We start from the raw sequence: 244,690 nt of genomic DNA, 5'->3' as shown, positions 1-244,690 counted from the left end.
ATCAGGTTAAGAAAAAGGATTTACTTTAGGGGTGACAAGGGGGCAATGGTTACAAAACCAGTTTGACTTTCCCCTGGGAAACACTGGAATGAGAAAATAAAAACCAAATGCACCCCACTCAAAGTTGACATTTTGAAAGGAAGCAGCAATTTTCTTCTCCACTTAAAATGTCATCACAGACTTTTGCATTAAAAAGAAGCCTTCCCTGAGTGATATTTTAAGAGGAAATGTTGACTTGAAACCAGAAGGAAACCCCCAACCCATGCAATGAAATGCTTTGAGCCGCAGTGAGACTCTTTGCAAGGAAATTGGTATTTTTGTAGTAAAAAAAAACCCAAAATGGCAAGTAATTACAGAACTTGTGCATATTGAATTTTCCACGGGACAAGCCTGTCCTCAAGGAAGCAAGGCTTCCTTCTGGCTTCTGTCCAGGCCAGACCCGCACAGAAAAGGATGGGGCAGCACCACTGCCAGGCCCGAAGGAAGCAGCATCCCCAGTCTGGGGCACATTTGCTCTAAAGCCCTGCAAAGCAAAGCAAGAACCTGGCAGTAGAGGCTGGTTGTGCCCTGGGGTGGGAGGTGAGTGCTGCTGGCTCTGCTGTCCCCACACGATACCAGTACAGGAGCTGCCGCTGCCCAGTCCAGTGGTGGGGAAGGTGCTGAGGCTGGGGCAGGGAGCCCAGGTGAGCTATAGCAGGGTTTATCCCACCTCCTCCAGGTCTCTCCATAGGGAGAAACAGGATTTATTCTGTAACTCAAGGGAATCCCCATTTGCTCCCCAGGAAGCACAAGGACTGTGGCTTGTCCCTTTTCCACATGGAAGGACTGGGCTCTGCCTACAGATGCTCCATGAGATCCGGCTGTGCCATGTCATGCCAGCAGCTCTTCTGCTGGGTGGGTTTGACCAGGAGCAATCTGTGCTTGGGCTCTCCCCAAGCCACCATTATTGCTGCCTGGGGTTGGGGTTTTTTAATAAGCTGAAATATGAAAAGCCTGCCCAGGAGAACAGAGGGATTACTGGCAAATATCACTTCCCATTTGACAGGCTTCGAGGGGCTTTAGCCACGTGGATTAACCGGGAGCACAGAGAGGGACACAAACCACCAGGCTGGGACAGACCAGGGCTGAGTTCTTTTAACAGAGGACTAAGCAAAATCCCACAGACAACAAGTATCCTCCGGCCTCCAAAGGGGTGGGAAGGGCTGTGGAATCCTAATTAGCTTTTTGGATATTAATGAATTGGCACTGAAGCCAACAAGCTGGCAACAGCGGCTGGCACAGCTTCTGCTGCCACCTCCCAGTCCCAGCACAGGGCTGCCTGCACAAGGGGCTTTGGTAGCGCATTCCCTTGGCTGGGGGCAGCCTGGGACATGGGGACCCAAAGGAACAGAGAGACACACACCACTGTGGGAAAGGAGCTACTTAGGCGAAATGGACCAGAGAGGATGCAGAGCACCCAGGATGCTAGTGCACATCTCTGTTCCGGTCCCCATCACCACAGCTCTCAATGGGAGATGCCACTACTTGCACAGGGACACCCACCTTGCCAGTGGCAAGAGCAAGACTGAGTCACTTTGTCCTCAGATGAAGCCAGCAGCTCAGGGATGGGGCACCCCATCACCAGCATTGCTGATGGATCAGAAACCTAAGAGCCAGCAGCTGGAGACACAAGGTGTGCAAATAAGTCCTTACACTGGACATCTACACCCAGTTAAGGTCTCCAAAACCCTTTCAAGCATCCAACAAGTACATCAAGAGGAGCCACAGATGCAGACCCAGGGTCCCATGCCAGGGATGCTGGGAACATCCTGCAATATTAATTAGCACTGTTAGTTATTAGCTGGTGCTGGGGAGGGAGAGAAAGGAGCCTCCCTCTTGCTCAGGGAGGGCTGGTGGCTGACAGCTCCCTTCTTGTCTCTAAACAAACAGCTCCTAAGGAAGGGGTGAAGGGGCTCCCCACAATTGACCCCCCCAGCACCCTGGGAGCCACCCACCAGCAGCTGCTGATGGATGTACAACCCACCCACAGCCCCATCACTAGTAAAGAGCACCCAAAGAACGTGGCAGTCCTGGCCCAGCACAGGCTATGGATATAAACCTTATGGAAAGCCACACACAAACTTAGGGTGATGCCAAAACCAATGAATAGAGACAATTCTGTGCAGAGGCACAACTCAGGGTCCAGCTCACCTCTGCCTGTACCAGCATCTCCAGCAACAAGCCCAGTCTGCAAAGACATGTGAGCCTTGTCCCAGTGCTTCACTAACTGCATCCTACTTGCCAGCACAGCCCTACTCAGCCTGCAGACTCCATCCCAACCCTCCTCAGCCGCTTTAACCTCTTATAAACCCTCCTGGAAAGGCAGGAATCGCTGTGTGCTGTGCTGAGCCACCAGAAGTTGATTAAGCCCTAATTAATTGCATTAAGGTCAGCCAATGTACTCTGTTAAGGAAGAAAGCCAATAATTAAACTCCACGTGGGGCGTGCTTCTGCCATTAGCTCCCCAGGCTGCAGCAGTGGAGCTGGGCTGGCCAGGGTCACAGCCAGCACCGCTCGCCAGCACATGGTGGTGGCAATCGGGGGAATAATTAAGTGCCAGGCATAAAACCATCAGCGCTTCAGTGGCCGGTTGACAAAGCCCACCCGGCCCTATGGCCCTATGGGGGCCACCCAGGGGCACCATAAGGAGGGGCCCTGCCCTGGCTGCAATGGTACATCTCAGCATGTGGCCAGTCTGGAAACAGCCCCTGGCACAGCCAGGACCTGGTGCTGAGCCGTGCTGGATGGGCCATGCAAGCCCTGCCTCTGCTCATTGCCAGTCTAGCCTGGAAACGCAACCCCCAGGCACAGAGGTGATGGTACAGGATGCATCAGGTTGCTCCTGGCCACCTCAGCCCCAGTGCTACTTGCCATGAGGAAACAGGGGTGCACAGGGGAGCCCCAGCCCTGAGCCTGGCCCTGTGGCTTTGAGGTGAAGCAGGGAGCAATGGGGCAACAGAAGCTGCTGCTGGCATGAGGGATGGGGTCCTGCAGCTTCTGGGGAGGAGAAGGAGCACGAGGGTGAGCTGGGATCTGCTGGTTCAACCCCTCCCTGGCAGCAAGCTCATTTAAGGCTTTTCTTTGCTCCCAGATGTAAAAATAAAGGCCAAGGTAATCTGCCTGCCTGTCCCTCTTTGTCTCAGGGATAATAGCACACAGCGCAGTGTGGAGCCCCCCCCAGGGCTTTGCAGATTACTGCTTTCAGAGATGTCTACAGTGCCTGGACAAGAATGAGAGGTGGTGGAGCAGAGCAGGGCATGAGGGACTCACAAGGTCACCCACTCCCTGCCTGCCTCACTGCATCTCCCCTCTCCTTGCCCTGCCACCAGCTGGGTGGGCACTGAGATGGTGGCCATGCAATGGGACAGCAGCAGCTCCCCAGTGCCGAGGGCTGACCCTGCACTGAGCAGAGTTATGAATATTTCACGGGGGCTTTTTGCTTCATAATTCACACTTCGCTGGTTCTGATAATTACACATCTGATCTGAGGCAGGGGGGATAGAGACAAACCCATGCCACCCACCGCAGGAACAGTGACGGTACGAGCTGCCTCTCCCGTACTCACGATGCTTTCTCTGCAAGCCACCTTCAGACCTGAAATGACTGGCTGGAGACACATGGGAATCACTGTATGGGGCTGAGCTGCAGCTGGCTTTTCAATAACTCAAAGGGTCAACGCACAGGAGGAAAAAAAAGCCCCAAACCAATTCCCCCACTTCCCATTAGTTCTGTTTGGCAGGAGGCGTCCCAGCCCCGGCAACGAATATCCGCTCAGGAATGTCTCATATCTAACAGCACAAGAAAAGAGAAGGGGGGAGGTGGGAGGAAACCCTATGCCTGCCTTCTTTCCCCATGGCCGAGTTCAAACAGTTCAAGAGGGCAAGCAGGAGGAGGCAGGGGCTCAGCACCATGTGCTGGTGCTCAGCAGGCAGAGGGGCCGATCAGAGGGAGATGCTGTCCCTTGTGCATCCCTGTCCCCGGCACTCCATCCCCACTGTGGCTGCCCACACCAGCCCTGGGTCACAGCCAGGCTCCAGCTCCTGCTCATCCCCTTCCTCCTGTCACCGCACACATCATTCCTCCACACACAGCCCACATAGTCGGCATTGCCGACACCAGGGAGCCTGAGGGCACCCGGCTACTGCACCCCACGGAGCGGGGCTCGGAGCCTTCATGCTCTGCTCCCACACTGCCCAGGTTTATTTAGTTATCCAAAGCATCAGGGGCCCAACACCACAACAGCATCCCCCAAATGAACTTCTGGGGATGAGGTATCTGCAGGCATCTTACAGACCCCTGTATGCACGTACCCCCTGAAACACCCTGCATGGCCTCTGTGTGCCACCCACCCTGAGTACCTCTCTGCTGCCTTTTGGAGCCAGCCCTGAGACAGAGAAGGAAGCAGATGGGGCAGAGGGGACACAGAGACACCAGACAATAAAACCCAAGATCCTTAACAGCCCAGCTCTGAGCTCAGACCTCCTCGCTCCTCTGCCCCACGTGGGGTGCCCACACCTTCCCACAGGCACCCACACTGGCTGCCACCCAGGGCAATCCACAGCATCCAGTTGAAATTCTAGCTCCGTGCTCTGTAGTGGATGGAGATAAGGACACAACTACTCCTCTGCTTACAAACAAGGGGCCAGATTCTCCTGCCAGCATCCGGCAGGCAGTACCGGAGCCAGCGAGGCCGAACCTGGCCACAAAGCAGCTCCCTGCAGGGATCACAACCAGGATCCAGCAGCCTGCCCTCGGTATGGGGAGTGGGAAGTGCGGATCAGTTCCGGCTTCTCCTTTTACCTGAGGCCAGCACGGATCCCAGTGGTGCAGGAGGAGCGATGTGAAGTGAGGGTGGCTTGGGGAAACAGGATCCCCTCCTGGGGACAGTATCAAAGACACAAGCAAAAGGGAAAATAAAAGACCAACCCTTCCGTCCCCCATCCCCATCCCTGCTCCAGACAAAGGCAAACCTGGGTACATGTGAAACACAAACCACACCAAGACCCCAGGCCGGCCCAGGCTCCCCTAGCCCCATGGCACCCCTGGGGACCAGCCCCACGCACAGACCTGAGAGGCAGCGATGCCCAAACCAAGACGTGGGGCCCATGATGGAAATCATGCTGGGATTAAAGCCCACCCATGGAGAAGCAGCGCCGGAAGGTACCTTTGCGATCTGCAGCCACACCGACGGTGCCCCCCGACCACGGGGCACCCCAGTGGCGCTGCCCTGCGAGGTGACAAGTATTTATTGGGGTGAGCGGCTATCCCCCCGCGCTGGGGACCGCGGCTGCCATTGGCTCCCGCACCACCCGGGCAGCATCGATCTCCTGGGGCTCGCTCTGCCAGGGCCAACTTTACAAGGGAAGCAATTATTTCTTCTCTTTCTTTTCCCTCCCCATCTGAAACAAAGACGAGGGCTACAGCGAGTGAGAGCACAGAGGAGAGAACAGGCAGGGAGGGGGGGACGGGAAGAAAACCCACACAAACCCACGGCTCTTGAAACAAGAGGGAAGGATAAAAAAGAAACCGGAGGCTGCAGACGTGGAGATGGGAGGGCAAAGAATTGCAGAGGGAAGAGGCGGCAGCCGGGAGCTGCGCGGGGAGCTCGGCCGTGTCACACGGATCGCACCTCCGCGGAGCCACCGGACACCGCTCCGAGGCCATGCGGGGGATGCCGTGACCCACGGGGACTCAGTCCCTCGTGGCGGCTGTGAGGACACGAGGGCTCGCCCCTCACCCCGGCTCTGCTCCTGCTGCCCCACAGTGCTCCCCTGGGTGGGCTCTCCACCAGGACCCACGTCCCCACCGCGGCGGCCGGAGCAGTGACCGCTGAAGCCCGGGGAGCACGGCGAGCGGCCGGGGGACCCCACCGCGCTCCCCCGCGGATCCACCTGCCGTTAGGCAGCGGCGACAGAGTCCACGCCCGTGCCAGACCCCGCATCCCACGGACCCGCTTCCAGTGGGCTCCCCCCATCACACCGAGGAGTTCCTGGGACCCCCATCCCTCCTCCCCGGCCGGTCAGGCAGCCGCCTCCTTGCCCCCGGCTGCAGCACCCCCCGTCAGCAGGATCCGTCCCCGGTCCCTGCCCAGCGGCAGCCGGGTTGGGGAGCAGCGGGCGCCGGGCTCCTCCGCTGCCTACCCCAGGGGATGCTCCGGCCAGGGCCGGTCCCAGCGGGCAGGATGCGGCCCCGCTCGCAGCCCTCCCCTGCCCCCGCCCGCAGCCGGGTCCGCACCGCCGGGGCCGGTCCTACCTGCGCGGCGCCGCCGTCCCCGTCTGCAGCCGCCGCCGCCGAGCCGCGCTGCCGCGGGGGCGGGCAGCGGGGAAGGGGAGGGGGGGGCAGCGCCCCCTCCCCTCCCCCGGCCGTCCCCCGGCCCCGCAGGTCCGCCCGCCCCGGCCCCGGCCCCGGCCCCTGCAGCGCCGGCCGCAGCGCCCGCCCCTCCGCGGCTCCCCCAGCCCTGCGCCCCACAGTGACCCCCTACCCGGGGCCGCACTGGGGCCGGGCACAGGGAGGCACAGCCCAGACTGGGGGCAAAGAGGGGCACGGCCCGGGATGGGGGGCACAGCCCACGGTAGCGGATCACAGCTTGGGATAGGGATGCTCACTCTGGGAGGAAGACCAAAACCATCTCAGCCAGGACCCAGCATCGACACCGGCCTTAATTTGCACTGGGCCACCGCAGGTCCAGGGAAGCGGCTGAAACTGCCCTCAGACACACGGCAGTGGGGTGCTGCGGGTGCATCCCACACTGGTGCCACAGCCCTGAGGGCTGGGGCACAAACAGGTCCCCAGAACCACGCACACGTGAGCAATCCCCTGTATCTTCAAGACAGATATGGCCACCTCTGTCAGGTGCTCCTGGACAAGGTGGCTGCCACCTAACCCCTGGGTGATGCCAGCTCAGAGGGAGCTGGTGTTGTAACCCATCCACATGCACGCATCTCCCTTTGAAGTCTCACAACCAATTTGTGTCTCACTTCACCTCCAAGGACCAAGCCAGCAGAAAGATCAAAGAGAATGTGCAGATGGCACCAATGTTCGGTCCCTTTGGCAGTGTCCTGTCTGCTCCCAGCACCACATCACTGCTGGCTGGAGCGTGTCACCACTGCTGGGCTCTGAGCCGCAGTGGCAGAGATGGCCCTGGAGAAGGATGGGGATGGGAATGTGTGGGAGCTGCATCCCACCAGTGCCAGCTCCCCCAGGACAGCTCCAGGCTTTGCCTTCCCACCGAGCATTCACCCAAGCTCCCCAGCCCTTGTGTCCAGAGCACCGGGGTGCAATCCATGCCATTCCTCTAGCACTAATAAAGCCATTAATTAACTAATAGATTGCCACTAATTAACTAATAGAAATGCCACTTTGCAAGTGCCTCAGTTTGGATCACGGTGGTAAGCGGACTCAAGAGGCAGAAGACATTTTAATGCCAGGGCGGCTGTTTAAGACAGGCAAACCCTTCCTGGGTCACTTCTGAAGCCCTCACACACTGAGCACAGGCCCGGACACAAACAACAACACGACAGATGAGCTGGGTTTCCCAGGAGAGAAGCCCAAACGGGAGCAGAGGAGCCCGGCCGCGGGCTGCACAGAGCCGCCTTTCATTACAAAGGGCCAGGAAGCATCTCGGAGCTGCCAGCAACACAGACACCATGCAAGAGGGAATTTTCAGGCTGATGCAGCAACAAAGGCAGTTAAATCTAGCCAGGTAAGAGGCTTTTGAGGTTAGCTGGCCATTCCCACAGCACAGGCTTCTTTAGTCTCTTTCTTTCATTCTTTTGTTGTTTTTGCTTTTTTTCTCTTTCTTTTTTCCCCCTTCTTTTCTAGGGGGAATTATTTTGGGTAATCCGTGCGTTGCTGCTTGTTGAGCGCTGGAGCAGAAGTAAGCAGGTAAGCGGTGCTTTCATCCCCAGCCCAGCTTCCCACCGCGGCTGGAACTCCAACAAGGGGCTTTGAGCCTCAAAGGGAAGCAGCAAGGCTGGGCCGAGGCAGCTGGAGTTGTGCTAAGCTCACAGCAGCTGTGAATTGCTTGGGGTCTTTGATTGAAGGGGTGGCAGCAGAAAGCTACCTGGGGATGAGCAGCTTCCACACCAAACCCCTGCTGCACTGGTGGAGGCTCGGTGCTGTAAGGCATCGCTGGGTGGTTGGGGTGCTGGCACACACCTGGAGGGAGGGAGCAGGGAAAGGCTGGGGGGACTGGGGCATCCTCAGCATCAGGGCAGGCAGAGAGGTGACCCTGTGGTGTAAGCAGGGCCAGGGCGCTGCTTTGCATGGCACTCTGGGCAGAGACGTGCTGGGTGTGGGAAAGCCACGCATGACTCCCAAGTCATGGGGAAAGGAAGAGACCACAGACAGGAAGATGCTCCCATTCCCGGGTGATTTGTGCATCTTGTTGGGATAATTTTGGGATGCACCAAGTTGGAGCCCAGACCTTGAAACCTGTTAGCAGCCAGGAGGGTGTCTCTGAAGGGATCTGTGTCCCTGGAGGCTTCCATGCCAGCTCCAATCCTTCCGGTGAAACACCCTGGGCCGTGATGGGCTTTGGCCTGGGCAGCCACCTTCTCATGATCTGGCTGTGTGGAGGATGTGCCAGCAGCCCCGTGACTCAACACCCTCTCCTGCTGCTTCGCATCAGCAGGTGGGATGTGAAATGAACCCAAAGGCTGTAATGAGCCGTGCCAGCGGAGGCAGCGCCAGCTCAATGAGCTGTGCTGCTGTGCAGGGACCCATGGCCCCTCACCATCCCAGGGTTGTGGCCATGACGGGGGGGGGCACAACTCATCTCCGTGATGGAGCCCATCACATTGTTGTTCTGCTGAAATCAACTCAGACATCACCCTATCAAACCCAGAAGACCCTGCTTTGATCCAACTGCTGTTGCACGTACTCCATCCACCCTCTCATGGTGCCTTTTACATCACTCCAGGCCACGTGCTGTGCAGTGCTGGAGCATGGAGCACCCCACCATGCTGAGCTGCCCAGCCAGCACCCTGCCTGAGGACCCTGTGCCCTGCCTCAGCATGGGCCAAAGGCAATGCTGGATCCCTCTTCTTCCCCATCATCTTCCTCCTCCTCTCACCCTACCCAGCCAGCATCTGCGGCTGCAACAAGATTAAGCCAATTGCTCCGTTATTTGTTTCATATTTAATAAGGGCTTGAGGAGCAGATCTCCCAGCAAGCCCCTGCTATCAATCAAACCCGCACTGAGTCCCCCTTCGCGCCTGCCTTTCTAAGAAGAAAGAAAACAAAATTGGACTAATTTATTATTCATTCGTTCATTAAGTCCGTATTAACCAGATATATTATAAAGGAAAACAGGATTGCGCCTTTTGATCAGAGAACTCTCTGCTCATGAATATCCATGAGTTCCCCCCACCCCGGCACCTCTCCCCTGTGCAGAGTGAGCCGGTGCCGGGTGCCAGCTCTGAGCTGGGTGCTGGCACACGGCGGGGCTGGGGAGCTGCCCTCGGCTCCCTGCTCCCATGGCACTGGGAAGCGGCTGTGCTGTTCCGAGAGGCCGCAGGGCTCAGGCCACCCGTGAGTTGGCTGGAAGCGGGTGGAGGAGCCCCGTTGGGGGCAGAGGGCTGCTGGGGACACCCTGAGGGGCAGCGGGGCGATGGGCTCCCCTGCGCCTGCCTGGGGCTGAGCAGGAAGCCGAGCAGGTGTTGTTTCCGCGGTGTGAACAAGCAGCATATGGCCCCGGTTCCGCAGCGAGCGGCAGCAGGCGGCGATGCCCGCGGCTCCCCCGGTGCTGCAGGGAGGCAGAGCAGGACCCCGAGGTGCCAGCATAGGGGCAGGGTGTCCCCCGGATCACTGGGGCACCCTCCATGAGCCCCTTGGTCCAGCCCAGGGAAGATGGGCTGGAGCAGGATCGGGGCGCTGGGATGCTGATATAGGGACCGGCTGGCACCAGTCATAAGCTTACAGTGATGCCCGAGTGAGCCAGCAGCGCTGAGAGAGCCACATCCCAGCCCAGGTCCTTTCCGTGCCCATGAGACACTGCACCCTGTGGCAGTAACAGGCGCCCACAGAGAGATGCTGGGTGGCACATCTGCATGGATGTCCATGCACCCATGCAGTCCAGACCAACCCGAAAATAGGTTGGTTTAAAAAATGCATCACTTTGAAGTTATGTAAATGAAAGGCAGTGGCAAACAGAGCATGCTGGCAAAAGGTTTCCAATTTTTTCTTTTCCCTTCCTCACCAGCTTCCTCTTGTTAAAATTGGGTTGCAATTCATTAATAAAGGAACAGTTGTACTGAAAAAGCTCCCATGCTTAAATCAGGACAGAGAAGAGTAATTAACCCAGCTCCAGTCTGATCTGATGGAAGAGGAAAATGCTCTTCTGTTTTGGTCCCTTCTCTTAAAAGCCCGCTGCGTTTTCCCGGCCTCTTGGGAACGGAGTCAAGCTTCTTATTTAAAAATGAAGCTTGCAGCCTGGCGGAGTGGGTTCATGTATATATATAAAAGCTGTCATGATGATATTTTATTCATACCCCTCTTCCCTTTGCCTGGAAAATCCAGGAGCAGGCAGCAGGCGGCTTGGAGAGACAGAAAGCAAGAATCCCCTTTTAAAAGTAAATTACAGATGCAAGTCACACAAGTTGAAGCCCCACAAGGCGGCAGATACCCAAGCATCAGGGCTGGCATCAGTGGCTTGGTCAGTCTGGACTGGGCACAGCCGCATCCCACTCCAAATGCCACCCCTGGGGAGCAGGAGGGAACAGACAGGGTGGCTTTAGCTCCAGGGTTATGCAGCTGATTTATACAAGCTGAAGATGTGGCCTTGCTTGTCTAATTGGAGCTAGCTCCTAAATTATAGCCTAATTACAGATGGGGCCACGAGGAGCTCCTGCCAGCAGGTCCCATGGAGGGATTCAGCCTGCTGTCCCTAGCTCGAGGTGAGCGAGCTCCCTCTCCACTGTTATTTTTGGGGCTGAATTTGCCACCTTTCTCTGTGGCGTTTGGATGAGCTAGACACCGTCCAGCACTGTCGAGCTGGCACGCTGTTCCCCATGTTGATGCTGCTCTGCCGGGCCCCGCTCCCCACTTCCTCTGCCACTGCTTTCTCACCTGCTGTAAAAATAGCTGGTGATTGAATGGCAAACCACATTTTGTGTGGTCTTGGGGTGGGGAAGAGCAGTCCACAATGAGGGGTTTGGATCTGCTGTGTGGGGCAGGGCCAGACAGCATGGTCCATTGAAAGTGGGAGTGTTGGAGGGTCCTGGCATGCTGTGAGAGACAGGGGCTGCTGAAATCCCCGTTGGACTGTTCACAGCCCCATCAGCATCTCCTCTGCCCTGCTAGAACCATGCTGGTCCCCATGTCATGTGGGGTGAGCTGGGGCAAGTGCCTGGAGGGATGTGGCCAGCTAGAGGCATTGCTGTGCAGGATCATCCGCATGATGCAGTTGTGTAGAAGCAGACATGTGATGGGGACATGAAGAAGTGCCTCTGCAATGGGGGATGTGCAAGAGCATCCCTGTGACAGGGACATGCAGCAGCATCTCTGTGCCACGGGATTCCATGTGCCTGCCTAGATATCCACTGCAGCCTAGATATCCACTGAGCATGAAGCAGAGCAGGGGTGGCACTGCCCCCCAGCACTGTTGCCCACAGCCCCATCAGGGACCTCCCTGGACACCTTGTCCATAATCTGATTCACTCCATGTCCTGACCCTGTTTTCCCTCTACTGTAGCCCTACCCCAGGGGATTTTGAGGCTGCCATAGTTTTACTATCCAGGTTGATCCCTGGAGCACAGGGGATGCTGAACCCTGCTGTGAACCCATCATACCCCCTGCAAGTGGCTGAGCCAGCATGGCTGGGTACCAGCCTGGAGAAGCAGGAGCACCACAGAGGCTCATCCTCCCCTGCCACACACCAGCGAGGCTGGAAGCCCTTGGTGGGGCTAGCTAAGACCACAGGGCCAGAGGAGGCCAGGTCTGTTGTAGCAGAGATGCTTCTGGTAAGGAGGGGAAAAAAAAGAGAAATGAGTGTTTGTTTCTTCTGGAGAAGATTGCTCTCTGCACACTCCTTGTATTTAGTTATTATTAAAGGGTTGTTTTGCTGTCAGTGAAAGCCTGCAATTACAGGCTCTCTTTTTTTTCTGGCTGTCACTACTATTCCCTGTGAATTCATTGCCCACAATTTTAGCATTTCTGCCTTTCAGTATAAAGGAAAAAAATAATTTAGAGACTTGGGCCGACACTTTTCACATGCACATGGCTGGTTTCAGACTCCTCTGATTGTTTCCCCCAACAAAGAACACCATTGTGGGGGCTCCTGGAGCAGTATGTAGCTGTGCATTAGCTGGGGCTCGTGGCTCTTCTCCCTCTCATTTCCTGTATACCTACCTGCAAAAAGCTTGCAGGAATCACACCAATGCCAACACTGCACCTGGAAAGACACCGTCATCTTGTGCCCTGCTCCCATCAGTGCTGCCTGGGGGGGGGGGGGGGGGGGGTGGATGATATGTTATATTCATTAGAGAGCTTTATAAATTTCCCTTGGTCAACTAAATAGCAGCTGGTGGCTGGAAACATTGCTTTGTGACCCACATCTCTCTGCAGCAGCTCTGCATCATGCCTCCCATGCCCTATATCCCTTCTCTAGCCCTGTGTGATGTGAGACATCCCCAGCTGGAACCAGCAACCCTGCGGAGCCAGGGATGCAGCAGATGCTACAGACCTGGCTCTGCCAGACCCCAAATCCTCGATGTGCTCAGAGGAATTCCCCCAAAGTTCATGGGGATGCAGCCTCTCTCCAAAACCCTCCTCCCCAGCTGTATCACCACTAAGCTAATGTGGCTAATTTTAAACGAAGCTGCCCTCCCTTGACATGCATCTCCCCGTGGCATTGAAATTAAATGTAGGCTGTAATTTGGCATTTGAGAAGCGAAAGGCATGGTGGCCCTAAGGGAAAAGATAACAGCTTGGCTGTTTGTGTTAAATAGCTGTCTGCGAGCTTCAAACTGCAGCCGGAGATTCAGCTCTCGGCAGGCAAGCTGCCAGCCGCCGGCCGCTTTTTGGCTACAGCTCCTCTGCAGCAGGAAGCTCTGCGGGGGGGATCTCAGTCCCTATCCCCATTCCCCCCCCGCATCTCACAGGGCTTCTGCTTTTTCCACACCCTCCACAGCTTCTGCTGGAACCATCTCACAGGGTCCTTGATTCGCCAAAAATGGGTGTCCAGGGGGCACGGCCACTGGACAAGCAGCAGGGATGGATGCACAGCCCTGGCTCCTCCAGGGCATCCAGAAACGTGGCACGGGGCAGCACAGCCTGGCAGGGACATCCCCGTTGTGTGCTGCAGGTGGCACGGTGAGGGCAGCCCATCGGGGGTGTCCCCATTGCAAGCTGCGTGTTTCACGTAGCACCTTGCACATGACACAGTGGTGGGAGCCCACCGGGGCCACCCCTGCTGCACATCACACATTCCCTGTGCATGTTGCACATCACACATTCCCTGTGCATGTTGTGCAGTGGATCTGTGCAGCTGGGAAAGAGGGACACACTTTGGGTGGCACTGTCCCTTGTGCCAGGCCTGGGGACAGCACCAGGCAAAAGTAAAGGCTGATACTGTGCTGAGCAGGGAGGAGCTGCCACCAACCCAAGGAAGGTTAAACCCTGCTATCAAGCATAACCTTGGCCACCATCAAATGCTGCACCACTGTGGACTTGCAGGGATTTGGCCTGGGCATGGCACAGAGGTGTCTAGAGCAGCTCCAGCCCCTGGCACTCTTCATGCAGAAAAGCCACACAGCAACTGAGGATTTTGCTTTAAATAAAACTTTGCTTTGCTCAAACCAAATGTTTGCCTTGGCCTGAAACAAAAAAGAATTCTAATTTCCAGCTCACCTTTTTTTTAGTTTCTATTTTAATTTTAATGGATGCTGTTAATAAAAGGGGGACTCTGAGATAGCCTTTCCAGCAGCAGAACATGCCTGGTTTGGGGGTAGTTTGTTTCAAACCAGAGAAATTTGCCGACCCAGTAGGAATTTGCCTGTGCTCTCTTTGCACAAGGTTCCCCCTTGGCTGAGAGGTGCCTGCCTGGAACAGGGACCCCCAGCCGCATTGCAGGGGCCACTGTGGCAGGCAAGGGCTGGCAGTGGATGGGTACAAGGCAGGTGTCCCCATGGCCAGAGCTCACTGCAGCCCAGGGATAGGGCTTTGCAATGGGCTGGGTTCCCTGATGCACCCCCCAGCCCTTCCACTCGACAGGACACCCACCCCACCACCCATCTCCATCCCTCTGCCCTCCTCTTCCTCACCCGCACCCATTTCTCGGGAGCCGCTCGTCCCTCCCAGCCCTTTGTCCCTCTCGCCTCCATCCTCCTCTTTGTTTAGCATTTTAATTATTTTAATTACCTTGTTTGCCAGCTTATCGCGGCGCTCAAACCCATCTGCGTGCGCGCAGCAGACACACAGACTTTTATCTTCAGCCCCCGTCAGCCCCATTAGCATTTTCCGCTCTGGGTTTGGTGGAGGAAAGGAGAAATTAGCATTTCTGCCTCGGCCTCTGGGGCCAGCATCGCCTCCATCCCTCGCCTTGCAGGGTCACTTCATTCTTCCCAGATGAATGGGACTAATTTATCTCCCCCTCCCCACCTTGTATCCATTACAGATGAGAGAGTTCCAAAATGTCAACTATAAGGCGCGAGTGGGGGGTGATGCCTGTGCCCCACCACAGGGGAGACAGTGCCCAGGTGAGATAGGAGCCATCCCCATGGAGCCCTTTGGGCCACCAGGAGCAAGGTGTCTTTGGGAAAAGGCTTCTTTCTGTTGAATTTAGATGCCAAAACGCTGTTTGGTGGGGGTCAAAGGCAGGGGTGATGGACCTGACAACCTGACAACAAGCAGAAGGAGATGGGAACATAGTTGAAGGCTTCATTCCATGGCCAGAACAGCCACCTTGGGTACTTTTCAGGTGGGCTGTATGGCTGGAGCCCCCCTCTCATTTAGGGACAAATGACACATTTCACTGCTGGAAACGCTTTTCTAGCATCCTCTTAGTGCTACTTAAATGCCTCTCACAAAGAGACCTGGCCACCAATAAATCTGCATCAGCTCACCTTCAAATGCACTTCAGTGCCCTATTTTCTCTCCACAACAACAAAATAACAGCCCTGGTTTTGGAAATGGCTGCCAGCCCCTCACTGTGCTCCTCTGAGCGACCTGAGACCCCCTTTCCTGAGCAAAGGGTTGTTACAAGCACGCTGGGAGGTGTTGTGAGGGTGTTGTGGGGGGCAAGGCTGGGTCCCTCAGGGAAGGCTGGGGTGCCCAGTTGTGTCATGGTGTGAACAGGGTGGAAAACACTCAGTGAAGCAGGGCTGAGGATCCAGAAGCCACCTCCCATCACCTGCTTCTAAACCCTCCTTTAAACACCCAACATACTTTAATATGTGAATAAAGGGCCTCACGCTTACGATTTGAGTCATCAGGGAGAACAGAGTGAATAAACCAAAGTCAAGATCAGGAGAAACCTCCCAAAAGCCTGTGCACCTTCCTCATATCCAGCAACATCCTCTAGGACCCAGATAGGGTAGTAAAGACCAATTTGTTGGTCCTAAACCTGTTAAACAAACAATGCAGAGGTACAAAAGCATCCATCAGCCCAGAGAGGACTGAGGGAAGTGGGCAGGAGTTCCTGTGGGATGGGAGAGTGGCCCCAGCAGCCAGGGACCTGCCATGGCTCCACACTGCAGCCTAAAATGCGAAAGCAACAGGCAAGGTTTTTACTGAGGTTTGGGCAGTGTTAACTTGGCAAGGAATAAATCAGAAAGTTCATTAAAATAGCATTAGGACATCATCCCATCAAAGTGATGGGATGAGGAGCAATAGGAAGTGTAGGGACAAAATCCAAGAGAAAGCAATATCTACATGGCACCATTCATTGAGACTTCTTGGGTGAAGAGGAGAAGGGTGAGGAGGAAGGGCTGCCCAACCACCGTGGTGCATCCCAGTGCCACTGGGTAAGGACAGGCTTGTCTGTGGTGACAGCAGCAGCAGGGCAGGTGAGAGGGGAGCACCAGCTGGAGGTGTCCAGCCGTGCCGTGCCGTTCTGTGCTGTGGGGAGCAGCCACTCCATTCACACGCACATCACGAGCTCGGCTGCTGCTGGGAAGCACAGCGAATTTGATCTATAATTTACAGACACGTCTGTCTGGGGAGCGGCTCCAGCAGCCTGGAGAGCAGCTCTGCCCTCTCAGCTCTCGCTCTTCTTTTCATTTAAAGCATCTTTACATGGATGGATGGAACAAATAAGGGACGGTGTCAGGTGCCATCACCTCCCTCCCCTGGCACCACCACCATCCCCTCGGCTTGCCACAGCAGGTCCTCTCATCCCGCTTTTTGCCTCCCTGGGCATGACTCGGAGGTGCTGGTTCCTCCGTCTTTAACTCAGGCCATCAGGACACATTTTCTTAGGAAGCCCCCAGAGAGATGCCACATCTACCAGGACTGGGCTGGATGATGCTGGTTGCTGTGGAAACGGCAGGGCCGGATCCAGGGACCGCAGCATCCTCCCTGCACCCGGGACCAGCTCCTCTCGCTCAGTTTGTGGCTGAACAGCATAGGATACAGGAAAGTGATTCTGGTGGCATTGAGCTGTCCCTGTCCCCAACCTGCTCCACTCCTACCTTCCCCAGGTGGGCAGGGGCACCCTCTCCCTCCTCACCTGTGTTGTGCATGGAGTCTTTCCTCACACAGTGTTTCCTCTTCTATGGGAGATGAAGCACTGGACCTTGGCCACCACCTCTCAGCCACTTGGGGTGCTGGATCCAAGCATGGTGCAACCTCCAGTCCATTATGCCCTCAGGAAAGCCTTTTTCACTGACACCAACATTTCACCCACCTGGTGCACTGCCACTGGCCCTCCTAACTGACACCCACACCTGGGGGAGGTGGATGCACAGTCCCCTATGGGCACAGCCGATTTTGCCAGGCAGATGCCCACCAAATGCCAGGTTCCCATCCCTCCCAGGCTCGTACCACTCTACCCCTGGGCAGCTCAGCTCGTTAGGGATGCCGGGATGATGGAGCATCCTGCCAGAGCAGAGGAAGGCAGGTAAACCTCTCCATCCATCAGGGCCCACACTTTCTGCCAAGCGCATTAGGGGATAATTAAGTAAAAATAGGCCTTCCGACCAGTGTAGCTCATTAAGGGCTAATTAAGTTAATTAGTGCCAGGTGTGGATTGCAGCGCTTGCGCGTGTGGCTGTTGTTTGCTGTAATTGCATTTTCTCAGCAGCTTCCTCCGCCAGGCTGGAGCTCGGCCAACAAGGAAGGTATTCAGTGCCTTGTGTTGGTGCAACACAGCCCTGATGGGCACCGAATGATGGCACCACACCATGGGCAATTAACCCTTCTCTCCCCATCCGCCCCGGTGGGTCTCCAACCCCAAAACCAAGGCTTGGCTATGGGGCAACATGCACAGCGCCTTCCTGTCCCTCTCAGTATGTTCATCCTGCCTGCGTGCAGGGAGGGATGACAGTGCTTGCTGTAGCGGTCTCCAAAAGCAGCCAGAAAGGCCATGGACAGCAGCAGACAACATCTCCTTATGGCCCAGTGGGGTCACCAGGACTGAGCTCTCTGAAGGTATTTGAAGGGAAATACAGGCAGGTATGAAGGAGCAAAGACAGCTGAGTGCATTGGTTGTATCAGCACTGGCAAATGAAAGAGGGATGGCAGAGGAAAGGGTGGAGAGGATGAGAGAAAGGCGAGAAGAAAGCATGAGATGCTGAGGAGAGAGCTGCCAGGCTCTGATCTCCACTCTCCACAGCCAGGAGCAATTAGAACTACTCTGCCTGTGCCCTGCAGAGACACTGGAGGGATGAAGATGTGACAAAGACCAGGCTATTTTTTGCTAAGGTTACTGTCACTAATAAATGGAGACTGTCCCTTGCCACGTGTCCCTGTTCCTTCCAGCGTCTGGGCATTTGGCATCATCCTCTGAGCGCAGCCCCCCCCCAGGTAACAGCCTCGCTTGGAGCTGACCTGAGCTCCCTCTGGAGAGGCGAGACTCATAAACAACCCCATGAAATATGGCACAGAGGGGACGGAAAGGCCGCACAGGCACCAGCAGCTCTCCTCCATCCCTCTCCCCACGCCATGACTCAGCCCCCGATGAGTAGGAGCAGGGCAGAGAGCTCCATCCATAACCTGGGATGGATGCTGCGGAGCACAGGCAGCATCCCCGGGGGCTGCCTTGCCTGCGCCCTCCAGCCAGCAGCGATTGCTGCCTGTGCTGCTATGGCAAGTATGGTGGGAAGAAGGGGGCTGAAGGGGAGGCAGGAGCAGAGCTGGGTCCTTGCAGCCCCACCGCGGTCTCTCAGCACCGAGATAATTGCCTGCCGGTGACAGCTGAGGTCAGGCATGACGGATACCTTGGGAAGAGCTCCCAGCTCTGAGGCCTGCTTGTAGCAAACCAGTTCAATACTATGGTTGAGAGGCAATTTTCCTGATCTCCTCCAGTGCAGGCTCTCTCTGGATGGATCAGGATCCAGACAGTGATCCTTTGGGCATCCCTGCATTCAAACTCCATGCAGCCCCATGCAACAGCCCTACACACAGGCTGTGACCCACAGGGGAGGATGGGGAGTAATAGAGTAGCAAGCTTGAAGCCCTGGAGCTCTCATGGGATGCAGTTAGCACACCCAGGCAGAAGCTATGCCCACCTGGAGGTCAGTGGGATACATACAGACCTGCTCCTGCCCTTTATCCCTCCATGACCAAAGGAGGCTTTTCCACCTTCCTCCTTTTGCTCCCTGCCACCCCATCCTAGTGCACCAGGGATGCAAGGAGCACACGCCAGCCCCACTTCATCTGCTATGGCAAAGAGGCTGGGGAGGGGGTGCCCTGCAGCCCTTTTATATGGCTGAAAGGCTGGTGGGGACATCCTGGGGCTGGCGAGGGCTTCATTACCCCTCTGCAGTGAGGCTTTACTCATCTGTCCCCATAGGAGAGCTGCACATTTGGCATGGAGATGCCAGGATGAGACATGGCGCGTGATGCCACCAAACTGGCACCTGCGGGAGCGAGCATGTGCCCGTGCAGGAGGGAACAACATGCTCAGAGGCAGCTCAGGCTGCCCTGTCCCTGGAGCTGAGCGTGGAGGCTGACAGGATCATTACAGCTCCTATCTGGGCCCACTGGCTTGTCCCTCTCCCCTTTGCCTTTTGCATAATGGATAGGCTGTGAGTAATGGGAAATGGCAGCCCAGCCGCGCTTGCTGGCAGCCCCTTAATGAAGAATATGGAAATCTCATCAGTCCAATCAGGCCAGCAAATGAAACTGCTTTCCCCCGCCGATGTGAGCAGAAGGCTAACGACCCACTCTCCCCAGCTCCATCCCTCTCCCAGGAAGCCCCCCCTTCCTGTATCTGCCTTGACAAGCGAGCTGTGAACTTAATTCTTTTGGCAAGCAGAGGCCCAGCTCATCTTCCTCACCCCCTTCCTGTGCCTTGGCCAGCAGGTATTCCTGCCCTGAGCCTTCCTCTTGTTCCTGCAAGGAGCACATTCACACGGAAGCTCCACCATGGAACTGTGAAATGCTGTCCTTCAACTTGGCTACCAACACGGCCTAGTAGTTTGGCTTGTGTACCCTGGTAGATGTCTAGCTGAGAAAGTCTGGCTTAGTCCATAGTGGGACGCAAGGTGAGGTCAGTAAAGGGATCTCAGCCCACCTCAGGATGTGTAGAAGGATGGCTGCCCTAGATAACGATCCGGAGGATGCAGGCTCAGTTGTGCTGTGGACTCCCTGCACTCCTGTTTGCCCAAAATCTGCATCAAGACTTCAAAGCCACATCTATTAGGTCCAAAATGTGGCTAAAAATAGGTGTGCATCACCTCACACCAGCGGGTCCTGAGCTCCATGGCAGCATCCTCTGGCCTTTGCAATGCTTCAGGCTGGGGAGAGCGGTGACATCCTCCTCTGCATCTGCCTGCTCCATGGGCAAGGGCAGGTGGCTGGCAGGGAAATGGCTGCTCACTGGTTTGGGGGAATGTTTAATTACTGGCTTTCACAGCCTGCATGCAGCTCCTAAACTGATGGTGCACTTCAGCTGTGCATTTGCCCACAAGCACCGAGGTGGGTATATGTTTTAATAAAATCCCAAGCTATGTATACACCCAGGGCATCCATCCATGCATAAATATAGCCATAGCATGCGCTTTTTGTACAGCAGAATGCTAGCTCAAGGCTGGAGGAAATAATCCGTTTTCATGAGTTAAGATCATATCTGGAAACACCTCTAACAAGCCAAAATCAGTGCGGCGGCTGAGCTGGCTTTGGTTCCCAGCGCAAGCTGTTTGCACACACCAGTAATGATGTGAACGGGTTCCGTTCAACGGGCTGATCAACATCAAACCATTGAAATTAAAGGCTGAGGAGAAGCAGAGTCATAAACATTTATTGCAACACTCTGCATATCATCAGCTGCTGATTTGGAGGCAGTGGAAACGCGCAGCTGAAATAATAGGATTCATGGGAGACTGAGATGAACTGTCCTTGATGGATGGTTGTAGAAGGGAAACAATGTGCCTTCTCCAGCACAAGGCCATTCCTAAAATAAAGCAAGGGGGTGGGGGGATGTTGCCTTTATTAACACTAATCCCTCATGATTTTAGAGCCCACACCAGCCGTCAGACCCAACCACGGCTGAACAAGGAAGCCAGCTTGAAGATGATGCACTGGAATATCCCTGAGGACTGGAAATCAAAGTTGTGGTCTCTGAACGCCAAGTGTGTAATTTGCTGGAAAGTTGACACTGTTTCTGCTTTGTCTTGATGTGTTTTCCATTTGTTTGAGCCCCTTTATGTTTTTATCTCCTTTCTTCAGACAGAAAAAGCAAATCTAGGCATTTATTCATCTGGTTTTTCTTTTTGTCCCTATTTTTCCTGTTGCTGCAGTGACACAACTCAAGTTCATTAATAATGACACAGACAATTACCCTTTTACTCCAAAAACACCTCCATCTCCTGCCACCCAAGAGCAATGCATGTCCACCTTTGGGGGGCACACACAGCTGCCATGCAGGTTGAGGCAGGAAGCCACGGTGCTCAGAGCTCAGCACTGCTGTAATCAAATTGCCTCCTGTCACCTTGGAGCACCCTGTACTGCTCCTCCAGCTAACAGGCTGGGAGGAGGAGAGTGCTGAGAAAAGCATTGTCAGAAGAAAGCAGGAGGAAAATCATTTGATAGATTTTTTTAACATCTTTTTTTTCCCCCCTTTTTTTACATTGATCTGAAAATTGAGGTTATGGATTGGTATTTAAAAGGAAGCTTCACATGAAAGGTCTCTGTCTTTCTCGCTAGAAATGATCCCAAGGAAATATTTCCATACAAAAGTCTCTTACAGATAATCCAAGGTGGTTTATGTGCATCAAAGTACCTAATATTGGGAACAGGAGATAAAACCCCATTTGACTTCATCAGTTTTATAAAAGGTTTGGCAGTGCTGAACATCTGCCACAGGCTCCATGGAGAAGAACTATTTTGTACATCTGCACCTAAGCCTCTTTTGGTGACCCCTGAGTGTGGCTGGATGCAGAAAGACTGCTGCTGTGGCAAACTGGCCCTCATCTGCCACTGAAAAGGGGAGCTGCATTACAGCTAACACCTTATCAACTGACAGGACAAAGACACCTGCACCAAGACAAGAGGGAATTCAGTGACATTCCTGTATCATCTGAGGCATCCCTGACAGCCCAACATTTAGTGCAACCTTTATGCCTTATTGGTGTCTTTTCTACCTCCTTGACACCAGCATCTCTGATAAAAGAAGCCTCCCCAGGAGCCTCTACTGTACCTCGTTCTTCTTCCTCAAATGGGTTCAGAACGGACATGCTTTTGTTTCCACCAACACACAGCTGAAAACGAAAAATACCCAAGGCTACATCAGTATGGGTTGTGGGTGGCTGGAGATAAATGGGTTTCCTGCTGCTTTGTATGTCCTAATGCCTATTAACTGGTACTCTGTCTCTACCACTTCTTGCTTTGCCTGACAGGTTAAGCCCACATGACTTGACAAGACATTAGCAGCAGAAATTCTCTTGTGCCAGCTTGCTGCAGTTCTCACTCCTACAATTCAGATGTCCAGTGAGCAGCTGCTGTTGAATGCAGCATTGGAAGTCACTGCACCACATCTCCTCACTGACACCTCAAACGCAGTGCTCTGGAGGTTGTGAACTATGTACAAAGCCTATTTCTATGAGATGAGGATGGGTGCAGTGAGTGACTAAGGCAGCATGTGTGGGGCATGCAGGGTCACGAAGCAGTGATTTGCTGCCCAAGTCCCTCCATGCACAGAGGTCCCTGCAGCACCCATCCTACTTCACAGAGCTTCTTTGTGAAGGTGAGAAGCAGCCCACAAGATACCTGAAAGAGCTGGGATGGGAGGGATTGAGGAAGATGGAAGAGATGAAGGGAGTATTTTCTATAGGGCTGTGATGGTCTTGCCTTTATGCTGCAGGTCCTGAGACCAGATACTACATACTGTTCTTCCCCAGAGTGGCCTGGGCTATAAACTGCTCTTGAAGATCTAGGATCAACTGCTCTGCTGCATTTCCAGGTAGAGGAGCAAGTAACTTTTGACCAGTAACTCTGGGTGAAATTAATTTCTGATATTTAAAGGATTAGGAGCCTAGTGCTGAACTCATCAGTTAGGCTCTTCACATCATCAGAAGGGAGGGAGAGGCTGCTACAACACAGGCTTGCTCAAACACATCTTCTCTTTCAGAGAAAGCCTCAGATGAAAGAGCCCACATCTCTGAAGAGGAATCACCTCTCTGGATGTCTCTGGGTGATTACTGGAGAGCCATTCTGCTGAGCTGCATGGCACATAGAAGGAAAGGGGTAGCTGCAAGTTGACAACCTTCTCTCTGCCATTGTCCTGGCCCCTGTGCTATTACTGGGTAAATAGAGGAAAGCTCACAGGGCCACTTACCAGATTGCATGCTATGTCACTTCTTTCTGTGCCTTAAAACCTTCCCTAACAGAACTGCTTTTTTCCCTCTCCCTCTTGTGCTTTAAGGACCCCTGCATCAGCCTTTGCTCTTCCTCCTCAACTTTTCTTGCCTCCTCCCAGCCTTCCAAGAACTCTGTTCCCACCAGTGGTGAGAACTTCAGTTCTTATTCCTTCTTCTTGTCCAGAAGCAGTTTTCTTCTGCTGCACTTCCTAATAGAGATCTATTTGTGAGTATACCTGTGCCTGCTTCCTCCTACCTGCCTTGAGCCCTACTCAGTCCCACAAGGAGGAAACACAAGAAACATGAATGCTAATACTTTAAAATGCAAGAGAATGGACTTCTTCAGTGTGGCTTCATGTCTCAGGGGTTGCTCAGAAGCTGTTTTCAAGCACTTCAAATCACATGATGAAATCTGCAGCTCTGTGCCTTTTGAAAAGGTAAATCAATGCTCAGGTAACCCATCCAAACCTGAGGGGTCAGCAGACTGGTGCGAGTATGGTGCAGGTGATGAAAGAACCATGCGAGAGTGCTTCCAGGCCTGTGCATGATCCCTCACTGCAGCAGAATCATTAACCCCTGAAACACATATGTCAGACCCAGCTCAGGGATTACGCCTGCAGACACACTCTGATCCAGGAAGACTTGCCTTAGCAGCAGCCTTTGGAAAGGCCTTGCCAAGACTGGGTGATGGGAAGGAAGGGCTGCTGTGTGTTCCTGTTTCCATTGACACATTTGTCCCATTATTCATGGCTGGTGTGCATTTTGCTTCCACTTGGTTCCCAGCTTACTTTATAGCTGGGGTTTCATTCCTTCGAGGCAAGCCATATTGAAATGGTGCCAGTGCAATAGTTCTTTGCCAAGAGCCAAGTGGGCATGCCCTGGGCTTTGGTTTTTGTTGGCACTAGTCCCAGGAGAAGGTGTCTGTGGTCTTCAATTGTCTGTTTTGCCTCTCCTCTCCCCTGCCCAGCTCACTAATCACTTTCTAGCTCTACTAGCTGATTCATTGTATGCAACTAGACATGATGGAAGAGTAGGAGTCTCAAAGACAAGTGTTATGAAAACAGGTGTCCAGGTCCTTTTACTCCAACTTCTTGCTTTCCTCCAACTGAAGGGAAAGGCTACAATGCCTGAGCTCACTTTTAATTAGACTTCAGATAATCCAACTAGGAGAGAGCAACAGCATATAAATCCATTTGGGGCTAAAGATAAGCTTCCAGCAGTGGCTCTCACCACCCGTAAGACACTCAGTATCTCTGCCAAGAGTTGAAGGCTCTTCTCTGATGCTAGATCAGGTAGGGGAGAGTCCCCCAGAATGGCTGAGTACTGAAGGATGACAGTCGTGGGATGCTGCCCTCAGCAGGAGCTACTCACTTCTCAATGCATCCTTGCTCAGCCAAACAACACTGACTTGGGCTTTATTTCCTGTTTATGCCCACAGTGGTACTGAAGAAAACCCGGGGACCATCCTGCCCAGCATCCCATCTCTGCCTATGCCTTTTGCTTTGCATAGTTGCCCTAAAAATAGAGCAGTGTGGGGCAGAGTACGCTGAGAACAACACTGCTTTGTCAGTAACAGGACCTCAAAGTCTTCTGCTCAAACCATGAACTTATTTGCCTTCTCCTAAGGCACTACAAGGTCTGAAGGTAAGGAAAAGAGTGATGCTATGGGGTTCACCTCTGAAAGGAGCTACCTAAACCCAGGCACAGGTTAAGTCAAGCCAGGCAAATTTCTCTGTGGGTTTTGGCTGCTATTAGAGCTGTTCAGCACCGCAGGGAGACACAGTGAAAGACATTCGTTTCCTTCAGAAAGGCACAACTCCCTGCACCTGCATTGCTTCTGCCCTGCAATGTAGCACTGAGAAGGTGCTGCTGCTCTCCCAGTGACTGGCACGAGGAAAGTAAACTGGCTGTCCTCTGCATTTGATATAAAGCTTTCCACAAACACCAGCTAATGGGAATTCCTCAGTGGTGTCCCTGGGAGCTTCAATATTGGATGTCAAGGCAGTCTTTTGTCTTCTCAGCAGGCAGTTGGACCTGATGTGCTTAACCCTTCCTAGCCTGAACCAGAGGGCACAGGACTGAGCATGGCAGGGTCTCAGAGTGGGCTGGGTGTCCTGCTCCAGCTCTCTGGTGTGCTTGGCTGCTCCATGCCCAGGCTCAGCTGCACAGCACCTCTGTTCCTGCAAGCTCAGTGTACCCACAGCCTCATTTTATTGGCAAGGAGCCTTGTAGGATGGTGATCCAGGAGGACCGAGTGTCTCACAGCTCAGAGCTGGCAGGCACACAGGGCATGCTAAAGGACTTTGTTTGTGCCCGGTGAGAGCAGCTGTAGGCAGGAGTGGGTGAGCAGGGGAGGTACAGAAAGAGGAATAAGGAAACAAAAGGCGCGTTGGGGCAGAGGGGGTATGTTTGCATGGGGGAGGGCAGGAATTTCTTTTCTTTGCCCGAAAGTCTAAAGTGCTTTTCTTTAGTGCCTATGTCGCTGCATGGGGCCTTGGTCAATAACATTCCTCCCTCGCCCTACGGAAGGAGACGGGCCAAGCAAGACGCGGCTGAATGAAATTCCTCTCACCTCACCCCGTAAACATCCCGAGAGTCTGGCCCCATTATGGCTGGGTACAAAAGTCTGGGTCCGAGGCCGAACAAAAGGATGGGGAAGAAAGTGCAGGTTGCCAGGGCAACGCTGTCCAGGCCGCCTGGTTTTATCAGCAAGGGGCCTGGGTTTTCTGCCTGAGTTACAGGAATCTGAGGCAATTTATTTCCACCACAAGACAGAGGCTTTAGAGGGCAGGGTGGTGAGGCTCCGGCTTCGCCTTTGGTGTTCACAGCAGGGCAGGTGAGTTGGGAGCAACTGACACAGTCTCCAGGGAAGCCACGTACTCAGACAGGCAGCAGCATCCTGGGAGATGCAGGGAGCAAAGTGATGCACAGGGGCTCTCCTGCAAAGGTTAACACAGTGGTAACCAACCCTCCAGTGGGTCCATCCCACCTGCCCTTTACAAGACATGGACTCTGTCCCAGCCTCCACTGCAACACAAAGAGCCTGCTCACTCCTCTGTTCACTGAGGATGGATTTACCCCCTTCTTCCTGCTCAGGGATCCCAGTACCTTAGCAGGTTAGACTGGGGAAAGCTGGTTTGCAGTAGGCTGATGAAGAAGGTTTTACAATTTAATCAGAACACACTTTGTTATTTTCCTTCCCAGTGAAGGCTGCAGATTCCCAGGTCTAGTGCTGTCCCCACTAGAGAGGATCTGGTCCATCCACACCTTGCATTAAAGTTGTCTCTGACAGGCCTGGATTGCAGTAGGAACATCTGGGACCCAAAGCCTGAGAGTCAGAAGAAGCAGGACTGCCAGGTCCCCTTGGCATGTCATTTAGCAAAGCAAATGTAAGACCTTAAATCCGTCTGAGCCCCTAATTGAGGACTAGATCTGAGATGTGTTTGCCTGACATTGACAAGGAAGAGTTCAGCTATGGGAAATCCAGTTCTAACTGGATCTATGTATTCCTCTACCAATTTTGGTGACAAGAGGGATGCTACTTTAGAGACCTGGAAGCAGCAAAGGTAACATGGCAAGCTGAACTGAGATAAACCTTGTAAAGGATACTATGACACAGGGGAAAATACTATTCAGGCATCAGCTCAACATGGTAGGTTTATTAAGTGTCAAGCATGTTTATGATGTGGCCACCAACCAATCTGAAGGAGATGACGGTGCTGGGTGTAGGGTCAACATGCAAGATAGAGGATGACAGTATAAAGATGGAATGGTATAACATGATAAAAGACTACGGTCAGATGCACTGATGCACTGCAGCCAGGACAAGTGCATATCTGTGGCTTCCAAACAAAGTAACACGCCAAACGGCTGGTGTAGTGGCAAAGTTTCCAGAGGCAAAACCTAAACCTCTCGCAGAAGAGAAAGAACCACACTGAAGATTGTGAACATAATACCCATTCTTCTTTTGCTGTTTGTGGGCTTGGGAAGTTTGTAAGATAGGTCAGTAGCATGCAAAGACCTGGAACAAAACCTGCAGACCAGCATGGTTAAATGGCTGGAGGAAAACCAGCTCAGCATGCCATGGAAAGCATTCAACAGAGTCAGCCTGCTCATCTCAATTTATCTAGACAAATTTCTAGACACATGCAGCAAGCTGTGCTCAATGAAGTAACAGGGAAAGCACTAATTAAACTGAAGATGATGGGATTGGTGGAAGAAACAGGAGTTGGGGGCAGAAGCTGTTCCTCTGGACAGAGGCAGTAGCAGGGTGAACAGAGCTCATTGCTGGAGTTTCTCTGCAATCAATCCTGGGATCGATCTTGTTTATTCTCTCCATGAATGATGTTGTCATAAGAAGTGGAAGCGCTTAGGTTAAGCCAGCTCATGACGCAGAATGGGAGGCATTGTGAATGCAGAGGAGATGGGAGATCAAACAGAAAGCAGCAGACAACCTTGAGCGTGGAGATGCAGGAAGGAGTTGAAATTCACCAGCACGAAATGCAAGACTAATCACAGGGTTGGGGATTTTTCATGCTAGACAGGCAGTGTGTCAGTCGGACGCGACTGAGGAGGAGGTGAACTTAGTTGTAGCAGTCATGGGTGATTATAAACCACCAATGAGCTAAAGGCACAAAAAAGGCGAACGAGACCCAAGGGGCTTGGGATATTTCCAAGAAGAAGATTATGAATAGTGTTTGCACAGGACTGACAAGACCTGGTCTAGCATCGGCAGCAGCCCTGGGCAGGTAGGCTGAATACACACCAGAAGCAATGCAGAAAAATTCTCTGAGTGTGATCAGGAGAATGGAGATCCTATTTCACAAGTAAAACAGAGGCTGGAAGGAGTTATCTTCTCCTCTGGTTTATTAATCAGTGTGGTGAAAATAGCACATGGAAGGAAGAAAAGGCATATAAAATAATGGGTGATGTTGGCACAAGAATAAGTGATACCAAAGCACACCAGAAGAAGTAATTAGAAAGCAAGGATCCTGGCAACCCCAAAGACCCTGTGTCTCCATCCCACCTGAATGCACCTGTGCTCTTGCCTTCCAAAGAATCTCTTTGGCAGAGCAACCACTTGTGCCCTCCCTACCTTCGTGTCTGGAAACCGATCCCCACTTCAACTTTAAAGAGGGAAAAAGAAAAGGAAAGCAGTAGACTGGGTCTTTTGTGCAGCAAAGCAGATTAGGGGCCTCCCAGGGACTTGCAGCTTGTGTTCAGAAGAGGGAAGGGCTGGGAGATGGGGAGGGAGAGAGGGAAGGAGGGAGGGAAGCAGACAGGGAGGGGAGGCTCCACTGTCATCAGTGCCGGGTGAAAGTCAGACTTGCCTTTGGCCTGCTCAGCAAACCCTTTTTGTCTACCTTCTTTTCTTCCCCCCCCACCCTGTTTGACCCGTGGATCAGCATCTTCGGGACTAGGATCTTTCCAGTTCCAGCAATGGATTTAATTCCTGAGACGTGTGTCATGTTCCCTCACTCCCATGCTGAATCAGGAAAGCATTTGCCCGGACAAAAGCCAAATCCCCCTCCTAGGAGTAATCAGGAAGAGAATCCCTGCAGTGGTCTCTGCTCTGATGACAAAAGGTTCCTTGGGTACAGAGAAGCAGGTTAGTGCTGCCATGGATTACAGAAACAGCTGTGGACAGCAGGGATTAGCCACCACCTGGGTGATGAAGGCTACATGTCTCCAGTCCCAGGAGGACAAATGCCAGATGCTTTGTGCTATCTTTCTGCCCAAGACTGACCCTTGAGGTGTTTTATTTTCAACTCCCCCTTCCCCCCACAAAGTGCCTAAATCCAGGTTTGGACAATCTCAGTCTCTTTTAATTTGGAAACACTGATACCCTCTTTGGTTCAGGGCTGCAGGAAATGACCAGTGAGCACATAAAGGTGGTGTGGTGGCTGGTACAGAGCCCTCTGCTACCACCCAGGCTCAGAGCTGCTCCTCATGCAGTAGCTTGGTTATGCAGCTCATTCCACACTGGTGTGATCTTCACTTTCCAGGTGACTGCCATGGGGCTTTCAGAAAGACTCCTGTCTTGAAGGGAAGCTGCTACACTTCTCTAAGTGCTCTGTAACATCCCACCTGAGGTATGTCCATGCAGAGCCCCAGAGATGCTATCCCTTTAGCCCTTCTGGGCTGCAGTTTTGTCCTCAGTAAAACAGCCACACCACAGACCAGTCCTCAGGCAGGGGAGCTGCTAAGCTAAAATCATTAACAGTTTCAGAACATTCAGCTATTTTAGTGAACTCAATTGAAAAGCTTTTTAGGAGACTAATAATCTTACCTCCCTAGCAGAGATTGAATAATGTGTAGTAAATCCTGCCTAAGGCTTCATGCACTGAACAACACAATGGAAACGGAGCAGTGCAGGACTTTGTGCTAACCATGCAATGCCTGTCCTGAGCGTAGGATGAACAGGGGTCCTCTGGAAAGCAGCTCAACTGTGTAATTAACGTTAGAATTAAAAATCAGGTGTCATAAAGAAATTAAGGTCTGTGCAAATGACTTTGCAATAGCGTTTCTCGTGCTGCAGCCAGACTGGCCCTTGGGTAATTTGCATGCATGTTTTGTTCTGTAATAGGCACCTATACTGTTCTTTTTTGCCAGAAAGGTTTCTATTTTGGCCAGATTCAAGTATATTTCACAGGGACAGGAAGAGCTGGGAAGAACAAGAGCTTCCTGTTGAACCAGCTCCAGAGTCCATCCACAGAGCCCTGTTAGGAGCGCAAGGGCCGGAAACAGAACTGGAGATAAGGCTACACATGGGTCTTAGGTCCCTCCAGAAGCCAGGGCCAGAGACACAACTGGAGATGGATACACCTATAATGTAGCTCAGGCAAGAGCAGGGGGTCCAGGTCTGGGTTTAACTGATGCTGCTAGAGCAGCCTATGTTGCTAGGACAGCCTAGGCAAAACTGGTCAGGGCCACTAAAGCCCTCATCAGGCCCTGACAATATGAGCTGCATAGACTCATTGGAAGCAACAGAAATACCTTAAACAAACCCCAACAGGTAGATCCTGCTCATGCCTCTGCTAATAACCACCTGAATTATCCTTGGTGCCCTCTTGCATGTTGCTTGTGTCTTGGGAAGAGGGGGAAGTGGAGCTGGGAATCAGAGTGTTCTCAAGGGACACAGCAAACATACCAGGCATGCCCAACATGAAATAGGATCTAACAGGGAAGAGGAGAGGGAAAGTGGAAGGGAATCCATTATTCATGAAGGCAACAGTAGTACAACACAGCCTCCACAGACCCATGCAGCGTTGGATAAGGTTACTGCAGAAACAAGGGTGGGTAATGGTATGCCAAAGCTCTGCTTCTTGGGTGCAGAAAGCAGAGATACATTGAGTCCTGTCCTTCCCTTCCCATAACACTCTCCTGATGCATATGACAGCAGAAATAAGCTTCTTTGGAAGCTCTACCTATGTTCCCTGATGAAGACTTAGGAAGTTAGAAGCCCATAAAGCACAGGAAGAGGGAGAAACAAGAGAGATGGCAAACAAGTGAGATCAGGGTAACAAAGAAGCAAACGAAACATGAATACAAATCATACAGCCACAAGGTTCTGGTTAGCCAGAGGAAGAGCCAAAGCTCAGAGAATGGGATTCAAGAGCTTTGGCACAGGCTCCTAGATGGCTGTATCAGAGCTTCCTATCTCTCCATGTGCATTACCTGCTCCCCTTCTCAGCCTCTCACCAAGGCTGCTCCTGATTTCCTCGATAGGGAAACCTATCAGGGCTTGACACTGGTCTCAGATTACAGCATACGTTTGCTCTGGCTCTGCCATGTCTCACAAAACAATGATTTCTATTACATCTCCTAGACAGCCTCTTGTTTTGTTTGTTTTTTTGTTCCCTGTGCTTGCTCCTTTCCCTCTTTCTTCCCCTTGAAACCAGAGCCACTGGCTCCTGTCAGTCAGGCTGGCTAGCTGTAACACACCTCTTACACCTGGATGATGAGCAGGTAGAAATACAATGCTGACTGCTACAATATAGGGAATACACCTCAGCAGCTGTCCAAGAGAATTAAACATAACTGGTTGTTTAGGCAGGAGACCAAGCTCTGACTTTCTAACACTTACCTTGGGAGCATCCTGGAAGTATGTCAGAATATTCATAACAAAGAGGAGAAATCAACAGCTCATAAGAACATAGATATTAAACAGAGCTAGACTGATTTACAGAGAAAGGGTTGTAGCCTTTATAGCTCGTTTCCCCTCAGTGGCATCACCTGCAGCTCCTTTACCAGGGCTACTTAAACTGTGCCTGAGGTGCTAGCTCTAGTTTTTTTCAGGCAGCAAATAGTGCTTGTTGCATGTATCACTGTAACTGCTAGAACACAAGTGTGCAATTATGTTTGTGGAGTAAGGATAGATACTGCTTCCTGTGTGCTTGGTGCTGTGTGTGTATATATACATGTAAATGCAACATAGGTGATGAGTAAGGCAAGCACTATGTTATTTGCTCAAACTGGTATACTCCTGCTTACTTTTTGGGTCTGCTGTTTAGGGGAGAGGCAATGGGGAAGAGAATTATGCACTAAAGCAAACACTAGATGTTGAATGTGAATATGGGTTATTTTCCAGGGGGAAAAAAATCCCCTATTCACTGCCATGCATTTGTTTTGCCTTGAACAGAATCAAACCTGGAGTCTTGCAGGCAGTAGAAAGTGCAGAATTTCCTACTCTGGGCAGCTCACGCAAGCAGAAATGTGTGCAGGCATCTGAAATGAAGATGATCTCCCAACTAAGCAGGTGAGGAGGCAGCAGCAGTTGTAAACTTGTGCTGGTGGGGTGGTTGCTCTGAGACTGCAACACGCTTGTAGGGGTCATTTTGATGGACTGGAGTACAGGCTGGCTTAGAGCCTTGTGCAAGAAGAGGTCTCACTCAGCTGAGGAAGGCTTTGTGGGTTCAGATTGTGTTGGTGCTGTAGGAGGTGCTAGTATCAAATTAGTGTATGTCATTGCTGTGCCTGGAGGGATATATGGTGCAAGCACACTGGCTTGGATCATATCCCAGGTATAGTGTTGAGGCTGCCAGGCACTGCAGCCAGGAACACTTAGCGCTCACCTGGAATATGTTGCAAGATATATTTAGAAGACTTCTTTTATTACTGTTTTTAATTACACTCAGCTTTTCTGGTACTCCTGACGGTGGTCGGCCACATGGTTCTGCAAAAAACAAAAGCCACTATCCAGCAGTGTGTGGGCCCTATGTATGCCTGTGAGCCAGGTCCCATCTGGCTGTAATTACTAGCTTCACATCAGCAGAAGAGGGTAATATTTAAACACAAATGTTTAATGTTTGCGTAGCAAACCTCAGGATGGAAAGCCCTTGATAATCAGCCTTGCAGGAGAGGAGGTGGGTCTGCTGCAGGTGAGCACTGAGGTTTATGGGTTTTGTAGCAAGATTTGTGGATTTTTCTGGGGATAGAAGGAAAAGCAACACTGAGCCCAGGATGCCTTCATGGCTCATTCCAGGCAGAAGCTCCACACAGCTTTGTAATCTTCATTTGTTTCTTGTATAGAAAGCAGCTGCAGGCAGAGGTACTCCAACCACAGGTTACAAGCCATGCAGAGTGGTACTTGCAAGATGGTACAGAAGTTACTGGAATCAGCACAGGTTCCTTGCCTAGAGCAGTAGCCACCAGGATGGATAACGATGTCTGGTGGTTCTCCACAGCTCTGTGTCCAGCCCTGGAATGTTCCTGGAGTACCCAAGATCCCAGAAACACAGACAATGTACCGCATTAGCTCCTAAAAAGTAAGACTGAGAGCACAGCAAGCACTAGGGTGGACCTTATCTCTGCCAGAGAAGGTGGCTGGTGGTGAGCCTCAGCCATTCCGAGGGGGGGGGGACCCAGTCTGATCTTTTGTTCATGAAACTTTGCCTCCTCAGTATTCTCTTTTGATCCTTTGGGGAAGGAAATAAGTAGCTAGCACTTCACACTGCTCCATGTGGAATGACAAGAGAACAGTTTTACCCACTCCCAGGCACCTCTGGAAGGTGACAGTGCTGTCTGCAGCATCCTCATTTCAGCATTAAGGTTCAAGGACAACCTGGCACACCCAAGCCAAATGGCAGTCCTGTTGCTGCTGGTCCAGGTGCCACCTCCAGTAAGGTAAACAGCACCCTCCTGATGGGGAAGTAAAGGCATGCCTGGCTTTCAATCATGATGCCGTTGTGTGGCTAGTGGCTGTCTCTTCCTGAGAGTGTCCACAGCCTGTGACAACTTGTCGTTTCCTATCAGCAGGAGGCTAGAGCAGATGTAGGATAACAACAGCCTCCTCACTGTCCCAGGGGGTTTGGGAGCTTCTTCTCTGCTGCTTGTGCACCCAAGGTGAGCCAGCCCTGCTGTCGTCATTGCCTTCTGAGATTGCTCATCTCGGCAAACTCTAAAGCCGCATCCTGACAGACCAGAATAAATCAATCAATAAATAAATCGTCCGTCTCGTCTGCTGGATTCTGCAGTTTATTTCCTCAGCACTGATGAAAAATAGTTGGATGCTTAGTAGCTTCATGAGACTAATTATGATAAACGGCCCCATCGCTGCTAATATCCGGCCATTAATTCCCAGATGGAGCTGCAGAAAATGTCAGGAATGGAAATGTCAGCTTTCTAAAAGGACCTGGCAGGTATTGAAGTGGGGACTGGAGTGTCAGCGGAGGAGGGAGTAGGGGGAGAGCTGGGAATTAGCAGGATGACAATACACATTTGAATCTATAATTCTTCTGACTTGATTGTCCAGTTTCTCTTGGCTGTCTTTGCTACAACCATGGCTTCCTTTGGATTTTGCTTACTCTGAGCTCTGCTCCCAGCAAAGAGACAAAAGGTTTGGTAATCATTGAATGGGAGACATTTCTGCTGGGGAGAGGAAGCTCAGTCTTAAGCTTCAGGAATCTCGTTCCTGCTGAGATCCCCCGGAATGTTGCCTTGTTTTGGGAGACAAGCACACCAGTAATTCCCTTTACATTGAGTGTGAGGTGGGCAGGCTGACTTGCAACAAAATCACACCCAAACTCAGCTCTTATTTTCTGGGGTGCACATTCATGTTTACATTGCTACAATAATCAGCTGCATACAAAAATCAGAGGGAAAACAGCAAAAAACCACTTGGGGTTTTTTTTGCTTTCAACAGATAGTTTTGAATGGTTTCTCTGTGTTTGAGAGGGCTCTTTATGGGGAATAGTCACTGCTAAGTGAGAAGGTACTTCAAGAGTAGATGAACCAGCCAGACAAATGATATAAACGCCCAGATATTGATGGTGCTGTGTTACTGATGGCAGGAAGTCAGGCTGGCACCCGGTGCAATAAATCAGCTCATGAACAAATGTCAAGGAGGCATGTTTTGAAGCTGTTCTAAATCCAAAAATGTTGAGTTGTCCTCTTATCTGGAAAGATGTTGCTCTGTCATATTGGAATGCTTGAACCCCTGCTTCTGATGGTGTACGCTTTCTCTAAGGCCTGGCACAAAGATATGCTTTGATTTTGGTACTTTGTTCAGCCAACCAGCTCAGACACTGCTCTGTACAGCTTCTGAAATGGTGGTGTTCAGGTGAGGATCTAACCCAGCTTTTGGCCTATGCTTTCTAGTGGGAAAAATCGAACCAGGTTAGGGATTCCTTGATGAAATGCCCGTCGGTTGAAGCAAGGCTTTTTGCAGGAATCTGTTACTGTTTGTCATCAAAGGACAGATTTGTGTATTTTTCCCTCAAAATAGATTATTTCGATGCTTACCTGCTGAAAGGACATAAACCATTGAGCCTAATGGTCTGTTCCATATGACAAATTTGAACCAGAGCTCCCTATACCCCCCAAGAAGTGCTCTTATGGGAGGGAGCGAAGGTGTTGCTGTCTTTCTTATGAAAAGCTTGATGTTCATCTGGATTTCAGGGACAATTTCCAGCCTTTCTAAGAAGGGGAAGCAATTTCTCCTGTTCCTATTAAAAAAAACCCAAATTGTTCCTCTGAACTGTCGGATGCATGCGGAATGAATTGGCTGAGGACCTCAGTTCCCTGTATGTTGTCTGGGAATGTCTGAGCTGCAAGACTGCTCGTAGCTCTTCAGAAATGTTTTGCAGTTCTTTTAGGGTTGTTTTCACCAGGGTTGGGTGATGAATTTCCTGGAAGAGAGCAGGTTCTATCTATAGCCTCCCGAGTGTTTTGCATGCTTGAAGAGTGTTTATATGTGAATCTGTAATTTTGGGAGAGCGCCAGGAAATGTCATCCTACCCAGTGCAGACTGGGGGTATACTGGCTTGCTTGTGTAGCTGGTCCTGGCACTCTTATGTGGGATGACTCGTGTTTCAGAGGTCCACAGCCCCCTCTCAGCAAGAGCAAGGCTACAGCAGCTTACCCTTATGCTCCTGAGTACCAGTGGTTCAACTGATAGCTCCATTTTGATGCTTTCACATAGGAAGATGGGGAAGTGCCTGTACCATATTTGCTGGGGGAGCTACAGAGCTCAAAGCCTCCTGTCAGCATGTCACAGAATCATAGAATAGTTAGGATTGGAAAGGACCTCAAGATGTCATCCCAGGCTGATGAAATCTGGCCGTTTACCTGCCTGAGGCTTCCGAGGTACCTAAGGGTCTAATGCCAGGGTATTTGGGAGCATCTCTGCCACTAACCTTTTCTAAAATCAAGGTCCCACTAAAGAAGAAGGCTCTTCTTGTAAAAACCTCCCAGCCTGCTGATGGGTAACAGGTTCTTTCTACCTGCAGCCCTATGCAGAAGATGCCAGAGTTGCATTTGAGACCATTCTGGCCAATTCCGCTGAATCAGTTGTGTAAGAAATGCCTACTGACAGCTTCTCTGCCCACCACTGCTGAGATCTCCTCACTGAGGCTTGCTTAGCTTTTCCATCCTCACCAACACTCCCTGCCTGCTCAGGCTTGGCCTTGGTAATCCTCACTGTCATCTTCCTGCTTTTGGCCAGCACTGTGCTTTCTCCACACCTTCCTTGGAGAAGCAACCTCTGCCTGCAGATTCTTTGTGAAGCCTTCTGGCTGCATTGATGGTGTGATCCCAAATGTGAAAGAACATGCCCTGGGGAGATGATTTGCTGTGGCACAGTGGTGAAGATGAGAGAGAAAGCTCATCAACAGAAATGTCACTACCTCGGTCAGTCTCCTTTGTTTCTGAGGCTTCAGTGAAAACCGTGCTTGCAAAGGACACAGTTTGCTGCTGGCTGGTATGAACTGCTCTTCCAGTCCCAGCCTGACTGAATTCAAGGTAACAGCCTTGTGCTGAGTGTGCTGTTGAAAGGAGCAGGAATATAAGGTGAACCTGGCTTCTCCTTCCCAAACTGCCTCTTCAGGAGAAGGGAGCAGGCAGCACAAAGCCCGACCTTGTCCTTACTCTCCCTGCATTGTGACTTTCTCGTGGGTTTGCATTTTGAGGTTCAAGCCTAAGGAGTTTCTGTCAAATGTACTGTTAGCATTATCAACATGTGGTGTTTTACTCTAGATTAATGCTGTATCTTGTGTGTGGGAACACATGTAGGTGTGGAGACAGAAATCTGGGGCCTTATTCTTCAGTGGCCTTGTGCTTGGAGGATCATTTGCACCTTCAGCAAAATGTGTGTGGGGTGGGTATGGAAATACTGCTAAATCTGAAGGGCCTGCCACCCACATTGGGTAGGTGCAAGTGATGAAACAAAACAACCCATGCATCATCTCCGAGGTCCACAAAGTTGGGAATTCTGATATCTTATTATTCCTCCCATAACCAGAGTAAGGCTGTTCTCTGTAGAAGCGAGCTTTGGTGTAATCGACTGCCCTGGAAATGGTGTTTCCTGAGCTATTGGTTTGGGATAGATGTATGAGAGCTAAAGGAGTGCAAGTGGATGGCATGAAAGGTGGCTACAGCAACTCATGGACAGTGAAAGAGGGATGCTGGGCTCTTCAGCCAGGGATGAACCATTAGCACATGTCACATATTTCCCAGTGCTGGCTCACATCCTAACACCTACTGAAACTGTTTTGATTCTCAGGTTTGATAAGTGGATGAGATGAGAGCCCTCACTGTGAGTCCAGACTCTGCTAACCCCTCTGCTAACCCTCTGCTAACCCACTACACCAGTGGTCTGGCTGACTGGATGGGTGTAATTGTTTAAGAAGAAAATGAACTCTATTGCAGCTGAAACAGTGGCGAGCTCTGCTTTTCTCCTCCCAAAACAGACCTGCAGTAAGGAAAAATCCTGTGTTAAGTCACTGTTTCAGCAGGGACTTGGGAACCTCTTCTTGGACAAATGTTTTCTGGGGAACTAAGCATCACCTGCAATTACAGACAGATCTGTGGCCTTGAAAGAGCCCACAACAGAAAAGGTGCAGGAAGGAGAGCTGTCAGGAGAAAGACCTTTCATTCTGGCCCTGCTGGGGCCAGCATTTCAGCTCAGACTGATACGAGGAGAGAGCCTGGAGATGCTCAGCTGTGCCAACTGCCACCTGGTCTTTGCAAGTGATTAGGTCTCACACTCCCCTGCCTGCCCCTCCTGGCCTAAAGGAGCACCCATGGAAGCAGGACATGGTGTCATGGACCCTGCTGCAAGTCCTGGGGTTTCTGAGGAACCAGAAAGCCCTTTTGAAGGCAGGTCAGGATATCAGTCAGCTGTGGCAGCCCATGGCTGGGGAGCAGCGTGGCTCTCACACATGTCTGCTTTCTGTTCTGGCCTGGCAGGTTTGTGAAGACCCAGCCAGCTGAAACCAACTCAGCTTTCATCTCCTGACTCACTGAAGCATTCTGTGTTGAACTTTGAAAGCCTGGCCAAAAATGAAGCCCAACGAACCACAGGGACAGCAAGACCTGCTGTGAATCCCAACCTGCTGCAGGGGAGACGAAGCTGGCATGAAACAGATGGGTATTATTCCCATGCAGAGGGCAAAAGGGCCTCACCATCACTTCCTCCCAGAGCATCTGGCATGCGACTCAAGGGGACTTCAGTGAGAGCTGTGATTATATCAAACCTAATCAAGGCAAGCCAGCGTGCGCTCCTGTCTGAAGTAAAGCAATGAGGCCAGCAGTATGACACAGAACCTACACTTGGGAGTTTCTCCACTTTGAGCAGGGCCAGGGGCAGTCCAGCATGAGGTGCAAATCTGCAAAGAGGCTTCCTACCTTCCTGTACAGGGCTGGGCTGGAGAGCACCTTGGCAAGAGCTGAGCATTGCTGTGAGGAAGCTTTCTTATTTAGAGGGTTTGTTTCTCCCTTGAGGCTCCCTCTGCCCAAACCTCACATCCCCTTGCTTCCACATTTTGGGATGGTACAAGTGCCTCTACCACCCTTGACTCCCAAGCCCTTTGCACCCAGTGCCAACCAGGCAGGCAGAGGAGCTCATTGCCTGGGCTCTGCTGCCTCCTCATGGCATGCTCCCTGCCCCCCTGGTGCCCCCCTGCCTGACCCTCTGGCTCTGTGCAAGGCCATGTCCCTTGGCCCAGCTGGCTGGTTTGTGCTCAGGAAGCCCTGCAGAGCTCTGCTCTCTAGGACCTGCACCTGTCCTAGTGCAAAGCTGTGCAGCAGCAGGGCTTGCTCTCAGCTCTCTGCTTGCCTGGACAGGGCTGACAGGCATGGGGGGGTCAAAGGGGCTATGGAGCAACTCCTGCCTATGGCTCCCCTCCTGTAGGAGCCTCCATTCCAGTCTACTTCATTCTTTCCTCTTCCTTCTCTGTCCTTAGCTCTCCCTCGCACTGTATCTCTAACCTTTACAGTGCTTTTATGTTGAGTTTGGTTGGTTGGTGTGTGTGGTTGGTTGGTGATTTGTTTGGGTTTTTTTCTGGGGGGGTTAGATGGATTTTTTGGTGTTTAGGGTTTTTTAAAAAAAAAATCCTTGTCCCTTCCCCACCATCCTTCCCAAAAGGGTTTTGTGCCACCTTTCTGTCTGCAGGGCATGATGTGTTCTTCATGATGATATCAAGTGGTGGTAAGTCACACATCCCCAGCTGACATAACCTCCCAGGTGTAACTGATCAAGACTTTCATGGGTACCGACGCTCGGTCAGAGACAAGCCCTTGGGTAGCTCTACATTGTGCAACCTGCCTGACTGCAGTGGTTCTGGGGATGGCACAAAGGAGGTTCTGCCAGACCTTCCTGGGCAGCCACTGGTGGGTTTGGTGGCCAGTGGGCATGGAAGGTGGCACCAGAGCAGCCCAGCCTCTCGCTTCCCTTGTACAGGGGCTGTCCCCAGAGGTGCTCGGTGGTGGGGTCCGAGCCCCCTCACCCTGCGGGTGGCAGCCCTGGAAGGTGAGGGCTGCGGCCCCACAGCCCCTGCTCTGTGGTGGCCCCGTGGTGATGCTCAATGGTGGCTCTGAGGCGGAGCACTCTGTGTTGCCCCGTGGTGATGCTCAGTGGTGGCTCTGAGACGGAGCACTCTGCGGTGCCGGCAGCGAGAGCCCTGGAGCCACCTCACGGCGGCCACACCCGACCCGTGCCTCCGGGCACCTCCCTTGGTGCCGAGCCGCCCCCTCCGGCCGTTGGATCCGCCCCCTCGTCCGTTAGCAACGAGCGGCGCCGGGAGCCGGGCAGCAGCCGGACGGGGCTGACCCCCGGCCCGGAGCGGCTCTGGGCTCTGACGGGTGGGACGGGGGCCGCGCCGTGATGGAGGGTGGGAGGTGCGGAAGGATGCGGGGTGGGCGGCCGGGGGGGACGCGCTGCTGTGGGTGATGAAGGTGAGCTCCCGTGTGCTGTGCAAGGCAGTGGAAATGGGCAGGGTTTGGGTTCCTCAGACCCTGAGGAGTGGGATGCGGGTCCTTGCGCTGTCCTATCTCCAGTTAGTGTGTGGCTGCCCTTGGGTTGCACGTCTATAGAGACAGAGGCTGTTGTGCTTCATTAATGAAACAAACGTTGGAGTCACGGTCTAAATGCTTTGTCTGGTGTCTCATAACACCCGCCACGGCTATAACCTCCAAATGTGTGGTGTATCCTTGTCATTAGGTGCTCTGTGTAATGAACAGCGCTGCTCACCATCAGTCTTGCTCTTCCCCCCTGTGTCCTCAGGTCTAGGGGAGGTTTTGTGGTACTTTCCCATGGAGAAACGAATGCATTTAAAAACGCGGAGGAAAATCAGTTTTGGAATTACACAGATCCTTGGAGGGAATGGGGTAAAGCTGTAAAACACGAAATTACTTTCAACTCCCTTTTTAAAATAGAAGAGATTTGAAGTACAGGATAATGTTTAAAGTGCTTTGTGGAGAGCACATCACCTTGTTGGAGCTTACATGGCTTAAATGATAGGAAGAAAGACTTTCTGCATGTTGGTGCCCGGATAGTGCAGTAGTTGGGTTTCTGGCTATCCGCAGGTGAATAATTTCAGAGAAATGACTACTGGATTTCAATCTGCAATTCTGTTTAGGGGTTAGATTATTTTTAAAGTACTTTTTTGTTGCAATTTTACCTTTTTTGAACCTTGTTTGAAAGGAAAGCACCCATTTTGTTAGCTTTGCATCAAAGAATTGAAGTACAGGCAACATCAAAAAGCTCATAGCAGACATTGAGCAAGACACGTGGGAGTTTGACTTCTTGGATATGTAAAGCCTGAATTTACCAAGAAATTGTAATTATAGCTTTGCCACAATGACACACAGACGCTGTACCTAATGTGTCAGCAGTGCCGTTACAATGTGCTTTCATTTTGAGTAGTTCAATTTAGTGTAGTACAACATACCTGGCATGTCTGGGAAACATGCTTCTCAGGTGTGAGAGAGCATGTCTGAACTGCTGGAAAGAGAGGGGTTTCAGCAGTCAGGAAGAGATCTTCAAACATTATCATAGCTAAAACTGAGATGGCTGTGCCAGGCAGATGTTGAAGAGGGGGAAGATGCTCCCAGATGCACAGGGGCAGCATAGAGCAAAGGGTTCTTGAGGTGGGCAGAGGATCTGCTTTCAGGGAGACATCCTGTCTACTTGCAATGAGCTGAACTCCTTTTTCCCCACCTTTAAACCTCAGCTTGTCAAAGGGGAGCTCCTGCCCTGAGGAAAGTACTCTGAATAGGAAGGGATTGAAGACTGCAAACAAGGTTTAAACTTAAACAGGGGAAGTTCAGGTTAGGTATGAGGAAGAAGTTCTTCACTTTGAAGGTGGTGAGGCACTGGAAGAAGCTGCCCAAAGGAGTGAATGCTCCATCCCTGGCGGTGGTCAGGCCCAGGTTGGACAGAGCCTTGGGTGATATGGTTTAGTGTGAGGTGTCCCTGCCCATGGCAGGGGGGTTGGAACTGGATGATCTTAAGGTCCTTTCCAACCCTAACTATTCTACGATTCTATGGCATACAGCCGGCTTCCTGCCTGGAGTGTGATGCTAACAGGGCACTGGGCAGTTTCTCTGCTTTTCTTCAGGCAGTGAATAAATCCTCAAGCATGAGCTACTCCACACTGTTGGCAGCTGTTCTAGTAGAGCTGGCTGAAAGCTGCTGTTGTGTGTTCACTGCAGGATGGGAGGTGTTCCCTTCCCCAGGTAGCAACAGCCTTGGCAATCTACACCAGGCTTTGCTGCCCATGGTGAGGGTCTGGGGTCATCCGCAATGGAGGATGGGGAGGACAGCCCTGGAGTCTACACACTGCTCATCATTTGGGGCGAGTGGGAAGGCAGAAGGTAGTGTTGGTGGAGTCTGAGCCTGCGGAAGAGTGAATTGCCATGCAGTAAACTCCTAGGCTCAGTAGCTAGGCTGAGTAAAAGAGAGAGGGTCTCTCTTCTCATCATTTAAACCAACCTGGAGGCTGTTCCTGAGGGCTGGATGAGAGCACCTACCCACCCACCTGGCACTGGAGTGAGCTTCTCACCATGCTCTGGGATATCTCCTTGCTGGAAGCCTGGCCACAGCCTGGCAGCTGGGGTGGCAGGAGACCAGGATTCCCTTTGTATTTAGCAGTCCTTGAATCTCTAGATCAGCTTTAGCATGCTCAGACCAACTGCTTTACTTGTCTGTCTGGGGAATTGATGGGAAAACTTTGGAGGCCTGTTTTCTTTATTTTAGGTGGTGTGTGTCAGGCTTTTTGTGGTTACAAACACCAGAGCTTCCCTCTGTGCAGCTGGGAGATGGTGACAGATGGAAGGTTTTGAGCTGGACACTGAGTAGGGGTTTGTTTTATTTTGAGATAAGTTCTCAGGAAGGACTTTATGGAGGTGTGAGTGAGCACACAGGGAGCAGAGCATTGAAGAATTAGGCCTGCTGTGGGCAGGCTGGGTACACACTTCCCCCATGACAGACACTCGTCCGTCAGCAGCAGCAGAAGCTGTGTTATTTTGGTTCTAGGCAGAGACTGCCAGTGCTGCTGAATTGGGAGTGGGCTCCATCACTCACCCTACTAAAGGTTCAGATGAACTTTGAGTCCTGGAGGTAGCTTTTTGACTTGGATGGGGTTCGGATTCTGGTCCAGGAGATAAAAGTACAGGTGGGCCCCATTGCCACCTCAGCCCTGCTCCCAGGAAGAGGATGTTCAGGTGACATATCAGAACCACCGCAGGGTTGTTCTGCCTTGCTGCTGTTCTCTGTGCTGATGCAGCAGGCACAAAAGAGTCCAGCAGTGATTCATCAGGAATCCTTGGATCTTGGCTGATACCAATCAATCCTGCTGGGCTGCTAAAATAGATATGGCCAGAGCATAAAATAGCTAATAAAAACAAAATCCTCCATGGAAAATTCATTCTTCAGGGTATAAGGTTCCAGTTGCCATGCCAAAGAGAAGCTGAGAGGAGAATGAGTTGAGATTTTCTAGCTTGAAGCAGGGGAAGGGGGTATTATTGATCTTGTCTCCCAGGTCTCTCCAGTCTGTTCGTTTACTCCGTTTCACTTAAAGGATTCGCATCATGGTAACTGTGATTTATTATCTGATTTCTTTTTTGATTCAACCTCTCAAAATTGTGTGCTGGCTTGAACCTGCAGCAATAAACCAGCACAGTTATTCCCTCTTATCTTCAGCATCCATGTAATGCTTTCTCTGCTGGGTGTATCTGATTCATTCTCACAGACAGGCAACAAGGTGAAATTGAGAAAGAATTGCCCTCTCTGACCAAGAGTATAGAACAGGCAGAGTTTTGACTCCATTCAGGAGCAGAGCAGAGAGGACATGGCAGGAAGGGACACTGTGGTAGTGTCTCCACATCAGGATGAGACTCCAGACAGGTACTGTGCCAGCAAGACCAGGCAAGGTCTTTCTAATGCTTTGCTGTGGCAAGCTGGAGGACCCCCACATGGCAGCCTGCTGCAGGTGTTGGCCTCCAGAAGTAAGTGAAGCATATGTGTGGGTCCCAGCAAGGGTGGAAGACACAAACTGTTAGCCAGGCAGGGCTAGGGGAGGAGCCTGGGTTGAGCCCTGAGCAGGAACTGATGAATAAATTGTGTCACACCTGGAGTAGCCTTGAGAGATTCCAAGGATAACTTTGACTCGTAATTTATAGGACTAAGCTAGGCAGGTATGTGTACATCATGATGGTGGAGGCTGGAGGGACTTGTGGTACTTGAGCCACAATGTACTAATTACTTAGAGTTGTCATCTCTCTGTTTAGACAAACCTAAAATCAGGGGTTGCACTATTGTCATGCCAGAAGTCCGAGGGCTGCTCTTCATTAGTTTCTCTCAGCACATGAAGGCTTTTCTAAAATCAAGCCATAGAGCTGTGGTATTTGTCTGGACTTGCTTTACCCATGGTGGAAGTGCTAAGATCACCAGCAAACATACTCCCTGCAGGAGGAGAGAGGAGACCTTCTTGCTATGTTTTAATATTTGTTAGGCGATGCTTAAACATCTCTCCTGAATTATTTAAATGAAAGAGTCAGACTTAAACCTGGGAGTAGCTGTGTTAGTATTTAGGCTGTAGCCTACTCCCACTGGAGTCAAGTGTGACAAGGTTTTTAAGGGATTCGGGTACAGCAGAAGCATTTCTCTTGTAGTCCCAGTTTACTCATACTCTTCTGGCAGCTTTTTGAATGCTGCCACAGATCCAGGAGGCCCCTGCTGCTTCAGGAAAGTAGCTTTTCATGTGTATACTGCTGGTTTATCCCTTCCAAAATCCATCTGGAACAGCAAAACACTCTCCCCAGGGTTAGTGAATCATTGAGTCAGTGACGCGAGACCAGCGGACCCCAGGTCATGAAAGCAAAGCTTGATATTGAAGCAGGGGATCAAACTTACCTTGTTACCCACTCATCTTAGCAAGTCAGTGATCCCCAGTGTGGTGGGAGGGTGTGGAGGAGTGCCAAAGTTACAGTATTTAACAGGCTTTTAATGTTTTCCACTCCAGCAAGCTCAGGGTTGCATCACAGCATTGTTCTCCAAAGAAGATGGATAAAGCAAAGAAGGATCTGATGAGTTCTCTGGGTCGGAGCCCCAGGCCTCCAGATACCAAAAGGGAGGCTTCATGCCTAGACTGCAGTGCAGGAACAAGTTTGTTGGTTTCTGATAGCTGCAAACAGGGGCCAAGAAAATACTTAGAGTTTAGACGAAAGATGTATTCTGCCTCCAACATCTCAAGGGTAAGTGCAAAGAGCAATTCTTTTCCTACCACTGTCCTTCTAAAGTGGAAGGACCTATAGCACATCTGGTATAGAGAAATACAACTTTCACCCCAGGTCCTAGCCCTTCATTTTGGTCAGAAGCCTTTATGCAAGACCTTGACTCTTACAAAGTGAAGCCATAAGGCTCTTCCTGATAGCAGTTGTGCTGCCTTCCTCAGTGGCGCATGCTATTGCTGTCATGATGTTACCCAGGTTTAGGATGCCAGCATGGCAGGGCAGGCATGTGGTTGTGACTGCAGGTGGTATTTGGAAGTAAAACCCTAATGACTGCCTGCCCTAGTCCACATCTTAAGCTGACATCAGGCTGTGCTCTGTTGACAAATCCCCTGCCTCTTGGTGCGTTGGGCTGAACTTTCAGCTGTTTGTGTCTCTTTGAGCCTTTTCTGACCATTACTCACAGTCTCAATTATCCCTAAAGCTCTGGTAAAGTCAATTTTACAGTCTCACTGTCTCTCTGGACCTCTTTAACCCACCCTCTGACTGTGCTTTGTTATCTTTGACACTTCCCTGACATGCTGCATTTCAGGATGTTTGTGCTGGCCCCCAAATACACCGTGCTTTGCTGAAAGAGGCAGACCTCGAGCAGCACACCCCTAAAGGTAAATATACTGAGAGGAAATGTGACGTGGCAGGAAATGGAGCCATAACTCTTAAGACTGGCCATAATGAGTATGCTGGGAACTAGGCTGATGGCTAAATTAGTACTTTGCTTTCCCTCTCCTCTCAGTGCCCAGGAATGGTACTTAGCTGCGTGAATGCCTCTGAAAAGTGAATTTAGAGGTGGAGCAAAGTGATCTGACTGAGTGGTAAAACCATGCTTGCTTTTTTCCTGCATATATGCACTTCCCCCAGGCTTCAGGGTGGACCATGTTGCTGCCTATGGGAGTTATAGTCTTACGGGCTGTATGCCAGGAGAGCACTCAATTTCTATGTGTTGTCATTGCATATGGAGCCATCAGTACCCCTTTCCTGTTAAACTGGGACCTGCATGTGAGAGTTATATTCAGTCTTTATGCCCATGGTACTCTCTCATTTATTCATTCTCCTTCCAATTGCACCCTGCAACAACTTAGTCTCTCTAAATGCAAGGAATCTTTGTGTATGCAGAGCTGCTGGTCCCACCTGCTTACAAGAGCTTGTATCATGGATGCTCAAAAATAGGCAAACAAAAGTTTGCCAGCACTCTCCTGGCCCCTTGAACACTCTTGGGTATATGGATCATAAGCTGGCAGCAGGTGGGGAGAAAGCATACATGTGAGAGGATTTTAGTCTTAGAGAAAGATGGTAACTATATTTACCACCTTCCTGTGCATGGAAGTGACATTTGTTTTCATGAGTGAGGACAAATGACTGCATCCTCAAGTGAATCTTGACAAGCTAGACTCATCCCTAACAAGTGGAGACAGATCTCTATTTATGATCTGCTGCTCCTTCAAGGGGGAAGAAGCTATCAAGCTGAAATGTAAATGCAAATGAAACACTAAGTATTGACATAAATAGTTGATAGTGCACAAAGAGCCATAATGGATGGGGCCACGGATTTTGCAGCAGTGAGGTGACAAAACTGGAACAGCTGTGCTCCCTGACAACAAATATTAATCAGGGTCATTCTGTGAAGACTCTAAGCAAGAGATATGTATGAAGCTAAGGACCTGCATTTTAGGAATTCCTTGACCTTATTTTAAATAGTACATATTGGGATGGACAATGCAAATGTTTGGATCATATTCGTTGCAAGCTAGGCACCCTTCCTAAAAGATGAGTAGAGAGGAGCCAGTTCAGAAGCCATTTCCATTACTCCCTAAGCAAAGTACAGCTACGAGGGTTGAGTCAGGGACCATTTAGAAGGGTAAAGGAAATAACCTCTTACAGGACCCTTTCTGTACCCGATCATCCTGAAATGTGTCTGGCTTTGGTATTTGTTGCTGATCTGCACAAATACTTTGAAATCAAGGGTTTGCAGCATGCAAGCAGAAGCACATGGGGCAGGGTGAAGGACTGGGTCCAAAGCTTGACATCCAGAAAACCTGCTTACAAGCTGGAACCTTAAGTTTATCCCCAGTAGAGTGTGAAAGTTCATCAAATGGAAAGCTCTCCACTAAAATCTATTTTTAGGTCAATGCTTAGCTCTGTCTAGGGAATAGTGCTTTTTAAAGCTTGCATGCAATTACTTAATTTAGGTTAAGCTTCAAATTCCCAGTTTGCTGCTGTTCTATTATTTGCAGCTTGTTTAGCAATATGAACAGTTTGGTTTATTTATGGGGTAAATGACATGGTTTGATTTCAGCCAACTCTTGGAAATGTATCCTTTCTGCTTAGTCCAATTTCCATTGAAAACATTTGGCCAGATCGTGAGATTGGTGGCTGTTTAACTCAGCTTTTTCTCACACCACTGCAGATGTGAGTGGGAGGTTTGCTTGAGCAGAAACTGAGGAGAGGTTAGTCCCAAGTAAGGTGTGAACAGGGACTTCAGCACCTAAAAATGACCTGAGCAGTTTGTTCTCTCCTGCAGCATTCCTTTATCACCATTTTAAATGAGTTCCTCCCAGCTAGGACTGACTCTTGGTCTCAGGGCCCCCCAGAGAACATGGGGAATCCCACCCCTTTCTGAGAGGGAGGGAAGCCATGCACTGTAGGCAGTAACTTGCCCACAGTCTTGTAGAGAGTCTGTAGCAAAGCTGGGAACAGAACAGAGCTCCTTAGAACCAGGTCAGTGCCCTACCTCCTAAGAAGGTGCATCACAGTATTTCTCAGTGGAGGATTTTTCTATGCCATCACTATGATAATGGAAACCCATAAGGACATGCTGTAGCAGAAACAATGGTCTTCCTTTCTGTTTCCCTTTTGATATCTACTTGATCTCTGTCATAAACTTAGGGAAATGACTTCTGCAGACAACCCAGAAGACAGCACAGTTCTCTCGTGTGTGTGAATGTAAAGCATAGTGATGGCTGGTGGTTTCAGATGTGTGTTTCTCTGTCTCTTAGTCACAACCTTCAGGATGCCTGAGGATCTTGGAAGTGTGCTGGATAAACAAGTGACGGGACCAACCACTGAGAACCTCACCAAGTCAGATTTCCCAGTACAATCATATACCCCCAAAGTGCAGGTTCCTTATCACGTGCTTCCAGGGCAGTGCCCTCGGAGCATTGAAATAGAGAGGTAGGTAACCAGAAAGTGGCTACAGACATCATCATGGAATGAACAAAGCAGATTAAGGTGTTAATTTCTGCTTTCAAGACTTGACATGTCAAAAACCTTTAGGAAAATACTATCCTGTAAGGCAGTGGTCTCCAAAGTGGGGGATGTGCATTGCAGGGGGTGCACAAGACAATTCATTGGGATGCAGGATGCAGATGTTTTTAAAAAGTGTTTATTTTGTCTTTTTCTCACAGTTTTTAGTTTGTTTTGGTGTATGCTCTAGAATATAAATATTGGCATAGTGTATATATGTGTATATAATTTATAAATTGGACTAGATGTTCATTATAGGTATTTATTCTATAAATGAAGGTAGAAATAGACATGTATGCACCTCCATGTGTTCAAAAACTTCTTTACTGATAGGGATACATGATCCAAAAGTGGAGTTGTAGCATGTGAGCCCTTCTGGGTGCATGAAGTGGTTGTTTCCCATTCCAATTCAAAACAGGAGGAGACGGCTCTATCGCAGCTTTGATATTGCACAGCTTTTATCCAGCAAGGGGATAGACTCCAATCAGCTCATGCCAAGGCACCATGATCCTGACAATATGCCAACTATTAAGGATAAGAAAGATCCTCTCTTTCCTATCTACCTCCCATTAAAAGTAAGAGAGCGCATTTGGCACCTGTGATCTATCTCATTGCTTATACCACAGGACGGTTCAGACAGTTGTAGGACACTTGGCCTCTATTGATGCAACAGGCAATAGAACAAGGAAATGCTTTAGAGCAGGCTTGTGCCCTGAAGAATCTCCACAAGATGCTGAGCGTCTTCTGCAGGGGGCCCACAGCTTCCATCAGAACTAATAACTCTTGAGGGTGCTCCTCACTGTCATTTGTGTGTCTGAAGAAAAGCTGTTGTTCCATGTTTCCTTCCAAATGCAGTAGTCAGCAGTATTATTGCATGAGATCTCTCCAGGTGGTGAGGGTCTTTCCTAGGGTCTGTGCTTCCTAGGAAAGGGCTAGAGGTACAGATATTGTTGTTTGGGAGAAGTCTGAGATGAGCACAGCTTTTGCACTGAGACTCTTTCCCATTTTTGTAGCCATTTAGGACCTGGGTGTTAATGTTCATCTCAGAATATTTTGTATGGGGTATTTTCTTCTCTCTGAAATAAGACTTAATTTCACTTGTGTCCTGGCTTTTTAGATATTTGATGATGAGGAGTATGACTGTCGAACTCCAGAGGAGTGGATCTCACTAGGACTGGAACCAGGATCTCATGATAGAAAGCCAGTGCCTGGAAAAGCACTTTTACCTACAGATGCTGTTCTTGGACATGGTAAATCTTGAATGACTTAGTGCTCAAGTGAGACAATGTTAACAGTTTCAGGCCTGTTCAGAGAAGGGAGCACTTAGATTCTGATGCATGTAGCTCTAAATAGCAGAAAGCAATAGTTCATCTTGACCAGGCTCAGGGAGTCAGAGCAAGAGATCAGACATCTCATCAACTCTCAGTCCTGCTCAGGACTGACTGCTTCCATATTTTTAGTACTAGCTTCTGCCTTGTGTCCTTCTGCTTCTGTGCCTGAAACCAGTACACTCAAAAATTCACTTTATTGATGTGTAGGTGTCATCATAAAGTTGGTTAACTTGCATGCAGTGTGTTCTGCCTGGATGCACTGCAAGTGCAGGCTCAGAAGTCAAGTTCAGACAGCAGTGAAAATCCAAGTAGTAAATCTGAGGCAAATTAAGTGATGTGGACATTGTTTTCCTGTCACTCAGAGCTTTCCCAGTGAGAAGGCATCACTAGGTACAGCTGTGCGAATGTCCAGTTATGGCTGCAGCTGATATCATCACAAATGCACTAGCTTTAAAGCATAGGAGCTGGCATGCATATTGACTACAGCTCCTCCAGAGGCAGGGCTGTCTGCAAAACCTAAGCATAAAACAGAAGCTGTGTGGAATCTCAGACAGCCAGCATGTGATGGCAGCTGTAGTCTGACCCCCTGGGCCCTGAGGAGGGTGAGACCACTGATGTCTGTATAGTGCCAGTGCTGTTGCGAATTCCTGTAGTTCAGACGAGTGGTTAATAGCATCCCTGCTCAACCTCAATGTAACCTGTATCTATATTGATATCAATATATATATCTGTCAGGTTAGCACCTCCCAGCTTTTAAGAGGATCTGAATAATTAAGAATTAGATGTCCTGGGAATGACCTGGAGAAATAATAGATTGGAGGAGAACATACAGGGTTTTACACCCACTCCCAACAAGAAGGATGAGAGCTTGCGGAGACACAGGGCTAGACCACCCATGGGGAAGGGGATCACCACAAAGCCTATGTGGGTCATAAGGTGTCCTGGATCAAGGGGTGAAGGAATTGGGAAGTGGAGAGGTCCCCAAGTATGGGCTGAAAGAAGATGTTAGGGGCACACAGAACTCAAATATGAGGCTATAGCAGGAAAGAGTGGGAGTGGCTGAAGCAGGAGGTGGGAAGGTGGTCCACAAGGAGCCCACAGAGGTAAGAGGAGGAAAACAAAGGGCTCTGGTGTGTGCAAACAGTTGGAAATGATAAGCTGTAGGATCTGAGTTTGTTACTTACTTGGTCGCAGCAGAAATCACGAGAGATTCACTGAGATTCAAACTAGTAAATGTAGCATCAGCACTCTGATCAGGAAAGTCGTTTTGCTGTAGCCTCCAGGAGAATGGACTAAGCCTGTTTTAATTCTTGATTCTCTCAGAGGACCCTAAAAACCCGAAATTAATCTACCAGTGGATTGATGTTGGTGTTCTGGATTATGACAAGAAGACAAAGCTCTACTTGGTCCATAAAACCAAGAATGGGATGGTGCGGGATGAGGAAGGGAGACCCATCCTCAATGGACAAGTAACTTCAAGAGGTGTGTTTTGAGTAGGGCCCTGTGGGACCTGGCATATGCTCTGGAGTACACCCTCTTAGGTAGGGATGGGAGGGACATCATGACCTCAGTTTATTTCCTTTCCTTGTTGCCACTCTTGACACATGTCTGCTCAACCTGTCCGGGAAGAAGCCTCCCGGGGGGAGAACTCCACACCTTAATTTGACAACCTATTTGAGGTCTTCCCTTTGGAGGTGTCTTTTTTCTCTGTCTCCCATCTTTTCTGGTTGCAAGAACAGTTAAATGATGGTCTTTCTAGGCCAGTACTATCTTGAAGGGGAATATGGACAGATTAAGATGAAGTACCCCCTCTTGAGAGGTTTGGAGATACTGCTAATTCTATGCTCCTTGCCTCTTGCTGTTTTCAACTCTGGTCCCTCAGTTTGATCTCCAGTAAGCCAGCCCAATTATATTGCCCCTCAAAAAGCTGCTGTCTGAAATCCAAGCCATTCTGAGTTGTTTTCCCTGTGGACTCCTGTAAGCTTTGCTTTCATTTCCCAGGAAGAGCCCCGTTGTTGCCATGTCAGTACTGGGTGCCACGTGTTCGCCTTTTATTTCTGGCTGAAGACCCGCGGGTGTTTGCACAGAGAGTAGTTTCTGCTGACAACTTGCGTAAGAAGACACAGGCGCTGCTTCTGTATAACTTGTATGTGGACTCCATGCCCACAGATGGTCTAAATAGCATCAGTGAGGAGAGTCTGCAGAGAATGGAATTTTGGGCTATGAACACTCCTGAACTAAGGAAAGCAGAGAAGAGGTAAGGTATCAAGTACATGGCTGGAATCTCAGCCTTCAGTCCATTGACACTGTAGGACTTTATAGGGCTACAAAACAAGTGGCAATGGAGGCAAATCTTGAGTGTCCAGCTCCTAGACCATGGATCTCATCTGCCTTCCAGCCTGTGCACTTGCACACTACCTCTTGCCCAGAGCGTCATCAGAAGTAGGGATGACAAGAGCCCCAGGAGCACACATACAGGGTGGGTGATCCATCAGTATTCCCAGGTGAAGAAGATGTATTTTTCATATGCAGATCTAGGAGCCGTGCTTAGACCTGCAATTAAGTATCATTCAACAGCAGGAAGGCTGGACAGAAATGGCATGGTTGACCTTGCTGTTGCCCTGTGCTTCCAGGGAACAGATCAGTCATTGCTGGATTGATCTGCAGACCACCAGCTGTCTCCAGAGAGTTGGCTGCTGGTGACTCTTCTGTCTATTAATAGCTGCTAAAACAAATCAAAAGATGATCAGCACAGGGTGAAGCAGATAGAATAGGATATTTCCACCTGGATATAATCGAGTGTCTCTTTAAGATGCAGTTCGTATCAGGAAGATGTTTTAAGAGTCTCTGTGGTGATGAATCATGAGCCATTGGTGGTGTCACTGGGAATCAGCCATGACTGATTGCCCTGCTCAGGGACAGGAAGGTGTGAAGGGCTGAATGGTCTGTCAGCCTAAGCTAGAGACTAGGGGAGTAATCAGCCTCTGAGCAGAAATACAGGCTTAGAGAAGAGTACTCTGCTTGAGATGGAGGATGATGATTCCCTTTATTTGCTTTTCCTACAAATAAAGCAGGTTTTCAGCACTTACACACATGTTCTGGCCAAGGAAAATGATGTCAAGAGGTGTTCAGCAAGAGGCAGTTGGGGGGACAGTTTGGATAGCCCAGCTTTTCCAGAACTCCCAGCTAACTTCCCCAGTTCTTGCTAACTTGTAATGTGCCATTGTAATGCTTCTCCACGGTTGAAACTTTGCTTTAGTTGAAAAAGCACTTGAGAAGGCTGCAGTCATAGTTCCCAGGTTCCCACTCACCTCGGTCATTACATGTCCAGTTGATAGCTTTGCTGGCTGCTTCATTGTCTGCAAAGCTCTCCTAATGTGTTCAGTAGTAGGTGAGCTTCAGGGTTAGCAGATCCAGGAGGGAGGGAGTGAAGGATGGGGTTTGCAGTAAAGCTCCAGACATACTTCTGCTCAGACACCTTGAGTTATCATTGTTTCCATGTCTTGTAATAGGATATTAGACTGTATGTGCTGCCTGAAGAAAGAAGTGAGATTAGACTATGAACGTACCATGAACAAGATTAGTTTTGACAGAATTGTCGCTTCCAAACCTGAGATGTTTTCTTATGTCACCTTGCCAGACAAAGAGGAGGAGAAAGTACCAGAGAAAGGTATGGAACACAGTGAAGCAGCTGGAATTCAGCATGGCTATGGGGCCTCTTTTCTTTGATAGGATTCACACTTTATTGTAGAAACTTTTAAGTTCATGTTAATGGTTAGGGCTCATAAGGAGTCATGTCAGGTGATTATCTGAGACTTGAGTACGTCTGCTCTTTCTTAGGGTATATTTGCATGTTTGTGTTATCTCAGTATAACACATTATCATCCATCAGCAAATCTGCAGTAACTCTGCAGGTGAACCCATAATGGCACCAAATGCAGGCAGTGTAATTAGCTTAACTGCCTTCTGCTCTGCACTTTGCTTGGGCTGGCTCAGCTGTGCCATACCTCATATGTGGAAGAGAGCTCAGGCTTTTCCAGAGTCTGAAACCGGAGGATAATGGCCACAGTAAAAAGTGAGGTTTTGTGCACTTCAGTCTCCCCAAGGCTGGATAGCCTTGAGGTGGTCCACGGGTAGCCTCTCACAGATGAGATGAGATGACTCAGCTGTGCCTTGAAGCCTCAGTGGAATGATTCTTCAAATCCTGTGATCTTTTACATGGCCAAAGCCATAGGAAGGTCAGGAACCAAGACAGTCCCTCAGCCCCTGATGGGAGTCTGCAGGAAGTGTCTGCTGCAGAGCATAGACTCCCTTTCACTGAGCTGCCTGCTGAAGCTGCTACATGATAAGGCCTGTGCATCAGAGGAGAGTCCTTTTCCCAAGCACTGTCCCAAAGGGAGCTGTACTCTTCTTTTTAAACAGAAGCTGGAATGGCTGTTGCAGGCAGTAATATTCTTTCTTGATGCCAGGGCTCGTCTGTATCCCAGGCTATTCTTTTAAGAAACAAAAGGAAGATTTCAACTTTGTCTCGCTCCTGAAGAAGCCAGAAGTCATCCTTCTCCTTACAGAGGTGCACGATGAGTGCAACAAGGTGGCCGTCATGTCTCTGTTTAACACAGCCTTGGCCACATATGTTTGCTTGGAGGAATTTGAACAGATCCAGACCCAGACCTTCACTGAGGTGAGCAGAGGAAGTGTGGGGGGTGAGCACATGGAGCAGCCAGCAGGGCCATCAGTGTGTATTAGGCAGCTGTAGCAGCTCCAGAGCAATTCCCTGGATGGAAATGTATGATCTTTCAAATGAGATACTGTGGATGGAGCAGCGAGGACTTTGCATATGTGTGTCAAATTCATTGGGATGTGGGGAGTGCTTTCCTCCTCCTGGTTTCCATGCAGCTGACAATCCTGGTGGGCACTCAAAATGTCCTTTTTGGGTTTATTTTTATTTCTCTGTCTGTCCAGCTTCAAGTCACAAAAGCTTTGATTTCCAGTGAAGCACTCATGGGGGTAATGCATTTCTATACCCCATGTTCTTCATGTATTTAATTACTCCGCTTGCAATGACAACAAACAGACTATAACAAAAGTCTGCAACTTTGTGCTAACTCTCAGCAGATCTTTTTGCTCTCTAGATGAGGACAGTCCATTGACCCCTGGTGGTGGCCACACGGAGGAGCTTGCACAGGGTTGCACACTACATCAGTGGCAGAGGGCATGAGCTGGTCCTTCCCAGTCCCATGCTGCTATAGCTGAGCAGTGCTGTCATCCACTTGGTGACTGAGGTTGTTCTATTACCCACAAACAGCAGCTGCCTGTGGAGCAAAAGTGGTATTTGTACCACTTGGTGGTATTTTTATATATTAAAACACTGCAGACTGCTGCTGCCCTTGGCTTCTCCCCCTCCTTCTCCTCACTTGTCAAGAGAAGACCATGCTCTGTCCTTTCCTTGCTCATCATACTGTCTACACAGCCTCTTTCAAGGGACCCTGACACAGGCAGCTCCAGGGATACTGCTGTATAGAAAAGAGAACAAAAAGGAAACACTGTGTATAAAAAGAAAGAATAGAGCACTCCTGCTTTTTAATATCAGGTGCTTTTTTTGTAGGTCTTTTGTCAGCGAAGGAGTTGTATGGTCAGGTTCAGATGCCACATTTGTGTGCATGGATTTGAAAGCTACTGTTAGCTGCCACAGCGCTGAAAGAATGGTTGACTTTCACAGCAGAGAAAGGTCCAGCAGCCCCAGCTAGCAGCTAACCTTGTGATACTGCTTTCCTATCATCCTTGGGGGATTACACAGCTTGCTTTTCTTCTCTGCCCTAGGTTCAGATGTTTCTCAAGGATACCTGGATTGATATTCTGACGACTGCAATAACGAACAACTTCAAAGAAGCAGGCACAGACTGGTACAAACTGGAACAGACCAACTGGGATGTCTACCTGCTGTCCAAACTGCGTAAGCTGATGAACTGCATCAGATTCATGCTTCAGGACTCTCTGAGGTATCTGGTCCAGAGCTCACTGATCAGCTTCACCCAGCTTGTGCTGGATGCTTGCCATGGTGTCCTGAATTGCTCACAGGACATGAAATGGGGAGATGACCTCATCAATAGTCCCTACAGGTAAGGAAGGGAGAGAAAAAAGGGGTGGAAAGAACAGAGCTGTTGTCTTTCTAACTATTGTTTGTACATGCAAGCTTTGTACTGTGTGGGAACCTTAGGCTGGGCTGTTCCCTCCAGTTCTCAACCTGACACATTTGGTTGAGTGTGGAAGAATGGCACTGAGCTGGCTGCTCTGTTAGTACAGATCACAAGTTGCTGTTGGTGATATAGGCAGCCCCTCAGAACCAAGGTTCTTCTATGTACTTTGACATAGAGTTTTGAAGATCAGCCACTTCCAGCTTTCTCAGAGGAGCAAATAGTTACTAATAGCTTTCTTTTTCTGGAGGCCAGGAGAAATACCAGGAGGTATTGCTGCTTATTTCAGGAGTAGGATCTAGCCTGAGATCTCTGAAGAATACCGGATTTGGGTTGTCACAGTGCCTAGAATTCTGTTCCACTGAGTATCCATTTAAGAGTTCTTATGAATGAAAAAAGGTATGAAAAAAGGAAAGTTTAGAAATTGAAAACAGGAAGAATAGATAAAAATGTGCCACTCACATGGGAGCTCTTACCTTGAAATGTGTGGAAGTCTTGACACTGACTTCAGCTGATCCTGAGCCACACTGGTGATGTACCAGATTGGGAGATACTGTGTATAACTTCTAGAAGGTGCATTTTAGGAGTATATTTGAGATGCTGGGTGCTTGGTTTGAAGAACATCTGCATTATTTTTTTCTATAAAGCAGCTCCAATTCTCAAGATAAGGCTATGACTTTTGGGGGCCTTAGTATGTCATGACTGACACTTCCTTTGCCTTTCAGAGGCAAAAGTTCTAAATGTCTTTGCTGGTAAATCAGAATGCAGTGTTTCATACCTTAATCTGCATTGGACAGTCTACCTCTTCTCTGCTTTCCTGTCCAGTAGGCATTTTAATAGCAGCACCAGAGCAATATAATTGTGTGCCATTGTCTCACAAAACATCCCTGTTCTTCCTCATCTCTTCCTACTGCAGGCCTCTGAAGAATCCACTTTTTCTAACAGATCTTGTGCTGGACACCAGCGGTGTTCACTTCAGCCCCTCTGCGGAGAGCTTTGAGAAGTCCCTCATTTCTCTGTTTGATGAGGGGATCCTGGCAACACACACTGTCCCACAGCTGGAGAAGGTGAACTGCATCCCCAGTGATATAGCTGTGCCAGCTTCAGTGCATTGCAGTTTGGCATAGACACCCCTGAGCTTGTACTGAAGGAGAGAGTTGTAGAAGTTGATAGTTGGAAATCCAGTTAAGTTAATTTGGGCCCAGCACTGCATTAATGCTGTTCCATTCTGACAGGATTTCTTGCAAGCTCCCCAACCCTGTAGCTATTTTAAGTGGTTGCAATGTCTGTTTTGGTGCTGTAGGTTCTGTGGAGACATGTCCTAAGTAGCCTGGTTACCCCAATGAATGGCAGCTGGTAAAAGCAGATTCATAAAGGAAATAGCACCTTTTCCAATGCTGTCAGTCTGGTGCAAATCTCTTCTGCATATGCATCCCGCCTGTTACCGTGAAAGACCCATCTCCCTAGAGCCTCCTTTTTTGGTGGGGGCAACTTAAAGCTAATAAAACGATTCCTGACACAGGGTAAAAAGACAGACTGCATGAGCTCCCATTGCAGGCATGGTTATCTCTCCTAGCCATGAAAGATCTCTTTTCTTCCTCTTCCAGTATGTGCTGGAGGACTTAGATGTAACAGGCACACCTTTGCTTGACTCAGTGGGCTTGCACGAACCAGAAGTGGAAAAATTACGTGAAACTCTGCGCTCTGCCATTCAAATGGCAATGATCCCTCTCCATGCCTATGCCAAGAGATATGAGATGTTCTTGGAGCTAAATAACAATGACATCCAGTACTTGCTAAGGTAAGTGGCTTCTGACAAATGCACCTCTAATCCAAATGGAAGGCTTTTCAGCAGCTGTTGTGTGAATGGGCATGAGAATGTGGGACTTGTTCTGAGACCATGAATGTGTGTGACATGCCTCAGATGTGAGACAAGGCATCCATCAGAGGCAGACTTCAGCCATGGGCAGTGGTCCATGCTTTTAGGGGATGTAGGTGATGGCAGTGAGAATTTCTTCCTGCCTCTGACAGCAGTCACATTCCCATCATGTTTGCAAGTGTAATTGGAGATATTAATGGCCCTAAAAATGACTCATCCTGTTTGGAAACACAGTCAGCATACTTGACTCTGACCTCCTTCAAATAGCTTCTGTTCAGGCTGACAACATTCTGTAGAAAGTAATGTTGTCTTTTGTTTCAGCCTCATTGTTTTCACTGCTAAAACTCTCTGCACCTATGCTGTCCATTAGCCTCTGTTACTTGAATGGTCTTCTTTTTAGGCCTCATGTTTTCTACAAACAGTGGAAATTAAGCCATTTTTTGTTATTTGAGCTTAATATACGAGTCCTACCTGATAAATTCCTGTCTCTTCACAGAATACACCGAAGTGCCTGCCTTCCACCAAGATGCCTCCTGGTCTTGCCCTGTTTATACCCATGCTTTCCTTTTGTCTCTCCCTCTCCTCTTGTCTTGCTACCTTTGTTATCTCTTCTGTTGCTTTTCTGCAGCTAGAATATTTTGTGCTCTTATTCCACTCCAAACCTATTGTGCTTTAAAACCTGTTGTAGATTTGAGTCTGTCCCTTCCCTTGCACCCCAATAGTGTTTCTCTGCTACATACCAGTTCCTTGTCTTCTTGTATACACATCTTCTGAAACTGGGGACTTGTCTGGGCTACTGTGTGGGTGTAGCTGCAGTTCAGGTAGGCACAGGTAGCTTGGATTCCTCTGGTTGGCATTGGTAACTGTAACAATGTGAACACTGAAGCAAAGCCTTCAGTGCAGGCTGGTCACCTGAATGGGTGGACTTTACATGGAAGGTCTTTACTGCTGTAGCTTTTCATGCTCTGTTAAAGGTAGAGCTCATGTACTTGACAGATACAAACACTTCTGTGTAGATGTATCTTTGGTTGCAAAGCCTAGAAGGCACTGATACCTTCTCAGTCTGTGTTTACAGAAAGTTATATACCTTCAAATAGATGCATGTTTTAATAACAGTGAGCATATTATTACTTTACTGTCTTGATCCTTCAGGCAGACATGTCTGGACATCCTCTGAACATCCTAGATGCTCAGATAATCTTATGGTTCTACATTACCTTTTTTGTTGGTGGTTTTATTTACAGAGACTACGAAGAGCAATGTCCATCTGCCCAGGAGATGAGGGATACAGTGAGAAGGTACTTGTCAGAAAAGGAGAGCCTGGACAACACTCTGCCTGTTTCTATTGTCATTGGTCCCTTCCATGTCAGCACAGAAGTTGTTAAGCAAAATCTGACTGCAAAATACAAAGCGCTTGCCACTTCCCTGTTGGATATACTGGCTAAAAACCTTCATCTGCAGGTGGAGAGTGTAAGTTACCTGGTTCAACAGATTATATGTCAGTGTCTTGTCTTGTCCTGCTTTTGGAGTTGCTGTTTGTGAAATGGCCAAAAGACAGCAACTGGGTCGCGTTAATGAAGACATTTTAAAGACTGCATCAAAGTGGTTTTTTAAGGAAAGAAACCCAAGCAAGGGGAAGATACAGAGACTCAACCAAATAAAAGATTAAATATACTTAATGAATTGTGAGCCTGAAAGCTGGATCTCTGAGACAAAACTCTTCAACACCTTGACATCTTATAAAAACCCGTTGGTGGATTGAAAATACCTGCCTAGTAGACAACTGCAAGGTCCTTCTGCTTGCTCTGAGGATAACTGGAATATAGATAATTGCATCTGCTAGAGGGTTGCCTGAATCTGTTATTGTCATAGTTTCAACTACATACCTGCTGTTCCTCTTTCTCTTTTTTATCCTCATTTTGTTTGAGGTCAAATGAGATGGATGGAGAAAGACGAAGACAGGATAGGAAGAAAAGAAAAAGACAGAACAGGGCTGTGTACTCATCACTTTAGACCAAGTTTGTAATGGGACCCGGGTAGATCATGGCAGGTTTTCCAGTTTGCCCATTTGCAGTGAATGACTTTTTGATGGTCTTTCTGTGCTGTGACCTCCTGCAGATCTGCAACACATATGAAGCCACCAGCTGCAGAATGCATGAGAAAATGAACAGTATTGAGGAGCTGATTGAGCTGCAGGAGTGGATGAAGAGCGTCCCCAAGCAGCTGGCTGCGCAGGAGGTAGGGCTTGCTCTCCTCCTGGGCAAGGAGCACCAAGGGAAGTGAGGAGGGAGTTTGTTAATGCCATGTGTGGTGTCTCAGAAGCAGAACTCCAGTTTTTACTTGGATGTCTTTGCATGCAATGCCGTAAGATTTCTGGCTTTGTATTTTCATAATTCGTAGGATTTGTATATTTAAATAACACATCATGAATTTAAATATCTATTCAAAGCAAAATAGCAGTTAAAAGTCTTGCCTAGAAGACTTATGTATGCTTTTTGCTACCTTCATGATCCATTCCACATTGTGTATTGAACAGTTGCCTTCTAAGAATTAATGTTGTTTTCAAGAAAATAGTTCTGCTACCAAATGCTCATTTTGCTGGTAACGTATTTCTTCTAATAGGACAGTCTAGTGCTGAGCTATTTGAAATTTATTTGAAGTGTAAGTCTTCTCCCAGCTGAACAAATGGGAAACAAAGGCTTCAAGCTGTAAGCTCACTTGCCCATACCAAGGAAAGAATCTGGTAGATAACCCAAAACACTCAACCGCTGTCCAGCACTTTATCCACTAGGTCATACTTCTTTCCATCCGTATAGAACAGAGGGTGATGATGGTGTGATCATTCGCCACTGTTCACACAACAGAGAAGTCGCCTGCATCACATTAACCTTGTGCGACTAAAGCTCTTCAAAGGCATCTCATGAAAATGGGGTACACACAAGAGGGTTGGGATCAGTATAGTCTACAGGTGTCTATGTTTTGTCTCTTTCTCTCACCCTGTGCAGGTACTGATTCGTAAAGTCATGAAGGATTACCAGATCATGGAGGAATTCTTTTACAACCTTACCGATGAACATTTCAGTGACAAGTGAGCACAAGGCATTTCTCCCATTGTCAAAGTGGGACACTTTGCAGCAATTACCATTCTTAGTGCTTTAGGGGCTATGTGTCTAGCAGGAGCTCCAGCAGAACTTTTAAGTGTCTCTCAGGCTATGTGAGCACTGAATTCTTGAAATGAAGTTTATAGAGAAGTGTGGGTTCATGCTGCCTTCTGGCCTGGGGCAAGGCAAACTGGTAGCTATTAACCTGTTAAATGTATTACAGATATTTTCTCTTGGGCTTTGGTTTGTTGGGGTTTTTGAGACATCTCTAAGGTCTCAAAATGCAGAGTTTAGTCCGTGTCTGAAAGTGAATGAATACTTCCAAGGTAGGAACACTCCCAGAGTTTTCTTAGGACTAGAAAGGAACATGAACCCTGTATTATTATTGCATTTCTTTCCCATGCAATCTCTTCTTAGTTTTAACTTTGGCTATGTTACACTGTGCCCCAGTAGCAGAGGCAGCTCACAAACACAGCAACACGGCTTCTGAAGTCAGCTCAGCCCTGGATGCAGCTCTGATATGGCATGGACTTGGTCCAGTGTGTCTGCAACTTGAGTGAGTTTCTGCAGAGCATGCCTGAAACTATGAACATGGCATACACAGTGCAAAAAAGACAGTAAAGCAGCTCAGCTCTAGGACATTGTAACATGGATGTAGCTGTATGGCCACTGACCAGGCCTGGCACGTGTAGAATTAGTATAAGACTGCTGCATTCCCAGGCACTGCAAGGGATGTGAGCTCGAGTGTAATGCTGTAAAGCTTGCATCTGGCCATTGCACACAAGCTAACAAGTCCAAATGGCAATGCAGAGCCCTTGATAGACATATAGCCCCCAAGTAATAGCTTGAGCTATGGCTTGGTATGAGCAGCCACTGTGTGCAGCCTTTCCTGTATCTGTACAGCACTCCCCAGGGCACTCTGCAGGAGCCTGGTTAGCCAGGACTTTGCTGTATCTGGGTTACCCTGGCCTCTCGCTGCCCTGCTCAACAGGAGACTGGCTTTTTCAGTAGCCCTGAAAAGCCATAAGCCAAGAGTGTGACCTCATTTTTTTCAGTTCCTTGTGAATACATTCAAAACCAGACATTCCCTCTGGATGCCAACTGTTATTCTGCAGTCTCCTAGCTTTTCAGCAACATAGTGGATTTGTTCATTTTAGAAAGGCCCTCCACTTCTCCCCAGCCCTCTCCAGTTGAATAGCCTAGTCACAAGGACTGCATATCAACAAGACAAGCTGGAGAAAATGTTTTGTTGAACCACATGTGTTGCTGTTGTTGTAAAGCTGCCTTGTTTGGTGGGATTTGGCTTTCTCATTCTGTTATTTTTGGCATTTCAAACATATGTTCTAAAAGCTTCTCTCTCTTGCTGGTTTTGCTGTTTGTTCTGTTGCACCATGTGAATGCAGGTGGACTGCATGTTACTGGCCATTGAAAATAAGTAGGCAAGCTGAGTCACTTCAGCAGCAGCACCAGGAGGAGAAAGACAGATTTCGTAAAAACCATGTCGTGGATCAGAAGAGGTTTCAATACAAACTGGAGGACATGAAGGTAAATAAGCCCTGACAATAAACTGTCCAGAGAAAGGCACCTTGAAGCTCTTGTGGTCAGCCAGGTGGGAAACTTTCAGATGATATTTAAGTCAGATTAGGTTTTAGGTCAATATACTGTTGGACCAAAAGTTATTACACACACACACACACACACACATTGTAATTTATTGGAAGTTGATCTTCTGATGAAGAGTTTCATTTTTGTGTAAAAAGCAACACTATTTGCAGAAATGCTGAATTTTCTCTGGGAAAGTGTTCATGAAGATACAATATTCCAATTCCCGGTGCTTGGGCAACACATGCGCCTCCTTTTCCTCACCAGTGTAATCTGCTCCCTGCAGAGCATCTCCCATGATGTGCTGCCATCAAGGGGGAGAATACAGCATTTAGTCAGGGAACTCATGTGAAAGATCCTGAAACAGAGGCAGAGTTTTGAGCTGGTTTCTGCTGAAACAGTTTGAGTTTTGGGTTTTTTTTTCACCAGAAATTCTTAAATCCAGAGAACAAATGTTGTCTTGGAAAGGCTTTAGTCAGTGAGGTGGATTCTCTCAGAAATAGCCTCCCAGTATGATAATACCACAACACTGGCTTAGAAAAAGACATAAACAAAACCCCAACAACAAAATTCCCCAAACAAACAAACAAAACCAAACCACCAAAACAAAACAGCAAAGTTATTAGAGAAGCTCTGAGTATGTGTTGTTAAACAATTGTTGGAAGCAACCCCAGTGACCTAGTGGAGCTACCACTTTCACTTCACTGATTCTATAACTAATGACAGTATAAATGCTGTGGCAAGAAATTTGGGCACAGACTTATTGCTCCTATTCCTCAGGGATTAACTATTGTCACAAAGACAAAAGCATCTGGTCATCACATCTGCACTTCCAACCACCTGAGCAGTGGGTATAGCTTCTCCTCACTGCTTACACTGTGGTCTAAACAGAATTGGAATTGGGCTGGGGGAGGTGAAATTCTGAGCATAAAAATCTTGCTTTTGAATGTAACAAAGAGCATCTATGATTCTATGAAGCACACCAGGAAGCTGAGATCTCCAGAGGCAGTACTCAGCTTCAGAACCACATCTCATGCCTGCCTTTTCCCTTCCAGCTGACTGTAAGTGAATTTTCCATCCAGGCGGATGCTAGCCAAGCTGATATATTGGCTAACAAAGCAAGTGAGGTCAGGAAACAGCTGCAGGAGCTTCAGGATTTGGCAGCCGTCTACAACAACAGGGAAAGAATCTTTGGGATCAAAGTTACTAATGTAAGTGTCAGGTCCTGTACCTCCAGGACTCTAATCTTTGTTGGGCTTTATAGGTGGTAGAGCAAATAATGAGGCACAGTTCCTCAGGAAGGAATCCTTCATGCTTTTCTGATTTATCTGATTAGGTGCTCTGTTGAGTGTAGGGTGGCCACATTGCTCCATTGCCCCCCTGTGCCACAGAAGAGCTGATGCCAGACAAATGTGGAAAGCTGCCATGCCTGATACTGCCAACATGAGAGACTTTGTGTGGCCCTGCTTAGATCTGAGTGATGTTAATGAGGAGAAATTGCACGGGGGGGTGTGTCTTGAAACAGCAGTTGAGAAGCATCCATTTCTGTAAGGCTATTACTGCTGTTACATAGACGTGAATGAGAGGGGTTGCACAGTGCTGTGCAGGCAGCTGTTGGGGCTCCCAGTGTAGCATGTTCTCCTAAGGCAACAGTTCACATAGTTGCAAACACTCGTTTTGCCAGTAGCTGTTCAGCTGCCAATGAATCATTATTATCTACCTTCAGTCCGGCTTGGCTGCAGAGTAGAGGTACTGTTCAAATGATCCTTTACCCCTCAGTCTGTGGTTCCTTCTCCTTCACTGTAAGGAGCCAAGTTTCTATATGGTTTCTATATGATGCGCAGTGAAAGCGTGTGTGCTTTCACTGATTGTGTGTGAACTGCACATCAATATCTCATTCGACAGCAGAGAACATGTAGAGGCAAGTGGAGAGAGTGCTTTGCATGCCCAACAAATGGTGCAGGCACAGTTCCATCAGATACATTCTGGCCTGACTCTGTGAAGCCCAGCTCTGCTAGTTGCTCTCCCTTGGAATCTACATTGTGGTCCCAGGAAAACGTAGTATGGTTCAACCTCTTGTAGTATACACATTTTCTCATTGTTTGCTTGAGATCCAAAAAGAATTGTGCCTTTTTTTGCCTTTTGACATACAAGCTGTCATCCTGAGCAGAATACACTTGTTGCTTATGCTTGCTTTTTCTCTCTTTCCAAAGTACGATGTGCTATCCAGCATGGTTAAGGAATTCCAGGCATACCATGACCTCTGGAAAACAGTGTCAGACTGGATGCATTATCATGAGAAATGGATGAATGATCCTCTCATGGAAATTGATTCTGAGCAGATAGAAGAGATCGTCAATGACTCTTTTAAGACAATGGAGAGATGCGTGAGGCAGTTCAAGGATTCACCAGGTAGATACATGGTCTGGAGAAAGGAACTTGGGGCAGATCAGCATTTTCTGTGGGGCATGTCACAGAGTGTTCTGAGCAGGGATTGTCAGGATGTCACATAGATGTGTTGTGTGTATTAGAGCCAGTTGAGAAAATGCTAGTGGTCATTTTCCACTTTTTTCTGGAGCTGTGGTGATTCACATCTAGATGTTAGTTTGCTGCTTGAAACACCAGTTTGACATGGAAACAATCAGGCTGCAAATCCCTTTTATACCCAGTTCCTAAGATAGTACTGAAATAAAAGCCACCCTCTTATTTTGCAGTTAATATTTACTTATTTATATAAAGTAAAAGAATCCAGATTGGTCATAGAGAATTACTATGTAGCCCACTGGCTAGACATGTGGATTTAAACCCTTATGCAAGTCAGGCAGCAAAGGAACTTGAATCTGGGTCTTCTGGGTGCCATTTTCTCGGCCAATCTTATTTTCTCTATTGGCCAATGAATTTAATGGAAAGCCAGAGGAGCTCTTGATTTCATTATGAATAAAATGAGACTGCAAAGTCTGGAAATGATCTTTGGAATGTAATAACTGTTTTTCTGCCTGCCTGGATGTGTATGAAGTTTAGATGATGACATCCAGCCCTTGCTATTCATGTGAAGGGTTTTTAATCGTGCCTCGTAGTAAAGCTGGAATGGGAACTTCAGTTGTAGCTTAACTTCCCATTCCACGATTCTGAGATGTGCTGGTCATTCTCTAGAGCTAATTCTAAAATCTCCTGCCAGATGGCTTAGATTGAAATATATTTTGCAGTGGGAGAGTTTTGATTCATCCTTTTTAACTTGAACTTGCTCTTAAACAATGCCATGAATCAGCCCCAATGGAGGAGGTGATGAGTGGATGCATGAGTAACTATGAATCATTATGGTAAACAGAAATACTAAGAATACCTGCTCATATTCATTTCAATATTCCCTGGCACCTGGTTAAATATGAGCTTCATCCCTGAGGCTGCCTTTCCTTTGCATACCACCCAGCAGGGAGTGTGAGGTGGTCAAATCCTTGCTGTGCTTGTGTGGTGTGACCACACAGGGTGCAATAAAAGGAGGCACATACTGTAGCCAGCTTTTGGAAAGGAATCAAGTCCCATGCTCTTTGCCTGTCTGTTGCTTTATTCACAATAGCACAAGCTCCAAAAGGGCAGGATGTGAACAGTGTAGAGACGTGGGCTTCCAGAATGCTCCCATCCTTTTCCTTGACTGTGTTCTTTCTGTGAGACAGAATTGGCTTTAACGTGGCCATAGGGTAGCAGAGCCTCTCCTGCCTGCTTTCCATGTCCATAGCTGGCTCTGATCCTAGTTTAGTTCTATCTCTAAGATATAGTGGCCATCTTCTATTTAGGGGGGTGTGCAATCAGTTTATTAACAAGTTTGGGTTGAGAGTTAAGATTTTGGAATGATGACCAGAGCTTCTAAAATATGAGTTGTCAGAGGGGACTTTGTCATGCTTGGGGTCCGTATTAAGGAACTAAATTTGTTTGCTTCTCATCTTCTGGTGAGCTCTAGGCTAAGGAACAGTTCTGCTTAGCATGAACTTGTCTATAACAGACTTCTGGCTAATAAGCAGGTCTGCTTCTGGGAGTAGGCTTGAATCCTTTTTCAGTGCTCTCCCGTGCTGCTTACCTACCATGTATCTACGAGCACATCAGGCTTTAGACAACTTCTAGGAACTTCCTTAAGGCAACTTCCTCACACACTGTTGTTGCTGATGATGTTCTGTTTTTCTCCCTGAAAGCCTCCCAGGGTGTGGCAATGGAGTTTCAAGACAAGATTGACAAATTCAAGCTATACGTCCCCTTAATTCAAGGGCTGTGCAATCCTGGTATGAGAGAGCGGCACTGGGATATGCTGTCGGAATCTATTAAGATGGATATCAAGATAGATCCCAGTCTGACAGTTTCTCGCTGCTTGGAAATGAACCTGCTGGACCATATCAAGAGCATCAGCGAAGTAGCTGAGGCAGCTGGCAAGGAATACGCCATTGAGAATGTGAGGAGAGACGGGCTGCTGAGCCTTTGGTTGCTTCTCAAATATGTTTCTGTTGAGCAAGTAGTCATTGTCTTGGGTGATATTCTCGTTGTCCCAGAGAGACACATTCTGCAGCAAAAGGAAAAGACTGCTGTGCTTCAAGAGGGGAGCAATGGTCACACAGTTGAGTTCACCTTGCTCAGAGTTTCGGTTGTAGCATAACAGTGCCGCCTGATGATCTACTGGTTGGGTCTGACATCTCACTATGGGATTAGTGACTGTTCAAGTTAAAATAAACTGAATGCATTCTGCCACTCAAACATTACATCAGGGAGATTAGTTGTGGCTGGAAATGGAGGTGGCAAATCCTTTAACACAGTAAATGTTCAGGGAAAGCTTACTGGCTCTAGAGATTCATAGGTTAGTCTTTCAGTTCACCAGTTCTGATGTGACCTAAGGTCTTGATTGAAAGTCATTACTTTCTGGCAGCTTTTGTTCTCTGAAATCTCAGGCAAGTTCCCAATGAATAGCTACTTCTTTCACAAATCTATCATTAACCATAATCATTAATAGGCACTTTGCTGGCATCTAGTAGCATAAATGGGCCTGGAGATGAAGTTGCACCTTTTTCCCCTCAAGGTATTTCTTTTGGGACAGCACTGAAGCATTGAGTCCATGGGCAATGCAGATGAAATGTGTTGTTGCTGAGTATGTTATGCATTAAATACACAGCTGCAGTTTCCAGTGGAATCCAAGAGCAGAAATCTCTCACTTGCTAGAGAGGGGCATTAAGGGAGTTCCAGAAGCTGGGATAACCACTGCACATTGTATCTGAAAATTCAGTTGTATGTCCCTCTGTTTCAGGCGCTCAACAAGATGGAGAGTGAATGGAACTCCATATTTTTTGCTGTGGACCCTTACAAAGACACAGGAACCTTTATTCTGAAGAACACCGATGAAGCTTCTCAGCTCCTACATGATCACATTGTCTTGGTTCAGAGCATGTCCTTCTCACCATTCAAGAAACCTTTTGAGGAAAGGATGAACGCATGGGAAAATAAGCTGAAGATGACACAGGTGTTGCTTTCTCACCTGCACACATTTGGGAGAGGCAGGCAGCTGGGCTGTGCTGCCATGCTTAAACATGTGCAATGCAGTTGCTACTAGGGAACTGGGAGGAAGACTATCAGGAGGAAATCAGTCTTAAGGGAGGACTCTAGTAACAGAGGGGATAAACCCATCAACTGCACTGATGAAATTCCAGCTTTTTTTTCTGCCTATTGTAACACTTTTGGGTGGGCTCAGGACTGTCCCATTGCTGCAAATAGTCTTATTGGCATCTCTAGACATTTTATTCTAAGCGGACCTTACAAATTCTTGTAGGCCCTGTGAGATCCATGCTAAGCATTCGCATCTCAGTGTAGGAAATCACAAGGAAGACTGCTGCTTAGAGCAGGATCTGTCACACCATGCCAGCATTTCTCCATCAAACCAGAACCTGAATGCTCAGCACCCAGCAGGACTCAGTTAGCAAAATAGCATCTTGCTGCAGGAGAAAAATGCCAATACAAGTCTGTCTGAAGAACTCTGTGTAAATGCTGGTCTTTGGTGCATCGCAGCATTGTTATCTGTTACTCATAACTACCTTATTTTGTTTATTGTTGCTTACCATCTGGGTGTGCTTGGGCCATGGGCTGCTTTGTCTCATGAAAATACAGAAATGCTATTTTAAGACCTAAGGCAGTAGGAGATGTGGGAAAATTCAATTAGTTACTGTGTGGTTTTGGCTGTGATGTTGTCCATGTTTACATCCCGCTTTTGCTACCCCTTCTTTTGATTGCATTCATTCCTGTCACTAAAGGCCCATGAATCTGCTTCTGGGAAGTGGCTTACCAGCGTTAGCTGATGGAGTACAGTAAACATCATTGCCTGTATTACTGGAGAACCCCACCTCTTGCTATGTCAGGTGGCTTGCCTTGCTGAGGGGATGGGAGGTAGCAGCCTGTGACTAAGGAAGTCTGAAAGGGAGGCAAACACTTGGGCTGCTTTGCAGTGTTGGGCAGGTTCCCCATGCCTTCCAGTCTCCTATACATTAAAATGGAGGAAGATGTTTTTTTCAACCCAGTTCTCTTGCTCCTTGGCTAACAAACAGGGTTTCCTGCCTGATGTCTAGCTTGAATGTTCAGCTTTTTGTTCATTCTCTCACTCATTTGGAGTGTTGTTTAGAGAACTTTTCATGGTTTATTCTGTAGACAAGGCTGGGGCTGAGGTACATCAGGCAGGAGAGAGGATTCTGCATCTGCGATTCTGTCATAATTTAGTGTCATTCTTCTTCCCCAAAAAGCTCTTCTCACAAAATAAAATCCCCATCTTACTGTACAGTTACATTGTGCTATTTTCTATAAAATACAGAAACACTAGCCACAGAATTTTGGTCTAGAACTGAAAAGTCCCTTTGAGTGTTTGTACTGGCTTACACATGTCCCAGCTACCCCCATTAAAGCAGTGGGTATTGTGGTTTTTTCAAACCCATTCTGGTGTGCAGTTTGCATGGTTTTGTCAACAGGTTCCTAGCATGGTGTTCTGATATGCCTCTCTTCTTGCTTCCCACTAGGCTGTCCTAAAGGAATGGCTGAAGTGCCAGCAATCTTGGCTCTACTTGGAGCCAGTCTTTAGTTCAGAGAACATGAAAAGACGGTTCCCATTGGAAAGCCAGCTCTACAAGGAAGTGGATAAGGACTGGAGGGACATCATGAAGAGTGCTAATGAAAACCTTGAGGTGTGTACCTTGATGAAAGCCAGTGCAGGTATCACAAACTCCTTGGAGCTGTGTTCATACAAGGGCTGTCTTTGAATTGTTGTTTTAGTAATGATGTGGGCTTGAACAGCACTGTTTAAACCATGAGGCCTTGTCCAGGGCAGTGTGCTAGGTTTCTCCTCCTGGGACTTGGCCTTTATTTCTGGTGTCCAAACAGAGTTATTCCCTGTGATGCCTTGCATCAAACTGTCCACCACATCAGTTATCTTCTCCTTAGCATATACTCCCTACCTCCTATAACTCTTGTAACCAGATCTGCTATAATCATAACCTGTAAGTTATGTCTTGTTCGATTCCTTCTCAAGCTCAATCCTATAAATTTAGAGCCATTGTTTTCACCCATATCTGTGTCCTGGTAGCAGTGCTCTGCACTCTCCTGCTCTCCAGTCTTCACTTCTCAGGACTCCACCACCACTTGTATTCCATATTACAAATGTTGGTATTTAGGGGAACCCAGAAATGTGTTTGTCACATCCATAAGTGCTGTTTCCCCTCCTTGCCCACCAAGCTCACACCTCTCCAGATCCCTGTGAAAGTACTCCTGTGAATGAGTCATTTAAATCCTACCAGTAACATCACTGGGCAACCCAATTATCTCCATTGCCTTATCTCCCACTTGTTCAGAATACTGATGCTTCCTCTGTTCTCCATTCTGTCTGTAGGTGATTTCTTTGTGCCCTGATCCTGTGCTACTACAGAAGCTCCAAAATTGTAACCAGCTACTGGAAGAGGTGCAGCAAGGGCTGAGTGAATATCTGGAGACGAAGGGATTTGTTTTTCCTAAGTAACCTGAAATGTCAGTGGATTGGATCCCACTCCGTGGTTCAGGAAATGTGAAAGGAGAACTCACTCCAGTTCTCTCTGCAAAGAAAGAGCAAAACAATCTAAGCTTAGGATATTGTAATAAGACTGTAAACATAAGCAAGGCTGCGCCTTTCAATGCTGCCATCTGATGGGAATAAAACAGACACAAATGTTGGCATTTCTTCATTGCATATCTGTGCCTCATGATTTGTCTAGAAAGGATGGGGTGAAATGAAGGAATACTATTCTTTGATATGCATTTAAACCCGCTTTAGAATCATAGAATCTGTCATTAGAATAGTTAGGGCTGAAAAGGACCTTAGGATCTGCCATGGGCAGGGACACCTCACACTAAACCATGTCACCGCTCTGTCCAACCTGGCCTTGAACACCACCAAGGATGAAGCATTTACAGCTTCTCTGGGCAGCCCATTCCAGTGCTTCACCACTCTTACAGTAAAGAACTTCCTCCTTATATCCAATCTAAACTTCCCCTGTTTAAGTTTCAACCCGTTACCCCTTGTCCTATCACTACAGTCCCTAATGAATAGTCTCTCCCCAGCATCCCTGTAGGCCCCCTTCAGATACTGGAAGGCTGCTATGGGGTCTCCACGCAGCCTTCTCTTCTCCAGGCTGAACAGCCCCAACTTTCTCAGCCTGTCTTCATACAGGAGGTGCTCCAGTCCCTGATCATCCTCGTGGCCTCCTCTGGACTTGTTCCAACTGTTCCATGTCCTTTTTATGTTGAGGACACCAGAACTGCACACAATACTCCAAGTGAGGTCTCACGAGAGCAGAGTAGAGGGGCAGGATCACCTCCTTTGACCTGCTGGTCACGCTCCTTTTGATGCAGCCCAGGATACGGTTGCTTTCTGGGCTGCAAGTGCACACTGAAGCTGGCTCATGTTCATTTTCTCATCGACCAACACCCCCAAGTCCTTCTCCCCAGGGCTGCTCTGAATCTCTTCTCTGCCCAACCTGTAGCTGTGCCTGGGATTTCTCCGACCCGGGTGTAGGACCTTGCACTTGTCATGGTTAAACTTTGTAAGGTTGGCATCAGCCCACCTCACAAGTGTGTCAAGGTCCCTCTGGATGGCATTGCTTCCCTCCAGCGGATAAACAGAACCACACAGTCCCTTGCACTCCTCCCTCGGTGGCTCTCACTGCTCTGAGGTGAGTCTGCTGGCGCTTGAGCTGCCCCCACTGCGGTGATGAAGGTGTCCTCCAGCCGCTCACCTCAGTGATCCCACTTTGCATGTGAACAGTGAGTGCAGATGAGAAGTCTGTCTGCAGAAAGGCAGGTGGCTGCACGGTGGCCACTGCTCTGCTACACAAACCCAAGGTACCAGTGAGCACTCCGAAACAGCGTCTCTAGCAATAGGCTTGTTCTTCATCTTGCCAGGACTTAGGCCCTGACTCTGTGGTAAAAAGAGCCTCCCCTCATGCCTCACTCTCTGTTTCTAGGTTCTCTTTCCTTTCAGATGATGAGCTGCTGGAAATGGTCTCAGACAAAAGAACCCACTGCTGTATAAATCATCTCCACAAATGCCTTGAGAACATTGCACAGGTAGGCAAAGCAAGGCCACCAGTTGCCCTTCAGACAATGCGGAGGGGGAGAGAACAGACATCTGCAAAAGGTGACTTAGAGACATTATCTTAGATGCCCATCTTAGGAGGAGGTGACACTCCCTCTGGAGACATAGAATCATAGAATAGTTAGGGTTGGAAAGGACCTTAAGACCATCCAGTTCCAACCCCCTGCCATGGAAGCCAGGGGAAATAGCTCAGACTTTGCTGTCTGCTCACAGATATCTGGTTAGGACAGAATTCTACTTGTGCTGACAGCCTCAAGAGGGACAAGGAGTGAACAAGCCTGGACTGAATTAAGTTTCTGCCTTCACCCCTACTTAGGAGCTGGTGCTGAGTCTGGTTTTTTCCCCCTAATAGACCTCAGACACGATGGATAGGCACAGCTCGCACCACCACAATCCTCAGACACTAAAACCAATCTCCTAGTCATTAGCTTGGAAAAACAGAAAGGAAATTGAACTGAAAACCTGGTGCAAACCACTGGAATGAATACATGGACTGTCAGTGATGTGCTGGGGCACTGGAGAAACTGTTGAAATTTTACTCTTAAATTTCCCTTGAGGTCACCTCCCTTGTGACCTCATTGAAATTGTTTGAATCTATAGGAATGAACAGAAATCAAGGGTTTGAGTCCTAGACAGGCAGTGAGAAATGTTTATCCTACCTATAATTTTATTTGCTTCACTCAAGTTAAAACCAGTGACATAAATCTCTGGTTTTCATACAAACATCCTTCATTTTTTGGAGAGGTCATTTTGCACATCTGTCACACACTTTCTTATCACTACTGACAACCAGGTTTGGCACCACATTTACAGTGAGCATACACTGCTGCAGCCTGGCTCTCCCCCAGTGGCAGGAAGGCAGGGATAAAAAGGAAATCCTCCATTCACACCTCCTGTTGCACTTCTTCTATTAACTACTGTTCCAGGAGGACCTTCAGATTGCACACATGTACTCTGCTGAAGGAGAAGAGGTGAAGCTGTTTGGTACCATCTATCCCACTGAAAATGTAGAGGACTCCCTGCTGGAAATGGAGAAAACCATGAAGGCCAATGTATGGGACAACATAGAAAGATCAATTGGTGTTTATCCAGAGGTGAGGGTTTTATCATGAACTGGTAAGTCTCTGATGTTTTGGTTCCAGACTTGCCATAGAGGCCACCAGTGATGGGGCTGATGAATTTGTGATATACTATTAGTTTTAAAATAGAACCTTTAATCCAGTTGTGTGTGAGTTAAGCGCAGAATGTGAAGCTGAGCAAGTAGGTCATGGCCCAAAAGAATGCACACTCAACAGCCACAGAACACTTCCCAGTACCACAGAACAGCCCTGTGTACATCCTGTATCTATTCTTCTCTCCAGGCAGCTTCCTCTTAATAAGGGTCTCCTCCTGTAGCTCTCATGTCTTACACAGCATGCTGGGGACTGGTAAAAGAAACCAAGGCACACAAACTATTCAGGCAATGCATAGGGGATGCATCTTTTCACTGATTTCTGTGTAAAAGGTGTACTTGCAGAAAATCTAAATTTTCATTCGTTTGGGTCTATAGAAGGAGAAAGGCTGAAGAATGAAAAGGCCTCAGATATTCCCGTTACTGTTTTCTCCTCTGAAAATCTAAAACTTGAAAAGTTGGAACAGGTGAGAGGAAGGGAAATACTCTCTTGGGTCTCAGATTCCTTTTCTTAACCTGCTGTTGGCCACTTGTTAGTAACCTGCAGGTGGCATAGCAGAGAGAAGGGACCTGCAGTAGCCAGTGCTGGAGAGCCCGTGCCTGAAGATTGCTTCATAGCAACTAGAGGAACAAAAGAAAAAGGAAAGCCTCTTAAACAAGAACTCCGTTCTTACTGTGTGACCTCCTTTTTTGTTTTATTTCCTTGCTTGCTTGCTTGCTTTCTATGACTCCACATACTACATGGGTCTTGCAATGGCCTGGCCAAGTGGTCATTGCTGGCCCTCAGATTTTCTGGACAAAGGAGGTGTCTGAAGCTCTGGAAGTTTGGCCAGCAGGCTTTTCCCACAGCTGAGTACTCAGGTATGAAAATGAATGTAAGGGTGAGATTTTGGCAGATGGAGTTTTTTCAGTCATTAAACCTTAGATAACTTATAAGTACAACCAGGGCAATACCATAGGAGAAACAGACACAGTACCTGCTCAGAAACAGGTAAAAAAACCCCAGGTTCTTACTGTCTTAATCATTAAGATGATTGTCATCATAAACCTCAAATAATGTATAGGACTGACAGTTACTGTCATTACCTGAAGACAGAAACAAGGTCAAAGAAAACTTTTCCAGGTTCACCCATGAAATCAAAGGTGGAGGAGAACTGAAACAATGGACAGTAGAAATCAGAGTGAAACTGCATCCTTCCTAACTGTTCCTTGCATCTAATCACATCTAGTACCTGGGAGATACTTAGTTCTGGGCCTCATGGTGTTCTACCTCTTTTCTTATACCTGAATATGGTAGTTGTGTAGGCAAAAGTCAGCTTTGAGCCAGCCCTGAGCAGTATTTGCTTTCTGAGCAGTCATTTGTGCCTCTGACAAGAGAAGAGGCAGAAGTTGCCTGGACACAGCCTATGATCTGAACTTGGCATGCCACAAGTTTGTTTGCATTGTGTTTTTACAGCTTGGGTCTTTGGGACATGGATTGCTTCAGAGTACTTTCTTTTCCTTACCCAGCTGGGCAATTTGGTTGCCCTGGTCAGTGGAAAACTATGCAAGATGCAGCAAGTGGTGTTGTCAGCTCTTACTGTGATTGAGGTCCACACCAAGGATATTGCAGGAAAGCTGGTTGAGGAAAATGTGACAAGCATGAATGATTTTTAGTGGATCTCTCAACTCAGGTAGAGAGCATAGCTATTAAACCTTACCTGGCCTGCCTGACCAGTCTTCATTCTCCTTATCCATCAGCCATGTCCGTGACAAATGCAAACAAGAGTTTGTGTGGTCTGTAAGAAGTGTTCTTGAGTTGCCTCTAACATCTAACTCTGTGAGGAGTGGGATTCAGGTCTGCTAAGGATGCCAGTTCTAGGACATCTGAGACAGACCTAGTTTTGATGGCACCCACTTTGGCAATATAGATTAATCCGTACCATGGTGTTTCACAGCCTCACTGTGAAAGGGCATGCTCTTGCCCAAGGAGTGCGCTGCTTGATAGAATACCATCGTGGTTTAAGCCCAGTCAGCAACTCAGCCACGCAGCTGCTCGCTCACTTCCCACTCTTCCTCCCCTCTGCTCCCAGAGGGATGGCAGGAGAATTGAAAGAGTGTAACTCCCACGGGTTGAGATAAGAGCAGTCCAGTAACTAAGGTATAACACAAACCACTGCTGCTACCACCAATAATAATAATGATAAGGGAAATACAAGGGAAGAAAAATACAACCGCTCACCACCTGCCAACCGATACCCAGCCCAACTGAGCAGTGATCTAGCCCTTCCAGGTAACTGCCCCCAGTTTACATCCTGGGCATGATGTGCTGTGCTATGGAATACCTCTTTGGCTGGTTTGGGTCAGGTGTCCTGTCTCTGCTTCCTCCCAGCTTCCCCTCCTCCCTGGCAGAGCATGAGACTCAGAAAGTCCTTGGTCAGAGTAAACATTACTGAGCAGCAACTAAAAACATCAGTGTTATCAGCGCTGTTCTCAGGCTGAAAGTCAAAAACACAGCTCTGCACCAGCTACTAAGAAGAAGGAAAATGACTGCTATTGCTGTGTTACCTTATCCTTTCTTCTCTCAAGAAGAAAATCCCTTGATATGCAGGTCTCTAAACCTGCAGGCTGTAGGGTTGAGAGCTGCTGTACTGTCTGCCAGCCAGTGTTTTATCTTTCTGATGTCATGTTCACTCATCATTAGATACTACTGGACAAAGGGGGACCTGTACATGAGAGCAGACAATGCTGAATTTCTCTATGGCTATGAGTACCTGGGGAACACTGGTCGTCTGGTTATTACACCCCTCACTGACAGGTAAGGAGACTATTTTCTATGTAATAAGTATATCTTTTTCCTGGATGAACAAGCCTCACTGGGAATCTGACCATGCTTAATGCGTGTAAATAGAAACAATTTGTACAGTAAAGGACTAACTGAGATTAGGGCACAGGAACATCCTGGCATTGGTTCTACTCTATTCCTCATGACCAGTGCTCAGATTGATTACTTTCATTCCTCTCATTCTAATTGTAGTGCTCTGACTCTCATAAAATGTCTTCCTGATAGCCAAGGAGCTCTTCTACAAACCAATAGATATGGACATTAATACCCTAGAATATGCAGCAGCAGTAATAGTTTTACCTGTTTGTAACTGTCTTTTTTCTGGAGAGTGAATTTGTAGCTGGTGGCAGAAGTATTTATCCCTTCAGACCCAGATGAATACTAATCAAGGCTACATACCTAACTCCTTTGCAGAATGCTGTGTGTCTAAGCAGTTCCAATAATAAAGTATGGATCCTTGCTTGTCTCCAGCTGCATGGATCATATGTCTCGCTTACTGAAGCCAGTAGTAGAAATGCTTTTCATCATCTGGTCTCTTCTTTATCATAGGCATTACCTAACACTTACAGGAGCTCTGCGCCTGAAATTTGGAGGAGCACCTGCAGGACCAGCAGGAACAGGCAAAACGGAAACAACAAAAGACCTGGGCAAAGCACTAGCAATCCAGACTGTAGTGTTCAACTGCTCTGACCAGCCTGACTTCATGGCAATGGGAAAGGTTTTCAAGGGACTAGCCAGGTACAATGAAGTGCTGTGTGTCATTATTGAGGAGTGGGTCAGGTGCAGGGGTGTCAGCCACTGGGAAGTGGTGGATATTTTTCACAACAGCCCAGAATAAGCAAAGCTGCAGTAAGGGTGTTACTGTGGTCCAGAATGAGCAAAGTTCCTTCTGGCAGGAATTGTGTGACAGCTGAGCCAATTAAGAAAAAAGGGGGGGTTAAGGGGGATAAAAAGAGATCCTGTTTATTTAAGGCAAAATTAAAATGCTTTGCACCAATCCACTATGCGCTAATCCACCTGTGCAAGTGTTTGCAGCTCTGGCCTTTGTTTTAATATCATACATGTTGGACTGAGATTCAGCCTGCAAGCTGCTTAATCTTAAGAAAGAGAGAATCTGCTGAGTGTATCCAAAATTGAGCAGCCAAGAAAGACTGCTCTAAGCCCTGAGGGATCCTCTCAGAGAAGTTTCTCTCTTCTCTACCTTTCAAACAGAGCTGGGCCAATTAGTCTGTTGCACACTGGTGAATCTGAATGTTATTCCAACAGAAGCTGATACTCTTCTCAGATGTTCTCTTTGTCAGTAATTTAACTCCTTTCTCAAACTGTGCCTTGTGGAAGCATCATCTTCCTCATATACATGCTTCCAGCTTTATACCTCATGATCCAAGCCCTGAAAAATGGACTTAGGAGATGTCTAAATTGTCTGCTACACTTACAGCTCAGGTATAAAACAGGAATTCAACATGACACCTCTTTCAAGCCCAGATCTCTAACATGCAGGATTTGTCCTAAGCTGTAGGAGCAGTCATTGCCATGGTCTTGCGGGGACCACGTGCCTTCTCAGTCACGCATGGCCTGGGATGCATAGCTGGGGTGAGGGCTAAAGGCCCTTCCACTGTACCAGTGTGCTGTAACTGTGGGGCATTAGGGGCCTTTTAGGTTCATTTCTTGTATCTGTGCTGCCTCCCCAGTATGTGAATTTACAGCTTCTACATCTAGCAAGTCCACTTCTGTAAGATGTTCCTGACTCCCCTCAGTTTTCCTTCCTTGCCTAGCTCTGACATATGGGCTTGTTTTGATGAATTCAACGCATTGGTATCGAGGTGCTGTCTGTGGTGGCACAGCAGATCACAGCCATTCAGAAAGCACAGCAGCAGAGGGTATGTAATGAACTGATGGATGCAAGGGCAGACAAAAAATCTCCCCTTGAGCTGGTCTAGGCAAGTTCTTGTCTTCAGACTAGCTTCACTTCTTAGGGGCAACTCAAACACGCTTGGAGACACATGAGCAATGCCCTAGCTGGGAGCATCATATCAGGCCGTTACACAGATAGCAGCTTGCGTGGATTTCGTAACTTCACCCTAGTCTGTGCTACTGTAGTTGCCCATGCTTGCACATGCTCAAGTACATCTCAGCTTGAGCTGCAGTGCCAGCAGACTTTGGTGTGGGAGACCCTCCAATACAGATCCACTGATACAAATTGGAGCTGAGATAAAGACAGTCGGTGTTCTGCCATGAATTGCTCAGCACCACATTTGTCTAAATGTCTTATGAAAGCCTTAGTGGATTCTCAATACCCAATGTGTTCAGGAAAATGCATACTTGTGCATACCCAGCATTGCAATGTAAAGTGAATTCTTGGCTGGACATGGAGACTCGGCTGTCAGCCAGTCTAACAGCCAGCCCCTGCTTTGTTGTCTGGGGGCTCAGAAGGGTTAAGACCTGAATCTCCTTTACTTTGGCTTGGAATTAGAAACTTGCTCTCCACAAATTCTTCTGCATTACCTTATCCCCCATCTGAAATTACTACCTACACAGCTTTAAAAAGGATTTAGGTTTCTATTTGCCCTCTCTGCCACAAATTAATTCAGGTCCAAGCTCTACTGCAGAATAAATGAAAAGATGTTTGTTTACAGCTGGAGGGATAAAAGTCTGTTCAAGAGAAAAAAAAATCCTATCAATAAATCTTCCATGAGCCCAGTTTCTTAAACAGGAAAATATATTGCTGGTAATACTAGATTCCTGCAGTGGGACCACATTGAGTCACTACGGTTGTGGGCACCTCTGTGTGTCCGTGCTTCCTAATTTAACTATGGAAAGCCATTGTTTTCCTCTTGGAAGACTCTGCTGTATTACTTGATTTCCAGGTCAGGCTCTGTTCTTCAAGAAGGATGATATCTTTAATATTCTAGGTGGGTTGCTTCATGTTTGAAGGCACAGAGATCCCACTGGTCCCATCCTGTGCAGTCTTCATCACAATGAACCCAGGGTATGCTGGGCATACTGAAGTGCCGGATAACCTGAAGGTAAGGACAGACTGCATAGACAGAAAGAAAAGAAGAGGGGGCAGTACAGGTGCTGGATGCTACCGAGACCACTGGTGTGTCCATGACAAGGATTAGGAAGTGATGCTTTTGGAAAGTTTCTAGGATCATTTTGAGATTTGAATCACATCTGTAAGCAAATGATGCTCCTCAAATAGTCTGAAGGGATGCAATCCTGACAGGTGTCAGGCACACTTGGGCTGTGTCCTCTAAACAGCCTGGAATAGATACCCAGCCTTCTCAGTTTGCTGGGAAAAGCAGGAAGCAAGTGTGTTAATCTTGTGTTGGAACTATATGTTTCAGGCTCTCTTTCGTCCTGTGGCTGTGATGGTCCCAGATTACTCCATGACTGCTGAGATCTCAATCTATTCCTTTGGGTCTGATGAAGTCAAAATCCTTGCAAAGAAGATCACCACAACATTCAAACTATTGTCAGAGCAGCTCAGCTCCCAAGTAGGTGCCTTAATGTACATGAATGTCTTTTATATGTGAGATTTTCAGCCTAGACACAAAGTACCTGGGTGGTTCTCCCAGTGCCATGTGACCTCATATTACAAAAAGGTCACAGTACCCATTCTTCATCTACCCCCCTCCTTTCTGATTCTCATTTTTCCTCCTGTGACTGGACTTGCATTCGTCTTCAGTGCTAGTTAGAATTACAATGGCAGGACAGTTGAGCTAAGCAGCCCTGCCTACTTCTCTTTCCATCTAGGACTTTTTATCATCCAGATATTGTCTTCCTCACTTGTAGTGTGTACAACTGAGGACTAGTTAGTTGTTTGAAGGATACTAAGAGCAAACTTCAATAGGAAGCTGTTGTTCTGAAGGCGTAACTCATTTTTATTACCTGCTAACTGAGTGCATGCATAGGTTCACTCTATTTTGGGCAGTGCTCCTGTATCTGATGTCACTGTTTTCTCTGTGCCTTTCCCAGTACCACTATGACTTTGGGATGAGAGCTGTGAAGACATCTCAATAGCTGGCAACCTAAAAAGAGAGAATCCTACTATTGATGAGGTAAGTGTGCTAAGACTTCATGTTGTCACAGATCTATTAGGCTTTTTCTGCAGCCCCATAAGAAAGGTGAGATCTCTGAAGTTCTGAGTTTTTAAATCTTTGCAGGAGCTTCTTAAATCTTTGCAGGATCTGATCTGCCTGTGGGCTATCAGGGATGCCAATGTACCCTAATTCCTGAAGGATGACCTCATGCTCTTCAGTGGTATTGTCTCAGATTTATTTCCCAAGATCAAAGAAGAGCTGGTTGCTTACAGCATCCTGGAAGAAGCCATTCATAAATCCTGCATCAAAGAGAACCTGCAGGATACTGATAGTGAGGGAAAAAGCCCTCCACAAGCTCCCTGTGGGCCTGGGCTTTTAGTCCTCTGCCCTAGGAAAAGAGACAGCTGGTTCCAGATCCACTCCACATTGTCTTCCTCTGCAGGTTTTGTGGCTAAGTGCATCCAGCTCTTTGAAACTACTGTGGTTTGACATGGCCTTATGCTGGTGGGACCAACAGGTTCTGGTAAGGCAAAGGTATGGTTGTGAGACTCTGCTGGCACCAGTAAACCATTGCCTAGCTACAGATGCAGAGGGTTAAGCTTCACAGAAGACTCACTCTCCAGCTTTTCCACCTTCTCTCAGATAAAAGTAAGGCACCAAGATGATGCCTTTTGGTACTGATTTATAGCCATGGGGAAGTATATTACTAGCTCACTCGTTTCAAGTTCGGAGATTAGACCAGGGCTTATTAGCTCTGCTGCAGATTTCTAAGGCTGAGAGATGCTTTGACATCTTGAAATGCTTCAGGCCTCTTGGACCTGAGATCTAACTTCCTCCCCTTTTCATCTAGAATGCTTGCTTTCTGTGAATACAGCCAGGCATTTCCTTACTGTCATATTATCCTTCACTATATCTCCTTTTTCACTGCTTTTTGAATTCAACTGCTGTGCGAGCAAGTGGAGCCATGACAGTTTAATCTCTTGCTCTCCTGCTTTTGCAGGGCTACCAAGTCCTGGCAGCTGCAATGACATCACTGAAAGGTCAGCCTGCAGCAAGTGGTGGGAATTACAAGGCAGTCAGATACTTTGTACTGAATCCCAAATCCATCACAATGGACCAGCTTTATGGAGAGTTCAACTTGCTAACGCATGAGTGGTAAAGTACAAAACCTGCTTTCCTCCTTTCCAGACTGGAAACAGTTTTCTTCTTGTCTTGAGCATCTTCCCTTCAAGGCTGAGAACTGTGTAGGGTAGTGGCATGAAACCAGAAGCAATCAAGTCCTTATCCTCACCAAGCCACAATAGCCAGTCACAGCTATTTAAGCTGACATCTTCTATTGTGTGCTTGGCTTGGCTGCCAGCACATGCCCAGACAGTTACTGCAGCTCAGCAAGCAGCATTAACTGCATAACAAGGAATAATTAAATTGCTTTGGAGCACATACCCCTGCTCTAAGATGCAGCAGCTTAAAAACACTTGCTTTGCTTCTGAAAAAAGCACTTGAATTGTTCTGTACAAATACACTGGTGGCCTTGAATGAGGAGGAATGACTTTCAGACATAAAGAGGCATTTCATTGCTGTTACCAGGGCTCCTGCTTGCTTACATGCTTTAGAAGCAAGAACCAATAGCCTGTTTGCCCTCTTGACAGACAGGTCTTACTGCTTATGTTTCTGTATGTGACCTCAGATTGAATTTGCAGCTCACTTTATCCAGAAACTAAGGTGTGGGAAGCAGTGTAAATCTCCCTTTAGCCCTGTTACCCACCACTTGCTTAGGGGCAAAACTAAAGACTCTGTTCTGTAAAACGGGAAACTAAGTAAATATTAAACTAACTACCATTAGGAAAAATGCAAGCAAGTAAGCACTGCTGATGCTGAGACTCAGAGCTTCCTACTCTGGGCTCTGGTGCTTCTGTACTGAAGGATGTTCTCTAGGATGTTCCAGTTAAGCTGAACAGTTTATTTATGATGTGACTGTACCCAAGGGCAGCACACAGACATGTCAACATGACAAAGGGAAAAATACCGCAGCCATGTAAAACATATTTACAGACAAATCCATCTGTTTTAATCAGCTGAGCTTTTGAACAGACCATTTTTCCTTGATCTCAGTAACAATATCGTGGAATTGACAAGCACTATAAAAATAGCAAATAATTAATAATGGGAGTAAAGTCCAGGGCCTGAATGGAAATTGAACTCCAGGTTTCCATGTACAGATTAAGCTCGTGCTGCAAACACCCCACATTCCTTTTGTCTGCTCCCCTGTTCACAATCTCCAGCATCACCTGGTGATGGATGTGAGGATGGGGAGCTTCAGTTGTAGAGAGGGTAGAGTCATGCTCTTTAGCCTGGATTCATCCTCATAACCTGTAGTTACCCAGTGGAAGCATTTGAATTAGCAGGGTAACTGTCCTGAAAACACTTGGTGGAGAAGAAGAAGCACAGAGAGCTGATAACCCACCTAAGACCTGAAATGGATGCTAGCAAGGCCTCTTTGCTTTTCACTGTGGGCAGTGATGTTAAAGGGAAACTTGGCATTTTACAGTTAGATGACATGAAGTACAGATCCTAATGCCCATAGAAATTGTTTCATGGTGTCACTCAGACTGAGATGTATGTCTTAGTAAAAGAAATAACAAAATGAACCTTTAGGCAGTTCATCAAGTGAGGCACAGGTACCCTTGGGCACAGGAACCAGGGGAAAATTCTGGCTCTGTTGCCTTAGGTTGTGGAAGCTTTGCCATTGATTTCAGCAAAACCAGAATGGGCCAAGCCCTGCTTTCCTCCCACCTTTCAGGACAGATGGGATCCTTTCCTCACTCCTCCTGCAGAGAGCTGCAGCCACTGCCACCATCAAGAAGTGGTACATGTTTGATGGCCTTGCTGATGCTTTGTGGATTGAGAACATGAACACAGTGCTAGATGACAATAAAAAGTGTCTGAGCTCAGGGGAAATCATCAAGCTGTCAGAGGTAACTCATCTCTCATGCTTTTGCTGCCTGTTGTCTGTTTTCCTTCCTCTCTCTTGGAACAGACTTGCCTTTTACTTTCCACTTGATGTCTGTGGTGGACTTGTATGAAATTGGTGTCTTAGTAGTAGCCCAGAAACTGCCCAGAAACAACAAAAAGGGCCTCTGCAACAAAGGAAAAGATTTAATCTTTGCCAAATTACACTGAAACATATCTTGGAAGTGATCAAGTCCTTATCCTCCTTGCTTTCTTTTCACAATTTCCAGTGTATGACCATGATGTTTGAAGTCCAGGATCTGGCTGTTGCTTCCCCTGCTACAGTGTCTCACTGTGGCATGGTTTACTTCGAACCCAGCATCTTAGGGCTGGAGCCATTCATTGAGTGCTGACTGCAGAAACGTCCAGGCATCATGAAGCCCTTCTCACAGCAGCTATCACCTCTCTTCAAGATACCTCAAGGTGAGCTATGGTACTGTTCCAGCCTTTCCATGGCTTGGAGGTTGTCAGCTCAGGTATCAATCAGCCCAGACTTGTCAAGATCTGGACTTAAACACATCATACTTCCAGCATACAAAGTGATATGTAAATTTCCTGGGTTTAATATGGGTTATTTGCAGATCCCTATAGATTTAACTTAGTCTATTTGGTCGTTATAGTTTGTTTATTTAACTGTAAAATTATCTCCTGGACAAAATCGTTACTGGTGCAGCACCATTGCTTACAGTGGAGTAAGTTATAAGAACTCCAGTGAGAAAGTTATAAGAACAAGTCTTGTTATTTCTACTCTGCTCCTATTTTATTGAATAACATGGAGCTGCAAAGGAAAGCTCTGAAGGGAGCAAATGATTTAACAGCAGTGATGGAACAAGATGCACATCATTGTTGCGCAAAACAGGCAGGCCCAGAGGTTTCTTGGGGTTAAGACTGAACTGAAGGGGTTTGACTTGCTTCTCTCCAGTCAGAACAGTGGCATCTGAGACATGGTGGGAAATGGCAGCGTTCTCAGTCATACCTTCCCTGTTAAATATAGCCTGCAGGCAGGTGAGAAGAAACTAGCACCTTAAGAAGGTAGAAGTGAAGTCAAATAGTGACACCGAGTTATTCCTCTTTCTCCTTACAGGAAGCCATTGGCTTTGTCCAGAGGTTTGTGAAGGAGGTAATTGCCTCAACAGACAGGATTTTGCTACCTCTATCACCATATTATGCCTGTAACTCTTAAGGGCATCATGTCACGCAGAGAGTTAGTCACCAGAGAATGAAGTGTTGGTTATTACACCAAAGAATGAGGTGTTGGTGCAGAAATGTCATGCTGTAGCTCACGTACATGGAAGAAGGTAATACAACATCCTGCAAAACACAGGTAAACCTGGAAGGATTACACTTTGCCCACTGAAAGAGCAAAAGATAAGCTCCATGCCTACCAGGCTGCAGGGAAGACATTCACTTTTATTTATAGCAGAAGGAATTGGAGAAGGAGTGGAAAGCAGAGATCAGAGCTAAGCAGTGATGCACTTCAGACTGCAGATCTTTGGAGAATTAGTATTGCAGAAGGCTGGATGATTTTCAAATTAAAACCCAAAGACTAAATTCTTCTCCTAGCTCCTGTTGAGTGACATTAGTTCAGCAAGGGGAGTCTCTCAAGTACACTAATGAAACAGCAGGTTCTAATCCACAGAATACATTAACAAGGCCTGTGAAAAACTAGCTAGCAAAACTCACATAGAAGCTGGAAGAATTGCAAGCACTTTAAGAGGAGTCTGGGGTTCATGTACCTTAACCATGCCTGAGAATTTTACTTCTGCTCCTCTCTGGTTCTCAGAGAATTAGGACAATTCCCCAGGAGAAGACAGCTCATATCAAAGAGCTGATTGAACCCTGGTTTATATTTGCCTTGATCTGAAGTGTGGGTGCGACTGGAGATTCCCAAGGTTACACAGCCTTCAGCTTGTGGCTGAGGGAGAAGATGGCAAAGGAAAAGGTGAGTAAAGAAAAAACAGATCCTCTCTCATTACAGAGAAACTGGTAACGAGGAATGGGGCTCAGAGCTTATTGAGCGCCTGGAGGCTCTGTATGGACTTCCTCTTGGGATCTGGTATACCACATCTGCCTCAGACTTCAAGGGATCCTTGGAGCTTGAAGATCTGGGAGAGAGGCCTGACCCACACTGGTCTGGGCAGCATCCCATTAGTAAAGTCTTCCTTGCAGTAGTGCAGATCCTTCTCTGAACTCAGCTGAGTGGCAGCCAGGTTCACCAACAGCTTTATTCTCACAGATCCAGTTACTTTCCCCAGAAGAAGGACTGGTTTATGACTATAAACTGAATGATGCCGGACTTAGCAGTCCTGAAGATGATCTGGATGAGGAGGTCATTAGGGAGGTAAAATATTTCATTTACAACTTCAAGCCAAGAAATTATGGGGGAGGGACTAGAAAGTGACACAGTCCTGCAGGATTTGGTAGGATTTGTCATCAAGGGTGAACAAGGAAGACCTATAGGAACCAAGTGGGAATGTTTAAAGTTAAATCAAGTTTTTCATTAAAGGAAGAAGGCAATTTCTTGCCCTCAGGTTGTGAAGCAGAACTTTCAAACCTGAGCCAAGCACTGATCAGTTCAGACCTGAGTGTCTCTGCCACTGCTCAGGAAAGTGTGAGGGCTCTGCAAGTGTGGCCACTGGAGGAGGACAAGGGAGAAGCTCAGATGGAAAGGTCGGTCAGTGTTAGAAAGCAGTGCACAACAGCAAAAGAGCTGTGTGTGGTGGAGTCTGGAGAAGCAAGGCAGACAAACATGCCATCTTTGTCATAGGAGGCAGCAGAGGAGTGGGGCATGCAAGGCCCATCTGATTGACAGTCACCACCCTCTGCGCTGGTGAAAAGAAACCCACAGGAAAAATAGAGGAAAAATGCTTCCCCCTCCTGAAATCAAAGCAAAGAAAAGAGCCTTACATGAGTATCAGATGTTTAGCAGGAGCTGCCAGTGTCATCTCTGTGGAAAGGCCACACGGGTGTCAGGAATGCACAATTTCTCAGTGTTCTCCAGCACATCCCTGACAAAACCTCTGTCTCACTTGTATAGTGGCCTCTGGGAGGTTTGCCTGTGGCTTGACTCTAGCACAGGTCATCCATGTCTTGTACAAGTACAAAACTTCCATGTGCCTTTGAATGCAACATGGATGATGGCACCAAATGTGAAGATAGGATCCCAGCTAAGCCCTCAGTGGCACTCTGCCATGGGGCACTTACAGGGTGAGTCAGCTTAGGACAGAATTCCAATCTGTGCAGATACTGCAAGTGCTCCATCCCCCTTTGATCCCAGGTTTCAGAAGGGAGAACAAGTATATTATTGCTGGGGCAATAATCTCTAACTTTTGGGCTACCTCCCTCCCACCTGAAATGAGTTAGAGCCTCACAGCATTGCCATACAGAAAGGCGAGGGTGACAAGACTAGACAGAGGGGCTGGAAGCCTGGATTCCTCATCAGAATCTGAACTACTATGCAAGGAGCTGTGACAGGAAAAATACAGCAGATATCATTTTCCTATAGAGGATAAATGCAATGGCCCCCTCTGAACACACCCATACCTTTCAGGTGTGCTGGGAGAAGCTGGACCCTACACCAGAGTTCACCATGGTTCCTGATACCAACTTCTGTGACATTATTGTGCCCGTAACGAACACAGTCCAAACGGCCCATCTGCTGGAGCTGTTGCTTATCAACTATAAGCCAGTATGTGCCCAGCCTTATCTTTGACTTTTAGAGTTATCCTTGTTCTCATCAACAGCTACCTGATACTTTTGAGATTATTTCCCACTCCCATGGATTTGTGTTTCTCTGCTCAGAAGCTGTGCCTAAGCAACAAGAGCTCTCCATTCAGTCCCCAGGCACCATGCCAGCACTGCAAAGGAATGTCAACACTCAGGTGTTCAATCAAAACGCAGCAATTGCTAGATTGCTGCCCATCAAATTCTACCTGTTTCCTGGAGTTCCATTTCCTGCTTCTCTGGTTGGATTCCTTCCACACCAAGAGATCTGTTGAACAGCTGTCAGGAGCAAACCTTCTGTCTTCTCCCAGCCTTTGAATGCCTAAGGGAGCAGTCACTGCATTTCCTCCAGCAAATGTCAGAAAGCTGAGAAACACAGTCTGTATACCTGTGGTTATGCTGCTGATTGTGTTCCTAGGCTCTCTGCATTGGTCCCACTGGCACAGGGAAGACTCTCACAATTACAGACAAGCTTTTGAAGAACTTGCCTCTCAAATACACTACCCCCTTCCTGATGTTTTCGGCACGTACCTCTGCTAATAAAACTCAAGATCTTATTGACAGCAAGCTGGATAAGAGGCAAGTTTCCTTCCTGTGTTTGCAAAGGCAGTATCCCTGAGCTCAGTGTTTCTATCAACTTAGCCATTTAGTTTCATCCTGAGACCTGAAGGGGCCCCAGGCACACAGCAAGTTTGAGCTGGGATTATGAGAGATCCTAATAACTTGATACATTTGCAATAAAGTGAGAAGGATTAGGGAGGGTCTGTAAAAATGGCTCCAATTCTGGGTATTCCAGAAATACACCATTTCACAGCACAGGTGTTTGCAAACCTTGGTGTGGGATGTTTATAGGAACTGATGAGAGGAGAACACTTGGTTGCTGACCCCAGTCCCATTCTCCATGGTTAACAACTTCCCTTTTTCCTCCATGGTCAGCCACTGGTTTGAAGTTTCCAACATCACTGACATTCACTGATATTGTGCATAAGCAGGCAAAATTTCACTCATATTTCACTCATGTCAGCCCGCCATCAAGCTGCTGTGGCAGTGGATGAACCACCGGGGCTGGTATGACATGAATCAGATCAGTATGACCCTGATCCTTTGCCATCTTGGCAGAAGTTGGCCTGTTGATAGATATGCTGATAGATAAGATGATCAGGGGACTGGAGCACCTCCCATATGAAGACAGGCTAAGAAAGTTGGGGCTGTTCAGCCTGGAGAAGAGAAGGCTGCGTGGAGACCTCATAGCAGCCTTCCAGTATCTGAAGGGGGCCTATAGGGATGCTGGGGAGGGACTATTCATTAGGGACTGTAGTGACAGGACAAGGGGTAATGGGTTCAAACTTAAACAGGAGAAGTTTAGATTGGATATAAGGAGGAAATTCTTTACTGTTAGGGTGGTGAGGTACTGGAATGGGTTGCCCAGGGAGGTTGTGAATGCTCCATCCCTGGCAGTGTTCAAGACCAGGTTGGACAGAGCCTTGGGTGCCATGGTTTAGTGTGAGGTGTCCCTGCCCATGGCAGGGGGGTTGGAACTGGATGATCTTAAGGTCCTTTCCAACCCTAACTATTCTATGATTCTCTGCATACCTGTTGTGCAGATTTGTGGTGAGGGTTTCGAGCTACAACTTCACATTCATTTCTAATTTTGCACTCTTCAAGGTGCTTTTAAGAAGCTGGTAGATACTAATTTTGTCTGTGCCATGGGGCCTCCTGGAGGTAAAAGTAATGCTGTCTCTCCATGCCTCACTCAGCATTTCAACTACCTCTCCTTCACTGAAAAGGAGGACAGCAGCAAGAAGGCTATCTTCTCCACCATCCTTGGCAGCTGGATGGGTAAGTTCTGCTGGCAGCTGCCACCTTCTCATGTTGCAAGTCAGCCTGATAAGAATGGAAGCTGGAAGGGGAGGAGTTAGTATTGATGATCTGATCAAAGTGTTGGAAACTGGAACTTGCATTCATTGCTTGAAGATGCTTTTGGGACAGTGTTGTGTGAATTTTAGTGAACAGAGAAGCTCATAGAGTTTAGTCTCAGGGTCAAACTCTGCTGGTGCCAATCAGCAAACTTCAGCTTTGTCTTTCAGGGTTTCATAAGGAATCCTGTGGTCTGAGCCTTTCAGGTAGGATTTTGTGACGGATGATGTAGATATCTTCACCTCAGCAGGTGAAGTTGTGACTCATGTGTTTTGTCTTTTTCTGGATGGACTCCTAGGAGAAAAAAGTTACAGAGATCCAGTGCATAAGTAAGAGAAGACAGAGAGAGAGGGAGACTGTGAACAGAACAAGCTGATGGGCACAGCATGGCATAGCTTACCTGTGCTTTCAGCAGACTGACACTTGCCCAGACAACAGCCTTCTGTGGAAACAGAGCCTTCTGTTACTTTCCATCTGCTGCAGCCTGTGGAGAGCTGGCCAGGGTGGATCTAAGCATGGTACTACAGCCACCCAGAAAAAAAGGTTCATTTGGAGCATAGTGAGTCCTCTCATATTTGACAGGGTCTGAATTTAGGATCACCTTTGTAAATGTGCCCTCATCTGCAAATATGCCAATAGGAAGGAGCAAGAATAGTGAGCTATGAAAGAAGCAAAGCAGAGCTTTCGGAGTGCTTGCAATATTTACAAGCATCAGTACCTGACTGTGAGCCTGGGGGCACACTGAAGCACCTAACTGTGATTTAAAAATAAAGAGTTGGAAAGTGCAGAGTGCTGGGGTGTCACAGAGCTCTGCTTCCCCAGCACTGCTTGGAATAAACTTAACTGGGAGAGAAAAGCAGAAAATAGTATTTTATGCACTAAAACTGGCAGCTGTGTTTAAATCTTGCCAGACTGTTGCATAAGAAATGATTCCTCAGTGGCTTTGCATTTGCTGATCTCAATAAATTGCCAGGCAGTTTAGTGAGAGGGCACTCAGCCCTCCTAGCTTAAAAGTAGCTGGGACTCCACTCTGGGAGTATAAAGAGAGAGAAGGAAAACCTCTCAGGAGTATTTCAGGTAGGCACCAATTACCTGTCTGGCACTGCCTCCCCTCTCCCTGGGGTGCATGAAGTCTTAACCCCACAGAGCTGTTGTGATGCATTCTTCCCTCCCCAGGTCTGATTCCCTGTGGTCGGAAAACTCATTGGTAAACTGTCCACTGCAGTGAGCAGGTGCTTAGTCAGGTCCCCCTATAGTCTCTGCATAAGAAAGCAGAAAAGTGTGTTCCTGGCGAAGTCCTAGCAACATCTCTGCAACTCATCCCACCTGTCTGCATGGCTAGTACCTTCTCAACCCATAGTCACCACCTTTATATCCTCTCCACCTTCCTCTGTCTCTGCAGCAGGATCACTTGCAGTGAAAGACCTGAACAAGCCCTTGGTTGATGCCATTATTGGCATGTATTTGACCATCACATCCCAGCTGCTGCCAACACCAACTAAGTCACATTACACTTTCAACCTGAGAGACCTCTCCAAGGTGTTCTAGGGCATGCTCATGGCTGAGCTCAGCACCATCCAGGTGAGTCTTCCCATCAGCATAGCCATGACACCCAGGGGAAGACCAGAAATGCTCCAGTGTAAGGAACTCATTGGTGGGCCCACAGAGAGGCCTCAATTTCCTGGTGGAACTGTGTTTTGGTACTGTTCAATGAATGTGGTAACCTTCCCTTTGGCTATATTACCTACTACGAGTAGTACACAGACATCCCCCACCACCACCCCAGCCCTTCCTTGGCACAGAAGCAGGTGAGTGGCCACAGGGAGTCAGTGTGATACAGCTTGGACATTCAGGGCTGGATGGAGCCATAGGGGACCAGATGGGGACAGAGGTTTGCTCTGTTACCAGCCTGTAGCAGTGGAGGCTTCTGCCCCTTCAGCTCTCCTAGGACCTTGCTCTGGCTCCAGCCTGGTCAGTTGAAGTGACTTATGACAAGAAGTACTTGGGACCCCAGTTCTGTGCTACAGCTGAAAAAAGATCTTTCCAAAAAAGAAAAAAAAAACACCAAACAAAAAAAAACCCATAAGCACTTCTGAAAACTGTAAAAATGAAATCAAACTGAGGGAAAGATAAGGGCAAACAACATGAAATTTTAATCTGAGAGAAAGCCTGACATGGACAAATAGAGGGGGGATTAGCTGAAGCTGTAATGAGCCCTCTGCAAAGCAGCTGTTTTGACAAGAGTTGGTTTTGAGAGGAGAAGGGAATGCAGCTTCCTCTGCCTGGTTCTTCCTCCACTCCAGCTGCCTTCTAGCAGGAGTGGAGCTGGCCCCATGCTGGGCAGGAACCAGCCCTCCTGACAGTGAGGATCCTAATACTTCTCTGCTTCTCCCATGGAGGCTGTTTGCTGGGGTTTCCTACCAGGACAACCTGCAGCTGCTGAAACTGTGGTACTATGAGAGCTGCCGGGTGTTCTGTGATCGCCTGGTCAGCAAGGAGGGCCACATGTGGTTCAATAAGCTGATGAAGAGTATGATGGAGGCATCAGACACCACTTTTGAGGAGGTCATCCCCTCCCAGCCAGTTCTATTTGGGGATTTCATGGATCCAGATGCCCATATCAAACTGTACAGAGCAATTGACAGCAAGGAAAAGGTAAGAACCATGGGAATCATTATGATGTGATCTATGTTCATATCTTCCATGTCTTCTACAAACAAATGAAAACAGTTAATAGTAACCATGGGGTTGCTTGAATTGGAAGTGTCTGGAATCACAAACTCTCTCAGGGCTCTCCTGTGAAATCCTACCCGAGGTACATACAGTGGCTGCATTTGGTGTGATGGGAACTTGAGGTGGAACAAGCTGTCTCTGCATTGCCTTCCTGGGGGCAGCCTGCTATGCCAGGTCTCCCAGATGGACTGCACTTGGGACTGAAAAGTGAAAATTGCTGGAAAGAAATGGCACATTACTCCCAAACAATACTACTTTTGCCATTAAAGACTTCACAAGTGACCTTTACAAATAATTAATGTTATTGCCAGATTCCCTCTTGGAGAAGATACTGTGAGCACTCTGGTAATAATAATTAAGCCAAAGCAATGAGCAGTGCATTTTGCACTCATTATAAGAAACAGATGATTATCCTGTTGCCTCTGCTCTTGTGATAGCTGTGTGACAGGCACTGGTAATTAACTGAGCTTTCCAGTCTCTTGCAAAGTAGCTAGGTCTGTCCCCCACTGAGATGAGCGCAGCTGAGACAGACAGACTTACCAAGCTGCTGCACAGCCCACTGATAGGCACAAGACTCTGGCATCTAGGCAGGGATCTCAGCACTGTATAAATTCCAGCTGATGTTGCTTGCCCAGGTTCACAGTGAGACTGCAGAAGGGGTAGGACCAAATCCCAGATATCTTCATGCTTCATTGCCTGTTCTGGCTTGAGGGTATTGCTGAAGAGAGCCCTGGGAAGGGCAGGAGAGACTGATTCTGCAGCTATTTCTGTGCAATGGCAGCACCAGGAAAGGAGTGTGCTTCTCTACCCACCTGCAGCTAGTAGTGTTTCTTTCCAGCACTTGCCCTATCCATCCAGGATCCAAACCACAGGATGCAGCAGCAGGCAGTGGTCAGCTATAGAGTGAGGAGGCTCTCTCATAGGGACGCCCTGGAACAGTACAGGTCAGGCAGACATAAGCCATTTTATTTTGAACTATGCCTTGCTATTTCTCCAAGCAAACAGCACTGTTGGGAACAGCAGACCTCAGTCACTTGCCTGAGTTAGTTTAAGGTCACCTTTCAGCAGCTGCTGCCACTGCCTTTAGCTAAATTCAGCTCAGTCCAATGGCAGTTGCTATAGGAGCACGAAGCAAAGAGAGCCATCACCTCCTCATAGGCAGCTACTCACAGACCCTGCTGAGCATCAGGATCTGCTCTCCCAGAGGCCTGTCTGTGCTCACAGGCAATCACCCACCCCCTCTCCACTGGTTTTATCTGGTAGCCACAATTGACTCTTTCTGCCCACAGCTGAAAGCTGTGATTGAGGATTACCTGGAGGAGTACAATCAAGTCAACAGCCCAGACCTGGAGCTTGTGCTCTTTATGGATGTGATACAGCACATCTGCCAGATCAGCCGGATTCTGCGGCAGGCTCCAGGGGATGCTCTTCTCCTGGGTTTTGGAGGAAGAGGGAAACAGTCTCACCAGGCTAGCATCTCACATGTAAGTAATGCGTTCCTATGCACCTAATGTGGAGCAGCTTTGTCAGGGCTGCCTCTGGAGAATCTCTTTTTCTTGCCCTTTCTGTTACTGGTTACACATTTTCTGGTTGCTGACTTTTCAGATTTAACACTCAAGAGCTAGGGCTCAGTTAACATGCACATCCACAACAGGAAAACTGGACTCTTTTGCCTGCTAGCAGCTTGGGTTGCTGTTGCAGGCGTGCAGTGAATGAGCAAAAGCAGCATGGTCCATGTCAGCTCGCTGGCCTGTGTGGCACTCAGGGGGACAGACAGGGGCTTCTTCCTGGGAGCTGAGCAGTAGAAAGACAAAGACAGGAGCTACTAGTGACCAAGTGATACTGGAAGCTTGTCAAGTAGGACTGGTGAGTCTTGAGAGTCAAGGGGCCTTATGTGGAAAAGGGAATGAGCCTGAGGAAGAAAATTCTTCCAGCTTTGTAGACAGGGTGTGATCCTACAGGAATGCAACCACAGTTCCCAGGGGCACCAGCCTCTGAGGGCAGCATCACATGTTGAGTTGTACCCTCTCTACTCTGAGGCACTGGGCACAAGAAGCAGTGTAACTCTCAGGTCATGGAGTTGTACTTCTCCTGGTTTCTAGCTAGCTTGGGTATCTCTGGCTTGAGTGAAACACACTCTCGAGTTGGTGGCTCAACATGCACAGGGACAGGTATGTGCTCAGGACATTGCAGAAGAACAATTTGCTTGAGTCTGCTCCCCTGAATCCGCAACACATGCTCAAGAGTGACAAAAGAGGAGATTTTAATTTGCTGTAACTCCACAGGCTTCTCTTTCCTTTAGGACAGATCATGAGTGTTTCCAGATTGAACTGTCCAACAATTATGGCATGACTGAATGGCAAGGTGATGTGAAGATCATGATGAAGGTAGACACTGAGAATCTACCCAAGGCCTTCCTGTTCATAGACACACAGGTACAGGAGTATTAGCATGGTGGACTCCATCTCAAAAGGAGTCAGAAACACATCTCAAAGCTCAATAAATCCCCCTAAAAAGGATTGAGGAGCCTGATACAAACCAGGCACAACTTGTATTTCTTCAGTAGCTTCATCATCTTACAGAAAAGCCCCAGGGAAGCTGAAGGTGGTGCATATGCTGCTAGAGGTACTGCAGAGCTTTGTGGGAGTGGGCTGATTCTTCTGTTGCTCAAGGAAGCTTCCTTCAGCTCCATCCAAGGGTTTGATAGGATCAAAGGTTTTAGAGCCAGCTGCCTGAAGCTAAGCACTATTCTGACCATTGATACTAGAAATCCTAAGTAACATCATTCTCTCTCTTTTCAAAGATACCAGTAAATTTAGGGCCTTAAGCCTGCTGGTTCCACAGGATAACATTAGCTTGTTACTGTAAACTATAACTTGCTAAGCACTAGGCCAAGTTCTGGAATTCATGGTTATGTTCCTCATAGGGTTTTTTACTGCCTTCACTGTTACAGGAACCAAGTGCCTTCTGGCAGTGCCCTAAACAGTGAGATGAGCATCTATCAAATGCTGCTTATTCTTGCATAGTTTTCCCTGCAGTGAGAAGCATACATGGGAGAGGAAGGGCACGAGAGGGTGCATTTAGTCAAATAGAAGGATACTGTGTATTTCTGACTTAGCAAAAGTGCAGAAGTGAGTGTAGCTCTGGAGGAAGATAGTCCCACAGACTGTGACACATCCATACAATTACTGTCTCCTACATCAATAGCTTTAGTCCTAATCATGAAGTGTTCTCTGCTGGAGGAGCAAAGATCCAGAGCGACATGGGACCTGGGGTCTGATGAAAGGTGGCCTGGAGAAGGTTTGTCCCTTGCACCCAGGAGAGCTTTGGACCCCCCCGTATCTACTCTAAGCAGTGTATTTGTAGTTGCAGAGACAAGGCCTACACATCTCCTGTGTAACAGGAGAACAGTGATGCTAAATCAAATGAAAACTATGCCTTTTGCCATAGCCCATCTTCTGAAGGTCCCAGTCTGTAACAGCTGTAAAAGAACGCTGATCCCCAGTCTTTGGGGACACAAACCTTTCTATAGCTCATCATCTCACAGGATGCTCCTTATTAAAGCCCTATAACAGCCACATTGCTCTGCTGACTGATTGCCTTGAGCTCACAAAGTAATGGCCATCATGTGCAGGCACCATTAGGCACTACTGTTTGTAAGTACACCAGGGCAAGAGATTGTTACTGAAGCAGGGACCGGATCAAGACCTGCTTTGTCCAACGTGGCACTGGGCAAGGAGCCCCCACCAGGACAGCACAACCTTTTCCAGGGGCTTTTCGTGGCTGCTGCCTCTGCCCTTACCCTGCTTTGCTCCCACAGCTCCTGCAAACAGCAGACGTTGTAGCGATGCCCCCTCCTGGCACAGGGAGCTGAGAACACGCTGGGAACCATGGATCAGCTGCAGTTGATAGCAGAAGTGATGGCTCATATGCCCCTCTCTGAAATCACAACCCATGGGTCAGTCATCCAAGCCACCAGCTCCTTTTCCTCACTGGTTTAGATCCTTGCACACACTACACATCCTAGCAGCACCACTAACACAATCCTCAGGCGGCCAGAGAAGCTCTAAGCTCAGATTGTTGTGGCTGAAAGGGATACTTACCCCACATCCCATCACCAGGGAGCTGATCCAGCTACAGCCTGCCCCTGCTGGACCAAACGTCAGGGATCACCACACACAGTCACTCATCCCACTGCATAATGTCCTATGCTGGCTGTCCATACCTTCCCTCCTGCCTGTGTCCTACTGTGGGATGGCCAGACACAGGGAACAGAGACACTAACATCATACAGCTCTGCATGCAAAGGGGAAAGAGTTTGCAGTCTCCCATGCTCCCACATATCACATACAGATTTGGCTATATTCCACATTCTGTTTACACCACTTGGTAGTGTTTTGACCCTGTGGGTAAGTAGAAATGACAGGTTTAGAAACAAAACCCTCAGCATATCTTCTTATTCCTCCATCTCCCTACATATTTGCATCCCTATGCATCCTCTCCCTTCACCAGTAGGAAAAATGGGTGGAACGGCTAATTCCTGGAGGACTAACACCACTCCAGGCACAGCTAGAGCAGCGGCTGTTGGATGGTCTCTACAGGCTGAGGAAATACCTGCTGCCAGTTTAATGTGGGAAGGGGATCCCCTCCAGCAGTTAGGCCCCACCATGTCCCTGCTGAAAGACACATTATCTGCCAGAATAGCTGTGATCCTTACCTAGCAGTGCTGAGCCAAGCCAAAGGGTGCTCTGGCTCCAGCATGCTGCCGAGGCTGTCTCTGGTGTTGCAGGTGGCCCCAGCTCTGGATGAAGAGCCAAGGAGTGCTGTGCAGGCTGAGGAGATGAAGGCCAAAGGAAAGCTCAAACAGCCCATGCAGTTGCAGGTGATGCTCAGAGGGACTTTGATGAAGCCCTCCCAGTTCTGGACGCTGCTCTTGACAGCCTGAGGAACCTCAGTAAAAGTGATGTTACTGAGGTAAGTGGGTTGTCCCCAGCCCATGCCTGCTCATATATATGCTCTCTACTTGGACATTGCTCCTCTTCAGACATAGACCTTCCTTTCCACTAGAACTCTCACATGTTAGAGAAGGCCTGGTGGTATTTCTAATCTGTGATGAGCCAATTCCCTGGAACCTGGTGCAGTTCTAGTTTCCTGGGGGAAGTTTGTAAAAACCTGGGGATCTTCAGATGCTTTCAGGAAACTGCATCTGTTTCAAGCAACAGGAGGAAAAACTCATGTCTGTGCACAGGAGGCAGTAGCAGCTATCACTGGAGTTCCCCAGCTGAAAGCTTTTGTGCTCTGAATCATTTTGATGTCACATACCTAAAGTACCCAAGGAGCTCTGCAGGAGACACAGCAGGAAGCTCACTGCTAAGCTGCCTGTTCTCATAGCACATGTTTGCTTCTGTACAAGTCCAATTTAACTCCCCAGCCAGACCACAAACCGTGGCCATGGCCTCCACTCAGCCACTAAACCTAGCTCAGAGGAACTGCCACCCCAGCAGCCTCCCTAGCAGCCTGGGTCCTGCATCAGCAAGCATTGCTCTGGGCACACATAAGCTGCCCCAAAGTCAAAGCTGCGAGTTGCATTTCCTGGCTGGGATGGGACTAAGAGCTGTGTAGAAATGGGATGAGTGAATCTCAAACACCAAGACAAGAAATTCTTCCAACTGAGTCTGGGATTTGCTGGGTTTCGCTTATCCAGCAAGCCTGGCTTAGTCATTTCTCTTGAGCCAGACCTATAGCATCCAAGAGGGGCATCACGGCTTTGTCCTTGTGCTCTTGTCCTCACAACCTGTATGCATTCCTCTCCAGGGCTACCTCCAGTATATTAAGAGCCTCCCACTCAATGATAGCCCAGAGATCTTCGGTTTACACGACAACGCCAATATCACTTTCACTCAGAACCAGAGCTTTGCTCTGCTGGGTACTATTCTGCAGCTGCAGCCCAAGATCCTCATGGTGGGAGGCCGCAGCAGGGAAGAGGTGGGTGCCCTGATGCCATCAGTGCTCTGTCAGCAGTGCCTGGCACAGGCAGCGAGCACAAACACCAGCAGTGATGCTGCCATCCAGGCCATAGCTCACCTCTTCTTGGCAGCCGTAGCCAGGAGGATGCTCACCCACTTGCTGCTTTCCTTCCAGCTCATGGAGGAGACTGCCAGGGACATACTGGAAATGGTGCCTGCCCCCATGAACCTGCAGGAGGTGATCCACAAGTAGCCACTGCTCTATGAAGAGTCCATGAACACAGTGCTGGTGCAGAAGGTGATCAGGTACAACCCCTGTGGGATCATGTTGTCAGCAACTGGCTGGTTCCCTGGAGAGCAGCAGAGATGTTCAGGCCCTTGCTCCAAACCACTTTTGGCAGTGGGATTGGTAGTCATGCTAACAGTTGTGTTGTCCCAGCTGATCCTTGTCCTGTGGAAACTGAGCAGTGTCTCCATCTGCTACCATCAGCAATTCAGGGCTTGGGGGACAGCTATGAGACCCCACCAAATAAGAATCAGGATGGGGGTTACATTGAGGAGCTTCACATGTTGTAGAGATCCAGACCCTCTCTGGGCAGACATGGGTGCACTGAGTCACTCTGCTCTCTTTCTCTGTAGGTACAAGCTCCTGGGAGGTGGTTGCACAGACACTAAAGGATCTGCTGAAAGCTCTCAAGGGCCTGGTGGTGATGTCCTCAAAGCTGGAGCTGATGGCAGCAGTTTGTACAACACTGTCCATGAGATATGAAATGCCAAGGTATGTGCCCTTAGCCAGTCCAGCTGCCTGTGGAAGCTCACCCAAACCATGGGAATTGGTCATCAGCCAGCACAGCTCTACTGTACTGTCCTGGGTTCAGCAGTAGCAGTCATTTTTCTCCTTCCTGGTAGCAGGTGCAGTGCTGTGGTTTTTACTTTAGCCTGGGAACAGCACTGATAACACACCGATGTTTTTAGTTGTTACTAAGTGATGCTTACTCTGATCAAGGACTTTTTGGTCTTGTGCTCTGCCAGTGAGGAGGGGCAGGGGAAACCATGAGGAAGCACAGACAGGACACCTGACCCAAACTAGCTAAAGGGGTATTCCATACCACAGCACGTCATGCCCAGTATAGAAACTGGGGGGAGTTATGCAGGAGCCCCAGATGGCTGCTCAGGTCAGGCTGGGTATCAGTCGGTGGGTGGTGAGTAAGACCTGGGATGTCTCACAGGGCTTGTGTTTCCCTGGCAATAAGACATCTCCTGCCTGGTGCAGCTCATGGTTGTTCCAGTCTGGGGCTGGGTGAATCCCTAGGCTCTGGGCAGCTGTCAGCAGCTGGGGCACAAGGTCTAGGATGTCTTTGCATTCAACAAGTTCCTCTGTGGGTGCCCCATAGGCCTACCCATCGCTGAAGCCCTTGGCATCCTGGGTGAACAACATGTTGCAGCAGATTGAATTCCTGAAGAATTGGATCAGTCACAGGATCCCCTCTGTGTTCTGGATCAGTGGGTTCTTCTTTCCCCAGGCTTTCCTCACTGGGACACTGCAGAACTTTCCGTCATCTCCATTGACACCATCTTGTTTAGCTTCAAGGTAAGTCAGCCAGAGGCTGTGGATTTGTCTGGATTTCTTTGGAATCTGCTGCTACAAAGCCACAAAAGCAGCATTTCTAGCTCTGACTTGCCACTGGTGCACTGCTGCCCTTGGCCCCATCATCCCCTTTGTGCTCAGGTACACCCACCCACACTGCCAGGTATGCACACAAGGCAAGCAGGGGCCTCTCTGCCTCTCCAAGACATGCTCACATCCCCCTCTACAGGCTGCCCTGTGGCCTCAGGATGTGAGATGCCAGAAAACCCAGCCCAGCACCCCTGAGATGTGGGACAAACCTCCCTTTGGCAGTGCTGAATTAACCAACAGCAGCTGAAGGAGCTCCTTGGGGCTGAGCCTCCAGGGACACCCCTGAATTAATAAGGATCCTGGGCCCTCTCTTCTCTGCAGGTGATGAAGGAATCTGTGTGTGAGCCCAGCAACCCTCTCAGTGAAGGCTGCTACATCCATGACCTGTTTCTGGAGGGTGCCTGCCGTGACCCCATCGCATTCCAGCTGGCAGTCACACCCCAAGGAGCTGTACACAGAGATGCTGTCATCTGGCTGCTGCCTGTCCCACACTGCACACCACCAGCCACCCGCTCCTACCTGTGCCCCATCTACAAGACACTCACTTGTGCAGGTAGGTGCCCAAGGAGAAGAGAGGGGGCAGGAGTTCCTTCCAACACGCACTGGGTGAGGCCATCCATGGGGGAAAAGATTCCTCCTGCTCTGGTTGTGGAGATGAAGCACCAGCACCCTGGCTATGCAGCTGTGCCTCTGGCCAGGCTGTCCTCAAGCCCACACCACAAATGCACAAGCCTGCTTCCCCCAGCCCCACTCCGCCTGTCCCCCAGCACAGGGACGGGACAGGGGATCTCAGAGAGGGTCAGTTGGACAGGACTCCTTAGTGCATGTGCAGCATGAGGGCTGCAGTAGCACCTTCTCACCCTTGCTTCCCCCATTACACAGTCAGCAACAGGCCACTCCACCAATTACATGCTTACTGTGGAGATCCCTACAGACAAGGCACATAAGCATTGGATCAAACAGGGCACAGTCTTATCTGTGCCCTGAACTTCTAGGCAGGAAACCACCTCAGCCTGAGCCAGGGTCCCTCCTGTCCAGCACACAGGTAGGCAGCACAGGCAGGCAGCAGCCCCTCTCCCCCTACTGTCAATAAATGGAGCTCAGCTCCACCAGCATCACATTCACCTGATAGTGTTGCAATCCCCACAATTACCTCAAGGTTCTAGCACACAAAAGAGCTATCCTCCCAGCCACACACGCACCTGTCCCTTAGGTGGCTGTTACAGGATAGCTTTATTCCTTCCGACAGATCCATTTTCTACAGCACTTGATATTAGACACAGCAAGAGACAGAAGGATCTTCTTCCCTTCAACAAATACCAAAAGAACTGTTTCATTCCATAGTCAAGATCTGTACAAATCTGCAGATCTGCAAATCTGAGTCCTCTCAGTGGCAGCTCCCCTCAGCCCAGCTGTACCTCAGGACACCTCCAGAGGTGCTGACCTCTGGCTTGCAAGGTCTCTGCATTGCAGTAACCAGCTGCCTCTCCCCATACTGAAAGGCTTTGCCAAGGCCACCAAGGGACTCCACATGCAGCATCTCCCCCGGCGCTGTGCCCAGCAGCACCAAAGACACCCCGTGAACTTGGTTTATAATTCACAGGGTTTCTCTGAGGACAGGGCCTGGAGCAATCCTGTGTGACCCACAGAACTGGGTGCCAGGAGAGCAGCAATGGCAGCAGAGCCACACAGAGTGCTGGGGCCAAGGCCCAGCTCCAGGGATGAGCCCACCCCACCTCACTAGAGCTGCCCAGGACGCCAGGAGCCTGGTTGCACTGGCAGGTGGTTGTGTATCCACAGTGATGAGGGGACAGGGCAAGGCAAGAGCAGCCCGGCCGCACATGGGCCAGCTCTGGGAATGGGGCAGGAGAATGGGCTCTGTCCAGGAGCCACCTTGCTCAGCAACGGCCAAAAGTGTGGGTCAGAATCAAAACTCTGGGGAAGGGAGGGAGAGGATCAGAAAACAGAGACATGAATGTCCTGGGGAAGCAGAGAGTTGAAGGCCTGATGCAGGACACAAGCCACAGCCCCCTGTGGCCAGCTCAGGCTCGCAGTGGCGTTGCTGGCATTCCCACAATGCCAGACCAGCCACTTCCCCTCCTGCCACAGTCCTCAGCCACGGTGCTGAGATACAGGCCCAGGGCGTGTGGGTGCTGCCGTGACACAGTCAGGGAGCTGTGTGCTCCAGCTGGCTGGGGGCTGCAGGCCTCCCCTCAGCACTGTGTGTTCCTGCCCTTCACAACTCGGGCTCAGAGGAAAACCTGATTTCTCTCTGGCCCCAGGCTCCACCTCAGCTGAGGGCTTGTGGCTGTGATCCCATTCCTTGGGCAGAGGGAATGTAGATCCAAGTGCCGCTGCCCAAAGGCACAAGGCCCAGCAGCTGCTTCTCCCAGTCCTGGCTCCTCAGCTACTGGCGTTTGGCTTTATAGGGGCGAGAGCGTTTCCGTCGGTCTGGCTTCCTCTGCTTGTGCAGGCGGCCAATGCTGACCCCCTGCCGCCGGCGCACGGAGATGTTCTGCTCCACCAGGCTTGCCAGCATGCCTGCAGGGGAGAGGCACACACAAGCCCATGTTGGTACTGCCCATGCTGGAGCACAGCCCTCCCGGTCCTACCGAAGCCCCATCAGTAGGCTCCTCCTGGCACTATCAAACCAGAAGGACACTGAGCAGAGAAACATGGCTCCACAGACTGAGCTCTCCCTCATGCCCCAGGCCTGGCAGAAACAGGGAATGGGGCAGGGTGAGCTGCCCAGGATCCCAAGTGCCACTTTGCCATGCTCAGTGTGGCTCCATCAGCTGAATGCAAGCCCCACGCTCCATCCCCTTGGCCACAGAGCACAGCTCACCTTCCTGGGCCAGCATGGAGATAAAGGTACAGATGAACTCATCGTAGTTGTGGGTTCTCCTCTGGTCATCAATCTACAAAGAGATGACAAATCCACAAAAGGGTGTCAGGAGGAAGAGCTCAAGGCTAATGGGGGCTAAAAATGGACATGACAGGACCCACCTCCCAGGCCAAAGAGACCAGAAGAGGATGACCACTTGCCAGCCAGGTAAGACCAATGCACAGCTGGGACTGTGTCCATCCCAGTTCAGGTGCCAGCATTTTCCACAAAGGACAGCTGGGAAGAGGTGACCGTGGGCAGGGGAGGAATCCTGCCAGGCCCTGAAGCACATTCCCTGCTTCTTCCTGCCAATGCTGTGTCAAGCTGTGGCGCAGCTGCAGTGCTCCACCCACCTCAAGCTCATCCATGCTGCCCAGGGCCTTCAGTTTGTCCTGGCAGGAGCTCTGCCCCTTAGGGTGGTTTGGTAATGGGAAAGGGTCCCACATGCTCCCCAGGGCCATTCTCAGCTGAACACTCTGCTTCCACTTTGACTTAACAACCCAGATTGAGCCTTCAGGGAGCTAAATTGGCAACACAAACAAGCCATTGACACACACCTTGAACTTCTTCCTCTTCTCCACCTCTTCCTTCAGGCAGGCCTCATAGTTTGCAATCTCTGCCTCCACACACTTCAGCAGTGCCAGCAGCTCCTGCCAGGACCAAGCAGAGCACAGGTGAGCAGGGGGAGCCCTGCTGCAGCCCAGGAGCCAGCGGGTGAGCTGGCAGATGTTCCTCTCTGCACTGGGAAAGGGAGGATTCATCAAAACCAAAAAATACTTGCGAGGGAAGGGGGAGAAACCAGAGACCAACTCATTGTAGTGAGTTTCTGAGTCAGGGTGATCAATCAGCCAGCACTGAGGCTGCAAACTTCCCTTTGAGTAAAACAGCTCTCCTCCAGAGAGCCCCTGATGCACTTGCGCTGCCCGAGCTCTGAGCTGGAGGGCACAGACAAGCAGCGAAGTTCCCAGCAGGCTGGGGCTTGGGGGTGCAAGGAGAGCACAGCACCCTGGACATGTCGGCTGCAGGAGGCAGCAGCTCTGCCCACTCGCTGAGGGAAGCATCCCCCCGGTGACACAAGGCCCAGAACCTGCTCTGCCCTGCACCTCGAGGCGTGTCTGCGGCGACGCGAGCGGGACAGCGTGCACATGCGGTTCGGTCACTGCCAGCGCTGCTGCGGCTCCATGTCCCATGGGCTGCTGCAGCACACAACTCACCTTGGGAGAATACTTTTCCCCCCCAGGGTGATCACTGGTCCTGCCAAGTCCCACCTTCTCTTTGCTGTCACTGGCCTCACTGCCCTCCTTCTCGTCCAGTTTGATTGTGATCGGGGCCTCGTCACTGGGTTTGATGGAAGGTGGGGAGCTTTTCCCATCTGCACCCAGGGGAAGGAAGTGTTAGGAGCAAATGATTGGTATCCACTCCTGAAGTCAAAGGACAGTGTCCAGTCACCCCAGGGGAGATGCCACCACCACTAAAGCTGGCGGGCACCTACCTGCAACAGCCAGCGGGCAGAACACACCGTCCTCTGTGAGGTGCAGCAGCCCAGTGCTGATGACAGGCCCCAGGTCCCTGACAGCGCGGTTGTAGCGCATGCAGTCCACCCGCAGCAGCCCATCCTCCTCACCAAAGAGCACCTTGGAGATGTGGGAGGTGACGGGGCTGGAGGGGCGTGTGGGGTTGGCCGAGCGGATGGGGGAACGCAGTGGGGAGTTGAAGGCACTGCCGATCTCTGAGGCCGTGTCTGTGCTCTCATTGCTGGGGGTAGGAGAGGGCTGGGAGTGGGTGACCACTGCCACAGCAGTACCCCCGCCAGTCGTCTTGATGGACAGGGGAATGGAAAGATCCTTCTGAGACTCTTTCAGCTTCTCAGCCAGGACGTTGATGGTGTTGGGCTGGAGGACGGAGAGCTGGCCATCCACAGCCCCTGCCACGTGCTCCTGCTTCACCTGCCCTTTCCTTTTGTACCTGCCCACAAACACAGGAGGGAAGGTGAGTACCTGGTGGAAGGAGGCCCAGCACAGCCACTGCCAGCTCCACACTCATCAGTATTCACTGTCTGCTGGCATGAAGCAAGGCAGGAAATATTTCTAGGTTGCCCCCAGTGCCCCTTGCTTCTCTGGCAGCACTTCAAAACTGAAATCCTCTGCTGTGGGCACCCCTACTCTTCCTCCACAAGCACCAAAAGCACCCTCGCTGTGACCCCATTTCCTGACCTTCACAGCAGTCCAACACTCACCAGGAGTAAACCTGGCAGTCTGCACTGGGGAACAAAGGTTCCTCAAAGCCTGCTGCAAATAAACAGCTACAGATAGAGCAGCCAAAATTCACAGGTGATAGTGAAGAGCTGCAGGAGAGGTTCACAAAATCCAGCAGTAACATAGCAGGTGGAGAGAACAGCCCCAGCTGCACACACAGGCACAGGCTCTACACAACTGTCAGCTCCCAGAGGTCTGGGAGTCACCACTGGCAGTTCTGCTAAGGTCAGCTCCCTGCCCTGAGCTCAGTCACCTGATGGCTGAGTTGGTGTTACGAACGTCCTCCTCATCATCATCGTCGTAGTCATCCTCATCATCAGAGTACTGCTGGTGCTGTCGGACTGGGACCCGGCTGCGACCCACTCCTGCTGCAAGGTCCTCCTCCTCCTGCAAAACACCACTGCTGATGGCCTGCTGGCAGCGGGGGAAGGAGGAAGAGCCCAGCAGACATGTCCTTGGTCCAGCCAAACACCAGTGTCCCCTTTGCAAGAGGAGACAGGGAACTCTTCCCTTGCTTGCTCACAGCTGACCCACATTGATACTAACACCTTCTGCCAGGTCAGTCCTTCTTTGCCCTCTCACCTCCCAGTCTGGGTTAGTGCAAGGGCAGGCAGGCTGCAGGGCAGGGGAAGGGCTTAAACCAGTCAAGAGCCACATCCCCCCAGAGGTGAGGGACTGGGAGCAAAAGGTTCAGCTTGAGTCAGGAACTACTGGCCTGAAGCTGCAGCCTACCTGCATGGGGGACTTGGCATAGTTGTGGTTGTCCAGGAAGGCTGGCAACCTCTGCACGATGGGGTTGGGATTTCCTGGAGGTGCCCCATTGATGCTGCTCGCTGATGCCTTTGCCACTGGTTTGGATTTGGTGGGTGGGCTCTGCATGGCCGCAAGCTGGCCCTGGGTGGCAGGCTCATCGGTGCCATCTGCCACACAAACACAACACAGCTTTTCATGACCAGGACCATCACCTTTTACTCCATGTCCTCTGCCACTCCTTGCCCACTGCACAGAAGAGCTGTTATGCTCCATCAGACCCACTTACAGCTGTCACCTGAGTCCCCAACCTTAAGCCCTCCCATTTTCAAACTCCACATCCTTACAACTCTCCTACCAAGCACAGAGGCATCTACCACACCCCAGCACCATGTGCATAGAGCTGGGCATGGAGAAAAGAAATTAAAGCTGACCATGAACCTGCCTCAAGCTCCAGGTCAAGGCAGCCACTGTCACACCACAGCAAGCCAGGCTGGCTGGCAACACCACTGATAGGGGGGTTGTACCTGTATGGGTGCTCTCCAGGGTCAGAGTCTTGCTGCTGGCTGGCTTCACCTCTTCAGGAGGCTGAGAGTCCTGAGACTTCTGGGTCTGGATCAGCTCAGGCTGAGTTACTCGGATAAGCTTAAAGGCAAATGACAGATGGAAACTGAGTACTGGCCTGGGGTGACCCAAGCCACATCTCTCCCATTCAACCACTGCAGAACTCATGAGGGTGTGCACTATTGATGGATAATGCCATGGATAATCTCCCAGGTGAGCAGCAAAAGGCCAGGCATCGAGGCTGGCTATCTCCTCCTCCCAGAAGACATTTCCCAAGGACAAAAAACAAGCCAAAATCTAGGGGGCCCCACAGCATGTGGAGATGCTCTGAAAACAGAACCTATTCCCACCTCAGGCTCACACTCCCTTAGGGTTTGGGCTGTCCTACCTGCTGCAAGGCCTCCAGCACAGTCTGGCGGTTCATCTTCAGGATGTGGAGTTTGGACTCGTACTTCATCCTCCGATCAGGCACCACGGCCATCAGGTTGAAGCGGATGTCGTGGTAGGGCTCCCTGCAGAGACAGCAGACATTAGCCTGGCTCCCAAAAAGAAGATGCTCTGCACAGCTCCTGCCACCTCCTGCCAGGCAACACCTCCCCTGCCCTGGCCTCTAACACCATCACACAGGAGGCTTTTCAACCAAAGTCAAGTCAACCTCACACTGACTGAAGAAGCAGAGCAACGTTGCTTCAGCCATAACAGAAAGCACCCTTCACAGGTTGGAAGGGGCATGTGTAGCTCATCTGCTCCAACCCCTGCTCCAGCTGGTTGTCCATGACCACATCCACATAGCCTTTGAGTATCTCCAAGGACAGAGACACTAGAACCTCTCTGGTCACCCTCAAGACCAAAGATCCAAGAGGTGCAGCTCAGGACCAGTAGCACCATTCCTTCTCCTATGGGCTTCAGTTTACAAGAACCTCATCTGACCACTCACATCCATTTGCATGGACTCTGCATCACATGGACAGTATAGCTTCTCCACATACTCTGAAGGCAGTCAGATTGCAAGAGAAGGCAAAGAGGCAGTACACCTGCACCTCACCCAGGCAAAACTCTCCACCCCATTTGCACAGCTTGTTGCAGAGAGACCACCATAGACATAATCCAGGGAAAAATGGGCCAGTGCATGCACCATGGCCCAGGACCTTACCCTGCAGTGGCCAGGCCGATGCGTTCCATGATTACTCTCCTGGCTTTGTCTGTCCATTCCTCATCATCAGCCCACGGCCCTGTGAGAACAAGAGCGAGCTGGATTCAACAAGGCAGAGCCAGGCCAACACACAGAGCAGATCCTGCCATCCACACCACAGGCAATCCAACAGCTCCCTTATGTACCAGTGAGCAAGTCAAGAGGGGCCCAGGAGGCAGAAGAACCATGCAGTAAGTAAAGTCCTAGCAGTGACAATTAAGTGTCTGCAAGACAGATCTGAGTAGTCAAGTTGTAAGATAAACAGGGTATCCAGAGCAGCCTGCTGGGATCTGCACTGGGACCTTGTGCCTCAACACACAGGAGTTATTCGGTACAGGAAGAGACAGATTCTTGCAATACAGAGTTATGTCAGAACTGCAGAAGGATCCTGTGACCCTGAGCCACTGAGGAAGATAATGGCAAGACTGGAAAAAGCAATGCAATGCATTTAGGAGTTGTTGCTTTCCAGACACAGTCGCCAGCACAGAGGCTCCAAAGTGAGCTGCAGAAACTCAGGACAAAGCCATTGGAGTGATTCTCCACAAACATCAGCTAATGCCTCACAGCAATGAAAAATAACACATACATCTGGACAAACCAGGGTGTCTGTTCAACTGTAGCAATGAGTAGGGACAGGCAGACTCTTACCATGGTCAATGGGATAGACCTTCAGCCCATCCAGCTCAAACAGCCGTCCCTTGATGGGGACATAACTAACAAAGTGGAAAGCCTCCATGGTTCGTACAGTGCTGATTCCATTCTGCTTCTCTGGCAAGTGTCGTGGCTCTGGCCTGTGAGGGCAGGAGAGGCAAGAGGTGAGCAGGAAGCTGATTCCTTCAGCAGCAGTGAGCTGGAGATCCCCCCTCACTCACCTGGCATGGCTATTGTGGGCCTTGGCCAGCTCTGGGGCATTGCCGATGGCATAGCCTTTGCTCTGCAGTGACAGCAAGGAAAACAACTGAGAAGTAATAGGAAACAAACAAAATGCTTCACCCACTGGCTCCCCAGTCCCTCCCTCCCAGGACTGAGAGAGCAGCTTTCAGGTACTCCCTCTGCTCTGCTGAGGTGAAACCCAAGATAAAAAGAACAGACAATTTCTGCTAAAGAAATTACAGTCAGAAACACAGACTTCAAGATATGTCTGAAGGTAGGAGAGAGGAACTTTGATCCGAGACTTAGAGAATGCACCTAGGATAGGGAAGAACACAACACAAAGCCCAGAGCTGTGCCCAGTGTAAGGGGACCAAGGTCCTGCACAAAGCAAGTAGGAAGATGAGAGAGAAGAGGCAATAGTGATGTAGTGTGGAGCCAAAGGGTTGGAAAGGAGCCAGCCCATTAGAGCATCATCCCAAGGGAAGCGAGAGGCAGATTCCCATGTGCCCCTCGTGCACACTCCTGCCCCTACCTCAGGGCTAAATCCTTTGGTGAAATCCTTCATGCGGCTCAGCGTGGGGCCCAGGTCAACATTGTTGCAGTTCAGGAGGACACTCAGCAGGGCATGGGTGGCACAGGAATTGGGGATCAGCTGGAGGGTGACACAAGGACCATCTTAACCAGCAGGAACAAGGCAACTCTTCAACAACCCCCAGTGTTGGCAATAATCAACTGAAAAGTACTGACACAAGTACCACTTGTGAGAGCAGTGACCTGATCTGGGCTCTCAAAGGACAGGAAAGTAGTCTTGTTTAGAGGGTTCACCATGCCCCATGAGCTCGCAGCCCTCCCTGGAGTCCCTCCAACCTAGAGCTCACAGCAGAGACTCTCAGGAAAGAGGAGCTGCCCTCAGCACCACATTGCTTCCCTGAGGTACATGAGACACACACATGCTTCCCCTTGGCTCCAGCCTACCTGGTGAGCAAAGAACATGTTATTAACGATGTCATCATCAATCACCGATGTCTCATCCACCAGGGTAGAGACTTTGCGGCGTGACCTGCGCTCCTCAATCCACTTGAACAGGAAGATGAACCCATAGACAGGGCTGTGGAGAGAAGTCAGCAGCTGTAGCGTTTTGAATGAACCACAACCAGTGGGGCTGCACTGCCCAGCACCAGAAATCTTCAGTTTCAAACTACAGCAGAGCAAAGACAGAGAAAAAGAGAACCACCAGCCCCATCTTTCTGGCAGTGACACACTCTGCTTAATAAAACTCATGCTTTCACACCTGTGACTTACCCTTGGCATTTGCTCTGCAGATCATAAATCTCTTCAACCTGCACTCCCTTGACCCCTGCAAACAAAGGGCAGAAGCTAGTGTAAAGCCCACCAGAATGGACATGCGGTTAAACACAAAACTGACTTCCCAGGAACGTTTCTTGCACTCACCAAAATCTTCAACCAGGAGTGTGAAGAGACCTGGAAAGGAACAAACCCAAAAGGTTACTTCTGACAGAGGAGAGCAGAAAGGAAAGTGCATTGCACAAGGGTCTTCAGGTGCTCACTGCAGCCACGGCTTTTGTTCCCTCTTTAGCTGGAAGCAGGAGTCACAGCTCTTTACAGACAGAGTCTCGCAAGTGTAAAAGCTTCTGCAAAGGTCGAAGACCTCAATCACTCTCCAGTTCCAACAGTTACAGTCAACTGATGACAGCAAAACATGTGTGATGTGAGATGTGAACCACACCTCGAGCTCTGCCTTGCAGCCAGTGAAGATCTGCACCAGACCAAGGCCTTGTGGACACAAACAACACCAAATGCCAAAAGCAGCGCTGCTCCTGCAGGCATCACCAGAAGGAGATGATGAAGCATGACTTCCAAGCTCGCCGTGGCCGGGAGCACTCCTATACCTCCACAGCAGTCCTCTAGGACTGTGTCTGACCAGCAGGACTGCACCAAAGGGTATGGGAATTCGGCTGTTGTGTGTTTTACTCCAGTGTGAGCAACATCACTGGGCAGAGAGGATGGAGCCAAACTTCCCTGAGTGCACCATGAAAGGACACAAAGTGATGGTAACATGCTGCAGCAAGAGAAATTCTCACTGTGCACCCAGAAAACCCCAAATCTTCACCACCAGCATGGTCAGCCCTGAGACTGGGGTGCAGAAATCTTCTCAGGTGTATCCAACCAGACACAGCCATGAGCCACCTGAGCCACCTCTGAAGTCAGCTCTGCTTTGGGCCAGGGACTTCAGAGGCCCCTTCCAACCATCTTTTCTCTCCAATTCATTCCAGTATTCTGTATTATCTCAGCATCCCAAAAGCACAGTCCTGCTGCCATCACTCCTGGAACACCCGAAATCCCCTTCCCAAAGTATTTGGGTTGCCTGAAGGAAACATTCTGGTGCTCGCCAGCACATGCAGCACTACACCAGCAGCCTGGAGCTTCCCAAGGCTGCCCTCTCCACCCAGCAGCAGCAACAGACAGCCCAAATCTGGATCTACCAATCCTTCCTGATCACTAAAGCACCAAGAGCTTCCAATCGCAAGCCCTGTTGCAGGGGTTGGGCAGCTTATGGGATGTGCTGAATGCTGAGAGCAGCACATGAGATATTCCTAACTGCTGTCCCAGTTGTCACCTCTGCACCCAAACCTCCACAAAGCCAAAGCATGCTGAGAGCTCACCTCTGCCCAGACAGATATATTCCAAGCAAAGAACCTTCCCTCCCAGGTGGGAGAATTCAAACTGCATCCTGTCTTCAGCATCACTGTGGTGAAGAAGGGGGAGGATAGGAATAACCTGGGCAATTCCCGAGTATCAGTAAAAATAGGCTTAACAGCAGCAAAAGTCGGGGTGACTGAGAGACCAACAGCAGAGTCCTTTGCTGAGCGCAGGAAGATGAGTATAATGCTAGGGCTCTAATCTCCTTACCCACAGCCTCAAAAATACACCACCGTGTCCTGAAGAGCGGCTCTCGACCTCCAGGCGGACAATCCCACACAGCACTACAGCAACTTAGAGGTACTAGAACAACACTCCACCAATGCCAAACTCCGGGACTCCACCACAGAAACCTCCAACACAGTAGGAAGGGGACAGCTGTGGCCACCCTGCTCCCAGCTGCTCAGGCACCACACCAGGCTCTTCAGAACCATTCCTGGACTACCTGGGGGAGAGGCTGGGACTCACCCGCTCAGCTGCAAAGCACTGGCAGGATCTGAGACACGGGGGACACAGAGGCCGTCCCCATATGACCCCAAGTGGCACAGGCTGTCCTCAATTGCCAGGCATTGCCAGACAGCGCTGTTTCTGTAACAAGGGGCATCCCACACAGTTCCCCTCCCTGTATTTCCATGATGTTTCGGGGCTTCATTTGCAAATGACGGGAATGTTTCATGCGACACATTTGTGGCATTTCAGGTGTTTTCCACGGAGCCCCCATGTGTGGGTTTACCAGATCATACACACACAGAGGCAGGTATCTGGGGCACCTCAGATCCCCTGTACCCATGCTACCAGCGCCAGGCCCCACTCTGAGCCTCCACAGAGCAGCCCTGTTCACGCCATCCTTGTCCTCAGCCCTACATCCAACCTCCTGACACTGCTTTCCTGTCTACCTCACACCCCCATAACCTCCCCCTGCCTCCCCATGGGCTATGTCCCGTACACATCAACCCTGCACTGTCCCCTTTGCCCCAGCCCCACTCCTCCTGCCCTACACCCTCTGCCTCCACCTCACCCCTCCACCCCACAGCCTCGGCCTGCTCCTCAGAGCTCTCCCCCAGCCCCAGCCCCAGGCTCCACGCCGGTTCCGTCCCCTCAGAGCCCCCCCCCCCACACCTGTCCGTGCCCCCCCCCCCGCTCACCGGGATCGCTCTCCAGCTCCAACCAGCCCTTATTCATCTTCCCTTGGGCCGGGCCGCGCCGCCATGTCCGGCCCCTGCTCCGAGCACGGCGCGTCGTCGCCCGCCCCACGCGTCATCGCGGCTCGACGCTGCGTGACGTCAGCGCGCCGCGCCACGTGTGTGTCGGGAGGGGGCGCGGCGGCCCCGGGGCTCTGGGCCCGGTCTGGGGCTCCGGTACCGGAACCGGTGAGGCCGCGCCTCGAGGCCTGAGCCCATCACTGCTGTACTTGCAGCACATTGAGGTGATGGAGCGGGCCCAGAGAGGGGCAGCAAAGCTGGTGAAGGGTCTGGAGCAAAGTGTGATGAGGAACAGCTGAGGGAGCTTGGCAGGGCTTTAGTCTGGAGAAGAGAAAGCTCAGGGAGGACCTTCTCTCTCTCTACGAGTACCTGAAAGGAGGCTGGAGAGGTCTCCATAGTAACAAGTGACCGGACAAGAGGAAACGGTCTCAAGGTTTACACTGGATATGATAGAGAGGGTGCTCAGGCATTGGAACGGCTGCCCAGGGCAGTGCTGGAGTCACTGTCTGGAGGTGTTCACACACTGTGTAGGTGAAGCCCTCAGTACCGTGGGTTAGTGATGGACGTGGCAGTGCGGGGATAATGCTTGGACTTGATGATCCCAGAGGTCTGTCCCAGGCCGGTCGGTTCTGTGTGTGGAGCGCTGCTGTCCCCGTTCTGGTGTCAGGCTCCCGGAGGGGTTGCAGCAGCATCACCCCCGGCAGCTGCACTGGTGCTGCCCCAGAGGCGCTCCCGGAGCCCCTGCGCTGCACTTCCTTAGGAAGCACACTAAAAATAGGCACCGGATCCGCACTGCGCTCGGCCCCCGCCGGGGCTTTGTTCTGCGGCTGTTCCCACACACACCCCGTCCCACAGCGCGCCCCACACCCCACCGGGGCAGCAGCACCGAGGCCCAGGTAGGGCTTGTGAGCCTCATGCAGCAGAGACCAGCGGCAGCAGCGCAGTCCCTGCCTCCCAAGTTCTCTCTTTCCACCCCCCGGGGGTGTGTGGGTTGTGTTCATTCAGCCCCTGGAGGTTCTGAGGGATCCAAATTCCCTCTGTTAGCAGTTACCATGAGACAAGGCTGGAATGTAAGGTGTGCAGAACTGTGCCTGCCCCCCTGGCAAAGCCCTCCTGCTTCAGCCTCACTGATGCAGATCTGTCCCAGAGGGCCAGGCTGAGGCAGGGACTGATGGATTTCAGCAAGAGGGGGAGGCCCTTTCGGGACCGGTTTCTTCTGATAGTCGCTCCCTCTCAGTTTGAAACATCACTGGGCTCTGCATCACTTCCAACCTTTGCAGCTCACCCCAGGGCCAGGTCCTACACACAGCAAAGGCCTCAGGATCCCCCCTCGTTGCTCCAGTGGGATGTGCAGCCCAGCCCCTGCTCTGCCTCTCACTCAGAGACAACGGAGCACAGGCATTTCAGCGGCATGGCTTCACTGAAGCACGTGCAGAGCCATTAAATCTATGCCCTGAGGAGTCAGACTTCTGTCTCTTATACCTGGTTTTACACCCGTGTCCCTCCATGTCTTTACTTGTTGCCTGTAGTTTTCCTGTTCCCCCCCCAGGCCTGCGATTAACCAAATCCATGAGCTTGGCTCCAGTCTGGCACATAGATCAGTGCTACCAGCTCAGCTCCCCTCCCTGCAGGACATGTCCCAGCCTGCCAGCCCCACCGCAGTGCTCCCACCTCAGGACACACCACAGGCAGGCACTCCCAGGCTGCTGGAGAAGAGGGTCGGGCCCCACAGCTCATCTCCATGGGTACACCATGCACAAAGCAGCTCTGCTGGGGGACTTTGCTCCCATCTAAGCCACTGTGGCTCTGCTGCTGCAGCACAAACACACGCACACGGAGGGAGGAGCGATGATATCATAGCCTGGCTTTTTGTGAGCTATTTAGGGGGTTTAATTATTATTATTATTATTATTATTATTACTTTTCTTTCCCGTTCCTCTGCCTGCGAACAATGCCCGTGCCGGCAGGGCTGCGGTTCACACCATTGTGTGGGGCTGCCTTGCCTCAGGAAGGGGGAGATCTTTATCACCGCAGGCTGACCGGTGAGGAGTGAGCTCACGTCGGGTGAGGAAAGCAGGCGAGCACCTTGCCTGCAGCCTGGATGGTGCCTGCAGCTTGCGGGTGCTCTCCACACACCCACCCCCCAACCCTGCATCTGGGGGAGGCCCTGGGTGCTGGTTTAGCTCCATCAGCCCACCCAAACCAGCTTAGTCCCATCCAGGACCACCAACCACCAGAAACACACCTGGACTGGGATGCAGCCCCCCAAACTGTGCTGGGGCCACCTTCTTCTGCACGTCCCTGCTGCCACCTGGGCACAGCGACAATGGTGGCATTGGTGCTTCTCGTGTTTACCCAGGAACGGGCTCAACCTGCCTGCAGCCGTTTGCTTTTCTCTCTGGCCCTGCCCAGGCTTAAACGGTCTGTGGCTGAAAGGGGAACAGAGGGGAAGGGGAAGCTGTACCCAGCCACAGCTGACTGTGTCCTGGTGCTGCTGGGAAGGCTGGAAGGTGCCCCGTCCACAGGATACACCTCACCACAGCTTTGGCAAACCATGTGCAGCAGAGGACAGGGCTCATCCTGGGCACGGAGGCTTTCTGGGGTGATGCTCAGTTTTCCTGCCGCTGTAGGAGCAGGCATCATCTGTCCCAGGCCCAGAGCTGGCATGGAAAGAGCCTGGAGCCATCAGTTGCTCCCTGCAGTGCCACATTCGGGCCCTTTATTTGCAGAGAAAGCCAACCAGCAAGCTCCCTGGGTGACACAGGGACTGTGGTGGCACCGCATGCCCTGAGTCCCAACCCGCCATAGTGTCCACAGCCCCACATCAGCCACAGCACCCAGGAAGAGCAGGAGATTGGCCAATACATCCCATCATGCCACCCCTTTCAGCTGGCTCTGCAGCCACTGAGGGGACAGGGTCCTGCCGAGGAGCTGGCCCTGCCACCCCATCCACTGTAGCCAGGAATCCCACCAGGGCAGGAGCCCCCCGGGGCCGCCCACAGCACAGGGAGCTGGTCCTCACCCACAGCCACCCCACATCCATTACCCTGCCTTCTCTAAGTGGCCACTGCTTGTCGGGGCACACGGCTCCTCTCACCATGGGGTTTGGCCATCCGGCCCTTCTTGCCCGTGTCCACCCCAGCCAGGGCATGCTTGTCCTGGCCCAGCTTGCTCTTGCGGTGGTAGGGACGGCTGCCGCACCAGAAGCGGGTGCAGTACTCCTCCACCCGCCGCAGGTTGTGGGAGCTGATGAGGTGCATGATGTCCTTGAACCAGGCTTTGGGAGCCTGTGGCTTGGGACACGGCAGGGGTGGGGGTTCATCCCCGCGCCCCCGGGGGAAGGTGTGTGCCAGCTGCTCACTCGCTATCACCTCCAGAGCTGTCTTGGCCATGGTCTGGGTGAAGCCGTGCTCCAGTGTCTTGCAGTAGTAGATGCCAGCGTCGTGCCGGTGCAGCCTGCGGAAGAGCAGCCCTTGCTCGGTCTGCAGGATCCGATCGTCTGTCTTCACCTGTTGGTGTTGGCCAGAGTGAGGTTGGAAGGTCCAGGTCCAGTGCTGTCACCCCCATGGCCTTGCACAGGGAGCAAGGGAGGTGCAGGGGGAGCCTCACCTCATCCCGCTGCTCGTCGGGGGGCCTCTGGACGAACCACTGCACGCTGGCCTGCGGGGACCGGGGCACACACTCCAGGAAGGTGCTGTTGTTCTCTGCCCCATAAAGCACCTTCTCCTCAATGCTCTCAAAATCATCCACTGGAGCAAAGAGAGACATGGGCTCACAGGGAGGGCAGTGCCAGGCTCCCACAGCTGCGTGTCAGCCACCCCGGACCCATGTGGCTCCAGTCCCCTTTTCCCCCTCTCCCCGGGGACAAAGCCCTGCAGCACCCACCCTTTATTGGGGCACCCCTTGGTCTATGGGATGGGGAGATTAGGGTGCCCCAGACCATGCCAAGGGCTGTGGGTGCCAGGACATCTCAGGGCACCTGGACAACCCCTCAGCCTGTGGGCCCCCAGTCTCTCACCGGTCAGGTTCTGGTCCAGACACTGGTGCGCAGGGTTATTGTGGCGAGTGCCATGGCGGCGATAGCGGTGCTTGCCGGAGGGCTGGTACCGGGTGCAGGCGCTGCCATCCCAGGAGCAGTAGGGATCCCTGGCCAGGCAGCACTCGGCACAGGCTGTGCCGTAGGTCTCGCACTGGTGCAGCTGTACCTGGGCCACCCCCAGGCTGGAACCCACGTAGAGCACTTGCTGGAAGAACAGCACCGAGATGGTGATGCCAACATCCCCCATGGGCACAGCACCCATGGTCCCCCACCAGGGCAAGCACCATGTGCGCTTTGAGGGGCTGTTGGCAACAGCTCAGTCCCTCAGGTCACCTGCTCTGTCCCAGCCCCGTGGCTGAGCTGTGTCTGTACTCACGCGCTTGACAGAGATCTCCATCTGGGTGATGGGCACAGGCACCTGCAGGGGAGGAGAGCAGACATGAGGCTGGCATGAACCTCAGCAGGAAATGCCCAGCTCAGGCAGCTTCTCCAGGGCTCCCACAGGGCACAGGAATGTGCCAGCCACACTTGTAGCTCTGACACCTCCCAGTGCCCAACAGTGTGGTGAGAGCCCTGAGCCCATGTGTGTCCCAACCCAAGCAAGCTCCACTGCCTCCCTCCCTTGCAAGTGGGGCAGCAAACGGCACCTTAAAAACCTGCAGCTCCTCAAGGACGATGTCCTCAGGTGTGTATGCGCCTGTCTGCTGCAGGACCACCACCTTCAGCACCGAGCCAGCATCTGTGGGGAGGACAGACGTGAGCACTCTGCCATCACACACCCCAGCATCTTGCCCACCGGTAGCTTCAGCACCAAGGCTCCGTCCCGTGCGCTGCCCCTGCCGCTCACCTGTCCCAAGGAAGAAGACATCATGCTGCCCATCCTCAGCCTCCACCCGGTCCACCACAAGCTGGCGCAGGCGATGGGGCAGGTCGGTCTTCACCAGGAGAGGCCGGCGGTGTCGGGGGTACACAGGCTTGTACATGAGGGGGTGCGCGCGGGTGAAGTGGAGCACCTCGTCGGGGAAGTCCTTGGTTGTGCTGTACTGGCGCCGGGGCTGGTTGGTTGTCTTACTGGGACACTGTGGGATGAAAGGGGAGCAGCTGAGCCACCCCAGCACCCATCCCTCCTTCCCCCTCCATCACCCTGCAGAGCTGGCTTGGGTCCCTCCCTGCCTTCTTAGTTGGGACCCATCTTCTCCATCCCTTTGCCAGCTGTCCTGGGGTGAATCCCATACGGAGCCCATCCCAGCAGATGAGAAGCTGGGAGATGAGCTCCACATCACCCCCAAAGGGCAGTCAGAGGAGCAGAAGGAACCCAGAGCTCCAGGGAGCCACTCACCACGCCTGGCCGTGGGTAGGGCACCCTGCCCTCGTAGGCACCCCACTGGTGGTGGGGGCTCTCTCGGTGGGCGAAGGGCCCGTTGAAGACCTCCCTGATGTCAGCCATGCGGTAGACACAGACAGCAGAGCCCTGGAAGACGTGGCTGAAAAGGGACAGTGAATGAGGTGAGCAGAGCCATGCTTGGCACCAACAGCATCAGTTGGAGTATGGGAACACTGACATCACTGTATGGACCAGAGCTGGTGGAGGTTGGGGCACAGCCAGCAGCACCATGGTGATAGTGACAGGGCAGGTCATGGGTGGCTGCGGCTGCATGTCTGCAGAGGCTGGAGCTGGAACACTCACCTGGTGGTGCTGAAGAGGGCATAGATCTCCGGGCTCTTCCCATCCTTCATCCTCAGCAAGAAGACATCCTCTGGGGATGAAACCATAGGGTTTCTCCTGGAAGCCCAGGGACTTCCTGAAGCCACCAGCTGTGGGACCAGCCCTGCTGAGGTCTCCAGCTCCATGCACCCCTTACCCAGCTCATCGAAGTAGGTGTCTATGCCATCTGGGCCAGGGACAGAGCACACCAAACGGGCTTTGTTGAAGGTGCTCCACTTGTTGACCAGCACCCTCTGGCCACCAGCATCGTTCTGCAGGGACAGGGAGCATCAGAGTCACTGATGTAACTTGGCACATCACTATCCCCTGCAGTCTCCACCAGCATCTTACCACGCAGACCCGCATCACCCGGCTGACGATGGTGTGCTCCTTGCTGTCTGCCTCCACCACCTTCTCCGTGAAGAAGAAATAGGCTTTGTCGTTGTCCCCATCATCATTGTCTGGGATCATGTGGGCTGCCACAAATTTGGGATCTACAAGCAAGAGCCAGCAACATCAGGGGTGAGAGGGCACAGCCATCATCTCTGGACCCCTCACACCATGCTGCGGCTGGATGCCAACCAGGGGGACCCCCAGACCCTGCTGCCCTAGTGCCTTCCCTTGCTCATACCTGGCAAGGGGGATGCCCCAGCCACTGCAAGGCTCATGATTCCCAGCATTAGGCCAGCCAGGGGGGATGAAGGGATAGAGGGGTGTTGTTACCATTGAGTAAGCGCTGGTCCACCTCAGTCCGCAAGGCAGAGCGGGTGCCCATGCTGCGGAAGATGCCAGGATCATGGCCCAGGAAATCTGCGGTGAGGCCAGTGTACAGCTCCCCACCTGTGTAAGCATCCCCGTGGTGCTGAGCACCAGCCCTGGCTGCACAGGGACCGTCCCTGGTCCCAGCACCCCAAAGGCTCTCAGCACCCAAGGAAGACAACCCACCAATGAGGGTGCTGGCGAAGGCACCACTGGGTTCATGCGGGCACCTGCCCCGGCCGGGCTCCACACTGCTGGGGTCCATGGTGAAGGTGTGCTGGAGAGGTGAGCAGGCAGGTGAGCCCCAAGACATGTCCCAGCAGTGGGGACACGTCTGGGGATGCAGGGGCTGGCACTGGTCCCTGCCCAGCTCAAAAGCACCCCAAAGGGACTGTCTGGAAGCAGGATCTGTACTTTCTGGGGCAAGTCTGATCCCAACAGGAGGTGCATGAGCTGGAGGGACCTGCCAGCCCTCTGGCTGGAGGCATCATGGTACAGGGCAGGGTTCCCACTGCCTGCACAGCACCAAGCTGCAAGGTGGGAACAGGGGGCCCTGTGCTTCCACCCTGGCCAAGCTGATTTATGAGCAGGGAGCTGGGAGAGGAGGAAACGCCACCCACACCACTACCCTGGCAAGACACCAGCCCCAGGGACATGTCTGGGAAGGCCATGCCAGGCCAAGAAGGTGGAGGAGCTGGGGAGGGAGCAGCACAAGGGCAAAGGGGCAACAGGAGCTGGTTCCTGACACGCACCCCCAGTATTCAGCATGGGACAAACACCAGATCCAGCATCCCCACACTGCCCTGAAGCCTCCCAGGAGTGGGCAGATTATAGGGATCTACCTCCCAGGGATGTCCTATCCGGGATACTCGGGATGGGCACCCCACGATGGTGCTGCCCTACCTCGCCACGGTGCCCCACGTAGACGAAGGCGCAGACGGGGTGGAAGGCACCTGTGCCACAGGCCAACAAGTGTGTCCGGTTGTAGGGGTGCAGCACACGGATGTAGTTGGCGCAGTCAGTCTGGGGGAACAGCAGGAGAAGGGCTGGAGGGGGTTGGTGCTTCCCCCACACCCAGTTCCCTGTCTCTGCCTGGGGCACTGTGACAATGGGTGAGTCCCAGCCCTGGCTCACTGGGCTATACCCACCTCTTCCTTCAGCCCAGTGCTGGGGATGCCAAATGGCAGCTGGCACCCACTGGCAGGGCTGGCACGGACTTCACCTGGATGGGCCCCAGCCATTGCAAAGGGACAGGGGTTTTCACTGACCCTGCCACCGAGAGCATCCCAGCATGATCCAGCGGGCACACAGGCACCTCCTGCCCACAGGCACCTGAGTGCTCACAGCATCACACAGCCCCTGCCAGCCACGGGAGCAAGTGCCACTTGCCCAGCAGATCCCAGTGGCAGCAGCTCCTACACTGGGAATTCTCCTCTTACCAGCGCCCAGGACGTGACCAGAGGCAGGGATGTCCTTTCATGTCCCGTTCCTGCTTACGCAGGGATGAAACAAAGGGAGGAAACACGGCAGACGGAGATCGATACCTACAGGCATCCTTGTCTGCCTCCAGGACAGGCCTGATCTGGATTGTCCCCTGCATCCCTAGGGATGCAGACGTGCACCTCTGAAGTTGCGCGGTGTCTCCTACCAGTTCCCACTGGAAAAGGGCTCCCTTCCTTCTCTCACTGTGCATCACAAACTGCTCCCAGCCACTGCCTACCCCCCATTATCCCCCCTGGTGGGATGTGAGGCCCCTCGTCTGCTGGGAACACCGCCCCGGAGCCGCTCCAGGGGTTCCCAGCCTTCCCACTGTTTATTTTCCCTTAGAATAGAGCCTCTAAAATAACAAGTTAAAGAATATATATGTTTAAGAAAAATAAAGGCTCAAGCCTGGCCTGGCTCGGAGCTGTCGGTGAGAGCTTGGAAAACAAACACACAGAGCGGGACAGGGACCCCCGGGAGCAATGTGTCTGGGCAGGGGGAGCCGGGGGGTTGTCCCTACCATCATCCTGTCTCCTGTTGGGGCACGGGGGGTGCAAAGACGGGTGAGGTTTGGGGAGCGAGGTCACTGGACCTGAGTGAGTTACAGATTCCCACTGCTGGAGGCCACATCACTGGGGCCTGGAGCACAGCTCAGGGCTTCTGGTCCCGCTGAGCTCAGGTCCAGGGTCCCGGCTGTCCCTACCCGCTCAGTGCAGCCATGGCTGGGGCACATTGGCCACCACTCTGCAGCCATGAGGCTGAGCAGAGCCCTGAGGTGGGATTTACTGGTTCCAGGGCAAGTGTTTCACATGGCCAGGCTTGGTTTCCGACCCCTTGCCTCAGTTTCTCTCTTGCCAGGGATGGTCCCTTGCTCAGCCACACAAGGGCTCAGGGCAGAGCACACATGGGGCAAGACTCACCCCTGGGTCCTTCCCCTTCCGAAAGCATTCCTCTGTCTGCCCAGGCAGCGGTGGCCAGTAGATCTGGAACACAAAGTAGTAGATGGTGGAGCAAGGAGAGGGGACAGCAGGGACCCAGCTTTGCAAATACACGTCCCCACACTGTCAATGGTGTGGGGAAGGAGAGGGGGACAGTGACAGGGACCAACAGCTCCCCAGAGCCCACCCTGCAGCCCAGGGCAGATGACCCCCTATGGTCACATCCACAGCTGGATTCAGGTGGTCATGCAGGGGATGGCTGGAGGTGGCCTGGAAGAGGGTTGACTTGTGGGTGGCCTGGGAAGGGTGCTGTGTGACAGCAGGGAGTGATGGACCCCAAATCCCCCTCAGCCTTAGGCTGCTCTCAGACCAAGGGCAGCTTGGGTACACAAGCTCTTGACCCCATTGCAGTGACCCAGCACACCAAGGGGCACTTCATTTCCTTCTCCACTTTCTTTGGCTAGAAACAGCCCAGATCCATGTTTAAAAAACAAAGTGGAGAGTGTGAAGGAGGATGGGAACCACCACCAGCATTGTCCACTCTGGTCCATCCCCTCTCCCAGCCACGAGCTTTGCTGGCTGAGCCCTGGCACAGCTTGTTGCATTGAGGCATGCTATTAGCAAATTGTCTCTGCAGGCTTTTAGCTGAATATTTGGCCTGTGAAGGGGATGCCCAGATGGGGATGGGCAGCACTTGCTCTCCCAATGGTAGCTTTTTAGGAGAGTGGGGTCGAAGACCCAGCTCAGCACCCAGGAACCACCAGTGGGGCTGCACCACCAGTGTGCAAGTGTTCTGATGTATTCCAGCATGTCTGAGATGCAGACATCCCTGGGGCAGGTCTTGTTTCAGGGTGACTTCAACTGGCTTGGTTGGGCACCATTCACTCAGAGGGGTGAGGGCTGCACAGGGGCCAGGGCAGGGATGGAGCCCCTGGGGTGCTCAGCAGGACCCAGCTCACCTCCTTAGGGTCTGCATTGGCCCTGTCCAGGCGCAGGGAGTAGAGCACATCCTTCCCCCCAATGAAGAGCCGGTCACGGTACTCATCCAGGTAGAGGGAGCGGAAGCCCAGGAAGCCTCGATGGCCAAAGAAGAGGATGGAGCGGTTGGTGCCCAAAAGGTCTGCCAGAGAGGGAGGGAAGTGCCAGCCCCTTAACACCCTTCAAACCCTCTTGGGAAGCACAAGAGGACACTTAAGCCCCCACCCCAGTGGCCACACCAAGGGCTCCTGGCTTTTTGAAGGGGCAACTGGAGGGCTGCAATGGGCACAGACAGGAGGGTCCCTTCGAGCTGCTGGTTCTGACTAACTCAGAGAGCAGCATCCACCTCCATCCCCACCTCACCCTGCCCAGCAAGGTTTGGCTGAGCCACTCCAGGCTTCTACCATGTCTGTGCCACAGCGAGTCAGGGGTGTGAGAGCCTGGCAGAGGCTGTGCCAGGCTGTCAGCTCCAGGCTGGGCTCACACGGAGCCCAGGAGGGTGGCAAGAGCAGGCACAGGGTGGGCAGAAGGCAGGTACTGTCCCCAGCAGGTGCCAGGCAGGGACACAATAGCAGGCACCCATCCAGTGCCATGGGGAAACCGGTACACAGAGCCCACCACCGTCACCACCAGACCTCGATGGCACCACCAGACCTCGCTGGTTTCTTCCCTGCCATGGCATGGGGACAGCACTTGGGGAGAAGCTGGACCAGCATGGGGACATCGTGTCCCTGGGGTGGACATCACATTCAGGGTCTGACAGTCAAGGCTCCCAAGGCAGGTCCAATCCTGACTCCTGTCAGATGCCAAGAGGACCCTCACAGTGATGCCGCTGTGGGGGCAGTGGTGAGACTGGGTCCTGGTGGGAAATGACTTTCAGGGTCAGCAAGCTGAAAACCCCGTCCCAGTGGCGCCCACCCGGCTGCTGCAGAGAGAGGGCAAGAGGGAGCAGCTCAGCTTCACCCGGCTCCGAAACCCAGAGGGGAGGAAGAAGAGGACAAAGCGCCATTGATGAGCACAGCCATGTCCCCAGACACCCTCTCTGAGGAATGCTGCCACTGCTGACCCCAGGGAAAACCCCAGCCTGCGCAAGCCCCACACACGTCCCCATGAGAGGGGGGTACCAAGCCCTGCTCTTGTTGGAGGGACATTTATCACCTCCAGTGAGGAGGTGGCCATCAATGCAACGCCCCATCTGGTGGGAAATGCTTCTGCTGGGACCTGCAAGAGAAACAGGCCCTGTGGGACAACAGCCACTTCCACCCCATCACACAGCTCCCATCGCACCAAGTCACTCCAGGACATCCCAGTGACCCAACTGATGATGCTGGTGGCACAGAGGAACACAGCCACAGCAGCTCACTGGACAGATCCCTGTGCCTGCAAGCGGAGCTGGCACCAGGGGCCCCTCCACCCCTTCCCCCGGGGGAGGGCACCTTCCTCCCTGTGCCCTCCCAGTGTCTCCGGTCCTCCCATATCTCCGGGAAACCTCTGTCGTCTCCTTCTATTCTTGCCCAGCAATAATATTTTCCTAGCTCAGAATAACATTGGGAAAGTCAGTGAGCTCCTTGTATTGTTCCAGGCGAGGCTTCCCCTTCTCCCCAGCCTCCTGGTGCCTCAGGTTACACGGGCTCCAGGCCCTATCTCTTCCCCGGCTTCACCTCCCCAGGGAGCAGCACCCTTCCATGCCTCGTCCATCACCGGGACCCCTTTACCCCAGGGTGAGGGTCCTATAGGAGTCATCCCTCAATTGGGGGGTGTCCTTGGGAGGGACAGCAGGCAGCTAGAAGGGCACTGGGCTGTGCTGCAGTGCTCCCAGTCCACACAACAGCAAAATGCTCCTTCCCCTCTTACACAAGCTGGAAGCCGAAGCAAAAGGAAAAGAGTGGCTCTAAGCGAGAGGGAGAGCTGGGGATGCGCTGCACCCACAGCACAACACCTTCCCCTATCCCCCTCTCCCCCAGCCAACACCCAACAGTCAGAGCTACAGCCAGCTCAGCACAAGCAGCTTCAGTTCACCCCGGTTTTCATTTCAGAGGCTTCCAATAGCTTTAATTGAAGTTTTCTTTCTCTGCCCCCCAGGGAGAAGGCGGTGGCAGAATTTGTTTCATGAGAAATCTGTTTCTGTTTCCAATTTGGAAGAGGAACAGAATAATCAGCTTAAGAAGGAAATAAAAACAGCTTCAAAAGGTTATTTGCTCCCCGCGGGAGGCTGCGGAGCCCTGGAAGCCCCTCGCACCTGAGGAATGGCACAGATGGACCTTGCGCTGGAGCAGATCAGACACCCACACAGACCCTGAGCCCTACATCAAGCTCTGCTGGGACCCCCGACCTCCCACCCTGCCATTCCCACCATGGGGCAAAGCCATGAGCCACCCTGGGCGCCTGCTGCCTCCCAGGGTAAGCTGGCCCACTGCGTGCCTCAGCTTCCCCCTTGGAGCAGGGAGGGAGCTCCGGGTGTTTCCTGCTCTGCCCCAAGACAGAGGCAGGGATGCATCCAGCCCGTGCCACAGGGCAGGAGACACCCAGCCCATGCAGTACAAGGAGGAACAGCTTTTCCCCTGCATGGGGACATGCTCTGCAGCTCCCAGGGCTCTCCAAGGGTTCATCTATCCCAGGCTTTTCCCCTCCTTGGGAAGGTATGCATTATGCGATTTATTCTATTTAAATTCTTTTTAGAGCAGGTTCATTGCTTTTAGGCAAGAAGGAGCTTGGAGCCCTTCAGACTCCTCTGTCAAGTCTGGCTGGAAGCAGCCTGCAGATTAAGCTGGCAGAGTTGGGGATCCTACAAGTCAGAGCAGGATCACAGGAGAGCTGTAATCAAAACCAAGCATTCCCGTGCTGCGCCCCAGACCCCCGGCACCCCAGCACCAGGGGGGTCCCCAGGGTGCCCTGGCCAACAGCACCAAGGGAACCTGCCAGGCAGCACCCGGCTCCCCCAGCCGCGGGCAGGACGTGGAGCACACACGGGGATGCCCACACCGAGGAGCACCCACCCGACCCTCATGCCGGACCCCACCGGTGCCAGGGCAGCGCCGTGCCTCAGTTTCCCCCCTTTCCACTATGGACACGGTCCCTCATGGGAAGCAGCAGGGCTGGCGCATCTCCTCCTCCCATCACCGGCTCCCCCCTTCCTCCTCCTCCTCCTCGGGACTCCCCACACACAACCCTCGTGGCGAACGGCAGAGTAGCCACGCACCGAACCCGCAGCCCAAACTGAGCCCCCAGTGCAAGGTGTCCCACAACCACCCCCAAGCCCGCACTTGGGGCGCAGCTGAGGCTCCCCAAGGCCCCCCCTGTGCCCGCTGCAGGTGCCCCCGGCCCCACTCACCGCGGTAGGGCAGGCGGAGCCGGGGGGGGCTGCTCTTCACGGCCAGCAGCGCAGCCCCCAGCCAGCACACGCACACCGACACCGGCACCGCCGCCCGCATCCCGCCGGAGCTCCCGGGGCTGACGGTGGCACCGAGCATTTATGGGGCCGACATCCGACCGCCCATGGCCCGCCCCGACCCGCCCCGGCCCCGGCCCCCGGGGATGTGAGGGGTGCCGAGCAGGACGCGACGGTCACAGCGCCCTGAGCCTCACCTCTCACCCTGGGGGCTGTGAGAGCTCTGCGTGTCCACAGATCATCACCTGCAGCTTAAGCCTTTCTGCACACCCCCCCCCCTCCAAAGCAACCCCACCAACACCTCCAGCTTATCCCTGAGGATTAGGAGCAAGGGGGCAGGGGGAGATGGGGTCCCCAGCGTTGCCCTCTGAAGCAGCAGGAGAGGGTGCACAGGCCTGTCCCCCTAGAAGGATGCTCAGCATGGGGTGACCTCCAAACATCAGCAAGTGCAGGGCTCTCAGATCCCACCTCAGAGGCCAGGCAAGCTGGGGACACCATGCTGATTGGGAAGGGGGCTGCACAGGATTTGGGGGGGCATGGGGTACCACATGAAGTGTTGGTGCACTTCACAGAGCAAGGGATAGGGCAGCAAGGATGCACTGCTGTCTGTCTGCAAGGGTGCTCATCTGCACCCTGAGTGGGGATCCAGCCAGCAAGCAGGACCCCACAGCACCCCACAGTTTGTAATGGAGTAACTCTGCAACCCAGGGTAAAACCACCTCAGATCAGCTCAGCAAGCTCTGGGCTGGCCATTGCTCTAGTTTTCCTGGGGAGCAGCGTGGCCCCAGGCCAGATCCAGCACCTCTGGGTGCTGGGAGCTATGTGGAGCTGGGAAAGAGCAAGAAGGAGATGCAGCTTACAGCAGTTGTGGTGGATAAGCACAGGCTTCCTGCCCGTACCCGCACACTGCCTGCCCAGGCCTGAGGGTTTGGGGGAGCAGCACAGCAGCAGGAGCTAGTGGGAGGGAAGGAGCAGGATGAACTCAGCACCACCAACCGCTCCTGCATTCCCCGGTACCCTGAGGCAGCCCCACAGCCTGCCCAGGCAAGATCCTGCCTGCAACCCTGTCCCACAGCCCAGTGATTCCAGGGGAGCAGGGAGCACCCAGCAGACCCCACTGGAAATCCGCTGTGTCTGGGCTCCCTGAGACCCCACAGCCAATGCCACGGACAGACAGACAGGCAGACAGACAGACCTCTGCCCTGGCTGTGCTTACCAAGATTTATTGACTTGATGAACACAGTGGCCCCAGCTTCCCTGACAAGTGGGCAGGGAGCAGGACAAGGCACAGGCAGGCAGAGCCTGGCATTGGCCAGCCCCTTACCCCAGAGCCAGTGCAGCCAGAGGTGGCACAGGGACAAGGTGGCATCACTGAGACCAGGCGGCACTGGGCAGAAGGTTCTGATGGCACTGGGCACCCACAGGAGGGTGGCTGGGACCTGGATTTCGAGGACACAGCCAGGATGCTCAGCACAGGCATCAGCACTGGGCCAGCACTGAGCACAGCCATGCGGCATGATGCCATGCTGGCAGGCATCTGCTGTGCCCATGTCCTGCCCCCTCTTAAAGCCTTGTGTCCCACTGCTGGCACCCCCCATGCCACCACTTGCCAGGGTGCTCAGCCCTCAGAGGGCAGCGGGGGCACCGATGCCAGGGCAGGCAGGAGGCAGGCATAGATCTCAATGCCCCGCAGGAAGACCTGCTCGTTGAGGAACTCGTTGTGGTCATGGAGCAGCACTGGGGTGCGATTCATGGGCGAGAAGCCGATAGCGGGGTGTCCTGCCTGAGGATGGGGTACAGGGTGAGGCCGGGGCTATGCTGGGCTCCCCCCTGGAGCTGCAGGTCTCACCCTGGTGTGGGGCCCATGGGTGGGCTGGCATCGCACTCACTGCTCGGATGTAGCGGCTGTCGGTGGCAGCTGGGAAGATCTCGAGCTTGAGCTGCAGCTTCCTGGCAAGCAAGACCCTGTGTCAGCATGGGCACAGGGGTGGGCAGGTCTCCTGTCCCCCTGCCACCCCATGGGCAAAGGTACCATGCCAGGAAGGTCATACCCTCCAGTATACTCAGTCCCATCCCTTTCAGCAGGGCACAGGGAGATGCCTTGGCACAGCATGGAGCATACCCTCCCAATCCCTGCCATGACCCCAGAGACCCTTGGGGACCACCTGGCTCCCACCAGAGGATGTCCCCATCAGAGTCCTGTCCCTCCTGGGGACACTACTCACAGGTCCCTGCAGACCCCGCTGAAGGCTTTCCACCACGGGTTTGATTCCTCAGTGGAGGTGATGTGTTGGTCCATGCATTTCTGAAGGAGGGATAGGGCAGATGACGGGCAGAGGGGGGGCACATGGCAGGGAATGGATGGGCACAATGCACCCAGGTAGCTGAGACCCCCTCACCTGGAGAAACTCATAGGTGACACCATCCCCAGCATCCCGGCACCACGCAGCTATCTTCTCCTCAAAGGCCTGAGGCAGACACCAGAGGAGGGGTGTGAGCAGGGTACCCCCACCCCACTCCCAGACAGTGGGACCAGCACGGTGCCCACCTTCAGGTCCATGGTGGGTGGGATGCGGATGTCAAAGCCAGCCGCCATCTCAGAGGGCACCACATTGAAGGAGACACCCCCCTCCAGCATGGTCAGGTTGAGTGAGGTGACGTCCCCTAGGGTCAGGCTTGAGTCAGACTTGAGCCTGGAGGGATGCAAGGAGTCACCCTCTGCCACCTGAGGAGGAGGAGAAGCACTCCCCCACCCCACTGCCAGCCCTAAACAGGGAAACCAAGGCACAGAGTGGTGGTGCCAGATCAGAGCCTGGCTGGGGAACCCAAGGACCCCCTCCATGGACCACACTAAAACCACAGCCATCCCTCTGCCTGTCTCCTACCTCTGCTTCTCACTCTCCCTGAAGGCCAGGAAGGAGCTGATGACTTTGTGCTGGGGAGGGAAGGGCAGCAGGTGAGGACTGGCTCCACAGCAGGTGCCTGGCAGCCCCAGGGCAGGCAGGGGAGTGCCCAGGCTGCACCTCCTCTCTTACCAACTTCTCAGCTGCTGTGCTGCTGATGAAGCGGGATCCATGCCCAGGGCTGCCCATGCACTTCACCTTTATCCCTGCAGCAGTTTGGGGAGAAAGCATTGAGCACGGGTGGCACCAGTGTCTCAGCATCCAGGATGGGGCAGTGGGCATGTAGTTACTCACACCATGGGCTCTTCTCACCATAGAAGACACTGAAGGTGTCAGAGGGGCTGGCCAGGCCTGTGATGGGCACAGACAGGGGGTCAGTGGGGCAGAGTATGTACCCACATGATGTACCCCCCTCTGCTCTGTCTGCCCTGGCAGCATTTCCCCTCCAGGCTGGCACCGTGTGGGTCACTGCTGGGGAAGGAGAGCCCAGGGGGATCCCTGGAAGCTGTACCGAGTGTCAGTGCCCAAGGGCTGATGCTAAAAGGCAGAGGGGTGTGTGCCAAGAGGAGACACATCCCTGTGCAGCTCTACCACCACTCACCCTCATCCAGGGCGAAGCCCACGTTGAGTGCCTTGAACTCTGGGCGCTGCACGAACATCTCCATGCCCTTGTGTCCACCCACCTCCTCATCTGCAGGGAGAGCCTGGTATGGAGGAAAGAACCGGGGTGTCCCCCGGCCCACCACCCCCCAGTCCTCCTTCCACATCAGCCTGGGTGCCACCAGTGCACCCAATGTCTTTGGACATGGAAACTCCTCCAGTCCTGAGCTAGAGGAGCTCAAAACCTGGCAGGGAAATCCAGAGCATCACTCAGCTGCCAGCCCCTTCTGTCCCCCTAAGAGGGGACACCCTGGGAACTCACCAGGCACAAAGGTGAGGTGGATGGTGCGGGCAAAACACTTTCCCTCTGCCTTCAACCTCCGGATGGCCTCAAGGTACCTGCAGGGTGAAGGTGGTGCCAAGTCATCATTCAAGAGAGGGGCTGGTGTGTTCAGAGCAACCCCAGGGGGGATAGAACAGTGGCACCCTCAGGCCCTACTGAGGACCACTGAGGCTGATCCTCAGTCCCTGGGGGACCCTGGGGATGGTGGCATCCTGTCCTGCACCCCCACCACCATGCCCACCCAGGTGGCACAGAGCCTTCTACTCACTGTATGGAGACACACTTCATGTCCTGGGCACCGCGGGCATAGATGTTGCCTTGAGAATCCTTAACAGCCTCAAAGGGTGGGTAGGTCCAGTGCTCCTGCAGGGAAGAGCAGCCACAATGGCAGAGGAACACAGCGGGCCCCAGCTCCCATTCTCCTACACCCCATCCCCCCCATCATGCCCGTCCCATGCCTCCCCTTGTCCCAGCACCTCAAAGACAGGCACAACGTCGGTGTGTGAGTTGAGGAGGATGGAGCGCAGGTTGGGGTTCGTGCCCTGCCAGGTCAGGACCAGCACCACACGGCCCTGGCACACCTGTGGGGCGAGCACAGGATGTCACTGGGGTCCAGGATCTGAAAAGTAATATCCTGAGAAGTGTTTCCTGATGCCACCTGGCAGGTGACCCCTTTATCTGCTGAGATAGGGTAGGCAGCAGGCACAGGCATGGCTGCATACCCCATCCCCTGCCCCCAGGCAGCCAGAGCCCAGCAGCAGGCATGAGGCCTGACTGCCATTCAGACAGAAGAAAGGAGACAAACCAGAGTCTTCCCCAGAGCCAAGGAGCTCCCTGGGTCAGTCAGTGCCCAGCAAGAAGTACACTGCAGCCAACAAGACCCTGGCTAATGACAGCACAGGCAACTGCAGAGGTCAGCAGGGACCAGATGAATACAGGCTTAAGGAAGGGCTCAGGTCAGCTCAGGATTACAGGCAGGGGTGATTCACTTCTGCTCAGCTCCAGGCAGCATGCAGGAATAGCCTGGTCACTAAGATTCTGGGCAAAGACAGATGGACAGACAGATGCATGCACGGACAGATGGACAGACTAGGGGCTGCTCCTTGCCTCACCTCCACTTTCTGGCAGGTCAAGCCCAAGTCAGTGCCGATGTGCTCCAGAAACTGGATAGCAGCATCTAGGGAGGAGTGGGGATGCCTGGAATTACACTGGGATTTCCCTCCCCTCTCACTGCTCCCCACAGGGACCTCAAGGCCCCCCTGGGGTTCCAAGGCCAAGGGAAAAGGTGAGCAGAGAGGGCAGGTGATGGAGGTCCTGGGCACAAAAGGTGAACATGAGCAGGGACAGGAGTGTCCCATCATCATCCCTTTGGGCAAGGATTAGGGGAGCGTGAAAACATAAAAATGGAAGGGGGCGAGTCAGGGGGATGATCTTCCATAGGAGTCTGGCAGCTCCTCACCAATACAACAATCTTGATGTACCTCAGTACATGGAAGGATAGAAATGTTAACAGAAGGACATCAGCAGGGGGTTGCTGCCCACAGCCAGGGCAACATGGAAAAGGGAGACCTTGGGGCATGGGGCTGGAGGAGGTGAACACCAGCTCTGGGAGCACTCAAGACAACCCTGCCCTAACCAAAGCCACCAGCAGAGACAAGGTGCAAAAGTGTTTGCTCCTTAACACCACAATCAAAACAGCCCTGGCACAGGATTTAGGCACCTGGGTCCAAAGACCAGAGCCATAAAGTCACATTGCCAGATCCCAACACAGCTCCCCATCCTGCCCCACCCCATCCCCCCCCATCCTCACCATAGTCGGGTTTGGGGTGCACAGTGTTAATCCTCAGGTACTCCCGGAAGAGTGTAACCGAGGGGTCCTCTGAGCCCCCCGTGCTCTTCCCAGGCTTTCTCGGTGCCATGGCAGGGACAAAGGCTGCAAAGCTCTGGGGAAAGAGCTGTAAGATGGTTAATCACCCACCGGCCCCTCCAAAGTCCGCAGCAAGCTCGGTCATCACGGAAACCAGTGGGACAGGACAAAGGTCTGCCCGGTACAAGTCCTGGGACACAACCACCATGGGAGAAATCCCCCCTACTTGGGTATGGAGGCAGGATGTCCCCAATGTGTCCTTTCATTCTCCCCTCAAAGCACATGTTCCTGCCTCAAACACGGTGCCAGGGCAGGTGCAGGCAAGGAAAGAGGGTCACTGGGAGTGCAGGAGAGTGCAAGGAAAGATGCTGTAGATGCAGGGAAATGGGGTGGTGAAGGGGGATCAGGTGCTTACAGAGGACAGAGGGGCTGTGGGCTACAGGAGTACACAAGAGTTACAGGCTAGTGGGTGTTTGAGGGGTGTTGGGCAGCCAGAGGAGCAGGAGGATGTGGGGTGATTAGGGGCACATGGGGGGTGAAGGGGAACACCGGGGGAGTAGGGGTGCAGGGGATCATTGTTAGAGTGTGAAGAGATGCAGGAACACCATGGTTAGAGTTATGGGAGTGTGGGGTACCATGGGTAGAGGTGCAGGCGTGCTGTGGTTAAGGGGGTGGAGAATAGGGAAGGGGGGAGCAGCACATCACGGTTAGGGGTACAAGGGTGTGCAAGGTACCATGGTTAGAGGTTCAAGGACTGCATGAGTTGGGTTGCAGCAGTTGAATTATTGGGGTGCGGGAGTAGCGCAGGCAAGAGGGCAGAGGGGTGCTGGATACCGCGGCTGGGGGTACAGGGGATGCAAGATACCATGATTGGGGTACAAGGGTGTACGGGGGGGTGCAGAGTACCGTGGTTAAGGGATACAGGAGGGTGCAGAGTACCGTGGTTAAGGGACACGGGAGGGTACAGAGTACCGTGGTTAAGGGGTACGGGAGGGTGCAGAGTGCCGTGCTTAAGGGGTACGGGAGGGTGCAGAGTACCGTGGTTAAGGGATACAGGGGGGTGCAGAGTACCGTGGTTAAGGGGTACGGGAGGGTGCAGAGTACCGTGGTTCAGGGATACAGGGGGGTGCAGAGTACCGTGGTTAAGGGATACAGGGGGGTGCAGAGTACCGTGGTTAAGGGATACAGGGGGGTGCAGAGTACCGCGATAAGGAGGCGCAGGAGGGGTGCGGATGCCGTCAAGGGTGCACGGAGGTACGTGGGGTGCGGGTACCGCGGCAAGTGGCGTGCTCAGGGAGGAACCAAGGCACGGGGCCAGCCCCGGGGCTGCTGCCTCCACCCGCTCCCCGCACACCTACACCCGCCCGGCACGGCCCTACCTCCGCGCTGCTGCCGCCGCCGCCGGTGCTGCCCGGCCGGGCCCGGCTGACCCCGCTCCGTCCCGCTCCGCTCCGCCCCGCGACCGGCAGCGGGCAGGGGGCGGGCAGGGGGCGGGCAGGAGGTGGGCAGGGGGCGGGCAGGGGAGGAGCTGAAGCATGGGGGACACAGCATCACAAAATGGAACACACAAACCTTTCGGGTTAGTTTTAAGTAATGTTAAATTTGATGGCTTTGTAACAGTAACAATGGAAAATTACTGAGGTGCATGATACATAGAAAACATAGAGTACAGCTGGAGAACGTACTGAGAATTCTTGTACAAGATAAGTCCTTATAGTTGACATAGTTTTAAGAAAAACAGTCTAGAAGAGCAGGACACAGGGATAAGGAGTATCTGGGAACGGCAGGTGTCCAGGATCGGCTACAGTTAGACTAACTGATAAGTAGGAGGATAGGAGGGTTATTATGTCTCTGGTGCTAACGAACCAATTAAACTGGTATAAGCATCTACTGCCCGTGCTTCAAAGGCTGCCAGAAGTGATGGAGATCGTTGGAAGAAGTAAACACCCCTCAGAGACCACCACATTTTTGTACCATGCTGGGAACTTCCTGGAAAATAACATAATCCATACGTAGCCTCATTAATATGTATGTATGCCCAGGGACTATATAGGGATGGCTTATGTAGCAATAGAGAGACACACGTTAGGAGGAGCCATCCCCCGTGTCTCCCGGCACCACAATGAAGAATACCTGCTTGTCAGCTTGAAAACTGCTGGCAAGTTTGTTCCTGGAGTTTTCTCTGAATCAGAGCGGGGCAGGCAGAGGGACGGCAGTGCACCGTGCTGTCCCACACTGCAGGAAGAGAGATGGGGCTGGAGCCCCGCAGCGCTTGGAGACACACACAGAAAGCAGAGCAGCATCAGTTTATTGGCCTCCCCTGCCCTGCCAGCAGAAGAAACTCTCAGTCATTGTCCCCTGCCACCCTGGGGACACCTCAAAAGAGAACAGATCCCCCCTGTGCGTCCCAGTCCTCCACTAGGCAGGGAATGAGGCAGCGCCTACTTCATGTGGCGCAGGAAGCCCAGCAGAGCCCGGTGGAAGTCCTCCGGCTTGTCCAGGTAGCACGCATGGCCAGCATCGGGCACCACGGCCACACGGTGAACAGGGAGGTGCCGCAGGCTCTGCAGGGCCTGGGAGCCCAGCCTTGTGTCACGGTCACCATATAGGATCAGGGTGGGTGTCTTGGTAAGGGGAGAGAAAAAAACAGAGAGGTTGTGAGGGGGGAACTGACCACCATGCTTCCCCTGGGCTGTGCTCCATCTTGTCCCCATATGGGGCTACAAAGCCAGTGGTGCAGTAGCTAGCTCCCCCATGAGTTGGATGAGCACAGGTCCCCCTCACTCACCCCCAAACAGGGCCATCCTCCAGCCAGCTGGTCCACAAGGCTTGTCAGCATACAGGGACCCCCCAGCAGCCCAGTAACCCACCTCACCTGGACCCGCTGGTACTGCTCAGCAGTGTAGTCCTTGGTGCCCACGGGCGCAATGGACACGAAGCCAGACAGCTGGTCCCCATGTGCCAGGAGGAAGGGGAGGGCAAAGCGGCCACTCATGGAAGGGCTGACGAGAACAGGCCTCTGCATGCCCAGTGTCCGGAGGACATGGTCCAGGAAAGCCACCCGGCCCTGCACTGTAGCCACCATCTCCGCAGGAGGTGAATCCCCATAGCCTAGCATGAGGCAGAGAGCATGGGGTGGGCACAGGGCAGGGTGGGTTGTGCAGCCTGCAATGGTCTCTTCCCCCAAGGCTCAGCTGGCCTGGCAAAAAATGGGCACCCAATCAAGCTACAGTGGTTCTACAACCAGAGCCACATTCCAGCCAGCCTGAGCCAACCCCAGCCAAAGGTGGCCACAGAGGCCAATGCCCCAGCACTGCCCCAGGGACCACTGCTAGCATGAAGAGGTCCAGAGCCCAGCATGGCTGCGGTGAGGGACTGGAGCTGTCCAGAGGGATCAACGTAAGTGCAGTGCCATGGTCCTACCAGGCAGATCTATTGCGACCGCACGGTAGCCTTCTCCAGCGAGCAGCGCCAGTGTGCCCAAGGCTTCCCATGTCTTGGAGGTGAATGCCTGGCCGTGCAGGAGCAGGACATCGGGCCTGCAGTGGGAAGACAGTGGGAAGGGGTTCAGGGAAGATGCCACGTCCAGCAGCCATGAGAGCTGATGCAGACCGACCCCCCACCTGCCTTCCGCAGGGGCTGACCCACCTGCGGGAGCCGTCAGTGCCGCTGCCCCGAGGCCCTGCAGGAACCTCCCTGCAGAACACAGGGGGCTCTGCCGCAGCCATCCTCGTTCGGGCGGTGGCGCTGGCCTCGTCAGCCCGGGTACCGGCCGAGCGCTGCCCGTGCAGGAGGTAGAGGAGGAAGGTGAAGAGCACCCCGAGGAGCAGGAGCCCCAGGCGGCTGCGGGTGAGCGGCATCCGGAGAAGGGAAAGGGCACTCAGGGGCCTGCAGCCCCAAACCCCACCGCTGTAGAGGACAGGCCCCAACCCGCAGTCCTGTCCTCAGCTCCGGGGCGAGCCTGGCTGCGCCGCTCGGCCCCGGCCTCCCGAGCTGCCGCTGCCCCGGCCGCCGGCGCTGCCGCCCCGCAGCTCCAGCCGGGACATGCGGCTCCCCCGGCTCGGCCCTCACCCGGTGCCCCCGGCTCCGCCTGCCGGGAGGCCGCAGCGCTGCAGGCCCCGAGCGCTGCCAGCCGGGGCCGGGGCTGGCGGAAGAAGGGCTGGTGCCGGGAGAGGAGCCCGGCGAGGCTCGGGCAGGGCTCGGGTCGGTTCGGCAAGGGCTCGGCGGTGCTCGGCAGAGCTCGGGTGGGGCTCTCGGCTGCAGTCGGCTCGACTCGGCCGGAGCTCGGCTGGGGCCCGACGCAGTTCGGCTCTGGTTCGGCTCCGGTTCGGCTCGGCTCGGGTCGAGCTCAGTGGGGCTCGGGGCTGCTGCTCCCCCCGCTCCGCTCCGCTCCGCCGCCCTTTGGAGCCGGGGCGCGGCACCCGCAGCCCCGGGGCGCTGCGGGGAGCGGGCGGCGAGCAGCGGCCGGTGCTGGGGCCGGAGGAGCAGGTAAGGGAGCAATGGGGTGGGCACAGGGCAGGTAAGGGAGCGTGGGGTGGGCACAGGGCAGGTAGGGGCCGCCGGCCCAGCGCTGGGCGGGGAAACTGAGGCAGGGCCGTGCTCGTGAGCGAGCGACCCCACACACTCACGCCGGTGCCAGACTCCGTGGGGATCCCCCCCGAAAGAGGTGATGCCAGCGTAACCCCCGGTCCCAGTGCTATAGCCCCTGCAGCCCACAACCGCTGCCCTCGGCACCGGGACAAGCCCCGACGCTCCTGCTCGGCACGGGTCTGTGGTGTTCCACTCTTCACCCCCCCCAGCAGCCCTCCCTTAGGCATGGCAGCCCCGCGGCTCACCGAGAGCACCATCACAGTGGAAGGCCAAACCCTGTTCTACCGCCAAGCTGAGCCGGCCAAGCAGGCACCGAGGCTGCCGGTGCTGCTGCTGCACGGCATTCGCTTCTCCTCCGACACCTGGCTGCAGCTGCGGACACTCGCCACGCTGGCCGAGAACGGCTACCGAGCTGTGGCTATCGACCTGCCGGGTAAGGCGCTGTGGTGAGCACAGGCTGGAGCCAGGGGGAGCACATAGAGCTGCTCGGGTTTGTGGTGCCAGGATGGCGACCCCGGCATCCCGCTGTGCTGGCTTCTGGTCACTAGGCGGCTGGGACAGTGACAGAGCAACTTCTGTCTCCCATGGCTCAGGGCTGGGCCGCTCGAAGGATGCTGTAGCCCCAGCACCCGTGGGCCAGCCAGCGCCCGGGGCTTTCCTGAGGGCTGTTTCGGAGGCTCTGTGCCTTGGTCCAGCCGTGGTGATCAGCCCATCGCTCAGCGGCATGTACTCCCTGCCCTTCCTCTTCCAGCACAACCACCTGCTCAAGGCGTATGTGCCTGTGGCACCCATCTGCACCGAGAAATTCACTGCGGAGCAATACGCCCAGATCGAAGTATGGCCTGGAAGGACATTGAGGGAGGGTGGGGACTGGGAGGGAGTGGTGGGAAGGAGACCTTGCAAGCAGAATAGGCAGGAGAAAGACCAAACTGGCCTCTGGCACCAGAAAAGGGGAACATGCTGATGAAGGAGTGTGACCATGGGTAGCCAGAAGGGAAAGAAGGGGCACTGGGAGACCCAGGAGTCTAAGCCCTAGTTTCTCCTTGTCATGGTGGGTGGGGGAGAAGGCAAGTGTCTCCCCTCCATTTCCTGCACCAAGGTGTCCCTGGCCAGGAGGAGCAGGTGCTTGGGTACTGTTGGCAAGCCCAGGGTGTGTTGCCCTTCTGCAGACCCCCACGCTGATCGTTTATGGGGACCAGGACGTGGAGCTGGGGCAGAGCAGCCTGAACAACCTGCAGCACCTCCCCAAGCACCAGGTGCTGATGCTGCAGGGCGCCGGGCACCCCTGCTACCTGGACAAGCCCAACGAGTGGCACCACGGGCTCCTGACCTTCCTGCAGCAGCTGGAATGAGCAGGATGGGCTGTATGGAGGGGCCCAGGGGGCAGGGGGATGTGACCAGCCCTCCCACCCCTCCACTTGCACACACACCCGTGTGCCAACCGAGCCCTGCTGCACCATGCTGGGTCCACGCCGTGCCACCCCTTCCTTTGGGATCAAATAAAGCCCCGAGCTCTGCCACCACTTTCCTGCCACCTTCCTCCTGCTTCTTTCCACTTTCCCTGCCTCCCCTGATCCCCACCTCCTCCACAGCCACAATCCCATGCACATCTGAGGGGTGACAGCAGGGGAGGTGTGGCCACTGAGGGACGGGATGTTTGGGGAGCGTTTCCCTGTGGGTGAGTGCTGGCTGGGAGGCTGCTGGAGCCCACCCATCACTTCTGGCAGGACCCCTGGGAGCCTCAGAGGGTGCTGAGGAGCCCTGGGGCTGTGTTCAGGAACAGGTATGTCCCCCAGGGTGGTGGCACCCATGTCCCCAGCCTCCAGCTTCCTCTTCATCCTCCTTTCTCCTCCCACCCCTCCTGGTGTAATCCACAGGAGCTTAAAAGGGAGCTGCCAGCCCTGAAGGCTCCTGCCCAGCACCCCAGGAAGGCGTGGGGCAATTTATGGAGCAAGTGGCTGCCAAGAGCAGATGAAGGGGTGGGTGGGGAGGCCGGACAGACATCTAGGTGGACAGACAGGGGGACAAGCCCCCTGCCCACCGCCTGCCTTCCCCCTGCTTTGGTGCTGCTGCACTGGGGACACAGATGGAGCCGGCAGCGGGGTGCCTCCCCCCTTGCCCCTCCTTCCCCAAGCCTGCCTGGGCTTTAGCTGCTTACGCCAGGGCCCAGGAGGATTTAGTAGGGAGATAACAGGGTGGGGGTGTACTTGTCTGTGGGTGCAGGATGCCGGGGAGGGGGCACAGGGCAGTGCCAGGGTGCAGGAGATGGTCCAGGGAGGAGCTCTCTCTGGAGCATCCCTTACACCCCCCGGCTCCCTGTGGGAGCCCAGCCCCTCATACAGGGGTGCCTCTAGCCCTCCAAGCACAGCCCCAGTGCCGGAGGGCTGTGGGATGCCAGCTGCCCTGTCCCTGCCCGCTCCGGTGTCCTTGAGCCCTCGATCCCTGCCAGCTGATCGGCTTCCAGGAAAAAAACCACGCAATTACAAAGAGGGGTGATGTGTGAGCCAAAGGGGGGGGCCGTGGGGGGCAGGAATGTCCCCAGCGGTGGCAGATGGCCTTACCCAGGGTGCATTGTTCCTTTTAGTGCCTCTTATCCGCTGTAATAGGATCCCGGAGGGAGGGATGTGGGAGAGGGGAAGAGCGAGGGGGGCCCCGGCGTGGACCGGGGTAGGGGCCGGGGCTGCCAGCCTGGCCCTGGCCTGTCAAGCGGCTCATTGTTCGTGCCCTGGGTGCCGCTGGGCGCCGCCGGGGACAATGTGGCACTGAGCGGGGTGGCCGGCGGCGGAGGGACGAGGAGCACGGAAAGGTACCACCCGCCAGCCCCGGGGGCTCAGGGCGGCCGGGAGGGACCCCCCGGGACGGGCTCGTGTGTGTCCTGCCACCCCTCACCTCCCTTTGGCACCAGAAGGTGCCCCAAAGGACGGGCGGTGCCAGGCTCTGGCTGTCCGGAGCCAGCAGGGGCAGGTGGCCTGTGCCCATCACCGCGGTCTTTGTCATCCCTGCCATGGCTCACCTGGGGGACAGCACCCCCTTGCCCGCGGAGCCCCCACACTGCCTATGGCTGTGGGGGGCACCCATGGCCCTGCTGCCTCCCCCCTGCCCCACTGCCAGCCTCATCCTTCTCTTTCCGGGTGGATCTTTTGTCCCCGCTGCTGTTCATCTCGGGGGTTCGGGGGACCCTGCAGGCTGTCCCCACTGCCGGCACCACGCAAGGCGGCGGGGAGGCGGATTACAGGGGGTACATCCCCCAACACACCCTATCCCAGCCTCCCTCCCATCGGGAACAGCAATATTCCCCTTCCTCAGCCATTCCCCAGCTGCTGGTAACAGAGGGATGAAGATGCAGGATGGAAACCACCCCGGGGGGGGCAAACCGTGGCACTTGGGGGGTGCGGAGCTCCCAACCTGTGTGTCCCCCCCCCCACCCTGATGCAGGAGATGTGCCGTAGCTGCGGCCAGTCCTGCCAGCACCTAAAATAACCGCCCCTCACCCCCCCGTGCCGCAGACACGGCCCCAGCCCCAACACGGGTGCTTTGTTTCCGAGCTGCTTGGCATCGCCCGGCCCTACGGGAGCCAGCGGGGCCGGAGCCGCCCACCCCTGCCCGGACACACGGCCATTGTCCTCGGGGCGCTGCCACCCCCGGGCACAGAGCTCTGGGGGGGACAGGGTGCAGCAGCATCGGGTGTTGGCATCGCTCCGTTCGGGCGCTGGGTCCGGGGTCCCCATCCTGGAGGTTGCCTCAGTTTCCCCTGGGACTTTGTGCATGGACAGAAGGGAGGAGGAGGAAGAGGAAGGCTCACACGGCCTGTGAGATGACCCGGCCACCTCTGCTCCCCCTGCCCTGTGTGTCACCACCCCAGCAAGCATCTGCAAACCGAACCCCATCCCACAGCATCCCCCTTCCCTCCCATTATCCGTCCAGCTCCTGGCTTCATGCAGGTGCAGTGCCAGCTCCAGCCCAGGCCCAGTGTGGGCCAGGTTGAAGACAGCTGCCCACAGGCTCAGGCAGACACACAGCAGTGAGTCCATTTTGGGGAGCTCCCAGAAGGTGTGCCAATGGGGTACCGTGGGGTCGTGCAAGCCTCCCGTGCCAGAGGAGGGCACAGCACTGCCCTGCCTCAGTTTCCCTGCTTCCCACCCTTGGGTGCTATTCAGGCTGCAGATTTAGGGGAGGGATAGCTGGGGCCTCCCCCTTTCTGGAACCGCCATGTCCCGCAGGCTCAGCTCGCCCTCCTGCCATGGCATCGCAGGACGGAGCCAGCAGCCTGGGCAGCAGCCCCGAGGAGACGGAGCTCAGCATCACCCTGACCCTCCGCATGCTCATGCATGGCAAGGTAACAGCAGGGAAGCTTGGCTCTGCTCGGGGGGGTCAGCAGTGCCCAGGGTGGGGGGACCATGCTGGAGCACCAGCTCCTCACCAGACCCTGGTTTCTTCCCCTGCATTCCCAGCAGGGTTCCTTCCCGCATCCTAAGCTGAGGAAGGGCCATTCCCATGGCCCAGTGTGACCAGGCTGCCATTTGCCATGGGGCAGGGCCTGCCTGGTTCTTATGGGCAGAGGAGGGATGTGGCAGGCAGGGAGCTGCCTGCTGATGGGGCCACCCTCGTTTCTGCCTTTGCAGGAGATCGGCAGCATCATTGGCAAGGTAAGGTTTGGGGTCCAGGGCACTACCAGCCCTGGGCTGCCCTGGACCTGACCACCTGCCCTGTTCCTCTCCCTGCAGAAAGGAGAGACTGTTAAGAGGATAAGAGAGCAGGTAAGGACATGCTGGGGGGTGCCAGGTCCTGATGCCTGTCCTGCCCACACCTGAGGGCTCCCACTAGCCCAGCCCTGCCCCAGTCCTGGATGGACCCAGGGGAAACGCAGCTTCATTCCCAGGAAGGCTGCAGGTGGGAAGGGCAAAGCCCAGGTCCACAGGCATTGAGCCCCCCCATGGGAGCCCTTCCTTGGGTGGGGGGACATGGAGCACAGGGCCCACGCCATCCCTGATGGGGTATAACACTGTCCCCAGAGCAGCGCACGCATCACCATCTCAGAGGGGTCCTGCCCCGAGCGCATCACCACCATCACCGGCTCCCCCGACGCTGTCTTCCGTGCTGTTTCCATGATAGCCTTCAAGCTGAAGGAGGTAGGCAGACCTCACAATCCCACTGGGTACCCCCATGCCTGCGGGTTCCTGGGGGTCCAACACTGCATCCCCATTTCCTCGCAGGACCTGGGAGGAGGGGGTGATGGGGCAGCAGCAGGCAGAGCACCGGTGACGCTGCGCCTGGTCATCCCAGCCAGCCAGTGTGGCTCACTCATTGGCAAGGCAGGAGTCAAGATCCGGGAGATCCGGGAGGTGAGGCTGTGGGTGCTCTGGGTGTGGGCTCCCCTTTTCCCCCAGGGGCTGCTGTGGTTCCTCAGGGCCTGTGGGAGGTGATGCAGGAGTGGAGCATCACCCTGGGGGTCCTGCAGAGCTCCCTGGGGACCCGTGAGGGTACAGGGGAGGTGTGAGGTGCTGAGCCCTGGGGCTGGAATGGCTGAGGGACCCCAGCATCTCCCTCTGCCCCTCAGAGCTCAGGGGCACAGGTGCAGGTGGCTGCTGACCTGCTGCCCAACTCCACTGAACGGGCTGTCACTGTCTCGGGGGTGCCGGACGCCATCATCCAGTGCGTGAGGCAGATCTGCGCCGTCATCCTGGAGGTACCACGAAGCACATCCCAAAGGGGCACATGCTGCCTGATCCCCCCTCACCAGGGCTTCCCATGCCCACCTGGACCCGGGCACTTGCATCCCTCTGCACAAAGTCCATAGAGCACACTGCCTCAGTGGTGCTGGGGGCTGTGCCCAGCTCGCTAGGGGCACAGCGGTGGCAGAGGGGATTCAGGGGGACCTGTGGGATAATGGACACATTCAGCCTCATCTCTTATCCTCTCCACCTCCTTCCCTCCCTCTCCAGTCACCTCCAAAGGGGGCCACCATCCCCTACCACCCTGGCCTCTCCTTGGGCACCATCCTGCTCTCTGCCAACCAGGTAAGGGGCTGCAGCCTTCCCCAGGCACAGGGTGGCCATGGGGCTCAGCTTCTGCCCAGCAGGCCAACTCCCGTGGGCTTGGTATGGCCTCCCTGCCATGGGGTGAGGCCTGAGGCAGGGGCACCACCTGGCCCCCTACTGATGCCCCTTTCCTTCCCCCCAGGGCTTCCCCATGCAGGGCCAGTACAGTGGGGTCTCTCCTGCAGAGGTGAGTGGTACATCCCCGTGGCAGCACATCCCTGATCCCATGGGCACTGTGTCTGTTCCTGCCAGGGATGCCTGTCCTGAGAGGTGCTGGGTGCCAGCATCCAGCCCCAGGAGTCAACAGGGAATAACACCTCATTCCTCTTCCTCCTGCTTCCCACAGGTGACAAAGCTGCAGCAGCTCTCAGGACACTCGCTTCCCTTTGCTTCCCTGGGCCATGCTCCCCCAATGGTGCCAGGTGAGCATCTCCTGTGCCCCTCCAGGGCTGGGGTGTGAATGCCCCTCCTGATCCACCCAGCCACCTAGTCCTGATGAAGGGGTCCCCATCCCCTACACTCTCTCTGGTCCCAGCCCCCCGGCATGGCTACCTGCCCCCTGAATGGCCCTGTCCTTGTTTTCCTTGAGTTCCTGCACCCATCAGAGACCCCCAACCCTGCCATGGGGGAGCACCAGCACCAAGTCATGCGTCTCCCCAGGGATCCTTCGAGTTTGTCCACAGGGACATTGACTGTCCCAGCAAGGGGCTGGGGTAGGGGCACAGAGCTGCTGGAGACCCACCATCCTCCACTAACATCCCTATCTCTTCCTCCAGGCCTGGATACCAGCTCCCAGAGCACTTCCCAGGAGTTCCTTGTACCCAATGACGTACGTGTATGTTCTGGGTTGGTGACAGGTATCACAGCTTGTTCCCATCCATGTGTCCCACCCCACAGCCACTTTGCAGGAGCCGGCACTGGCCCACACAGGGGAGGCTCTGCCTTGCTTGTCACAGCTCAGGAGAGGCTTCAGGGGCAGAAGCAGCTGGAAGGGAAACTGAGGCACGGGAAGGGGGAAATGGCTTGGCTAACACCAAGGAATAGCCCTGGATGTGTCAACCCAGTGATGCCAGCCAGTGAGGGCAAAAAGCAGGGTCAGCCCAAGGAAAGCAGCACTCTGCCCTCCCGGTGCCTGCCTCAGTTTCCCCACTACTCCCAGTTATAGTGAATGGGCAGGGAGCCCTGGGAGCTCCCTGGTTGGCATGGCCCCTCCGGCTGCTCCCAGCTCACCCCAGCCTCTGCCTCTCCAGCTCATCGGCTGCATCATTGGCCGACACGGCAGCAAGATCAGTGAGATCCGGCAGATGTCAGGTGCCCACATCAAGATTGGGAACCAAACTGAGGGCTCCAGTGAGCGGCACATCACTATCACCGGTTCCCCTGTCAGCATCGCCCTGGCTCAGTACCTCATCACAACCTGGTAAGTACCAGGTGCACTTCCCCAGCACCCCAATGCAGCTCTGGGGTGACACTGTCCCCCAGCATCCTCAGGAAGGATGAGCTGGGCAGTGCTTGGAGGCCCCTGAGATTTTGGATGCAGGACCCTAGACCCCACAGGGTTTGAGCACCAGCTTTTTAGCCCTCCTCAGCAGGATGCCCAGTTTGAAGACCTGTGCCAGAAGGGATGTGGCACAGTCCCTGCTCCTAAGATGAGCAGGTCGGGATGAAGGGTGTGCTCTGTCACTGTGATCCTCACCTCCTCCTCACCACCTTTGCTTCCCCAGCTTAGAGACGGCCAAATCTACCTCCCAGGTGCCGCCAGGCCCTGGCTCCATGGACCTCGGCATGAACTTCAACCAGCCCCTCACCGCGGGCTCTGGTGCAGCGCTGCCCCCCGTGCCCCCAGCCCACCCGGCCCTGCTGGGCACCCCCTACACCATCTCCCTCTCCAACTTCATTGGCCTGAAGCCAATGTCCTTCCTGGCACTGTCCTCGTCCTCTGTGGCAGGCCCCAATGGTGGCACTACCACCTACACGACCAAGATCTCGGCTGCCAATGGCACCAAGAAAGCTGACCGGCAGAAGTTCTCACCCTACTGAGCCCTGCTGGCAGGTGGGTATGGGGGGGCCGGGGTGCCACCCAGTGCCAGGGACACCCCCTGATGCCCACCCTGTCCCCAGCCCCTGCCAGGCACCCCATGCCCAGGATGGACCTTTTGCACCCTGCCCATCCCGGCAGCGCCGTGTCCCCCTCAGTTTCCTGCACGGGGACCATGTGCCCTGGTACTGGGGGGTGCGGAGCTGTCCCTGCTGCCCTATGGTCCCTTCTCGCAGTGCCCTGTGCCAGGGTGGGACCACCACCACCTGACCCTGCCCATCCTGCTGTCCTGCTGCTGCCCACCCTCTGGCTGGCACCCAAATGCTGGGTCCCATTGGATGAGGGGTTAACTGGCCTCTCTGGGGGTCCCCCTTCCTCTGGCTCTGTTGGGGGGCCACCCTGGGGCAATCGCCTCCCAGCATACCCATCCAAGAGCCAGTCCCTGCTGGCTTGGAAATGCTGTATATATAAGTCTATATTTTTTCCTCCTTTGTAACTTTTCAATGGTTTAATAAAAAGATAAAATTTACAATTAAACAAATAACAACATCCCCACCCAGGGTGGAGACACCCCCAACACAAGGGGCAGAACCAGTTCCTGGGGACATGGCTGGAGGGGCAACCGTGTGGCTAAGGGGGTGCTCCTGGCCTTCAGCCCCAGCTTCTCTGGGGGTCTTTCTCAGAGCCCCATGGGGCAGTTTGAGAGGCCATGGGGCAGTTCTCTTCCAGCCCACCAGTTATTACTGGGGCAGGGGCATCTCCAGCCAGCACCATTCCTGGGCCCTTTGCAGTGGGCTGGGAGTGATGCCTCCAGCATTCCCCAGCAGTGTCCAATCCCCTTTCCTGTGCTGGGGACCCCATGGGAGGGTCCCCAGAAGCAATGAGACTGGAAGGGGAAAGCAGCTCCTGGTGCTGTCCCACTGCTGTTGCCCAGGGGTGACCCACAAGGCCCCACCACCACCCTGTGCCACCACATCCACCACTGGCCAGCAGCCCAGTTTGGCTGGCACGTGGCACCACTGGCTGGGCTTCAGCTGGGCAGCTGTGTCCATAAACAAACTGGGCCCCAGCTGGCCAGCATTGCCCATAGAGGGCATGGTTACAGGCATCACATGCTGCCATGCCAGCAGGATAAACACAGACATGGCCAGAGCCAGCCCTAAGGGTGCTGTCCCACTGGTAAGTGCCATCAGTGACAGGAGCTCCTCCACCCAGAAGTTAGTTTTGGGTTAAGCAGCCAGGGATGTAGGGCTCCATGACAGCTCTCCAGGCTCAGTTGGGGATTACTGGTGTTAGTGGTGTTAGCTGGTCCATTGCTCCTGGGTAGGGTACAAGGGACATCTGCTCTTCCCCACTGGCCACAAGTGGTCCCAGCAGGAAGATGGATATGGAGGTGCCCTCTCATCTGCCTCTGCACAGGAGCCCCTTGGCACTCTGTGTCTTGAGAAGGGTCCATGCAACTGGCCTGTGCTGGTGGAGCCAGAGACAATCCCAGCCTGTGGAAGGGAGATGAGGCTTCCCCAGATCTTCCTTCTCCTGAATGGAGAAACCATCTTCCACCATAAGCTCAGAGAAGAGGCAAAACCTGATCAAGGACCCCTCCAAATTCAAGAGGCTGGATCAAAGCAGGTCCAGTGGGTCCCTGGCAGGTTCCCTCCCCATCCTCCTGCCCAGCACAGTGGGACAGGGCCTCCTGCTTCTCAGCTGCTCTCTTCAGGAGCTTGCCCTGGGATGGGGAAGCTCACCTTTGTCTGGCTCAGCCTGTCCCTGGGGCTGGGGCTGATGTGGCTGGTATGGGTCTCCAGTGTGCAAGATGCTCTCTGGAGGAGATGCAAGAAGTTTTCCTGGACAGAAGCCTCTGAGATGGAAAGACAGAGCTCCTGGCCCAGCGGTTGGTTGAAGCAGCTGCGCCGGAGCCGGGCCAGCTCCTCCCGGATCTGGCGGTTCAGCATTCCATAGAAGAAGGGATTGATGGCAAAGGAGGAGTAGGCAATCCAGGTGACCACCACCTCCCCGTGCCCACCTGCCTCCGTGCCAGCAGCCACAGAGGAGTGCAGGTGGAAAACGAAGAATGGCAGCCAGCAGCACAAGAACTGTCCCACAATGAGGACCAAGGTGAGGATGGCCTTGTTGCTTCCCAAAAAGCGCTCTGGCCTCAGTCTGGGCACCGGCAGGTTCCTGGTGATGATGATGGCCACAAGGCTGGCGATGGAGTCAGATCGGTGTCCTGGTGCAACTGCCTGTGCCGGCGTAGGTGCGTGCTGCTGGGATGCCATCCGGGCCACACGGTACACACTGCTATAGACAGCAAAGATGATGATGGTGGGCAGAACAAAGCAGGCAATGCTGAAGATGATCAGGAAAGCCTTCTTGTGGGCCCCAGGGCTCCAGTAAACTGTGCAGCGGCTGGCACTGGTGGCCCCGTTGTCTTGAGGCCAGCCTACCAGTGCCAAGACAGTGATGAGAACAGACTTGACCCAAATGATGATCACTCCTGCTACCGCCAGCCTGATGGTCATCTTGACCTCGTACCTCATGGGGTGGACAATGTAGTAGTACCGCTCCACGCTGATGATGGCAATGGTGAGGATGGAGGCACTGATGAAGCAGACATTCAGGAATATCAAGCCCTGGCACTCGGCAATGCTGTAGATTACCCTGCTGAAGCAGGAGGAGCTGGAGATGATTCCCACAGGCATGAGGAAAATGGCAGAGAGGAGGTCAACCATGCAGAGGTGGCCAACAAAGATACACTTCCTGAGAAGCGGGGTTTTGAGAATGACAACCATCACCACAGTGTTGGCCACCAGGGCGGTGAGTGTGAGCAGGACCATGCAGAGGAGGCCCACCACCTCCTGGGCAATGGACTGCTCGGGGACAGGGAGTGGCTTTAGGCTGTCTGTGGTGTTCAGCCCCATTTGGCTTGCCATCGGCACTGAGGGCTAAGCCAGCAGCTCTGGTGCCTGGGCAGCAAGGGCTCATTTCTTGCCTCCATTAGAGAGAAACCTCACCACAACCATGGCCACCGTCTTCTCCTTGCCTGTTGAAGGGAGGAGTAGGGTGTAAAGGAGAGCCAAAATGAGTGAGAACCACAGAAAAACCTGGAGACGACCTTAACCCCTCCAAGATGCTGCAGCAGGGAGAAGTGCCTGGCGAGGTTATGGCACCCTGCTTACCACTGGCCTGGCACCTGAGCTATCCCAGCCTGGCCACGGATGGCATTGCCAGGACCTGCATGTACCTGTGCCAGGCTACCTCATCCCCCTGTCCCAACCGCACCAGCACCGCTCGAAGAGGGACAGCACAAACCTGCCTGCCCCATCCCTGCTCCTTGCTCCCTCCAAGGCGCACTATGGGGCTAGAGAGAGGATCCAGCTCACCTCTGTTCCTGTGGATGATGTCTCCTCCTCGCCCAGGGTCTCTCTCAGGGTGCAGCTCCCACAGCAGAATGGGGCCACTGGCTCTGTGTGAGGCCACGCTCCCCCTTCCCTCACTGTCACTGGCTCCTCACACTGTTTGCCTGCATTCCGCCAGCTGCGGATGGCACCAGCTGTCACTCCCGGCACTGCCTGCACTGTGGCAGTCCCACAGGCAGCTGCTGGCTCCTAGCAGCCAGTGAGGGCTCAGCAAGGGGGGACCAGGGTCCTCGAGCCCTGTGTTCCATCAGCACAGTCACCCGTGGCCTGGTTCTTCCACAAGGACAGCTCAGCCTCAAGGTGCTCAGGACACGGATCTACAGGCAGGTCTGCAGGTCTCCTCCCCACAAGCACGGGGATGTTTTGGAGCATCCATGGTGCACTTAAGTAATGCAGACAGCAGTGGCCCTTCCCTTACACCCCATGGACCCAGACACATGTTTACAGGGCACACATAAGGGTGGATGAGATACTCCATGCCCCGTCTGGGGAACACGTGTCTTCTGTAGCCCTAATGTCATAGCAATGGGCATTGGCTACAAGCCTTGCTAAGGTGAGGAGGGCACCTCCAGGCCTGTGAGCCTGAGCTCGGTGCTGGAGAAGGTCATGGAGCAGATGATCCTAAGCGAGATCACACAGCACAAGCAGGAAAACGGGGGATCAGGCACAGTCAGCTCAGGCTGACGGAGGGCAGGTCCTGCTTGACCAACCTGATCTCCTTCTACGACAAGGTGACACGCCGGCTTGATGAGGCAAAGGCTGTAGGCATTGTCCCTTTGGAGTTTAATATAAAGTGTTTAACAGTGTCTCCTCCCAGAGTGTTCTCCTGGGGGCACTGGCTGCTCACGGCCTGGATAGGGGTGCTCTTTGCTGGGTTGGAAACTGGCTGGATGGCCAAGCCCAAAGAGTGGTGGTAAGTGGTGTTGCATGGAGTTGGTGAGCAGGCACTGGTGGTGTCCCTCAGGGCTCGGTGTTGGGGCCAGTGTTGTTTAATATCTTAACAGTTCATATAGTGATCTTACCAGAACACCATAATCATGGATCTAAGGTCTGTGGTATACAGTCATTCCCAGTAACATCTGGAGCAACCTGATGGTTGACGGTTGTGGAGTTTGGCAAAGGGCTTCTTTTCTAGTGATTTGAAGTTCTCTCTGTCCTCCTATTATTTCATATCCTAGGCAGGAGACTCGGGTTTGAATTAGTTGGGCCTTTTGTTTGGATACCCAATAACCATTCAGTCCCAGAAAATTCAATAGTCCCACCATTCATTGGACATGTTCTTCCTTTGTTTCTGTGGCAATTAATAGGTCATCCACATATTGCAAGAGAGTCCCCATTTGAGTGGGCGGCTTCCGTGATTCTAGTTCCAGTGTTAGCTGCTTTCCAAAAATCATTGGATTGTTTTTAAACCCTTAATACCGTCCAAGTTAATTGAGTTTTCCTTCCCATGTCAGGATTTTCCCATTCAAAAGCAAATAAATTTTAGCTTTCTTTGGCCAATGGTTGATTCCTTTTGATCTTCTGATTTGAAGGGATATTGGTTTATTCTAATTGGGCAGGCCCCCCTCTTTTTATTTCTGCTTTAACAGGCAGAGCATTTTTTGCCTTACCTGGAACTTCAGAAGCCCATACTCCCAGATATACCTGATTAAGGATTTCTTCTACTTCAGGGAGGTCCTAATGTTTGCTTTCCTGTTGAATTAAAGATAAACTCAAAACTGTAATTGATTGATCGTTTTTAACTCTTAGTTCCATTTTGCCTTCTTTAAATGTTGCTTCTTGCCCTAATAAAGATTTTGGAGAATTTGGCATGCATAAAAGAATTATGCATTCCTATTTGTTTTCCCAATTTGTACTCTAAAGGTTTCAGAAAGAATGCCTTTTTTTTCCCTTTTCCTTGGCAGCCAGGAGCTCCTACAACTGTAACAAATTCTTTTCCCTCTGATTTATCACTGAATAAGGTGCTCCTGTATCCACTAAAAATTCCACTTTATTTCGTCTAGTCCCTAGCTTTAATTTAACCAGTGTACCTGCTAGGGTAGATTCCCCAGGTCCTCATCAGTCTAGTTCTAATTCAATCCCCAGGGCAGCCTCAGTTCCAATGTCCAAACGCCCTACAGCACACACACCGTTCCAGTAAGAACCCACTCCCCCACTTCCACCTGACATCCCTCCTCCACTTCTACCTGACATTTCTCTTCCACCAGTTTCAAAGCAACCACATCGCTGTGGCTATAGCATGACTCAGCTTTTCCTTTTCTACCTGTTCCCCATTCCTATACATTCTCCATGCTTCCCCCTTCCTGCCTCAGCACTCATCCCATGCTCAAACACTGGAGCTGGGCCATCTCCCCTCCTTTCACCATGCTCTGCAGCAGATGCCTGCCTGTGCAACAGCACTTCTGGTTTAACCCCTTCTTAACTCTGAATGTGAATCTGCTACTTGTTGCTAGTGACAGCAATCTCTTCCTCTTTATCAGTATCAGATAGGACAGATGCAGAGGGTGCTTCTCTTGGAGGTACCTGGGATACATGATTTTCCAACCTATATTCTTGATTACTCTGTTTTTTTGGTTTTTGGGTTTTTTTGGTGGTTTTTTAATTTAAGTTGAAACATCTTTCCCCAGTATCACAGGCTGAACAGCATCTCTCCAGCTTAGCTTTCTGTTTTCCCCTGGCCTCTTCCAAAGCCAAAATCCAGAAAATCAGGCAGAGCTATATTAATTTTGCATTCCATCTGTCACGATGGGTGGTTTCTTAAAGTGAAAAACATATCTGCATATATCACTTCATCCCATTTTCCTTGCCCCCTCAAAATATCATTAATTGTAACAATGTATTATAGTTCAGAGTTCCATTTTTAGGCCATTTTTCCTGATCTTCGAAAGTATACAACGGCCACCGTTGGTTGCAATATTTTACCAATGTTTTCTTGTTTACTGAGCCCCCAGGAGACCCTCCCAGTTCTTTCCAATGTGCCAGAGTGCACCCTAAAGGATTCTTTTTCATGATCTCTCCATTCTGCTGATTTTCCATTATCAATCTCACATTCACACACACACACACGGGATCCCACAGACACACTCCACAGAGCTACAACACTTGAGACAGAGACTGAAATTCAATCAAACAGCAGTTAATAATATCAATAACATCTATAACAAACTAAACAGTTATAACACCCTGTCACCAAGACCAAAATCACAAGACCAAAATCATTACTGTAACATGTCACAAAAGAAGTTGAACACCAATAAGATCCAAAACCATTTCCACAAGACACCGTCTTGTGCAACCCAAACCCCAAGATGCCCCCTGCTTCTTGTGGGTGTACACCAAACGGATGCTAGCAGCCGGGTATACGCCTTTACCTACCACCCTTGTATCCATACCCTACCAAACCCTTGGGGCGAGTACCTGCACTCTTTACCTCGTGTAGGACATCTCCTTATGACTTATGGGTATCCCCTTTACCTGGTTCAAACATACCTGATGGTTCACTAGTGATGGTCCTTGTCTGCCCCTGCAGTGATCCGAGTGAGTGGGGGAGTCCTCCGAAGACATCCTGGGGACGCCCTGAGGGGTCCCGTCTTCAGCAGGTCCTGCAGCTGAAAGAGATTGTCCCATCTGAGGAGCCAAACTGAAGCACAGAATCAGACTCTACAACTCAGAGAGTTATAAAGCAGGTATATTTATTACAGCGCCGGGCACAGGGGGATGCTCCTCCTAACTTGCACACCGAGGGGTTAAGCAAACAGATATTTATTACTCACAAACATGCATATTCATTAGGTTATTACCATTAGTTTAGGTACTCATTATCAGAAGTCTCCTCCCCTTTGGCACTTGTGCACTGCGTTCTGTTCTGATGATTGTGGGCAGGGGTCTTCAGAATGAAGTAAGCAGTCTTCCTCAGGGTGCACTTTTGCCTTTGGCACAGTCGGATGCCCCAGTAATCACAAAACTAGCTGAAACCAGCCAGATCTGTAAGTTTCTGATAGCTGGCAAAGATTTAGAACAGTGGGATCTTTGTGCAAAATTTGTTGCAGGATGGGCAGACAAGGAGTATCCTAAGCTAGCAGATGTTCGGGAGGCACTGACTAACTGATAAGGATGGTGTGAAATAATTCATTCATGTCCAGTGGGGCCACTCAATCCTGTTATGTTACCACAGATTTAAAACACACACATTGTTCTTTATCTTTGACCTAAGTTCAGTTCAAAGTATCTTAACCCTATGTTTTCCAGGCACTACCTTTCCTCATATCAAGCCCCCTCTCTCCCCCTTCTACCTTTACCAATTCTTTTGCTGTGTGACTCCATTTTGCTCAAGAGTTCTGGCCATTTTCAACTTGTTGTCTAATCTTGTGTCTTTAACAAGCTTTGTTTCTGTCATTGCTAGCTCATACAGTTATAACCACACAGCAACACCTGTGATTTGTGAAAGCAAATACATTTATGTGTTTATCACATTGCCCCAGGGCAGTGGGACTGACTCCACCTTCGTCCTTCTCCCGGCACAGGGTTGGGGTTCATCAGAGCCAGAGCACCCCTTTGTCACAACCCCACTGTCCCCTCGCTCCTGGGGACTGGGGCCACCCCCACCTGTGGCTGGGCCTGGGCGCAGCCTGTGGCCCTCAGGCACTCGAAGGCTCTTCCCTCTTCCACAGGAGGCCCTGGACACAGCCCAGGGTCTCCCCTCGCGTGAAGGCTGCTGAGCACGCAGGGATGCCGGGTGCACACCAAGCACTCGGCCACTGGTGCAGCCGCACTGACCTGGGGGTGTTGGTGTCCCCCCAGTATAGCCGGTCCCCTGGTTACGGTTGCAGTGGCACACGGCAGGTTACAACCAGGGAACTCAGGAACCATGGGTTTCACCAGGCCGCACCATGGGCTCAGTCTTGGGCTGCCAAATCACATGGTAGCACCTCTGCTTATGGAGAAAGGCTATGAGCAGTGGGGTCTTTTAGCCTGGAGCAGGCTGTAGGCAGAGCTTATTGCAGCCGTTTAATACACAAAAAGGGCTTGTGAGATATGGAAACTTTTTATCGGGGCCTGCAATGACAGGAGCAATGGTTTTAAACCGAAAGAAGGTGGGTTTAAATTACACATAGGGGTGAAATATCTTGTGATGAGAGTGGTGAGACACTAGACCGAGTTGCACACAGAGGCAGTGGACGCCTTGTCCGGGGCAGTGTAGGTTGTGGCTTTGGGTACAGATCTAAGTGAAGGTGTGAGTGGGTGATCTCTGAGGGTCTCTTTCCGCCATGACCCCCTATGGCTGTAGTCCCATCCCGCACTACAGCTCCCAGCATGCCCTTCGGCCCTCTGCGCCTGCGCACAGCCTGGAACGTTCCAGGCGGCGGGCGCGGGGGTTCCTGGGTAGAAGACGGCCAGTCACCTCGGCGCCATTTTGTGGCGGAGCAGTGAGGTCCTGCGTCAGTGTGTTGGGAGCGTCCTGGTGGCGGTTGTTGCTGCGCTCAGTGCTTGCGGGTGGCGAGCGGCGGCATGGGCTCGGACAAGCGGTGAGAACGGGCGGGAGGAGTGGATGGAGAGGGAAGAAGGGGCGGGCGGCCCCGCAGGGTGGCGTGTGGTGGGAGTCGTTACGGGCTGTTCTTTTCTGAGCTCGGCTCGGTGTGACCCGCAGCGTGAGCAGGACGGAGCGGAGCGGCCGCTACGGCTCCATCGTGGAGAGGGAGGACCGTGATGAGCGAGAGTCCCGGAGCCGGCGCAGGGACTCTGACTACAAGAGGTCCAGTGAGGAGCGCCGCGGTGACCGCTACGATGACTACCGCGACTACGATAGTCGTGACTACGACAGTCGAGATTATGATAGCCGTGATAGTCGAGACTACGACAGCCGGGACTACGACAGTCGCGACAGCAGGGTCTGCAGGGACTACGACAGTCGCGACAGCCGGGACTGCCGCGACTACGATAGCCGCGATTGCCGGGACTACGACAGCCGAGACTACGATTGCCGGGACTACGACAGCCGGGATTGTCGAGACTACGACAGTCGCGACAGCCGAGACTATGACAGAGACTACGATAGTCGCGATTACGATAGCCCTGAAGTGAGTGGGGCGGGCGAACTGGGCTGGAGCCGTGGGGCAGCTGTGGCCCAGCCGGGGTGGGGAGGGGGCGAGGCAGGGGCCGGTGGGCTCCACCCAGCCTGGGACCCTGTAAGAGCCCTCCTGGGGCTGGAGGAGCCCGGTGTTTGGGTTGGTGTCACGGGGGGGTTGTTAGGGCAGGGGTAGGGGTTTGAGCTTGGTGGTGTGCCTGAGGCTGTCAGGACCAGATCCGAGGAGGGGGGTCAGATGGGGAGCTGGGTTTGTTATGCTTTGTTCTTACTGCATTTCGGGCGCATACTGCTAGAAATTGGCGGTGGTTAATTCTGGGTGCTGGGTTTGCAGAGGGAACGGGAGCGCAGGAACAGTGACAAATCAGAAGATGGATACCATTCTGATGGCGACTATGGAGAGCACGACTACAGGAACGACATTAACGATGAGAAAGAAAGCAAAACTATCATGTTACGTGGCCTCCCCATTACGGTTACAGAGAACGATGTAAGTAATCAGAAGGGGGCTTCGCTTTTCATGCACTGGCTTTGTGTCTGTACGGCTGTGGTAGTGGCTGCTGCCATTTTGTGGAAAGCTGCATTATAGTGCCCCCCTCCAGTGTGCTGGTCCTGCCATTTTGAATCCTAACAGGGTTTAAACTGCCTCTGTTAAGTAACAGAGGTCAAATGAATGTTAACCAGCTTCTTTCACATGGAACAATCTTAATAAGACTTTTTTTGTGCATGCTTGAATGCTTTTCATAAGAGGGGATTTTAAACTACCTGCCTTTACTGCTTCTATTGGAGGAGAGGCAGGTTTTTCTCCCCCCCTTCCCCCCCACTACTTCTCCTTCCCCCAGGGGAGGGGAAGGGTCAGAGAGGAGGTACTTGAATTTTTCCCTGTCTTTGAGGCCAGAAGTTCTGCCTGGTGGGATTACACAGACACAGCTCCTCAGAGTGCAGCTCTGCACAAAGCAGCCTTGTGTGGGTACAGCTGTGGAGTCATAAAATGGCAGCTACGGAGCTGACAGAGCAAGTATACAAATGAGCTTGGTACATGGTTACCTAACAAAAAGATGTTCAAGGTGACTAGCTTTGAGCTTTCTCTCTTTTATTGTTTTTTCTTCCCTTGCTGTATTATTTTGATTTCCAGGATAGAAACCCACAGCTGTTACTCTAGAAGCAAGGGGGAGCCCTGTAAAGGCTGAGCTGTTCCAGTTTGTTTATAGACAAGACTCCACCTCTGGTCTCAGATAATTCTGTATTGATGGCTGACACAGACGATCCTTTTGCACCATTTCTACAGTTGATTTCTTTTTTCACATGGTTATTCACGACCCTCCCGTTATTTAGTGTTCCTTTTAATCATTGTGTGCTGACCTAATATTTTCATGGTTGATAAGGTGTTGACTCCTGCATACAAGTGAGACAGCCCAGTTAGATGTTACACAGGACGTTTTGGAACAGGTTTTGCTTCTAAGGTATTCATATTGTAGGTCTACAGTTTTGCAAATAACTGTAGCATAATTTATGAGCAAATTCTGGATTATCTTCAAACTAGAAACTAGCCTCTTGGAACTACAAGCTGGTTTTTAAGTGAATGTTACTTTGGTACTTCCAATTGCGTACGTATTCTCCAGCTTTTCCCACCTTTTTTCCAATAAAAAAGCTACTCGCACTGAAGATGGCTGTTCCACAGGCAGCTTTAGATCAGTTTTGAGTCTGCTGAGCAGCCCTGTTGTACATGATGTAGTTTGAACTCTCTAAGAGCTGCTGAAAAAGCTTGTTTTCTGCTCTGACATTTAGACTTGTTAGTGTTTCTTTTTCTTACAGCAGTTTATGTAGCCTGTGACACAGCTTAAGAATCTTTCTTACAGCTGAATGTCTCTAGCTTCTTTGATACATTCTTCACAAATCTACTTTATCTCCTGAAAACAAGGAAACTGTTAAGAGGATGAGAACTGTAGTGTGAGGCTTAACAATAGTTACGTCTTGGAGCCTCACAGTGCAGCATTCTTGTTTTGCTTTGTGAGGAGCTAGGGATGTTTAGATAAGCAGGGAGTGGGATGCTAGCAGTGCTCTTTATAAAAGCTTTGGGGTGGGATATTTGCCACATCTTGAACAAATAACCTTGGAACACAAGATGGGGGAAACTCACATTCTGGATGGTTCTGTGTGGCCTAAGTGAAGATGACAGTTTAATGTAGCAAAGGACTCCATGGGTTCTGTGGTGCCTCATCAAGTCTCCTGGTAGGTTCTCTCTGAAGGTTTTCTGTGTGGGGAATGTTGTATTTGTATGTACCTGTTGCATGTACTGTCAGGTTGCTTCTGTGGCTGTCACAGCCGTCTGCCAAGATGTGAAAATGTAACTGATTAAAATCTCATGCAGATTCGCGAGATTATTGAATCCTTTGAAGGTCCTCAGCCTGCAGACGTGAGGCTGATGAAAAGAAAGACAGGTGAGAGCTCTTAATCCAGTTTTTGGCATCATCTTCCTCTTCCCAAGCCCAAAAGACCCAAACTGCAAACACATGCCATAAAAAAAAGTTTGCCATGGCTAAGGAATGTGGCTTTTTGGAAGACTTTTAGATAGCTGGTCAACATGTTAAAAGAAGTCTGTCTACAGGGGGTTTTGTTAACAGGTATTGGTAAGTAATCATAGTATAAACCCATTTACTAGTATGTAGTCTGTTGCATGGTTACCTTTTAAACATGGAGTGAAATGTAGCCAGTTGAGGGAGCTTGGTTCCTTGCCATGGCAAAATAACGAGCAGATCCCAGCAGTTGACGTCGCATTTGTAAAGCTGCTTTGTCATGAAGTAATGAAGCAGTTGGAGAGAGATTCACCTGTTTTAAAGGAACTGACTAACACAAGTATCCCGTCTATATCTGAATGCTGTCTCTAGGTGTAAGCCGTGGTTTCGCCTTCGTGGAGTTTTATCACTTTCAAGATGCTACCAGCTGGATGGAAGCCAATCAGGTTGCTTCACTCACCAAGTCTAGATATTCCTGAAAATGGCACAAGTCTGTACAGTTTTACAAAAAAAAAAAAAGAAAACAAACAAAAAAAGGTTGAAGGAGCTGTTTGTTCCATAACAGTGATTTCAAAGAATAAAAGCTTTGTATATATTAAAATTTGTAGCAGTAGGACAAAAGAGCAGGTAAAACGAGAGAAATGTTGCTGTTTTGAGCACTTCTTGGTGCCATTGTTTTAGATTACTCTGTTTTAATTGGCTCATAAAGGTTTAAAGAGTAGTCTTTAGAAAATCCTAACTTTCTTGTGGTGGTTCCTTCTCTGTTGCCAGAAAAAGCACCTGATATCTGCAGTACATTGGTATGAACCTGAAGAAGTGTCAGTTTGTGGTAATAGTGTGTTCCCTCAGTTAAAGAGGGAAAACTGGCTCTTCTAGAGGAAAAGCATGTTTATTCCAAGTAAATTGGGTAGAGAGTGTGTTCTGCCATGTTATGCAGTGTATTCTGGCTTTTTTGGAGTATGACTTGATAAGGAGCCAAAATGTGTAACAGTCTTCTAGTTTCCAGTGAGACTTTACTGTTGCACTGCAAACACTTTCACTTGCTTTTCTTCCATTTTGAATATTCATAATCTGTTTTAACAATAGAACTTAAAAATACTCTCAAAGTGAGCAAAGTGTATTGAGCCATTTGTTAACACACCTGATTATTAGGTTTGAAGGTTCCTGGGCAGCATGTGGAATGGTATTGTGCACTGCTGGTCTTGGGGGCCATATATAAAGAAATGGCACTGTAACAGGATTCACAGGCAGTTAGTTCCAGCTCCTTTGCGTGCAGGTTGTTGTGTGTTTTATGCTGGAACAGGCTTTCACGTGTTCCATACATACCATAGGTGGTTTCCCCAGTCAGAGTGCAGTGTTCTAATTCTATTTTCCTGATGTGCTGCTCAGTAGGTTTGGTGGATGCAGTGAAAAGATACCAAGAAGTGACTGCTGAGCATATTTTCAGAAACAAGATAGTTTTAATATATACAAAGCTGTACTGATGCTTTATTTATTGAAACATACTCAAATTCACTCCAGTAACCAGCCACCCTAGTAGTAGGGAAAACGTAGAACCTCCCCAGCAGCCTGGTTGCTGACTGTTAGATGAAAGGATGATGTCTTGCAACTATGCCAGCAGCTTTGTTTCTATGTGTGCATATCCAGTGAGTGCTGGGCCCTCCAACCCTCCCTTCTGCCGGTAGGAGAAATGGCTTTGCCATATTTAGTTGTGCAGAATGTGAGAGCGTTATTCATACTACGTGCTAGATCTGTGTCAGACCCTATTAGCAGAAACACCACTGGTCCTGACACTTTTGTGGTACCTCTGCAATAAGCCAACCTGCCATAAAAATATTTCTTCTTTTACAAGGTGTGGGGTTTGGCCTCTTTTAACATGTGCTTCCTCAGACACGCTTCCAGCTGTTTGACTAAAATACATTGATGGCCGTTTCTGAAAGGGCATTCTGCATACCCACACTTGGCAAAGTGCGAGGCTGAACATCAAGGTCTCTTAAATAGATGTAAATTCCTAAGTCCTCTGAAGTCAGAGTGAGAGCACATGCTGAAAGCATTTATGAACTTTTCCTACCACTGGAGAAGCTTCACTTGCATTCTAGTTACTCATTTTGGAGAGCTCTTGCCTGAATGAAGAACACAAACCTCTCATGCAGGATTCCAATTGAACTGATGCATTAGACAAAAGAAACCACTCTGAGTTTATTTCAGTTGATGGCACTTGTACCCCAGCCTCCAAGAAGTCTAAGCAGGGTCCCTTTGGGAGGTATTACTGTATTTTCAAAGGGATGATTGTGAAGAAAGTGCTTGGAAAAGTAATCCAAACGTGGTTGTTAAAAGGTCTGGGGTATTTGGAGTAAGGGAAGAAGTGAAGCAGTCACCTAAGGACATGTTTAAAACGTTGCTCAGTGCTATGCCAGAAGTGAATAGAAATGTGGGGGCAAAGAGACTCCTCTAAAAATGTGTTAATCCTGATCGCAGCATGTTAGGACTTTGTCTCCTTCGAGACACTTTCTGGTTCCATGTCAACGTTTAGCGTTTGGCAGCTTTTTCAACACTCCCTGATTCTGTTTATCTTTGCTCCACATCCCATTCTCTTGATGCCCTTGTCCTCCTCTGCAGGATTGGATGGGCAGGGTGTAGGTGGCGGTGGTTGTCCTCCACATCCTCCCCATATGTTGTCCATTTAATTCAGAAGCACTGATTCCTCCGAAGGGTGCTCTGCCATGGGAAAATGAACATGTGTGCCTTGAGACAGGAATAATTGAAACCACTTTTTTTGCAGAAAAAGCTGGTAATTCAAGGGAAGCAGATTGCGATGCACTACAGCAACCCTAGGCCGAAATTTGAGGACTGGCTCTGCAACAAGGTACAGTGACTGATTTGTCTTGGCTTCAGTGCTCTTCACAAGCTCAGTGGCTTAAGCAAAGTGATCCGTGATTCAGCCCCGCTCGTGCTGCTGCTCTGAATGACATTGTAGGAATAGTAAAACACAAGAGTGAAAAAATTCTGTAGTTCTGGTGGAAAAGTAGGCGGGTGTTGCCCCAGAAGATGGAGATGGGCAGTGAGCTGCACCAGAACATGAAGTTGTTAGGTGATGAATGGTCACAGCTGCATGCTCCTTGTTTGACCTTCTCAAGTGGAGTTGATGCAGTAAGGTGAAGACCAGGCTTTTTGGTCATCTTTTCACTACAGCTCCTGCCCATAAGGAAGACTTGTGTCCCAGCTGTGCTTCTTAAAGTAATTACTATGCCTGGGATTGTAAATTAAAGACCACATAGTTAAAATACCTAACTAATTCAGGAGAACCAGGGAAGAGGTAGGTGAGATGTTTGAAAAGCAGCTGTGGTACAAACAAGGGTGACTTTTGCTGTTCTCTTGTTACTCTGGTGAGTTCAGTTTTGTGATGCTACTTCAACTGTCTAGTTTTGCTGCTGTGCAGCAGATGCCACCGTTGTTGCAAATGAACCGAGTTCTTACTGGGCTCCTCTTGTTTCTCATAGTGCTGCCTTTACAACTTCAGAAGGAGGCTAAAATGCTTCCGCTGTGGAGCGGACAAATTTGGTATGTTACATTGATCTCTTTGGCTGGGTTTGATTTTTGTGGGAAAGTTCTTATTGTTCGTAGGGAGAACAAAGTTCACTGGAGGTCCTAGGCTGGCTTGTGAAATGCTGAGTTTGAGTGAATTAGCCGTATTGTAACTGACATGTTTTCTTCTTCCAAAGATTCAGAACAGGAGGTACCACCTGGAGCAGCAGAATCTGTTCAGTCTGTGGATTATTACTGTGATAGTAAGTTATCTTTGACTTAATGTATAATGTGAGTGTGGGTACTAAAATCATTCCTGTACCTCTGAGGTACTGTGGAAAGAGTACCTCAGTACTGAGTACAGAGTACCTCAGCCTGCTGAGGTGCTCTGGAAAGCTGTTATGTGCACAGCTAATTTCATACTTTCTTCTCTCCTCAGCCATCATTCTCCGAAATATTGCTCCTCACACAGTGGTGGAATCCATCATGACTGCTTTGTCTCCATATGCATCTCTGGCAGTCAATAATATTCGTCTTATCAAAGACAAGCAGACCCAGCAAAATAGAGGCTTTGCGTTTGTACAGCTGTCTTCTGCCATGGTGAGGGCCTCATTAATGCACTGGGGACAAACAGCCTGTTAAGGCATTTGTGTAGCTAAAGCGTGTAGAGTCCTTCAGCTGTCTAAAGGACCACTGCAGTTCACTGAGGGTGTGTCAGTCTTTCATCATTAACTCTGCAGTTTGGAAAGAAGGTGGTAGGATGTTGTGAGCACATGGGAAAGCTATTTTTGCAGCAGAGTGCTGTTCTGAAGTGAAGGCTAGCTTTGTGCTTGGATCACAAAAATAATGGTCTGGGATCATATTTCATTAACAGAACTTAAGGTCTGGGGCATATGGTGTGGGAAAAGGTGCACAGAATAGGGCTCCTTCCACCTGGGGGAGGGAAGGAGAGGGATCTTGTAGCTTTGCAACATCCAGTGGAAAGATACAGGGACAGCAGGACTTTTGAGGGTGCATAGGGATTGGACAGTAGGCAACAGCCATAAGCCAAAACATGGAAAATTGCAGGAGGTAGAAGGAAAACCTAGCTGAAGGAGGTCAGCTACTCTCATGGGGTCCATGAAGGGTGGTAGAATCTCTCTGGAGGTAGTTAAAATATGGGTGGATATGGCACTGAGGGACATGGTTTAGTGGTGGACTTGGCAGTATCAGGTTTGCAGCTGGACTCGATCTTAAAGATGTTTTCCAACCTAAATGAGTCTGATGCTATATACTAAACTTCATCAGCTGCATGATCTGTCTGGAGCTGCTTCAGGCAGAGGGGAGCAATTTGGATGAAAATAAGTCCTTGACCTCAGTCTCTGCTGGCCTACCTTTTGGAGTGTTTTGGGGCAAACGTCCATGATAAAGCTAAGACTATAGAACATGTTTAATGCTCTGTAATCCAGTGAAATGCACACTTTTTGCAGATGGGCTGGGGTTAGTTCCATTGAGCTTTTCTGCATATGTATAGTATGAGGAGACACAGGTCTTCCTACAGCTTTAACTGTGTGTGAAAGGGCTGAGATCTGGTAACTGTGAATCCTCAGTAATGTGCTGTTTATAGTAATGAGTATATCTCTTCATAGGATGCTTCTCAACTGCTGCAGATTTTACAGAGCCTTCAGCCTCCGTTAAAAATTGATGGCAAAACAATTGGTGTTGACTTTGCAAAGAGTGCCAGAAAGTGAGTTGTGATAGTTGATTATTTTTTTATCCCTTCCTGTGTTTATATTGGAGTGTACCCAGGCTTTTCTCGAGATTACTGTCACTCCAAAGCTTTGCTTCCCGTAAGTGCCTTGTGTTGCGTGTGTCCCACTTCTCGCTGCGCATGAGGACAGTGAAAGGAGGATTTCCTACCACCCGTTTCCAGTCCTGTGAAGATCATAACTGCTTGTGTACACAGCACGCTTGTTTCCTTGGAGACCCTGTGACTTGTTACTGACCGTACAGTAATGAACCTAAATCCCTTAACTTGCCAGACAATGCTTTGACTCATTCATTACCATTAGAATGTTTTGTAACTGCCAAGAAATTCATGTGTAAGGGCAGACCCCACCTCCTTGCACAGAGAGACATTTCAGGAAAAAGCAGTATTTACTCAGATGGGTGGCTTTTGTGCTTACAGAGACCTGCTGCTCCCAGATGGCAACAGAGTCAGCGCCTTCTCGGTGGCAAGCACAGCCATAGCTGCAGCCCAGTGGTCCTCCACACAGGTAGGGCTTGGAGGCTGTTCCTTACAGTCTTGCTTTCCTGAAAATTAAAACACAGGGCATATCATTTCACTGCTGGCCACTCGGTTGAACTGACCAAAGCTGCTTTGACAGATCTGCTCTGACAGGCTTTATCCTAAGGAGTGTTAAAATACTTAAATGCAGTAACTTTCCTGTCTCTGACAAAAACTACCTGCTCAAATTTCAGCCACAGACTGGAGAAGGCAACACCCTTGACTACAGCTACGTTCAGTCAGGACAGGAGGGCTACACACAGTATTCTCAGGTTAGTAGTGGCAGTTGTGCTTTAACCAATCCATAGGGTATTTTAGTTTGGGTTTCTGCTCATCTTGCATTGTCACTCATTTCCCACTGCAGTACTCCCAGGATTATCAGCAGTACTACCAAAATCAAGGAGGAGTGTTGGACTCAGACACAGCTACCATATCAGGTAGTACTTCCAGTGTATGGGAGATACTGTTTGTAAGGATAATTTTGCAACAGTGGTATTTTACCGTAGCCTTTACGTTACTTTATTGTGTAAAGGGAGACTTGGCTCATTTTGCTCTCAGGATGTCTGAACGAAGTGTGTGTTACTAGAGAACTGGTACAGATCTGTTTTAGCCTGGTGACAAAAACCTTGAACTTGTGAGAGCTGTGCAAGAAGCACTAGACAAATCTTCAGTGCTGGCTTCTGTAAGAGGCCAGGAATCACTGACCTCCAAGCAGAATATTTCCTCCAGAAAAGGAAACCCTTGTCTGGGTAGAAAATACCCGCTGTGTATCTGTCTCCTTTTGAATGTTTATTGCCTTGTTTGGCTGCTGGAGCTGGAATTAGGAGCCGAAACTGTAAACAAAGGAATTTTAGGTCTAGGATGAAGTACAGTGTTTTACAAATTAATTGTCTTATCCATTGTTGCTCTCTGTTGGCAGGAGCTCCAGTCACTACCACCACAGCTGCAGTTGTATCCCAGAGTCCTCAGTTATACAATCAACAGACAAACTCACCTGACTCTCCAGTAATTACAGTGCTATTTTCTCCTTGCGTTTCACACCATGGTTATGTGGGATATCTGGCATAGCTGTGGCCTTTGCTCTTTAAAGTGGGTGGTACAGCAAAGCTTCATGGGTTAGTCACAGTGCTTGTCCTCCTAAGTCACTTGTCATTTCGTTTCTATGATGGTTTTGTTCTTTAAAGATGAGTGCTGGCCAAGAGGCAGTAGCTGTTGTATGCATGGTGTGAACTTGGGCTTGGCTCACTGTCCTTGTTTTCTTGTGCCTCCGTGGTAGATTTTTCTAGTTGAGATTTCCTGGTTTTGTTTCTTCCAGACACAATCGGCACCATCCACCACTAGCACTCAGGCACAAACAGCTCCCCCGACTGGAGTAGTCCCTGGAACCAAGTACGGTAAGCAGTGGACTTACTCCTGGGAAAAGGGTGCGGGTATCTGTCACTGTAGCAAGAGAGAGACCTGGCTTTGGCTGAGTGCTCCAGTGGTGGAGCTGTCCCTGGAGAGTGCGATCTGCATGGGTGATGAACAGCCCTTTACAGACATGGCTGCTGTCATAGCAGCTGATAAATGTCAGAATTGTACTTGAAATGTGGAAAGATACTGTCTGAATTTGACTGGAACAACCATGTCTCACACTTCAATTTTTTTACAGCTGTCCCTGACACTTCCACCTACCAATATGATGAGTCTTCAGGATATTATTATGATCCTGTAACAGGGCTCTACTATGATCCTAATTCCCAGGTAAACAATTTCTTCCCATCTGTCTTAATTGTGAAGGTCCATTAGTTTCCTGTCTCTCACCATACAAGTGAAATTCAGTTCTGAGATGCACAAAATACTGCACACAGCAGATAACTCACCAGTGTGCATGGAGCTGGGACTTGAATTCTTTCTGGTGCAGTCTTTATTTTTTTCTCTCCTTTCCTTAATTTTCTTCCTAGTTTGGCTCATACAGGATCAGCTGTTGTCACAGACACTGTAATTGAGGTATTGCATTGGAGAGTGCCCAGCAGAGTGTACCCAACCCTGGGCTCTGGTGGGTTGTCTCCTGGGAGGGGCATAAACTTCTCTGTAGTGCTGTTGGGCAGAATGCCCATGTTAGGGGACAGAGGCCTCAGCCACTTCATGCCTGTTCTCTCCTTTATGGAGTCTGCAAAACTTGTTTGAACTCCAAAATACCTTCCCATTTGATGTGGTAGCGTGAATAAGACAGCTTGCTTGTGTTCTCCTTTGGATGCTTGGATGAGGTGTTTAACCGTGTAACTGTCTTTTCCTCTGGCAGTATTACTACAATGCCTTAACCCAGCAGTACCTTTACTGGGATGGTGAAAAGGAGACCTACATGCCTGCAGCAGAAGGTACCACATACCAACAAACAGCTACCACAACCACCACCAAAGAAGTGAAGGAGAAGAAAGAGAAGCCTAAAAGTAAAACAGCACAACAGGTAAAAGGCAAGATGGGATTGTAACTGGGCTAAAGTCTTCTGTGGGATAATAGTTCTCCTTTTCCATGACAAAGGAAATGCTGGGTTATTTGGTGGGATGTGTGCTTGCAATTTGCAGGCGTTGTAGAGGGCTGAGAGGAGGAGTTGGCAAGGCTTCAGTGCAGAAATAAGCTCTGCATAGGAGGAATGCATATGGAATCGTGCCAGGAGCAGTGGGAGTATATCTGAGCCGTCACTTAGAGGATTAGATTGATAAGAAGGGTTCCTGCGGTAAACCAAGCAAGCTGCGGTATCTTTGAACACTGTATACAGGGAAAGCAGCTGCACTACATCCAGTGTCCTGTGATTTAAAAATAAAAGGTAGTGGGTTGACTTGTTCTGGAAACTGTATGCAAGATTGAATCTCTGTCATAGGAGATTGATAGCTGTGAGGGGAGCTGTTTGAGCAAACCACTCTGCATTTCAGATTGCTAAAGATATGGAGCGCTGGGCAAAAAGTTTGAACAAGCAGAAAGAAAACTTCAAGAACAGCTTCCAGCCACTGAGTACCAGGGAGGAGGAGAGGAAAGAGTCAGCTGCTGCAGATGCAGGCTTTGCCCTCTTTGAGAAAAAGGTAAACGTGCTGGCAGAGGTGTGCAGGGGGTGTGGGGTGGCAGAGAGCTCAGTGCTCATGGCATTCTTGTCTCCTCCAGGGAGCTCTTTCTGAGAGGCAGCAGATCTTGCCAGAGGTGTTGAAAAATGGGGATGATGAAAATCCACTGAAGGTGAGTGTGAGCTACGTGGCAGAGGTATTCCCAAAGGTTCCTGGTAAAGCATTTTACAGGAAAACAAGCAGATACAACCTTTCCAGCCTGAATTTCCACAGCATCATCTGTACAAGATGGTGGTAGAGGTTACAGTGGTCCAGTGTAAATGCAGTATATTTGGTGATGGAGATATGCTGATAGAAGCTGCAATGTCTTCTAGCCACAAGAGCTCAGTTAAGGTTTTGAGTCTTCTAGAAAGACTGTGCTTAAATTATCGTTCGTCTGGTGGAAGCTAACTCTTTCACCACGGTAGTATGTGATGTTTTTTGAGTTGCATTTCATCCTTAGTAATGAGAGAGTGCTGCCCCATCCTGGGCAACATGTATCTCTTGTGATCCCTTTCTGGGCTCTCCAGACTATGGACACTGTTGCACGCATCTTAACACTACACTATCCTTTCCAGCGTGGCCTCGTGGCTGCCTACAGTGGTGACAGTGACAATGATGAGGACTTGCTGGAAAGAATGGAGAACGAAGAAGAGAAGCTGACTGACTGGAAGAAGATGGCCTGTCTGCTGTGTAGAAGGCAATTCCCAAACAAAGATGCTCTGATTCGGCACCAGCAGTTGTCTGACTTGCACAAGGTAGTTGCTCTCTGCTGTCAGGAAGGTAGTTGGTTGCCATAACTTGGTGTGTAAACCAAAGCCATGATGCACATTGCTGTTTGGAAGATGGTTCTTCTTAAGGCAGAAATGGTTGCAGGTGGATTGTTCTCTCCCAGAAGTCAGCTGCTTACATGAAAAGAGTTGTCATGCATTTCATGTTAATGTGAATCTCTTTTTGTTGCAGCAAAACATGGATATCTACAGGAGATCAAAGCTTTCAGAGCAGGAGCTTGAAGCCTTAGAGCTGCGTGAGAGAGAGGTCAGTGGTAAGATTGAGCAGATGAGTTGCTAATGGAAAAGTTGCGCAGATAATACGTTGAGCTCTGCTTATCCTGACACGTTGCTCGAGATAATCCTTGTAAGGCAACCCCTTCTTGGGTCAGGGTTCAGAGCTGTCCTGGAAAGAAGTGCCCCATATCCCACAGGTACCACTTATGAGGGAAGGAGCCCTCCACCTCTAGTTCAGGGCAGCCATGCTGGGACCAGAAACCTTCATATGGCAATACACAGTTGGGACAGGCTTTTCCTACCCCAGTGCAAGCTCCATGTGTTCCAGGGACTTGCCTTTTAGGTTCTCCTTTTTGTGGTGGTAATCGAGCTGTGTTTCAGCAGGCTGTGGTGAGCAGCTTTTTATAATAGCAGGCACTTGGCCTACTTGCATAGCTCAAAAGATGAACAGAAGTGTCTTTAAATCAGTACTGAATCTGATTACCTCATGCAGATGAAGTACAGAGATAGAGCAGCCGAGAGGCGGGAGAAGTACGGCATCCCGGAGCCACCTGAGCCGAAGCGCAAGAAGGTCTATGACGCTGGCACAGTGTATGTAGCCGACAGCTCCTCGGTCAATGCTTCAATACATCATGAACCATTCGGTTAACTCATCTCTTCTTCCTGCAGTAATTATGAGCAGCCCACCAAAGATGGCCTTGACAACAGTAATATAGGCAACAAGATGCTGCAGGCCATGGGCTGGAGGGAAGGCTCAGGCTTGGGAAGAAAATGTCAGGGCATCACGGCACCCATTGAGGTAAGTAGAGATGGGTGCTTTCCTATGAGGCTTGGTGCCTTTTACATCTAGAAGCACTTGCTGCTGAAGCTCTCGTGTGGAAGAAACTGTCATCCACAGGGCTGTGCTTCCTTCCATCGGAAGTCCACCCTGAGGTGCTGTGACAGCAGTGTGGCACCTGAGCTGTGTGCTCTAGTGCTGCTTGGGGTGGGCTGCCCTCCTTTGAGCCAGTGGCTTTCCTGGGCTTTGTCTGTACTCAAGTTTGAGCTTGTTCTGAGCAGCTTCATTCTAGTTGCTTTTGGAGAGGTGTGGGATGATGTATATGCAGTCTTACCTTCTGGTGCCTGTTGGGCATCTCTGCAGAGCACCAGAAGCTGATTGGGCTGATGTATTCTGTGGAGTCCTGCGTGGCAGTGTGGCCTCTTGCAGAGCTGAAGCATGTGTTTTTTCACTTGCAGGCCCAAGTACGAATGAGAGGAGCTGGTTTGGGAGCCAAGGGCAGCTCCTACGGTGTGTCCACTGCAGATTCCTACAAAGATGCAGTGCGAAAAGCCATGTTCGCTCGCTTCACGGAGATGGAGTAACACACTGTGGCCTGCAAAGCACGCACTTGTTAGCCAGAACTGACTATTAAACTCTGTAGCCTTGGTGGCCTGGCTGTATTCTGGTTATGGTTTAGAGTTGACCATTTCATTCCCTTGGACTTCTTTTCCCCCCTCTCGGCATGTAACACTTCCATGAGCAGACTGTTTGGACTGCCTCGACTTCGTGCTGGAGAGCTCCTGGTTAGACCAGAGGGGATGCCGGTCTTTGTATGGAGCTGTACATAGCATAATGTTATTGTGTGTTGAAGAGTTGTCCCGATGCTGCTCTGCCCCCAGAGCAGGGGCAGCACTTGTTCGCTGTGGTTTCACACTGTCTGCTCCTTTTGTTGTATTGTCTGTATCAGTTGTTTTGGGTTTTTTTGTTTGATTTTTTTTTGAGAACTTTGCTGTACATTTTGTACGATACATCTTTGTATAGACTTTTTGAAGACTTTGATTCTAGTTGCCAGTTTGGCTCATTTCCAAAAGAAATACATCCAAAAGTTATTCTATTTCTGTTTCTCTGTGAATGAAGAATTAAGTTGCCAGTGCTTGCTTGTTGTTCCTGTGGTTCTTCGTTGATGAGGCTTCATCCCAGAGTTTTCTCCATCTGGTGCTCTGCTCACCTTTCATCCCTGAGCGTGCCATGCCTTGTTCACAGTGTCTTTCTCATAGCTCCAGCATGGATGCTGGAGGACTAGATCTTGCAGCCATTCCTGTCACAGCTAGGGGAACCTGAGGGGACAAGCAGAAATGTCTTCTGTAGGTTCCAGGACCTGCTCAGGAGACCCTGGGTGTTCCAGCCAGTCCTCTGGTGGGTAGTGGGCTGAGGAGAGATGGCAGCCTCAGTCATGCTTGGGGGGTGGAGGGTGTCTGGGCCAGGTGGAGGGAGTGTGTGTGAACCACCTGCTCTCTGAGGTTTCCTTCTGTTCAAGGGCTGGTTTGGGGTTTTTCCTTTGCCTGTGCTGCTGTTCCAGGTGTTACTCAAGAGCCATGGTGAGCAGGGAATGGCTCAGCCCTGGCCTCTGCTTCTACTGATACCTTTTATTATGGGGCTTGTGCAGCCTTCCCTGTGCCAAGCAGCACTACCGGTGTGCACACACTAGTTGAGGATGGAGCAAGAGCTGCTCCAGCACCTGTCTTGTGCAAGGTCCTTCTGAGGGGTTGAGGCTGGCTCCTGGCAACTGCCTTCAGGATGCAGTGATCTGCTGGCTGCTCGGTCTACCCCTGTGTGCTGTGTCACGGGCAGGCCCCTACCTGGTCTTGGAGGGGTGAGCTGCGCCTGGGAGCCGCTCCCTCTTTGCCTCGGTGCTGCAGCACGGGTGCCCGGTGCTGCCGAACGGCAGTGGGGACGTGTCCCTGCTCGTGTCCCGGGCAGTGCCAGCAGGTGGCAGGCGCGCCCCGGCCCTCACCCTGCACGGGGCGGGCCCCTGGCGTGGGACCGAGGCAGGAGAGGTGCAGCGCCCAGCACTCATGAGCCTGCAGCCAGAAGCTGCTGTGCCAGGCTGGGGGTAAGAGGGATGCCACGTCCTGTCTTCAGCTCCGCAGGGGACACTGGGTGGGTTGAAACCATCTGAGTGCCAGCTTTCTGCCTCAGTTTCTCCCCTTCGGGATGATGGTAGGGAGAGACAGGGCTGGTGCACTGCGGCAGGGCCCCTGCAGTAGCCTGCCCCACTTCCCCCGGCTGGCAGTGTGGCAAAGTGCTTTGCTGCTCTGGGCTGTAACCAGGGATGTTGGTTCCCAGAAGGTGGGCTCAGTGGGTCGATAAAGTCCATTTGTGCAGCTCAGCTTCTCCCCAGCCAATCGATCACCTTCACAGCGCATCCTCCTGGTGTGGAGCAATGTCTCAGGCAAGAGGGGGGCCTGCGGTGGGCACAGCATAGCCTGATTGCAGCCAGCTCCTGCTGTTCTCCAGCATTCTGCTGTGGAAAATGCTGCCCCAGTGCTAGCAGAATGGCTGCAGTGCAGACCAGGAGCGAGCTGTGGGGCACAGCATCCCTCACTGTCTGCTTGTGGGGATAACTGCTGGAGAGGGGTGTCCAGGACAGGGCACGCTCCTGGGGCAAGTCTTTAATGGGGGTCCTGGGGTCACAGCCCCCCCCCGTGGTGGATGGGTCAAAGCCCCCTTCCTGGGGCAGGTGCTGCTACTGGGGAAGGGGCACAGCATTGGTGCAGCCCCCCCTGTCCCAGGCATAGAGCAGCACATGGAGGCACTGCCTGGCAGCATAAGGCAGCTGCTCCTGACTGAATGGGTTGTGACCCACTGCCTTCAGAGGGACACGGTATTCCTGCCTCCGTGGGGCCTGTCTTTGGGGGGTGGGGAAGCTGTGGGATAGGGCCAGCCCCCCAAGTGCGTTCGGGTAAGGCAGGACCCTCTTGGAGCAGAAGGGAGCTCTGTCAGGCACCCATCCTGCTGGGGTTCAGCAGCCAAAGGAGCTGCTGCTCCTCGTGGCCTGATCCTGACGCAGGTTGCCCCAGGAGGGTGCTGGGCCATCCAAAATGCCAGGTAGGGCTGAAGCAGGTCCCACCAGGGATGAGGACAGGTCTGTGGCTCCTTGCAGTCATGGTCCAGCTGCAGGCTGCCCCTCAGGGCCTCAGCACCAAGCAGGCTGCAGCTCCTCCAGGCAGTTCAAGGGCTCTTTGGGACCAGTTGTAAGGTTTGGCATTGTTCTGATTGGCTTCTCAGCGTTATTGATGTTCAGACTCCCGAGGCTGCTCTGCCCTGGGCCTTCCAGGAGGTGCTCCCAGCATCCCAGCTCCTGGGCACTAATTAAGGCCAGGAAAGCAGCCAAGTCTCTCATGTGAACAGCTGCTCTCCTGAGCATCCTCTGATGGTTGGAGGTACCAGCCCATGATGGAGCCCAGAGCTCTGCATGGCAGCCTGCAGGCCAGGAAAACATCCCTGTGCTGGTGCTCAGGGCTGCCAGAGGCTCAGGGTGCAGGCACCGGTCTGGAGCTCTCAATGGGGCACCACGCACTCAAGGAGCTCAGCTTGGTGCCAGGGCTTGGTGTGCATTGGCTTTGCCCTCCTGGCAGGATGGGTCCTGGGTAGAGCTGTGGCCCACGTGTGTGCTGAGCACTGGCCAAAGCCAGGCACCCACAGCTCTGTGCAGTTTGTATCAGGGTTGCCTGAAATGGGAGGTGGGGTTTGTGGCTGCAGTGGGGAGCCTGGGATGGGGGGACACAGGCACATGTGTGTGTGCATGTGTGTGCTGGTATGTGCTGCCTGTGAGTGCTTATGTGCCTACCTATGCTTACCCCTCTCTCCAACTCCACCACCAAGGAGTCAACATGGCTGCTTCCCTTTCACTTTCCCACCATGTTGGTCTGCCCTCCCCTGAGCCACTAAATATGTCTGAAATACTTTGGAATTGCTCTGGAACAGTTTTCCTTTCCCTGCATAAACGATTTCACCTGACTATGTCATAGCCACCCTGCTCTGGCCTCAGCTGGGGGTCTGTGCCAGTGAGGACAGGCAAGCCACAAGTGCAGCATTCTGATGGTGTGTAGCAGGTACCGCTGCAGCCCCACAGGAGCCCCTGTTTGCTGGGGGGCTGTGTCATCCCCTGAGGGACCAGTGTGGATGAGGAAGGGGAAGCCTGTCCCTCATCCCTCACCTGCTCCACCCGGCTGTTGTTTTGACCAAGAGCCTGTTTCTGGATTGGGAACCACATGGTCCCCTGCTGGGGTGGAAAAACCCCTGATTGTAATTGACTCACCATCTGCAGCAATGTGGACCCAATTTGCAGCCCCGGGGGTGGAGCTGGATGTTCTGGTGCTGTTGGAAGAAACCAAAAGCAGATGGGGGCTGGCGTCCTTGGGACCTGCAGCCACACGGGCACCTTATCCCTGCCAGGCAGCTGGCTGGGTGCTGAGTGCAGACCCTGAGGCTCTGCCATGCAGGCAGCTCACCTGTCCTGGGCCATTGGGCATGTTCCAGTGCTGGGCTGTCCTAGGGAAGGTGCTCCAGCCTGGCAGAAATGCTGGAACAGGAGAACTGGGAGGGTAAATAAATGGTCTCCTTGGCAGGGAGTCCTCCTGCCGTCAGCAGCGAGCTGTCCATCATGCTGGTCTGTTGGGCAAGGCAGTGCTGGGCTCGATGCAGGCAGGCCCTGAGATCCAGAGGCAAGCAGAGCCACCAAGGGTGTTTTACACCCAGTAAGGTTGTCATGTGTCCCAGGGTGCCTCAGTTTACCTCTTTTCCAGGGTGCAGTGCACACCTTGCTCTGGGAGGAATAGTAACCCATAGTCTTCTTCCCACAGGGCTGGTGAGGGGAGTCAGTGTGTGACTGAAATGCAGAGCATGACTGGTAAAAGGATGGGGGGCTGCTGAGATGCTGTGCAGTGCTGGGGGTCCTGTTGGGTAGTGATGGGTGCAGGCTGGTCCAGCTCAGCACACCCCACACTGGGGTCACCAACCAGCCCTGCCAAAGCCCTTTGCTGAGCACGGTGCGTTTGGAGGTGCTGTGGAGGCAGTGGGTTCACCCCCAACCCGGATGATGGAGGGATGCCCGAGGCCCCTGTGCTGTTCCGGGAGACACCCCCTGACCCCAGCCCTGCAGCCCCCATGGGCAGAGCAGGGGGAGCAGCTCGGGCCCTGTGCCAGGCTGGGAAGCCGGGGGGAGCCCCTCACTGTCCACTGGGAAGGAGCTTGAATGGGAGACGGGTTCCTGTCAGAAACGTGTTCACAGGGATTTGTCACCACCTACAAACGTCTCTTTTCCCCCTTTCCCTTTTTTCCCCTTTAACACAACCAGACCCGAGGGGTGTGTGTGGTGCAGGGGAAAATAGGGGCTGGGGATTTTATGCTCCCAATTCCCTGGATAAAATAATTTGGTGCTCGTTCCCCTCCTCTAAATCCTGGTTTTGGGAGAGAAACTGCTTCCTGCAGCAGGAAAAGCCGGTCAAGAGGGGGCACTGCCTTTCCCCCAGCATACCCCACCGTGGTCCCTGACCTTGTCCTGGGCACCCCAAAGCATCCGTGGGCTCTGGAACCTGCTTAAAGCCCACCACCCCCGGCTCCATCCCTCTGCCAGCCCAAATCAGGGTAGGATGTGCCTGCAGCATCATTAGCACTCGTCTAGCCACTGTGGTGTGGTTTGAACCCATTTGAAATGCACTTGAAAAGGGCGGATTTGATGGGAAGAATGTGATGGGTTTTTGTTCTCTGAGCCCCCTGGTTGCAGATATTGGTAATGAGGAGCTGTGACTTTCACTCGGGTTATTTTGGGATGGACTACTTTTTTTTCTGAGCCGGTGGAAGACCATCAAAGCAACGCTTTGAAAAATGTCCCAGTGTATAAATAACTGTGCTGAGAGCAGAATAACGCGGGCTCCGCACGCCGAGACAAGGCAGACGGCATCTGCCATGCGATGGTGCATTATGAAAAGGAATTATTCATCCCTTCCTCTCATTAACTGGGTACTGCTCACCTGGGCGGGGGGATGGCCCCGCTTGGGAAGCACTCCTGGCCATGCCAGTGCAGTGGATGCTGCTCCCGGGGTCCCTGCATGTGTGTCCCCTGGACCCACACAGCAGTTGGGAGCAAGCAGGTGGGTGCTGCCCTGCTGCATGGGGATGGCAAGAGGGTGAGCTGGTACTGGAAAACATGGATTCCAGAGGATACACTGGAAAACACCTGGTCTGCACCTCACCAAGCTGAAATCCAGGCAAAGGGAGCAGATGGGGCAATACCTTTGTAGCCCACTAATTGTGGGTTCTTAAGCTGTTTTATGGTGCCTGGGGCTGCAAACATGGGGCATCCCAAGAAGGAGCCACCCAGATCTGTTTGGAGATGCACAGCTCAGTGGGTTTTGGGGAGATCCCAGTGGGATGGGAGCAGTGAAGGGTGTCCTGTGCTCCCAAGCCCTGGCAGTGGCAGCAGCCAGGAGGGCTCAACACAGCGGCTGTGCCCTGGCAAGGACACAGTGGCCGGGACCTCCCGGGAGGAAGACTAATTTTAGGAGCGCTCCGGAGGGGCTATTTTGGACCCTTTGCTCTCACTGAGTCACCTGCTATTTTTCAACCCACTGGGGCTATTTCCGTGGCAGTGATTTCCATGGGCTGGGACAATGCTGCTGCCACTTGCCCCAGGGCTCGGAGCCCAGAGCTATGCTGGGTGCCCAAAGCTGTGCTGGGTGCCCAACGTCCCCTATGCGGGGTGCAGGAGTGGTGCCCAGGCTGCTGGATAGGGTTCCCACCATCTCCTGTCTGGTGCCAGGGATGCCCACAGCAGAGTTGACCAACTTGGAGCCTGTCCCACTTCCTTGCCTCCTTCATATGGGGCTGCACGTTTGGGCTTCAGGCCCCTCCATCCTCTTCTTCCAACACTTCTCAGGAGAGATGGAAGGAGAGGGGTTGGGAATGGCGGTGAGGGAGCTGGCAGCTATGGGAAGGGGGTTATCTCCATCTCAGCGGATGGGTTATCTTGGTGCTTGGGACTGAGCATCCTCCTCCCCACCACACTGAACACCCCTCCCCAAAGCCTGCCACTCCGGAGCCCGCCAGGCAAAACCCTGGCAGTTTCGGGGTTGTCAGAGCAACGTGATGCACCTTTCGGTTACCACGGCAACCTTGCGAGAAGTTTTTAACATTCAGGAAAGGTAATTTCTCCTTGCTGCTGTGATTTCGTTATCGCTTGGCTTGCTGTTCCCCAGGGATGCGGCGTCCTGCCTTGCTCATCTGCCAGCAAGGTGGGATTGCAGAGATAAGGAACACCGGGGCTGGCTTAGGCTGTGATGGGGAGAGGGAGCAGGTGCCCTCCCTGCACCCTGTTAGACGTGGGCTGGGAAATAATGAGCAGGGGAGGGGGGCAGGTAATGAGTAGCCTGACTTTAGGGAGAGCAAATAGATGGGCAGAAGGAGGGATGAGAACAAGGGTGGATGGTGGGGTTATGAGGCAGAAAGAAGGGGTGATAGGAAGGATGGCTGGTGGGTAGATGGGGAGAAGGAGGGTTGAAGGCAAGGATGAGTAGGGGTGAGTTGGTGAATGGATGGATGTGTGGATGGGTATCTCCAGCTATCATCCAGATGATGGACAAAGAAACCATTCTGGTGTGGGTGAGAGGCCCTGGGTACCCCTGAGGGTCCCACACCCAACAGCAGGTTATGTTGCCATCCCTACATTTCTCCCCATGGGGAATACAGAGCTGCTGTTCTCCACCATCCCTTCAGCCCCAGGGCCTCAAGAGATTGTGGGTCCCTCTCATGCTGCCCCAGACCTCATGGGAGGAGGATGGGGCTCCCATAGCACAAGCAAAGCCTCAGCAGCCTTGTACAATCCAGCCCCCTGTCTGCCCACCCCACTCTGGCCCAGAGGAGAAACCCAAGACTAATATTAGGGTTTGGAGGGTCAGTAAAGCCACGGGGAAGAGACAACAGAGCCTGGTGCAGACACAGGGCTGCCTGTTCTGCCTGTGCTGCACCATGGGCTGCATGGCTACTGGACAGCACATGGCCACCTCAGTCCCTGGGCCCAGCACATATGTTGTTTGTCACAAAGAGCTAATGAGCTTAATTAGGGATGTGTCTGCCATAAGTTTATCAACTCAAAACCACTCCTGTCCCCACAAAGGGAGTCCAACAGGTACTGAATGAGCCCCTTGTTGAACTGGGGAGTGAATCTGGCCTGGGGGATTTGCACTCCAGAAGGGTTTTATTCTGCCTGCAGTGCTGGTGGCCAGGGCAGGGGGTGCAGGGCTGGGGGGACTGCAGTGGACTCTGCTCCAGGAGGATGCCTTCCTCCCTGCAGGACAGGCTCCTGCCCCATTATTAGGTGTCAGAGTGAACACTTACTGGAAGGGACAGAGCAACATATTCGCAGCTCTTGAGATGGACATGCCCACAGCAATGGTTCCTAATGGGGATCTGTGGACATGTCTTGTGGGGACATGGTCCCCCGGAGAGAGGCATGGCTAGGAAGAGAGCAGAAGAGGGAGGCAGAATGTGGGAACCCCTTGCTATGGAGGTGGTGAAGGCTCCTTTCCAGTTCTCTGAGCTTCTGTAGCGAGAATCTGACAGCCTTGAGCAAGGCTCCCCATCCTTGTGGGCTGTTGGCACAGGTTCACTATGCTCCTGGGAGCCAGCTTCTCTGCCCCCTCTGCTGCGTGTTCACTCTGGAACCTAATGCTGGGAGCTGAGGGAACAGCTTTGGCTGCCAGGGCATTGTCATGCTGTGCAAGTGTGTGTCAGCAGCAACATGTTCCATGTGCAAAGTGCCGACAGGGCTGTGGGCAGGGTACAGCCCTGTCCTGCTGGGGGTGGCACATTTATTCCTCCATGCAGGCAGCAGCAATTCCCACTCCCTGGCTGCTTTTGCTAATGGAGCCAGCCCTGGGCAAGGGTTGCAGCATGTGGGATGCTCTCAGCCATCTTTCCTGGGGATTCAGGCTGTCACCGTCCCCCATGAGGGCTGCCATCAGCCTGGGGGGACAGGCAGCGTCTTGTCACTGGTACCTGCCGCAGTGCTTTCCTTAATGATGAGCTCTGCTTGTCTGTCCCCTCAATTAACTCTGCTGTGCTGGCTCATTAGGCTGCACACGCTGAGAAACGCTGCAGCAAAGGGATGCTGCAGTCTCACAGGCATGCAACGCGGGCTCAGAAATGCACATACCCACATGTATCTCGCCATGGAGACACACATGTGCTGACACACACACACATGTCCAGACATGCACATGCTGATGACTACACATATTCCAGCAACATCCTCTCCTGCAGCCCACATGCACCCCTGCCTGCACCCCAGCTCCATCTCTTCCTGCTAACTGGGGGAGCTGAAGGCAATGGGAAGGTACATGGAGCTGGTGTCTCTGGAGCAGGGCTTTGCCAGGCTCCGTCCCAGCTGAGGCCACACTGAGCCAGGAAGCTGGGGTGTGTGGGGTGCGTGGGGAGGGATACTCCTCCAACAGCCATGGCCCATCTCCGGCATCTCACTGTCCTGCCCTGAGCGGAGGACGTGTGGGCAGAGCCACGTTCCTTGGCTTTGGCTGGAGGGCAGCCGGAATGGGAGATCCCTCCTGGAAGCAGATGAAAGGCACCCGCACCGCCGGCACTGCTGCCCGCCGGGGCTGGGATCCCGGTGTCCCTGCTCCTGCGGGCACATGGCCGAGGGCAGGCAGAGCCCGGGCAGGAGCTGCCGGCCCATCCGGAGCCCCATGGTCCCCCCAGCTCCTGCAGCCTGGGATAAGCTGTGGATGGGAATCCCAGAGCTGCTGGGCCTCAACATTGACTGATCCCACCTTGCAACAGGAAGAAGCATCTCCCCCTCCCGCATTAGTTTTCCCTCTGCCAAACCCTTCTCATAGTCACCAGACCAGACTGGTTTGGACTGGGAGGAACCCTAAAGCTCACCCACTTCCAACCCCTGCCACAGGCAGGGACACCTTCCACTAGACCAGGTTGCTCCAAGCCCTGTCCAACCTGGTCTTGAGCACTGCCAGGAATGGGGCACCCACAGCTTCTCTGGGCATCCTGAGCCAGTGCCTCAGCACCCTCATGGTGAGGAGCTTCTCTCTAATGTCTAATCTAAACCTTCCCTCTTGCTCCCCTTGTCTTTCTCTTCCCAGGTGTCTGCACTGGGGATGAAATGGATGCCTGGGACACCATGGGACTGTAGGAGTGGGAGGGTCTGTCCAGCAGTCCCCAGCCAGGACATGCCCTGCTCTCTCTCTCCAGCTGAGCACCAGGATGCTCTCCTGAGGACAGACGTGCTCCAAGCCTCTGTGCTGCCCGTGGGGCCACATCCCTTGCCGCAGGAGTAAATCCAGCTCTGAGGAATGTGTATTCCAGCCACCTGCGGCTCACCCATCCTGCTCCGGCCGCCCCTTCCCCTCTGTCAGCGCCTGTCGTGTGTGCCCCAGTGCTGCCTCTGCTAATCCCTCACTCCATAAATCACACCTCAAGCTGGGGCTGGAGGCTGCCAGCTTCCTTTAGGTGGCCAGCACATCACCTGCATGGGTTGTCCCGAGCTCTCCCAGCCGGAGGACACCACGGGGAGGTGGCAACTGCCCCAGTTCAAGCAGTGCTGCTTGGTGCTCCCCAGGTTGGCACCTCCCCACTTCAGCAGCAGCGGCTCTGTCACCTCCCTGCTCCTCACACCTCCATCCCAGGGGGCAGTGAATGCTCTTGACCCACAGCTGCCCTGGGGCTGTGCAGTGAATTCCTTCCTACTGTTTGCCTCCTGCCTTCCAAACAAGTTTGATTTCACAGTAGGTTCCCCTAAAACCCCTATTCACAGATCGGTCCTGCCCTGGAGAACTGGCTCCTGCATCCTGCTGCTGGGTCACTGTCTCCAAAGGGGAGCCCATGGCTTCTGCCAGTGCCAAGATGTCCTGTTGCACATTCCTTGGAGGTTGGTGGGGAGGAAGCCGGTTTGGAAGCCGATCACCTTCCTGCAAACCTGGCTGAGGCTGAAAACTGCAACCTGGGAGCTGGGAACATGTTTTCTGTGTGTTTGTGGCAGGTTTGTGGCTCAGGTGAATGCTGCTGGCGCTGGTGATTCACCCAACGTAATTTCCCTGCTCACTCTGGCACCGTTTGGTGCCTCTCGGTCCCTGACAGTGTCTCTTCAAGACAACAAGCCCCCGGGTTGTTTTTCTCCTCTATCCATTCCATGGTGCAACGGGTATTAGGTAAATCCCATCCTGCCTCAGCCGGCAGCCCACCTTCCTCCCATGCTCCAGCCTGGACCTGCCTCACATGCTTTGCTCCCTGTCCTTCAGGGTGTCTGGACATCCCTGGGCATCTCCTGACCCCTTGGAAAACAACTGGGATAGACAGGCCTGGATCTGACCTTTCACATGGTGTCACCATGTGCCTAACCTCAGCATGCAGGGACAAAGCCCTGACCCCCAACCCCTCACTTAAAGGTGGTGGAGAGCATCTCAATCTCACAGCAGTGGCTTTTCCAGCCCAGACTGGTGCTAGCCTTTGGTGCAGCAGCAGCTCCCCCCCCACCCACCCTCCCTGGTGGGTTGCATATTTTTAGATGACAAAGACAAGGGGGGGGGGGGGGAGAGAGAAGAGAAACAAAGAGGAAAAAGGGAAAAAGGCTCCTTTTGAGTGGGGTTCTGAAAAAAATGGAAATTACCCTGCAGAGGAGGGAGAAGGGCTGGGGGCTTTCAAAGCAGCTTCTCCACCCTGTAAGAGATGCAGAGAAGATGCTCCAGGCCATGTGGCCTTTGGCAGCTTTGAAGTTCAGGCAGCAGCTGGGAGGATGGTGATGAAGGGCAAGACAGGGAGACAGCTTCCCAGAAAGGCACGTGCCAGCATCAGCATCAGTATCCCATCGGCATCTGCTGTCTGGACCTCACTGGCCCCTCTACTGGAGCACAGCCCTAGGAAGGGAGCAGCCCCCAGTATGGAGCCTGCCCTGTGGCAATGGGGCTGCAGAGATGCAGGGAAGTGGTCCAGGGTGGGGGGAGTGATGGGGGTCAGATCTTGCATCCCCCCCCTTGTCACGCCTGTCAGTTGCCACGGCGACCCAGGAGCAGGAGCATCCTTGCATTTTGAGGGGAAGGTAAGGGGCTGGATGTGCTTCTGGGGCAGGGGAAGGGATCCAAGGGCAGCGTGGCCGCAGGGGTCAGGAGGGGCTCTCCCAGTTCCTCCAGTTTCCGTGGAGAACCCTTCCACTAGTATTCTCACTGCAGACCCAGTCTGAGCTCCAGATTCATGCTGGGATGAACATCCTTTCTGTAAAGGGATTCTGGGGATGGCTGGGCCATGCTGGGTGTGGGGCTGTGGCCAGCATCCATCTGTCCTCACCAGGATGAAGGCAGTCACTACTGGACACATCCCGGTGAGGAGTCCTGGAGCTGAATGATCACTTTGTTCTGCAGCCACAGATTGCCTGGTACTGTTTCCTCCCCATGTTCTGATCCAGCTCCCTGGCCAGCTTCCCTAGGAGGACTCACGTGCATGGAGGTGTCCTAGTTTCTTCCAGCCCTTGAGCCATTCTGGCTGCCTGGTATCACCCTGTCCTCTGCAGCTCCTCTGTGCCTGCCGATGCCCATGGCTATACCACTGACCCACTTACATGGCACACCAGTGCACCAGGGCTGTGCCACGGAGCTGCTGGCTCCCACCCTCGGCCCATGTTGCTCTCCCAGGCTCTTGGAAGCCCTTGGTGATTCCAGAAAATTGGGAAATTATCTTTAAACTGTTGAGTTATCCAATTGTTCCACAGATGACATCAAACATTTCCCTGCATTTGTGGGGGCTGGAAAATGGCTCTAGGCAGCAGTGAAGGGGAGGCTTCACTGTGAGCAAGGGCCAGCAGCCCAGGTCTGGTTTCTGTTAGTGTAGCTCCTGCCCAGTTCCATAGCAATGTGTGGGGTGATACAGATGTGGTCCCCCACTATGTCATAGTCCCACGTGTGATGGTCCAGAGTGCACTGGGAATGCTTGGTCCCAATCACCACTTGATGACTGTGATGCTGCTGCAGAGCCTTGAGAATGTGCTTGTGTAGCCAGGGAGAAGAGACGAATGAGATGGGGCTACCCACAAGCAAAGGTGGGTGATGATTCCTTTTTCTGGAGTATGGATAATGCCCTTTCTTGGCACTGCCAACCAAACTGCAGCTGGAGTGGGCATCCCACTTGTCCCTCTGTCACAGGAGCAGAGCCCACCGCCAGGCTTGGTGCTGGCCGCACTGGACATCCCCTGCCCATGGTGCCAGTGCTGTCATCTCAAGCCTCCTGGAGTGCAGCTGGGAAGTGAAAGGCCCAAGTCCCATGGGCAGCACTGACTCCAGTAATTCCCCATCCACATGCCCACCAGCACATCATGCTGCAGACATTACCAGGGCACCCACCTCCCTTTCCTCATGAGCTCCTGCGGTGCCTGGGGACCCCCAGCAGGATCTGGCCCCCCTTTGCAGGCAGCTATGGATCCACCCGGAGTCTTGCCATCACCAGCAGGAGCTGCTTTTCAAATACCTTTGCTGTTGATGCTGGGCATTGATCCAGCGCTACCTTTTGTGTTCTCACCACATCCCCTTCCCAGAATAGCCATGGCCAAACTGTCCTCTGACCAAGAGACTGTTTCATTCAGAGCCTGCCTTGCTCCCAGCCCCTTAGCCCCACAGCATCCGCTGCTGGGTGGTGCTGCCCTCCTGCCTCAGTTTCCCTTCCTGCAAAGCACAGGGCTGGGTGGTGACCATAGTGCAAGACCAGCACAGGGTCTGGTCTGGGAGCATCTCTGCGTGATGGCAGCTCCAGGCAGGCAGCCCAGAGGCACATCTGGGCAGCCTCAGGCACATCTGATGCCCTCAGGCACATCAGCGGGGCACATCTGGGCAGCCAATCCAGCTCTGCCAGGGGACAACAGGCTTGGCTTTTCCTCACATCACCTTCTGCTTGTCCCCTCTCCTCATTGGGACCTCATTCTGCCCATGTGGGGCAATCCCTCTGCTGCTGCCAGGGGACCCGCTCAGGCCCTGGCTCCAGCACAGCCCCCCGTTGGCTTTCCCAGCTTGTCATGGTGCGAGGTGGAGGAGATGACATCCCCACTCCTGCCAAGACAAACACAGCGCCTTCCAAACACGCAGGGCTTGGCAAGCCATCGCCTCAGCCATCGATCACCGACCCGCTGAGCTCCAGCCCACGACAGCCAGGCCAGGCTGTGGAGCAGGGGGGCAGCGGTGTGGGGCTCAGGGGGGCTCTCAGCAGCCCCCTGCCCTTCTCTCAGCACTGCTGGCTGAAGGATAGAGCACCCTCCTTCATCCTTCCCAAGTCCCAGGTCTGAGACTCAGGCTTACCCTGGTCTCCTAGCGCCCACCATGGGGTGCTGAGCAGTACCAGGGGGTCGGTGCCCAGAGTGGGGACATCTTGTCCCAGGGGTGGCCATGCCCAAGGGTGCCCTTCAGCTGCTGGCTTGGCCCCAGGCAGAAAGTTGGCCAGAGCCACCTCCAGGCTCTTAGAATAATAAACCCAGCTCAGGCAAGCATTTGTCACTGGGGCCAGAGCAGCACAGGCCCAGATATCCCAAACATCTGCGGGAGGGAGTGTGGGAGGCAGAGGGCGATCGGGGAGGTCCTGGAGAGGCCGGGCAGGGTCTGTCCTCTCCACTGTGTCCTCGGATGGTGACAGCAGCATCACCACATCAACCCTTCTGGAGGGTTCAGCCGTGAGAGGCAAATCCTACTTCTTTGCATATCCCTGCAACAGTTCTGAGCTGGGAGCAGCTCAGGGATCCGTATGAAGCTGGAGTCTCTGAGAGCTGCAGTGTGCAGGCAGCTTGTGGGGACTGGGGGGGATGCAGGCTGTTCTCAAGGCATTGCCAGGCTGAGCTGAGGTGGAAGCGAGGGATGCTGCTTCCATGTCCTTGTATCCCCCTGCCCTGCATTGCAGCACTTCTCTCACTGTATCCTGTATCCCCCTGCCTGCATCCCCTGCTGCATCTTCCTGCCTGCATTTCCCTGCCTGCACCCCCTTGCCTGCATTCCCCTGCCTGTATTCCCCTGCTTGCAGCTCCTGCCTGCATCCCACTGCCTTGCCCAGTTGCCCTGCAGCCCTATCACTTTCTGCCCACTCCTACCCTGCTCTCCACAGGATGGTGTCAGGCCTCAGGCACTCTGCAGACCCGGAGGGATGCCCTTCCCCTGCCCAGCCAGGCTGGGGGGCACTGGCAGGAGGGGGGGTCTCTCCTATGAGTCAATCCACAGATGCTGCTTCCTGCCTCCAGAGGCTCTAGGTAGAGCAGTGGGGCAGCAGAGGGTTAAGCAGCGTCTGGCAGGCGGGAAGGGGACCGGAGGAGGGGGGGAGATGGAGGAGTTTGTTTAATAGCTGCAGACAAGCTATGCAGCTGTGCAGGTCGGACAGGCCCTGCAGCGACTGACTCCTGCTGCCCCCCCCTTCCCGTGCCCTGCTTGGGCACAGCCCCCCCAGGCTGCTCAAAGGCAGGCAGGCTGGCACAGGGCTGGCACAGGGCTGGCACAGGGCTGGGGAGTGTCCCAGAGTTATAAAAAGCAGGAATGCTTCCCCCAGAGCAGGACACTGAAGACAATTGCTGCCAGGCTGTGTGGGGCTGGCACGGAGCACTCAGCATCCGAGCCTCAGGGTGCCAGCCTCAGGGTGCCAGCCTCAGGGGATGCTTTGGCACATGAACAGCATTAAAAGGGTTGAGCTGGTCCCAGGGTGCCTTGCAGGCTCCCCTGGGGTGGGTGGCAGCGGTCTGATGCCCAGACCAGCAGGCAGTGAGGAGCCACCAAACCTGGTGCACCAAACCTCCCACCCCTCGCTGCCACATTACCCCCAACCCTCCTGGAACCATTCTCTTCCCACCCGGCACCCCTGGCATCCACTGCTTGGGCAGGTGAGATGGGGACTCCAGGCCTGGGGAGGAGGTGAGAGACGACAGCCAGGCAGGGGACAGATGGCCAGAGCGTGACGATGGCACAGGCTGTGCTGAGGCATCCAGGAAGTGGGAATGGGGACAGGAATAAGGATAAGAAAGGGGGTGGGAATGCAGATAGGGACAGAGATGGGGATGGGGACAGGAATAGGGATGGGAACTGGGTCAGGAAGAGGGAATGAAAACAGGGACAGGGTTCTGGGTAGGTGGTGAGTGCCCACCCCAGGCCTGTGGGCAGAGGCTGAGGAGGCAAAAACCAGCTCAGAGGAGCTGGGACAGACTGGCAGCGTCCCTCAGTGGTGTGAATGTGGCCCCTGTCCCTGGGGGTAGAGCTCATGGTGAGGGGAAGGGGCCAAGGGTCAGTGCATGAGCAGGGAATGCAGTGACCCACCCCTCAGAGTGGCTTGGAAGTGCAGAGAGGCTGGGGGCCAAATAACCTGACTGGTTAATTAGGACAGGAAGCCACAGGCTTAAACTGTAGCAGGGGAGAAGGAAGTTACAGGGAAGGCTGATTTATAAGGATGGGGACTTGGGAGAGTGAGGCCATTAATGGCTCAGTTCTGGGTTAATGATACACTGGTGGGGCCAGGACCCTTTCCATGCCAGCAAGCCAGCGTTCTGAGGGACAGGGAGGGGATGCTGGGTACCTACAGTCATTCTGGGGGTCAGATCACAGGAAGGTGGCCTGAGGCAGGGCTGGGCACCCCCTCTCCTGCTTGGTGTCACCCCACTGCAGGTGAGGGAGCACCTGCAGCCCCCACAGCACCAGGCAGGTAGCTTGGAGGTGGCTGAGAGCAGCCGATGGCTGCGGCTGCCCCAGTTTAATTCACTGTCAAATGTGTGTCACCACCTCCAGAACTGCAACTGGGGGCCGGGCGGCTGCACTGGAGCCTAGTGGCCCCAGGCATGCTGGGCGCTGGGGACACTGGTGACCTGCTACCACTGCAGCCTTGAAGCAATGGCACAGGAGAGAGGGTGCCCCAAAGCATCGCCCAATGTGCCAGCTGAGAGGAGAGAAAGTGAGACTGGAAATTCAGGACAGCCTTTGTGTTTGGACCAGACCGCAAGAGACTGGGGCTCTGAGGGGAAAATAAAACCTCTCCTTAGAAATTCTTTTATCCCAGGAAGCTCCCGCATATCGTATTTCAGGCCATTTATTTGTACTGCTGACTGGGGACATTGCAGCTGCCCTCTCCTGCACAGTGGCCAGCGCTGAGAAGCCTGTGACAAACTCCTTGTTTTTCGGAGGAAGACAGAGGAGAAGCACGACAGTGAAGGATGGAGCCTGCTGATTCCTGAGGAGCCATCTCTGGGGCTGGGTGCAGACACCCTCTCTGCCTCCTCCTTGAGCCACAGTGGGTGCCTGGGTGGAGGCTTCATCCTGCACCCTGTCCTCAATCCCTGCAGTGTAACAGAGCATAGAGGGGCACTAGGACAGAGCAGGGGACTGTGCTCAGGGGAGGAATTGCTCCAGCATCAATGCCTGCTTGATTGTGTCTACTGGTCTCTGTGCTGTGGCCCTTATGTCAGGATGGCGCTGGTCCCCTGTACCCTGCTCCTGCCCAGGGACTCTGGCTCAGAGGCACTGGCACCACCCCGGGAGGGACAGCCCAGGCCCACACAAGCACATGATTGGTCTAAGATCAATACACCTTTCCATCTAGGAGCACTGTTTGTGCTTTCTTAGAGTCTTAATGCCTCATTACCCTGCGTGGGAGCAGGGTAGCGGAAGAAGAGGTGGAAAACTTGTGGATGGGACCTCTGAGGCCAAGGGGGAAGGTCTTGATAGAGTGGGGGTCACCATGCTTGCACCGGGGTTATACCCGCAGCAGGGGGAGAGGCAGCTCCTGCCTTTACAGGCAGCACCGCGGGGGCCCCAGGCTTCGGGAGCAGAGCAGGGTAGAGCCTGCAATCTGGAGGGCTCCGAAGTGCCCAGCTCAGGGCACAGAGCCACGGGGACCAGCTGCTCGGCACCTGCCAGCACTGCTTTGGAGGGCAGGATGCTGTGGCATGCAGGGCAGAGCTCGCCCAGAGGCCCGCAGGTCCCGGGACAGCAGGATGCAGGGGACTGAAGCAGGTCAGGGATCACCCATCCTCCCCTGGATTGGGGCTGGGGGTCACGGGGGGGGGGGGCAGAAGGAGCGAGGTGGGGCTGGGCTAAGAGCCCCGCTCCCTGCCCAAGGAGCTGCCGTGTGTGGGAGGCGGTTTCTCTCCGGAGCCGCCGCTCGCACAAAGCCGCGGCTCGCCCGGGCTCGGCTCCCGCTGCCTCCCGCCGCCCAGGGCCGCCCCCCGCCGCCCGCCTGGCAGACAAAGGAGGGACGTCGCTTATCTCTTCGCTTCCTTCCCGGGGCCGCCGGGAGGCCGGTGGGCGCCGGGGGCCAACGGAGCCGCCCGCGGCTCCTCACGGGGGGCGCCGCCGGCACCGAGCAACAAAAGGCCGGAGCCGGAGGTGAGCGATGGGGGCGGCGGCGGGGCTCGAACCCGCGGCCCCGGGAGATGGGCGGGGTCGGGTGGGCGGGGCTATGCAAATCACACCCCCCTTCTCCCCCCCAGCAGTGAGCGCACGGGCTGCGGCGCTCAGTCGGGGCCGGGCCGCTGCCCCGCCCCGCCGCCGCTCACGGGCCGGGGCCGGCAGTCACGATGGCGGGGGGCCGTGGGTGCCGGGCACGGCGTTGAGCCGAGCCCCGCCGCCCTCCGTACCCCATCCGCTGGCACCCGCAGAGGTAAGGGCGAGGGAGGGCAGCGGAGCGGAGCCCCCGGGCGGGGAGGGAACCGGGGAAAACTTTCTGCCGTTCGGAACTCGTGTGTGTCCCCTCGCGCCGTCGCTCACCGGTGAAGCGGGCGGGTCGGGGGCTACAGTCCGGCGGTGGGATACCTGAGCTGATGGTGGTACCGGTGCCGCACAGCGCACCCCCCTCCAGCTCCGCGGGCGGCAGTACCGGGGTGGTAGCAGCCCCTCCGGTGACCCTACCTTCGGGAGCTGGTGGCTGGGGGTTGTGCCTGGGCTGCACGGGGCACGCAGGGGACGGGGGCTGTGGGGCACTGCTGGGGCAGGGCTCGGGGGCGGGTGGGTGCCCGAGGAAGCGGTGCTGGGGAGGGGACACACGCCTGAGTCCTCCAGCGCCGCGGGGCACGCAGCTGAGGGCCGCCCGCTGGGACCCCAATCACCTCCGGGGCCGAGGCAGGGGCGGGCAGAGCGGGGGGACCGGGGGCTCTCCCGGGGCCGGGACAGACGTGCCCGAGGGCCGGCGGTGTAAAGTTGTGTAAAGTTATGTCCCGGGTGCGAGGGCCGCGGGCAGCGCCCGGGTTTCATTTCATTTCTGGTTATCTTTGCCCCCCTGCCCGCTGGTGGCATCGCGTGTTCGCAGCCGTGGCCCAGAGGAGGGGCAGGCTCTCCTCCCGCTGCCCATCCTGCCTGCGTTCCTGTGTTCCTTTTCTCTCCCAAACCGTTCCCTGCACCCTGGACTGGCTCCTGAGGCCGCTGGGACCGGCGTGCGGGCAGCCCGACCTCCGAGCCCTCCCAGTTTCCCCCTCAGCCCGGGGTCTCGGCCCCAAAAAGGCGTCCCCGTTCCAGCTAAGGAAATCTTTCCCTAATTGCTTCGGCTCGGCGGCGCTCGGTTCACCGGCCTGGGGAGGGGGATAAAGCCGAGGGGGATTTTTATCATCCTTCGGCAGCACCAGCAACGGCCAAACTTTAATTGCTAAAGAAAACACCCCAGCCCCAGCCAGCACGGATGCTGGGGGAGAGGAACGTGGCCGCTCTCCCCACTGGAGTTCCTAGTTTCCCTGGAGCGCAGATGACCCTGGAAATAGAGATTTCCTGGCCAAGGTGCACTCCAATGAGCCATTTCCCTTTCTTGCTTCCTTGGAATTTGCCTTTCCCGGCCGGGCCTGGGTGCCCCCGCTCGCCGCCGGCCCTTTCCCCCCTCCTCGCCCTGCGCTCGCTGCGCTCCCCTCCTCTCCCTCTTTTCCTTTGTTTGCCATCTCGCTCCCTGTCTCTGACGCGTACGCCGCTCCATCCAAATGCAATAGTGGGATTTGCCAGAATTATTTCCTAAAGCTGCCGGGGAGAAGGGGGGAGGTTTGGATGGAGAGGGAGGGTTATTTAACTGCAACCAACTGGAGTTTTGGCTGGCTGAAGGAGCTGGGGGCTCCGGCTGTCCCGGCGCTGATGGGAAGGGCAGAGCCTGGGAATGGGTGGGAGAAGGGGGGGGCAGCCTGGAAGGGGGCCGAATGCCAGTACAATGGAGAAGAGCTGGGTGTGCTCGGGGGGGGAATAGAGTAAATCGAAATATTCCCCGACTCCGAAGGCAAGAGTAAGAAATAAGACCCTGAGCCACCGAGAACGGCGATGCCGCTGCGCTCCAGGGCTGCCCCGCTGCTCGAGGAAGCGCGTCACTGGAGGGGCCCGCATGCCGGTGCCAGTGCTGCTGCCCTGGTCCCGCTCGGGGCTGGGGCCGCTGTGGTGTGTGCTGGGCACTGCGGAGCGGGCAGCCACACCACCGGATGGGCTGCGGGCAGAGCCCCGGGGTGCGGGGTTGCCCACTTCGCAGCTCAGCATTCCCCTCCCTTGTGCCCCAAAGGGTTCCTGGCCATCCACCTGGCACCTTTGTGTATTCCTGTGCCCCGTGAGGCAGTGCTGTGGCAGCTGGCACAGCCATGGAGGGCACGTCCCCATGAGGGTGGCATGGTAGGGACCCCCCAGTGCAGAGGCTGGGGCTCCTTGGATGCTCAAGCCCACCCTGGTGTGCAGCTCCCTGGGGATGTGAGGGGCTATCCACTGCAGGCCTCCTCCCAAATCCTGCCCTGAGCCCCCTGGAGCTCCCCACCCCAAGGGTGCTGCCTTGGGAGAGGGAATAGGGCCTGAGGAGACGGTCCCTTGGTAGGCACGCTGGGTGCTGTGCTGTGCCGGGGTGCGTGTGTGGCTTGCTGGAGGCAGCTTGGCGGACTCCGCTCCGTGCCGGAGCCCCAGGGAGTCCAGCTGCCTGGCACACAGGCAGGGCTCTTTCTTTTTTTTCTCCTTTTCTTCCTCTTTTATTTATGAAAGGGGGAAAAATCTTTTTTTTTTTTTTTTTTTTTTTTTTTTTTTTTTTTTTTTTTTTTTGTACGTTCTTGGAATAATGAAGTCCAGATTTCCTTCATGTTGGAAAGATTTGATCCCGGCTCCGCTTGCTGTGGCTTTGCTGGGGGCTGGGAGGAGAGGTGGGGAGAAGAGGGCTGGGAATGGGAGCCCTCTGGGTAGTGGGGTGGGGGGAGCCAGCGTGGCGGCGGGGGGGGAGTGCTGCAGGCTGGGGGGTGAAGACGATGCTCCTCACCTGGGCAAGGCTTGCTCGTCTGGAGGAGTGTGCTGCAGCCTCTAGCGCCGCCCTCGCCTCGCCCTGCACACTTGGCTTGGCACCCACGGAGGTGAGGCTGAGCACCCCTTATTCCTGCCCCCCTCCCATGAGAGCAGAGTTCGGCTGAGATGCTCTGGGCTGGCACCATCCCCCCCTGGAGGATGCTGCATGCTGGGGAGTGGGATGGGGAGATGTGGGGCTCATCCCCCCCAGGGGATGGTGAGTGCAGCACACTGACTTCCTTCCTCCCTGTGCACTCTTTGGCAGGCTCGGGCCCCCCCCCGGACTCCCCTCGACCCTGACGCCCAACCGTGTGTCCACCATGCCTGTGGTCGGTGTACTCCTCTGGGCCACCCTGCTGACTCTGGGCTGGCGGGCTGCCCACGCCAAGGATCACGGCTTCGGCTTCGCCACCCCCAGGGTCCAGCTGTCCTTCAAAGGTAAGAGCCTGGTGGCATAAGTTGGGGACAGGGAGGGACCCCAGGAACGTAAAGAGCAGCAGCACCCTGGTCCAGGCTGCTCCTTCTTGTCTTGGCAGGGCATCAGCAGGCTGCACCCCCATAAATCTGTGTGCTGAGCTCCCCAACCCAGGTCTTTAGGGCTATCAGCCAATCCATTTCCCCCAGAATGCTTCCCCTTGCAGATGGGTGGCTCCCTCTGTCTGTCAAAGCTGGGTGCAGAGGTGCAGGGAGCCCCCCAGCTACACCCCGAGTCCAGACACCAGCTTGACGTCACTGACCCCCCCCCAGCTGGTATTAATGCCTGGGAGCTGGCAGGGAGCCGGCAAGAGGCAGGAGGGAAGGATGTTGGGCTGGGAAAAGGGGCTTAACTCTTTGGTAACAGGGCTGCCTGACCCACCCAGCCCACGCTGGGAGCTCAGGGAGAGCCCCCAGTTCAGCTTTAGGGTGCGTGTTGGCAGAGGGGTTGGTTCTGTGTGCCTGTGTCAAGGATGCTGAGAGGGGTGGGATGGGGGCAATGAGGCAGGTTACAAACCTTGAGAAACAGAACAAAAACTGGCTCTGCCACAGTGGTGTGTCCAGTGCCAGGGCCACACTTCCATGCATCCCAGCCCAGGGACACGTGTCAGGAGGGTGACAGGCATGTGGAGCCTGCTGTCTGCCTGCCCTTGGGGTCCTGGGGGACATGAGCTGCCAAGGAGAGCTGCTGCTGCCTACATTGCACAGTGCCTTTGCCCCTGGTCAGGTACCAAACCCATGAGCCCAGGATGCAGTGACAGAGCTGATGGTGAGCATGGCAGCTCTGGTCTGGCAGAGCCCAGCAGGAGATGCTGGGGGGGGTGATGGCAACACAGCACAGACGGTGAGACACCAGTGTAAAGGCTGGTTTCAGTAGGAAAAATGGCTGGTATGAAGAGGCTGGGGACAAGTCTGGGCTGGAAAGGCGTGAGCAATTCCTCCCTGCTCAGCAGGCACTGCTTTGCCTCTTCAAAAGGCAGTTTCAGTGGGGTTTTAGGGGCTGCTGGGGCACTTTGGCCACTGCTGTTTCCTGCCCAGGGATGCATTCCTTATCCCAGCTCCAAGTGTCTTCCTCATGGCCACAGTGAGGGGAGGCTCTGGTGAAGATGGAGCCAGCACCCGCTGCCACGGCGAGGTGTGTGTTAATGCCTGTCACCGTCCCACAGCCACCAGCATGCCCGGGAGTGGGATTAATTCCAGATAAGCATGGTTGGGCCTGTTGTGCTGTGGGTGACGGCTGCTTTGGGTTTGGTGTTTTGTCCCTGGCTGAGTGGAGCAGAGGTCCGCACAGGGGACCATGTGCCTGTGTTGGGAGCTCTGGTCCTTCTTTCTACCTGGGGTGGTCTGGCAGGGCCCCCCTTGCCCTCTGTGCCCAGAGAGGGATTTGCAGTGGGAGAAGGGCTGGTGTGCACCGGCATATGGAGGAAAAAGCACATTGGGATTGGGAAGGGATGTGCTCACCCCTTCCTTGGCCATATTCTTGTAGTGTGGTGGCAGAGAATGAGCCCAGGGTCTTCCTCGAGGGCCAGCTGTGAGCTGCATGCTGAGCTGCTGGTGAGCAGCTTCCCCCAGCTGATAATTGCCCAGAGCTTCCTTGAAGCCATGGGCTTCACTTCCCAGTTGGTCCCTTCTCTTGCATGGGTAGCCTGGTACAGTAACTAAATCCCTGTCCCCACCCCTTTGGGGCAGCTGAAGGCAGTGGGGCTGGATGTGATGGGAGCTAGGCTGTCGGACACTGGTGTGGTGAGTTGAGCTGGGTACATAGGGACATAGCCATTGTACTGCAGGCGACCTGGTGGCTACTGGTGTGGGCTGCAGGGATGCTGCTGGGGTTGGGGTGCAGAGCCCCACCATCAGTGTATTTCATGCTGAAGGTTGGAGCATCGCCATGCACTGGTGTGGCTGTGGCCTTGTGCTGGTGCCTGGTAGGGTGCTAGGAAGGAGCTGTGTGTCTCTATGTCTGCCCCCCCCCACACACACACTGCCTGGAGCCCCGCCAGCCCCTGAAGCGGCTCTGGGTTTGTTTGCCTTTGCTTGTTATCACACCGAAGGTTTGTCGCAGCTCCCTGGGCCTGCGTCATCCTGCATGGAGCCCCAGCATCTGAGTGCTGGGATAGAAATACATCAAATAAGGAAGCCATAGGAAAGGAGCAGGAGCCAAGCTCCCTTGCCCTGCTGCAGGGTCATCCCCCGGTCCTTGTCCCCATCCCGTAACCCCTATGGTCCCTGTCCGTCTGTACTTCTCAAGGCTTTCCTGTCCGTGTGCTGGCAGGCGGAAGGTGACCAGCACGGAAAGAACAGTGCTGGGAGCGGCTCCGGCACAGCTCCCTATTGCCAACAGCTCTTCCCAGATCCGAGCCCAGTGCTGGCCAGAAATAGGGTGGATATTTTTAATCATCTCCTTGCTAACAATTCCCCCCGTTCTCCCATACACATCCTGCAGCCCCCTCTCCTCTGAGCCTTCCTCTGGGCCAGGGGCTCAGGCACCAGAGAACCTGCTGCTTTCCCCACGAGGATGCAGGAGGTGATGGTGATGGTGATTCATCCCTCTGTGTCCTGCTGCCCATCCAGCGTGGGAAAAGCATGTGGGAAGGAAGGGTGGGCTCTCACCCCGCATCATTGCGGGAAGCCCTCAAGGTCAGGGCTCTCCATGAGGCTTCAAAGGGGGAGCAGCCATGCCAGCACCTCTCGGAAAAGCCATAGAGTTCCAGCTATGGGGCAGCCCTGGGCGGGAGGGGATGGGTGAGAGGCAGGGCAGTTCCTGCAGGGGGAAAATGCCACTTTAAAGAGGATAAATCAAGCGGTGCAGTCTCATGTGGGCTCTGCTGCCAGCCCCTGCCTGACCTCGCTCCTGGATGCCTCAGTTTCCCCTCCCGTCCTGCTGGCATCTCGGCCGGGGGCCATCGGCACCCTTGATCCGGGCTGGGGGGTGGCAGATGGCTGGAGGGGAGCCCGACAAGGGGCCGTGTCCCCGGGACCGTCCTGGCGCCCTCCTAAGCTGCCGCAGCTGTGGGCACCGCTTGGTGACAGCGGACTGGGATAAACATGGGGGGAAACGGGGGGGCATGGGCAGAGCCAAGGGCACGGGGACAGCCAGGTCTGGGGGTGTACTGGGGAGGCTGGGTGCCATGGGTTGGGGGTGTACCAAACCCCTATGCTGCTCCTCAGACCCCTCAAAGGTGGAGGGAATGCTGCAGTCTAATCCTGCGCCTTGGGGAATGGAGACACGGGCCTGAGCTCTGTGCCCCCTAAGAGGATTTCTTCAGCTGGGCTGATGGGGGGCTGCAGCACCCCCCACTGTGCTGGGACCGGCTGCTGCTCAGGATAAGCCCCCCAGGCTCTGGCTGCAAACCTCCATAAGCTCCTTAACCCCACACCCAAAAAAACCCCATGTGATTACAACCCCCCCCCCCCCCCCCCCCCCCCCCCCCCCCCCCCCCCCCAGCCAATATCTAATAAGCTCATTAGCCCTCGAATTAACACCGCCCCTTCTGGAGCAGCACAGCCAGCGTGGCCTTTCCTGAGGTCCTGGTATGTGTCATCCCCCAGCCCCAGTCCTGTCAGCCCCTGCCCAGAGCACCCCCAGCTGCTGCTCTTCTGCTACCTGTTTGGCACGGAGCAAATGGCCTGGAAAAGCAGCTGCGTTTCTGTCCGGCACCTTGTCTGGTGCAGGCAGAAACCATGTCAGAAACCTTTGGAACACAAACCCCAAAGCCAGCGGGTGGGGAACAGCTCTTCGGTTTGGGGGCATTCAGGTGTTGTTCCCCAAGTCCTGCTCCTCGAGGGGGGTTTCCTGCTGCTCGAGCATCCCATGGCCCGGCTCCCACTGGGGACCAGGGTCATTGCTGCCCAGTGATGCTCGGTGGTGCCAGGGTCCCCCCTGCCCACGATGCTGCTGGGACACGTTCCCCGCCAGCGCTTGGGGCAGGCTTCAGGCTCGTGGGATGAATCAGCGGTTTTGGGTGAAAAAATGTAGGTTTTCCCTTTTTTTAATGTCTTTTTTTATGTCTTTTTTTTTCGTTGGCCTGTGCCCAAGCGGCGGGGCAGCCATGGAGGTGTGCCCGGTCAGACCCACTTCATCCCGAGGGATTTGATCCGGGCAGCCATGGCACCTGCCGTGAACACCGGCTGGAGCGATGCTCCAGGGGGGCTGGAGATGGTCTGGGGTGGGATGCAGCGAGCGGAGCCGGAGCCATTTCATCTTCCAAGCCCCAGCAAGGCAGCTTTGGTTTCCTCCCACCTGTGAATCGGTTAAATGGGAAAAGAGCTTGGCTGGGGGCCACGGAAACTCTCTTATTACATGTAATTAGCTTAATTACATCATAAATAACCCATCAAGGGGTAGCGGAGTGACGCTCAAACAAATAAGCAATTCTGCTTTCATCGTGCGACCCACCCAACTCTTTGATCAACCACAATAACAACAAATGCTTCAGACACCAGAGGGGACACATTCAGCCCCCCATTCCTCTCCCAGCATTGCTCCCCATCACTCCCCTCCACCAGGTGCCCAAGGAATCGCATCCCAGATTTCAAGCAGGGAAAAAAATAGGGAGGAGCATCCCCCAAATTTGGGGTATACTTATAAAATTATGGGGTAAAATGCTTTGGGATGGAGCTGGGATTTATCCCTGCTTGGCCAGGCTCCCTTGGGACTAGCGCTGAGCTTATCCATCGGCATTTGGAGTGAATTCATTCGTCCTTGTGCAAAGAAAGGGCTCCCGAAAGGCGCTGCCTCTGCCAGCCGGGGGGGAGAGCGGTTATTGAATATAAACACGCCATGTAATTTACATGCTAATTATGTTGAATGCGCTACAAGCCCATAATTAGAAACTAATTAGGTGAGAGCGCCTGTAATTGGTTTTGGGGGTGCAACGATGATGCACGATTGTGCACCTGGGGAGGTGGCTGGCTCGGGTCCTTATGGCATTAAATCTTAGTGCCGGCGCCCTGGTGATACTGGGGGGGAGATCAGGGGGTTTGAGGGGGCTGGGGTGAGGAGTAAGCAGCCCTCTGGATGTTCGGGTTGTCAAAGGCCCCCAGTATCTACCCCTTGCTTTAGAGATCAGCTTCACTCTCGTGCCAGTGGGCGATGGGTAGGGACCGGATGGGGTCAGTGCTGGCAGTGGATGTGGGGGCAGCTGCCAGAGCTACAGATTCATCCCGAATTCGGCATTCCGGGGGGCATATGGCTTTGCAGCGGATGTAATGGGGTGGTGCTGCTTGCCACCGCAAACCGAGCATCGCCGGTTCCTGGCCGCCGGCATCGCTCGAGGGCGCAGGGTAATTAAATCTCAATGCCTGAGGCCACCAAACGATGCTGGGGAGGCGAGTCTGGGGAAGGGGGGCTCGATGTGGGCTCCGCGGGACACTGCGGAGGGACGCGCCCCAGGGAGGCCACCCTGGCTGCGATGCTGGGCAGTTCCCGGTACTTGGCAATTAAAATGGGATTAGGCTCCCGGCCAGCCGGGAGAGCTCTGCTGGTGCCGGCGCTGGCAGTGGATGCAGGAGGGAATAAGCTCATCAGGACACATGGGCTAACGAGGCGGCTTCAAGCGCCCCGGAGGGGCCCCTGCCCTGCTCTGTCCCCAGGGTCCCGCTGCGGTTGCTGGGGGCAGGTTTGGGGGCACAGTGGTGGTGTGGGATTAGGAGGGCAGGGCGAGGGGGTGTCAGTTTGGGAGGTCAGAGGTTGGGGCAGGGGCTCGCCCGCCCCTCCGTCCCCTTTGGAGAGGGCGTCACGGGGCAGTGGGTCTGTCACCGCCCTGCTTTAGGGATGCCCCCTCTGATCACTGGGCCATGGGGGGCTGTATGGCTCCCTTTTGTGCTGCTGGTCTTGTGTCCTGCTGAGTCCTGGGGCCTGCCATCCTGATGGATGTGGGATATTTGGGGCCATCACTCACATTGGACCCTTCAACACCAGTGTCCTGGCTACAAGGGTGAGGATGAGAGCATGTCCCCAGGGAGCTTGGACATGGTGTCTCCAGGCCAGGCAGCAGTGGCAGATGTGGGGTTGTTCCAGTGTGAGGGCTCCTGCCCAGTTTGATCACCACTGTGCCTGCACCAGGGCTGTGTCTGCCCCAAGCACCATGGCTGAGTGCATGGTTCCAGCACCGGGCGCCTGGGCTGGGGATCACCCACTGCTGCTGCTGCATCCAGGGCCATCCTGCCCATTCCTGGATCCTGACCTCCAGCCCCACAGCAGCATCCCTGGGGTGGGTAAAGCTCCAACAGATTCATGCTGTGTCCCCAGGGCACTGCATGAGGCACATGCGTGCACACACATGCACACACTGCACAGAATACCTGTGCACACACATGCAGCGTGGGGCACATACATACACATGCAGTGCACACTGTAAGTTCATGCACACACATGCACGCACGTTACACTATACACATATGGTGAATGTGGCACACACATGCATGCACATTGCACACTATATGCACGCACATGCACGCAGGTTACATGCTGTACACACACATGCTGCATGGGGCACGCACATGCACACACACAGGCACACACCCACTGCGTGGGGCACATGTGTGCACACATGCAGCATGGGGCATACGTACACATGCAGTGTGTACTGTACGTGCACACACACATGTGTATAGCATGCTATGCTACACACACATGGTGCGTGAGGCACACACATGCACGCACATTACTCACTGTACACACGCACATGCTGTATGGGCCACATACATGCACGCACACTACTCACTGTACACACACACACACACACGCTGCAGCTGCAGGCCATGGGACAGGCAGGAACCAGACCCATTGTGCCACAGTACAGGCAGGGAATGCTGGGACAGGCAGGGAGCATCTGGAGCCCAGATGGAACAGGCAGGAGAAGGAGCATGCTGTGGGTGGGCAGCATCCCCAGTCCCCTATCCTTTGCCACCCCATCTCTGCCATGGGGGGGGCACCCTCCTGCCTGCAGCCGCTCTGCATGCCCACCATGCTCTCCCCATCCATTCAGCCCTGGCAGGCAGACCCCAAGCTGGTGGGAGGTTGATTTCGCCTCCTGTGACACCGTTTCCCATAGCCTGCCCCAGTGGCTTCCGCACTGTGTGCCCAGCACATACCGGCCTCACCATCATGGCTGAGTGGTGCTGAGCAGGCTGTGGGTGTCCCTCCATGGGGCTGGGGAGCACTGCTGTGGCCATGGCACAGAGAGGGTTCTCCCATTGACACTGGTGGTCATGGATCTGGCTGTGCCTGAGCACCCCTGTGCCCCTTTGGTGTGGGCTCCCATGGAGATCCTCCTTCTCCCTGGCCAGGGTACCCCCCTGCCAGCCCCACAGCCCACCCCTGGGGTGCCAAGAAGGAGGTACTCAGTGCTGTGTGAGGGCATCCCTGGCACTGTTGGAGCTCAGGGGTGCAGGGCACAGACCCCCACCATCCATGTGCCCAGAATGGGAAGGGACCCTGGGGACATTCATGGGACATTGCCAACCCCCTATGGGGTCAGGGAGATCTGCAGATACTTGACATCCTGGGTAGGAACTGCACCAGGTGGCTGGAGCCCTGCCCGGCCCTGCTGGGAAGCTGGCGTGATTTTCTTGCTACTGACTTGCAGGACCCCATTCTGCTCCTGCCCATGGTGGGGAGTCCCTGTGGGGTCCCTGACCCCAGTCCCAGCACCTGGCATCTGCATGGATGGGGCCTCAGTGAAGGGACAAACTCTGCAGGGTGGGGATGATCATGGGGCCAGCGTACCATAGAGTGGAATCTGATGGCTGGGGATGGCATCCAAAGGGGGTGATACCTTCAAAGGGGTCAGATGGGGCAGATGGCACCCCATGCATGTGACATCCAATGAATGGGGATGGCATCTGATGGCTGTTGATGACACCCAGAGGGTGACACCTCTAAAGGTGGTAGAATCTCCAAAGGAGATAGGATCTGGGGCAGATAGTGTCCCATGGAGCTGGCACCTGATGGCTGTTTGTGGCATCTAAAGAGAATGGCATCTCCAAAGGGAGTGGCATCCAGTGCAGATGTCATCCCATGGAGGTGGCATCTGATGGCTGAGTGGCTTCCAGAGGGAGTGGCACCTCCAAAGGTGTTGCATTCATTGCAGATAGTGTCCCAAGGCTTTAAGTCCTCTCTCCCTGTTGCCGTGGCCCCTGCTGCGTGGTCCTTGGCACGGGCCCACATCATCTGCAGCACTTCTGCCTTCCATCTGGCTGCCTCATTGCACTTGTGAATATTCATGACCCTCATTATCCTCTTTCTCTCGTAGCTCCCACACTCGGGCTAAAAATAACTTCCAAGGGGGGATGGGGTGTGTGGGGCTGGGGGAGGTTTGTCCCCTCCCCGGGACATGGCTCCTTGGGGTCCCAGCTCCCCATCCGAGCAGCTTGGCTGGGACATGAGGTCACAGGGCAGGAGAGAGACAATGCTGGAGCTTTGGGAGCTGTGGGCTCCCGGATGGGATGCCAGGCAGCATCCCGTTCCAGACCCATCTTGGTGGGGAGCTCCACTCCCTGCTGTGGGGAGCTGGGTCTCCTGAGCCTAGATCCTGTTGTCCCCTCCTCTGGCCACTCTCAGTTGTCCAACCGGCCATGATCATCTCCATTGTCCCATGTTCTGCACAGAGATGGCAGCATCATGGCACTCATGGAAGGGGAGATGAGCACCATGGCCTGGAAGGTGGCATCTCCTCTCGCAAGACGTCCTCTGGCCAGGACCAAGCTTGGACTTGGGCACGGATGCACCAGAGAAGGTTGGGGTCCTTGGGGTGCTGACACCTTTGCCCCCACAGAGCTGAAGGCAACGGGCACAGCGCACTTCTTCAACTTCCTCCTCAACTCCAGCGACTACCGCATCCTGCTGAAGGACGAGGACCATGACCGCATGTATGTGGGCAGCAAGGACTACGTCCTCTCACTGGATCTGCACGACATCAACCGCGAGCCCCTCATTGTAAGCTGCCATAGCAGGGCTGGGGAAGGTGGAAGGGGGACAACCAGGGTCTGTTTCACGTGCCAGGGCAAGAGTTCGATGGGCATCGTTGGTGGTGGTGGGGAAGAGGTGGAGCAAGGCAGGAGCTCTGATCTTCCCTGGGCTGTTGTCCCTGCAGATCCACTGGCCTGCATCCCAGCAGAGGATTGAGGAGTGCATCTTGTCGGGCAAGAACAGCAACGTGAGTGGCCATCACCAGCACCCGTTTGGTAGCAGTGAGAGGCCTGGTGGCCAGCACTGCAGGGGATTCATGTCCTACCCTGGAAAAGCCATCTCCTGAGTGCCCTTGCTGCTTCCTCCTGCCAGTCAGGGTTGAGCCCTCCTGTTTGCCAGATCATGGCCCATGCCAACCCCAACTCATACTGTCCCATGCCACATGCCATACCATGATCCGTGCCATCCCATGACACATGCCATCCCATGACACATGCCACATGCCATCCCATGACCACAATAACCCATGGCCCCACCCCAACCCATAGCCCCTCACAGGGGTTGTCACCTCCTCTTTTTGCTTCCCAGGGAGAGTGTGGCAACTTTATCCGCCTGATCCAGCCCTGGAACCGGACTCACCTCTATGTGTGCGGCACTGGTGCCTACAACCCCATCTGTGCCTTCGTCAACCGTGGGCGCAAAGCCCAGGTGAGGGGAGGGAGGGATGAGGGGTGTGAGCTGGTGCCTGGCCCAGCTGGGTGCAGGAGGGTGGCATGGCTGGTGTTGGGAGGGTTGGGAGGCAGAGGGCTGGGGGCAATCCAGGCTGGAGGGTAACCATGGCTAGTGGTGCTGTACTGCCGAGCGGGGCCAAGCCATCTCTGCAGACCAAGGACCTCTCTCCATGCTGAAACTGGGCTGCCCTTGCTGGACTGCGATGCCGGTTTCCATGTCATGTGCCCTCCCACCTTGCTGGCTGCAGCCACTGCAGGATCACCATCAGGACAAGGGGAATGTCCCCCCTTGGCTTCCCACCTGCCGCCAGGCTGCTGAGCCCCTCATCATATATGTGGAGGATGCTCAGCGCTGCACCAGTGCTGGCATTGCACAGGGAGAACCATGACAGTGGCAGTGCCAGAGCATGAAACCATGGCGGGGATGTTCCTGGATGGATGTCATCAGGCCCTGAGGACCACAGCGTGCAGCAGAAGGTGGCATTGAAGCCACATGCAGCCAAGCTGGATGCACAGTGGACAGAGGAGTGCTCTCAGGACAGACCTGGAAGGGAGCTGGTCTCTGCAAGTAGCAGCATGGGTGTCCTGGGGGGCCCCAAGCCCTGCAAGGTGCCCGTCCCCTCTGTGCTGGTGCAGGTCCCAGGTGTCTCCTCTCCTGTGGCTGGAGTGAGCTGGGTGCCACCAGCCCGAGCCAAGGGAGGATCACGGCGCTGGACATGGAGGACATGGAGGATGGCATCTGCCCTGATGTCCCCAAGGCATAGGCACAAAGTGATGCGGCTGCTGCTTGGGCCACTGCTGACTGGGACTGGACTGGGACCAGATAAGGACCTGACTGGGACTAGACTGGGCAGTGGCAACTTTAAAGGAGGACCAGGGTGCTGGTGCCATTGAGGACATCATGGCCTGTCCCCTCCATCAGATCCAGCAGCGATGTGTCAGGGACGGGTGGTTCCAGTGTCCCCATGGTGCTGGCAGCTTCCCACATGCCACAGCTCATCCTGGAAGTGTTGCTCCTCTGCACAGGGTGCTGCCATTTGTCAGGTGCCATCTGTGTCCCCGTGTGTGAGCCCACCCTGGATGGCTGCAGGCAGCCGCCTTGTTGCTGTGCCCTGCGCCAGGGACAGAGCAGGATCCGTCCTGGAGAGGCTCCTGCAGGAGGGCAGCACAGCCCACAGCATCCAGGGCAACCCAACACAGGCACCCGTCACCCGGTTTAGGGTCCCCTTCACCTGTCCCTGCTCTGGGGCTTCCTCCCTCCCCTTCCCCCCCCAGTGCTAACTCTGTGCCCTGCTCCTTTTCCCCAGGGGTACCCGCCGAGCCAGCCGGGAGGCCGGGAAGGCAGATCCACCGCCAGCCCCCTCAGCCCAAGACCAGCGCAGAGCAAGGTGGGAACCGGTCTGGAGCCCGCTGCAGCTGTGCCCACCTCAGCCGGGCAGTGCTGGATCCGCGGGCTCCTTCCCACCGGCATGCTTCCATCCCCAAGGCCAGGGCCCCGTGCCGTGGGCATCCCTGCCACCTCCTTCCCTCTCAACACAGCATCTTCCGGCCACCGGCCTGGCATCTGCTCTCCTTCCTTCACTAACTCCTTCCTCCCAGGACGTGTACAAGTCCCCATATAGGACACTGTCAGGGATGGTGGCTCTCATCCCCACTGCTGGCTTTGCCTGGCTCTGGGCTTGCTGTGTCTTTTGGAAGTGGGACCGTGTGTTGGCAGAGCCAAAGGGCTCGGGATGTGTTAAGGGGATGATGCCAAGGCGATGTGCAGGAGGTGTTTTGGTAGGGTCTACATAAAAATCACTGAGCAGCTATTTTGCCATGACCTGGAGGGGCTCGTGTCATCCCTGGCTTCTGGGGACACCCAGCCCACCCTGACAGTGTCACCCCCTGAGCCATCCTTCTGGACTAACATGGGTCAGTGCATGGTCTGGGAAGCTTGTGGGACCTGGACCACCCCACCCATCCCTCTGTCCCCTGGCCCCTCCATCCGAGGGGGAGTAGTATTGGGGCAGAGGCCATGAGCATCTCTCTGGCTGTGGGCAGCTCCTGCTGCTGAGTTCCCCAGTGCCAGCTGGGGAAGCACTTTGCCATTTCAACTTCCTCAGCTCCCCCAGGTTCCTCCCTCCCTGCTGGACCTTTCCCCAGCATCTGCAGGGAGAAGCTCCTGGGTGCATTCCTGGGCCAGGGCAGCCTGGGGGCTGCTGGCCTCTGCTTCCCAGCAGCTCTGATGTGTTCCAAGGCACATGAGCCAAACAGCAGTGCTGGCACTGACGGCTCGCAGGCTGCCTGACTGGGAGGGTGAGATGGTGCAACCAGGGCCAGGGCTGTACTGAAGAGCCAGGCTGTCCCTGTGAGGGTCTGCCCAGCTCAGAAGCAGGGCTGGTGCCGGGCAGAGGTGTTGGTGATGGTGATGGAGGTGCAGGTGGTGCAGTGCAGCTATGGGGACAGTGGAAACACGGATGTGTCCATCTCTGTGGCTGGGGTTGCTCTGGGAGGAGCTGGTGTGAGCAAACCCTCTGGTGGGAGATGTTCATGGTGAGCATCCACCCTCCCTCCTGTCCTTTCTGGAGCTGAGGGCTCTACCAGGACACTGCTCACCTCTCAATGGATGGTGGCTGACACCACATCCATCACCCCTGTGTCAAAGCCAGAGTACAGGACCAGCCCAATTTGGTTGCCTGAGGTCCCATGGGGGGTGCCCATGGAGGGTGATGTGCTGCTCCTTCATCCCCTATCTGGGGGTTCATATGCTGGGGCGGAGGGGTAACTGCCCCCAGCTAGGACCAGCAGAAGACTGGCACTAGTAGAAGATTTTGCGTGCATCTTTGGAAGCAATGTGGGTCTTTGCCTGGGGACATGAGCCAGTGCCAGGGGATAGCTGCAGGGAAGGCAGAGGCACCAGTGGGGAGATGGCCTCTAATGACATGGGGCGATTTCCCTGGAGTGGGCGCAGCATCTGACCATGATGCCACCCCAGTGGTACCCACTGGAAAACGGATCCTGACAAGAGGAGCGCATCAGGTCCAGCAACTGAGCTGTGCCAAGCTGTGCCACCGGCCAAACCCTGCCTACCAAAGCAGCTGGAGCTGAGTGACCTGGAGCTAGCCAAGCAGTGATGTGCAGTGTGACCGGCCAGACTGAAGAGATGGCTGGAGGAAGATGCTTGCCCAGAAGTGGACCTGCAGAATGGATGTCCTGTTTCAGCCTGGCTGCTCAGCCAAGTCTCCAAGTGGTGGAGGGCACAGAGAAGCACCCAGAACGTTGGAGGTGTAGCTCATGGGAGCTTCAGCTTCTCAGAGACCTGCAGACTCTTGGTGCGGTCCATCTGCACCAATTCTTGCTGCTCAGCTCCGTCCTGGAGGAGGCCTCCTCAACCGATGGGCTTTGGAAAGTGCCCCAGGGATGGAGGGGGTCACAGTCTCACCGGCTCCTCTGTTTGCTTCCTTCTCCAGGATTATATCTTCTACCTGGAGCCAGACAAGCTGGAGTCAGGCAAGGGGAAGTGTTCCTATGACCCCAAAGTTGACACCGTCTCTGCGTTAATAAGTAAGTCTTGTATCTCCCTGGGGCTGGCACTGCCTGTGTTAGGCAGAGGGAACATGTAGGTGATACGGGACAGCTGCTCGCTCTGTCTTCTTGCATTGCCCAAATATCCCTCAGGAGTGGGGCTCCTGCCCCTGCCACCACTGTCTGCTACAGCTGTGGATGGCCAGGCACCTGGGATGCCCAGTCCTCCTCAGTGGAGCTGGGGTCCTGGTTATAGACCAGTGTCCACCTCCTGAGCTCTCTGGGACAGCCACTGACAGTGTTTCTTGGTTGCCTGGTGACTACCAGTCAGGGCTGGGACTTGATGGAGCCAGAGGCAGTGGGAGAAGATGGGTGGATGGGACTGGGTGGGTATCCCTGGCTTTGCTCTCTGCAGATGAAGAGCTCTATGCTGGTGTCTACATTGACTTCATGGGCACGGACGCAGCCATCTTCCGCACCATGGGCAAGCAGACAGCCATGAGGACAGACCAGTACAATTCACGCTGGCTCAATGGTGAGTTGATGTGTCATTGGCCCAGGTTCTCTGGGAACCCAAGGGTTTCAGCCCTAGAGATGAGACCCATTGTGTCATGCTGCATCCTTCTTCCAGGACAGAGAGTAACCAGCATGGGCAGGTGAATGGGTGGTGGTGTGGGGCAGATGAGTGTGTGAATTGGTGGACAAATGGGTGAAGAGATGGATGGATGGATGGATGGATGGATTGATGGATGGATGGATGGATTGATGGATGGATGGATGGATGGATGGATGGATGGATGGATGGAAGGAAGGATAGAAATCTGGACAGAAATGCAGAGAGATAGCTGTGTAGGACAGTGATGGATGTGCCAGGAGTTTGCTGGGCAGCAGGAGCAGGCAGCTGGTGAGAGATGGGGCTGACTCTGCCAGAGTCCGTGAAGGGGTTTGTGCAGGGCTGAGATGTCAACCACGTTATCTGCAGTTGGTGACCCCGAGTGTCCATCCTGCCCTCCTCGGAATCCCCCTGCCCGTGGGGCGGCAGCTGAGTAAACAGAGCAGAACAGATGGGATGCTCCTGCGGGGCTGGGGAGCGGGGGGCTGTAACCCGAAGAGGGGGAGCTGTCAGCACAGCCTGGGCACCGGCTGATGGATAGCAGGGAGAAGGTTCCTGAGAACCTTCCAGGCTGCATGGGTCCTCCCCAGGGGAGGAGACGAGTTCTGACCACCCTGCTCATAGAGCTGCAGGAGCTTTCCAGCCCATGGACCTCAGGGGTGCTCTGAGCATCAATGTCCTCCGGAGAGACTTGGTTCCTCAGCCCACCTCTGGTCTAGATACATCTCTCACCCTGTGACCACAGCAGTGCTCTTGTATAAGTGGGGTGATGCCGGAGGAGAGGGGGCTCAGCATGGGGTGGGGGTGCTGCTGTGCTGACAGTGTCATGCTGTGCCTGTCATTCCAGACCCAGCCTTTGTCCGAGCTCAGCTGATCCCTGACAGCAGTGAGAGGAACGATGACAAACTCTACTTTTTCTTCCGAGAGAAGTCGGCCGATGCCCCCCTGAGCCCTGGGGTCTACTCCCGCATTGGACGCATCTGCCTGGTGTGTGGAGCGGTGGGGGGGCTGGGGAGCAGGCAGGGGGGGCAGAGCTGAGCACAGGGGTCCCTCTGTTCCAGAACGACGATGGGGGCCACTGCTGCCTCGTGAACAAGTGGAGCACCTTCCTGAAGGCCCGGCTGGTCTGCTCCGTGCCAGGACCTGATGGGATTGAAACACACTTCGATGAGCTCCGTGAGTGAGAGAGGATGGGGATGGGGCCCTTCTGCACCCCTGCGGGCTTTGGGGTACCCTTGGTGCCCTGCACCACTGAGTCTCCCATGGGGAGCTGCTCTCCTCCCTGCCCTGGTGTCTTTTGGTGCAAGGGGGCTCCTGCCCACCTTCCCCATGGTGACACCACCATCTTTCTGTCCCAAGAGGATGTCTTCATCCAGCAGACACAGGACACCAAGAACCCTGTTATCTATGCTGTGTTTTCCGCTTCAGGGTGAGTGCTGACCCTCCTGGCACACAGCAGTGGATGAGGGGTCCCAGCTAGGGGGATGTCCTGGTGATGCCGCGGAGGTGGCAGCACCAGGCTGGAGGGTGAAAGCAGGTCCTTCCTCCCAGGTCAGTCTTCAAGGGCTCTGCTGTGTGTGTCTACTCCATGGCTGACATCCGTATGGTCTTCAACGGGCCATTTGCACACAAGGAAGGACCCAACTACCAGTGGATGCCCTACACAGGCAAAATGCCCTACCCCCGGCCAGGCACCGTGAGTACCCCTAGGCACTCATGGGGAGGTGACTCACAAACCCACACTGGGACACTGGGTCACCAAGTGCCGGTGATGTTTGTGCCGCAGTGCCCCGGGGGGACCTTCACCCCATCCATGAAGTCAACCAAGGACTACCCTGATGAAGTGATCAACTTCATGCGTGCGCACCCGCTGATGTACCACGCTGTGTACCCCACGCACCGGCAGCCGCTGGTGGTGCGCACCAATGTCAACTACCGCTTCACCACCGTGGCCGTGGACCAGGTGGACGCGGCAGACGGGCGCTATGAGGTGCTTTTCCTGGGCACAGGTACCCACGCCGCGCACCGCGGGGAACGCAGCATGCTCCGCCGCGGCCCCGGAGGGCACGGCCACCACCGGGACTGGCCACAGCACGGTGCCCTCCACCATGCTGGAGCAGGGTCAGGGGCTTTGACCCCCACCCTGAGATCCCTGCCCTTCCTCAAGGCTCCAGCCTGGTTCTTCCCCTGCCCCGGTGCCCAGTTCCCACCCCCAGCAGTCCAGCATGGTATCTCCTATCCTAGGGATGCCACCATCCAGCCTGGTCCTCCCCTACCCCAGAGCCCATCCTACGTGCTTCCTCTTGTCCATACTAAGCCAACCATCATCTAGCCTTGTGTCTCCTCTGCCTGATTGCCAGTCCTAGAGGCACCAGCATCCAGCCCTGTCCTTCCCCAGCTCCAGTGCCCATACTGGGGACACTATCATCCAGCACAGTGCTTCCCTGCTCTAAAATGCACCCCAGACCCCCTGTGATCTATCCTTTCCTGCCCTGCTGTCTGTCCCCAGCTACTGTCCCCACCTTGCCCTGGATGGTGACAGTCCCTGGCCACAGGCAGGGACCTGAGCTACACACCAGGCACAGCTGCCTACTATGGCAGGAGAGAGATGGGAATGACTATGGGGGGCTCATTCTTTCCCCCAGCCCCAGCAGGGACCCCCTTCCCAGCTGGGGAGGACGCAGGTGCCCAAGGGTGGCACTGAGCTCCTGGGTATCATGGTGTGTTGCAGACAGGGGCACTGTGCAGAAGGTCATCGTGCTCCCTCGGGATGACATGGAGACAGAGGAGCTCATGCTGGAGGAAATTGAGGTGTTCAAGGTGAGGGTTAGCCTGTCCTACACCCTCTGCCGAGTGTCCTCAACCCTTCCAACCAGCCCCTTGGGACATCAGCAGTCCCTTAAGGCTGCCCCAGCTGCCTGCAGGGGGTCTGGGGTGCTCGCCTTGGGGCTGCAACATGGGCTAGGCAGTTCCCCCTACATCTCCTTCCTTTCTGCTCCCATCTAGATGCCAGCACCCATCAAGACAATGACCATCTCCTCCAAGAGGGTGAGTCACAGCATGTGGCAGGGGTCTGGGCAGATCCCATCCCAGGTCTGGCTGTAGCACTGCCCAGTATCACTGCAGCAGCTGGGTGGCTCTGGTGTCTTGGCCAGTCCCAGTACCAGCAGGCTGCAGCTTACTCTGGGGTGTCCTTACTCACCTGTTTGCTCTGTCCCCCAACAGCAACAACTCTATGTATCCTCGGCCGTAGGGGTGACTCACCTGGCCCTGCACCGCTGCGATGTGTATGGGGAAGCCTGTGCGGACTGCTGCCTGGCCCGGGACCCTTACTGTGCCTGGGACGGCAGCGCCTGCACCCGGTACTCCGCCTCTTCCAAGAGGTACAGGGGGTCCGGGGTGCAGGAGGGTGCCCCTGGCCCAGACTCCTGCTCACCTCCCACCTCCCCACAGGCGCAGCCGGAGGCAGGATGTGCGGCACGGCAACCCCATCCGCCAGTGCCGAGGCTACAACTCCAATGGTGAGGGGGGGCTGGGGCAGACAGCAGCATGGGTGTGGAAGGGTGCACACTGAGGGCATGGGAAGGACAAGGTGGCAATGGCTGGAGGGAACATGAGTGGCCTGAGTGGGACATCTATCCATGGGTGGGTGGATGCCCTGGTGGGTTGATGATTGTGAGGGTGGATATATGGGTAAAGGGAGAAGGGAAGGAAGGATGAATGGATGGATGGATGGATGGATGGATACACTGGGGAGGAGGATGACTGTGGATGGATGCATAGATTTGGGATGGATGGAACATGGATGGGTAGGTGGATATTTTGTGGAGGAGAATGAGCAGATTTGAATGGGTGGGTGGGTGGATGGACAGTTGGATGTACATCCTGCGGAAGCATGGCTGCACTCAAGGAGGAGCACATTTGCTGGGTGGCTGGGGACCAGACAGACCTGTGGCTGGCAGTGCACAGGAGCTCCTTGTAGCACCATTGGTCAGGAGGAGGGTGTCAGGGCAGGGGTGCAGAAGCACATAACTGCTGCCCATGGCACACCCCGCAGCTAACAAGAACGCAGTGGAGGCCGTGCAGTACGGGGTGGAGGGCAGCACTGCTTTCCTGGAGTGCCAGCCCCGCTCTCCCCAGGCCAGCGTCAAATGGCTGCTGCAGAAGGACAACAGCGACCGGCGGAAAGAGGTAGGGCAGGACACGGTGTTGGGGGTACCGGGGAGCACTGGGCTACAGCCGCCTGACGTGGTTCCTGTCACCCCCAGCTGCGGGTGGAGGGCCGGGTGCTGCGGACGGAACAGGGCTTGCTGCTGCGCGCCCTGCAGCTCACCGACAGCGGCCTCTACTCCTGCACCGCCACCGAGAACAACTTCAAGCACACGGTGACCAAGGTGCAGCTCCGCGTGCTCAGCAGCCGCGCTGTCCATGCCGTGCTGGTACAGGCAGAGACCCCCCCCGGCCTGCCGGGGGCCCCCACTCCCCGCTACCAGGACCTGCTGCAGCTCCTCACCCAGCCCGAAATGGGACTCCTGGACCAGTACTGCCAGGGCTACTGGCGGCACACGGCTGCTAGCCCACCACAGCCGCTGGCTGGCCTCAAAGCCAAGGAGCAGCAGGACCAGAAGAAGCCTCGAAACCGCCGGAATCACCAGCCAGAGACCTATGGGCATACATGAAACCATCATCAGGGACTTTGCTAGCACAAGTGGTCTATTTTTCCCCCCTTTTAATATTAAAAATATCTATAAATAAATATATATATATACACATCCATGCACACACACACGCAGACACATGTGCTCCCCACTCCCACGGGAGGGGGTATTTATTTGTAGGTTGTACATAGTCACTGGGGTGATGTGACCCCCCTGTCAGCCCCAAGGAGGATTAGGGACCCCTGGGTGGCCACAGCAACCATCATTGTCTTCCTTCCTGCCCCAGGACCCTGGTGTGCGGAGAGCACTGTGGCCACATCCCGCAGCTGGGAATGGGATGCAGGGCCTGGAGTTGCTTCTGTGGGAGCAGGTAATGCCCTGGTGAAGGAGGGGGGTGAGGCAGGGGAGAGGGAGCATTGGACAAGGTCTGCCTGTGCAAGCTGGGCACGACCCTTGAAGCTTCGTGCCTCAGTTTCCCTACCTGGTTATTGAGGAGCAAGTGCTTTCCATGGGGAAGCTCCATCCCTCCAGGCAAGCCTAGGAGAAGGGGTCTGTGGGGCAGGGTGTGTGGCCTGGGCCCTCTCCTTGCAGGCTTAGTGGAGAGGGGACACTTTAGACAGGACCCAGGAGTCCAGGCCACAGTGGGGCTCAGCCAGGGTCTGTGTGTGGGGAAGGGAAGGAGAAGGGGCTGTGCCAGGGTAGGACCTCGAGCAGACAGACATGGGTGCTTTGGCCCAGGTACCCACCGATGTTTGGGGCACCCATCCATCAGCACCCAGGGGCTGGGAGGGTTGTAAATAGCTGTACATGGGAAGCACAGGGGTGGCCAGGGCTGAGCAAGTGTCCCCCAAATAAACGCTGGCTTTGGGACAGACTTGGAGCCTCCTGTGCTCTGTCGGGATGCTGCTGCTGCCCCCATCCTGTTATCCCTTAGCGCTGCTCCTGAGCCCTGCCGGGAGGGCAGAGCACTGGGCTAGGGCCAGGCAGGAGCGAGGGTAGCACTGGGACCATTGGGAAGCTGGGATCACTGGGTGCTGGAGGGCAGTACTGGGTGGTACTACCTGGGTGTCAGGGGTAGGCTGGGCCAGGGCTGGGTGTTACTGAAGGCACTGGGGGCACTCACAGTCAGTACTGGGAGCGCTGGGGAAGTACTGGGGCACTAGGGTTTGGTACTGGGAACTGCTACTTGGTGGTAGTAAGGGCATGGGACAGTGGGACACTCTACAGGGAGCACTGCGAGTGGTACTGGGTGATACTGGGCTGTACTGGGAACGTTTTGGTTGGTACAGGAGGCAATGGGGATGGTGCTAGGCTCCTCTGAGCTATATTGGAGATAGTCCTGGGACACTGGAGGTTGGTATGGAGAGCACCAGAAGTACTGAGGCATTAGGGTTTGGTACTTGGAGTCAATATTTGGTACCGGGAGCATGGAGTGGGAGACTGGTGATGAGCTCCAGGGTGCAGAGCTGTACGTGGGGTAGCACTGGGCCCGCTGGAGGGCGCAGGGCTGTGTCCGTTCTCCCTCTGGCGGCCAATTGTGGTGTTGCAGCTGCAATGGGGGGACGGGGCCGGTGCCTGCGCAAGGGGGCACTGGGCTGTACTGGGGACACTGGGGGAGTCCTACCAGGGTCTGGGGACACTGGGAGGTTACTGGGGTTTCCCTGGGGACACTGAGTCTTACTGGGGTGCCCACAGTGGCAATGGTGGGCTCTGGGGACATGTGAGGGAACTGATGTCATAAAGAGAGCGGGATGGAGCACTGATAACACTAGAATGGTCACCTTGGTTACTGTGGGAGCAAGCGGGTGGCACTGGGCTGCTTCTGGACATGGGGCAGGCTTTAGGGAGTGTATGTCCTGAGGACACTGAAGGGCAAGATTGGGATTGCTTGGGGACACTGGGATGACACTGGGATTTCTCCTTGAGATACTGAGCAGTGTTAGGAGGAACTCGGAAACACTGGGGAGGGTGTTCGGGCATCCCTGAGGATATTGACCTGGGGACACTCAGAGGATGACACTGTGCTGGCCTGGTGGCACTGGGAGTGTACTAGTGGGTGCTGGGGACACTAAAGGGTGCACACAGGAGGACTTTGGTGGAGTGTCTTGTAAGGAGCTCTGGGGACACAGGGTGGGGTGACTGCGGCTGGCATCTGATCACTGGTGGGTGCCCCTGGGGACACTGGGATCGGTCACTATGGGGAGCTGTTGGCACTGGCCCAGCACTAGGGGTTGACCAGTGTGAAGTGGGTCAATGGGAACCTTTCCACTCACTGCCAGTCCCCATTGGACCCACTCCAGCTCCAACCCTCCAGCAGAGCTGGAGCTGGGTGAGGCTCCCCCATCCCCAGGGGTGGCTGGATCACTGGGTTAGGGCAAAGTGAGGGGCTGGCTGCCTTGCACCCCTATGGGCAGAAGTGCTGACACCAGGAACCTGGGATTGCTGAGCTCAGCCTGCTGCAGATTGAAGGGGCTTTATCTGGGCAGGTCGAGGGGGGGCACCTGGCTTAAGCCCGGGTGCTGAGAGCAGCACCAGCCAGGTGGCCACTGGGGACCTTGGCCCAGTCCTTGGCCCACATTGGTGGCCGGTGGTGGTGGGCACAGGGAGGCTGGTGCTGGAGGCGGTGTGGGGCTGGTGCTGGAGGCGGTGTGGGGCTGGAGCTCACTGCCCATCCTGGTACTGACCTTCAAGGACCGGGTGAGCTGCAGGGCCGTGGGGCCGAGGATGGGTGCCGGGGCCAGCGCTGAGGAGAAGCACTCCCGGGAGCTGGAGAAGAAGCTCAAGGAGGATGCTGAGAAGGATGCCAGGACCGTGAAGCTGCTGCTGCTCGGTATGGAGGGGACAGCACCCTGGGGGCATACCCATCCTTTGTGCACCTTACCTGCACAGCCCTCCCAATGGCCCTCTGACACCTCCTGGCACCCCTCAACCCAACCAGGCCTCCCCAACAGCCCCCCTAAACCAAACAGCCCAACTACCTGTCCTCTGACACCTTCTGACACCCCTAAACCCAACTAGCCCATCCCAACAACAGCCCTAAAACCAAAAGCCTATCTAATGTTTCCCTGATTCCCCCAGCACCCCTAAATCTATCCAGCCTACCCCAACAGCACCCTCACCACCCAGGCAGTCCTAAACCCACCTCAACAGCCCACCCGGTGTTTCCCCTGATGCGCCAGCACCCTTAAACCCAACCAGCCCACCTTAAAATTCTCCTAATGTTTTCCTGACACCCCCAGCACCCCTAAACCCAACCAGTTCACCCCAACAGCCCCTTAATGTTTCCTCACACCCATGGAACCTGTAAGCCCGACCAGCCCACCCCAAGAGCTCCCCATTCCCAGGATCCCCATAACCAGTTCATCTCAGCAGCTCTACCAACAGTACGAACACACCCCACCAGGCTCCCCAAACCCAACAACCCATCTCATCAGCCCAACCCAAGATCTCCCCTCTTGTAGGCATCTCCCAAACCCAACTCAGTATTCCCCCACTCCCAGGTCCCTCAACCCCCAATCAACCCATCTCAAGAGCCTTCACCACCACCCCAACCAGCTCCCCCCTCCTCCTAGGCACCCATATTCAGCCCACACCAGCACTCTGCCTGTCCCTGCAGCCCTACACTACTGCAAGTCCCTCCCAGTCCCTCCCAGTTGCCCCAGTGGTGCCTGAGGACTGGGTACCCTGGACATGGTGGGGCTATCAGTACCATCACTGGCCTTCCAGCCCAGGGCTCATCTCCCTGCTCAGCCATAGGCCTGGGGCATGGGGTGGTGAGTGGTGGGGTTGTGATGCCACCATGTCCCCATATCCTCCGTGCACATCCCGGCTGAGCCGCTGCAGATCCCATTAACCACAGCAGCTCAAGCCAACCTTAACGCCCACTGGCACCAGGCTGTAATCCCCCTGCCTGAGCCATGGACCTGGCACTGCCACCAGTGTCCCCAGTCCTGCCTGGCACCAGAAACTCCAGCACAGGGGTGTCTGTGCCACCGGGACTGCCATGACCTGTGTTTTGTTCCCTCAGGTGCAGGTGAGTCAGGGAAAAGCACCATTGTCAAGCAGATGAAGTAAGTGCCAAGGGGTGACACTTGGTGCTCACCATGCCCAGCTCTTCCCCATACCACAGCAATGGGGTGTACCAACTCCGACCCATGGCACCAGCCCCATGCTGCACTCATGGGTGCCCAGCTCAGCCCCATGCTTTTCCCCCTGGCCAGGATTATCCACCAGGATGGTTACTCACTGGAGGAATGCCTGGAGTTCATCGCCATCATCTACAGCAACACATTGCAGTCCATGCTGTCCATCGTGCGGGCCATGTCCACCCTCAACATCCAGTATGGGGACACAGCTCGCCAGGTGAGGAGCACCCCAGGCTGGGCAGGAGGGTCCCCCTGGTCCCCCAGCCCACTGAGCCCCTGTCTCTGGTAGGATGATGCTCGCAAGCTGCTGCACCTCTCGGACACCATCGAGGAGGGCACCATGCCCAAGGAGATGTCAGACATCATTGGGCGGCTCTGGAAGGATGCAGGCATCCAAGCCTGCTTTGACCGTGCCTCCGAGTACCAGCTCAATGACTCGGCCGGCTAGTACGTGGGGTGGAGGAATCTGGGGAGGGGCCTGGGGGTACTGACCCATGGCTCATGCCCATCGTGTGCCCGGCCAGCTACCTGTCAGACCTGGAGCGCCTGGTGACCCCTGGCTACGTCCCCACGGAGCAGGATGTGCTGCGCTCCCGTGTCAAGACCACCGGCATCATCGAGACCCAGTTCTCCTTCAAAGACCTCAACTTCAGGTGGGGTCAAGCCCGCAGGGAGGGCTGGTGTCAGGGAGTGCTGGGGGGGGTGTGGGGTGTGCTGACCCCATCCTTGTCCTACCCAGGATGTTTGATGTGGGGGGGCAGCGCTCGGAGCGTAAGAAGTGGATCCACTGCTTTGAGGGGGTGACCTGCATCATCTTCATTGCGGCCCTCAGCGCCTACGACATGGTCCTGGTGGAGGATGATGAAGTGGTGAGGAAGATTCACCATCCCACACCCCCCTCTGCTTTGCTCCTATCATGACATGGGGGTCACCACGGGGCTGTGTCCCTCCACAGAACCGCATGCACGAGAGCCTGCACCTCTTCAATAGCATCTGCAACCACCGCTACTTTGCCACGACCTCCATCGTCCTCTTCCTCAACAAGAAGGACGTCTTCCTGGAGAAGATCAAGAAGGCCCATCTGAGCATCTGCTTCCCTGACTATGACGGTGAGTGTGTCAGCGGCTGTTGCATCAGGTTGGTGAAGGCTTGGGTGCCAGCACCCTGCAGCAGACACCCACCAGGTGTCCTCAGCACCCCATGCAGTGGTGCAGCACTGCCCTTGCTCATGAACCAAGCATGGTGTGGTTGGCCGGGGGGAGTGCTCGGTGACACCCCATGGGGACAGGACCCAGCTCACGGCTGTGCCATCAGGTCCCAACACCTATGAGGATGCAGGCAACTACATCAAGCTGCAGTTCCTGGAGCTGAACATGCGTCGGGATGTGAAGGAAATCTATTCCCACATGACCTGCGCCACTGATACCGAGAATGTCAAGTTTGTATTCGACGCCGTCACCGACATCATCATCAAGGAGAACCTCAAGGACTGCGGGCTCTTCTGAGCCCCAGGCCCAGCACCCCGTCCCCAGCCTCCCCCTTCCCCTGGGGGTCCAGCCCCACTGCTGCCCCCATCCCACCTCCACTTGCCCCAAACCCTGGTATTTGACCGGCTCAGCCCCAGAAACACCCCTGGGTGGGGGTCCACATCCCCACTTCCCCTCCTTGTCTGTCCTCCCACCAGCCACCAACACAGGGCACTCAGTGATGCTGGGTGCTGCGGGTCCCTGGGTACCCCATGGAGCTGGGGGCTACTGAAGATCCCTTAGGCACTAAGGGTCCATAGGTATCCCCTGGAGTTGTGGAGTACTGGGGGTCCCTTGGGTGATGGGGTCCCTGAGTGCCCCTTGGAGCCAGTGCCCCCAGGGATGATGGGGGTCCTGTGGGGTCCCTTGGGGTGCTACTGGGGGTCCCTGATACCCCTTGGAGATAAAGGGAGTTCAGAGATCCTTTGGGTGCTGGATGTTCCTGGGTACCCTTTGGAGCTGGGAGGTACTGGGGAGGTCCCTCGGGTGCTGCAGGGTGCGGGGGGTCCCTGGGTGCCCCCTGGAGCTGAGGGTCTCCAGAAACCCCTTGATTCTGGGGGCTACTCTTTGTTCATGGGTGCCCAGTGGACCTGGGTGTTCCTATGGAATCCTGGGTGCAACGGGTGCTAAATCCCCCTTGAGGTCACAGGGTGCCCCTAAGGTATGGTACTGGAGCTCCCGGAATCCCACCATCCCCCTGCTGCAGGGGTCCCCCATCAGCTCAGACCCCCGGCAATGTCCCAGCTCTCTCTCAAGGGTCCCACTGCTGCCCTCACCTCCCACACCCAGGGGATGCTGCTGAGCCCTGGGGTGATGCCAGCCCACCCCATGCCCCTCTTATGGTCCAGGGACCCCCCAGCCCCAACCGGACGCTGAGTCACAGGTAGGGCAGCATCACTACATCACTACATACATCTTCTCTCTCTCTTTTTTTCCTTTCTACATTTTATTATGTCAAACCATGTGAACAATTCGGTAAAACATCCTGTGGGGAAAGCACAGCCGCAGGCAGCGGCTGAGGGGTCCCCCATGCTGGGGGGGGGGGGTGGGCAGCGGGGGCCACTGTACAGCAGGCTCTCCTCGCCCAATGCAACAGCTAGCCCTACAAAACTAGGCTTAGAAAGAAGAGGGGGGGATACAGGCAGCGACAGCACCCCCTGCCCGCCCCTTGGGCAGTGTTGAGGGGCAATGAGGTGGGGTGGGGTGCGGGACCCCCCCCAAGGCACACGGTTGGGGGTGGGCTGGCCGTGGAGGATGCTGCCATGACATAGCACTCGACGCTTTTAAATAGTTTGGTAAAAAGGTTTGTTTAAAAAGCAGCCTGGCCCCAGCCGCTGTGGTGTGGTTTTTTGCATGGGTTTGGGGGGGTTGGAGGGGGTTTTTTGCCTTTCTTTTCTGGTCTACTCAAAGGAATGTCATTGTGGTGTTTTTGGCCAGGTGGGCATCCGTGAGGGGACCCCCGTGTCCCCTCCCCGTGCCAGCAACACTTGCAATGTAAACAGAGAGAGCGCCAGGGCTCGGAGCACATCAACAGGGGGCATGGAGGACATGGACAGAGGGGTGGAAGGGTTCAGGGCTTAAAAACCAAGATGAAAACCTTGTTTCCCCTGGGAAGGGTGACGCCGGCGAGGAGGAGGAGGGTGGTGGGGGACAAACACAGGCAGCAGGGGGGACACAGGCCCTGACACTGCGCTGGCACCCAACAGTCTCTTTATGGGGTGGGGGCAGAGGGATGAATCCGAAGAGAAGCAGGAGTGGGGGGCGGCATGGTCCTTCCTTCACCAGTGGGCCCAGGGGTCCTAGGAGAAAACAGGGGGTGAGTGGATGGGATGAGGGGCATGGGCACCCCCAGCTAGTGATACAGCAGGACAGGATGCTCTGTGGCCACCCCAATTGGTCCTATGGGGACCAGCACGCACCTGGGCAGCACCGACGCTCAGAAGAGCCCGCAGTCCTTCAGGTTGTTTTTGATGATAACGTCAGTGACGGCATCAAAGACAAACTGCACGTTCTTGGTGTCGGTGGCACAGGTGAAGTGGGTGTAGATCTCCTTGGTGTCCTTCCGCTTGTTCAGGTCCTCGAACTTGCTCTGGATGTAGCTGGCGGCCTCATCGTACTTGTTGGCCCCTGGGGAGGAGCACACACTGGATTGCCCCACAGCCCCACAGGGGTGTCCCCCCTGCCACCAGCACCCAAGCGGTTTGGGCTTGGCTTAGCTCCCCACACCACCTCAGCCACTGCTCTGATGCCAAACTGATGCTCCCCAGGCACAGTGAGCCTCAGCTAAACCCCCCCAGGGCTGCTCTTCCTTGTGTCATGTGCCCATCTTTCTCCATACCCTGAGGCACCCCAAACACCACTGCACTCCACCACTGCCCCAACACACCACTTCCCAGACCCACGAAAGCCACTATATCCATCCCAGCATCACATGCTACACAACCCAGGCAAGGCACTGCCCAGTTCTCCTGCACCACCTTGTCTTATTGCCAAGGTGCCCTTTGGGGAGCACCGAGGGTCCTGGTGGTACCTGTGTACTCGGGGAAGCAGATGGTGAGGGGGCTGTGCACGATCTTCTCCTCAAAGAGGTCTTTCTTGTTGAGGAAGAGGATGATGGATGTGTCCGTGAACCACTTATTGTTGCAGATGCTGTCAAACAGCTTCATGCTCTCGTGCATCCGGTTCTGGCAGGGAAACAGCAGCCTGAGCAGGGCAGGACACCCCAAGCAGCTCCCACCCTGCTGCTCACCAACCTGCCACCTCCCCACACTCCTGCCAGCCCAGGCAATGGATGTTGATGGCCCTGCAAGACTTGGGCCACACTGGCCAGAGCACTGGTGACACCTGAGGACAGGGTGCTCCCTCTGCCCCACAAGGATGGGATGCTCACAGTACCCACTCCATCTGCCCCGACTCACCATCTCCTCATCTTCAGCCAGCACCAGGTCATAGGCACTCAGGGCCACGCAGAAAATGATGGCTGTCACCCCCTCGAAGCAGTGGATCCACTTCTTCCTTTCTGAGCGCTGGCCTCCCACATCGAACATCCTGGGACAGGGAGGTGGTGTGGTGATGGGCAGCAGATCCAGTACTGCTCTCACCTGCACCCTGCCTCAGTTTCCCCAGCTTCCTGAAGTGGTACTGGGGCAGGCAGAGAATGGTGCCTCTGCCCCAGGGACTTTGCTGGTGCTGTGGATCTGCTCAGCACCCACTGCCCGTCCCAGGGACAGCAGGGTGTCTGGGACCAAATCCCCACTATAAGCCAGAGCAGGATCAGGCCACCAGGGGTGTCACAGCTCCAGAAGATGCTCTTGGAGATCTACTCTGGAGCGGGTGCTGTGGGATTGTGCTTTAGATCTTGGACCAAGTGGGGCTGCAGTGCTGGCCAAGAGGCTGCAGGCTCAGCAGGATCACAAGCGTAAGGCCTCAGGGGATGATCCCAGTACACTGTGAGCCTCTCCTGCTGCAGGCAGCAGAGGATGCTCTGCATCCACAAAGAGAAGTCCACCAGCAGCACTATGTCCACTGCCAACTGCCCAGCTGGCAGCAAGGCTTCCTCACTGCTCTGCCCCCACCAGGATACGCCACATTCCCCTGGAGCATCCTCTCCACCACCTCCAAAGCACTGCTCTGTTGATGCACAGCCAAGTGCCTCCATCCCACCAGGGCAGCAGAGGGGTCACCGCTGCCCCCCACAACCAGAGAGGACCCTTGCACATCTTTCTGCCAGCAGCTCCATTGCCGAGTGACTAAATTCCCCGGAATGTGCACAGCTCTTTGCCTCGGAAACTGGAGCTCTGGCTATTTCCCATGGGTTTGCAGCAGAAAGCAACCCAGTATGCCAGCAGGATCACTGCCCAACACAGAGACCCCAGCTCATGCGCCCAGCACCCTTCCCACAGCAGAAGCAGCATCAGGCACACGGAGGATTCCTTCCCACTTCCCCTCCTGCCCAAGGCTGGATCTGGCCCCTGAATAAGCCCTGCGAGGTGTTTTTGAGGCTGCTCCAGCTATTTCAGCAGTTTCCGCTCACTCCAAGGCTGCAGCTCTCGCCACAAGCAAACCCAGGGGGAGTCAGTGCAAGCAGGACCCAACCCAGCACAGGCAGGAGGGGATTTCTTGCCTTGGAAAGGCAAAAGAGAAAGGGTCAGACATACTTGAAGTGCAGGTCCTTGAAGGTGAAGTGGGTCTCTACGATGCCGGTGGTCTTCACCCTGGTGCGCAGCACATCCTGCTGGGTGGGGATGTAGTCAACGCGGGCTATCCGCTCCAGGTCATTCAGGTAGCTGAGGAGGGAGCAGAAAGGCACTGTGGAAGCTAGACCATGGGTCACAACCCACCCAAATCCCATGGGGCATGCCCACACCGGGCCACCCTTCCCACAGACCCTGGCATCATCCATTCAGAGTGGGCAGCACTGAGCACAGTGGGCTCCATCAGCACCCTGGGGTCACCCCAGAGCCCTGCCAGCTGCTGGGGTAAGAAGGGCATGCAGCCAGGGCTGGGGGGCTCCCCCCATTTCCCCGGCTGTTTGCACAGGGGAAATGGCGAGAGGAAAGTATTCAGTGCTATGGCAACCGGCCACAGCGCCGGCGGAAACAATCGATGGCGCCGGGCCATTTATAGTCACAAAACACAAAGGGACGGCATCCTGGGAGGAAGTAGGAGGCAGGAGAGACAGGGAGCAGAGCGGCTGGGGGACTGTCGTCCATCCTGAGCCGTTCCAGGGTAGCACTGCCTGCCCTGCTGCCTGCCCTGGCCCTGTCAGACCCTGGTCACCAGCAGTGGGGTTTGGTCCCCAACACTGGGACCAGCTGAGGGTTGCTGGGAGAATCAAGGCAGGTTTCAATTTCTCCAGTTCACATTGGTTTAATTGGGTTACTATAAACAGGCTCCTTTAAGCACATTAGGCTTGTGTTAATTAAAGGCATTTGCAGCCCTGTAATCTGGTGAAAGGCAGATTACAGCTCGCAAAGCCACAGGGATCCCTGGCTCCAACGGCTGTTGGCCAGCTCCCAGGAAACCCTCCGGTGTGCCGCATCAGTCAGAGCTGCGGGTGCCCTGGGACTCCACGGTGGGTGCAAGGGCTGGGGGACCGGCATGGCACTGTGTGGAACAGCTTGAAAACAGCCGGAAACACACACAGCCTCCGGCTGACAAAAAACAGGAAACACCGCAGCAGGGCCGTGCAGCACTCGGACCATGCACCCACCCAGGGTGCTGGTGAGCACCCACCTGGCACCCTGAGCTCCAGCTACCCCAAGTGGCTGCAAAGAAGGCAGGGGTAGAGACAGGCTGTGTGCTGGGCACAGCACAGGGCTCCTCATCCCCTGGGTGCCCTGTGCCAGTGGCACCACAGGCACAGCACCATCCCCACAGGAGTTGACAGGGCATCAACTACTGCACCAGCATCTCCGTGGGGTTGGAGGGGGCTCCTAAGTCATGCTTGTGCAACCCCTGCAGTGTGCCAAGCACACCATAACTGCACTTACAGTGATACTCAGCTTGCAGGCACCTTGCAGATATATCTACTCGGTCTGTACCTGCCAGCTGCCAGGCACCCACCAGGTCCCTCCTGCCTCCAAACCAGCACCCATGGCACTGCTGGCTGCGGGACGATGGCACTGAGCAGGACAGGGACCAGGGAGGGTGGGTGGGGGTCAGGCAGCAGGAAGAGAAAACCACAGATGCTGAAGCAAAGAGCTGGTGGGAGCTCCTCTGTGGTTATTGTTTGCCAGGACCTTTCCTCTACCTCTTACCCCTAGTGACCTCAATGCAGAAGAGGGATCCAACAGTGCCAGAAGGGACAACTGGGCTAGCACATAGGGGACCAAGCTGTGGCGAGTCCCAAAGATGCTTAATCCGCAGTGGGATCAGCCTTAACGGGGTTTTCCTGGCACAACACAAGCTCCATGTAGTACACTTTACCACAAAGCATCTAGGCAGAGAGGGTAGGAGGACACCATGCAAGCTCAATACAGCCTTGGCCACACCACCCTCTCCAGCAATCATATTTTAGGCAGATTAACATATTTATTAAATCTCTTCAGGGATAAACCCAACCAGATGCAGGCAATTTATCCACCTAAACTCGAGCTTGCTGGCTAATACACTAGCATAATGCCAAGTCTTTCCATATAAACTCAGTTAAGATGAAAAGCCTCTTGTGCATCCTTATCCTGTTCACACACAAGGGTCCCCAGTGCCCTCTTTGGAGCTTGTTTTTACCTTCATGCCCATGAAGGGCCATGAGGACAGGCAGAACCCCTGGCTCTGCTCACATGGGGGGAGCCCTCTCAGGGACAATAGGGGAGAGCAAACCCCAGTAAAGGCAGTGGGTGCAGAGCAGTGTCAGGAGGGGGTGCCCCCCGGTGCCCCCCTCCCGGTGGATGCAGCAGCCTGCCAGAGGAGGAAACAGCTTTCGAAACATCCGCCTTCCCAGTTCTGCTCTGGCTCAGCCCCAGCACCGGGTGGGAAGTGGCAGCACCAGCCCCTGAGGTGATGGGGAACAGCAGCCCTGGGGCATTCTCTGTTGCTCAATAAAGGCTCCCCAGGCTGCAGGGCCTGGGGAGAGGAGCCAGGGTACTCACTAGGCAGCAGAGTCATTCAGCTGGTACTCTCGGGAGCGGTTGAAGCAAGCCTGCACCCCGTTGTCAGCCCACAGCCTCCGGATCACGCTGGCCAGGTCTTCTGGCATGATGCCCTGCTCCTCAGCGGTGCAGGAGAGCGCAAACAGCTGCCGAGCGTCATCCTGCAGGGAAAACAAAGGGGATAAAGCATTGGCACAGGGCTATTGAAACTCACTCTTCCCCAAAGGATTTGGCTGGAGCTCACTGTGTCCCACCCAGATGGTGAGGCAGGAGCTCCAGGTGGGGATGAAACAAAAGGGAAGCAACGGACCCCACCTCTGCACACCCATCAGGGGCCGTGCCAGGGTAGCCACTTATGGGTTATGCTCTGGATGCCCCCTTCCTCAACACCAAGGAGAGGAGGTCACAGCCAGTGAGGGAACAGCAGAGCTTGAGCAGGACCACCCTAATCCTGATCCAGCTTTGGAACCCCCAGCCCCTGCCAGGCACACTGGGAGCAAGACACCCACCGCTCTGGAGGAGTCTCCAAAGTCAATCTGCAGGTTCCCCATCGCCTTGATGATGGCCATGATGGACTGGATGGTGTTGCTGTAGACCACAGCTTTGTACTGCCGGCACTCCTCCTCAGAGTAGCCATCCTCATGGATGATTCTGGGGCAGGGAAGAGACACAGGCAAGGTCAGACCCCATGGGGCACCCCATGGTGCTGCTCCCTCCCCATGCTCTGCAGCAACACTGATGCTGCAGAGGGGAACTTCCCTCAGCTGCCACCGGTTTCAGAGCCCGTGGCTGGGGTCTGTGTGGTGTCAGCTGCAGGGACACTCACTTCATCTGTTTGACAATGGTGCTCTTCCCAGACTCGCCAGCACCTGCGGAGAAACAAGAAGGGGGATGAGCAGTGAGGTGCTGCCCAAAGCCCTACTGGGACCACCCAGCCTTAGGAACGAGGGCAGCAGCAGCTTCAGCCAATGGAGGAGAGCTCCAGCATAGGCCAGAGCAAGGGTCTGGATGGGCACTGGGAACAGCAGAGCCAGGGAAGGGGGAGGAAAAGGGGAGCCTAGAGATTTTGCAATAGCTCCCATAGGGAGGAAATGACACCAGCTCCAAGCCAGTAACATGGCACCAAAGCACTAATGTTTGCCCTGTGGTGCCAGAACACCGCAGCCAAGACAGCAGACAGCCCCAGATTCAGATGAGCTTGGGAGCCCCCTGCAATGCCCATCACAGAATCCCAAGGGTTGAAAGGGACCTCAAAAGATCATCTATCACCTGCCATCCCAGCTCCAGGCAGAGCCTGAGCTTAGCTGCTGTATCCCAGATCCCACATCCCGCATCCGTATTGTGCCAGAGGACAATGGAATGTCAGCCTTGCCACATGCCCACAGCTGGAGCTGGCAGCAGCCAGGACACAGGATGCTGGTGCCACCAGGTACAGGCAGGGGGCTGAGCACCCAAAGCTGAGCACTCCAGGGAGCACAGGAAGACATTGCCACCTCCGCCAGTGCTTGAGAGGCTCCCAGCAGGATCAGCCACCCCCGGGTTGCTTTTCAGTGTGCACTTCCCAGCCTGCCAGGTCCCAGCCTGGCTGCGGAGGTGGCTGCCAGCAGGGAAAGCTGATGGCTTCCAGGGTGGGTTTACTGCTCAGCATCCAAACACGGGAGGCCAGGGCTCAGAGGGCACAGCCAGGGTGCCTCAGGCTTCCTCTGCACCATCCTGCCCCGCTGGGGACGTCAGCCCCACACAGCCCTCCCTCCCCAGGCTGGGAGCAGGAAAGAGCAAAGTCACCCTGGCTGCAAGAAAGGGGAAGCTCAAAGGGGAAGCTGAAAGAGACAGCGCAGGTCCCTTGTCCTCTCTCCAGAGTGACACCAAGATGGAAGAGCACCAGGCTCACTTCGCCCTGAGACCCCCAGCAGGATAAGACCCCTTTGGCCAGGATCAGCGCTGTCCCTGCTCCGTGTGCAAATCCCAGGGGATCCCCCACCACCAAGTCAATCTCCAAGTCCTCTCCCATCCCACTTGGTAGGACCCATGGCTGCCCTCAGCCATGGAGCTGCCCTTACTGGAGGCTCCAGGCAGAGCCGGACTGGCACAGCCATAGAGAGGGGAGAGAGATTGCAGAGGAGTTTAGAGAAAAAAAGTATATATAAAAAAAGGAGATCACGCTAAAATTAACCAGGACAAACAGCCTATCATGCCAGGGAGACATGGCAGCAGGGAGCAAACGCCTTCTGCTTGTGCCACCAGCATAAATGCAGCCCTGGTGATGGGCACGTACCCCCATGGACACCGCTCAGGGCATGGAGCCCCTGGGGCTGGGGCCATACAGGGGCTACACAGACCCTACATTTATTGCCAGGACCACCTGCTCCATGGTTTCCATGCTATATCTGCTGAGGGACAGGCTCTGCTCAGCCCATGGTGAGTGTTCAGCACGGCCAGGGCTGCTCCCCAGCCTGCACCAACACCCTCATCTTGCTGACACTGCACCCAGCACAGCCTGGACAGTGTCCATGGTCAGTGCTGGCAGCTCCTGCCTGCAGCTGGGAGCAGCAGGGAAGCATTCTGCCTATCCCTTCATTTTTTCCGTTAAATACCTCTGGTTTCTGACAACACCAACCCTGTACCGCGGGCTCAGTGCCCAGGCAGGGAAACTGAGGCATGTAGCAAGGGGAAACCTTGCTTATAAGCATCCCTGGGGTGAGGTGTCAGTTGTCCCCCAGTCTCCTGCCCTGCCTGACTTTGCTCCCTGCCCAGGAGGGAACAACCCCTCTGGGACCTCGTCTGTTCCCAGCAGGGTGACAGTCACCAGCCCAGCCATTTGCCTCTCAAGCTTCCCTTACAGCTCCTGGCTAGAGGGCAGCTGTGCCATTGCCCCCCCGCAAGTTCAGGCCAGCACCTCCGCTCGCTGCTGGGAGCATGCCCCACATGCTTGTGGTGAGCCTGAATGTTTAACACCCTGCAGCTGCCCTGCCAGAGCCCAGGGAGGCAGCCGTTGGTATCCTCACCCTCCAATTTCCTTTTCAAATCAGCATCTTTGCCTAACAAAGGGGCCAGGGAATTGCTACTGCCAGGCCCAATGGGTGCCCAGCACCTGCAAATCCCACCCATCACAGTGTAGGGGGACCCTTCCCAGCCCCCCCACAGCAGAGGGGAAGAGCTTCCAATCCCCGGAAAACCCCGGCTGCCGTCCATTCTGCCCCAAAACAATCCCCGGGCAGGCTGCCAGCTGCCACTTCCACCCTCTTGCCCAACCCAAGCAGGAGACAGGCAGTGCACAGAGGTTTCACGTCATCCTTCAGCCCCCCATGCTGGCCAGGCATTGGGTAGGATGGAGAGCCCCCACCGTGGGCTGATCCCTCAGGTGGGCTTCCTCCAGCCCTGCGCACCCTTCCTGCCTCATTGCCAGAGCTGTGCCTGGCAAAAATAGGAGGAGAGCTCTCTCTTGGGCAGATTTCCCCCTTTTTCTGTTAAAAATAATCTTCAACACTTTAAAAGAAGAAGCTGCCTGGCTCCAAAACGCACCGTTAATCCACTGGCGAAACATTTATTTAGCCAACATATATTCTGCATCCCACCACGTAAGATGCTTCCTGGAAAGCACAGACTTAACATGATATACGCAATATATTTCTGGTCAGCATATATTTAACACCATATATTTAAGCAGCTGGTCAAAGGTTTTGGGGTCCACCTCACCCTGCATTGCTGAGGGGGAATTTTCCATCTTGCTGCATGGCACCATCCTGTTTTATGCCTTCAAATATCCAGGCTCGGATGGAAGCAATGTACAGCTGGAATATTTTCCTTATTACAGGGGAGAAGCTGGAATTCAATCCACCACCAGGTCCGGAGCCATCCCCAGCACCCACAGCCCCATCCTCAGTGAATGTGCTGGAGTCTTCCCAGCTCAGCAAACAGAAGCTATTACTTGAGCATGGATTTATGGGTGGTTTTTACTTCTGGACAAACCCACCGATCCTTTCCAAGCAGGACAGACACCCTCATGGGGTGGCTCTCTAGGCACCTGTGGGGTCTCTGCCATCAAACAAGACTTCCAAAGGTGCGTTAAAGGCAGAGTTACCCTAAAGACTCAAACAGTAATAATCAGAAGAGATTCCCGTTGACATTTTCCTTCCTACCCAAAATAGATGGAAAATTGCTGTAAAAACAATCGTGTTTTTTTTAAACCCCACAGCGACACAGGGCGTTTTTCCCAGGGGCCATCCCGTTCCGGCACAGGGCTGGCCGCTTCCCATGCGTTTGTGCACGGTGGGATGCCACGTCCCCAGGCAGGACCCCCAAAGTTAGGGGTCACCACGGAGGTCTGAACCCCCTGTCCAAGACAGCACATGGAGACGCAGAAAAAAAACCCACAAAAACAAAAGAAGTAGGAATAATTCATCAGCACAAAGGACATTTGGGTACATGGGGGAGGAGGAGGTGGGCTGGGGATGATTTCCCATGGGGAGAACAGCAAATGCACCCCAGGTGCTGCCAATGGCCACTGGTGTTCACGGGCTGGACAAAACTATCCTTGCGCTGGGCTTTTTCCAGGAATCCTATAACTTTGCTCCTCTGTTTCTGTCCCTGCCATAGCCACAGTGGTCTCCCTCTCTCTCCCCCCTTTGGCTGGCACCAGCCACTTCCGAGCCCTCGCTCCCCACACTGGCTGTGCCAGCACTGAGGTGGTGGGGAAGGGACCCTAAAGGGCTCAGCATGGAGCTGCCCCCTGCTCCCGCACACATTTCAGGTTACCAGTATCAACTTTCTCACCCCTAGAAAAGGGGGTTCCTGAAGACTGTCACCCACCAGCTCATCCCCGGCTGCTCCAGCACAGACACCACAGTCCCCACATTCCCCTGCCAAACACTGGAGTGGCTCCAGAGCAGCCCGTGCTGGCGAGCTGCCCCAGCAGTACGATGACCCTGTGCTGAGTGCCATCATCCCCTCATCCCACCCTAATGGGCTCCCCGGCACCCTATTCCCCTGCCTGGGTTCTCCGCCAGGATTACTCAGCTCCCAGCTCTGGTGATTCAGATGGCCTCCGGCCCGGAAACCCAGAGCAGGAAACCCGGGAGCTGCAGAGAGGCAGTTCAGCCCCAGCTACAGCAATGGCACTGAGGCACTCAATTGTCCTGGCACCCACCGCCCTGGGTGGGCGAAGCCCACGGGAGACCCTCTGTAAAGCTCTCTATATAGGTAAAGCAATGTAAACATATGCTTTTAAATATATATACAAAAATCAATTTATACATTACTCCATAAAAAAGAGCAACATATATACACAAAAAAGCAATACATATAAAAGAATGAAATCTTTTTCTAATGCACATACAATTCTATATTAAATATATATATCTGCTGCCTCTCCTGTGCAAAGCCTAAGCATTCATCCCGGAGTGCAGGGCAACTGTCTGCACCTGGGACATCACCAGCAGGAACACCAAGATGTTCTGTCTCAAGGCCTGCGTGCTGTGCTCCTTCCATCCCATCCCAACCCATGTGAGCACCAAGCTCTTCCCTGCTACATGACACCTCCTGCTCTGTGGCCAGAAACACCCCTGGATCCTTCAGTGTCCCCACCGAAGGGAGGAGCTGATCCCCTTCCCACACCCTGGGCTGGGGCAGGAGCACAGAACCAAAACCCCAAGGCAGGACAAAGTGCAGCAGAATGGGCAGCGCCGGGCACTGCAGCCGCTGAAAGTTGCAGCTGGTCCCTCCCTTCCTCTATTTTTATGCAAGCCTCAAAAAAACCCCAAACACATAAAGCTGCTGAGCCCTGCCCCGGCCACCCTTGCCCCGGCTGCAGCTCACCCAGGCAGGATCTCGTACAGGTGAGACTCACTCCTGTGCGAGTCAGTCCAGACAGGTATGAGGGGAGCATCCTCACCCCAGGGTTTGCACCTCCAGCACTAAAAACCACTGTGGATCAACGCGATCAACCCACAAGCACCATTCCTGTCCTAGGCACCTTCACAGCCTCTAATGCTCCCCAAGCAGCCAATAAATCCTTTTACTTTCGTAATCCTCCAAAGAAAAATATAGAATTAGGGGTTTTAAATGAGGCTACTGCTTGCCTGCACTGATCCTACATCCCCCAGAGCATCCCAGCGCCGGAAGGTGGGAGTTGGGCTGGGCAAAACCCAACTTCCACTTACAGCCAGCAACTCCAGTGCTTTGAGCCATGGTGATGTCAAGGAGCCCACAGCAGCACTGGGAGCTACTAGCAGCATTGCTGCACAGGGTGGATGCTCCAGGTGCCTCTGATGGCTCCTGGCCTCTCCCAGCACCAAAACCTTGGGAGGCTGTGGGTTTCCAGCCACAGGGATAGAAGGGATTGCTTTGTTTGGGTGTTCTCCCCATCAGGGACCCAAGCTTCAAACTATCTGAATGCAACTATTTCAGAGCTGGCAAACAGCAGAGGAAAACCTGCAGGCATGGACAGGAGGTGCTGCGCCCACACCTGCAGTGCCATGTGCCATTGGGGGTCCTGCCTGCCCCACCACACTGACAGCACACATCATCCCTCTGCAGCTTGCCCACCAAGGTAAAGGCATCAGCACTGAGCCAAGGTGGCTACACTTGTCAGCCCCAAGCCCTGCATGGTGCCAGTGCCCAGCATGGTTCTACACTTGCACTGCCACCCCACTGCACACCAAGCCCAGGCTCTTCCCCCACACCGCATCCTGCCGGCTGCACCAGCAGCTCCAAGTGCTGGCAAAACCCACGCAGTGCTTGGAAAAGCCATCTCCTCTTTGTGCCATAGGCCAATTAGGCACAAAGGGTGAAGCTATTTTTCTTCTTATATTTTTTCCTCCCTAATTTTTCCTCCCTGTTTCTGGAGGATGCAGGAATGCTGCAGCCCTGAGGGAGGGCTGCAAAGCTCTGCCTTGCCAAGTGTGCCTAAGAGCTATGGTGCTCACCAAAAAGCACCTGCTGGGCTCATGTGAAGCCCTGGCTCTCCCCAAAGCTTCCTCCAGCTAGGGGGAAAAAGATCAGGTGATAGGAAGAGTGGGCACTGCATCCGCATGTGGAGCAACACTGGCCCCACCTCCAGCCATTCTCTCCCATCTCAGGAGGATTTTCCAGCCACAGCTGGGCTTGGACACAGGCCAATGTGACCCAAGGATCCAGCACTACTTACACCTGAACACCTGCGAGGGGAAAAAATAAACATACAAAATCATTCAGAAGAGCCATTTCACACTATTTTTGGCTTCAGAAACCAACTGAGATCAGAAATACCGCTTGTAAATGCTGGCCTCAACAGAAGGAGTGCACCCGCCATCCTCCTGCCTCTGCTTCTCTAGAGAGCAGGACACGAAAGGGATGTGGGCTGGCCAGCTCATATTGTGATCCTCGCCAGCCAGGAGCCCCTGTCCTCAGAGATGCTCAGCACCAGCCAGCCGGTCACCCAATGCCAGCAGCACCGGGATGATGATGATGCCCATCCTGGTCGGTCCCTGGAGCCCCATGGGAAGGAGGTGCCAACCACCCTGCCCAGCTACATCCCTTGGCACCATTATCTCACGAGCTGCCAAGCCAGCATCAAGAACCAGCACAGGAGCAGCTCACAGCAAAGGGGACCACGTGTTTCCCCAGGCAAACCCCATGGGGTTTCATTGCACCCCTCCCCGGAAACAAGCGGGTCAGCAAGCCTGTATGAGCAGCCAGACCCCCCTCCATGGCACAGCCCCCCAACAGGCCCTGCTCTGGCACCGCTCACACCAAGGCTGACATAAGAACAAACCCCAGACCCCCTCAGTGCTCCGTTAAACGAGCGGTTCAGGGCATCAGTTATGTATTTCTCAAGGCAGGCAGAGGTTGAGCAAATAAAGGGCTGCCGGATTTCAGTTGACTTCCTGCTGCCGGCAGCTTCCTCCGCCGATGGCAGTGACGAGCAGAAAGACATTTTCTGCCAGCACTGCCCTGGCAGTAGCCGGGATTTCCGTGCTCATCCCAGCAAGGAGCTGTGCGAGCCTCACATCCCACCTGGAGCGAGGCTCTCCCTGGGAATTTCGGAAAAGGAATTAAAAACCCCAACTGGGAGTCATTAAGGAAAATAATGAAGTAAATAAGCGGCTGCCTTGCCCGCAGGCGCAGGGCAGGTCTGTGAACGCCCACAGCAGCATCGTGGGGCCGCTTTGAAGAGGGCAAGCGGCCCGTTATCGCTATGAAAATCAGGTGTCCGTGGGGCAGAGCACCCGTGGGCTGCACTGTGGGCAGTGTGTGGGACCGAGCGTTCTGCCCGAGCTCCCCATCACTCCATGGCGAGGGGAGGCCGACAGTAGGATAGGGGGACTCGGTTGGACCCATTACCTCTGCCCAGTCAGTCCGAGGCCAGAACAAGGCAAGTCCATGGAGGACCCGCCTGGCATGGCAGCAGCAGGGGTCCTGCAGGCAGGACAGAGGGTCCCAGCCAGCGGGAGGGTGGAGATGTCCCTGTCTGTGCCCAAAGGGATGTGTCAGGCTGGATGCCAGTGGGGTGGGGGGATGGAATCACGGTGGGGTGGGGCTGGCACCCAACTTCAGGAGAACCCCAAGGCCTGCAGTGGGGCCAGCACCCCAGTCCTGGTGGGACCCCTGCACCTGAGATGGGTTCCACACCCCATTCCTGTGGGGAACCCCAAAGCCTATTGTGGGGCCAGTACCCCACTTCTGGGGGAAACCCGGAAGCTGGGGGGGGGCGGGCACCCTACTGCCCGAGACATCGACGGGCCGACACCCCACTGCGGAGGGGGGGAACCGAGGGCTGGGGTGGGTCCAGCCCCACATCACCGGTGGAGCCCCAGGGAGGGGCCGGTGCGCAGGGTCCGGGCAAGCGAGGCGGGGGCTCCGGTAGGACCGGGCCGGGCGGGGCCGGCGCTGTCCCGTTATGCGGATCCGCTCACCGAGCAGCAGCAGCTTCACCTCCCGCGCCGCCTTCTCGCCGTCCTCCCGCAGGTTCTTGTCGATCATACGGGAGCGCTCGGCGGCCGCCTTGTCCTCGGCGCTCACGGTGCAGCCCATGGCGGCGGCCGCGGCTGCCTGCGCGCCCCCGCTCTGCCGTGCGCGCCGCCGCGGGGCGGGGCCGGCACGGGTGGGGTCTGGGGGCGGGGTCTGGGGGCGGGGTCTGGGGGCGGGGGCGGGGCCTGGGGGCGGGGCCTCGGCTCTTTCCGGCGGGGTCAGCCCCGAGCGGCAGCGCCGCGGAGTGGTGGAAACGGGGGGTGCGGGCACCGGTGGGGCCGGGATGGGCCCGAGGGGGTGCGTGGGGCAGCGGTGTGCTCCGGTACGGACATGGGGAGCGACATGGACCCGAAGGGGTGTGTGGGGCAGCGGTGTGCTCCGGTACGGACATGGGGAGGGACATGGGCCGTGGGTGCTGCATTGTGGGACTGGGGTCCTTTGGGTGCAGCCCTGGGGCCAGCGGTGTGGGGTGATGCTGTGCCTCAGGGCCAGCTGCTGCGAGGAGAGGGTGTCACAGGGGGGTGGCTCACATCTTAGAATCATAGAATCATAGAATAGTTAGGGTTGGAAAGGACCTTAAGATCATCCAGTTCCAACCCTCCTGCCATGGGCAGGGACACCTCACACTAAACCATATCACCCAAGGCTTCATCCAACCTGGTCATGAACACCACCAGGGATGGAGCATTCACAACCTCCCCGGGCAACCCATTCCAGTGCCTCACCACCCTAACAGTAAATAATTCCTTTCTTATATCAAGTCTAAACCTCTGCTGTTTAAGTTTGAACCCGTTACCCCTTGTCCTATCACTACAGTCCCTAATGAATAGTCCCTCCCCAGCATCCCTGTATGCCCCCTTCAGATACTGGAAGGCTGCTATGAGGTCTCCACGCAGCCTTCTCTTCTCCAGGCTGAACAGCCCCAACTTTCTCAGCCTGTCTCCATATGGGAGGTGCTCCAGCCCCTGATCATCCTCGTGGCCTCCTCTGGACTTGTTCCACCTGTTCCATGTCCTTTTTATGTTGAGGACACCAGAACTGCACACAATGCTCCAGGTGAGGTCTCACGAGAGCAGAGTAGAGGGGCAGGATCACCTCCTTTGACCTGCTGGTCACACTCCTTTTGATGCAGCCCAGGATACAGTTGCTTTCTGGGCTGTGTCATCTTGGGATGTTTTCATCCCCTCAGCCCTTGCAGACCCTTGTGAGAGGCTGCCAGAGGAGGGAGCCCCTCGGTGGGTGCCAGGGCTGGAGATGTCCACAGAAAGGGATGGAGCAAGGATGGGTCTGGGCAGGATGGAGCACCCCTGAGGCAGCTGTCACCCAGGGCAGGGGGTACCCAGCTCCCAGGATGCTCCCCTGTGAACTGAACACCCCACACAGCCCAAGGAGGGTGCCCAGGTGTGCCAGCTCCCTGCTGGGCTGGCCCATGCCCAGGAACCTACCTCACTCCATACCAGCTCTATGGCAAATCCTGAGGCCCCCAGCCCCTCCTCACCCAGCAGGTGAGGTAGAGGCAGTGAGGATGCTGTAGCCGAGAAGCCACTGTGCTGGGGAAGAGGTGCTGCACCATCACATGCAGCCCAGCAGTGGGGTTCATGGAGCCTGGCATGGGGGGAGCAGGGCTGTTCCCGTGGGAGCAGGCTGTGGTGCTAATAAGGCTTTGCTAATGAGCTGGAGCTGTGCCCAGGCCTGGAGCAGAGCCCTGTGCCCACAGGCAGGGGGAGAGGGCCCGACTGAGGGAGATGGGGGACGTCACCCCAATCCACACAGGGCCATGGGAGAGGCTGAGGGGCTTGGGGCTGCCCCTGGGGCAGTCTGTCTGTCTGGCTGTCCTGCCATATGTCTGGGCATGCATGTGGGTGCTTCTATGTCCATGCTGTCCCCATGTACATCCATGCCCCGGTGTGTGTCTGTATGTCCATGCTGTGCCCATGTACATCCATGCCCCTGTGTGTGTCTGTATGTCCATGCTGACCCGGGACATGGTGCGCTGGGTGCCAGCCCCTCTCCCGCCCCAGTGACGCCTGAGACCTGGGCATGTTCACATCTTTATTCCCGCTGACGGAGCTGCTCGGGCCGGCCTCCCACCAGCACGGGCATTCCCCATGGATGATTCAAGAGCATCACCCCAGCATGGAGCAGCCGGGCTGGGGGCAGATGACAGGGTCACGCTGTAGCTGGCAGCCCCAAGGCGATGGTGAGTGTCCACAGTGATGCCCCTCACTGTCTCTCCCCATCCCATATATATATATATATGTACATTATACAGAGCTACCCAGAGCGACACAACACTTTAAAAAAGATCTACTCTTATATACAGTATTTATAAAAAGCATCCCAGCCTCCACCACCCCTGTAAAAAAATACATCTCTTATGTACTTCACTGTGGGACAGCCCCCCTGCCCCACGCTGCCCACCCTGCTGGGCTGCCTCCCACCCTGGGAAGGGAGGCAGGGAGTGGGAGACCCACCCTCCAGGTTTTGGCATGACATGGGGTGTCCCAGCGGCATGTACAAGTGGATGGATGGGCGGACAGGAGAGGGCTGTGGGTGCCCGGGTGCTGGGCCTAGGTGCAATGCTAGCAGGGCCAGCTTGGGTTGTGTGGGTGCCCATCACCCTGGCATCTGGGCACGCAGACAGGGAGATGGCTCTGGAGCCCCCAAGCTGGCCGACATGACAGCTGTCCCCAGCATCCCCCAACCTGCACCCCTCGGTAGGGCCAGGCCCCTGCCTGCATGGACCTCCCCAGAGCAATCCTGCTGGTCCCCATGCATGGCCTGGAGGTCACTGGGGTCCCATCCGCGGGTACTGGGAGCCAACCGTGTCCTCAGCAGGCTCAAGAGCAGCGGGCTGGTACCATCAGCCACAGCGGCAGGGCCACACTGCCCAACCAGGGTGCCCTCATGATGCAGGGGGAGTGGGGTGGCATCGCTCTGGGGACCAGGAGAGGATGTGTGCCTTGGGCACAGGCTCCAGCTCCCCACACTGTTCATCAGGGCTCTGGCTGCTGTCTGGGGGGCCAGGTAAGTGCCCCCTTTCCCCACACCCCTGGCAGTACCTGCTGCTGGCGGCTCTAGGTGCGCAGACCTGAGCTCCACTGCACAGCCAGCTCCTGCTGAGGTAGGGCAGTGTTATTCCCATTTTACAGATGGGGAAACTGAGGTGTGGGGCAGGGAGGAGACCTGCTGGAACAGGGAGGGGGCACACACCTGCCCCAGGCTCTCTGCCCCATCGTGAGCATAGGTCAGGGGAATCCCCGTGCCTGCCATGGCTCATGCCCCCTCACCACCACCATGGGTGATGGGCAGCAATGGCAGAAGGTCCCTGGGGAAGCCCATGGGGCCATGGCAAGGGGCTGAGCCCAGGGCTGGCTGTCCCTGGGGCACCGGTGGGGTGGGAGGGGTTGGTGTGGGCACCCAATGCTGGCTAGTGGCTGCCACCACTCTTCCCCCCTCCTGTAGCCCAGTCAATGATGATGAAGCTCAAGCTCATGATCATGAAGAGCACTCCAAGGAGGGCAAAGCAGGCAGCCTGTGGGGACAGGGAAGCAGTCAGGGACAGTCAGGGTAACAGGGTCCCCAGCACAGGACCCCAGGATCCCTCTCCCTGTTCCTGTCCTGTCCCCATGTGCTTACCAAGATCTTGGGAGTGGAGCGCAGTGGCTCCTTGTCCTTGGGCATGATGCGGATGTAGAAGATGGCAGGGAAGATGAAGATGAGGCAGGGAGCAGAAGTGGCACCTGGAGCAGACAGGGATGGAGCAGCTCAGCCCTGCCAGCCCGGATGCCAGGCAGGTCCTCTCCCCCCTGCCAACCCCAGCCCTGGCAAAGCTTTCCAGGAACCCAGGGACACTGTGTCCTGGCACTGTCCCCACATAGCAAGGGCCTTGGCACCGAGCTGGGTGCTAAGCAGGGGGAGCCTGGATTGGGGGTTCAAGGGGAACACCCAGGGGAAGAGCAAGTGCTCGCCAGCAGCGTAGCAAGCAGCCAGCACTGCAGCACAGAAACCTGCCTGCAGGGACAGGGAGGGGGCTGCGGGACATCCCACATGCCCCTTTGTCATGGCATGTTGAAAGGAGGAAACCAAGGCACAGAGAGGTCAGGCGAAGCTGAGCACCAGGCAGGGGCTGTTCTGCTGCCTGTAACACCCAGCACCAAAAAGGGCCACACACCGATCATGCCAAAGATGCCAAGGATAGAGGGAGCAAAGATGACCAAGAGGTTGATGAAGGTCAGCAGAACCACAGCAATGGTGACATGGCGGATCCAGCTGAAGTCCTTCCCTTGGAACAGCATCTGCTGGATGGCCCTGCGCACCTGGAGACAGGGACAGAGGGTCACATTCCATCCTTGGAGACAGGGCCCATCCCATCCCCTGTCCCTACAATCCTGCCAGTCCCTGTCACTGTTTCCCCTGCTCCAGCCATGTCTCCACAATCCTGCCAGTCCCCATCACCCTTTCACCTGTCCCAGCTCTGACCTTGATGCCTCCCTAGTCCCTGTCACCTCTTCCCAGCCCTGTCCCTGACACCCAGCAGGTCCCATTCCCAGTCCCTGCAGCCTCACCAATCCCTGTCTCCAGGTCCCAGCCCTATCGCTGCCTCAGTTTCCCCTCTCAAATCCCTGTGGCAGGCAGGGTTGCAGTGCCCACGGGTCCACTCACAGGGAAGAGGACGATGGGGACGGTCAGGGTGACAGCTGTCAGCACAGCCACCCGCACACACAGGACGAGCACATCGAAAGGGTCCACCTTGTTGTAGGTGTGCAGCAGCTCCGACTCCACCCGGTCTGTGGGGAGCAGTGGATGAGCACTGGCAGCACCAACACCCGATACTGGCATGAGAGCAGGACCCCCATCCCCAAGTCCTCACCGTAGAATGTGAGGTAGCCAAAGAGCGCAGCCAAGAAGTACATGAGGTACATGACCGTGATGGAGATGTTGGAGATGCACTGCATCTTCTTCTTGGAGGGACTGCAGGAAACAGCGAGCTCAGCACATCCCCTGCAGCCCATCCCACTGCACAGCACCAACCAGCACTGAGCAACCACCCAGCAGGGAGGAGTGATGCTGGAACACCAGCATGGGGTGCATGGGGCTGTGTGGAGAGAAGCTGTTTTCCCCTTCCTGGGCTGTGTGGTTTGTCAGATCACCCACCCATCCACAACCCATCCTGAGCTGTATCACCCACCTCCCAGGGGTGATAGGACCCACCACCAACCAGCCATTTAGCTTGGGTTGCATCACACATCTCCTGGGACATCCCAGGTCCTGTCACCCACCACCCAAGCAGGGTCATATCACCCACCTCTCCATGATGCCCCTGCACAGGTCCCACACCGGATGGCACTGCCTTTGATGAGCTCATCCCCCCCTGTAGGTCCCCCTACCCAGGACTCACTTCTTCAGCTCAGTGTAGATGGGCAGCACCTCAGGGTGGCAGACGAAGGCAAAGGCCATGATGGGGATGGTGTATGCTGTCTGCATGAGAAGAGGGCTGCTGGGCATTGAGGCCAAGCTGGTGGGTGCCACCACCACCAAACCATCAGCCTTCATGGGGTGCACAGGGTGAGGGCTCACACAGAGCCCCAGGGATGCATCCCAGGTCCCTACCTGGGAGTTGAGGGTGAAGAAGCTGGGGGTGCAGGTGCCCTGCTCAGGGGCCTGGAGGACGGTGTAGCCATTCTGGTAGTCACTGGTGCTGACAGAGGTGGAGTTGAGGCTGCCCGTGAGGTTCCCTTCCTGTTCAGGGAGTGGGCAGGGGATCTGGAACTTCTTGTAGATAACCTGGGGTTGGGAGGACATGGGGATGGTCAGCACCCAGCACCATGGCCCTCCCGGCACCCACATCCAGCGGGAGGGTGCCCCTACAGTGACCCATGGCAATGCTGGCCCCCAGCCTACACCTGTGAGGGCAGACATTAGGCACAGTGGGGCACAGCAGGGCAGCAGCACGTGGAGGGCCCACATGAACCATTTCCCCCCGGGCACCCTCTTCTGTCCCCTTTCCACAGTGTTTGGCTCCTTCAGCCAAAAATAACCCAGCAGCATGACAGCATCACCACATCTCCACAGCCCGGAGCACCCGATGTCCCCACTGTCACCATGGCATGCAGCCTGGCCGTGTGGCAGCAAAGCCATGCACCCCAGCACAAGGGTGCTCAGCACCTGGAGCTACCAGCATGTGCCAGCAGGTGCTCACCGAGATGAGGAAGAAGACCATGCAGCTGAGTGAGAAGCCACTGGCATAGCCGAGGTAACCTGGGGAGGGAGAAGAGCAACCAGTGGGTATGGGTAGGACCCATCACACCCCAGGCTGGCACTGTCACCCCATCGGAGCACCGGGGTGCCAGATGCTGGTGTTGCAGGGAGCATCACTGACTTACCCAGCTGCTTCATGAGGGCCAGGGGCAGGATAATGGTGAGGGAAACCAGGATCACCAGATAATTCCCATTCATGTACCAGTCCCTGGAATCAGAGGCCCTGCTCACTGCTGCACTCTGCCGAGGCACGTGAGGCACAGGCAGACATACAGGGGGGCTGTCTGCCACACGTGGGGACACTTGAGCTGGCAGCCCAGGGACACTGGCACCCCTTGAGAGTTCCACTAATATCCCACTGTGCAAGCATTCCCAGGGACCCCTGAGATGGCATCTCTGGGACCACTGAGGCACATCCCTGGGCACTCTTGAGCTGGGGTCCTGCCCACCCTCAAAGTGGTGCATCCCCAAGGGCTAGAGCTGCTGCGGGTAGGCTGAGAACTGCTGTTCTCAGCATGTTTTTCCATGTGCTGCCCAGGGCACCAGCATCTGCAAGGGGGCCTCAGCCAAGTCCTCAACACTGCAGGCACAACCCCTGCCCAGCCCTGGTCAATCACCCCAGAGCAGCCAGGATCAAGCATGGTTGGGATGCCCAGTCCTGGACTGGTGGAGGTCTCTGTGGCAGCTCTGCCCAGCATCTGCCCAGCTCTCACCCCCCATGCTGCCAGATGGGGATGAAGGCATGGGGTTGGGGACCCATTCCCAACCTAGAACTCCCCCTCCCCACCCTGCAGCAGCCCCGGGTTCTGCTCAAGGAGGAAAGCCTGATCCCAAGGGGATGTGAGGAGCAGGGATTGGAAGTTCAGCTCAGTTTAATCCCACCCAAGGGCTTATTCATCACTGACAGTTATCAAAAATAGTAGTGGCTTAATGTCAGTAAATCCGTGCCAGGGCTGCACAGCTGGAGCTGGAGCCCCAGCGCCTGCACGGGAAGGCACAGGCAGCACAGGCAGGAGGAGCTCACGTGGTCTTCTCCTCCAGGTTGAGGAAGGTCTGGATGACGAGAGGCACTTCGGATTTGACGATGTACAGGTAGCTGGACATGGCTGCAGGGCAGAGGGGGTCGTGCTGCACCAATGTGCTCCAGTGCCAACCCCTGCCCCAGCCCTGCCAGCCCCATCCTCACCTCCGATGTTCTGCAGCGTGATGGCAATGGCCGCAGCCAGCTTCCCTGGTGTGCCAAAGGCTCGGTATCCCAGCTGCTCGTAGGCACGGATGCCTGCAGGATGCGGAGAGGTGCTGGGTGAGGGTCAGGAAGGAACCCCCTGGCATGGCTTCCCCATGGATCTGGCACTCACCCACAATGCCTGAGGACTTGAGCAGCAGGTGGATGGAGTAGCTGGAGAGCAGGGCCACCGCTGTCAGGAGGAAGCTGTGGGAAGACAGTGTTGTCACCAGTGGGTCTCAGCACAGGGCTTGGGCACAGCCATGGAGTAAACCCTGCATGGGCGCTCTGCCACCCTGGCAGGCCACCCAGACCCTTGCCTTGGCACTGGCTGGGTGCTCACAGGGTGGATGACCCACAGCGTGCTCACAGTCCCATCCCCAGCCATGGGGGTGCCTGTCCCCATGCCCAAAAGGAGCCAGTACCCATATCCTTTGGGCCAGATGGGGAAATCTGGTCCTGTATTAAGGGAGTCCTCCATCATCATCATCCTCATCCCCAGTGGGGCACAGCACCCGGCAGGGGCAGACAGGCTCATGCCAGGGATGGGCATTGCTCAGGTAGCAGGATGTTGGTCCCTGCATCACCCCACACCTTTCTTCCCTGCACCCTTGGCACCCACTGAGGAAGAGCCCCCCACACCCAGATCCTCCCCAAGCCCCCACAGGTGCACAGCACTCACAGGAAGAGGATGATGCCAGTGTTGGCCATGGCATAGGCCAGTCCCAGGATGCCGCTGCCCATGATGGCGTTGCTCAGGTTGAAGACAGACATCCCAAAAGACGTCTTCCCTTCGAACTGTGCACATGAGCCAATAAGGAGGGGACAAAATAGGCACACCAGGAGCTACCCCTATCCCACCACTACCATGGTGCCTATGCCAATACTTACATCAGTGAAGTGCGTCTGCTTCTTCTTGGCACCTTGGGGCAGGAACTCCTCCATCTCTGCTGTGTCAGTCTGGTTCTCCTCAAACCTGGCCACCAGAGAGAGCAGGATGAGGCCAAAGCAGAGCTGGGGCCACCGTGTCCCACCCAAAGCCAGGGCAGTGCCAGCTGGCATTGCAAGGGTGATGAGCAACCCAACCTCTGGCACCCCAGCTTGCCCGGGGGTCCCTACCTGTCACCTGCCAGCGAGGCCATGGTGGAGGTGGTGAGCGCGGCTGTGTGCTTCCCGTTGGGCACCAGCTCCACCATCTCGGCCTGGAGCGGTACACCCGTGGTATCCATGGCAGAGAGATGGCTGGGCTCACTGCGGGCTCTCCTTGGGCTCTGCAAGAGTGGGGCAAGAGGGGTCCAGCTCTAAGCAGGAGCACTGGAGAGGCTGGTCTGCAAGTCCTGCATCCACAGGGGATGCTGTTGTTGGGCTCAGCACCAGTGCTGGTGGCACTGCAGGGACAGGCACTGGGAGGACAAGGCTACCCAGAGAGCCAGCACCACGGCTGGGCTTCTGCCCTCTGCCCACTCAGCACACTTCACCCCACAGAGCTCACCCCCTCTCCAACAGTCCCACAAGGGCCCCTCAGTGCCTCCACCCCTCACCTGCAGGGACATTCTGCTCCCTTTCCTGTAGCATGATGCCAGCCCAGCCTAGAGCCTCCATCCACAGTGCCTGCCCATCTCCATCCCCTGCCTGCAGCACTCAGCACTGTGCCTCAGTTTACCCTCCTGCAGATGGGCACCAACAGGCAAGCAGAGGCGTTTTGGTGGGCAGATGGGGATGGAGAGTGGAGCTCAGGGACACCCCATCCATCAGCCTTACATGAAGCCTGTGGCACTGCCGTGAAGGTCTCACCCATGTCCCACCACCCTGGCTGGTGCAGCTGGGCTGCCAAGACAGGGGCTCAGGGGCATGTCAGGGCTGGACAAACGGAGCAGGAAAGAGCGCGGGGCTGTGAGACAGCTCCTTGGCAGGAGAAGGAGGCCGGGCTGCCGAGAGCAGGACGCCTTGGCACGCCGCACAAAGCTGCCTCTGTGAGAGCCCTGGCCCTCCACGCCCCACTAGGAAACAGGACAGGGTGGCTTTCTGGGGCAGGCTGGCAGCGGGAGCAGGGTCCCCGCCACCCCCCACAGGCTTGAAGGGCTGGGGTTCTGTCTTGCATGCCGGGGGGGGCGCCACTTTGGGGCCATGTCTGGCCAAGGGAAGATGTCACCCACCCAAGGTGAGGGCTGGCAGGGATGCAGTGTGGACCCCAACTCCCGGAGGATGCTGCTGCCCTCTCACCCCAGTGGCTGGGGTCCCCATAGGGTGAGCAGATGGGGACGTGCCTATTTTTACACCCCCAGGAGACTGGTGGCCCTGGGGACAAAATGTGCTCTCCCGTGGCACTGCTGGGGCAGGGGGACTCCAGGGACGGCAGTCCCCCTGTCACGCAGAGGAAGAATGTGACAGCAGGGTGTGGGTGCCTGTACTTCCAGGCTCTAGAGCTGCTGCCCTGCCTGTCCCTGCCTATCCAGGCCACCAAACAGATCTGGCAGGGTCATCCCAGGCCACATGCCAGATATGGCACTGCCGGAGGGCTGAGCCCCTAAGGCTAGCCTGGGATGAGGGGCACAGAGTCGGGCCACCCTGCCTGAGGCACCTAGCCTGGTGGGGAAACAGAGGCAGGGCACAGGCCAGTGGAGACCAGAGCAGGCAGGCTCAGCTCTGCGGGGGAAGAGAGGGAACCGCAGGGCAGGCACTGGGATGATTTATCCCCTCTGCTAGGCCTCCGCTTGGGCCAGATCCAGGCACGAACAAGGCTGTCAGCACGTCTAACCGCCGCCGTTAACTCTGCACCTTCCCACTGCCGTGGGCAGGCACCGCCGAACCGGTCACTCCCGGTGCTGCGCTTGAGGGGGGCCCGGATCCCCAGTGCTCCATCACTTCCACGACCCCCCGCCCAGTACCGCAGGCAGGGCCCTGCTGCACCCCATGGGCGGTGGGCAGGAGCCGGGCGCCGGGCAGGAGCCGGGCGCCGGGCAGGCTGGGCGCTCTCCTCTGCAGCCCCTTTCTTCTCCCAGGTTATAATTACACCTCTCCGGGCGGCTCAGGAAATGCCAGCTCCTTCCCCCGAGCGCCTCTCGGAATAGCAAGCGGCACGGCCGGGCTTATTCTGCATGCACCGCGCTTAGCGCTGCCACCCAGAAGCTTCCTCTCGCCCGACAGCCCTGGCACGGCCCCGGCTCCGCTCGCTGTCACTTCCATGACCAGCCCTGGCCTTTGCTCCTCGGCCAGGGTCTCTCCCGTCATCAGCGGCGGGGGAAGGTGGGAAGATGAAAGGGGAGTAACAGGAGACGCTTCGATCGGGCAGAGTGTGCCCTGCCTGACGCTGTTTGCCTTGTGATAAGGTGGGCAGAACAGCAAATACGTGGAGCAGTGGATGGCCCTGGGCGGTGCAGTGGGTCCCCAGGGCACAGGACTCACCCTTTCCCTGAATGCCCAATTCCCCTGTGCTCTGGGAACAGAGCATCCCACGGCGTGCCAGCCCCAAGAGCCCCAGCCCACCGCAGGGCTGCTATGCCACCACACAGATGGGATGCTGCCGTCCTCGCTGGACCCTTGGCCAGCACACTCCTGACCACCACAGATCGCCCACTCTGATGGCATGGGCACAGACATGTGTATGTGCAGAGAATCCCTCCACTGTGGCACCCAGGGCCATGTCCCTGGGGGTGCTGAGCCAGCTACATTGCTTTCCTGACAGCTCCGGGTGACAGGACAGTGGCAGCCTCACTGCTGTCAGACCTTCCACCTCTCTCTACCCATGCCAGGCTCTCCTGTGGGCTGCTCCTGCTGCCCCACTGCTCAGTGACACAAGGGACACCATCCACCCACCGACCTCCCGTCACGGCAGGCATCCCGAGCCGGTCCTGGTGCCGTTCCGCACCCCCCGAGGGGAACGCCGAGCCCTGTGTGTGGGGCGGCACGTACCCTTCCTCCAGCCCCATCTGTGCGCTGACGGGAGGCTGCGTTCGGCCTCGCACGCCGTGCCCCGGCCAGCACAGATGCCTGTCCCCCCTTGCCGGGACGGGGACACGGCTGTGGGGCGGCAGGACTCCCCAGTCCCTGCCTGGCAGGCAGCAGCCCTGGGTTTATGCCGGTCCCTCACCAGCCCTCCCAGGTGGCTGGGGCACCACTGCGTGGGATCCTGTCCTGGAGGGACTGCATCCCTCTGCCTGACACTTCGCTTCCATAAAGACTTCATTTAAAAGGTAGAAAATCCCAGCTGGGAGCAAGGCACAGCCAGGCGCAGGGGAGATGTGTCGGCAATGCCAGCAGAGCGTCCCGGAGGGAAGGGGTCCCTTGCACCCCACAGCACGGTGAAGAGGACACATCAGCTCGGGAAAGCCTGGCTCTCACACTGCACTGGTTATCCCGGTCAATCCTTGGTACGGCACAGTCCCACCGGAGCACACTGTGCTGGTGGGAGTACGGCACACATGGGGACTGGCAGCCACCGCCTGCCAGCCCTGCTTGCACCACATGGTGCCAACCCCGGGATGTGTTGACCCATCATGTCCCTGCAGCCTGTGACACCCATCTATGGGCACCTGCTGCTCTCACTTGTGGGAACAAAGGTGCCACATCTCCCTGACAGCGTGCGGGTGTTCCCCAAGGCCAGGGACCCCCACAGGGCAGAGATGCCCTCCCCATCTCCTCTCCCTCTGCAGATGAATCCCAGCTAATCCGCCCAGCTGGACCATGGGACTATTTCTGGTGGTAATCCGGCTTTAGCACCAAGCCTGCTGCTGCTGCCGCCTGCGTGCTCACAGACAGGTACCCCACTGGGTACTCACCAGTGTGTGCCAGGGGGCCAGCAGCAAGGCCCCCCCACCCATGTCCACCTGCCAAGGTGCCTGTTCAGGTTTCAGTGCGTCTGGGCACACAAAGGTCTCATGTTCCCTGGGGCTGCGCTGGTGACAGAGCTCTTCCACAGAGGTGGGCAGCATGGGCAAGCTGGTAGGGGTGCCTCCACTGCCACCAGCACACAGCCCTGGGATTACCCCTGGCCCCGCTGCTCAGCATGGGGTGGCTCCCAGGCTGGGGTCACTGGTCAGCTCCCTGAACTGCTACTGGAGATGGGGTGACCTCTATCTTGAGGTCCTTAATCAGCCCCCTAAACTGCTGCTGGGCACAAAGTGACCCCAGCCTCAGGCCCCTCACCAGCCACTGGCACTGCTGTAGACACAGGGGTGTGCAGGCAGAGCTGGAACAACAGCTCAAACCTCAGCAGTCCCTGAGCATCACCTCCACAGGGAGCCTGGCCTCAGCAGGGCAGGCACACACAGTGGGGACCCCCATCACCTCCCCTTGCCCCTCAAAAGAGAAGCACCAGGGGGTGGCCCTGGGAGGCCAGGTGCTGAGAGCAGGGCCAGCTGGACACTGCAGTAGAGCCTGCCCTTCACCCTGAGCACACACAGACGTGGTTTACCCCTGACCTCTCTTCCTAAAATTAGCACCCCAACCCTGTTTCTAAACCTACACCACTTCTTCCCTCCACCTCCCAGCCAAGCAAAGGCAGTGCCATCATCCCACCTACCCCTGCAGCCCCACTGGTGGTCCCAGCATGAGCTGGGCAGTGTGGCACCACTCCTGGGCTCACCTAGCCCTTGGGTGACCTGGGCTTTCAGCCCCAGATTCCACACCATGGCTCAGCCTCTGGCCAGGTGATGCCACCAGGCTCTGTCCAGGGCAGAGCTGGCAGTGGCAAGAAGGAGTAAGCGGCTCTTGAAGCCACTGTCCTGGCTGGTAGAGCCGTGGTGGCACCAGCACCTGCCCTGGCATCTCCAGGCTGTCCCCTCTGCTCCATGAGGGAAGCAGTGCCCACCTGGGGTCTTCCCTTGAAGAACACAAGCAGCACCCATATCCTCAGGGATGGCTCTGCCCATGCTTGTGGACTTGCCTGCAGGCAGAGCGTGCCAGTGGCCAGTGCCAAGAAACCTTGGCCACGAACCCCAGCAATGTACGTGCCATGGCCTGGGATACGCCAGGGAGGGGAAAGGCATTGCAGGAAAAGGGGGTGACAGAGCCAAACATGGAGCAGCTCAGCCACAGCAATCCTCTGCCAGCCAGACACCCCAGGACGGAGCCACGGGAAGAATGAGGGGCTGCAGCACAGCTACCAACCACCACCATCATCCTAAGTCCTCCCACATCCAAGCACCAGTATCAAGGTGAACTGGAAAGAGAGGTGGGGAAACTGAGGCCAGGTGAGGGCAACCAAGGCCAGGTGAGGGGAGCCGTGCCCAGCACTGGGACAGCCCAAGCTGCTGCTGATGCAACCCAGCAGGGAGGGAAGGGGTTGAGCCTGAGGGGGACAAGGTCAGGCAGCAGAGGTGGCCAGCTGTGTGGGAACAGGGGTGGCAAGAGGGCTGACAGAACGCAAGGCCCATGGCACCCAGCATGGCTCTAGGAGATGCTAGGTGAGATGGAACCTCGATCCCACAGCATCTCAGATGGTTCGTGGCTGGATATTGGATTTTGCTTTCAGATTAAAGCCAACACACTGCCTGTCAGAAGCTCAGGCCACCTCAGAAATATGGTGATACCAATGACGGCAATGTAGGGACTGATGTACAGGTAACACCTGGAAAATATTAGGTTTTCTATCACACTTCTGGAGATGCATTTCACCTGGGAAGCAAGATACTTTCTTGGAGTTCCCACTCCTTAAAATACACCCAGCTTTGGCAGGATGACACTAAGGGGTTGATGGCAAAAACTCCAGCAAGGCAGCAGTGGGAAAACCAGGAGGGACCAGCCTCAGCCACAGCTGTGTCCCTCCCACCCCAGCACAGCACCCATCCCAACCAGGGGCCACAGCCTGCCCAAGCACCATGGGACCACCAGTGCCCACAGCCCTGCCACTCTTGCCATGGGGCCACCTGACATCTGCTCCTTGGCTCAGGGAGAGCAGGACAAGCCTGTCTGTCCCCCCGCTGGCATGGGGGTCCTAGCCAGCCCCAAACCTGCGTCAGCAGCCAGGTTAGCGTGCGGCGGTCAAGACCCACGCAGTGAGGAGAAGTGAGGAGATGGGGGCTCGTCCTGTCCCCGACCCGCCTGTGTTTTCTCAAGGGCTGCGTGTCCAAAGGAGCCCGTGGATCTCGCTCCATCCCCCGTCTCCATGAGCCAAGGAAAATAGGCTCTGCCGGTGCCTGTTTGTTTGCCGTGGCTGCGGCCCTGGCGTGTGATTACAGCTGCAGCACGGCCGGGCGCTGTGGGGCTCTGCGCCTCCGCCAGGCTCCCCCATGGTGCTGGCACCCCTGGGGGGGAGCGGGGTGTTCCACTACCCCCAGCATTCCTGGTCACCAGAGTCAGGGCACTTCAGCACTCGGTCCCTGGGAACAGGGCAGTGCCGCGGGGATGGAGGGCTGTTTTTGGGGTCCCCCATGAAGCCGGGGAGCGCACACGTGCCCGTGGCCGGCAGCAGGGACCAGGCAGGTCTAACGGCTCCACTTGGGCCTGATCCAAACACCAGTGGAAAATTCCCCGTCTCTCCGTGGCTTGCCGCAGCCATGCCCTCGGCTGCCAGCCGGGCTCTGCCTCCCTCCATCCTACCTGCCCGGAGCTCGCCCTTGCCACCGCACAGCCGGCTCCGGCAGGAGGATCCCGAGGCCACAGCCGTCCGAAGAGCCCCCGTTTCCCCTTGGAGAAGGTTTCTCTCCAGCAGGACTTTCCCAAGCCGCTCCAGCAGAGCGGGACACAGCGCTGAGCGGCGTGGGACACGCGTGGCTGCTGGGAACGTGATGTGCCTCCTGGCTTTCTACACGGCTGTCCCGGCTCTATAAATACCCGGTCTGGGAAGCACGGCACGCACGGCCCCGCCGAACCCCTGCAGCTCCCGAGGCAGCAGACATCCCTCTGCTCTCCCTGCCCGTGCCCCTGCTCCTCAGCCTGGCACCCTGACACCCGATCGCGTCCGTCACCGCTCCCAGCCCTCAGAAACACACGTTACTCCCAAGGGCGATTAAAAATTAAAATAGAAAAAATAAAGGAGGAAATAAAGGGGTATTTGGGGCTGGTGGTATTATTAAACATCAGCAAAGAAGGCGGCGGTGCTGAAACCCCCTCGGCACCACGCTGCGGGCAAGAGCTGTGCCTGGGCATTAGGTGCGAAGGCAGCGAGTTAGAGCTCTGCCTTCCCTCTGCCCTCGCAGCATTTGTTACCCACCCGCGGGAGGGTTTCAGCTCGTGTAGAGAGAAGTGGCAGGAGAAAAGCAAAGCAAACCGCCCCGGGCACTGCAATCTGCCAGCGCTGCCGGAGCCTTCCCCAGCAGGGAAGGACCCGTCTGGCTCCGGGACAAGGAGGAGAGGGTTGCGGGGAGCGCCAGGCTGCGGGAGAAGAGCGGGGCAGGGCGAGGGGTGAAGGGAGATGGGGTGGGGGGATAGGATGAGGTGCGGGGAGAGAAGGCAAAAGCACTGGAGTGAGCGCAGCTGGGGAGAACGGGACGGGACTCACCTGCCCCCCTCTCCGGCGGTGCCTGTGCTGCGGGCTGGGGCGGGTAGCCCCGGGTATCCAGCCCCGCGGTGCCGCAGATTACAGACTATTCTGCAGCCGTAATCCCGGCGGAGCCGGAGATTAAACCGGAGCCGGGCCCGCCCCCAGAGCGGCAGCTCCCAATGTCCGCTCCGCCGGGCAGCGTCGGGGGCCGCTCCTGGGAGGGACGGGCCGAGGGGGCGGGGGGGCGGCGGAACCCTGCACTGGCTGCTCACGGGCTCCGCCTCGACAGCCTCCCCGTTGGCTATCGCCGCCCCTCCAGGCACTGGTGCCTAACGGGCATGGCTATGCACCGGGCATCACTCCCACTGTGCGCCAGTCCCACTGGGAGTCACAGCGCAGTGGCCATCAGTGTCTCACTGGGCATTAGTACCCAACCGAGCATCCCCAGCCCACTGGATACTGGTGCCTCACCAGACATTGCCACCCCATTGGGCATCACCACACCACAAGGTATTGACACCCACAGCACTGGGGGCTGCTGCCAGAGGCCAGGAGCAGCTCTCAAAGCAACAGGAGTGTAGCAGTTGCTCTAATCTAACCTGAAGGGGTAAATTCAGCACATATTGAATGTGATTGCTGAGTTTTCTCCCCTCTTAGGTAGGGACAGAGTCACTTGGCAGCCAGGGAAGGTCCTCACCAGTACAACCCACAGCCAGATTCTCTGCCTGGCCTGGGAAGGTCAAGCTGCTCCCATGTTAAGCTGACCCAGCTGACTGCCCTGCTCAGGGTGCCTGCGCTCCCTCACTGTCGACCACAGCATCTCAGAACCCTGGGAGCAGTCAGTTCATGTGGGATCACCCCAGTGTGACCCAGAGTAGGGAGCACAGTCCAGTCTCCTCCTTCAGTCTCCATCAGACCTCCCCACTTGAGTTGAAACACCTCTTCTTTCATAGAGGCACAATTTTTTGATCTATCCTCACAAATGTGCCCTAAAGAGGAAATTTCTTCTCCCAAGAGCATCCCATGTACTGCAGGGAAAGCCAGAAGCTCCTGACCAGCCATCAGCTGTGTCCCCACACATTCCTTGCCCCTTCCTGAGGACTGTCACCCCCAACCATCTCCTGCTCCTCTGCTCTGCCTGGCTTTCACTTCACTTGAAAGCCTTTGGGGTGTACACTGCAGAGAGGCTGGGGTTTGATGCTTCCACCTCCATGCAGAGCAACAAGCCCTGTACCACAGCTGCATGCTGGCTCTGCAGGTTGCTGGGAGGCTTTATTTGTGTTATGCATATCTTCCATAAATCCCTGTGAAGCCTTGAGAGGCCTGGGATGGAAACAACCCCAGCAGCTGGCAGTGAGCATTGCCATCAGGCTGGCAGAAGGAAAACCTCTCCTTGCGCCGCTGGCAGCCTCAGCACCTCACCATGGTGGGGTGTTAAATACTCAGAGAGCTCTGCCCTCCTGGCAGTCCCACAGCTCCTGTGACCGCCACTCGCATGTGGCTGGAAACATCCATTAACTAATTTCTAATAACAGCAGTGTGCGTAAATGCTGAACCAGCACTGGCTGGCATGATGGGGGACCGGAGGCAGCCAGGTCCACAGGCATGGCTTGGCTTAAGCCATCCACTTAACCCTTCCCTTGCTCTGATGAAGGCAGCACCAGCCACGTGGCACCAGTGCAGAGACACCCTGAGGTCCTGGGGACGGGTGGCAACATGCCTCATTAGGGTTGTAAAAAGAGGCCAAGAGCTGCCACCCTCTAAGCAAACATGGCACAGGAGGCTGGGGACAGGGACGGGCAGCACAGCTCCATGGCATGGGGTGCAGTGCCTGCTGATGGTGTGGTCATGCTGGGGGCCAGGGAGAGGGCAGCAGTTCAGAGCCTGTCTGCTCCTTCCCAGCCTCCACATGCCACCCTACTCCTTCTCCTTCTGGCACAAATGAAGCCATGTCCCCTTTTTATCATCCCTGCTCTTGTCCAGTGTGTGACACCCCTCTCCATTGCTTCCCCCTTTTCAGCTGGGCAGAGGAGATGCCCACACCATCCCCTTCACACCCAGCTGAAGCTTTGTGGACA

At 54.0% G+C, this 244,690-nt stretch overlaps 13 protein-coding genes across 20 annotated transcripts; 6 read left to right on the top strand and 7 right to left on the bottom strand.

The window, feature by feature from the left end:
• The first annotated feature begins 44,273 nt into the window (after positions 1 to 44,273).
• Positions 44,274 to 99,544, top strand: DNAH1 (dynein axonemal heavy chain 1). Its single transcript, XM_034066544.1, is given in 64 exon segments — positions 44,274 to 44,465; positions 45,034 to 45,106; positions 47,495 to 47,669; positions 48,160 to 48,316; positions 48,859 to 48,991; positions 50,396 to 50,554; positions 51,074 to 51,329; positions 52,585 to 52,742; positions 53,542 to 53,753; positions 54,893 to 55,191; positions 56,183 to 56,333; positions 56,874 to 57,067; positions 58,390 to 58,615; positions 59,264 to 59,383; positions 60,151 to 60,233; positions 61,650 to 61,791; positions 62,904 to 63,059; positions 64,062 to 64,260; positions 66,036 to 66,289; positions 67,133 to 67,345; positions 68,883 to 69,047; positions 69,749 to 69,870; positions 71,355 to 71,455; positions 72,398 to 72,578; positions 73,383 to 73,477; positions 73,480 to 73,517; positions 74,166 to 74,329; positions 75,340 to 75,453; positions 76,030 to 76,218; positions 77,256 to 77,287; positions 77,290 to 77,360; positions 78,393 to 78,506; positions 78,828 to 78,977; positions 79,459 to 79,492; positions 79,495 to 79,541; positions 79,668 to 79,854; positions 79,966 to 80,057; positions 80,524 to 80,678; positions 82,324 to 82,498; positions 82,763 to 82,955; positions 83,621 to 83,700; positions 84,316 to 84,474; positions 84,769 to 84,873; positions 86,083 to 86,220; positions 86,674 to 86,838; positions 87,280 to 87,343; positions 87,921 to 88,091; positions 88,456 to 88,497; positions 89,575 to 89,753; positions 90,597 to 90,827; positions 92,195 to 92,364; positions 92,366 to 92,389; positions 93,208 to 93,343; positions 93,345 to 93,380; positions 95,695 to 95,787; positions 96,720 to 96,890; positions 97,047 to 97,188; positions 97,511 to 97,603; positions 97,606 to 97,649; positions 98,266 to 98,422; positions 98,425 to 98,462; positions 98,871 to 99,103; positions 99,425 to 99,516; positions 99,519 to 99,544. Coding segments are annotated over 64 exon segments (8,760 nt in total).
• Positions 99,545 to 99,763: 219 nt separating this feature from the next.
• On the bottom strand, positions 99,764 to 111,039 carry BAP1 (BRCA1 associated deubiquitinase 1). Of its 3 annotated transcripts, none has more exons than XM_034066337.1 (17): positions 110,934 to 111,039; positions 108,520 to 108,549; positions 108,370 to 108,424; positions 108,043 to 108,175; positions 107,600 to 107,719; positions 107,067 to 107,128; positions 106,843 to 106,985; positions 106,156 to 106,234; positions 105,391 to 105,514; positions 104,966 to 105,083; positions 104,421 to 104,608; positions 103,942 to 104,075; positions 102,926 to 103,398; positions 102,648 to 102,805; positions 101,991 to 102,083; positions 101,395 to 101,467; positions 99,764 to 101,090 (listed from the first exon to the last, which is right to left on the bottom strand). In XM_034066337.1, the coding sequence occupies exons 1-17, from the start codon at positions 110,968 to 110,970 to the stop codon at positions 100,957 to 100,959; spliced, it is 2,154 nt and encodes a 717-aa protein (XP_033922228.1). In that variant the 5' UTR covers positions 110,971 to 111,039; the 3' UTR covers positions 99,764 to 100,956. The 3 variants fall into 3 exon arrangements, with proteins under 3 accessions (XP_033922228.1, XP_033922229.1, XP_033922227.1); XM_034066338.1 differs by having other exon boundaries at positions 102,702 to 102,805; XM_034066336.1 differs by having other exon boundaries at positions 101,991 to 102,805.
• Positions 111,040 to 112,897: 1,858 nt separating this feature from the next.
• On the bottom strand, positions 112,898 to 124,362 carry SEMA3G (semaphorin 3G). Of its 2 annotated transcripts, none has more exons than XM_005142274.3 (16): positions 124,223 to 124,362; positions 120,873 to 121,033; positions 119,896 to 119,958; positions 118,397 to 118,516; positions 117,680 to 117,770; positions 117,458 to 117,574; positions 117,086 to 117,228; positions 116,892 to 117,006; positions 116,717 to 116,786; positions 116,369 to 116,513; positions 115,877 to 116,108; positions 115,677 to 115,768; positions 115,406 to 115,447; positions 115,009 to 115,234; positions 114,600 to 114,739; positions 112,898 to 114,499 (listed from the first exon to the last, which is right to left on the bottom strand). In XM_005142274.3, the coding sequence occupies exons 1-16, from the start codon at positions 124,359 to 124,361 to the stop codon at positions 114,047 to 114,049; spliced, it is 2,349 nt and encodes a 782-aa protein (XP_005142331.3). In that variant the 5' UTR covers position 124,362; the 3' UTR covers positions 112,898 to 114,046. The 2 variants fall into 2 exon arrangements, with proteins under 2 accessions (XP_005142331.3, XP_030898823.2); XM_031042963.2 differs by lacking the exon at positions 124,223 to 124,362 and adding an exon at positions 122,050 to 124,102.
• Positions 124,363 to 125,701: 1,339 nt separating this feature from the next.
• ACY1 (aminoacylase 1) lies at positions 125,702 to 131,438 on the bottom strand. 2 transcript variants are annotated; one of them, XM_034065854.1, is made up of 15 exons: positions 131,372 to 131,438; positions 129,936 to 130,080; positions 129,238 to 129,302; positions 128,602 to 128,706; positions 128,394 to 128,488; positions 128,105 to 128,181; positions 127,784 to 127,873; positions 127,477 to 127,533; positions 127,315 to 127,388; positions 127,165 to 127,214; positions 126,828 to 126,972; positions 126,679 to 126,747; positions 126,505 to 126,584; positions 126,169 to 126,229; positions 125,702 to 126,062 (listed from the first exon to the last, which is right to left on the bottom strand). In XM_034065854.1, the coding sequence occupies exons 2-15, from the start codon at positions 130,042 to 130,044 to the stop codon at positions 125,898 to 125,900; spliced, it is 1,242 nt and encodes a 413-aa protein (XP_033921745.1). In that variant the 5' UTR covers positions 130,045 to 130,080; positions 131,372 to 131,438; the 3' UTR covers positions 125,702 to 125,897. The 2 variants fall into 2 exon arrangements, with proteins under 2 accessions (XP_033921745.1, XP_033921746.1); XM_034065855.1 differs by having other exon boundaries at positions 129,936 to 130,068; positions 131,372 to 131,425.
• Positions 131,439 to 132,283: 845 nt separating this feature from the next.
• LOC101880215 (protein ABHD14A) lies at positions 132,284 to 135,022 on the bottom strand. 2 transcript variants are annotated; one of them, XM_034066075.1, is made up of 5 exons: positions 134,828 to 135,022; positions 133,641 to 133,771; positions 133,416 to 133,531; positions 132,868 to 133,103; positions 132,284 to 132,616 (listed from the first exon to the last, which is right to left on the bottom strand). In XM_034066075.1, the coding sequence occupies exons 1-5, from the start codon at positions 134,837 to 134,839 to the stop codon at positions 132,434 to 132,436; spliced, it is 678 nt and encodes a 225-aa protein (XP_033921966.1). In that variant the 5' UTR covers positions 134,840 to 135,022; the 3' UTR covers positions 132,284 to 132,433. The 2 variants fall into 2 exon arrangements, with proteins under 2 accessions (XP_033921966.1, XP_030901654.2); XM_031045794.2 differs by lacking the exon at positions 134,828 to 135,022 and having other exon boundaries at positions 133,641 to 134,309.
• LOC117436658 (protein ABHD14B-like) lies at positions 134,213 to 136,069 on the top strand. 2 transcript variants are annotated; one of them, XM_034066076.1, is made up of 4 exons: positions 134,213 to 134,480; positions 134,792 to 135,015; positions 135,176 to 135,417; positions 135,752 to 136,069. In XM_034066076.1, exons 2-4 carry the CDS (start codon positions 134,808 to 134,810, stop codon positions 135,932 to 135,934), a joined length of 633 nt encoding a protein of 210 aa, XP_033921967.1. In that variant the 5' UTR covers positions 134,213 to 134,480; positions 134,792 to 134,807; the 3' UTR covers positions 135,935 to 136,069. The 2 variants fall into 2 exon arrangements, with proteins under 2 accessions (XP_033921967.1, XP_033921968.1); XM_034066077.1 differs by having other exon boundaries at positions 134,349 to 134,480; positions 134,795 to 135,417.
• A 1,171-nt stretch (positions 136,070 to 137,240) lies between these two features.
• On the top strand, positions 137,241 to 143,138 carry PCBP4 (poly(rC) binding protein 4). The gene is made up of 13 exons (XM_034066074.1): positions 137,241 to 137,388; positions 138,803 to 138,918; positions 139,205 to 139,228; positions 139,307 to 139,339; positions 139,595 to 139,711; positions 139,796 to 139,924; positions 140,140 to 140,268; positions 140,525 to 140,599; positions 140,763 to 140,807; positions 140,967 to 141,042; positions 141,397 to 141,449; positions 141,871 to 142,040; positions 142,345 to 143,138. The coding sequence occupies exons 2-13, from the start codon at positions 138,823 to 138,825 to the stop codon at positions 142,658 to 142,660; spliced, it is 1,263 nt and encodes a 420-aa protein (XP_033921965.1). The 5' UTR covers positions 137,241 to 137,388; positions 138,803 to 138,822; the 3' UTR covers positions 142,661 to 143,138.
• Positions 143,139 to 144,358: 1,220 nt separating this feature from the next.
• On the bottom strand, positions 144,359 to 145,603 carry LOC101870606 (probable G-protein coupled receptor). Its single transcript, XM_013129116.3, has one exon. The coding sequence runs from the start codon at positions 145,586 to 145,588 to the stop codon at positions 144,359 to 144,361; it is 1,230 nt and encodes a 409-aa protein (XP_012984570.1). The 5' UTR covers positions 145,589 to 145,603.
• Positions 145,604 to 151,463: 5,860 nt separating this feature from the next.
• Positions 151,464 to 166,463, top strand: LOC101877065 (RNA-binding protein 5). The gene is made up of 24 exons (XM_031049281.2): positions 151,464 to 151,599; positions 151,722 to 152,151; positions 152,491 to 152,646; positions 154,528 to 154,597; positions 155,045 to 155,118; positions 157,455 to 157,538; positions 158,173 to 158,233; positions 158,395 to 158,460; positions 158,637 to 158,797; positions 159,826 to 159,923; positions 160,365 to 160,452; positions 160,658 to 160,735; positions 160,828 to 160,900; positions 161,383 to 161,468; positions 161,779 to 161,857; positions 162,115 to 162,206; positions 162,748 to 162,912; positions 163,379 to 163,525; positions 163,605 to 163,676; positions 164,122 to 164,301; positions 164,507 to 164,581; positions 165,044 to 165,141; positions 165,220 to 165,349; positions 165,787 to 166,463. Exons 1-24 carry the CDS (start codon positions 151,583 to 151,585, stop codon positions 165,910 to 165,912), a joined length of 2,706 nt encoding a protein of 901 aa, XP_030905141.1. The 5' UTR covers positions 151,464 to 151,582; the 3' UTR covers positions 165,913 to 166,463.
• Positions 166,464 to 183,856: 17,393 nt separating this feature from the next.
• Positions 183,857 to 205,583, top strand: LOC101876895 (semaphorin-3F). Of its 2 annotated transcripts, XM_034066091.1 has the most exons (19): positions 183,857 to 183,988; positions 186,869 to 187,041; positions 195,855 to 196,015; positions 196,173 to 196,235; positions 196,577 to 196,696; positions 198,027 to 198,107; positions 200,172 to 200,265; positions 200,642 to 200,761; positions 201,687 to 201,826; positions 201,901 to 202,015; positions 202,199 to 202,268; positions 202,391 to 202,535; positions 202,626 to 202,848; positions 203,571 to 203,659; positions 203,846 to 203,887; positions 204,065 to 204,222; positions 204,293 to 204,360; positions 204,897 to 205,030; positions 205,108 to 205,583. In XM_034066091.1, exons 2-19 carry the CDS (start codon positions 186,924 to 186,926, stop codon positions 205,516 to 205,518), a joined length of 2,352 nt encoding a protein of 783 aa, XP_033921982.1. In that variant the 5' UTR covers positions 183,857 to 183,988; positions 186,869 to 186,923; the 3' UTR covers positions 205,519 to 205,583. The 2 variants fall into 2 exon arrangements, with proteins under 2 accessions (XP_033921982.1, XP_033921983.1); XM_034066092.1 differs by lacking the exon at positions 198,027 to 198,107.
• Positions 205,584 to 208,123: 2,540 nt separating this feature from the next.
• Positions 208,124 to 211,335, top strand: LOC101876728 (guanine nucleotide-binding protein G(t) subunit alpha-1). The gene is made up of 8 exons (XM_005149443.3): positions 208,124 to 208,327; positions 209,525 to 209,567; positions 209,718 to 209,859; positions 209,932 to 210,089; positions 210,167 to 210,295; positions 210,382 to 210,511; positions 210,598 to 210,751; positions 210,957 to 211,335. Exons 1-8 carry the CDS (start codon positions 208,222 to 208,224, stop codon positions 211,145 to 211,147), a joined length of 1,053 nt encoding a protein of 350 aa, XP_005149500.1. The 5' UTR covers positions 208,124 to 208,221; the 3' UTR covers positions 211,148 to 211,335.
• A 1,121-nt stretch (positions 211,336 to 212,456) lies between these two features.
• Positions 212,457 to 226,814, bottom strand: LOC101870441 (guanine nucleotide-binding protein G(i) subunit alpha-2). The gene is made up of 9 exons (XM_013129124.3): positions 226,650 to 226,814; positions 218,585 to 218,627; positions 218,268 to 218,409; positions 217,759 to 217,919; positions 215,326 to 215,454; positions 214,087 to 214,216; positions 213,699 to 213,852; positions 213,088 to 213,295; positions 212,457 to 212,967 (listed from the first exon to the last, which is right to left on the bottom strand). Exons 1-8 carry the CDS (start codon positions 226,765 to 226,767, stop codon positions 213,105 to 213,107), a joined length of 1,068 nt encoding a protein of 355 aa, XP_012984578.2. The 5' UTR covers positions 226,768 to 226,814; the 3' UTR covers positions 212,457 to 212,967; positions 213,088 to 213,104.
• Positions 226,815 to 228,972: 2,158 nt separating this feature from the next.
• Positions 228,973 to 242,726, bottom strand: LOC101876560 (sodium-coupled neutral amino acid transporter 3). The gene is made up of 16 exons (XM_005149442.3): positions 242,631 to 242,726; positions 235,310 to 235,461; positions 235,082 to 235,166; positions 234,873 to 234,988; positions 234,324 to 234,397; positions 234,152 to 234,244; positions 233,990 to 234,071; positions 233,091 to 233,173; positions 232,907 to 232,965; positions 232,318 to 232,491; positions 232,106 to 232,185; positions 231,578 to 231,678; positions 231,370 to 231,494; positions 230,879 to 231,023; positions 230,344 to 230,447; positions 228,973 to 230,239 (listed from the first exon to the last, which is right to left on the bottom strand). The coding sequence occupies exons 2-16, from the start codon at positions 235,417 to 235,419 to the stop codon at positions 230,135 to 230,137; spliced, it is 1,536 nt and encodes a 511-aa protein (XP_005149499.2). The 5' UTR covers positions 235,420 to 235,461; positions 242,631 to 242,726; the 3' UTR covers positions 228,973 to 230,134.
• Between the last annotated feature and the right edge of the window lie 1,964 nt (positions 242,727 to 244,690).

The sequence above is a fragment of the Melopsittacus undulatus genome, chromosome 9 (assembly GCF_012275295.1).
Source record: "Melopsittacus undulatus isolate bMelUnd1 chromosome 9, bMelUnd1.mat.Z, whole genome shotgun sequence".
Classification (NCBI taxonomy): Eukaryota; Metazoa; Chordata; class Aves; order Psittaciformes; family Psittaculidae; genus Melopsittacus; species Melopsittacus undulatus.
Note: the sequence above shows the minus strand (reverse complement) of the source record. Positions and strands in the feature narration are given on the sequence as shown.

Excerpts from the sequence above, each read along its gene's own strand:
- BAP1 (XM_034066336.1), bottom strand. The coding sequence starts at position 110,970 with ATGAATAAGGGCTGGTTGGAGCTGGAGAGCGATCCCG. Across the intron at positions 104,076-104,420 it reads ATGCCAAGTCCCCCATGCAG|GAGGAGGAGGACCTTGCAGC; the intron begins GTAGGCTGCAGC and ends GGTGTTTTGCAG. Across the intron at positions 103,399-103,941 it reads AACACCAACTCAGCCATCAG|GTACAAAAGGAAAGGGCAGG; the intron begins GTGACTGAGCTC and ends GTTTGTGGGCAG.
- SEMA3G (XM_005142274.3), bottom strand. The coding sequence starts at position 124,361 with ATGCTCGGTGCCACCGTCAGCCCCGGGAGCTCCGGCGGGATGCGGGCG. Across the intron at positions 121,034-124,222 it reads GCTCCGCCTGCCCTACCGCG|ACCTTTTGGGCACCAACCGC; the intron begins GTGAGTGGGGCC and ends CCTCTCTGGCAG. Across the intron at positions 119,959-120,872 it reads CCAATGCAGACCCTAAGGAG|ATCTACTGGCCACCGCTGCC; the intron begins GTGAGCTGGGTC and ends TTTGTGTTCCAG.
- ACY1 (XM_034065854.1), bottom strand. The coding sequence starts at position 130,044 with ATGGCACCGAGAAAGCCTGGGAAGAGCACGGGGGGCTCAGAGGACCCC. Across the intron at positions 126,230-126,504 it reads AGCGGGGTCTGCAGGGACCT|GAAGCTGCAGCTCAAGCTCG; the intron begins GTGAGTAGTGTC and ends CTTGCTTGCCAG. Across the intron at positions 126,063-126,168 it reads ACAGCCGCTACATCCGAGCA|GCAGGACACCCCGCTATCGG; the intron begins GTGAGTGCGATG and ends CCCCATCCTCAG.
- LOC101880215 (XM_031045794.2), bottom strand. The coding sequence starts at position 133,852 with ATGCCGCTCACCCGCAGCCGCCTGGGGCTCCTGCTCCTCGGGGTGCTC. Across the intron at positions 133,532-133,640 it reads GGCACTGACGGCTCCCGCAG|GCCCGATGTCCTGCTCCTGC; the intron begins GTGGGTCAGCCC and ends TTCCCACTGCAG. Across the intron at positions 133,104-133,415 it reads GGTCGCAATAGATCTGCCTG|GCTATGGGGATTCACCTCCT; the intron begins GTAGGACCATGG and ends GCCTCATGCTAG.
- LOC117436658 (XM_034066076.1), top strand. The coding sequence starts at position 134,808 with ATGGCAGCCCCGCGGCTCACCGAGAGCACCATCACAGTGGAAGGCCAA. Across the intron at positions 135,016-135,175 it reads TGTGGCTATCGACCTGCCGG|GGCTGGGCCGCTCGAAGGAT; the intron begins GTAAGGCGCTGT and ends CCCATGGCTCAG. Across the intron at positions 135,418-135,751 it reads AGCAATACGCCCAGATCGAA|ACCCCCACGCTGATCGTTTA; the intron begins GTATGGCCTGGA and ends GCCCTTCTGCAG.
- PCBP4 (XM_034066074.1), top strand. The coding sequence starts at position 138,823 with ATGGCATCGCAGGACGGAGCCAGCAGCCTGGGCAGCAGCCCCGAGGAG. Across the intron at positions 140,808-140,966 it reads GTGGGGTCTCTCCTGCAGAG|GTGACAAAGCTGCAGCAGCT; the intron begins GTGAGTGGTACA and ends TGCTTCCCACAG. Across the intron at positions 142,041-142,344 it reads CAGTACCTCATCACAACCTG|CTTAGAGACGGCCAAATCTA; the intron begins GTAAGTACCAGG and ends TTGCTTCCCCAG.
- LOC101870606 (XM_013129116.3), bottom strand. The coding sequence starts at position 145,588 with ATGGCAAGCCAAATGGGGCTGAACACCACAGACAGCCTAAAGCCACTC.
- LOC101877065 (XM_031049281.2), top strand. Across the intron at positions 158,234-158,394 it reads CTGTGGAGCGGACAAATTTG|ATTCAGAACAGGAGGTACCA; the intron begins GTATGTTACATT and ends CTTCTTCCAAAG. Across the intron at positions 158,798-159,825 it reads TACAGCTGTCTTCTGCCATG|GATGCTTCTCAACTGCTGCA; the intron begins GTGAGGGCCTCA and ends ATCTCTTCATAG.
- LOC101876895 (XM_034066091.1), top strand. The coding sequence starts at position 186,924 with ATGCCTGTGGTCGGTGTACTCCTCTGGGCCACCCTGCTGACTCTGGGC. Across the intron at positions 200,762-201,686 it reads CAATTCACGCTGGCTCAATG|ACCCAGCCTTTGTCCGAGCT; the intron begins GTGAGTTGATGT and ends CTGTCATTCCAG. Across the intron at positions 202,849-203,570 it reads GGTGCTTTTCCTGGGCACAG|ACAGGGGCACTGTGCAGAAG; the intron begins GTACCCACGCCG and ends GGTGTGTTGCAG.
- LOC101876728 (XM_005149443.3), top strand. The coding sequence starts at position 208,222 with ATGGGTGCCGGGGCCAGCGCTGAGGAGAAGCACTCCCGGGAGCTGGAG. Across the intron at positions 210,090-210,166 it reads CTCAATGACTCGGCCGGCTA|CTACCTGTCAGACCTGGAGC; the intron begins GTACGTGGGGTG and ends GTGCCCGGCCAG. Across the intron at positions 210,752-210,956 it reads CTGCTTCCCTGACTATGACG|GTCCCAACACCTATGAGGAT; the intron begins GTGAGTGTGTCA and ends CTGTGCCATCAG.
- LOC101870441 (XM_013129124.3), bottom strand. The coding sequence starts at position 226,767 with ATGGGCTGCACCGTGAGCGCCGAGGACAAGGCGGCCGCCGAGCGCTCC. Across the intron at positions 213,853-214,086 it reads TGGCTGAAGATGAGGAGATG|AACCGGATGCACGAGAGCAT; the intron begins GTGAGTCGGGGC and ends TTTCCCTGCCAG. Across the intron at positions 213,296-213,698 it reads CTGCTTCCCCGAGTACACAG|GGGCCAACAAGTACGATGAG; the intron begins GTACCACCAGGA and ends GCTCCTCCCCAG.
- LOC101876560 (XM_005149442.3), bottom strand. The coding sequence starts at position 235,419 with ATGGATACCACGGGTGTACCGCTCCAGGCCGAGATGGTGGAGCTGGTG. Across the intron at positions 233,174-233,989 it reads AACCTGGAGGAGAAGACCAC|GGACTGGTACATGAATGGGA; the intron begins GTGAGCTCCTCC and ends CTCTGATTCCAG. Across the intron at positions 230,240-230,343 it reads GCTCCACTCCCAAGATCTTG|GCTGCCTGCTTTGCCCTCCT; the intron begins GTAAGCACATGG and ends CTGTCCCCACAG.